We start from the raw sequence: 268388 nt of genomic DNA, 5'->3' as shown, positions 1-268388 counted from the left end.
ATTATTAAATTCAGTTATTTACAAGTATCAATACTATCAAAAATTTGCAAGTATGGATTCAGGCAATGACCTTAATATATAATGAGTTCTTATGAACCTGACAGCAACACATCACACACCAAATTAAATTGGGGAAGAATCACAAATGGGCAGTTTACAAAAGAAAGAATTTAAATGTCTATTAAACATAGGAAATCGATATTCTCTCTAATAAGCAAAGAATGTAATTAAAAATACTAAGAAGACCTTTGCCTATAAAAATGTTTAAATATGTATGTATACTCAGTGACAATACCCAGAGCTGCAAAAATGTAGTGAAAGAGCACTGGTAAGTTGTTGGAATTATAAGTTGGTAAAGAGGATACACAGATAAAATTTTTTTTTTAATTTTTATTTATTTATTTATTTTGGCTGTGTTGGGTCTTCGCTTCTGTGCGAGGGCTTTCTCCAGCTGCGGCGAGTGGGGGCCACTCTTCATTGCGGTGCGTGGGCCTCTCACTATCGCGGCCTCTCTTGTTGCGGAGCACAGGCTCCAGACGCGCAGGCTCAGTAGTTGTGGCTCACGGGCCCAGTTGCTCCGCGGCATGTGGGATCTTCCCAGACCAGGGCTCGAACCCTTGTCCCCTGCATTGGCAGGCAGATTCTCAACCACTGCGCCACCAGGGAAGCCCCAGATAAAATATTTTTTTAAATAAAAACAAAACTGAAATAAATGTCCAGCAAAAGGTAAATGGTTAAATAAACAATGGTTAGCAAGATTGTGCATTTGAATAATATTTCATAACAGAATATTCATGATGGGTTATTAAAAAAACAAGTATCAAAATCATATATAATATGATCCCAATTTGTTAACACAAATTTTCACAGAAAAAAAAAACAGAAAAATAGATAAATATATCACTTACAATTTTTTGATCATTTCAGATTTGCCTTATTATCTTGATATTTCCCAGAATACCCCAAAGGGGTATGTATTGCTATTTTTAGAAATTATTATGTAAAGTAACATGTGTTTGCAGCCACCGGGTATCTGTCTGAAATATAGTTGAATTATATGAGATGGTCCCTGTCCTCAAGGTGCTTACAGTTTCACTCGACACAAGCTCATTCATAAAAGAAAATTCAAGTATATATGACAGGGTATGTTCAAATATCAAAATAGGAGAAATTCAGAGGCTTTGTGGATTACAGTGGGCATGGAAGGGTGTCAGGGCTGGGTCTTGAAGGAAGATAATAATTTGTCGAATGAGAAAAGATAGGTGATAAAGACTTGAGAAGGAACTTCAGTCAGGACAGGATGTGACTTTTCTAAGGGACGATGTTAGGACATGCCTGAAAATATACTGTACTTCATATTCTCTATCTTTTCCACAGTCATTTAAAAGTTGTAAGGTATCTGGATAACTAATGTAAATATACTACTAACATATCAAATACAACATTTGAAAACTTTCATTTTTTAACAAAGTTCTAGAGTAGCCTGTCTTTTCTGAGAAAGAGGAAAAACTCACGTTAAAAATTGACAATGACAGAAAGAGGAAGACAAATACCGTATGATATCACTTATATGTGGACTGCAAAATATGGCACAAATGAACTTATCTACAGAGACAGAAGACAGACTCACAGACATAGAGAACAGACTGTGGTTACCAAGGGGGTGTTGGAAGGGATGGATTGGGAGTTTGGGGTTAGCAGATGCAAACTGGTGTATATAGAATGGATAAACAGCAAGGTCCTACTGTATAGAACAGAGAACTATATTCAATATCCTGTGATAAACCATAATGGAAAAGAATATTAAAAAGAATAAAAAAACAGCAAATGAAATATTTAAATGTACGAGCATTCTAAAATTTTTTCACAATTACAGATAGGCAACAAGTTAGGCATTGTGACTCCATCTAAATTCCTTAGAGACACATGGAACTATCCATTACTGACAAGTGGCTGTGGTGAGCAAGACTTGTATATGTGCTGTGTAGGAAAGAGAGAACTTTCCCATGACCTAAAGAGACTCTGCAAAGTGACCACAGATGGTTTATACCAGAAAAGTTGGAAAAATTATATGAAGTCCTGTGAAAAATCTTAGCCTGGAAAAAAATAAGAGGGAACAAATAAATAAGAGGTCACCAGCAACCTCCAAATTAAAGGAGGTCTCTCTGAATCCGCCTCTCTGAGATTTTAACATATGGACTTTCTAAATCACAAAGGTCTGGAGAGATGAGAACCAAAGTGAGTTCCAATTCCCTGAGTTTTATTATCCCATTGTTACACACTAGGGAGATTTATGGGAGCCTCTTCCATAAATGTTTTGACTGTAGTAAAGAAATGACTCGTTCTCACTAGACCTTTTTAAAAAGAAGCGATGCATTATGCCAGGAAGAGTGCTGAGTAAATGGTGGGTGACCAGAACTCTAGCTGGCCTGATATTTATCATAGGGAAATGATGTCGAATACTTGACCTCACAGGGTTTTCACTTTCAGAACCTGCAGTTTGAAGACAGTGTTTGAAATTAGAATAACACAACCCGTCCTAAGCAGGCTGTGAAGATCTTGTTCAGTAGTATAAGTCAGAATGTTCAAAACTAGGAGATTCCAGTTGAATTCATAAAAATCTGGAGAGTGGGAAATACCCTAAAGACCACCAGGAAAAGCCTAATGGTCTCTGGGGTCATAGAAACCTCCTGGCATGCTCCCTTTATTTTATAATAACAATAGCAGCCTTGGATTGAATGCAATCTAAGATCAGGCTTGAGGTAAAGAGTAGTTTATTTATAAGGTAAATAATAATTTGAGGTAAATGATATCTCTATGAGATATATAATATTTTACAGATGAAAAAACTTGAGGCATAAGAGAAACTAAAAGTCGCTTGTCAGAGATGAGACATCTACGTGTCAGACCTGGGAGCCTTGTCCCATGCCGAAGCCTTGCTCTTAGGAGGCCGTGCCCCACCTCCTCCTATCAGAAAGAGCTGGGACCCAGTTGGGACAAGGAACAGGTAAGCACCTTCCAAATAAGTGCTGGAAAGATCTATCCAATGTCATAAAAATAAAGAATAAGTACATTGAATTGCCCCTCAGAAAGTATGGAAACTGAGACATAACCAAGTAACAACTTATTAGAAAAATCCGCATTTTGAAATTACTTTAGAATTCCATGGAGATGTTTTGTGTAATTGAAGAGACAACCTCAAGATATCAATGTTTGTTCCTTTTATGCTAAATGTTGGTGTGGAAACAATGCCACAATTTTCTTCACTCCCTGTTAATGAAAAAACAATTAAAAAAATGTTTTGCATACAGGAAGATTTTAAGAGGTTGTGATTGAGAGCATACTCTGCAGTTACCTGGGCTGAGTTGAATCTTGGTCCCAAGACTTACTGTCTATTACAAGTTATCTTAGTCATTGCTGTATCCTGAATGCCTAGAAAACAGGCTGACACCTAATAAACTGGTAATAAAGATTTTTGAATTTTTAGCATTTAATTCATTTTTTCCAGAAAATGGGAATTTGGTCTCTCTCTCTCTCTCTCTGTCTCTCTCTCTCTCACACAGACACACACACACACACACACAAACACACACACACACACACAATCAAGACTTTCTTTTAAGTATGGTGCAGCATACCATTACTGTTCTTTTCTTTCTCTTTCTTGGTCATTTTTGAGAATAACCGCTTCTCCTGGAACAGTGGTATTTGTAGAACAGCATTAAAGCTATGTTGTGAATATTTTAACCGTAGATTCAATGGGTACAAATGAGAAATTCATATTTTGAAGTCTAAAGTAGCTGTTTTGTCTACTTTGATCACATTAAATGAAACACATATTTGACTCCTGTCTGATTAAAAGGTCTTTAGCTAACATTTATTTTTCTGAAAAAAAGCAAAAGAAGTTGAGGGGCTCCTTGGATGGCATCTCAGACGACCCAAGAAACCCACATTCCCTTAGCCAAGTTCTGATATTGCTCCTCTGAGAACTTGCAGCAATCAATAAAAATTTTAAAATCGTACAAAGAAACTAAATATTTCAAAGCATCCATAACCACCAAAATGAATAACTAATATAATGCCCTAGTGGTATAGAAGACAGGAAATGGAGAACAAAGTGGAAAGTTCGATTTAGTGGAACATACATTACCCTTAAGTCTTTTGACTGCTTATTTAAATTTGCATCTTCATTTGATTGTCATTCCAATTGTAATTAGACTCGTCAATTGCCCTTAGACAATAAGACTAGGAGACTTTGCTTCTATCCTCACTTTATTACTAACGAGCTGAACAATTTACCACAAATAATTTGACCTTTCTCAATCTTACTTTCTTCATATTTAACTAAGACAGTTGGAAAAGAAAATTCCTAAAGGTCTTTTTAGTTCTAAAACACTGAGCTTTCAAGCTAATGACAAAAATGAGATCTAGAAGATGAACTGTGTTATAAATACTCATTCAACGTTTTAATTTGTTTATTCACTAATGACGGTCAATATGTATTGAGCCAAGCACTTTTCTAACACTTCATGTGTATAAACACTTTTAATCCTTCCAGCATCCCCATGAGATAAGCCTGTTATTATCCCAATTTTATAAACGAAAAAAGAAAAGCACAGTGATTACAATGCTAGTGGTCAGGCAATGTAGCTGGGATTCAAACCCAGGCCATCTGGCTCAGACCCCATGTGTTGAAGCACTCTGCAATTCTGCTAGAGCAAATTTCAAAACACTCGTCCTGATCCGGGGGGGAAAGACCCCACCCCTGGCCATCCCAGCAGTTGGTAAGGATTCCATTAATGCAGAATATCATGTCTTCTGAGAAATGCTGTTCTTGGTAGAGAAAAGTAGTTTGAAGGTTAAAGTTGATTTTTCCCCCAGAGAGTTATGTACATATCCCTAGCCCCTCCTACCTTTTAAATATTTTTCTCTAGTTTTTAAATTACATAGTCTGATTGCTGGGATTGAAAAGTAATGCTGAGAGAACAATAATTTGTTGTGTCAAGACGTGTAGAAATGAGCATCGCATAATTAGCTCAATACTAAAAAGACAACTTTAGGAGATGCATTTGAAAATATGAGTATTGGTTTCTCAGAATGTAATTGCTATTTGTTCTGGCCAAGGCTATTATAAAATATGGAATAGATGAAGGAGAAAAATTGTGCAAACAGTCACTTGGGTATGCCTGTAAGTGTTGTATGATTGTGTACATGTGCATGTTTATAAATATGAATTACTAAAGATAGCAGAAGTCAGTTAAAGTTACAGCCTATTATTAACAAGTCCTAAAGAAAAAATAGATAAGTAAGATTTTAGGTATGTATGTATGTTGGCAAACTTGTATGTACTTACTAAGGCAGGTTCATAAGGTCTAATTAAGACTAAGTCAAAAATATATGTTGAACTTACAAGGTTGATAAACTCATTCTATTTGGGAATAAAACTTAATGTAAAGCTATGGTAACTCATACTGAATATTGGTGCAGTCCTAAATAAATAGGCCAGTAGAATAGTACAGTAAGATCTCACATATACAAATGAATTATGAGAGAATGGGACTGCATATCAGAGGAGAAAGTGTAGACTTTCAATAAATGATGTAAGGACAATAAATTTGTATCATTACTAGTCAGATAACCAAAGGATAGACAAAATTACTTTGTAAAAGAAGAACAAAGTTAGAGGACTAAACCACCTGACTTCAAGACTTACTTAAAGCTGCAGTAATCAAGAGCGTGTTGTATTGGTGTCGAGATAGACAAATAAATCAATGGAACAAAATGGAGTCCAGAAATAGATGCACACACATCTATGGTCAATTGATTTATAACAAAGCTGCAAAGGCATTTAATGGAGAAAGGACAAAGGGTCTTTTCAACAAAGGGTGCAGGAACAATAGGATTTCTATATGTAAAAAAAGGATGAACTTCCATCCATAATTTTGCATCATAAACAAAAATTAACTCAAAATGGATAATAGACCTAAATTTAAAACCTACTTAAAACTATAAATCTTCTAGAAAAAAAATGGTAGCAGAGAACATTTGTGACCTTGGGTTAGGCTATAATTTATTAGCTATGACACCAAATGCACAGTACATAGGACAAAATGACACATTGGACTTCATCAAAATTAAAAATGCCTATTCTTTGAAAGAGTCTCAACAGAATGAAAAGACAAGCCATGGACTAAGAGAAAATATCTGCAAATCACATAAAATACTTGTATCCAGACATTTACAATTCTCAAAACTCGATAATAAGAATATAAATATCCCAATTAAAAATGTGAACAGAAATTTGAACAGACATTTTATGAAATAAGATATACAGATGACACATTAAAGGATGATCAACATTACTGTCCATTAGGGACGTGGAGATTAGAGACATGTAGCGATACCAATACACATCTATTAAAATATTTTAAAAATCTTAAAACTGACTGTGTCAAGTGTTGGCAAAGTTGTGGAGCAACTGGAACTCTCATATACTACTGCTGTGAATGTAAAGTGACACAACCACTTAGGAAAAGAGTTTAGCATTTTTTTTTAAAAAAGTTAAACACATATCTATCATATGATCAAGGCATTCCACTCCTAGGTATTTATCCAAGAGAATAAAAGCATATATCCAAACAAAAATGTATACACAAATGTTCATAGCATCTTTATATGTAATAGCTAAAAACTAGAAACAACTCAAAAGTGCATCAATCTTTGAATGAATGAATAAATTGTAGTAAATACATACAATTGAATATTACTCTGCCAAAGAAAGGAATGAACTTGTTATACACCATAACATAGATAAATCTCAAAATAATTATGCTAAATGAAACAAGCTAAACATAAAAGAGTATATGGTGTATGGTTCCATCTTTATAAAAGCCTAGAAAATACAAATTAATCTACACTGACAGAAAGCAGTTCAGTGCTTGCCTAGGAATAGGGGAGGTTGGGATGGGATGGGAGGGGTAGAATAAAAAAAGGGCATAAGGGAATTTAAGGGGGTTCTAAGTATGTTTATTATCTTGATTTTGTTTATGATCTCCCACTTGTGCATATGTTAAAACTTATCAAATTGTACTCTGTGTTAGTTTTCTATTGTTGCATAACAAATTATCACAAACTTAGTGGTTTAAAAAAAATCATAAATTTATTATACCACTACTTCCGTGGGTCAGGAGTCCTAGTCAAATTATGGGTTACCTGGGTCAGGATCTCATCAGGCTGAAATCAAGTTGTCAGCCATAGCTGTTATCTCACTGGAAAATCGAGGTCTCAGAATTCAGTGCCTTGTGGTTGTAGGATTAAGATCCCTGTTTTCTTACTAGATGCCAACCAGGGATTCTCTTAGCTCCCAGAAGCTGAGAGTTCTAGTCATATGGCCCTTTCACAACATAGAAGCTCACTTCTTCAAAGCAATCAGGAGAATCTCCCTCCAGTCTGTCCTGATGTTTTCTTCCATAACATAACCTAATCACAGAGTTATGATCTCATGGTTTTCACAGGTCCCACCCAAACTCAAGGGAGGGTATCCTAGTCAGCTGGGCTGCCATAACTAAATGCCATGGATGGGATGGCTTAAACCACAGAAATTTATCTTCTCACAGTTCCAGAGGCTGGGGAGTCCAAGATCAAGGCTGATTTGGTTCCTGGTGAGCTTTCTTCCTGGCTTGCTGATAGCTTTTTCACTATGTCCTCACTTAGCCTTCCTTCTCTCTCTCTCTCTCTCTCCTCTCTCTCTGTCTCTCTGTCTCTCTTCCTTTTCTTATAAGGCCACTAATCCCATCATGAGTGCCCCATCCTTATGACCTAATTGAATCTTAATTACTCCCAAAGGCCCCATCTCTAATTTAGGGGTTAGAACTTCAACATATAAATTTTGTGGGGACATGTTCAGGCCATAATGGAGGGGATTATATAGGGTGTGTACAACAAGAGGTGGAAATCTTGAAGCCATCAGAGAGGGCTGCCTACTACCTATACTTTAAACATGTGCAGTTTATTTTATGTTAACAGAAAACATCAACATAAAAAAACAGGAAATGATAAAAGGGAAAGAAATTAGATTATTGTCAGACTTTTTGTAGTAATTTTTTATGTAAAAAAAAGAGAGTAACATTTTAGATACTGAAAGAAAGATTATGTGAGCCATTGATTTTATATGCAATAAAACTCATTTTTAAATGTAAAGGGCACGGGCAAATTCAGGAAATGTTGTTTCTATTTTCTTCATTAGGAATCTACTACAGAATGTACTTTAGACAACCAAAATGAGTAGAGAATTATCAGTATGAGAACAGATGAATATTAAACATATAGTTACTTGTAGAACTGACACTAAATGAGGACTAAAGGAAGACAGTAAAATATATAATGTCTTTATTTTTAAGCAAAGTAGTGAAGTTATAAAAGTTGGGTTTAATGTATAGAACATATTCAAAAAATAGTTTCAAAGTCCTCAAAAATTTTTAATTGTGGTGGTTTTAGTATGATTATTTTAAGACTATCTTGTTTGTAACATGGGATAAAGTAATAGAGCGATTATGGGAAATTCTAATTATACTCTCTCCTGTATTCATGAGAACTGGGATTCTTGGTGTAGAAGAAAGTGATTACAGTTAAGTAGAAACAAACATAACCCGCACTTATACGGTCAATCAATGTATGACAAAGGGGCCAAGAATATGCAATGGGGAAAAATAGTCTCTTCAATAAATGGTGTTGGGAAAACTGGACATCCACAGGCAAAACAATGAAAGTAGATCACTATCTTACACCATACACAAAAATCAACTCAAAATGGATTAAAGACTTGAACATAAGACCTGTAATCATTAAGACTCCTAGAAGAAAACGTAGTGGGTAAGCTCTTTGACATGGGTCTTGGCAATAATTTTTTCAATCTGATTTTGATACCAAAAACAAAGGTAACAAAAGAACAAATAGACAAATGGGACTACATCAAGCTAAAAAACTTCTGCACAGCAAAAAAACCCGTCAACATGAAAGGGAACTTACAGAACGGGAGAAAATATTTGCAAATCACATATCTGACAAGGGGTTAATATCTAAAACATCAAAAGAACTCATACAACTCTATAGAAAAAATTTAAAAACTAATTCAAAAATGAGCAGAGGATCTGAATAGACATTTTCCCAAAGAAGACATACAGATGGACAAAAGTACATGAAAGTATGCTCAAAATCACTACTTTTCAGAGAAATGCAAAAAGCAATGATAAATCACCTCACACCTGTTATCAGAAAAGACAAGAAATAACCAGTGTTGGCGAAGATGTGGAGAAAAGGGAGAAAATCCTTGCACACTGTTGGTGGGAATGTAAGGTACAGCCACTATGGAAAACAGTATGGCGTTTCCTCAAAAAATTAAAAATAAAAACTACATGTGATCCAGCAATTACACTTTTGGGTATGTATTGGAAGGAAATGAAAACACTAACTTGAAAAGATATCTGCATTCCCATGTTCACTGCAGCATAATTTACAATAGCCAAGACATGGAGACAACCTAAGTGTCTATCATTGAATGAATGGATTTTTTTTTCAAGTGTGGTGTATGCATACAATGGAATGTTACTCAGCCATATAAAAAGAAGGAAATCCTGCCATTTGCAACAATATGATTTGAACCTGAGGACATTATGCTAAGGGAAATAAATCAGAGAAAGACAAACACTGTATGATGTCACTTACATTGGAATTTAAAAAACAAAACCAAATAAACAAACAAAAAAAACTCAACTCAGATACTGAAAGCAGATTGGTGGTTGCCAGAGAAAGGGTGTGGTGGGCGTGTGAAATGGGTGAAGATGGTCAAAAGGTACAAACTTCCAGTTATAAAATAAATAGGTCCTGGGGATGTAATATACAGCATGGTGACTATAGTTAATAATATTGTAGTGTATATTTGAAAGTTGATAAGAGAGTAAATCTTAAAAGTCTTCATCACAGGAAAAAAAATTTTTGGTAACTATTTACGAAAAAAGATGCTCCCTAGACTTATTACAGTGATCATTTCACGGTATATACAAATATTGAATCATTACATTTTATACCTGAAACTAATATAATATTATGTCAATTATATCTCAATAAAAATACATTTAAAAGGTAAATATAAATAAATCCATTGTGTCAGTTAGTGTATGGGCTAAGCTGCTATAACAAAAAGACCCCCAAATGCAAAGTCCTAAACAAGAGAGAAGGTTATTTCTTTTTCATGGTAATAGTGGAGGTAGGGAGTCCAGGGCTGTTGCAGTGGTTCTGCCATCCCCAAGCATCTGGTTTCTGTTTCTAGGTCTAAGGACATTGCTCCAGTTTTCCTTAACTCTTAGCCTGGAGGAAAGGAAAGGACCAGAGGAGGGCATGTACATTTTTTTAAAGGCATGGTCTAGAATAGAATTTCTCAACCTTGACACTGTTGACATTTGGGACCAGATAATTCTTTGTTGGGGGCAAGGGGCTGTTTCATGCATTGTAGGATATTTAGCAGCATCCCTGGCCTCTACCCACTAGATGCCAGTAGTACCCCCAAGTTCTGACAACCAGAAATTTCTAAAGGGAGGGGATAGGCAAAAATCACTTCCATTGAAGAGTCCCTGATCTAGAAAAAGCACACATTACTTCTGATGTTTTCCTATTGCCTAGAACGTAGCTATACGGTCATAACGAGCTGGGCAGCCATACCCATCTAAAACTTGGGAGTTCTATTATTTAAAAAAGAGAGAGAGAGAGAGAAAATGAATGTTTGGGGATGACTAGTAGTCTTTGCATCCATTTCAGGCATGTGGACTGCCAAATTTCTGAAGTTCCACCTCAAGTCTGAGATACCTGCCCAGAATACACAATGAGGCTGGCTGTGGAGGGGAGGGAACAAAGGTGGTCACCAGGAGGAACTTCTAGGGTCCTTGACAAGAACTCAAAAAATATATATAATGTATGGTTTAAAACAGAGGAAAGAAAAAAGAGAAAGCTGGTTACAGATCTGGGGGAATCTAAGAAGAGGGGAAAATCCCAGTTTCCCACCAATAGGCCAACCCTTGGAGTGAAGAATTAGATCAGTTTCGTACAAGAATTTGTAAAAAATCAAACTGCAGCAAAGCTGGTCTCGCTTCTCTTTGAGCCTCCAGGAACAAAAACAAAAACAGCACACCCTCACACCCCCCCACACTAGAATTTTAATTGGAAATATATTGATATGATCTTACAAACTATTATATGTGTGTGTGCATGCACACATGTGTATATGCATATATGTGTGTATATGCATATGTGTATATACACTCATATAAAAAGGTTTCCTCCCTTTTCCACTCCTTTCCACAAGAGGTCTTCTGGCTACATGGTCCTGTCAAGGCAATCACAAGAGTCAATTGTACATAATTCCTTGTGAAGGACAGATATTCAGGTCCCTTTCCACTAAGCTCAGTTATCTCCTCATATGAAGTGACAATTAGGCTCTACATCCCTCAGTGATCACACAGTCTTGGCTTCACATCTCCTGTAAGGAAATTCTTGGGGGCAAAAGCATCTATACATCTCCTTAAAACAGTATTTCTCAAGCTTGAGGCAGTCTAAATCTAAATTCAGACAGAATAGAATTCTAACTTTGCAAAGACAGAATTCAGCCAATACATACAATTTCTATTACTAAAGAAAACATTTAATGACTCAATCTGAAGGTACTGCATTTTGGCTCCCTCACTGGATTTCAGTGCTTCTCTAAGAGTAAAGGTAGGTGATCGATCATCCTTTATCTGCATGGAGAAGAGCTGCCACAAAGGCAAATTCCTGCATCACCACTGGGAGATGAACAAGAATCACTACTCCCCAAATGGAAAGTTTTCCCACCACCGCGTTGAGGTCCAGAAGCTATCGAGCACTCAACATTTTAGAATAAGGCAACAAAGTCTTCTATCGAACAAATACAGTTTGGTCACATAGGTTTGCCAAAATGCCATGTGGTTTTTTATTTCCTAATACCTCAAATGTCCCCAAGCAAATTTTTAAACACACAAGTTATTCCTTCAAAATGCCAAGATTCCATGGGAACATTATACTCTGTTTTAAAAATAAAGTTTAAGGCTATTTGAAAATAAAGTATTAATCAGTCAATGCTGAGTAGCCAGATTCACAGCACACAGAAATATGTGATACAGTTTGAAGCTCTTCAGTGGAGACAGATATTAGAGACCCCTTGAAGACATAGGCTTTTAGAAATCCTTCTATATTAAAGCATGCTCTTAAGTCTCTTTGTCCTTTTAACAGAACAGAACATTTCAAAGCACTGAATTACCTTATTTAATCATCAGTAAATTGTTCCAATTGTAACCAAGCAGGATACTGTGGGGCATTCATGGACAGACCCCTTCCCCCAAGTCCTCTGTCTGCCTCTTGTTTGTAGAAAAGCTGTAGTCTCTCAGCCCTCCCCCGAGTCACAAAAGCCTGGCTCAAGAATTAATGATTAAAAGGAGGTGAACATGTAATGACAGAGAAAGGAGTTGGGCCAGGAGAACTAGTAACAATATAAACAGTAAATCAGCCATATGGCAGTCACAGAATCTTTAGTTCCTCCCTGAAATACATAGATAACAGTATCTGGTGCACATTCCTGAGTTGTTTTACAGATACTAAAGCCTCCACCAAATAGAAGAAGTTGACTACATGATGACCATGGACACGTAGCCCCCAGACCTACTGGAGTCTGAGAATTAATAATGTTAACCCTTGTGACACTGTCCAGTTACCTCACCATCAACCAATCAAAGAATTGTGCACGAGCTGATCACATACCCTGCAACTCCCCTCCCTCACCTTGCCTTTAAAAATGCTACCCTGAAACCTGTCAGAGAGAGTTTGGGCTTTATGAGCATTAGCTGCCCCTTACTCCTTGTATGGCACCTGCAATAAACGCTGCACTTTCTTTCACCACAACCTGGTGTCAGTAGATTGGCTTTACTGCTTCCAGCCCGCGGACCCAAGTTTGGTTGGGTAATGACTAAATTATTCCATTGAGTAGCATTGATTTTTTGTTCAAAGGAAAAAAATATAATTTCTTTAGTCCTGTCTGCTTCTCCTTTTCCCTCCTCCTGCTTCACAAATTCAGGCCATTTCTGGCGCTCATGGAGGTATTTCAAAATGCTGCGATAGGCATAAGAACTACATGCAGCTGTCCAGTTTTCCCAGCACCACTTATTAAAGAGGCTGTTTTTTCTCCATTCTATATTCTTGCCTCCTTTCTCAAAGATAAGGAGGCCATATGTGCGTGGGTTTATTTCTGGGCTTTCTATCCTGTTCCATTGATCTATATTTCTGTTCTTGTGCCAGTACCATACTGTCTTGATTACTTTAGCTTTGTAGTATAGTCTGAAGTCAGGGCGCTTGATTCCTCCAGCTACATGTAAAAGAATGAAATTAAAACACTTCCTAGCATGATACACAAAAATAAACTCAAAATGGATTAAAGACCTAAATGTAAGGCCAGACACTGTAAAACTCTTAGAGGAAAACATAGGCAGAACACTCTATGACATAAATCACAGCAAGATCCTTTATGACCAACCTCCTAGAGTAATGAAAAAAACCAAAAATGAACAAATGAGACCTAATGAAACTTAAAATCTTTTGCACAGCAAATGAAACCATAAACAAGACGAAAAGACAACCTTCAGAATGAGAGAAAACATTTGCAAATGAAGCAACTGACAAAGGATTAATCTCCAAAATATACAAGCAGCTCATGAGCTTAATATCAAAAAAAAAAAAAACCCCAATCCAAAAATGCGCAGAAGACTTAAATAGACATTTCTCCAAAGAAAACATACAGATGGCCAACAAACACATGAAAAGATGCTCAACATTGCTAATCATTAGAGAACTGCAAATCAAAACCACAATAAGGTATCACCTCACACTGGTCAGAATGGCCATCATTAAAAAATCTAGAAACAATAAATGCTGGAGAGGGTGTGGAGAAAAGGGAACCCTCCTGCACTGTTGGTGGGAATGTAAATTGATAGAGCTGCTATGGAGAACAGTATGGAGAGTCCTTAAAAAACTAAAAATAAAACTACCATATGACCCAGCAATCTCACTACTGGGCATATACCCAGAAAAAAACATAATTCAAAAAGAGTCATGGGGGTTGAGTTCTGAGGAGAGCTGCTGTTTCACTTCCACTCTGAAGCCATGTGGCTGACAGTGTCTTGGTGCTCCACCCGGGTGTCAGGCCTGTTCCTCTGAGGTGGGAGCTGAGTTCAGGACACTGGTCCACCAGAGACCTCCTGTCTCCATGTAATATCAAACGGCGAAACCTCTCCCAGAGATCTCCATCTCAATGCTGAGACCCAGCTCCACTAAATGACCAGCAAGCTACAGTGCTGGACACCCTATGCCAAACAACTAGCAAGACAGGAACACAAACCTACCCATTAGCAGAGAGGCTGCCTAAAATCACAATAAGGTCACAGACAACCCAAAACACACCACCAGACACAGTACTGCCCCCCCAGAAAGACAGGATCCAGGCTCATCCACCAGAACACAGGCACTAGTCCCATCCACCAGGAAGCCTACACAGCCCACTGAACCTACCTTAGCCACTGGGGGCAGACACCAAAAAAAACGGGAACTGCAAACCTGCAGCCTACAAAAAGGAGACCCCAAACACAGTAAGTTAAGCAAAATAAGAAGACAGAAAAACACACAGCAGATGAAGGAGCAAAGTAAAAACCCACCAGACCAAACAAATGAAGAGAAATAGGCAGTCTACCTGAAAAAGAATTCAGAGTAATGATAGTAAAGATGATCCAAAATCTTGGAAATAGAAGGGAGAAAATACAAGAAACGTTTAACAAGGACCTAGAACTAAAGAGCAAACAAACAATGATGAACAACACAATAAATGAAATTTAAAATTCCCTAGAAGGAATCAATAGCAGAATAACTGAGGCAGAAGAATGGATAAGTGACCTGGAAGATAAAATAGTGGAAATAACTACCACAGAGCAGAATAAAGAAAAAAGAATGAAAAGAATTGAGGGCAGTCTTAGAGACATCTGGGACAACATTAAATGCACCAACATTCGAATTATAAGGGTCCCAGAAGAAAAAGAGAAAAAGAAAGGGACTGAGAATATATTTGAAGAGACTATAGATGAAAAATTCCCTAACATGGGAAAGGAAATAGCCAATCAAGTCCAGGAAGCGCAGAGAGTCCCATACAGGATAAATCCAAGGAGAAACGTGCCAAGACACATATTAATCAAACTATCAAAAATTAAATACAGGGCTTCCCTGGTAGCGCAGTGGTTAAGAATCTGCCTGCCAGTGCAAGGGACACTTACCTGGCCCGGGAAGATCCCACATGCCGAGGAGCAACTAAGCCCGTGTGCCACAACTACAGAGCCTGCGCTCTAGAGCCCACAAGCCACAACTACTGAGCCTGTGTGCCACAACAACTGAAGCCTGTGCACCTAGAGCTCATGGTCCACAACAAGAGAAGCCTCAACAATGAGAAGCCCATGCACCAAAACAAAGAGTAGCCCCCACTCACCACAACTGGAGAAAGCTCATGCACAGCAACAAAGACCCAACACAGCCAAAAATAAATAAATAAATTAATTAATTATTTAAAAAATAATTAAATACACAGAAAAAATATTCAAAGCAGCAAGGGAAAAACAACAAATAACATACAAGGGAATCCCCATAAGTTTAACAGCTGATCTTTCAGCAGGAACTCTGCAAGCCAGAAGGGAGTGGCAGGACATATTTAAAGTGATGAAAGGGAAAAACCTACAACCAAAATTACTCTACCCAACAAGGGTCTCATTCAGATTAGACGGAGAAATTAAAAAACCTTACAGACAAGCAAAAACTAAGAGAATTCAGCTCCACCAAACCAGCTTTACAACAAATGCTAAAGGAATTTCTCTAGGCAGGAAACACAAGAGGAGGAAAAGACCTACAATAACAAACCCAAAACAATTAAGAAAATGGTAATAGGAACATACATATCGATAATTACCTTAAATGTAAATGGATTAAATGCTCCAACCAAAAGACATAGATTGGCTGAATGGATGCAAAAATAAGACCCACATATATGCTGTCTACAAGAGACCCACTTCAGACCTAGGGACACATACAGACTGAAAGTGAGGGGAAGAAAAAAGATATTCCATGCAAATGGAAATCAAAAGAAAGCTGTAGTAGCAATTCTCATATCAGACAAAATAGACTTTAAAATAAAGACTGTTACAAGAGACAAAGAAGGACACTACATAATGATCAAGGGATCAATCCAAGAAGAAGATATAACAATTGTAATTATTTATGCACCCAACATAGGAGCACCTCAATACATAAGGCAAGTACTAACAGCCATAAAGGGGGAAATTGACAGTAACACAATCATAGTAGGGGACTTTAACACCCCACTTTCACCAATGGACAGATCATCCAAAATGAAAATAAATAAGGAAACACAAGCTTTAAATGATACATTAAACAAGATGGGCTTAATTGATATTTATAGGACATTCCATCCAAAAACAACAGAATACACATTCTTCTCAAGTGCTCATGGAACATTCTCCAGGATAGATCATATCTTGGGTCACAAATCAAGCTTTAGTAAATTTAAGAAAACTGAAATCATATCAAGTATCTTTTCCGACCACAACGTTATGAGACTAGATATCAATTACAGGAAAAAAATCTGTAAAAAGTACAAACACATGGAGGCTAAACAATACACTACTTAATAACCAAGAGATCACTGACGAAATCAAAGCGGAAATCAAAAAATTCCTAGAAACAAGTGACGATGAAAACACGATGACCCAAACCCTATGGGATGCAGCAAAAGCAGTTCTAAGAGGGAAGTTTATAGCATACAATCCTACCTCAAGAAACAAGAAATATCTCAAGTAAACAACCTAACCTTACACCTAAAGCAATTAGAGAAAGAAGAACAAAAAATCCCCAAAGTTAGCGGAAGGAAAGAAATCGTAAACATCGGATCAGAAATAAATGAAAAAGAAACGAAGGAAACAGTAGCAAAGATTAATAAAATTAAAAGCTGGTTCTTTGAGAAGATAAACAAAACTGATAAACCATTAGCCAGACTCATCAAGAAAAAAAGAGAGAAGACTCAAATTAATAGAATTAGAAATGAAAAAGGAGAGGTAACAACTGACACTGCAGAAATGCAAAGGATCATGAGAGATTACTACAAGCAACTATATGCCAATAAAATGGACAACCTGGAAGAAATGGACAAATGCTTAGAAAAGCATAACGTTCTGAGATTAAACCAGGAAGATATAGAAAATATAAACAGACCAATCACAAGCACTGAAATTGAGACTATGATTAAAAATCTTCCAACAAACAAAAGCCCAGGACCAGATGGCTTCACAGGCGAATTCTATCAAACATTTAGAGAAGAGCTAACACCTATCCTTCTCAAACTCTTCCAAAACATAGCAGAGGGAGGAACACTCCCAAACTCATTCTACGAGGCCACCATCACCCTGATACCAAAACCAGGCAAAGATGTCACAAAGAAAGAAAACTACAGGCCAATATCACTGATGAATATAGATGCAAAAATCCTCAACAAAATACCAGCAAACAGAATCCAACAGCACATTAAAAGGATCATACACCATGATCAAGTGGGTTTTATCCCAGGGATGCAAGGATTCTTCAATATACTCAAATCAATCAATGCGATACACCATATTAACAAACTGAAGGATAAAAACCATATGATAATCTCAATAGATGCAGAAAAAGCTTTTGACAAAATTCAACACCCATTTATGATAAAAACGTTCCAGAAAGTAGGCATAGAGGGAACTTACCTCAACATAATACAAGCCATATATGACAAACCCACAGCCAACATCGTTCTCAATGGTGAAAAACTGAAACCATTTCCAGTAAGATCAGGAACAAGACAAGGTTGTCCACTCTCACCACTATTATTCAACATAGTTTTGGAAGTTTTAACCACAGCAATCAGAGAAGAAAAAGAAATAAAAGGAATCCAAATCAGAAAAGAAGAAGTAAAGCTGTCACTGTTTGCAAATGACATTATGCTATACATAGAGAATCCTAAAGATGCTACCAGAAAACTACTAGAGCTAATCAATGAATTTGGTAAAGTAACTAGATACAAACCTAATGCACAGAAATCGCTTGGATTCCTATACACTAATGATGAAAAATCTGAAAGAGAAATTAAGGAAACATTCCCATTCACCATTGCAACAAAAAGAATAAAATACCTGGGAATAAACCTACCTAAGGAGACAAAAGACCTGTATGAAGAAAATTATAAGACACTGATGAAAGAAATTAAAGATGATACCAACAGATGGAGAGATATACCATGTTCGTGGGTTGGAAGAATCAACATTGTGAAAATGACTATACTACACAAAGCAATCTACAGATTCAATGCAATCCCTATCAAACTACCACTGTCATTCTTCACAGAACTAGAACAAAAAAATTCACAATTTGTATGGAAACACAAAAGACCCCTAATAGCCAAAGCAATCTTAAGAAAGAAAAGTGGAGCTGGAGGAATCAGGCTCCCAGACTTCAGACTATACTGCGAAGCTACAGTAATCAAGACACTATGGTATTGGCACAAAAACAGCAATATAGATCAATGGAACAGGATAGAAAGCCCAGAGATAAACCCACGCACATATGGTCACCTTATTTTTGATGAAGGAAGCAAAAATATACAATGGAGAAAAGATAGCCACTTCAATAAGTGATGCTGGGAAAACTGGACAGCTACATGTAAAAGAATGAAAGTAGAACACTCTCTAACATCATACACAAAAATAAACTCAAAATAGATTAAAGACCTAAATATAATGCCAGACACTGTAAAACTCTTAGGAAAACATAGGCAGAACACACTATGACATAAATCACAGCAAGATCCTTTTTGTCCCACCTCTTAGAGAAATGGAAATAAAAACAAAAATAAACAAATGGGCCCTAATGAAACTTAAAAGCTTTTTCACAGCAAAGGAAACCATAAACAAGATGAAAAGACAACCCTCAGGATGGGAGAAAATATTTGCAAGTGAAACAACTGACAAAGAATTAATCTCCAAAATTTACAAGCAGCTCATGCAGCTCAATATCAAAAAAACAAACAACCCAATCCAAAATTGGGCAGAAGAACTAAATAGACATTTCTCCAAAGAAGATATACAGATTGCGAACAAACACATGAAAGGACGCTCAACATCACTAATCATTAAAGAAATGCAAATCAAAACTACAATGAGGTATCACCTCACACCAGTCAGAATGGCCATCATCAAAAAATCTACAAACAATAAATGCTGGAGAGGGTGTGGAGAAAGGGGAACCCTCTTGCACTGTTGGTGGGAATGTAAATTGATACAGCCACTATGGAGAACAGTATGGAGGTTCCTTAAAAAACTAAAAATAGAACTACCATACGACCCAGCAATCCCACTCCTGGGCATATACCCTGAAAAACCATAATTCAAAAAGAGTCATGTACCACAGTATTCACTGCATCTCTATTTACAATAGCCAGGACATGGAAGCAACCTAAGTGTCCATCGACAGATGAATGGATAAAGAAGATGTGGCACATATATACAATGGAATATTACTCAGCCATAAAAAGAAACGAAATTGAGTTATTTGTAGTGAGGTGGATGGACCTAGAGTCTGTCATACAGAGTGAAGTAAGTCAAAAAGAGAAAAATACTGTATGCTAACACATATATATGGAATCTAGAAAATTGGTACTGATGAACCTAGTGGTAGGGCAGGAAAAAAGAGGCAGACGTAGAGAACGGACTTGAGGACATGCGGTGGGGTGGGGGGTGGGGGAGAGGGGAAGCTGGGACGAAGTGAGAGAGTGACATGGACATATATACACTACCAAATGTAAAATAGATAGCTAGTGGGAAGCTGCTGCATGGCACAGGGAGATCAGCTCGGTGCTTTGTGACCACCTAGAGGGGTGGGATAGGGAGGGTGGGAGGGAGATGCAAGAGGGAGGGGATATGGGGATGTGTGTATACATATAGCTGATTCACTTTGTTGTACAGCAGAAATTAAAGTAAAGCAATTATACTCAAATAAAGATGTATATATTAAAAAACTAACTAAAAATTCTTTTCCCCAGTAGATGCCTTTAGGAAAATTCCAAACCAAAGGGAGACAAGGAAGTGAATGTTTATAGAGTGCAACCAGTGTGGAAGATAGAGCTTTGCTCCTTTGTAAATTAAGTTAGAATCGGCCTACTTTTCTCCTGGGCGTAGGTTGAGAAAGAGAGAAAGTGAACTCCCCTTTGTTTGAATATCGCCTGCCCGGCTGCACTTCCTAGGCTGTGTCTCAGTGAATCCCCATGTGGGCATCGTTATCCCGATTTTATATACGAGGGTAGAAACATGCTCACATCTGTGTATCTGGCATGCAAAAGTGCACAAATCACACCCAGACCTATGGATTGTAATTGTAGAGATAATTGTATCTGACTGATAAAACTTGTGTTCCCTGGTCTGTAGCCACATCCTCGGTAGCAGAAGAAGCCCTGAAAATTACCCTTCTCTGCTGCAGCTAAAATCAGATCAACTCATCACCCCAAGCTATTGAAAATGGTCCAGGTAAACCTCACAACATAAAAATACAACGGACAAAAAATCCCATCGATTTCTAGCTCTTTTTCCATGTCTCTTGAATTTTGAGTGTGAACGTTTGGTTTAAAAACACCTCATCAAGCCAAGTTTAAAGAAAAATGTCCAAGCAGCCTTTCAGTTCAGCACAATTATAGGGTGTTTTTGTTCAATCTTTAGAAGGTTTTCATAGATATTTTTAAGAAATGGGAAAAAAACCAAGTTACACACAAAAAGTTTGCTTCCCAAGCTGAAACATGGACTTGTGAATCCAGGATAGTTGAACAAGAAAATTATTCTTGGAGAAAATATCTGAGAAAGAAAATATGCCATATTAAGGCAAACTGAGTAAGGAAGGTGATGATTAACTGCAATAGAGACCAGGGTCATGTCAGGTCCCACTTCACCTTTGGATAACTTCACTCTCTCAACCTTAAGGGAGTCGCGCCTAGGATTGCTTATGACAGGTAATTCTTTTTTTTTTTTTCACATCTTTATTGGAGTATAATTGCTTTACAATGTTGTGTTAGTTTCTGCTGTATAACAAAGTGAATCAGTTATACATATACATATATCCCCATATCCCCTCCCTCTTGTGTCTCCCTCCCACCCTCCCTATCCCACCCCTCTAGGTCATCACAAAGCATCGAGGTGATCTCCCTGTGCTAAGTAGCAGCTTCCCACTAGCTATCTATTTTACATTTGGTAGTGTATATATGTCCATGCTACTCTCTCACTACATCCCAGCTTACCCTTCTCCCGCTGTGTCCTCAAGTCCGTTCTTTACGTCTGCATCTTTATTTCTGCCCTGCCACTGGGTTCATCAGTACCGTTTTTTTATATTCCATATATATGACTTAGCATGCAGTATTTGTTTGTCTCTTTCTGACTTACTTCACTCGACAGGTGATTCTTGAGTCACATATATGCAACCACAAACGCAAAAGAGACTTCCCCCACGCCCAATACGTGGTTTTACATACACTTTTATGCATAGAATCCAAGATAATCTTTTATTGTTTATTAAAGGCATTTCTTACTTAAGGGCATTCCAACTCCCACATAAGGTCACCTTATTTCCTGCGCTTGCCTCAATGCACATTTTTCCACACTTCTTTTTTTGCACCGGAAAACTGACTCTGGCATGCTGACTTGTCATAGGAAACCCAGTGGGAATTTTTAGCCATCAGTTTTAACTGAGAGCCATTGATTCCTTTGTAGAATAATATCAAGCAGGAGAACAGTAACAATGTTCCCCGGGGTGGGGGTGGGGGGGGAGCGGCGAGGGAGGAGGTGGGTCGAAATGGATGGATGGGTTATTACTGCCATCTGGTGGCAAGGATGCAAAACTACAGGCAATACATTGGCGAGTTCAGAATGACTCATTCATTTGGGAAACGCATTGTTTTACAAACTGTTAAGAAAATGTTTAATTCCAAGATGATTACCAGATGTTTTGTTTCACTTACTTGATCCAGACCAGTTGGAATTTCAACTGTTCTAACTCACTTTTTTCCTCAATATCTAAGAACATAAAGGTGTTGTGAGTTTTCGGGCCTAAAGACCACAGAAAAGATTTAATGATCGTTGCATCCATTTCACCTTCCTGTGGAACTCAGCCTCCAAAGCTTTTAATCTAAATCCGAAAGTTGATAGACATTCTACTAAGGGGGTGCAGCTTTCAAAGGGGGACACCTCATCATTTGTTTGCATCTATCAGGTTCTTATGGTATGTTTCCTAGGCAGTTGTCAACATGATAAAATCAGGTAAAATTCAGGATACCATTGCTTCAACAGGGCAGACTTGTAAAGTGTCTGATTATGACTGCACAGGGGAATTCCACTCCTATGATATCTAGACGTCCTTTTATGCCAAAGCCTCTATCATATGCTAAGCAATACCATCATCCCCCACTACACATCATGTAATTTCTGTACAGGAAACCAAGCCTTCTTTCACTGCACACTTGCACACCTTGTTTGTTTCTGCCTTCAAGTCTTCACACTTTCTTTTCTTTCCACCTCTATTTCCTTCCACGCTCTCCTAGACAACTACCTGGGTCTTGGCCAAACTTCAAAATGGACCAAAGATCAAAAATGCTTCAAGGATTATCTGCACCTAGTTCTGATTACTACAATTATCATTGGGGAGGTTGCTTGCTATGGGTTAGGCACTCTTTTAAACACTTTATACATATATTATTTACAAATTGTCAGAAAAACTTGAGGAATTATTATCCCTATTTAAGAGTTGACAAATCTTGGCTCAGAGCAGTCAAGAACTGACCCACACCTACATAGGGAGTGGGTTAGAGAAAGAGTAGAGAAACCATGTTTGGAAGCAAAGCTCAGTCTAGGTTAGGGATTAAACTCATTCCTTCCTTCATAATCACACTATCAGCTCTTTAGCACACATACATGTGCACACACACACGCACACAAATGGGCATACGCACACAGAGTTTGGTATAACTGCTACAATATATATTTGCATATAATACTAACAGTACATATATATTCTCATTATCACTTGCCTGTGCAATTGCATCCATTTACCTCAACAGAGTCTGAATGATTTGAAATTAGAAATAATACCTGACATTTCCTTTTAGCAGCTCCAGAGAGACCACATTAGCAAGTCGTATGGTCTTTTGATTCAGAGCGTGGATTCTGAAGTCAGACTACATTCTACCACCATCTGTACCATCTGGATGGGATTGAAAAACGTGCTTTCAGGGAACTCTACTCAATACTCTGTAATGGCCTATATGGGGAAAGAATCTAAAAAAGAGCAGATATATGTATATGTGTAACTGATTCACTTCACTGTACAGCAGAAACTAACACAACATTGTAAATCAACTATACTCCAATAAAATTTTTTTTAAAAAAAGAAAAGCGTGCTTGACATCAAACACTCAGTTTGGTAACTTTGAAATATTCATAAGGCTTTTTGAAAATTAGATGACATAATCCAGGAAAAGAGTTTAACTAACATCACGCTTGTTACATATCTCTCATGTATGAAGGGTGTTTTTATCTCTGCCCCTTCTACACACTGGCTATTCCATTCATATGGTTGATTAACTGTTTTCAGTGAGACAGCCAGGCTTTCACAGCAGAAAAAGAAAAGAGCTCTTATACAGTATTGGGTGACTTGAATGGTAATGCTAAAATAACAAGACAAGACTCCTTGTACGGGTTGTAAATACAGTAAGGTCTGGATAGAGCATCTTTAGATATTGGAAAAGGCAGAGGGTACCAGACTCCTGAATTATCTAGCCTGGCAATGGCCGTATGGAAAGTTGTAAATGTGAAAATGGTAGCTTTGTCAGTTTTCTCCTACAGGCATTCCAAAGACTGCCATCCTCCCTGTTCATCTCCAGTAAAACATAGTAACTAATACAGCTCCTATAAATTTTGCCTTTTTCTAGGACTTTTCCCTAACATACAAACACAAAAAGGAATTGCAGCACAAAAACTGTTAAACTACATAAATCCCAATTATATTTGGAATAAACTTTATACTTTCTGCTTCCTAGTTTTGTAAGGGAAGTAAAATAGCAATCACTGGGAGAGAATTTTTATATTCCTGGGAAAATAATTTAAAGTGTTATTTTTAAGGAGAAGAGCAATCATTTCTCATCCTAGAAAATGAGAAGAATTTTTTCAAATTACTGTTTAAAGGGTGGTAGTTCTATAAAAGTTGTATGTAGTGGCATGTGTGTGTGTGTGTGTGTGTGAACATGTATATATCATGTATTTATATTCTAAGTTGATATAATTTCTTAAACCACTGTCCCACTGCCATGGGCACTGATGCCTTAAGAATCCCCATTTCTGGGCTTCCCTGGTGGCGCAGTGGTTGAGAATCTGCCTGCCAATGCAGGGGACACGGGTTCGAGCCCTGGTCCAGGAAGATCCCACATGCTGCGGAGCAACTAAGCCCGTGAGCCACAATTACTGAGCCTGCGCGTCTGGAGCCTGTGCTCCGCAACAAGAGAGGCTGCGATAGTGAGAGGCCCGCGCACCGCGATGAAGAGTGGCCCCCACTTGCCTCAACTAGAGAAAGCCCTCGCACAGAAACGAAGACCCAACACAGCCAAAAATAAATAAATAAATTAAAAAAAAAAAAAAAAAAAAGAATCCCCATTTCTGCCATGATCATGGCAAGTGTTACACACATCAGGGACTATCCATTAAGATTAGAAAAATAGTACAAAATCCTTTAGCCTTTATCCAGCAAACCTACTTCTAAGAATCAATCCCAACCATACACTAGCAAGATCAAAAAATACATTTGCTCAAGATTATTCATTGCAAAAACAAAAAAGAGAACAAACAAAAAAAGAAAGGGACTTCCTTGGTGGCCCAGTGGTTAAGAATCTGCCTTCCAACGCAGGGAACTCGAGTTCGATCCCTGGTGGGGGAACTAAGATCCCACGTGCTGTGGGGCAACTAAGCCCTCATGCCGCAACTACTGAGCTCGCCAGCCACAACTAGAGAGAGAAGCCGGTGCGCCGCAAGGAAGAGCCCTCGTGCTGCAACTAAGACCCAACACAGCCAAAAATATAAATATAAAAATAAATAAATAGAAAGAAAGAAAGAAAAAAGATTATTCATTGCAGCATTATTTACCATATCAAAAGACTAAAAACAACTCAGATGCCCATTGAAATGGGACTAGTTAGTTAAATAATACATCTTTATGCAATCAAGTACTCTGCAGAGTTTAAAAACGGATGGGAACTATCTCCATGCTCCATGCATTTCTGTGGATTATGAGGGATATTTTATTAAGTAAGAACAATCAAAGTAGAGAAAAACTTTTATAGTATGCTGTTATTTATCAAAAAACAGGAGCTATTGTGTTTATTTACACACATATATACTTTTTAATTTTTTTTATTGATGTATAGTTGATTTACAATGTTGTGTTAGTTTCAGGTGTACAGTAAAATGATTCACTTATACATATATATATGTATTCTTCTTCAGATTCTTTTCTTTATAGGTTATTACAAAATATTGAGTATAGTCCCCTGTGCTGTACAGTAGGCCCTTGTTGGTTAGCTATTTTATATATAGTAGTGCATATATATTACACACATCTATATATACACATATAAAATATCAATAGGACAAATCACAGAAATTTTTAAATACTTACCAATAGGCTAAGAGGGAATATAGAGTGGAAGAAAAGAGATAGAAGCTAGTCTTCTTTAAATATAGCTTGTTTTATAAATTTGAGTTGGAAACCGTGTGAATTTTTAAATTTGAATATGTTATCATACATAAAATGTTTCTATATTAGTTATGTACAAGTAACTCTCAAACAGTCATCTTTCTGCACATCCTTAATGGCATATAGTCTAAGGACAAAAAAAAAAACCTTTAAAAAAACACTTTGTTTCAGTAATTTGTATTTTTGGTGATAGTTGATGCTATTGTCATTCTGATATTGTTGAGTGAGTCACGTAGGTTAAAGTAAATGAATAAGTATGTCTGTATCACTGACAAACAGGAATTTTAGCGTGAAAGAGGGAAAATACAATGGTAAGGTTAAAGAAATGAAATTGAAGTCTGTCTTCTTGAGTATTAATTGAAAATATCAGTGTGAACTCATGAGGAATTTTATCTTTAAAAAAAAAAAAAAAGGATTTGAAGGATTGCCTAACTCTGCCCTCTGAAAAGATCTAGAAATAATGACTAGTCCAGTAGTAAGAGTACCCTGAGTGCCTAGATTGTGGTCTCTAAATATTTTTTATTTTCCACTTAGATGGAACCTGGGCTTTTTGAAGAAATGGCTGATTCCAGATCTGGAGCAAGAAATTTACAGGATAAACTTGAACTTTCTTGTTGGGTCAAAAAGCAAGAAACACTGCCCAGATCATTTCCAAAGGACTCATGGTTCAACCCCAAAAGATTCCCACCATCCCAAAGTTAGACAATTAGACCAATAAGAGTAATAAATGCGATCACATAAAATATGTATAGCCCATGGTTTGTAATAATTTCAAGCAAGCAAACAAGCAAACTCATTGGCCATCCTTGGAAAATGATAGGGAACATAGTCATTTTGAAAACTAGTAAATAAAAGGAAAGAATCAAACTTTATCCTGCTTTTTCTATATAAATTATACTTCAGAGTAATTCAGTGGTTAATGAGGCTAGAGTTCTCTATGTAGAAATATTCCAGCTAATAAAAAAGGGAATTGTAGAATAGTGATATTCTAATGCATATTGCTCTTTTGCAAACTCTAATGAGTTAATAGATTTAGACAATGATCATTAACAACTTCTAAAATCACAAAAAGAGAATCAGCTAGGCAATAGGTGTCTCTTGATATGAGTTCACTATCAACTATTCTTGCCCAAAAAATTAAATCTAAATTTCACCAAGACTAAATCTAACTACCATTTTACTGAAATTACATAAACATATAAAATGATACCACAGATGCAATCGACAGAATCCAGTTTCTTCAACAAATAAATGACAAGTGGGAAAAATAAAATGATGGAGAGAGGCCCTCTGGACTAAAAAAGATTTGAGAGACAGATTAGCCAATTGCAGTTCATGAGTCTTATTTAGAACCTGATTTAAACAAAAACGAACTTGGAATAAATTGAGACAATGGGGAAAATTTGAAGACTGACAGAATACTTGATGATATTAAGGAATAATTGTTAATATTTTTGTTGTGACAATGGTACTGTGGTTATGCTCAAAAGAGTTCCTATCTTTCAATGATACAGAAATATTTATAAATAAAACTGTGTCTCGATGTTGCTATAAAATGATCTGGTGTGTCAGGGGAGGTAAGTAGGGGCATAAAGAAAAAGCATTTGAGCTTGAATTGGTAATTGTTTGAAACTAGCAATGAGCATATGGGAGATAGTTACACAATTCTCTCTAGTTTTGTATATACTTGAAATTGTCCGTAATAGAAAGTAAAAATAAAAGCTGGATTCTTACCATTAACCAACAAGGACTTGCATAACCTGTTCCATGCCCACCTCTCCAATCCCCTCTCGCTCCTTTTGTGTCAGCGACTCCGACCTTATTTCTTTTCTGTGACTACATCCAGCTCTTTGTCTACAGAGAATGGAGAAGTATTTGAAGAGATAACAACAGCAAATTTCCCCCAAATTACGAAAGACATTAAACATACACACAAGAAGCTAAAGGAAGCAATAAGTTTATACCTACTTGTCCTTTTTCTACTAACTCTAGTATTCTTAGCCAGTTAGCAGACTTTCTATTCTATGGATATCTTGCACCCCAAGGCCATATCTTGCACCCCAAATCCACCATTGACCACCTTGGTGGGTTTCAACTGAGAAAATCTCCTAGGTTCCATCCTTATTGATATCTGCATCCTCTGAATGACCCAGATACCAATATTAACAAGCCTCGGGGTTGAGGTTTACAGCGATTATAGATTCCATGCGATGCCTTTAAAGCCAAGGTGTACCAGGAGGGAGGAAGAATAATAGCTCTTTCTCATTTAATTTGATGCAGGAATGAAAAGGGAATAGAATGCTATCAATGTAATTTTTGGGGTCTTCTGAAAGCACTGTCTTCCCCGACAGTTTTTAGGGGAAGGAAACTGATCTAAGGTAGACTGAAGGAGGAGGCTGGCTTCAGAAACAGGGACTAAACGGTGAGAGATCTGAAATAAATCAGGGAAAGCAACTGCAAATGTGGCATGTTGTTTGTCCCCGAGGATGTCTTTAGAATGACACAAAACAAATTCTGCTTTCGTGTTTAGGGCCAGTTGTAGAAATCTGGTCATAAAATAAACAGGAGAAGACAAAGGGCATATTGCAGCAGGAAGATGGATGAATGCAGATGGTTATGTAATTTCGCAGCAGCTCCACACCCCTTGGCAAGAGCTGATTGTTCCAAAACCCAAGAATAGCTCCTCATGTGATCTCAGACTAACTGGGAACGAGGATGTACCTGGCATGGCAAGGGGAGAGCTCGCCCAGAAAAGTGATGAGTGAGGAAATCATTTTCCCTGATAGACTTAGGTCAGCAACCTCAGAGAGAAGAGATTCGACGATTCAGAAGCCAACGATGGCCACCACTGTGCTGTTTATAAGAGGTAGGAGGCTGTTAACACCATATGCCATTCATCTCTTTTATCCCCCAGATGGCATTCTTTGAACATACGCTGTTTGCCAAGCCCTGAGCTAGACCTGGGGAATGCAACGCTGAGCAAAGCAGGCCTGGTGTCTGAAGATAGATTGAGTATCACGTCTTTGTGTATCAGGAAGTTGGTTGTCCGGAGACATTCAGTGAGAAGCCAGGCAAAGGGCTTTCCTAGGCTCACCTCTCTTGGTTTCTTTTGCCAATAATCCTTCCCTTCAAACCCCCGTGAGCCCCATTTTAAAGTTGACAGAGCCCATAAGAGATTAGTACACGGAACAAAGGATAGGAGACAAAGACCTGTAGAGGCCAGAACTCTTTGCAGAATTTTTGATGTACAGCAATGAAAAAAACAAAATCCTCAAAAATGTAGTTGTCTAAAAAGGACAAAATAGCTCAATAAAACTACACCCACTTCACCATCACTACTGTAGGCACTTTGTATAGACAAGTCAAGGTTGGCCTTGTCTGTTTCTATTTTGTCTGGTGTAGAAGATAACTCATATTATGACAAATGGCAGCATCGAAGAAGAATTGGATGAAGTCTGCTTTATTCCATACATAGAAATTAATGCATCTAAAGTAAGTTGGCTTATAGAAACAGAAAAGCTTTGGTCTGTGCAAAACTGGCATCAAAATTAAAGGAACTTAGGGACTTCCCTGGTGGTGCAGTGGATAAGAATCCCTGCTCGCACTGCAGGGGGCCCGGGTTCGATCCCTGGTCAGGGAACTGGATCCCACATGTATGCTGCAACTACGAGTTCACATGCCACAACTAAGGAGCCTGCGAGCTGCAACTAAGGAGTCCACAAGCCGCAACTAAGGAGCCCACCTGCTGCAACTAAGACCTGGTGTAACCAAATGAATAAATAAATATTTTAAAAGATGAAAGGAACTTAGACAAGATGGCCCCACTTAACAGAAAAGGAACATATACAGGTGCCATAAGATGATCAGATTAGGAATATTATATCAGAACACTTATAAAACTCATCTTTTTAAAATTCATGAGTAATTAAAATACTAAAATAAACAGAAAAGAGACTTAAAATATCATTTTCATTATTCTGTTATAAAACCACTTTCTTGTATAAGATAACAATTTTAGTTCCTTCTTGAATAGGTAACAAATGTGTTTGGTTAAAAAACAGTAAACAGTAAGAAAGTGGGTCTCCTTTCCACTCCTTGTCACCTAGGTCTCACTCCCAGAGGAAACCACTGGAACCAGCTGCTTGAGCGTCGTTGGGAAATAAGCAGTGCACGGACAGGTACTGGACCAGTAGCTCTGGTATCAGCGTATGTATTCATATTCCTGCTCTATTGGCTGTTCAAGGCCAACCCCTGTTCTGATTGGTCAGTCAGCATCCCCCGAGTAGAAACATGTGCAGTACGTGTATAACCTTGTTTTACAAATGTAGCACACTGTTGTATCAATTGCTCTGTTTATTTTACTTATGTGTGATTTTCCACATGCATTCATATAGAGAGCTATTGATACCTTGTCCTTTCAATGTATTAGCTCTAACCTTCAGAATGTTCTAATTTATAGATGAGTAAACCGAAGTTTAGAAAGATTAAGCAATTTACCTAAACCCACAAAATTGGCAAGTGGTAGAGTCCTGGTTGAACCACAACTCTCTCAGTCCAAAAACTCTTATCAACTCTTCCAATTTTAAATTCACTAAGAACAATAATAAAGAAAACATAAGTTAACAGAAAAATACAAATTGTCAGCAGTACTGCTGCATTTTCCTGTTCCCTTAGCTTCTAGTCATGATTGACGATGAGAATGACAGAAAGAGATGACTGAGGTCAGACTGCAATATACGAAATGTTGGGCATTCACGCAGCAGTTCTAGCAATCTTCCACTAGGTGGCAGTATTTAAGAATATTACTGAAAGCCACAATGACTGCCGGTAATTGCAGCAATGAGATTGGATGTCAAACAAGAGTCTTTAAACTTTGCCCCACACTTGCATTTCCAGTTTTGTTTCGTTTTGTTTTGTTTTGGTTTTCGTTGTCCTTGGAAAAGTTCAGGAGCTAAAGCTTTACCATCTCCAGTAAAACTGTCTAATTTGGGGTCACCCTTCAACTTGCTAATACAGAACTTCAGCTTTAATAAATTACAGTAAATTTGTTTAACCTTATTTTGGGAATTCTGTGTATGGTCCTTGAAATTGTTCCAAATACCGTTTCCACCTCTGGAATTTTGTGGGCTATGCTACAGAGTGGTATTTAAATGGCTGTTAATCTTTATCGTGTCTCAGATGTCTGGGCCGTGTGTGAAGTACAAGGTCAGGAGCTGCTGACATGGCATAGGAATCGGTAAGAATTCTGCCTGGAAATAAGAGTAATATTTCCCTAACAGTTAACGTCTTTTACAAACCACTCTACATTTGCCATTTCTCATCACTTTGCAACACTGGACCTTCAGTCCAGTCTAACAAACCGTTTGCCTTCCTGTGTACATCTCTCTTGTTCCCACCTCCATACTTTACACACACTCCCCCTGTTAAAAAAATTCCTTGCTGGGACTTCCCTGGCAGTCCAGTGGTTAAGACTCCATGCTTCCATTGCCGGGGGCACAGGTTTGATCCCTGGTGAGGGAACTAAGATCCTGCAAGCCGGGTGGCGTGGCCAAAAAAAAAAAAAAAGATTTCTTGCTTCTTTCTTTCTCAATCCAGGTACCCACCGAGGGGAAAAAAAATGTTGCCTGCCATATCAGTAAACAAAGAACGTTGCCTTCCATCAAGCCATCAGCCACTGCAGCCACCGGACTCTGTGCACCCTGAGGGGAATTCAGTTTGGAGAAAAGAAGGATACTGGCCCTAGGTAGTTAAGATGCATATCTAAGGAATCATTTCAGTGAGCCCAGACTATTGTCTCTTCCCATACATAGTAAAGCACTACGATCATTAATTTGAGATTTCTGGGTTTTGCAATTAGCAGTAATCTTTTGAGGTTCAACTACATGTTTTTGTTTTGTTTTGTTTTGTTTTTTCAGCAAAAACTCCTATGCATCGTGGCTCTTCTGTTACCTCTTCAGAACAGTTCCTCAGAGCTATCTGAGAGGCTGTCAGCCAGGTTACAGCCCTCAGGAAGGTCCCCAAATAAAGCATAACTCACAACTTTTAAGTTGTGCATTTTTCTTCAGTCAAAACTACCTTGCTTCATAAAGTCTCTTCAGGGCTTCCCTGGTGGCGCAGTGGTTGAGAATCTGCCTGCCAATGCAGGGGACACGGGTTCGAGCCCTGGTCTGGGAAGATCCCACATGCCGCGGAGCAACTAGGCCCGTGAGCCACAACTACTGAGCCTGCGCGTCTGGAGCCTGTGCTCCGCAACAAGAGAGGCCACGATAGTGAGAGGCCCGCGCACCGCGATGAAGAGCGGCCCCCGCTCGCCACAACTAGAGAAAGCCCTCGCACAGAAACAAAGACCCAACACAGCCAAAAATTAATTAATTAATTAATTAAAAAAAAAAAACCGCAAATGAGTTTAAAAAAAAAATTAAATTAAAAAAAAAAGTCTCTTCAAAAAACATACTCTAGGCGTTTTCTTGACTAATTTTATGTTCCTCTTTTGTATCTTCGCTCAGAACTTATGAAACCAATTTTCCATAATAACTTACATTTTCATATATGTTTATCCTACAATTTTTCAAGTCAACATTTATTCCATATATGTTAAAAACTGTTCTGAGGTTTTTATACTTCCAAAGAGTCATCTGTGGCCAATTTGATTTCTCATATTAAATATTTTTAGAATACACATTCCTTCGGAGTTGAGGTTTCTTCCAAAGAGAGGAATTTATGTTTGCAAGGCACTTTGAATCAAATGTGCATAATATTCACATTTTCCTTTTTTCTTCCTTTGCTATTTTTTGTGCAAGTTATTACTGCAGTATAATATACATACAGAAACGTGTGTAAATCACAGGCATACAGATGATAAGTTCTCAAAGTAAACATACCTACAGAGCAAAATTTAAATCTAGAGACTGAACATTCTCAGAACCAGAAGCTCCATCAAGGTCTAGTGGACAAAAAATGTCACCTGCCGCATCAGTAAACAGAGAATGTTGCAGACATCAAGCCGTCAGCCACTGCAGCCATTCCGACTGTGTGCCCTGAGGGGACTCAGGAAGGAGAAAAGCAGGATACTGGCCCTAGATAGTTAAGGTGCACGTCAAACGAATGATTTCAAGGAGCCCAGGCTCTTGCACCTTCCTATACATAGAAAAGGGCTAAATTCATTAACTTGAGATGTCTGATTTTCTTTAATTAACAGTAATCTTTTGATGTTTGAGTACCTAGGCTTTTTTGCAAAAACACCTGTATGTCCTGGCTCCGCTCTTACCTCTTTGAAACAGTCCCTCAGAGCTGTCTGAGAGGCTGTCTCCTGGGTTTAAGTCCTCAGTATGTCCGCCAAATAAAGCATAATTTTCAACTTTTAAGTTGTGCATTTTTTTTTCAGTCGACAGCATCTTGCAGTCACAACTCTCTCTAACCATTATCCTGACTTCTAACACCATAAATTCACATCTAACTTTAAGAAGCACAAATAATCTGGCACACTTGTAATAGGTGGAAACATAAATATATGTAGAATAAATATAACTAACTAGTGGTTGTACTTCATCTCCATTTATTTATGTCATCCTCACAATAACCCTATGAGTTATGTCCTCCCTTTTTTGTAATTTTCAGATAAAGAAACTAAATATTAGAGCAAAACCAGCATTTTCTTAAGGCTACCCAGCCAGTTAATGGCAAAATTGTGATTCAAAATGTGCTTTTTCCTACTCCAGAGATCCCATTCTTAATCACTGTGCTCTACTTTCCACGTATAAGAAAATACATTTCAAAAACAAATATAATCAATGAAATGATCATTTACTCTTGGAGTGTTTCAGAAGAGGAAAGAAAAATAAATTGATAATAAGGTACATGTCATAAATGCAGGCAAGCAGGGAGGGAAAGAAGTTTCTACCAAAGAGAAAGTGTTGATTCATTAAGATAAAGTCCATTATATTCTCCCTTACTTATGGTATCTTTTAAAATTAAACCCATCCGTTGTATTATTTTCTTTCTGTCAATTTCATTGCAGGATAAGTAGAGTCATGGTAAACCTGAAGTGCTCAGACATGATTAATTAGCTGAGTAAAGGAAAAAAAAAGTAAGAATTAATTAATTTAGGAAGTGACCATGCTTACTATTTCTCTCCCATAATGCATTTGTATCTCATACGCATTCTTCTTTGTCCTTCCCTCTAGGTGCACCATCACCATGTCAGGCAGAAAAATCCAATCTTCTGTTAGAAAGGGTCAGTAACTATTTTCAAACAAACAAAAAGACCTTTTAAAAAAATATCATTGAAAGAAACTGAGTGTGGTCTAGGCAGGAAAAAATACATTTCTAACCTAATTCACGTAGTACAGTTTTCCCCAAGATCATCTATTTACTCTTAAATACATGCTAACAGGCTGAGTGTGTACAGCACATATAACGAGGCATGAAATAGTTACATAGGAAACTCCCAGGCAGCTGGGAAGACTTGTGAGCCAGTAAAAATGAAAGAGGTGTTCCATGGAACTGTATAGCTCTACACCCTAAACACCTTTAGATTTAAGAGTTTACATGGATTTGTGTAGTGGCTGCTAGGTACAAAAATGGTATAATCTGTGCACCCTGGAAGTCCTAATCACCCAATATGGAGCCGCCAGAAATTTACTTGGCTGGAGACTTCAGATGGGTGAAGTGGTTTTCACTCATTGACAGTGGGTTTCCCAATGTTTGGGAATTGCTGGAATAAATGTCCGAGAGATCCTTTAACCCTTTCAGAGTTATCTAAATTTTAAAAGTTTATAACTAAAGAAGTATCCATCCACATTTTAAGTACTGAGAGAGAGAGAGAGACCTTTTTGGAAACTGCTGATAAGATATCTGATTGTCTCCCTTAGAAATACGCACATGTGCTTATACAGACAATTTTATATAAAAATTCAAAGCCCTGATGCTTTTACTGAAAGGTTAGGAAGAATTCCATCTATACATATGATTTTAGGCAGTGTAAAAAGGTGAACTAAAACTTTTCAGGAAATATGGAACTTTAGGAACAGAGGACATTCCCTGGTTTAAACACACACGCAGCCTGGGTTTCTGGGTTAAAGAAGACGTGTCTCGAGTTTTCATCGGCTCCCATGCTCCGGCAACTCAAAATCTCCGGTCACCCCCCAGCTTACAGTCTACCCCGTGTCTCAGTGCCTCTGCGCTTGCCTGCCCCTCCTCCTCTCCTCTCTCTTCTTCCCCTCTCCTAAGGTTGAGCTGAAGTTTACTCAGCTCAATCTTAGGAGTGAGTACGAACCTCCATTTTCCAGGAAGTCTTCCCTGACTTGCCTAAGCCCTCTGTGCTCACAGGCTAAGCCAGATGCCCCAAGGATCCCCTGCTCGTGAACGCATCATTTCATACATCTCTAGAATCTAAGCAATTTGAGTGCCGGAACTGTGAGTGATTTAAATTTGTGTCCTCAGGGCTTAACACAGTGCCTGGAACTTAGAAATGTTTCTGAATGAACGAATAAGTGCAGATATACCGAGGATACATACACTCAGTGTTTGAATCCAGGTGGCTGAAAGTTCAGACTCCTTCGAACCTATTTTCAGGAGAACTTGAAACAATATCACTACCTTTGAATGGGCTTGCTTAAAAGGAGCATGTACTCATTAATAAATAATCCCATCTTCTCTCTCGAGGTCAGCAAAGCAGCTCCTTCTGACGAGTTCCTGAGTGATCAGTGTTTGATAAATAAATTTTTACAGCAAACATTTCCCATTTCCTTTTCTTACACTTTTCATTATTATTATTTAAATCGATATACATGTGTATGGTATAAAATGTAAAAAGCTACCAAAAGATATACAGTGAAATGTAAATTTCTTCCCAACACACTCCCGGTTCCTCAGTTCCCTCCCCCAAAGCAACCACCATTAGCAGTATTCATAGTCTAGGCATATAACAATATTTTTCATTACATTTTTGGATGTACATTCAAGAGAAAGAATTTGCTTATGGCCCAAATATTCTCGATCTTGGACAGCTGTTCAAAGGACCAGCATGCTCTAGAGGTGCTTCCTCATGGACAGGCTGTAAGGGTTCCAGACAAATCTATCCAGGAAATAGCTAGAAATAGAGGTCTGAGGCTTAGAGAGAGTTCTCAGCAGGAGGTAGAAATCATTAGTAAGAAATTGTTGATACCATTGGGATGATGCAATATCCCAAGAAGCATAGAGGAAGGTAAGAGCCTGGCATCACACCAGAATCAAGGACAGGTCCAATACTGAGGACAGATACAAGAAGAGCTAACAGTCAAACCCAGGCAGGATCAGATAAGGATTGTCTTAGTTTGAGCTGCTACAACAGAATGCCATAGACCGGGTGGCTAAAGTTGATTTCTCACAGTTCTGGAGTCTGGGAAGTACAAGATCAGAGTGCCAGCCGATCCAATGCCTGGCGAGAGCCCACTTCCTGGTTAATACATGGCTGCCATCTTCTCTCTGAGTCCTCACACAGCAGAAGGGGCAGGGAGCTCTCCGGGGTGTCTTTTATAAGACACAAATCCCATTCATGAGGGGCTCCACACTCGGGCTCATCATCTTTCAATAGCCCTCCTTCCAAATACCAACACACTGGGGATTAAGTTTCAACATGAATTTTGGAGGGACTCAAACATTCAGTCTATAACAGGGATGAATTAATAATGATAGTTTTTGAAACGTTAAAGTAAGAACAAATTTTGTACTCTGGACACTTTAAATTACACTGAGAGGCACTATCAGATACTGAAAGGTCAGCGCTGTAGGATACTGAAAACAGGGAGTCAAGAAAGTGGTAATAGCACAGGGAGAGATGTGAACAAATTTTATCCATCAAATATTTATTGAATGGTTACCATGCTCCACGAATGTGGGAATGCAACAGCGAACAACACAGGTTTTTGTTCTGTCCTCTTACAGGTTCATATCTTGGTGCAACTGTAACTCTAAGAGAATGCCCTAAGATAACCTTCCCTCCTCACGCTGGTGGAATATTCAAAGTAGAGACACTAGTCTCATGTTGCCCTGATACACATAAATCATCCACTTGAGTTTAAGAGGATTTTGAAAGTCTTGTAAACATTCATCATCCAACCTGCTCAAAACCTGTGCCTAGAAAGAGAAGTTAGGACTCTAATAGGGGAGGAATGTTAAAGCACATGAAAGAAAAAGACAAAGATGAAAATGAAGGAGGACAAGGTAGAGGAGAAAAAAAGTAGTACCAAGAACAGCAAAAGGGTCTGAGGCTTCCATGTTTTCATATAATCTTCATTCATCCAACCATTTAAAAGTAAAAATAAATCATTAAATGATTTTTTACCATATGCCTTACATTGTTTTAGCACTGAAAATGCAGAGATGGAAGATAGGCTTCTAGAAGTTTGCGTTCACAGATAAATTAACAGACTCCGAATGTTGGTGAGTCACTATAGAGCATCACACCTTTTCAGAAAGCCTTTCCACAGGCTCAGGTACACCAGTGTTGCGGCCATATGGATATATGTACAAGGTGCAAAGGAAGCAGTAAGAGAGATGCTTCCCCCCTGTTGGGGTTAAGAAAAGATTCCAGGAATTTCAGACCAGGAATTATTAGTTCTCTCTTGGTTGCAGTTTTAGGGCATATCCTGCACATATTTTATCTAATCTGAGCTTTACCAACAAGCCAATGCCATTCTTGTGCCCATTTTACAGATGAGAAGTGTTCAGAAAGGTTACATTGCCAACTCACTTTGACATAGCTAACAGTGGGAAAGCCTGGATTCAAGCCCAGAGTGTCTAGCTGAGAATGTACATTTGTGATCACCACCCTCAGTGCCTCCTTTATTTGCGTATCACCTTGATCCAAGCATTTGGCATTGAACTATATATGCCTTCTTTCAGGAGTGGGGTACAGGAGATGAGATTAGGGAGTCAAAGGTAAATGTTTAGACTCTTTAGAGGTTTAGAACAGTTTTCCACAAAGTGTGTGTTTTGGAAACTTGTATCAGAGTCACATGGATATTTACGAAATACACAGACTCTTGAACTCTACCCCTAACCCACTGAAATGGAATTTTTTCTGTATGGGATGTTTGAAAAACATTGGCTTCACGTGTGACCCTGGAATGCTTTAAAAAATCCCACTACTATAATTCCAAAATGATGAATGTGGTACAGTTTTAAAGGAAAATTCAAAATCCTCCAAAATCCTTCTAAATGTATGATGCCAGGAATGTCAGCCTTGATCTTAAGCATTTAAAGCACCTATTTTATTCTGACATAGTAGAAAATTGAGAATTTTCCTCAATGCTTGCTTATGAAGAGAGGATCTCAAGCCACAGTAGAGTAAATGATACTGGCAGGACTTGCAAATGTAAACAACTGGAAACTAACCAAAATAGGAGAACCAACAGTTTTTAGACATTGGAAGGCAGGCATGACAAGACCATGATCCCTGAAAAAAAAAGAAAAAAAGAAAAGAAGATGAGCCTTATAGTTGACCTGACTTTCTTCCTGGAAGCATTTTTTGGATCACAGTGTTAGTAGAAGGAGTCCAAGCAGGGCACTAACATCTCACTGGGTTGAAGAGACAGGGACTGGTATTCCAGAAAGTCAAGGCAGCTGGAATAGGTGGGACACACATAAGATATGAAGTCAGCAAAGAACAGCTGCCAAGAAATGTAACTGGGTGACTCCCAGAACCCAAATGAGATTTGGTGATATTCAAATTCTGATCGGCCATTGTGTAGAAATCTTGTTGAAGACCCAGGGTCTCAATACATACCCTAGAAGTCTAACACCTTGTTAAGACATGTAAACCAGCCATAGAGTAAAACTACTCTAGAACTGCTCTAACAGAGCTTAAAACAAGCCTCAGTAGGATCAAGCTGATCCACAAGTAACTTAAATGCCCTCTAAACAGACTTCAACGCCCTTTGTAGAATGCAGCAAAATCTAGAGACTTTAACATGGTAGCATTCACAATTACAACATCCAGCATCCAACAAAAAATTGCTTGATATGGGAAGAAACAGGGAGAAACTCAGTCAGTACAAACAGAAAACATAAACGACAAAATGGTTGAAATTTACACACACATACACACACATGCACATACTCAAAGACATAGAGGAAAATATGAATATAAATAAAAGAGCAATTGAAACTACGAAAAGAACCAAATGAAATTTCCAAAGATGAATATATAATTTCTAAAATTTAAAATATACTGGATGGACTTGAAGCAGATTAGAAACTACAGAAGAAAATGTCAGTGAACTGGAAAAAGTAACTATACAACTGTACAAACTGAGGCATAAAGAGAACAAAAAAGCTGACTTGTGGGACTGTATCAAGCTGACTAACACAGATGATTTCATGACCTCCTGGGCTTAATTCTTACCATCACCACTTAGTACATTTGAGGCCAATTGATTTGACCTCTCTGTGCCCCAAATTCCCCAACTTTCAAATAGGGAGAGTAATAGCACCTGGATTAAAGGGTTTTCATGAGGATTAAACATGCTTGTATATGTTAATATAGGTAAGGTAATCACACAGTGATCAATGAATTTTAACAATTTTTATTAAATTCCAAAATAAGAAGAGAAAAAAATTGATCATGGGAAGTTATTCCTAAATGGTGATCTAAGATTTTCAAAATTTGAAACTAGAAGATATAATTTGCCAAAAATAAAACAATTATTATGAAAGAAAAATAATTTACTTCTGAAAAGGAATAGGATTTATTGGAATCTTATTGTATATTAACAAAGTTTTAACTATTGTTTAATTTTAAGATGTGGAGACAGAAAGGATGCACAATAAATGGTTAGCAGTGATTACTTCTAAGGAGAAGAATTGGGAGATGGGGAAACTGAGGACTTTTGCTTTCTACTTTGTATATTTTTACAAATTTTCAATTTTTTTTAAAATCATGGAGTATTTATAGAATAAAGTTAGGAGAATTGAAATGAGATGACCTGATAGTATGTTATCAATTAGCCAGAAATTGGCTGATGTTTTCTTCCGCCTCTGGCTTTACTATGATTCCGTTGCCTCCTAAGATTGTCACCCTTCTTCATTAAATACTATTAGACAATTGTCTCAAGTTCAATAGCATCAGTACACTATTGACTATATTGCCAAGATTATATTGGGCCATTCAAAGCACTCAGTATTGCCTCTAACACATAGCAAGTCTCAATAAATACTAGTTCCCTTATGTTGCACTCCCAAATCACACCCATTTTTTTCATTTAATGAGCAACATCAAGATTCTGGATTTTAGAGATTGCTTTTGGTGCACCTGTTCTTCTGTAATCTTTTTTTTTTTCAGTTGAGTTTTATTTGTTGTTGTTTTTCTTCTTTTCTTTCTTTTTTTCCCTATCCGCTAAGATCAGAGAAAACAAAATGAAACAATTTTTTAAAAGACTTTTTAATTTAAAAGCAGATGAGAAAAGTATTTCTTATCCTATTTTTGCTTAAGAAGTACCAATGAGCATTTGGAGTGGAGGGTAAACACAGCTGCAGGGAAATTGCTTTCAGAAGCCCATTAAGTGAACCGATTTCAGCCACTAGGGATGGATGAGTGGTAGAAATAAATTCCTTTGTGGTGCACAAGAGCACTGCAGAAAGTTGCATTTTAACCTGCCTTAAATAATCAGCAAGACATAATACCTAACTTAAATACACAGTCTACAGCCAAAATGCCTGGGGCATATGTTCTTTGCAACATTTCTACTCTAAAAGTGAAAGAATATTCCTTGAGTCTATCTACGCTGCCTAAAAACCTGGGTAATACTTGATATATTTTAAAGTATTTATGTTTATTTTCTAGTTAAAGAAATTATCTGTGGACATTGCACAAATTGTTCAATATAAATAAATGTATATTTTAAAAAAGCACTCAGATGCATATAAAAACCGGAGAAACCTGAATGAGGTCCATAGTTTAATTTATAGTAGTGTACCAATCTGAACGTCTTGGTTTAAATAATATACAAAGGTTAAATAAGATGTTACATTGGAGGAAGCTGAGTGATGGATACATGGGAACTTTCCAAATGATTTTGCAACTTTCTGTGAGTCTAAAATAATTTCAAAATAAGAAGGTTTCAAAAATCACCTATACTTTTAATATTTTGGTGTTGAAACAAATAAGGTCAGCGTGATTTTAAAATGGACAAAAGAATGTGTCAGTGAGAACCCTGCCTTTGGTCAGTGATTTGTTTACCTGAAAAATTCCAGGGAAGGGGTTCAGATGCCATCACCTGGTTTTTCTCTTGTCTGCTGTCCCCCAATTCTTATTTCTCTTAGTTGGTTCCAGTTTCAGACAGGCTCTTCTCTTAAGAAGCTCCAGTGCATTGTAGGGGAGGAAGAGATGAGAACAGGATGGAAAACTCTGGGCTGGTTTCACAAGGTGAATAGTTGCTAAGTGGAAAAAAACAAAACAAATTTCCACTGCAGCAGATGAGCAGAGATATGGAAAGTTTAAAAACAAAATAAAACAAAAAACAAACAAAACCTTAAAGAAACCATGTGTTCCGTAAATATTCAAAAGATATATATCTTTACCAATAATCAAAATTACATAAATTTAGAACAAAATTCCATTTTCATCTGACAAACTGGAAAAACTAAAACATTAAGTAAGACATACAGAGGCTGGGAAGCGTAAAAGGGTACAAGCCTTCTAGAAAACAATTTGTTCATATCCTTTGGCCCAGTAATTTCACTTTCAGTGATTCTAAGGAAAGAATTAAAAATACAGATAATGACTATGTACAGGGATATTTATGCAATTTTTTTTATCATAGTGAAAAGCATAATGTCTCAAAATTTGGGGATAATTGAATAAACACAGTGTTTCTGAATGACTGAATATTTGTAAACTTCCAGATTTCTTGTAATATTTAAAGTAATATTTTAAAAAAGGAAACAAATATGTATAAATCTATGTTTTAAGAATTATCCTCAAATTTTAAAACAGTTTTCTTACTAGCTGTGTGAACTTGGGCAGAATTTTAACCTTCTGTGTCTCAGTTTCCTCATCTGTAGAACGAGGATAATAAGAGTGACTTATAGGCTTGAAATGAGGATTAAATGAGTTACTACAAGTAAAATAAATATTGCATGTTGTTAATTCATGTAATTGCATATATTACATGCTCTTTGATGTATTATATGCCTGGTACATAGTATTAGTTTTCACAATAAATGAAAGCTTTTCTATTATATAAAACAAATTCTGGGCTTCCCTGGTGGCGCAGTGGTTGAGAGTCTGCCTGCCAATGCAGGGGACACGGGTTCGAGCCCTGGTCTGGGAAGATCCCACATGCCGCGGAGCAACTGGGCCCGTGAGCCACAACTACTGAGCCTGCGCGTCTGGAGCCTCTGCTCCGCAACAAGAGAGGCCGCGATAGTGAGAGGCCCGCGCACCGCGATGAAGAGTGGCCCCCACTCGCCGCAACTGGAGAAAGCCCTCACACAGAAACGAAGACCCAACACAGCCAAAAATAAACATAATAAATAAATAATAAATAAAAACTTAAAAAAAAACAAAAACAAATTCTTTGGTGTGTATTGCTTTATAGAACTCTTAGAAAACTTTAGTGAAGTAGACCCCAGGATTTTCCAGTTAAAAATCTCAGTGATAACACTCTCCACATTACAAATAGACATGCTTTAAAGGACTACATACTCATTCATAGTTTAAATGAGTACAAGGAAAGAAGGGAAAGAGCGGGTAGGTTTCAGAAGAATTCAAGAATTGAGGAAGAAGACGCAATTGCATCCAGACAGGGTGTGAGAGGGAAGGGGCAGGGGGCCATTTATTTTATTACAAGCATTTTCACTACATTTAATTCTTTATTTTTATTTGCTAAAAATAAAAAAATATATATTTTGAAATGTGTAGGGCCAGAACACAGAAAAGCTACTCATCTTCTTCAGGGTCTCTAAAATAAGAAAAGAAGTATTAAAATAAGAAAAGAAGCTGTAGAAGAAAACCCTTGGCAGCACAAAGAGTAAGAGGCCATGATTCCAGGAATGGGAAATGTTGATGGAGGACTTCACACAATGAAGACCTTGGCAATGCCCTGAGGGGGAGTAGGATGAACTCTTCCCAGAAAGCATCACCCAGGGAACTCAAGGGCACCTCCTTGTAAGCAGTAGGAAAGTTCTGCTTTCTGATTGGCTCTGCTGTAGCTGGCCAGCCTGAAAGGTCACCTTCAGGCAAAAATTGTGAGCTCTTATCTGGTGTATAATTCACTCTGTGTGAATATTTTCTTCTCAATATCACCTTAACTGGAGCAAACTCTTACCAAGGCAAGAGTTACCAGAGGTGCTTTCCAAAGATTTATCCCCTCTCCCAGCAGAGGAGCATTTTTCCGTGAGTGGGACATGGTTAGTCAAAGAGTTATCCACTGATGTTTTTCAGACACCCAGAGAAAACAACCTCCAAGGACAAGAGAAGTAAAAATGCATGCATGCTCTTTGGTTGGAACCCAGGAGTCTGTTACCAACAACATCACTTCTAAACATCTGTCATTCCGGGACTTCCCTGGTGGCACAGTGGTTTACAATCCGCCTGCCACTGCAGGGGACACAGGTTTGATCCCTGTTCCCAGAAGATCCCACATGCTGCAGAGCCACTAAGCCCGTGCACCACAACCCCTGAAGCCTGCACACCCTAGAGCCTGCACTCCACAACTACTGAGCCCACGCGCCGCAACTACTGAAGCCCCTGTGCTCTAGGGCCCGTGTATCACAATTACTGAGCCTGCATGCCACAATTACTGAAGCCCACACACCTAGAGCCCGTGCTCCACAACAAGAGAAGCCACCGCAATGAGAAGCCCGCGCACCACAATGAAAAGTAACCCCTGCTCACCGCAACTAGAGAAAGCCTGCACGCAGCAATGAAGACCCAACGCAGGTAAAAATAAGTAATAAAAATAAAATTAAACATCTATCATTCAGGTACACTAAGGGGCCCCATGCTTCTTAGGACAAACTAGTCCATACCCAACTAGATTCCAACATAGGTCATTTCAAAACTACTTGTATAACTCAGAATATCATTACCTCCCTTTGAAAAGGAACAGCTGATATGTACACAGAAAAGGCACTCCAAGTTACAACTATCCAGTGAATGGCTGGACAATTAAACCTTCAATTTTCTTCTTTCCCCACTGTCACGATGTCTCTCCCTGGCCACATTTGTTTCTTGTAGTTAGAGATACCCACCAACATCGGTTCTTCATTTTATAAGCAAATATTGCTATTATAGTATCAACTTGAGTGACAACCCACCAAGCAGAAACTCAGCTTCAAGGAGCCTATCTGAAACATGCCTAAGAATTGGGAAATAAAGAAAAATGGCAAAAATCATGTAAATACATATATATATATATATATATATATATATATATGCCTGTGTGTGTGTGTTTGTGTGTGTGTGTAAAAGAGTCTGAATCCAGGGATGCTTCTTAAATTCTTGCTCATATAGTGCCCCAAGGTTAATAAATATCTAGCTGGGAGAAACACAAGTATCTTGTCAGATACTATGTTACTTGGAGATAAAAAGATGAATAAAATACTCTAAAGGAATTTATAGTTCTAATAAGATTAACAAGTATCTTGTCAGATACTATGTTACTTGGAGATAAAAAGATGAATAAAATACTCTAAAGGAATTTATAGTTCTAATAAGATTAATCTGGTTTCATGAACACAGAAGAACAAAAGCAGAAAAACAGAATTAAAAGAATTCCCACAGGCAGACGCACAGATAGCGGCAAGACCAAAGCTGTTTCTGGTCCTATTCTTAACTCACAGAGTAACTTGAGGCCAGTCACTCAAACTCTGGGTATTCATTTGGGTTAGATTATGTCAAAACTCCTATTCCATTCTAAAATTCTATGAATTTGGTTTTTAAAATAGTTGATAGTCTGACAACAAGAGTGTTTTTTTTTTTTTTTTTAAGGCACAAGATGTGAACAAAACAAAACAAAACAGCAGTTTGGGGTGATTTACTATAGAAGCAAAGCACTCTACCCTCAGAAGTAGGCTTTCTCATTGCACATAAATCATTCACAAAGACCCACAGGCAGGAAAAGTCCAGATAAAGCAATTGTATATTAATGGGCTTATATTCTTTATCCTATTATTTTTTATTAACTTGTTTATTATCTATGATCTTGTCCATGCCTGTCATATATTTATGTTTCAATAAACATTTTTGGAAAGAAATAATCATATTTTTTGAATTATATATGTTTCAATAATTATTTTTTGAAAGAAATAATCTCTTTTGATGATTTTTGACTCACTTTCAGTTTTGTATCCAGATTTCTGGCAATTTTTAAGCTGTATCTCTAAATGGACTGGTTTAGCATTCACTGCCTGTAAGGCTTTTTCCATGACACCAAGCAGTTCTTCAATTTTCAGGCTGCAGTGACTGGGCATCCCACAAATTTAACACAGTTCTCAGACTGTCTACCTGGAGATGGCATCAGATCCCATGGGTTAAGGGCTCAGTCCCACAAGACTACCACACTTCAGACACCAGCCCACAAGCCCAGGTTTCTACTGTGCTTCTGACTGACTGGCTATAGATCAGAGGTTTCTACAACCCCCTCCTTGGGTTGGATTAATTTGCTAGAGCAGCTCACAGAACTCAGAGAAAACACTTACACATTTGCCAGTTTATTATAAAGGATATTATGAACAATACAGATGAATGGGGGAGGTTTGGAGGGGTCCTGAGCACACGAGCTTCTGTTCTAGTGGAACTGGGTGTCCCACCCTCCAAGGCATATTTACCAACCCAGAATGATTTCTTAAAGAATGGAATGCTATAGGGTGTAAGGGAGAAAAAACTTTTTCTCCATCCTTTAAGGGTACCTGGCTGGGTCTGAAAAGCAAACTGACAAAGACAGATTAACAAGAGAAAAGCGTACAAATTTTATTAAACTTTTATATGTACATGGGAGCCCTCACAAAAGAATGAAGCCCTAAAGAAGTGACCAGAGGAGGGAACTTTTATATCTTTTAGACAAAGAAACAATAAATTTGTGAAGAATTTGACAAGACAGGGGGGTTTGGGTTAGGGGTAGTAAATGGTAAAGAAGTAGCTGGAAAGATAAAGGTTAGTTTTAACAAAGTTTGTTTATACAGACTTCCCTTCCTCCTGGTACAGGGAGGGTACATTTCACATGGGAAATTTATCTCCTGCTCTCAGGGAAGAAGGGTGAAGTAGGGGGAGGGGAGATCAGAATAAGCTTCCTGCTCCTGCTGTTTCCTCAAACCCCTTCAGCTTAAGATATTCAAAATGCCAAGGTACCATATTTTGGGGTAGCACGTCATGAACACCATCAGGGGAGTATATTGTATGAATCGTATATAAAATTGTCTTTCACACTTCATATTGAAAAAAATAACTCCCCTGGTTATACAATTCTCAAAAATCTCTGAGGCAGGTAGTACGTGCTGTCCTGGCATTCAGAGCTGCAGATGGAGAACTCAGTTCGATCAATCAGATTAGTAACTGATTGTGGAGGGGATGGAAATGAGGGTGGAGGAAAGAAATATTTTCTCTTCTTTTTTTTTCCTGTCCCCTTTCCCTCCCAAAGATACACAGTAGCAGGGGTGGCAAGAAGGAAAAACTGCAGAGATATTTAGAAGTCTACAGGAGATGTAGAGTGACTGTTTTGGAAAGCAGGTGAGAATGATCTAGGGTGGCTTCTACATTTCTTGCTAGAGTGACTTGCTCATTTTGCTTCAAACTTGGATTCAAGACGAATGTAATAATACATTTGAGGTTATCCATCAAGCCCTTCCTCCCCCTGATCATCATGCTTCAATTTGTAACTAGACTGTGCCTTTAGGGTCATTGAAGTCCCCACTAACTGGCCTCTGTAATTCTGGAGTTTGAGGTTTACCAATTCCTCTAGACACCCCTTTTCTCAGTGGCTGTCCCCTCCCCCTTTGTTTTGGCTGTGTTGGGTCTTCTTTGCTCCACGTGGGCTTTCTCTTGCTGTGGTGAGCTGGGGCTACTCTTTGTTGCAGTGTGCGGGCTTCTCATTGCAGTGGCTTCTCTTGTTGCAGAGTACAGGCTGTAGGCGTGCGGGCTTCAGTAGTTGTGGCGCACGGGCTTAGTTTCTTCGGCATGTGGGATCTTCCTGGACCAGGGATCGAACCATGTCCCCTGCATTGGCAGGCAGATTCTTAACCACTGCACCACCAGGGAAGTCCGGTGGCTGTTCTCTTTGAATTTTTATTGTATTTTAGCCAAATCTCTGTTACCACATCACATTGTGTTGTAATTGAAAGAGTCTGCCTGCTTGTCTATCTCCTAGGAACTGGGAGCATCTCAATAGGCATAGTGATATATCCATTTTTGTACCTTCCATGCTTGACACTGAGATGAAATTAAGGCATAGGATTGATGGCCATTTACCAAAAATAAATAAATAAATACACTAGCAAAAAAATCCCTTTCAAATACAGGGGGTTTGTGAGATTGCTATACCTGAAAGCATTTTAATAAAGACACACACAACTGAAGCCGAATCTTTAAGATACCTTCACCTGCTTAGTCATTCATTCATCATTCATTTATTCATTCACTCATTCATCGACACCGTATTGAGGTACGAGGCACTGGGCTGGGTGCTGGAGACACAGAGACGAATGGCAACATGCAGCTTTGGAGTCGCTCAGGGACTAAAAGAGAAACTGCATTTTACTGGTGGCCCCATTATCTGCCCCTGAGACCGTACAGATTGGTAGAGAACTTCAGAAGGCAGGCCCTAGGCCTCGCTGGTTTCGCGGGCAACTAGTAGGTAGTTGTTGTATATTTGCTGAGTTAAGGTGGGAAAAACCCTTGCATCAAATAAACTTTATATCGAAGATGACGAGAAATGAAAATCTAATTTTATTTAAAAAAAAATTCAGAAGCAGCAGTTTTATTCCAGGGGAACGAATACACCACCAGCATCTCAGCTCAGAACAGTGGTCCCCTGAAGTTGACGCGGAATGCAAAACAGAAATTTACTTCTATTGGGACTAAACTTATCCAAACAAGAGCGTGAGAGTCCAAAAGGGTCAAAGGTGGTCAGGGTTTAGAAATAACGCAGCCTCTGTGTGGAAAAGTCTGTGAGCCGCCGTGAGACTGGCTGAGAGCGAGGCCGCCTTAGCGGCCAGAAGGTGACCCCCTCGACTGGGCCGAGGGAGGGCGTGGGCACATTTGAGCCCTTGTCCTTGAAGGGCATTGAGCGAGCCGAGGGGAGGGGTGGGCGGGGCTCGGGTTTCCAATCACAATAGAGGAAGCTCAGAGGCGGCCGAGGGGCGGGCCCCGCCTCCTCCTCCCTCCTTGCGGATCCTGCGGTGAAGGGGACGCACGCTGCCGACTTTGTCTTCTCCGTGCGACCCTTACCGCCGTCTCGAGAACTTTCTCTTCCCCGGTAGGTTTCTGCTCGGGACCCTGAATCCTGGCTCTCGAGCAGACCGGGTGGGATGTGGAAGGGAATCCTTGCGTAGCAAGACTCGGGGAAGGACCAGGAAGGACATCTGCGCTCCCGGGCCTGTAGCCCTGAGCATCCGGACTCGGGTTGGGGCGGGTTGGGGGCAGGGACCGTGCCCTGGGCTGGGGAGCAGGGCGGCGCGGAGGGGCTGCGAGCGAGCCCCCGGGCTTTGTCCGCCACGCTTCGGGGCTCGCCGCCAGCCCGTGCTTCCCCGGGGGACAGACTTGTTGCATTTGCAGGTGATCCCGGGCCCTGCGTGTCCTTGATGGGTTCATGGCGGCCGCATCACCCTCGGTGCCTGCTGGCGGGAGCCCGGACACGTGCTTGAGGAGCTGGGGGAGGGAGAAGGGGCCAGGTGACCCGTGAGGCTGGCGGATCGTGAGCCTGGGGATTGGCGTCCATTACCACAGGAATGGAGAAATGCCCGGCTTTTAGGCGTTGAGGGTGAAGGATGATCTTGGCCCTGCCCTCCAGCCTCTCCCAGGCTGCGGCACACGCAGCCCTTCCCGGAGCGATGGGCCGGCTCGTTTCTGGCCTCTTTTCTTGGTGCTTCGGGTGCTTTGTTTATTTGCCAGCTTTGGGTGTTGAGCGTGAGGAAAGCCTAGACTTTTCGCCCTAGAGACCTTGTCCGAGGAGATCCGTGGTTGCTGCCTCCCCTTGTGACCTGCGCTCTGCGCTGCGGGTGACAAGAGGAAGAGCTGGCCCGTGGGCGGCCTGCACAGCCGCTGCAGCTGGGGCCTGCAGGGGTAGGAGGAGGGGAAGAACCGCCACTTACTAGTGAAGGTATTGCACGGCAAAACTGGGCTCTTTAAAAGGTTAGTCTGCAAAGTGGAGCTTTGTTCCTGAACTTAAGGCCCGGGTTCATTTCTAACGATTTATATCCACAGAAGGGGCAGGAGGGTGGGGATGTAAAGGACCAAACATCGGAGGTAATTTTTACCCTGTTTATCATTCTTTTCCCTTACAAGCCACCACTCTGATCTTGAGGCAGGCCTGTGTATAATATAAAACATTTTCTTCTAATTTCTTACAACACCTGTTAGAGAACCCCTGTTAAGGGGGGAAAAAAGAAAATTAATCACTTTTTCTCTAGAAAGACCTGAGAGAAAATCTGTACTTCCTCAAGCTTCTGCAGTGTCATTTCTGAAATTCCCCAAATAGTTTAAAAGGTCTATCTGGACAACTAATCTGTATTTCTATAGCAGTCTTTCTGGATTTTTGTTTTCCACTGCTTTACTGGATCCTCTGTGTACCTAAAGGATCTTAAACAAACCAACTAGTGAAAATAACATAATATAGAAAATCTGTGCGTTTGTATCTGTTCACCAAGAGAGGCGGCATTCTTCTGATTCTGCGCAATATGCAGGACATGTGTGAATTTCATTGTTACGGTCATCTATTTGTGGAGACAGTTGTACACCATTGTGTATTTCTTTTTTCTCTAGCATCCAGGAGAAAACTGCAAATAGGCTTTGTAAAGGCAAAATAATCTTTGAGTTTAGTCCCTCATGTTTGGGGGAAAATAGTTTTTGGGGAAAAAAAAATAGCTATAGAATGAAATAGTTGTTAAACAGTTATCTCCAAATCAAGTACTTTATTCCAACTTGGAGCCTTACCAACTCTTACTTAACATATACAATTACTAAACTAGGTTTTGTTACTTAGTCCTTTGCAGATGAGAAACAAAAAACGAGAGGGAAGCAGGGGTACAGTTTGAAACAGGGGGCATTGTCCTCTAAGTTAACAGTTTAGCATTAAAAGTAAAAGGCAAACACAAATACTAGACATTATAACGGGTTACAATTATAAACGATACTTAATTCCGAAGAAAGGGCTTTTTTTATGATCTGTACCCTCTTTGTTTAAGAAAGCAGGTTGATACAATAAATTTTGCCTTTTGTTTTAGTTATCCAGAACACTCAGCTGATAATCTGATGGCGCAGATAAAATTGGTGTTACTGTATAAATGTTTTCTAACAGTTTCCATTTTTTAAACTTATTAATTTTTTCTTTTTTGGCTTTTTCTTTAATGGCTGGAAAGAAACTCACTCAAAGGCTGATATTCTCCTAATGTGACCCCCTGAAAAAAAATTTAATAAGTACCCGCCTTCCAATAAGCTTCCAAGGTGCACTAGAAGGAATTCAGAGTGATATTTTCTGCAGATTTTGCATAAACATTATTCATCACTATTGTCACTGTATTTAAGCACACATAGTATGTCCAGTACACTGTGACAAATTTTAGGTGAGACTTCAATAGAAGAAGAAAATAGAAGAACCAATTGGTCCCTATCTTCTAAGAGTGATAATAACCATTGGTAGTAGAAATTATATTAATAACTGGCCATTCTTTTAGCCCAAGCTTAAATATGGGCTAATACTGGGCTCTAACTTAAATAGTTACAGATAAATACTTTATAGTGGGCATAGAAACAAATCCGCTAATCTAAATATAAATATTCATGTTGTTTAACCAGTAAATGAATGGCCACAAGACAAAATTGTTACAACTTTGTTAAATACTATTAGAAAAGCAAGCACAGGCTGAAGAGACGAACCCAAATTCTAACAGGCTTCGTGGAAGTTTTTGTCTTGTTTTTTGTTAATGGGTTAACATGGTTTTTTTTTTTTTAAAAACATCTTTATTGGAGTATAATTGCTTTACAATGTTGTGTCAGTTTCTGCTGTATAACAAAGTGAATCGGCTATACGTATACATATATCCCCATATCTCCTCCCTCTTGTGTCTCCCTCCCACCCTCCCTATCCCACCCCTCTAGGTGGTCACAAAGCACGAAGCTGATCTCCCTGTGATATGCGGCTGCTTCCCACTAGCTATTTTACATTTGGTAGTGTATATATGTCCATGCCAGTCTCTCATTTCGTCCCAGCTTACCCTTCCCCCTCCCTGTGTCCTCAAGTCCATTCTCTACGTCTGCGTCTTTTTTTTTTTTTTAATTATTTATTTATTTATTCATTTATGGCTGTGTTGGGTCTTCGTTTCTGTGCAAGGGCTTTCTCTAGTTGCGGCGAGCGGGGACCACTCGTCATCGTGGTGCGCGGGCCTCTCACTATCGCGGCCTCTCTTGTTTCGGAGCACAGGCTCCAGACGCGCAGGCTCAGTAGTTGTGGCTCACGGGCCCAGTTGCTCCGCGGCATGTGGGATCTTCCCAGACCAGGGCTCGAACCCGTGTCCCCTGCGTTGGCAGGCAGATTCTCAACCACTGCACCACCAGGGAAGCCCCTATGTCTGCGTCTTTATTCCTGTCCTGCCCCTAGGTTCTTCAGAATCTTTTTTTTTTTTTTTTAATTTCCATATATATATGTTAGCATACGGTATTTGTTTTTCTCTTTCTGACTTACTTCACTCTGTATGACAGTCTCTATGTCCATCCACCTCACTACAAATAACTCAATTTCATTTCTTTTAATGGCTGAGTAATATTCCATTATATATATATATATGTGCCACATCTTTATCCATTCATCTGTCGATGGACACTTAGGTTGCTTCCATGTCCTGGCTATTGTAAATAGAGCTGCAATGAACATTGTGGTACATGACTCTTTTTGAATTATGGTTTTCTCAGGATATATGCCCAGTAGTGGGATTGCTGGGTCATATGGTAGTTCTATTTTTAGTTTTTTAAGGAACCTCCATACTGTTCCCCATAGTGGCTGTATGAATTTACATTCCCACCAACAGTGCAAGAGGGTTCCCTTTTCTCCAGACCCTCTCCAGCATTTATTGTTTGTAGATTTTTGGATGATGGCCATTCTGACTGGTGTGAGGTGATACCTCATTGTAATTTTGATTTGCATTTCTCTAATGATTAGTGATGTTGAGCATCCTTTCATGTGTTTGTTGGCAATCTGTATATCTTCTTTGGAGAGATGTCTATTTAGGTCTTCTGCCCATTTTGGGATTGGGTTGTTTGATTTTTGATATTGAGCTGCTTGTAAATTTTGGAGATTAATCCTTTGTCAGTTGCTTCATTTGCAAATATTTTCTCCCATTCTGAGGGTTGTCTTTTCGTCTTGTTTGTGGTGTCCTTTGCTGTGCAAAAGCTTTTAAGGTTCATTAGGTCCCATTTGTTTATTTTTGTTTTTATTTCCATTTCTCTAGGAGGTGGGTCAAAAAGGATCTTGCTGTGATTTATGTCATAGAGTGTTCTGCCTATGTTTTCCTCTAAGAGTTTTATAGTGTCTGGCCTTACATTTAGGTCTTTAATCCATTTTGAGTTTATTTTTGTGTATGTTGTTACAGAGTGTTCTAATTTCATTCTTTTACATGTGGCTGTCCAGTTTTCCCAAAACCACTTATTGAAGAGGCTGTCTTTTCTCCATTGTATATTCTTGCCTCCTTTATCAAAAATAAGGTGACCATATGTGCGTGGGTTTATCTCTGAGCTTTCTATCCTGTTCCATTGTTCTATATTTCTGTTTTTGTGCCAGTACCATACTGTGTTGATTACTGTAGCTTTGTAGTATAGTCTGAAGTGAGGGAGTCTGATTCCTCCAGCTCCGTTTTTCTTTCTCAAGATTGCTTTGGCTATTTGGGGTCTTTTGTGTTTCCATGCAAATTGTGAATTTTTTTGTTCTAGTTCTGTGAAAAATGCCATTGGTAGTTTGATAGGGATTGCATTGAATCTGTAGATTGCTTTGGGTAGTATAGTCATTTTCACACTGTTGATTCTTCCAATCCACGAACATGGTATATCTCTCCATCTGTTTGTATCATCTTTAATTTCTTTCATCAGTGTCTTATAGTTTTCTGCATACAGGTCTTTTGTCTCCCTAGGTAGGTTTATTCCTAGGCATTTTATTCTTTTTGTTGCAATGGTAAATGGGAGTGTTTCCTGAATTTCTCTTTCAGATTTTTCATCATCAGTGTATAGGTATGCAAGAAATTTCTGTGCATTAATTTTGTATCTTGCTACTTTTCCAAATTCATTGATTAGCTCTAGTAGTTTTCTGGTAGCATCTTTAGGATTCCCTATATATAGTGTCATGTCATCTGCAAACAGTGACAGCTTTACTTCTTCTTTTCTGTTTTGGATTCCTTTTATTTTGTTTTCTTCTCTGATTGCTGTGGCTAAAACTTCCAAAACTATGTTGAATAATAGTGGTGAGAGTGGACAACCTTGTCTTGTTCCTGATCTTAGAGGAAGTGGTTTCAGTTTTTCACCATTGAGAATGATGTTGGCTGTGGGTTTGTCTTATATGGCCTTTATTATGTTGAGGTAAGTTCTCTCCATGCCTACTTTCTAAGGGTTTTTATCATAAATGGGTGTTGAATTTTGTTGAAACCTTTTTCTGCATCTATTGAGATGATCATATGGTATTTCTCCTTCAATTTGTTAATATGGTTTCTCACACTGTTTTTTTAAAATATATTCTGTGCTCTAGAATACCATTATGCTCCTTTTAAAATGTATTTTAGTTCAAACTTGCAACAGTAACATTACAGATTCCCATGCAGGTTTCTCATATGGACACATGTATAATATTTTGATTATTTTCTTTCAGGGCACAATGGCAACTCTTAAGGAAAAACTGATCGCACCAGTTGCAGAAGAAGAGACAATGGTCCCAAACAATAAGATCACTATAGTGGGTGTTGGACAAGTTGGTATGGCATGTGCCATCAGCATTCTGGGAAAGGTACGTACTTTCAAGAACACCATACATACTAATGAGAACCTACTGTATAGCATAGGGAACTCTACTCAGTGCTCTGTGGTGACCTAAATGGGAAGGAAATCCTAAAAAGAGGGGATATATGTATACGTATAGCTGATTCACTTTGCTGTACAGCAGAAAGTAACACAACATTGTAAAGCAACTATACTCCAATAAAAATTAATTGAAAAACAAAAACAAAAAAACACCATACATGATAGATAATTTCAGCATGTGTATACAGTCTCTTTAGGTATCTGAGAATTTGATTGTATCTTTAAAAGATTTTTTTTTCCTGAATAATTTGAAGTAAGTTGTAGGCATCGTGATACTTCACCTTTAAACACATTAGCATGTATTTCCTGAGAGAATGACATTCTTCCTATCTGACACAATAGAGTTACTGCACTCAGGAAATTTAATACTGATAAAATGCTATTATCTAATACACAGTACCCAGATTAAAAGTTCTCCAACTATTAAAATCCTGCCTTTTCTCCCCTAATCCAAGATCATGTTTTTATATACTTGTCATGTCTCTTTCTTCTTCTTTAATGTGGAACTGAGCCTTTCTTTGTCTCTCATGTCATTGATATGTTTGTAGAGTCCCCGTCGGTTCTGTAGGATGCCCCTCAATTTATGTTGGTCTGATGTTTCCTTGTAATTGGGTTCAGGTTAGATTTGGGGGGTGGGGTGGTGGCACGTCCTTCACAATGCATCACAATTTTGTCTCATGACTGGTGGTGCCCAAGAGTCCTCTGGTTGAAGTGGTAACTGTCAGATTTCTCCACTGCAAAGGTCCCTTAACCCTCTGTAGTTAATAAATAATCTGCACAGTCGCTTTTTGAGGTCATGGAAATATCCTATTATTCCCCTCAAACCCCCACCCAGTCCTTTTATTTTGAAATAATTTCAAATTTACAGAAAAATTTGCAAGAATATAAAAAAAAATAAAACTTCCATATTCACTTCACCTATGTTTACTAATTCTTAACATATTTGTGTGTGTGTGGGTGTGTGGGTGCACGCACGTGTATGGACTTTTTTCTGAACCATTAGAGAATAAATGCAAACATGCCCTTCCTTTCCTTCTGTCTGTCAGAGTACATTTCCTCAAAATAGGACATATTCTCACATAGTTCAGTTATCAACATCAGATTTAACACTGACAACATGCTACTAGCACCCTCTACTCCTCCAGATTATATTTTCCCCAGATACCTCCATAAACTTTTAGTTTGCTTCCTATATTCTTACTTACCTCATTGAATTGATCCTTGTTCTTTCTGAAGGCTGTCTTAAATGTTTTTTAGGGGAACCCCTCCCCTCAATGCTGCCTGGCCTTCAGTAGAGCACACTGTCCATTTGTATGGTATGTGAAGGCTGCTTGAATAACTCCTAGCCAAGCATATTTCTATTTACAAAATTTAAATTCTAAAGCAACAAATTCTGAATCTTCACTGAGGAAAAAGTCATCAAAGAAATCAACTAAAATATGTAGTGTGCACCAATGAAAGTTTTATTCTTTTGCATTTTTTCTTGCTAGTTTTCATTGGCCAGGTTCCCCTGATTTAGGAGAGCTGCTTCCCAAATTACAGGGAATTTAAATAATCACAATTTAGTGTTCATCCTTCATACCAGTAAAAATGAAAAGTATTCCAGCTTACCTTTCTTTTAAAATATGTACCGTGTTTGAAGTGGTTTGACTAAAATGCTTCATTTTAAACAACAATCTCAAGAAATGGGAACTGTTCATATCCTGTTTCCAGATGAGGTAGCTGAGGCTTCATTAGATTAAGTGGCCTGCCTATTGTCACACAGCTGGTAATGGTAGAGCTGTATTTTGAGCCCAGGACTCTGAACTCTTAACTATAGTGACTCTGCAGTTTCTATTCATTCTATGCTAGTACTGGGGCAATTAAAGACATAAGTATATATTTTTTTAAATTGAAGTATAGTTGATTTACAGTGTTGTGTTAGTTTCAAGTGTACAGCAAAGTGATTCAGTTATATCTTTTTCAGATTCTTTTCCATTATAGGTTATTACAAAATATTGAGTATAGTTCCCTGTACAATACAGCAGGTCCTTGTTTACCTATTTTATATGTAGTTGTGTGTATATGTTAATCCCAAGCTCCTACTTTATCTCTCCCATCCCCCCAGACATAAATATATTACTAAAACACTAGCTAAAGATTTTTCATTCTTCCTGCTAATCTCAAAATTTGGATTTTCAGGAAACTATATCTGAGCTGTCATGATTCTATAAGGAGTACCTTGCTGATTGTTTTAACTGTAAATTTAAAATCCTCTTGGGTAAATAATTTAGTTGAGACTCTCCTCTCTGCAGTTATATAATACTTTGGCCCAATTCTAGTGCTCGAGAGAACAGACTGGGCCCCTAACAGTAGGAATCTTCCAATTGAGCTGCTGTGAAGGAAGGACTGCCTTCCTGAAAGACCATTTTATTAATCAAAAGTGTTTAAATCTTCTTTTAATGGGGAAGAATTAGAGTCAAAGTTGTTATTACTCTTTGGTAAGGATTATAAACCCCACTGGTTTAATAAGAAAGGGAACTAACAGTGCTCTTTTGTCAGGTGTCTGCGTGTTACCTTATTCCTCTAGAAAAGTTCTAGGGGATATTGTCATCTCTATATTACTGTTGGAAAAGGACAAACTCAGAAAGATTAAGCCCCTTGATTAAGATCTCAGAGATCCTAAGTGCCAGATCCAGTCTCTGAGTCCATCACCAGTGTGCTTTTCAGAGGACACACACTGCTTTGGCCCAGAAAGTGAACAAAGCTGGGGCACCAGAGACAGAGGTTGAGAAGGCCCACGCCTTAACTGGGCCCGTGGAGGCAGCTGAGCCTCCCGAGTACAACGTCCGCCATTGCAAAGACACCGGTGTTTTCTGCTTCTCTTGCCCACTCTACCCAGCCTCGTTGCCAACATGGAAACCTTAGTGAGCTTTTATAAAAATAGCTTCCCTACTTAGAACTTTCTGAGAGGTAACAGTGCACGTCAACTACACGCATACATAATATGCAATGAGGTGTCAAGGATTTTTCCCTGCCTGTCTCTCAGAGCAAGGCAGGGTGCACACCTCCAGGGGGCACCATTCAGAGGGTCAGGAGCGCCTTTCCAGTGCAATGTGGTGGTGCTGTCTCTGACTTCATCTCTTACCTTCTGCCCTCTTTCTTCAAAACACCAAGCTCATGGCTGCTTAAACCGTTTTAGTACTTGATTTCCCTTCCCCTGGAATGACTGCTCTAGACCATCAGAGCTGACTCCCTCCCATCATTCATGTCACGCTTTTTTGGGCAGGCCTTCCCTGACTGTCCAATACCAAGTAAGCGTCCTTCCCTTCCCTTTAACTTCACCCTGCCTTGCACTGTTTATAGCACTTCCATTATCAGAGTCATCTTAAACTGTTTGCTTCACTCCTGTTCCCTTCCTGGTACATTCCACGAGGGCAGGAACTTTGCCAGATTTGTTCATTACTGTATTCCTCATTAGTAGAATAATGCCTGGCACTTTCAGTAGTAAATATGTATTAAATAAATGGATATTCCCGCTATTACGAAGAAACTGCACTTACATCTGGTCAAATTTTGATCACAGCTTTTCCTTTTTCATGGCTTCTCCTGCCACCCCTACCAATCACAAGCTCTGTGTTTTGGCTGCCAAGATCCCATCATGTTGTCAAGGTCATACACAGGTTCCATGCAGTTATTCCACCCTTAGCCTCTGTGCAGCTGTTTTTAGTTTGAGTGTCTGTTCTTGATTGAGTCAACTGTAGCCACATTCTTGTGGTACAAACCCAGCATAAGGAGTCTCTTAAAAGGAGCAATGTAATTACATACTGCAGAGCAGTTTTTGCAGTGCAAGACTTGGCCTAAAAGTGAGACTTAATTAGAATTTGGTGTCTGCACAAGAATAGACAGGTTAATGGAACAGACTCAAAGCCCAGAAACAGGACCAAAGAGTATTTAATGAAAAGTGGCATTCCAGAGGAGAAGAAAAACAAATTATTGAATAAATGGTGCTTGTCCATTTAGCTAATTATTTGGAAAAAGTTATACCTTTTCCTCCCACAAAATGTCATGCAAACTAAACACTTGAATGTAAAAATGCAGCCATCAAATATTAAGCCACTGGCAGCAGTAATTTAGTAGCTAAGAGGGCCAAGAGGTAGATTATGGCTGTGTCTTATCCACATGGAACTTTAGATTAAGAGACAATTTTTACAGTATGTTAAACAAGGTTTCAGCAGCGATGTTCTTGGCTTCTAACTGATCTTGTTCCTTAATAAGTTACTGCTTTTGCGATGAATCTAACCCTTGATGTATCAAACATTTTAAAATACATTTACAGCGTTAACTGGAATACACATATGGCTAATATACACTCTGTGAATGCAGAAGGAGATTTCTTTAAGCCAAAGTGTCAGTACTTAGTCACACATCTTCTATTTGCCTGCCTCCCACCGGGAGGATATTTAGTCCCACAGATGCAGCTAAATTCAGCGCTGCAATTATTTTCTCAAAGTGTTGGATCTCTTCCTTCCTTGCCAGCTGACTATGCACTTCGCAGACAATTCTCTACCCACTGAAACAAAACACAGGATCTGAGATCCTGTGACATCCTTTTCCATTTAAGCCCCAAACTGTTGTGCCCCGTTGACTTTGACAGCACCCATGTGATGTTCCCAAAATAAGAGTGACGTTCCCGGCGCTCAGGACCTTGACGGAACGGTTATTAACGTTCTCTTGTATGGTTTTAGGGCTTCAGAAACACAAATGCGGGTTTTGTGTGATCTTGTCAGAGGCTGCAGAGGAACGAAACCATTTTTAAAGTGTTGAAACATGAGTCTAAGTGAAAACGGGTGAACATTAATGCCAGTATTTGACATACATGGAAATGAGAAAATATTTACCAAGTAACCCCCAGCTCCTAAAAGGGTCATTTCAGAAGCTTGCAAGTGAATCAATTGCTTGGAACTAAGAACATTTTCAGTCACAGGGAGGCCCAAGTCTCAGGGAAACCCTCACAAGCAGGCCTATTGCGGCTCACTGCTTGAGGCCAGCCGCCCCTGGGCTTCTAGAAACGGGACAGTGTTCATTCCTTGGCTCCTACGGGGAGCGGGACCTGCTTTGTTGGCAGCTTAACTGGGTCACGTTTTCTTATTGGCTGCCTCACCTCTCTTTGTTTCTCCCTCTGCCGCTCAGTACCTTCCTGACCCCTCCAGTTCCACCCTGGATTATTCTATCGTAGCCTCCAAAGTGCTTCCTGAACCCCAGTTACTTAACGCTTTTTTCCCATCAACACCCTTTACCCTTTACCTAGCTGATCTCACTATCCTTCAAAGAGGTATTTGCATTGTTAAGTGTGATATATCATATTAAGCTAATTATTTTGCTAACAGCCCGGTTTTTTTGCTAAAACCAGTAAAGGCCAGGATTCGGGTGATATTTCAATGGGAAGGATAACTACTTTTTAAAGAGTTTGTAAATTATGAGTTTTCACAAGACAACCAACTTTAAAAGCTGAAAAGTTATTTAGATGCAATTAGATTGACACCCTCCCCCCTTCATTTTTCTGAGAAGAAAAAGTTGACTTGCTGAAGAATGGACATGATTATTGATTTATGGTTTTTCTTGGGATGGATGGCACAGGTGACAGTTGGAATAGAAAACAAGAGAACTCTGGGCAAGTTTGGGTTGATCATGCATAGAGAATTCACTAGCCCTGGACCCCTGTGTCCATGACTCCTTCCTTTCCCCACCAGGATATTCGAGCTGGTCAGAGCCAACCTGAGGCTTCCTGGCTTCAACCAGGGCTTCAAAGCCAGCTCTAAAGTGAACTCAACCTGTTGATGGTTTTAAACTGAATCTGCCCTCTCAAAAACCCCTCCAAACTGGAGGATGACCTTCGGGATGGACACACTGCCCAAGGTTGTTTCTAGGTCTTTGTCTCTTTTTCACCGCCATCCCCCATGAATATGAAGACTTGCACACCCTGAGGCCACTGTTGAGCCACGTTGGTTTCATGTCTGCAGATTCTTAAAGCAACTTGTATCATGCTCATTGAATGCCAGTTGGGTACCAGAAGGTGAAATTCTGAAAAATTGGTATCTTAAATATGAATAGTTTGTCATTTAAGACATTTTATCATGAAATTGTTTAAAGAGCACACCTAACTCCATGGTAAAATTCTCCTCTAGGTTTTTAGACATTGAGTACTTTGCCGTTTCAACAGTCTCTGGCTTGTACTGACAGCGGAGGTATCCTAGAGTGGCTTCGGGTCCTAACAGCTGTTTTCGTGTTTGTAGTCTCTGACCGATGAACTCGCTCTTGTGGATGTTTTGGAAGATAAACTCAAAGGAGAGATGATGGACCTGCAGCATGGGAGCTTATTCCTTCAGACACCAAAAATTGTGGCAGACAAAGGTAGTCTCATTTCACGCCCAAAGTGATCAAATAGTAAATTGATGTCCTCACTCCTTTATAGCAGATCGGTTTTCCCATCCTGGTGAATCTAGTGCTGGTAGTTTCTCCTTTCCTTCTGGGTCCAGTTCATCCTCAAAAACAAACATAATTGTTACCTCTGTAGTCCCTCTCCCACTGCCTTCCACACATGTGGTACATAACATTTTAGGAAATTGGATCCTAATGCTTGTTTACACCTACCTGAGAACGGGGATGTTTTAGATCTGAAAAAAATATTGCACAAAGTAATTTGAGTGCCTTGAAGAAACTAACTAAATTCATATTCTAGCCATCTTTGTCCTGGATTAATGGATTTATGCTGTGACACTGTCACCACAGCACGGCTGTGCCCTACAGATGTAGAAATGTGGGCCCAAAATAATTCCTAACAATACTATTGATAATAGCTGTTATTCATTGAATTAGTAGCATTCTGGGTATGCTAATGTGAAACTTTGCATATCTCATCTTCACAGCAACCCTATGAGAGATGGATACTATTACCTCCATTTTATGGAAGAAGCTGATAAAGTATTAGTAACTGAAAAGTCACATAGGGACATGGTTTAATTATATGAATCATCCATAGCTATTGAGTCTAATGACCACATCAAATCAAAATGTCTGTAATTTGGGAAAGGGTGCACTTCCTTGAGGAAAAAATAAAATATTTTCTAGAGAAACTCACTGCTAAAAATGAATAAGTTTCTTTAAAATATTGAGTATTAGAAATTAAATTCTAGCCAAGAACACTGGAGTGCCTTGCTTCCCTTCATAGATTGAATTAACATTACAAGTCTGCAGTTACCTTTAAATTGCTTTTTTGTTGGAAGGCTGCCTGTTGAACTTTGCACTCACTGTGTTTATGCTTTGTATTATTCCTGACAATCCAATCTTCTCTAAAGCCAATAGCATTTTGCATTTGTTAGCCGGAAACATAATTTAGGGCCATGTTTACTTCCTGGGTCCATTTTCTGAGCCAGTGTTATGGTTGGAATGTTTCCACATCACTCAAGGAGGAAGAAGCCACAGAACATTGGTGTTGCAGCTCAACACCTTATACAGAAAGTGTAATTCTCACGTACGTTCTGGGAGCTTATGTATAGATTTCTAGAGCATATTATACAACATGTTTTGATGAAGAGTTGTATGTAAAGTACTTTTTTCCCCTCTCCTTCAAGATTACTCTGTGACCGCCAATTCCAAGATCGTGGTGGTAACTGCAGGAGTTCGCCAACAAGAGGGAGAAAGTCGTCTGAATCTGGTGCAGAGGAATGTTAGTGTCTTCAGGTTCAGCATTCCTCAGATCGTCAAGTACAGTCCTGACTGCATCATAATTGTGGTTTCTAACCCAGGTATTACTATAATGCCTTAAGGTTCAGTTCTGTTAAATTCAATATTTTGGATTTTTTTTTTTTTAACTTAAAAAAAAAAGTCTGTTCTGGTGTCTGCTGGCAGGAGCAATTCATGTGTCTTCTGTTTTTGGCCACAAAAGAGTGGTGTTTGCAAAACCAATGACACCGTCCCAGGCCACATGCTTAAGAATCTGAGAAGAGTTTTATATAAAGCAATTTCATCTGCTTGTTTTATCTGGCTTTGTTGTAAAGTCTAAAAGCTTTTAAACTTTTCTATCAAGATTATCCTGGGATGCATAATGAAGCGTTTGAATGTGATTCCAATTTGGATGAAATATTTTAGCATATTTGACCTTCTGTTTTCCAGAAAATGCTTTCTAGTCTTATCTATTTCTAAAATTCTTGAAAATTGAGTTGATTGAATTTGAAGTTTAAGAAAGCCATTAATTAGTCTAGGTTTAAAGATAGAAATAGACTGTATTGATGGACAAATACATGCTTAACATCAGATGTTGGAACTTGAAAACTTCTGGTTAGAAAGAATTGCATTTTTTTCAACCCAAACAGTCAAAATTCACTCTCTATTTCACACTTCTTTTGCCTATAATTTGCCACCAAGCTTACTATTTACTGGTGAGCACCGTAGATACAGTGATAAAATGGTAAAGCTAATTATCTCTGACACTTCACATTGAGAAAGATTGTGAATAAGAGCCAAGAAAATCCTTATAATTTATGGGGGTTTTGTTGTTGTTTGTTTGTTTGCTTGTTTTAGCCGCACCGTGTGGCTTGTGGGATCTGAGTCCCAGACGAGGGATTGAACCCCGGCCCTCAGCAATGAAAGCACAGAGTCCTAACCATTGGACCGCCAGGGAATTCCTTAATTTATGGGATATTGAGAGTTGGAAGCCAGCAAGACCAGATATTATTTTAGTATTATTCTCTGTAATCCTGGATTAAGAGTTTCCTAAATAGTTCAACCTTGCATCTAAAACTTCTCATAAATAGAGGGTGGCAGATGGATGTAGAACATGAATGACAAACAGGAGGCACATATGAAGTTGTGCCACATCCTGTGCTTAAAGCAGACAGTATTAACTGGTTATACAGCTTTTCCAGGTATACCTTCAAAGTCTTAACCCTCCAGGGAGTCACTCCTACTGAGTCAAAGTTGCCAAGGAAGCTTTTATAATATCCAGGCCAAAATGACCTTAAAATATCTCAGCCAGTGTCTATATATGAGAGTGGAGGTGGAAACTTGCCTTCCCTGTGTGCACGTTTTCCTGCTTTTTACAGCTTAGCCTGTAAGTACTTTGATCTTCTCTAGCGCAGCAGGTTTTAGCTTTGCAGTCTCTGTGCCACACAAGAATAAAGGCTGTGTCATAGAATTCCTTTCATTAAATAGTAGAAAATGTTAATACCCTGTATTATCACAGTTGTTTACTGAATAGTGTCTTGTTCCCAGGGAAATTTATAGCAGCATGCCTTGGTAGTTTAGTAACTGATAGCTTTTGGTTTCTGATGACAGTTGTTCAAATCATGGAATGTTAGCATTGGAAGAAACTTAAGTGATGAACTAACTCAACCCCTTTTCTTTTTCTTTCCATATATAGTAAATTAATCTGCAAGACTCATGTATTCTTGTTTCAAGTAATAATGTAAATAAAAACCACAATATTGCATTTCCCATGTTTTACAATCTCTCTTACTATAAAACTTAAGTTTTTTTCCTGTCTTTCTAACTCCCATTATCTCTCATTATGAAAAGTCAAGTATTTACATCTTTCTGGCCACATCTTATTTGGAGGATGGGGCAGTGTGAGAGGAGTAAACCAGGGAACCCATTAATTGACATAGCAGTTGAAATCAGTTTTGATGTACTTACATATATTATTTTGTAAATTTTTAGTGGACATTCTCACATATGTTACCTGGAAACTAAGTGGATTACCCAAGCACCGTGTGATTGGAAGTGGATGTAATCTAGATTCTGCTAGATTTCGCTATCTTATGGCTGAAAAGCTTGGCATTCATCCCAGCAGCTGCCACGGATGGATTTTGGGAGAACATGGCGACTCAAGTGGTAAGAAGAAAAAAAAAAAAAAAAGGACAGTATTTACTGTGTACTTATGTGGTGTTCTTGCCATTCTGACTGTTTTCTTTGTTTTTACATTATATTTTCTATATTTTCACGTACTTCACATTACTAATAAGTATTGTGGGAGGTTACTTTGATACTGACTAGGTAAATATCTGATTCCTCATCAACTTTTTGCCTGCTAAGTTTAGTATCCACTTACGATTCTTGCCTAAATAAATTATGATGTTTGTCAAACATGACATTCTAATTCCATTATTTCATCTTAAACATTGAATTTTATACATTGAATAGGCTTATGGTGTAAAGCTGTCATAATCCAAAACATAATGATAATCTTTGTTTTACTAAATTCACTTTTGCCCCATATGCAAGGGGCTATTTTCTCCCTAAAAGGTTAAGACGTAAATTTTCCTTTGAATTTAGTGAGAGTTAGTAATGTGATTTTGGTAGAGTTTACTTTGGTACTGTAAGAATTTGGTCTTAAAATTATTGCATTGGTGCTTTCTTGTATGATGATGCTGACTTTTTTTTTTTTCTGACACATTGTACCACTTCATTCAAGAGTTTCTCGTGTCCAAGGATTTTCCTGAATTTCTATGCTATATAAAGTAGTACAATGTCTGGTGTACAGTAAAAACTCAGTGCTAGTTATCACAGTTGCTAGAACCACAGATCTGGAAGTGACCTTACATGTTGAAGATCCTTTAGCTGGCTAGTGGCATAACTGCAGCTAGAATCATGTCTTCTGATTCCTATCCAATGTTTTATTTACTCATTACTGTGTCATTTTTTCCAAAACATCTCCCCCCCACCCCCGTTTCCGTATTGATCTATACCGTGTACATAAAATGAAAGAGAATTAAACTATGCTCACTTAGGCATGATTATGTAGATTTCATAGTCTTCAACAAAAACCAGGAAAATGCTTTAGTTTTCTCAACAGTTACCCTGAATTAGCAAAAGTTGTGGACTGAAACATGGTCTTGTTTGGCCATGGGCAGCTTTGTCCTTCATAGTTGGTTCTAGCCTTTACCCCAGGGCTCTGCTCTTATTTTCTGAATCTAAGTGTTTTCCTTCAAAGGTCCCCAAGGAACACATACTTATTTTTCAAGGTCCAGTTCAAACACATATTTTTTGTAGCGCTTTCTGACATTTGATTTTCCCCTACATTAAGTAGACCCTTATTTATGTTTTATTATACTTTCTTCATCCCTCCGTAAGAGCATATCCCATTGCTTTAGTGTCCTTTACTAACTGTTTTCTCCTAGTAAATTCTAAATTTGTCCATGGTACAGAGCATATTTTAATCCATCTTTATATGCCTAGTTCTTCAAAATATAGTTTTGGCTGGGCAAGAGGTGTTCAAAATAGGTAAGGGGGTGTTTTGGTGCATCAAAGCCTCCAAAAGATATAGTCAGTGATAACACCTTTGTCTGCTATGCCTTTGGGGGCATTCTTGGAAGGAAATATTTGATGCAGTTAAGACCAGAGCAATTCATTGTGGTTACATGGAGTTTCTTTCCAGAAATGGACTGAACTTAGAGCATGATAAGAGAAAATTAGACGGTACTCAGGTTTTTTCCAAGAATTCTTTTGTTTTTTACTTCACTCTAGGAATAAAGGGGGCTTATATTTGAAAAATAAGCAGGCAAAAAGTTAAGAATTCCTCAAACCCAAAGTTTAGAATAATCCCAAACTAGAATCCCTTAGGATTTCACAAACCTAGGGAAAGGCAAGAATTTCATAATGTCTGTAAGCTTTACCCAGCAATTCTGTTTGCGCCAAAATGGTTGAAAGTTAAAAGGTCAGATCTGAAGGCAAATGTCAGCCTTTGCAGGGAAGTATATTGGAGTCAGTTGTCATTGGAGCAGTAAGTGGGTAACTTGCAACAGGGGTGAAATCTGAACTAAGAGAAGAAAAGATTTTTTAAAAATACGGTCAGAGATAGCTAAAATGTTTGTGTATTTATTTTTTCCCCTGCAGTGGCTGTGTGGAGTGGGGTGAATGTGGCAGGTGTTTCTCTCCAGGAACTGAATCCAGAAATGGGAACGGACAATGATAGTGAAAATTGGAAGGAAGTGCACAAGATAGTGGTTGAAAGGTACGTAGGAGGGAGCTTGATTTAAGACAATTAGTATCATGTTAGACAAAATTGTGAACACTTCCCATGGCTGCCTGTTCAGATAAACTTAAAAGTTTTTTTTCTGTTTTTTGTTCTTGCTTTTTTTCCCATTTTTCTTTTTTTAAATTACTCTTTGTTTTGGGGGGGTTGTTTTTTTCTTTTTATTATTTTTTCTTTTTATTTTTTCTATTATATTTTTCTTTCTATTTTTTCTTATCTTTTAGATAAACTCAATATATAATAGTAAATTTGCGGCTGTTATCTTCTGAAACAGGCAAGACTAACTTATACTGGTCAAATTTGCTATGCTGGTCCCCCTAGGGAAAGCAAATATTTTTCTAGAGAAATTCTATTGCAGGAGTAACAGGAGTGGGACATGGAATTAACAAGTGAGAAAGGCTTTCAAAATACCTACTGTTGACACATAAGGTTGGCTTATTTAGAAAAGTAAACCTAGACACTATTAGTGTCATAATTGCATTAAATAATACTTACTGATTGATTGCTGATACTGTTTAAGCTGTGCTGTATTTATCTTTCCACAGCCAACCAAGGATGTCCTCCTCTCCCTCTTTGAAACTGCCTTTTGTTACTAACTGTTTTCTCTTTCTATGACCTTCATGTTTATCCTAAAATAAGGTGTCATTTTGGACCAGAGTAAAGAATGTGGGCTTAGATTGAAATTATAGCACTGACACTAACTAACTGTATAGTCTTGGGAAGCCATTTAGCCCTTAAGCTGAATCTCAGTTTTCTCCTCTGTAAAGTCATAAGGTATTTAAATTATTGTAAAAATTGAGTTAAATCACACATACTTATCACTGATAAGCATTCAAGAAATGTTAGCTTCTATTTTCAGAGAATTGTTGTTATAAGACTAACTGATGTCTCAAATATGGAATCATTTTGTTTAGTTCAACTTTATTTATTTATTTATTTTTGGCTGTGTTGGGTCTTCGTTGCTGCGCACGGGCTTTCTCTGGTTGCAGCTAGCGGGGGCTACTCTTCGTTGCGGTGCACGGGCTTCTCATTGTGGTGGCTTCTCTTGTTGTGAAGCTCGAGCTCTAGGCTTGCGGGCTTCAGTAGTTGTAGCTCATGGGCTCTAAAGCACAGGCTCAGTAGTTGTGGCACATGGGCTTAGTTGCTCCGCAGCATATGGGATCTTCCCGGACCAGGGCTCGAACCCATGTTCTTCTTAACCACTGAGCCACCAGGGAAGTCCAACCCTTTATTTTATAAATGAGAAAACTAGGGCTCACCCAGGTAATATAACTTGCCCTAGGTCTTTTAATCGGTGATAGATTGCATTAAATCCCAATTTTCTAATACCCAGTTACTCCTGCTACCTAATTCTCAAGTACAAGTGCCTTTGTGGGTTTCAAAGGGTATAATTTGTGCTCAGAAAGTTGCCGGGCAAGGTATTGCCATCACTTTTCTCTTAAGTTAGTTGGTCATAGTATTTTAGGTGACAATGGTTAGTGGCCTCAAATGGACCTGAAAATCAAAGTATATTTTGTCCTTTGAATGTGAAGGTTCTTTTACTTTCACTGTTCCCTGATTTCATTAATATCTTTGGATATATTGATGTTTATGAATAAGAAGATTGGTTGGAAAATGTACATTTTACCTCTGTGACTTTATAAATAGTCATTTATACAATAAACTACTTAAATTTGTCAAAGCATTTACATAGCACCTACCATGTAGTTTTAAAATTTTAAACATTTTACATATATATTAACTCATTTAACAAACTTATGAAGTAGATACCACTGTTATCCTTATTTTACAGAAGCGGACACTGAGACAGGTAGATTAAATAATTTGCTCAAGATTACAGAGTTAAGAGACAGCAGGAGTCAAACCCAAAGTGTCTGGTGTCAATTATCTCTTTTATGAATTTTTTTTTTTCCTTAGTGCCTATGAAGTCATCAAGCTAAAAGGATACACCAACTGGGCTATTGGATTAAGTGTGGCTGATCTTATTGAATCTGTGTTGAAAAATCTATCCAGGATTCACCCAGTGTCAACAATGGTGAAGGTAAACTGTTATAAAATATTATGATTTCTGGTCGAGTATTCAATATGTAGATTCATTTTAAGAAGGATGAGATAATGTCTCAGTCCACAGTTATTTTTTAATCTCAAAGTTTTATGGAAACCTTTCTCCTTTCCAATAGAAGTTTAGGACAATAAGAGCAAAAATTTGTAGAGACATTGAATGCATTTTTACATTTCTCCCTTGTATGATGTGGCAAATTAAATATTAACTCTGAATCTTATTTGACATATTCTCAGATGATCATTTGAATAAGTTTAATAGTTTCATTTCAAGTTGGTGTATTAAACTATAGATTGGCTTTGATGTATGCAGCATTTGATACTTTAACAAATTTAGTTTAACTCAAAAGCTATGGAACAGTTAAGTAGAAATTGATTATTTTTAAATAAAACTAAAATTGTATTAAAACATTGTCTAAGATAATGGACTCATTTTCTACAAGTCAACAGCAGGGGTGAAAAAGTAAGGGGGGGACTGCAGTAGATTCAAAGAAACTAAGAGATAAATAAAGAAGTGTTGAGGGGGTAGAACACGGTGTCAGATGTTTTGGGGTTTTTCTGTTGTTTTGGGGGTTTTTTTGATACTATAGCAAAAAAATTAAAAGCAAGTATGGCAAAAATTGGATAATTGCTGAGTCTTAGAGTGCATATATGTAGGAGTTTGTTTATTCCCTACACTTTGGTGTATATACAAAAACTTTCAAAGTTAATTTAAAAAAATATTAAACTGACTTGATTAATATACTAAAATAATTTAATTAATTATGTAGTTAAATTGACCATCTGAGTAATTTACTTAATACAAACCGGTAAAGTGTTTTGGGAATTGTATGATTTTTTTTCAGCAACTCTTGGGTGTTGCAAGAATCTTGCCTTTGAGTGGCATCCAACTACTTCCCTGGACCTTGTAGGTCGGCTACTACCTGAAATTCTCTCCTTAACTAAAGAATTTTAAGAAACTTAAAATTTCATGAAAAGAAGCCCAGTGAGAACCACATTTGAATGTGATTTGAATTTGAAGACATAATCAAAGTTTATTAAAGTGTATTGAAGCAGAGAGGTATCAATAAGTTCAATAAAGTACCTAAAATTCTAGTTTTATCATAGTGTGTATTTGTATATTCTATGTATAAAATCTAATTAGAAACACAAGTATTAGGGTATATAGGCCTGTAAGTGATAAAAACTAAAGAATGAGTTTATGCTTATCAAATTTCCTGCAATTCTTCCTGTTCAAACTCGGGACCTGTGATCATTCTTACCTGTGGTTTCATTTCCTCATCTCAGTGCTTTTCTTGTTCTGGCAGGGGATGTATGGCATTGAGAATGAAGTCTTCTTGAGCCTTCCATGTATCCTGAACGCTCGGGGGTTAACCAGTGTTATCAGCCAGAAGCTGAAGGATGATGAGGTTGCACAACTCAAGAAAAGTGCAGACACCCTCTGGGACATCCAGAAGGAACTAAAGGACCTGTGACTTCTGGCTGCTAGGCTGTAGAAACTTAAAACTACAGTGTGATTAATCACGAGCCTTTAGTTTTCATCCCTGTACGTGGAGCACAGTCTGCTCTTATCTTCCTAAGTATATGAATCTGGGCTCCCAGAATCAAAGCCCAACCTTGGTTTAATGCTTGCAAGATGAGTCCTTGAACAAATAAAATTAACTATCGTAGTGTGCTTCTGTCTCTGGAATTCTTTCTTTAATGGTTTCTGAAAGATTTCAGTCTGTTTTTCAAGTAATTCTTCCCCCCCTACATTGTAAGTTTCCCTAAATTCTATCATCTACATCCCATCTTCTACTTCTTTTGTGAAACAGCACTACAATTCTTTGTCACAACATGTACTATTATTTTGTTGTTGTTGTCCTGAGAATATGGTAACCATTTTTTTTAAGGACTTATTCTTTTGGGAGCAGGTTTAGTTTCACAGCCAAATTGAGAGAAAGATACAGAGATTTCCCATAAACGCTTGCTTCCATACATGCATAGCCTCCCGTTATCGACATCGCTCACTGGAGTGGTATGTTTGTTACAGTCAATGAACCAACATTGACACGACATCATCCAAAGCCCGTCGTTTACTTTACAGTTCACTCTTGGTGTTGTGCATTCTACGGGCTTGGACAAATGTTTTATGGCATGTATCCATCGTTAAAATATCACGGTATTTTCACTACCCTAAAAATCCTGAGGTTACCATTTTAAGGTTATCACTGAAGAAAGAACTAGAACCAGTGGATGACATTTACAAGGAAGTCCATTTTATTTCTCTAAAAGGAAGAACCTCTAAAACAGCTTTCTAAAATAGGGATTAACTTTGTTAGAGTTGGTTCTATTTGATAATGAAGAAAAATGAAAGTTTGGACTGAATTATCCAGATCCAGGCTACTGGGAGACAGCATAAAGGGGGGTTAAGAGGGGGACTTATAGCAGACTTCCTTTAACAAAGAGTTTCTACTTTACATGTAATATCTAAGGGTCAGTGTTTTAGGTAGTGTTAAAAACATGGACTTTGTTATCATATAAACCTGGATTTCGTTGATCAACTGCAATTTGGGGCAAGTTACGTACTTAACCACTCCTAAGCCTCAATTTTCTTAACCTATGAAGTACTGGTAATAATGGTACCTCTTCAATATGGTGTATGAATTAAATGAGAAAATGTAAAACTCAGCACAATGCTTGGTTCTAATAATAAGCAAGTAGTGCTTACTGTTCTAATTGATTTACGTATATATTAACTCATCTAAGTCATCCTAACTATAAGGTAGTGTTTCTCCACCTAGGCAGTGTTATTTGGGGCTGGAATATTCTGTACTGTGGGGACTGCATGGTGCATCATGGGATGTTTGGCATCACCCCTAGCATCTACCCACTAGATGCCAGTTACACACCACTCTCTCCAGTTGTGTCAACCCCAAAATGCATCCTGGGGAGCAAAATCACCCCTGGTTGAGAATTACTGCTCTAAAGTATTTGAATCCTCACTTTACAGATGAAACTGAAACACACAGAGGTCACACAGCTACTAAGTAGCAGATTTGGGGTTCAACCCAAGCACTGTAGCTCCTTAACCTGTGCTCTGAAGCACAGTGTGCTACTATTGCTGTAAATATTAGTCATCGTTATGTTTCTGTATCTTTAGCATTTATAAAATAATATCAAAATCATTCTCTAATGCTCCAGCATATTATGAGGATATTATTATTATCGTATTACAGAAAGGGAGACTAAACCAGAGGTACTAAATACGTTTCTCAGGTCACATTTCCAAAATGACTCAATCTTACCTACTGGCATAGCACAGAGAGCTATACGCAACATTTTGTAATATCCTATAAGGGAAAGAATCTGAAAAAGAATATATATCTGAATCACTGTGCTATATATTGGGTTGGCCAAAAAGTTTGTTTGGGTTTTTCTGTAAGATCTTATGGAAAACCCAAACGAAGTTTTTGGCCAACCCAATACATGAAACTAACAATATTGTAAATCAACTATACTTCAATTTAAAAAAATGACAGTCTTTTGGGATGATAATCATACATCTAGCTAGATGTAAGGAGAAAGGTTATTTTAATTTATGTAATTCATTGTTCTAATTTATTTGTGAATACTGAATTTACAACAAGCCAGTGATTTCCAAGCTTGAATTTCATGGACCAGTTTAAAATTTTTTAAACTTTGTCAGGGATAGGGAATGAGTCCTTGTGTGGAAAGAGGTAGGGGGCCTCAACATAGCCTTGCCATCTTTTAATTTTGCCAAATAAAGACATGGAGCGAAAAAAGAACACATATTCTTACCATTATACGGAAGAACAGATATTTTAATGCCAAAAGAAGGAGAACACCATAATCTCAAATTTATCAGCTGTCCTGGACCAAGAGCAGAAAAGCAAAACCCTTGTTCTGGAAGAGCCAAGAGCTGGAAGAAGTCTGGGTCCTTGGTTTTCATGGAGCTGCTCTACCAGCTACAGACTGCCTACGTCCAAGCTGCTTTTGCATTAGGAGGAAATAAACGCCTATTGCTGTTATTATGGGTATGTGCCTCTGCAGCCAAATTTAGTAACATATTCTGTAAGACTTTATTGGGAAAACCAACCATAAGGCAAAACACCTGTTAGCAAATAACTTTTCATCTAATCAAGGAGACAGACATGAACAATAAATCGCAAAATAAAGTGCTGTAAAATCCAGAAAAAACCCCCCTGAGTCTTCACATATTCAGTTGGAGCACTTCGGTTGTCTTCTTGGTCTCTGGGGAAACATGAAAAATGGAACTGCTAAGATTCCCTAGGAATAGAGGAGATGACCAGTAACACCTAACTAGTTAATACATGGATTCAGATATTCCATAGATCAGTATCCAAAATACAACACTCATGGACTGTTTGGGACTGACATAGATAGTTTATCCATAAAGCTAATTTTGTCTCATATAATTTTAACATTGGAAATGACCTTGGCTCAAGCTATTCTACAGAATAGCCACTAAGACCTAAGTGCTAAGCTGATTTACCTAAACGCAACCAAGCTAGTTTATGGAGCTGATCTATTGGTTAATAGTCCTTCAAACTAGCTAAAACAAAACAAAAAGGAGGGAGGATTTACTGCTGCACCTAACTGAAAAGCCTAGAAGTGGAACTGACATTAAGCAAGATTGTATTCAGGAAGAAAAAAATGTTACCAGAATTATCAAGATTTTCTCCAACTCTCCTCTGAACTCTCCTTTTCTCTCCTTAGTATATTTATTTGATTTTCAGGTTCTGTGTGGTGGTAAAACTCCAGTCTCACATCCTCTCATACTCAGGTCTAGTAGAAAACTACCTACTGCTTTCCTAGAAACTCCAGAAAATATCTCATTGCATCCTATGGGCTCTCACTGAGTCAAAGGCATATCCATGGACCTCTCTCCATGGCCTGGGAGATGCTGTGCTCACATTGGCTAACGACTTGGTTTTTCTGGAGCCAAAACCCGTGAACTGAGAGTGGTAGAGGGATGTGTCTCAGAAGAAATCTAAGGTATTCTTACCAGATGTTGGGGAAAGATAGACAGTGGGTGATAAAAACAATAGATGTCCTCAAATCTCAACACCCAATCTGTGACCCTTTCCATCACCCCATTTTACTGCCTGGTATTACTGTCCCCCAATAGCTAATGTAATAAATGCTTTCAGTTATATCTAGATTCTGCCTTAGTGAAGGTTTTGTTTTTTTGTTTTTGTTTCTGTTTAGGTCAAATGCAGACCTTATAAAGGGAAACCATGACATTTTCCACTGCAATGTCTGACTCACCTTGGTTCCTGTTATTATTGGAGCTCCCACATAGAAACACTAGTCATTACTTTAGAAAACTGAGAGATCAAACAAAAGTAGGAATCCTGTATCCAGTTGTTTTTTTTTTTAATAGATCTTTATTGGAGTATAATTACTTCACAATACTGTGTTAGTTTCTGTTGTACAACAAAGTGAATCAACCATATGCATACATATATCCCCATATCGCCTACCTCTTGAGCCTCCCTCCCACCCTCCCTATCCCACCCCTCTAGGTGGTCACAGAGCACCAAGCTGGTCTCCCTGTGCTATGCAGCGGCTTCCCGCTAGCTATCTATTTTACATTCGGTAGTGTATATATGTCCATGCCACTCTCTCATTTCGTCCCAGCTTACCCTTCCCACTCCCTGTGTCCTCAGGTCCATTCTCTACGTCTGTGTCTTTATTCCTGTCCTGCCCCTAGGTTCTTCAGAATCTTTTTTTTTTTTTTTAGATTTCCATATATATATGTTAGCATATGATATTTGTTTTTCTCTTTCTGACTTACTTCACTCTGTATGACAGACTCTAGGTCCATCCACCTCACTACAAATAACTCAATTTCGTTTCTTTTAATGGCTGAGTAATATTCCATTGTGTATATGTGCCACATCTTCTTTATCCATTCATCTGTCGATGGACACTTAGGTTGCTTCCACGTCCTGGCTATTGTAAATAGAGCTGCAGTGAACATTGTGGTACATGACTCTTTTTGAACTATGGTTTTCTCAGGGTATATGCCCAGTAGTAGGATTGCTGGGTCATATGGTAGTTCTATTTTTAGTTTTTTAAGGAACCTCCATACTGTTCTCCATAGTGGCTGTATCAATTTATATTCCCACCAACAGTACAGGAGGGTTCCCTTTTCACCACACCCTTTCCAGCATTTCTTGTTTCTAGATTTCTGATAATGGCCATTCTGACCTCTGTGAGGTGATACCTCATTGTAGTTTTGATTTGAATTTCTCTAATAATTAGTGACGTTGAGCATCTTTTCATGTGCCTCTTGGCCATCTGTATGTCTTCTTTGGTGAAATGTCTATTTAGGTCTTCTGCCCATTTTTTAATTGGATTGTTTGGTTTTTTGATATTGAACTCCATGAGCTGTTTGTATATTTTGGAGATTAATCCTTTGTCCATTGTTTCATTTGCAAATATTTTCTCCCATTCCGAGGGTTGTCTTTTCATCTTGTTTATGGTTTCCTTTGCTGTGCAAAAGCTTTTAAGTTTAATTACATCCCGTTTGTTTATTTTTGTTTTTATTTTCATTAATCTTGGAGGTGGGTCAAAAAAGATCTTGCTGTGGTTTAAGTCAAAGTGTGTTTTTCCTATATTTTCCTCTAAGAGTTTTGTAAGTGTCTGGTCTTACATTTAGGTCTTTAATCCATTCGGAGTTTATTTTTGTGTATAGTGTAAGGGAGTGTTCTAATTTCATTCTTTTACATGTAGCTGTCCAGTTTTCCCAGCACCACGTATTGAAGAGGCTGTCTTTTCTCCATTGTATGTTCTGCCTCCTTTGTCATAAATTAGGTGACCATATGTATGTGGGTCTATCTCTGGGCTTTCTATCCTGTACCATTGATCTATATTTCTGTTTTTGTGCCAGTACCATACTGTCTTGATTACTGTAGCTTTGTAGTATAGTTTGTAGTCCAGGCCCCGATTCCTCCAGCTGCGTTTTTCTTTCACAAGATTGCTTTGGCTATTCGGGGTCTTTTGTGTTTCCATACGAATTGTAAAATTTTTTGTTTTGATTCTGTGAGGAATGCCATTGGTAGTTTGATAGGGATTGCATTGAATCTGTAGATTGCTTTGGGTAGTATAGTCATTTTCACAATATTGATGCTTCTAATCCAAGAATATGCTATATTTCTCCATCTGTTTATGTCATCTTTGATTTCTTTCATCAGTGTTTTATAGTTTTCTGAGTACAAGTCTTTCACCTCCTTAGGTAGGTTTATTCCTAGGTATTTTATTCTTTTTGTTGCAATGGTAAATGGGAGTTCCTTAATTTCTTTTTCTGATTTTTCATTGTTAGTGTATAAGAATGCCAGAGATTTCTGTGCATTAATTTTGTATCCTGCAACCTTATCAAATTCATTGATTAATTCTAGTAGTTTTCTGGTGGCATCTTCAGGATTCTCTATGTATAGTATTATGTCGTCTGCAAACGGTGACAGTTTTACTTCTTCTTTTCCAATTTGTATTACTTTTATTTCTTTTTCTTCTCTGATTGCCGTGGTTAGGACTTCCAAAAGTATGTTGAATGAGAGTGGTGAGAGTGGACATCCTTGTCTTGTTCCTGATCTTAGAGGAAATGCTTTCAGTTTTTTGCCATTGAGAATGATGTTTGCTGTGGGTTTGTCGTATATGGCCTTTATTATGTGGAGGTAGGTTTCCTCTATGCACATTTTCTGGAGAGTTTTTATCATAAATGGGTGTTGAATTTTGTCAAAAGCTTTTTCTGCATCTATTGAGATGATCATATGGTCTTTATTCTTCAATTTGTTAATATGGTGTATCACATTGATTGATTTGCGTATATTGAAGAATCCTTGCATCCCTGGGATAAATTCCACTTGATCATGGTGTATGATCCTTTAAATGTGTTGTTGGATTCTGTTTGCTAGTATTTTGTCGAGGATTTTTGCATGTATATTCATCAGTGATATTGGTCTATAATTTTCTTTTTTTGTAGTATCTTTGTCTGGTTTTGGTATCAGGGTGATGGTGGCCTCATAGAATGAGATTGGGAGTGTTCCTTCCTCTGTAATTATTTGGAAGAGTTTGAGAAGGATGGGTGTTAGCTCTTCTCTAAATGTTTGATGGAATTCACCTGTGAAGCCATCTGGTCCTGGACGTTTGTTTGTTGGAAAATTTTTAATTGCAGTTTCAATTTCATTACTTGTGATTTGTCTGTTCATATTTTCTATTTATTCCTGGTTCAGGCTTGGAAGGTTATACTTTTCTAAGAATTTGCCATTTCTGGGCTTCCCTGGTGGTGCAGTGGTTGAGAGTCTGCCTGCCAATGCAGGGGACACGGGTTCGAGCCCTGGTCTGGGAAGATCCCACATGCCGCGGAGCAACTAGGCCCATGAGCCACAGCTACTGATCCTGCGCGTCTGGAGCTTGTGCTCCGCCACAAGAGAGGCCACGACAGTGAGAGGCCCGTGCACCGCGATGAGGAGTGGCCCCTGCTTGCCGTAACTAGAGGAAGCCCTTGCATAGAAAACAAAGACCCAACACAGCCAAAAATGAATAAATAAATTAATTAAAAAAAAAAAAGAATTTGTCCATTTCTTCCAGGGTGTCCACTTTATTGGCATAGAGTTGCTTGCAGTAGTTTCTTATGATGCTTTGTATTTCTGCGGTGTCAGTTGTGATTTCTCCTTTTTCATTTCTAATTTTATTAATTTGAGTCCTCTCCCTCTTTTTCTTGATGACTCTGGCTAAAGGTTGATCAATTTTGTTTATCTTCTCAAAGAACCAGCTTTTAGTTTTATTGATCTTTGCTATTGTTTCCTTCATTTCTATTTCATTTATTTCTGCTCTGATGTTTATGATATCTTTCCTTCTGCTAACTTTGGGTTTTGTTTGTTCTTCTTTCTCTAGTTCCTTTAGGTGTAACGTTAGATTGTTCATTTGAGATTTTTCTTGTTTCTTGAGGTAGGCTTGTATAGCTATAGACTTCCCTCTTAGAACTGCTTTTGCTGCATCCCATAGGTTCTGGATGGTTGTGTTTTCATTGTCATTTGTCTCTAGGTATTTTTTGATTTCCTCTTTGATTTCTTCAGTGATCTCTTGGTTATTTAATAACGTATTGTTTAGCCTTCATGTGTTTCTTTTTTTTACATTTTTTCCCCTGTAATTGATTTCTAATCTCATAGGGTTGTGGTCAGAAAAGATGCTTGATATGATTTCAATTTTCTTAAATTTACTGAGGCTTGATTTGTGACCCAGGATGTGATCTATCCTGGAGAATGTTCCATGAGCACTTGAGAAGAAAGTGTAATCTGCTGTTTTTGGATGGAATGTCCAATAAATATCAATTAAATCTATCTGGTCTATTGTTTCATTTAAAGCTTGTGTTTCCTTATTAATTTTCTTTTTTCTTTTTTTTAAAGTTTATTTATTTATTTATTTTTAATTGATTGATTGATTGCTATGTTGGGTCTTCATTTCTGTGCTAGGGCTTTCTTTAGTTGCGGCAAGCGGGGGCCACTCTTCATCGCGGTGCACGGGCCTCTCACTATCGTGGCCTCTCTTGTTGTGGAGCACAGGCTCCAGACGCGCAGGCTCAGTAGTTGTGGCTCACGGGCCTAGTTGCTCCACGACATGTGGGATCTTCCCAGACCCGGGCGCGAACCCGCGTCCCCTGCATTAGCAGGTGGACTTTCAACCACTGCGCCACCAGGGAAGCCCTCCTTATTAATTTTCTGTTTGGAAGGTCTGTCCATTGGTGTAAGTGAGGTGTTAAGTCCCCCACTATTATTGTGTTACTGTCAATTTCCTCTTTTAGAACTGTTAGCGGTTGCCTTACGTATGGAGGTGCTCCTATGTTGTTTGCATATATATTTATAATTGTTATATCTTCTTCTCGGATTGATCCCTTGATCATTATGTAGTGTCCTTCCTTGTCTCTTGTAACATTCTTTATTTTAAAGTCTATTTTATCTGATATGAGTATTGCTACTCCGGCTTTCTTTAGATTTCCATTTGCATGGAATATCTTTTTCCATCCCCTCACTCTCATTTTGAATGTGTCCCTAGGTCTGAAGTGGGTCTCTTGTAGACAGCATATATATGGGTCTTGTTTTTGTTTCCATTCAACAATCCTGAGTCTTTGGGTTGGAGCATTTAATCCATTCACGTTTAAGGTAATTATCGATATGTAAGTTCCTATTACCATTTTCTTAACTGTTTGGGGTTTGTTTTTGTAGGTCCTTTTGTAGGTCCTTTTCTTCTCTTGTGTTTCTTATAACACAAGAAGTTAGAGAAGTTCCTTTAGCATTTGTTGTAAAGCTGGTTTGGTGGTGCTGAATTCTCTTAGCTTTTGCTTGTCTGTAAAGCTTTTGATTTCTCCATCAAATCTGAATGAGATCCTTGCCGGGTAGAGTAATCTTGGTTGTAGGTTCTTCTCTTTCATCACTTTAAGTATATCATGCCACTCCCTTCTGGCTTGTAGAGTTTCTGCTGAGAAATCAGCTGTTAACCTTATGGGAGTTCCCTTGTATGTTATTTGTCCTTTTTCCCTTGTTGCTTTCAATAATTTTTCTTTGTCTTTAATTTTTGCCAATTTGATTACTATGTGTCTTGGCGTGTTTCTCCTTGGGTTTATCCTGCGTGGGACTCTCTGCGCTTCCTGGACTTGGGTGGCTATTTCCTTTCCCACATTAGGGAAGTTTTCGACTATAATCTCTTCAAATATTTTCTCGGGTCCTTTCTCTCTCTCTTCTCCTTCTGGTACCCCTATAATGTGAATGTTGTTGTGTTTAATGTTGTCCCAGAGGTCTCTTAGGCTGTCTTCATTTCTTTTCATTCTTTTTTTAAATTCGGTTCCACATCAGTGAATTACACCATTCTGTCTTCCAGGTCCCCTACCTGTTCTTCTGCCTCATTTATTCTGCTACTCATTCCTTCTAGTGTATTTTTCATTTCATTTATGGTGTTGTTCATCTCTGGCTTTTGTTCTTTAATTCTTCTAGATCTTTGTTAAACATTTCTTGCAACTTCTCGATCTTTGCCTCCATTCTTTTTCCGAGGTCCTGGATCATCTTCACTATCATTATTCTGAATTCTTTTTCTGGAAGGTTGCCTATCTTCACTTCATTTAGTTGTTTTTCTGGGGTTTTATCTTGTTCCTTCATCTGCTACATAGCCCTCTGCCTTTTCATCCTGTCTATCTTTCTGTGATTGTGGTTTTTGTTCCACAGGCTGCAGGATTGTAGATTTTCTTGCTTCTGCTGTCTGCCCTCTGGTGGATGAGGCTATCTAAGAGGCTTGAGCAAGTTTCCTGATGAGAGGGACTCGAGATCCGCATTTTCTTATTTCTAAATTATTAGCTTGAACCCCACAGAAGCAAATGGTTGAAGAAACACCATTCTCTTTAAATATTCTGTATTACTTTACCTGTGCTCAGATAATAGAGAACAAACTTTACCATGTTAAACCAATAGATTTAACTGGGTGATATGGAGGGAAAATGAATTCTAACATCCTTAGAAGAGAGATTTAACTTAATTTAAAACAACCAAGACATTTTACTACTAGGAATCAGAGAAATAAAACATATATATGTGTAGTCATATGACATTTATACGTTTAGTCCAGTGGACACAGCACTACACATGTGTCCAAATATTGCACTTCCAAAGCTGTGGCTCTTCTACTTCAAATCCATGTGATGAGATTATTCTGAGTTAAATCTGGTTTGGAGTGAAAACAGCTTTCTAAGAAATATAGAAAACCCTGAGGTTTAAAAGGGTTAAATACACAGGGAGTTTTTCTCCCAAGGGAAAAAATGCAATCAGAAGGTGATGACAGCTCAATTCCCAGGTTATCTCTTGTTTGTTCTACTGGCATGGTATTTGGCCGCCTGCATTACAAAACACTCAACCCTGCCGGGCACGTCCTCTTAGCCATGCAGAACTAGATTATGTTCCATGAGGCTGGAAATTATGATTCCCACCTGATACCAGGCAGCTGGTGCTTTCAATTCATGTCGAAGATGTAAATGGTCATTTCTAATCAACTACACAATTCTAGAACAATGCACAGGATATTTTTAACAGTAGACAAAAGTAACATATGTATTAACCAAGGGCTTTACAAGGAAATAACATAAGCTTACTTAACATTTAAAGATTTATTACATTTGGTTTCTATCCCTAATAATAATGTGCATGTGTTTGTGTGTGGAGATGTGAGAGAGTCAAAGTGTGCTAAAAAAGCTTGTGCTAAAATCTTGACACAAGCAAGCTTTTAATGAAGGTTAGTTTACTTGTATATTAACAGGACAGTTTTTTAGGTTAAAAGGCCTATTTTATACATAAGTATTATATCTATGTAAGTTCCATATAGATACATAAAAAGGCATGTAAGTTTTTTCTGTATGTTAATTTCGAACACCTTGTAAACTCTGTAATATATTTACATCTCATTTTTAAATTAGGTGCCTTTTAAACACTTTTCTCTATTCCTCAACCCATACACTAAATAGTAAGATCATTTGAATTTTAATAATAAAAGTGTGGACTTCTCTGGCAGTCCAGTGGTTAAGACTCCACGCTTCCAATACAGGGGGTACGAGTTTGATACCTGGTTAGGAACTAAGATCCCACATGCTGCGCGGTGTGGCCAAAAAAAATTTAAAAAAAAATAATGATAATAAAAATATATTCGGTTTCCTAAGCCCATTTAAAGATTAAAAACGAAATCTCCTGAGAAATTGATTTTGCTTTTTATTTTGTGAGCATCAAGAATGGAATAAGAGAGATGGTGTTTTGTGTGGACATATTTGAGGCTAATTTATACTATAAGGAATTTTGCTTATGATGGTGTCAAGTTTTAACTTTATCCCTGAATATCTTCTATCCCCGTCCTTGCTTTTTCTTTTTTTTAATCCTACTTCACGATTGTGCTACCTTCACACTATTACATGGATCATCGCAAGCCATGTGAAACATTGTCTAAAAAATGTATACTTTAAGTAGCTGAAACTATACAAAGAAGAGTAACAAGCTAAATCGTCAGACCTTTATTGACTGTCATGTTCCAGACATTGTGGTAGGGGCTGAGATTCAAAGGTGAAGACAACATAATTCCACCTTCAACAGTCTTATAGAGAAGAAATAGAGGCAAGAAGAAAATTACTCTGAAATACAATATGACAAAAGTAGCCAGGGATACACAGAGGGCATTGAAGAAACCTTCCTTAAGAAGGAATATCGAAGGTAACCTTGGGAGCGTGGAGCTTAAGAACACCCTGGTCCAGGTGTCACTTAGAGGAGCTGGCCCGGGGCCCAGAATGAGCAGCCTGCAGACTGTTCCTGGCAAAGGGGACAATGGCTGCCCAGGAACAGAATCGGGTCACAGCACTGTGTGGAAGATTTGAAATGCAGCCTGATGGCCCTGGAGCATCAAATTCCCGGTTCTGCGTGTTAGATGGTGAGGCTGGGGCAGGTGGGGGGCCTATTCCACAGCGATTCCACTAGAGAAAGTGGCCACAAAACGCAGGGTATCACTGAATCAACAGTGGTGCCGACACTATTTAGACTCTTCGAATAATTGTTGACTTTCGGGGTTATCGGGTTTATGAATAATGTACTCATTAAACACTAAACAAAGATATTCATTGATTTGCATGTATTTTATAGAAGAAAAATGATCTCTTTCCTCCTCTTCCTCCATTCCTTAATCTGAGCATGCATTGCTAGTATGCATGGAGACTCCAGACTCAAGCAAGAAACACACCATTTCCAAAGAAGGATTTTCCCTGGGAAGGCAGAGCTCCTGGTCCTCACCAAGTACTTCCAATTCCCTTGCATGCTAGCTGTGGCTAGAAAGGCTGGGCTGTATCTCTGCATTGTCCTTTTTTCCCCCTCTTTTCCTTGTTCCCTTAATCCATTCCACATCTTCTATCTTTCCCTATTACTTTTTTAACTGTGCTATTTCAACATTTTACTCATACTTGATAACTGAAACTTTCCTGATTTTGCTTTTAGAAAGTGCCTAAATATGAAGAAATCTGCTTGTGCCTCCAGAAACAGATTTATACATTCATGAATCTAGCCATGAATTTTGACTGAGTACCAGGCAATGTGACAGGCCTGGAAGAAAGAGTAGAAAGCCACAGATGTGAGCCTACTGGGGAAAAAGACACCCATCAAATAATTACACAACTAGATATATATAATTACAAACTGTAATAAGTATTATGAGAAAAATGTGCCTATTTCAGCGAACCATAGAGGGCTTCCCTCTGGGACACTTACACTTGATCTGAAGGGGAAAGATTTGAGGAGAATTTTAGGCAGAGAGCACAGCATGTACAAAGGCTCTGGGGCAGAAAGAACCATGGCCTATTTAAGAAACTGAAAGAAAGCCAGTGGGGTCAGGGCTCAGAGGAAAAAAAAAAAAAAAGAGAGCATTAGGAACTGGATTCTGCAAGATCTTGTAAGCCAGGTTTTGAATTTGAATCTTTAGCCTAAGAATTTGAAGGCAATTGAGTGTTCTGAATTTCAGTATGACTTGATCCAATTTGCATTTTTCATAAAAAAAACACACACTTTAGTTTTCAAGTGGCAAGAGTGAATCTTAGAAACCATTACAAGAGATGAATGTAACTTAGACTAGGGTGATAATGGCAGAGAAATAGAGAAGCTGGGGAATTCTGGAAATATCTATGAGGCTGCATTGACAAGGGCTTAAAAGAAACAAGCAGAGGCAATGCCACAGTCATTAGCAGAGCAGATTCTAGAGCCAGACCTCCTGGTGTAATCATGGCTCTGACACGTGTTAGCTGTGTGACATCGAACCAATCCATTAACCTTAGCCTCATTTTCCATATCTGTAAAATGGGCAAACTATTGGTCCTTCCCACCCAGGGTTGTTGTGAGAACTAAATACTTAATAGACATAAAGCACCTAGTCCATTGCCTGGCATGAGTGCTCTAGAAGTGTGTGATGCTCTCAGCCTGGTTACAGAGAATGTCGATGGAGAAGAAGGAGGTGCTGAGGAGGATGGTCAGAAATGCATTCATTGCACTCAAACATGGCTTCAATTGGTTAAGAGGAATCACATAGGACCATGAAATTATTAAGCTCTGAACTGGTAACAATCTGTAAGAAATTATTGTACTTTTGCTCAACGAGAGAATCTTTTTTTCAGGTCAGATCCCAAAGAGGAAATTACTCTCCCTTCTAAAAGTGATTTAAAACAAAAGAACACGATTTTTGCCGAGGAATGCTGAACACCAAAGAGAAAAATCACAAGTGGGTGCCCAGATATCACAGAACACTAGTATTAAACTGAAATAGAAGTTGTTCCTCAGGAAATAAGGAATTAGAAGCAACTTCCTTAGGAAGCTATTGACACACTCAATCATCCACCCTTTCAGCAAATACTTCCAGAGTGTGTATAACATGTCAGGCAATTTGCTAGGTGCAGGATACAAAGGTGACCACAACAGACAGTGTTCCTATCTGCCTAAAGATTAGTGTGGAAGCATTAAGCAAACCCAAGAAATTATTTTAAATAAAACTCTATATCTGAAATTAACAAAGGAAATAAAATTGATAAAGGAAAAATGAGGAAAATAAGAAAGTTACTAAAACATGATAAGGGCTATATTTCAGAGTTCAAGAGCAACATTCTATTAAAATATTAACACTAAAAGCAGTCCTCATAAGTGTCACTCATAGACACATTATTATTTGGCAATGTTTAGTATATTCTAGCTCTTCCAATCAAATAAAAATGAGACGTGCTATAAATATTAGAAATAATTACTATCTTTAGATGATTGCCTACCTAAAAAAAATTCAAGAAACACCATTAAAAACCTATCAGTGCTAATAAGACATGTAATACGGCAGATACAAGAGAACTGTAAACATTAACCCCTTTCCTTTATACTAGAAGAAATTTAAACTTGAAATGGAAAACCTATCTCATTTCACATATCACACTAATGATAAAGGATTTAAAATACCTTGAATAAATTAAAGTAAAATGAAGTAAAATCTTACATGAAGAAAATTACAAAACTACTAATGATAAATCATAATAAAATAATTTTATATATTATGAAATTTACTAACAAAAGCATTTATATACAGAGATATTTTAATTTCTGGGTGGGAAAACAATATCATAAAGATACATCCTTCCCAATATAAAATTACTTGAATTCCAAGCAGAATCTGAATGAATTGATGCTTTTGTTTTTGACTGTTTTGGTGGTGGTGGATTTACCCAAGTGCAATGGAATCAGGTGAGATATTTAAAGCATGATAGTAATATGGTCATAGTTTTATATTTAAATGCTCACTCTAACTGCTGCATGGAAAATGGACTATTTGTGTCTGTGGCAGGAAGGAGAGCTAAGGAAATGTGGGGAGCCTAGTTAGGAGGAGTAAGGAGGCTATGGCACTTAAAGGGTTACAGCTGAGGGCGACCTGGACCATGGTGGTGGCAGAGGCAGAGGAGAGAAATGGACTCCTTTGAGGTATAGTTAAGAGAAAAAAAAGTGATAGGACTCAGGGCTTAAACTATGAACATTTCCAGATGCAGAATGAAAAATTTGGAAGTATTAATACGGACCCTGACACGAGATAGTGATTTCTAGTAGGGAGTGACATGAAACAGACAGGTTGCTAGGAAGTATTAGGGAAAGTTTCAAGAAACCCTGGGCATCTCAAAAAGAAGATTCAGAAATGATGAGAAGAAAGACTTTGCTTTCATGCACATCTAGCTAAAAGCTTTCAGCAGCTCCCTGCAAAGAAGAAACTAGAAGTTAGTATCGGAATTTTCATTTGTATTTTGCTGCATAGATTACACTTAAGTGTTTAAACATTGTTCCTGTTACACATGGCATAATGTGAATTCAGTCATGCTTACCTAATCCTATGTCTTCATAAAATCCTAAATAGTGAAACCCTCCAGAAACTGATATGCATTAAATATCTCAACCAGGTGAATGCTACCTGAATTGAACTTAAGCTTCTGCTATCCAGAGTAAGGAAACTAGGTGAGCAGTATTTCTCATAGAGCTTTATTTTACCAGGTCCAATTTCTGTATGCTGTATTGACCCCAGAGAAGGAATTATTTGCCCCAGAGGAGGATCAATCCCTTTCTCCTGACTTTTCAGGCAGGTTTAAGGAGGTCGATTCTCCATGAGGATGTTTTTCAAAAGTACCATTTTGGCAAATAATTATCATCACTAACAAGAGTAAAATCCCCATAACGATCTTCTGAATCTCTCAAAAAAAAAAAAATCAAAGGAGAAAGAAACTGATGCTTAGAACAGATAATAACTTTCTCTTCCTGTTATTCCACAAAGGGCTCTGCTCCTCAACGAAAGAGACAAAATTTTCATTTTAAATGATGTATTTCGGTAGAGGTGAATTTCTAAAATTCTGCACAATTAAGATAAAATTCTTAATTTCATATATACACTCACAGACTGGTACACATGTCCCAGCCTGCCCCAAAAGCTCCTGTGAGGTGATGAACTATGCCAGGTATGAACCAATAGTTCACACAAACTTAAAAAGCCATTCTTTGTTATTTGTAGAATTCACTCAGTTTCAAACATAGATTTTGTTCTCTTCTAGAAGTATTTGGATATCTTACAGTTCCTAATTAAGATTAGTATGATTTGAGACAAAACAAACTTTAATAACAACTTTCAAGATCTTTTTCTATTTTTCCACAAGTGACCTTGTGAAAGTTGTATGCTGTATTCCTGAGTCAAGGCCTAAATTTAAGGAGGTGCAAAGGTGAGATAATAAATGCTTTCTGAGCAAACAGTATCTTTGAACTTCCATCCAGAAGTTGATTTGGTCTAAGATTGAAGGACTCAACATCAGTTTTTAATAGCAAACCTCTAACCTAGTGTCCCCATGTATCTACCCATCTCTCCCCTGAAGGTAAGAACTGCTAGGCTAATTGCCAAAGAGATGATAAATTGCTTTTAATTTTAACTCTTCCTTGGTTATTTTAGAAGACATTGCATGCTTATATTCTGATTATTCATTTTCTGAACCTACCTGAGCAGTATCTGCTTGTACTGCAGTTAGTTTATCTTCTCTGACTGGTTCACCCTCAGAAGTATGCTGTCCCTTACAAAAGAAGTACTATTTAGCTAATTATGATGTTTGATATATTTCCAAGAATAAATATTTTCATGAATTATGGGATTTTCTGAAGTCAGGGACATAAATCAATTCTGTTCACATTCCTTTGGTGGAAAATTAGTTGCATGTCTACACCTGGTCTCCAGAAAACTGGGAAATGTGTTTCAACCAGCTGGCCATATACCCAAGGTGAATGGGAAAACCAGTTTGGTACACAATCTAAAAAGTAAGCATTCTTAAAGTTTTCTTTTATCCAAGAAATAAACATTTGGTTTTGCAAACCAAGCCAAAGTTTCTAGGTATTGTCTCAAAAAAAAGAAAGAAAAAGAAAGAAAGAAAGATAGGAAGAAAGAAAGAAAGAAAGAAAGAAAGGGAAAGACTTTTTTTAAAAAAATCATAATAATGTTAACATGTCCTATGGATAGTACAGAGAGCAGCATTATCTTTATCATTCACTTTCTTATTCATCTTTGATTTATTTATTCACGTGTGGTTTTAACTAGGCAGCTATACACATGTTTGGTGAAACACTGACTTCATTTAAAACACTTGCCTGGGATGACACATCCAAGAAAAGAACAACACCAAGAGTCAAGCCCATGCTCTTAATCACTTAATCTTAAGATTTAGAGCTTAATCTTAAGCCCATGCTCATATCAATATACTGAAGTATATATTTGCTTCCTACAATACTTACCTTCATTGCACTGTGTTAGAAAGACCTCTGAAAACAAATAACAGGACATATTTACCTTGCGTTGGCCAGCACATGGACTTAGAAAAAAAAATCTCTTGGCATTTTCTAATACTGCTTTCCTCTTAACCTTCCAATCTAAATCAACATTAAAGAGTATTATAATCATATCAAGAGAGTGATTCCACAGTATTCCTTGGGAGCCATTTCCATGTTACAAGAACAACTTGTTTTGTAGTCAAAGTGCACATGGAATTGCCAGTCACATAAAGTAATATGACTTCTCCTCCAAGTGCAGTGATTGAGAAATAGCCTGGTACTGATCTTGTGAGAAATATGATGAAAAAAATACCTTTCAATATGAATATAATCTAACATTAAATTTTAAAATCCGATTTTCCTACAAAATTGTGTTTATAATAGGGCTGAGTGATGTCTATGACCATGATGACTTTTCCTTATGATCTGAGACCATGGCATCCAGGATTTGTGTTTAATGAGAACTTGTTTTTATGCCTGCTGCACACAAAAATGGAGATTTAGTAGGCTGATAAAAATAGGTAAACCCAAAAATATGTGTTCTCAAGGGGACATTTGGTGAAACTTATTGGTGTTAGAGTTAATTGGGGTCCCATGTGTGGCTGGTCTCACCAAGGTTGGATAGGACTGATTCCCTGGTTCACCTAACTACCCTGAACATTGACTTAGAAGGTAAAATAGGCAATTACTGACAGCCACTCCCCCTGGCAGAAATCACTTTAGTACAACGGCCGTACTAATGTCATTATATTCAACAAAGAAATAAATATTACTACATCGACTATTTTCATAACACTGTTTTGGAAGAAAATTAGTTTAACATCACATATGTAACTTGTTCTCCTTGTCGTATTTGTCATATATATGTATTAGTGTCTGCATATATATATAAATATACATATATATATATTTAGTATAAAATCACTGTGTAAAAAAGATTTGGCCACATTTTACATCCTGATTTTGGTGGAGAATGTCAGAAAAGTAAGCCTGTAACTTGATATTTCTAACCTCCACACCAGTGTCCCTTCACCCAAGTAGAGCTCAGTGGCAACGAACCAATGGTTTCCTGAGTGGAGACCAGGGCAGAGGCGGATTCGTAGCTCGAGCTGGCCTGCCATGAGTCAAGTTCATGCACCCTGATTGCAATCCCTGGGGTCTGAGCCAAAGCAGGATTTGGCAGACACTGTACCAGGGACATGCATGCATTCTCTTAACTAATCCTCGCAACAACCTCAAGAGGTCAGTGTTGTCACCCCCATGTCACAGGCTAGTGAGTAGTTCAGTTCTAACTGAGACTAGCCTGTCTCCAAAGCCCTTTTCTGAAACAATTTCACTATGCTACCTCTCCAGCAGTCTGGTAAACACACAGTATCATCAGGCTTTGGCTTCTGCTCTTGGCAGATTTTGTTCTCAACTCCACACACCTTTGCTCTGGATTCTGATGATTTTTTTTAACTGATACGTTTTTAAAATGTGGTCATATTGATTCTCTTGAAGTTTTAATGGGAAAAAGGAGGAGAGGTATACATTGACAAAAGCATCATAAAATTTGATGGAACTTCTCAGAGTGACTTACTCTCTCCCCAGAGAGATATCATCTCTCTGCCTTCTCCCTTCCCCCAAATCCCATTCTTTCAGCTCTTCATCCACAGGGGCTAAAGCTACTCTTTTTAAAATAAAGCCAGGGAAGAGAGCACAGCAAAACAAAATCTCTATTCCAAAAACAAGTTCTGGGTGTCTGAGCAAGACTCCATTTATGCTGCCACTAAAATAATCTCAATGGTCAAAGTCAAAAATCTTTCTCATTATCATCAATGCAATGGGTGGGAATTGTCAACTTAGATTACAAGGTTAATTTTAGAATAACTACTTTTTTCTTTGGCCATTTCCTGATCAGCAACTCCAAATGTGCACAGTAAAAAATTAAATCAGAAGCTTAAGATTCCTGTGTTTTTAGGGAGTCATTTCCAGTTAACCTAAATGAGTGAAATAGCCCTGCAGAGACTAAGGGAACTATGGTGACTGTTAAAAAGACAGATTTCTCCAGCTCCAGTTGATTGCTATTGTGAAGGTATGCAAATAGGATCTAGATTTTTCAGGAGAAAATAGAAACCCAAAATTTTATATGAAATCTCCCTTTTTTGAGAAATCATTGCACCTTTTGTAAATATGAAACACTATATGTACCAAGTAAAATTCAGGTGACCATATTGTGACCTCTGCTATAAAAGCTGAATTTTCTGGAGCTCTGTTTCTGTACCCTGCACTCCCTCTTCCTGGGATCTTACTACTCCTGTGGCCTCAGTTACCAGCTATGTCCCAGATCTCTCCTCTGAGGTTCTGAGTAGGGAATATCTAACCTTCTACTCGACATCTGGCTGGTATCTCAAACTCACCATGTCTAAAATTGAAGTTATTATCTAATCTCTCAAGTAAATCTATTCTGCCCCCAAGTGTTTCTGATTTTAAAACACTGCATGACCATCTGCCTAGGTGCCCAAACTAGGTACCAAACTACTCTTCTCCACACCCAATCAACTCCAAGTTCTCCACACCCAATCAACTCCAGGTCCTGTGAAGTCTTTTTTTTTTTTTTTTTTTGCCAATTGTATTTATTTATTTATTTATTTATTTTTATTGAAGTATAGTTGATTTGCAATGTTGTGTTAGTTTTTGGTATACAACACAGTGATTCAGTTATATATATATATGTATATATTCTTTCCCAGATTCTTTTCCCCTATACATTATTACAAAATATTAAGTATACAATACAATAGGTCTTTGTTGGTTATCTATTTTATATATAGTAGTATGTATATGTTAATCCCAAACTCCCAATTTATCCCTCCCCCCACTTTCCCCTTTGGTAACGGTAAATTTGTTTTCTATGTCTGTGGGTCTGTTTCTGTTTTGTAAATAAGTTCATTTGTATATATATATATATTTTTAGATTCCATATATAAGCCATAACATATGATATTTGTCTGTCTCTCTCTGGCTTACTTCACTTAGTATGATAATCTCCAGGTTTATCCATGTTGCTGTAAATGACATTATTTCATTCTTTTTTATGGCTGAGTAATACTCCATTGTATATATGTACCACATCTTCTTTGTCAACTCTTAAACACATCTCACTACCCACTTCTCTCTAATCCCATTGCTATCACTCTAATGCAAATTGCCACCATCTCTTGCATAGATTACATCGGAGTCGCTTTTTTTTTAAATTGAGGTTGGGTTTTATAGCCAGCATATAAGTGGAAAATCTTGGTCAAAATGTATGTGTCAACCCTCAGGCACATTCACAGTGAGATACTCAGACTATGGAAAGACCAACTGTAGGAAATGCAGTCCTCTAGTTCCTTCTCATTCTAAGGCATCCTCTCTTCTCACTGAGTGGATCCTCTCAAACTATTTAAATTTTTCTCTCTTGTTCTAGCTTCTCTTTGTCTAGCAGATATAATTTAATTTTCAGAACTTAAATGCTCATATGACGCATATCCAAAAACTGTAAACACATCATCTTTAGTCTCATCCCTTCTTTCTCATGGTTGAGTAATATTCCATTGGGCATATGTATACCACGTTTTCTTTATCTATTCATCCATCAGTGGATACTAAGGTTGTTTCCACAACTTGGCTATTGTAAATAATGCTCCAATGAACACGGAGGTACAGTTATCTTTTCCAGTTAGCATTTCTATTTCCTTCAGATAAATACCCAGAAGTGCAATTGCTGAATCATATGGTAGTTTTATTTTTAATTTTTTGGATTGTTTTCCATAGTGACTATATCAATTTAGTGTACAAAGATTCTCTTTTCTCCACATCCTCACTAACACTGGTTATTTTTTGTCTTTTTGATAATAGCCATTCTAACAGGTGTGATGTGATATCTCATGGTGGTTTTTGATTGCATTTTCCCTGATGATTAGTGATGTTAAACACCTTTTCATGTACCTGTTGGCCACCTGTATGTCTTCTTTGGAAAAATGTCTATTCCGATCCTCCGCCAATTTTTAAATCAGATTGGTTTTTTTTTTTTTTTTGCTATTGAGTTATATGTTTCTTATATATTATCACATATATGATTTGCAAATATTTTCTCCCATTCATAGGTTGCCTTTTTATTTTGTTGATGGTTTCCTTTTCTGTGCGGGAGCTTTTTAGTTTGAAGTAGTCCCACTTGTTTATTTTTGCTTTTGCTGCTTTTGCTTTTGTTGTTAAATCCAAAAAAGACGTTGCCAAGACTGATGTCAAGAAGTTTGTTTCCTATGTTTTCTTCTAGGAGTTTTATGGTTTCAGGTCTTATGTTTAATCTTTAATCCATTTTGAGTTAATTTTTGTGTGTGATATGAGAGAGTGGCTTCATTTCATTCTTTTGCATGTGGCTGTCCAGTTTTCTCAACACAATTCATTAACAAGACTGTCCTATCCCCATTGTATATTCTTGGCTCCTTTGTCATAAATTAATTGACCATATCAGTGTGCATTTATTTCTGGGCTCTGTATTCTGTTCCATTGATCTATGTGTCTGTTTTTATGCCAATAACACACGTTTTGATTACTATAGCTTTGTAACATAGTTTGAAATCAAAACGTGTGAGCCTCCTGCTTTGCTCTTTCTCAAGATTTCTTTGGCTGTTTGGTGTCTTTTGTGGTTCCATTCAAATTTTAGGATTGTTTGTTCTATTTCTGTGAAAATGCCATTAGAGTTTTGATAGGGATTACATTGAATCTGTAGATTGCTTTGGATAGTATGGACATTTTAACAATATTAATTCTTCCAATCCATGAACACAGACTATCTTTCTATTTCTTTGTGTCTTCTTCAATTTCTTTCATTAATATCTTACAGTTTTCAGTGTATATGTCTCTTACCTCCTTGGTTAAATTGATTCCTAGTATTTTATTCTTTATATTGATTTTTTTATCCTTTAGCTTTACTGAATTCATTTATTAGTTCTAACAGTTTTTTGGTGGAGTTTTTAGGATTTTCTATATATAATGTCATGTCATCTGCAAAGAGTGACAGTTTTACTTCTTCCTTTCTGACTTCCTCTTATCTCTTTTTCCTGGGAGATCATTCTCTATATCTAGTTGTGTTAATTCTATCATTACATGTATTTAATTCATCACTCTCAAAGTCCTTTAATTACTTGTTTCATAGTGACTTTCCCTGCTAGAATGTAAACTTCACGAAGTCAAGAATTCTGATCACAGTACCTGACATACAGCATTTAATTCTCCATTTTAATCTTGTTTCCATAGTCACAACAACAACCCATGCATAATACACTACAGACAATGGACAACTGAGAGCATAGAAATGAACTATATAGGGAAAGGCATTCTCTTTACCTTAAGAAGAAAAAGATCAAATGTTAATAACATGTTCATTGCTGCTCTTATAGCATTGAGAAGAAAACCAGAGATTATCTATGGAAGGGATAAAGTCTTACATTCCAGAATTTTTGACTGATAGGCAGGCTTCAAAAGCTCAGATTCCATTCCTCCTCTCTTGCCCTTCTCAATATTCCATTTTTCATAGAGCAAACTGAGAAATCTTTGAAGAGCATAAATAAGATCACATTACTACCCTGCATAAAACCATTCAATGACTTTCCAATGTAACCAGGATAAAAATGCAAGTTCTCAACCAGCTTTTCTATGATTTGTTCTCTGCTTTTGTCTCTGACTTTCTCCCCTCCAGACTTCTTACTCATTTTGCTCTGGGCCCTAAGCACATTGGTCTTTCTGTTCCTGTGTGAGTTAAAGGCATTTCTCTCTCTTATCCCAGATCTTCAAGTGTTGCCTCTTTTTCATTATTTCTGTCTCAATTCAAACAATACTTCCTCAGAGTCATCTTTCTTGCCCTCCCCAGCTAAAGCACCCATTTCTATCAAGTAGCATTCTCTACCACTGTGGTTTTTCTTCTTCAGAAAGTTAGCTGCCCCGGAAATAATATAATTTGTTTATTGGCTTACATGGTTAATGTCTATCTGTTCACACAAGGGCAGCAACTTGTCTACTGATTATTGAAAATAACTTCAGCTCCTATAATAGTAGTACACAGTAGGTGCTCCATATATATGTTAACAGAATCTTTCTGGATATGCAGGTGCAGGCTAATCAAGCCTTTGAAATCCTAAAGACCTCCAAGAAGATTGCCAAATAGCAAAGCAAATATGTGGTTTTCTAAATGTATCTGGTGACCTCTGCTGGAATATTTACCAAGGAAGCCAAATATGAATTTTCAGTTTTTTCTTAATTGCCCTCTCACTATTTTTTTGTTATACTCACAGTTATGGTTTATTACAGGGAAAAGATAGAGATTAAAATCAGCCAAAAAAAGAAGAGCATAAGGCAGACTCCAGGAAAAGTACTAAGTACAGAGCTCCCATTGTCCTCTCCCCACGGAGTCTTGTATGTGTTGTTTTCCCGGGATCCATGTACAACACAGGGAGTATTGCCACTAGGGAAGCCCACCTGAACTTTGTGGTTCAGAGTTCTTATTTTTTTTAAAAACATTTTTTAAATCAAAGTATAGTTAATTTACAATGCTGTGTTAGTTTCAGGTGAATGGCAAAGTGATTCAGTTTTATATATATACATATATATATATGAATATATATATTCTTCTTCAGATTCTTTTCCATTATAGGTTACTACAAGATACAGAATATAGTTCCCTGTGCTATACAATAGGTCCTTGTTGTTTATCTATTTTATAGATAGCAGTGTGTATATGTTAATCCTAAACTCCTAATTTATCTCCCCTCCCTTCCACCCTGCTATCTCCTCCAGTAACCATAAGTTTGTTTTCCATGTCTGTGAGTCTATTTTATTTTTTTTGTAAATAAGTTCATTTATATCATTTTTTAGATCCCACATATAAGTGATATCATATGATATTTGTCTTTGTCTGACTTACTTCACTTACTATTATATTCTTTAGGTCCATCCATGTTGCTGCAAATGGCATTATTTCATTCTTTTTTAGAGCTGAGTAATATTCCACTGTGTGTATATCCTACATCTTCTTTATCCATTCATCTATCAATGGACACTTAGGTTGCTTCCATGTCTTGGCTATTGTAAATAGTGTTGCTATGAACATGGGAGTGCATGTATCTTTTTTGAATTAGAGTTTTCTCAGGATATATGCCCAGGAGAGGGATTACAGAATCTTATGGTAACTCTATTTTTAGTTTTTTAAGGAACCTCCATACTGTTCTCCACAGTGGCTGCACCAATTTACATTCCCACCAACAGTGTAGGAGGGTTCCTTTTTCTCCACACCCACTCCAGCATTTGTTCTTTGTAGACTTTTTAATGATGGCCATTCTGACTGGTGTGAGGTGATACTTCATTGTAGTTTTGATTTACATTTCTCTAATAATTAGTGGCAGAACATTCTTTTCATGTGCCTGTTGGCTATCTGTACATCTTCTTTGGAGAAATGTCTATTTAGATCTTCTGCTCATTTTCTGATTGGGTTGTTTGTTTTTTAGATATTAAGGTATATGTTACTTCTTTTTACTGAATGATAAAATGTTGGTGTGAGTGTAAAATTAGAGCTCAGGACCTTCTGAGAGTCTTTCTTCCATCTTGGAGAAACCCCACATCCCATTCTGTCTAGATAACTGTTCTCTTTCCTCTCCCAGCTAATCAATTTGTGCTTTTAGCATAAATCTTAAAGGACAGTATTCAGGGATATAGGAAATAGAGAACTTTCTCTGATTTCCCTCCAAATCTTATTGCATAAATGACTGTCCTTCTTTGCACATATATCTGAAGGAAGCAGATTCATCCAGATAACATGGATCGATAAACATATATCCCATGGATATATGGTTCCATTATTTCACTTCTGCTGACTCAGGGAGCAGTTCTGAAAAAGGGATTCACTGCTAAAAAGCAAAGAATTGGCAAAATGTGTTCTCATGTCAGGAATAATAGGTTCAAGAGTTATATTAGTCTACTTTGATGGGTCATTAGGAGATGATGTGTTGTTGAGAGTGCTTGTCCTTGAGGCAAAACCCCAGGTGAGAGCCAAGAATTTCAGAAATTCAAAGTAATGAGAGTGGGAATGAGTGAAACAATCAGGAGGTGATCTGATGACACTTTAAAAAACTGTTTACTTGTCCTGTGTATGGTATGACTATATGTACACGTTTATAGCAGAAAATTTGTAGAACACAAATAAACAGAAAGATCACATAAATATTAATCATAATCACTACGACCTAAAGAAAACCATTGTAAGAAATTTGTTTATATCTATTCCAGTCTTCTGTTTATATATACTTCATGAGTAGAAGTGTATGTATACTTTTTTTTTACAAATTGAATCAGTCATACTATTTTATTTATGACTAGTCATACTGTTTACATACTATTTATTTTTATTTAGTATGTCATGAAATATTTTCATTGATCTAAGTTCATCCCACCAAATTTTTATGTAATTAATTATTTGAACAGATAATATATGCATGTGGCACAATATTTTAAAAATTCAAGAAAAGTAAGCTTCCTTTTTACTCCTCTTCTCTCCAGTAGTAACCATTGCTGTTAGGGGAAGCTTTTAGTTGACCAATATATGTCTGATAAATAAGGCTGGAAGTTATTAAAGAGGTCAGTATAGTGCCAGGCACTATACTAAGTCCCTTACACAGATGATCTCATCCTCGCTTTAGTAAGAAAATCAAAACTTAGTTAAGCAATTGGCTTGAGGTTACATAGCTGATAAGTGGCAGATTGGACTTGCCCTCACAAGTGATGAACTTACAACCAAGCACGTGATACCTGGCACATACTGTGAATGAATAAAGTCTCACAGTGTAATTTGGATAATGTGGATCAGCTATCCTTGGGCTTGTTCAATCCTGGAAGAACCAATCTCAGGGTTGCTGAGACTAGACACTGCAAACTTCAAGCTCTATCACAACCCTGTCACCCTGTTCTCACTTCTTGTCAACATGTCCCTCTGTTTGGTTTTATTGGAATTTTTATTTGCAGGACTCACAGGGGTTATGTCAACACAAGCAAGTCATTTTGTGAAGCAGAAAGTCATTTTCGATAATTTGGGCTCCTATTTTTATTATTTTAGTACTTGAATTTTTTGATTAGCCGTTTAACTTTTTTCCCACCACTTGAATGAATGGATAATAAACTATATACTTAAATTTACAGACAAAGATAAGAATCAAATACGTCACTGAATCATGGAAAAGATTTTTAATCTACTTGATCCACATTGATTTATTAATATCAGATAATGAAATATGGTTTTCTCTATCTTGAGTCATTAAAATATTCTTAAGTAGGTAAGGCCACCTGTACAGTAAATGGCTAAAGACCTAATTAAAGATTCTAACCTTTCTAACTCTAAAAAGTTAGAATCTTTCATTAGGTTTTAATACTAAGAAGTAACAAATAAGATTAGTTATAATAAATAGTAAAAAATTAAAATAGTAAAAGTACTAACAAGTAACACACTATTCTATGAGAATTCTGCTCATAATTCTAACGTGAAGGATATTTTGTGTGAATTTCAATTCTGCTGCTATATGGAATAGTAATGTAAACATAATGATTGTAGGCTAAAACTGTAAAGTAAGAGGTTTCAAAACATTCATTTTGTGAATGTCTTTACTCCCTTTAGGAACAATACAGAGTGTAGCTGTGTGTGCAAATAAATTAGCACATACATGTTTATATATATACAAACACATGGGAAAAGATATATATTTATAGCATTTATTGACAGGCTGATCCTGATCATATTTCAGAACCTAATGTCTTTTGCAATTTTCTTCCCATATTTGAACACTTTTACATCCATGGAATTATTTTTTTATCAATTTGATAATATTTGAGGTAATTGTACACATACGACTAAAATTAATTTCTACAACCTCATTAAAATGATGGTCTGATGATCTTGGGTCAGTCAAAATTACATTCTTTGTATGTTATACTCAAAGACATCCTGGCATTTTCATAGGGAAATTTTTAAGAAAAGTAATTAAGGAAAGGGGAACCAAGATCGATGCCTATCATCAAAATTAGATTTGTCAATGTAGAATGAAATAAGTAGAAATAATTTTTCTTAGTGATCTAGAAATGGGAATCAAGAGAAAAAATAATACTTACTTAGGAAATCTAAAGGGATTTAGAGCTTAGAAATACATCCCAGTCAATTCTACGTGTAACGTACAACGGTCTGCAAAATTTATAAGGGGAACTGCTACTTCTGGATCACTTTGGAGGTAATGAAATAAGTACTGGTGACTGTGTGAGTCTAGGAGTTTGGTCAAGAGGACAAGGGCTAAATGTCCGGACTCACGTCATGATCAGCCTGTGAAGATTCCATTATCCCGGGGGGTGCTTACCCAAGCCCCAAACTGGAGGGTTTTACTTGTGATTGTTCTGGATTGTTTGGGTAGATATTGATCGGAGATAGTGTCCTCACTGGACCTTCCCAGAAAGACTGTAAAAGGAGCCAAGAATTCTGCCTTCCATTGGAAATTCTCTGGGAAGGCCATGAGATTTCTTTCTGCTGGTTTATTCCTGTAAGAAGCTACCAAAGCCTGTGATCTACCAGCTCTGAACCTCTGAGTCCCTAACGTGCACCACTCCTAGGATTACAGTTCATTGAGAGAGGGATTCAAAAGTGCCAGAGAACTGAAGGAAGAATGCTCCGAGGCCGATCGCTATCTGTGACATCCCTGGGTGGGCTTCCTCGGTGGGAAGCCAGACTCCCTGTGGAGGATTTACTTCTCTTTGAAGTCGCTTGGGAAGTGACCAATAAAGGTTTGTACTGCCCCTGAGGTGGTTATTTGCCAGATTGCTGAAGAATGTAGATTAGGATTTCACAGAATGCTCTCTAGTAAGAATGACTTGCCAGTGAGTGAGGAAAGTATTCAAACCGAATATGTTTAGATTACGTTTAACCTTGTCTATTTCGACAAGGTTGAAATGAAAGGCAATGAAAACTTAAACTGGTGTATGTGTTGAAGGAAGAGAAAATTGAAAATATTAGTCATGGCCAGACAATGTGCATTTAAATTAAAATTTGAAATCCGTGTTATGACAAAACAGGAATATAGAGTTAATATTTACCTTTCTGGTCTTATGATTTTTCTCAGCAAAGAAAAGCACAATTTTGTACTTTATTTTAGGGAGAACTGTGCCTGATCAGGACCAATTAGAAACTTTAACTCCACACTCCGTTAGCGAGTATATGAAATATTTAACAACATTTCTAATAATTCAAGATTAGCTTGGAATTAAAGTTTTAACTTAGAACCAGTTCAGAAGGCATAATATTGAGCTCCTATTAAGAAGAATGCATGTAATTTTTTCTTCAATACTATATAAACATAGACATTATAAAATAAGAAAGGAAACCAAATTGCCAAAACTAAAACAATTTCCTAATAAGGTATAGTATCACTTATGCTGGATTGGAGATGGCAAGGCAGAGAACTGTGACCTAAATGATTTTTATGATAAAGTTATCTGTAAAATTATTAAAAAACAATTCCTCATGGATTGATATTGTCTAGTTTAAAAGTGTCAAGACTATTACCACTAATACTGAAGGAATATTGGTAAAGAAAAAGGAACCGTTCTGAAGGTTGAGTTCTTCAAGGTCATGAAAAACCAGGCCAAAAGATTGATGGGTAAGGCAGTGATAACTTGTGGAATTTAAAGGATCTGAAATGATAACATGTGATGTGATCTATTACATGTTCATTTTTTTGAAATTTATTTTTCTGTTTTTATTTTTTATGACATGTTTATTGCAGTAGTCTAAAGGATCTGAAATAAACATGAACGTGATACATTACTTCTTCCTTTTAGCTAATCAGAGCCAGCAAAACCTCAAAATCAGAGAAATTGTATTTAGAATCTGATTTTTACCTTATGCTCAGTGTTCAAAGCTCTCATGTGTATGCATTCATAAAATTCATAAAATCATAAAATAAAAATTAAAAACAAATTCTTCCTATTTAGGAATGCATGGAATGAATGTCAGAAAACAAATCACAGTCTTCCTCTTTGTAGTTTAGTGAGGAAGAAGGAAAGGCGACAGAAATCTTAATATGGAAGCGTGAAGTATTATACCTATAGCTGTTCCTAATGTTCTTTTTCCAGTCCAAGGTTTTTAAATATGCCCAAAGCTCCTGGGAACAGAGCCATCTCTACTACATATAAATCCCAGACTGTGACTTGAAATAGAGGTTGTTTTCTACAGAGTAGGCAGGAACTCCAGGATATAGCTCATTGGTGGAAAAAACTGGGGGACACTCTTTTGCACCAAGAATCAGTTCAGAAGACCTCTGTGTGGGTTCTCCTGAGCAGAGCCCCTCTCCTTCCTTCTAGCAAACATTGCTGGGGCATTGTCTCCTGGTGCTGGGCACACACCGGTGAAACTGTTTATCCCACAGATCTTATATCCTGACTACATGCATGCAGCTCTCAGGGCCTAGAACAGTGCCTGGCGCATAGAAAATGCTCAATGGTTTTTTTTTCTTTTGCATGAAGGAATGAATACATTTATTTTTCAACCTCTAAGTTGCCTTCGATACTTATTTTCTTTCATTTCCCATGCAAGAGGAAGGGAATTTTCTTGTCAAGATGGGACCCACAGAGTGATTTACCCAAATTGATATCATTTCCAACATACCTTTAATATTTATCATGGTCATATTTTTAAGAAATTTTTATATAAATGGACAATTATTGTGTCCAGCCCTGACAAGACATTGACACTACAGTTTCTCTGAAAAAATTTACTTTGAACTTTTACTTCCCTGCAGTTCATAGCAGTGATAGGAGGCATCTCTGAGATCATGACTCCAAGTCCTCCACTTCATAGATGAAAAGGATGTCTACAAGGCATTAAATGACCAAGCAAATGGCAGGGTTGGGACTAGTGTTTAGGTCTCCTCCGAGTCCACTTCTCTTTTTTATTACCACACAAGCATTAAAGATTAAAATGTCCAGTTTCTAAGGAAGTGCCCTATAGGCGAACGGACACAGGACTTTAGTCAAAACAGTCAGGGTTTTCTAAGACTTAGAAAAAAAATCTCTTAAACTGCCTGAATATCAGTTTCTTCATGATAAAATGAATGTAGTATGCTCCAGCCATCTTACAATGTTTTGTGGACACAAGAAAATGTATTCATATCCAAGAAGACAAAAGATTTCTTAGGGGAAAAAAAACTCCTTACTGCCAGAATTTTGCCCATGAACAATGGAACTGTGTAAAATATAACAAACAAGAGAGTCATAGTTAAATTATTGGGTGTTCATTCTCAGATGTCAAAATAACCTTTTCTACTTGTTCACATTAACCTTGAAATTTATTGCTCTTATTCAATAAAGATTCATCAAGTGTCTATTGGGTATCAGACACTGGAAAACAAGGGGCTTAGAATTTAACAATACAGAATTAATTCCTAATCTTCCAGAATTTACGAACTTGTAGGAAGATGGACATTGAACATGCAATTGTAGTCAAATGTAATGAGTGTAAGAATGAGAACAAGGTGCTCTAGGACTATAAAGGCAGACCTCATTTTATTGTTTCGCTTTATTGTACTTAGCCAATGTTGCATTTTTTTTTACAAATTGAAGGTTTGTGGCACCCCTGCATCAAACTTCGTGTCTCTGTGTCACAGTCTAATAATCCTCACAATATATCAAACTTTTTCATTATTGATGTATTTGTTATGGTGATCTGTGATCAGTGATCTTTGATGTTACTACTGCAAAAAGATTATGACTCGCTGAAGGCTCAGATGATGGGGAGCCTTTTTTAGCCATTATGTATTTTTAAATTAAGGTATGTACATTATTTTTTTAGGCAAATGCTATTGCATGCTTAATAGATTGTGGTATAGTGTAAACATAACTTTTATAAGCACTGGGAAACCAAAAAATTCATGATTCTCTTTATTGCAATACTTGCTTTATTGGGATGGTCTGGAGCACAGCCTACAATTATCTCTGAGGTCTGCCTGTAATTTGGTGAGGGGGCGGGGAGCTTTTTACCTAGTTGGAGGCTTGGGAAGAACCTTTGACGAAAAGACATTTGAGCTGACACCTGAAGGATGAATAGCTGTTGGGTAGAGATGAGGAGGCGGTGATAAAGAGGGGACATGTTCTATGCGTGGGAACTGTACATGCCAAGGTGCAGAGGTGAGGAAGTATACTCTGTTCAATGATCTGAGGGAAGTTCAGAGGCGGAAAAGGAGTGGAGCATGAGAGGAGACAAGAGAGACCAGCAAGGGCTGGACTGTGGAGTGTATGGTGAGTTAATAGCCTTAAGGAGTTACATTTCCAATCCACAAAGGATGGGAAGCCACTGAAGTTCTACATAATGGAAAGTGTTAAGGAGTCAGATGTGGTTTCTTTTATTTTTTTATTTTTAATTTTTTTTACTGAATGAAAAATTCTTTAAATCCTATAGTGCTTTACAGTTTGCAACTTTCACACACATGATTTCATATAATCCCATAATAACTTTTTCCCCCTACCCCTACATTGCTCCTCCTCCCTTCCGTCTCCCCACTGGTAACCACTAATTTGTCCTCTATGTCTGTGAGTCTGCTTCTTTTTGGTTTTATTCACTAGTTTGTTGTATTTTTTAGATTCCACACATAAGTGATATCACACAGTATTTGTCTTTCTCTCTCTGACGAATTTCACTTAACATAATGCCTTCCAAGTCCGTCCATGTTGCTGCAAATGGCAAAATTTCATTCTTTTTTCATGGTTGAGTAGCATTCCATTGTATATATACACCACAAAAAGCACTATTACTAGTTGCGGGACAGGCTAGCAGGAAAGTAACTGTGCCATGGTCTAGGATGGAGAGTTTTGCCCCAATATTGGAAATAAGCTTTACTTTCAACTTCTTTGCTACAATCATTTCTTCTATGCAAACTTGCCCAAATCATTGTAGATTGTGGACCAATGACCATGTTGAGGATATTTAGGGTCATTAAAAAGAGTTTAATGAATGTTGTCAAAAATAATGTATGCTACTCTAATAAACGTGAACACTTCTGAAATTTAGTCACTAAATGGATGCTTCCCTCTAAAAGTTGACTAAAAACAATTTGTTTTAGCACCAAGCCAGTGTCAACTGAAAAAAAGATTGCACAACCTGAAAGTTGAGAACTGCGTTTTATTCAGCAGACTTTCTGAGGACCATAGCCTCTCAGTTCACTCTGAGGGACTGTTCCAAAGAGGTAAGGCAAGAGCCAGGATATATAGCAATTTTTGCTGAAAAAAAAAAAAAAATGAACATGTAGTCAGATATCAAAAGGTTACTGCTAATTACAAAGACAGACATCTCAAGTTAATGACTTTAAGTATTTTCTATGTTTGGAAAGATGCAAGAGTCTGGGCTCATTGAAATCATTCCTTTGATACGCTTCTTAACTATCTAGGGCCAGTATCCTATTTTTCTCCATCTTGAATTCCCCTCAGGGTGTACCATCAGGGCAGCTGCAGTGGCTGATGCCTTTATGCACAAAACATCCTTTGTTTACTGAAATGGCAGGTGACATTCTTTGTCCACACCAGCTTATTGCCTGACAGAATATTTCTCCCTGCTCCCTCCTCAAACTGGACACCATAGTTCTGGGTTACATGGTACAAAAGGCACACGGAATAATTCAGAAAACTACAGTCGAAAAGATGTGGTAGAAACTGATTACGATCAAGTCCACTACTGCAATCTGAGGCAGGAGTTCTAAAGGTGGGGACCCTGATGAAAGTGAACTTCCAGGAGTTTGCAAACCTTCTAAAATTGTATGTGAAAATTGTGTGCTCATACGTGTACGTGCTTTGTCAGAGAAAAGGACTGAATGATTTCACCAGATTTCCAAAGACCCCTATGATTTTTTTTTTTTAATTTAAAGTTACGTTTGTGACTCACATTTTTTTTTTTTTTTTTTTTTTTTTTATTTCTGGCTGTGTTGGGTCTTCGTTTCTGTGCGAGGGCTTTCTCTAGTTGCTGCAAGCGGGGGCCACTCTTCATCGCGGTGCGCGGGCCTCTCACTATCGTGGCCTCTCATGTTGCGGAGCACAGGCTCTAGACGCGCAGGCTCAGTAGTTGTGGCTCACGGGCCTAGTTGCTCCGCGGCATGTGGGATCTTCCCAGACCAGGGCTCGAACCCGTGTCCCCTTCATTGGCAGGCAGATTCTCAACCACTGCGCCACCAGGGAAGCCCCAAACTCCTATGATTGATGTGAGAACCACTGCTCTAAAGTTCCCTTAACCTTGGGTTCCTTTTTATTAACCCAGAATGTTTAGAGCCAAAAAAAAAAAGCGATTTCCCCTAAGTGCTGTTTTCCAAATGGCCTTTCTCTAGAGCAGAGTAGAAAGGATTCCACCCTCCCCAAGACTTAAAGATGCTTATCTTTGCGTGATACAGCTCGCTTTCTCCCTCCGCCCCTCCCACCACCATTTTCAAAGACTCATCAGTATGTTGTTCCATAGAGTTACAATCGGCCGTCCGTATCCACGGTTCCACACCTGCGGATTCAACCAACTCTGGATCAAAAATAGTCAAAATAAAATTCCAGAAAGCTCCAAAAAAGCAAACCTTGAATTTACCACGTACCAGCAAATTATTTACACCCCCATTTACATTGTGTTAGGTGTTATAAGTAACCTAGAGATGATTTAAAGTATATAGGAGGATATGCATAGGTTATATGCAAATACTATGCCATTTTATATAAGGGACTTGAGCATCCTTGGGTTTTGGTATCCACAGTAGTGGTTGGGGAGTGGCGTCCCAAAACCAACATGCTGTGGGTACCAAGGGACAACTATACTTACAATCCTGCTATCTAAAGCTTGTGGGCTCTGGAGTCAGACTGCCTGGATTGTAATCCCAACTCCATCATTACCTTTGTAATATTGGATCCATCTCATAGCCTCTCTGTGTCTCAGTTTCCCTGTCTAAAAATAAAGATAATAATAGCATCTTCCTTAATAGTGTTGTGAAAACTAAAAGAAATACCAACTGTAAATCACTTAGAACTGTGCTTAGCATCTATTAACACTCTGTTATCTTATTATTATTTCTTATAAAGTTTATTCATACAATGGGGACATTGAATCATTCATTTTCACACTAGCTCTCACTTTGAGCAATTGCATGTTTCTATTTTTAAATGCAAAAGAAGAAAGAGAAAGAAAATACATGGATCAAAGTTACTACAATCATGGGCAACGCTGTAGTTAGAGGTTGGGGTTTCTTTGCCTGGTGTGGATATGCAGTGGCCATGTCATGTCAAAAGCATCCCGGACCACACCACATGAAACACACAGTCTCTGTAAGAACCATGCTTGTCACACACATACCTTCAAGATGAGCACCGGTCTCTCCACTTCCCTTTCATCCAGATTGCCATGACTAAGCCCTTCCTGTATAAAATATTCAGAGCTGCCGTTGTGGATGTAATCAGGGTGGGGCGTGCTTGTGGGCATGCTCTTAGTGTATCATCTCCCACTGCCCTGGACTGCGGCTGCTTTGATTTGAACCACACACCCAGCTGACTGCTAGGCACACAAACATTTGGTGGCCATCGTCACCAGTAGCATTTAATCTCTTTCCTACCAAGACCTGCTGCCTCAGAGAACGATGTCCAACTGTGTAATGACTATCCCTGCTTCTTTAACTATGTCTTGGGACAGGAGGGTCAGATTAGTAGCTATGCACACTGAAATCATAGACTTCTAAATTCTCTGACTTTCAACCATTGAAGAATAGTGAAGAGTCTCTCTCTATATATACTTATATTTATATATTATAACATATATCTCCTTTTCCTGGCTGGTGCTCACCTTCCATACTGCCTTGGAATTCTGCTTTTAACAATATCAGCAGTGTTTCTAGATAAAAACTTGAGGTTTTAGCTACTTCATTGACATATATGCTATGATAGCTCATCTTTTCTTTCTGATGAAAGGCTTGATACTTTGCCCTCACACTAAAGACAGCTTCCGTGTTGTTTCAGGAAAGTATAGATCAATAAAAGACAAAGTACATGTTTGAAAGTGAAGGGTAAGTCCAAATTCAATGACCTACACTGTGGTAAAACAATAATTCATTAAAAAATATGTGTTGGTGAACCTTTGGTTTGTACTCCAGATTTGAAAATAGGAATGACCCTATTTCTCAGCTATCATACTCATCTTTAATGAGCGTGCCGAGAGAGGAGTTTGGGGTATAAGGTGGTAAATAGAGTGAAAATTAAGGAAAGTCTTTGGCATATAAATCTGGGAAAGACAGAGAGGGCCTGAAATGGAGCTTGAACATGTGAAATAGCAGTAAGAGGACCTCCCCACAGAAAGACTGTACGGGGAGAAGCCTGGGGGTGGGTGGGGAAAGATTTATTTACAATCAAGCCTCAACCAATATGGGATGAAATTTTTAAAAATTTTATGTTTTTATTCCTGATAGACTAAAAAAACATAGCCATAGTATTTGTAAACACTCTAAGGCTATTTGGGGACTATTTATCTCAAGGTTGAAGGCCTCAAATGGGAAAAAGAAGCAGCAAATTAATTGTGTTTATCTTTGCATTTCAATTCTCAAATCTAACCATTTATTTATTTTGAAATAAAAAATTTCTCTTCTCCCTGACATCCTTTAGCAAATAAAAATGTGTTTGCATTAACCCGAGTGTATTTCAATTTGCAACACATAATCTAACAAACAAGGATGTTCGAAGGTCTCTGGGCAAGGTACACAGCTGCAAATAAAAGAGAGTTTTCAAGACTAGAAATGTGAATTAGACATTTAATAAGTGTATGCCATCAGAACCTGATAACATAGTCCCCTGGATAATATAAAGATGAAGGAAAATAGTCTACAAAGAGGAGGAATTATTTGGAGATTTTCCATTTTTATTGACAGTGGGCTTGAATAAAGCTTATATAAATATATATACTTTTAAATATGTTGCTAAGATGTGACTCCAAGACTTTAGAGAAAAGTTCTTCTTTTTAGTTGCTCTTGCAAACTATTTCTCTAATGTTTTTTCCTCAACAAGTGGTTTTGACGGTTCCTAAATTTTTCTGGAATTTGGGGAAATATTTAGGCATCCTTGATGTTGGCATCAGTTTATGTAGACTCAGATTCGTGGTTGAATGGTTAAGTGAATCCTGTCTGCTCTGGTCCAGTCTGAAAGGCTCTGCTTGCAGGTTTGCAGAGCCTCTTCCTGGTCCCACGTTGTCCTCATCAGCCACCTGAGCTGAGACTGATAGTGTCCTTATTATCAGAGCCTGCTCAAGTGACAGTTTAAATTTCTCTTAGGTATGGTCAAAAAGTTTTTTCTTAAAGATCAAGTTTCTAAGGACAATAAATATATGTAGGCTTATATGAAAATTACATGTAATATTTACATTTTGGGAGTTACATTAGCTCTTTTCTTTTATAAATTAATGAACCCGGTTGTATCATGTAATAGTATTAACATTTGCCTTTTGTGTCTCACCTCTCAAAAGGCAATTTACCCAAATGTGTATTTTGAGTGATTCAGACTTTTAAAAAAATTTGCAAATGGCAATTCTACCTTTTGGCTCTCAGTTATGACTATCGGTAAGATTTATTATTTAAGGTCTAATTTATTGAAATAAGAAATTTAAGAGATGCAGTAGCTATCAGACTCTACATCCTGAAGAATTGAAATACCTTATGAAAAACCATGATGAAAAATAAGACTTTTTCTTCTTAATATACAAGTAACAAAGTTGTTCTTGGAAGTGGGGTTGATGATTGGTGCCAGAATCTGTACTGGCTTGGGAATTTTATACAGGATTTCTTGAGTCGTTCCTTTGCCTGTGGTTCATGGACAAAGTATCGCTCAAGACATTGATTCAGATTGTTTTCATATTCTCATACGAGGTGATTGCTTTGAGCTGGCACGGGAAGTATCCTGTCCAGTTTACTGAAGGTCTTTTTCCCTTTGGTCCTCTCTATTCCTCCTACCTGTTTACTGAACCCCTCCTTTTGAATGCCTAGGACTCTTTGCTTGCACCCTCTGCTCCCAAAATAGAGCCTTGGCTCTGACTGTTCTCTCTGCCTAAAACATTCTTCCCCATGATATCCACTTGCCTGATTTCCTTACCCTTTTAAATACTTACTCCAAATATCACCTTTTCAATGAGGCCTAATTTTTAATACTGCTGCTCCAACCTGCCCTTCCTCCCCAAGTGATGTACTGTTTTAGCCCCCTTGAACAGGTGAGCTAATGGAGCCTTAGACAGGTTACGTGAGTTAACTAGTTCAACTTAAGTTGGTTACAATTTTTCACCACCATAATTCTTTAATAAATATCCTTATACACACATCTTCTTATTTTTCCCCCAGGACAGTTTTCCAGATGTAAACATGCTGGGTGCATATTTTCCAAGAGTATACATATTTTTTGGCTTCGTGTTTTAATAGTGGTGGCAGCAATGCCAGCGAGGCAAAATGAAATACCATATGAAAATTTGTATTTGTGTCATTGGTTTTGACATGAGGATTGGGCCAAGCATCCCCCCTCAAAATCCATCAGCTGCTTCTCCTTGTCAAAAGGTACTTGCTTGGAGGCTCCCTTGGTGGCGCAGTGGTTGAGAATCTGCCTGCCAATGCAGGGGACATGGGTTCGAGCCCTGGTCTGGGAAGATCCCACATGCCACGGAGCAACTGGGCCCGTGAGCCACAACTACTGAGCCTGCGCGTCTGGAGCCCGTGAGCCACAACTACTGAGCCTGCGCGTCTGGAGCCTGTGCTCCGCAACAAGAGAGGCCGCGATAGTGAGAGGCCCGCGCACTGCGATGAAGAGTGGCCCCCGCTTGCCACAACTAGAGAAAGCCCTCGCACAGAAATGAAGACCCAACACAGCCAAAAATAAATAAATAAATAAATTTATTAAAAAAGAAAAAAGGTACTTGCTTGGTTCCTAGAAGGGAAGAGGCTCTTTATCCTGGGAGACTTATAATTTGAGCAGTGGCTGTTACTTGGTCATATTTTATCCCCTTGGACCACTGTTGGAGAAGGGGTAAAAGGTGATTAATGCTGCTGAGGGCATGTGTCATGACAATAGCCATTTGTCTCACCTTTGACACTTCCATGCAGATAGAGGTTTAAGCCAAGCACTGCTTTATTCCGATTGTCTCTTCAGGTTTCCTTGAAATATTTGTACTTCTCTGCTGCTGCCAACCTGCTGCTTTCTGACAAGCACCCAGCATGAAATTGAACAAAATAGTTAACTCTTTGATAGTGTCCCTTAAAAATTTTTCTTTTAGAAAGTTAAATAAACCCTTGCGCTTGATGGATCCCAAATGCTAACTTAAAAATGAGTACTAACCCAATATTGTATATCAACTATACTTCAATAAAAAAATGTTGGCTTAAGTAACATAGAAAAAAATGAAGATTCATGTCCATCCCTTCATCACTTAAAATGAACTACTAACCTGAGTGATAATGGGACGTTTTCTTTTTAACAGTTGGTGGCATCTACACTGTGATTCAGACAAAGGCCAAAATGACAGCAGATGAGTGGGGAGACAATTACTTTCTGCTTGGTCCATATTTTGAGCATAATATGAAGGCTCAGGTGGAACAATGTGAACCTGTAAATGATGCTGTGAGAAGAGCAGTGGATGCGATGAACAAACATGGCTGCCAGGTAAAGGATACTGTCCGACACTTCATTAATCAGCCTCAGTAAACTGTTGTGGGAAAACACCACGATTTACATGAACTCACAAGAAAAGGCCACTCGTCTTCTTAGGGGAAAGGAGTTGGTTTAGAGAAAGATGATGAACTTGATTTTAAATGGGTTACATCTGAGGCACTTTGTGAAAACCATAATATATCCATCTAGAAGTATACTAGGTTTGGAACTCAGCAGAGGGTATAGAATAGAGATGTTTGGGGAAAAGTGATTTGTGTCTAAATTGTAGTTGACATTATGGGTGTTGATAACATTATTCAGTAGAAGATTATAGACTAAGAGCAAAAGTTTTGAGCCAAATCTGGGGCAATGTGAACGTGTTAGAGTATCTGCACAAAAAGAAGTCAGAGACTGCAAAAGTAGAAGTCCAGCTGGTGATCAGAACCAAGGATGTCCAAGTGCTAATCCTCAGAACCTGTGAATGTGTTACCTTATAAAGCAGAAGGACTTCGTAGTTGTGACTATGTTAAGGTTCTTGAGATGGGAAGATTATCCTGGATTATCTGGGTGGGTCCAATATAATTACAGGGGTCCTTATAAGAAGGAGGCAGTAGAATTAGAATCAGAGATGAGATGTGACAATGGAAGCAGAAATTGGAGTGATGAGAGCTTTGAGATGGAGGAAGGAAGGGGCCACGAGCCAAGGAATGCAGGTGGCCTCTAGAAGCTGGGAAAGGCTAGAGAACAGATTCTCCCCTTAGGGACTGCAAGTGAAATGCAACTCTGCTGACATGTCGGTTTTAACCCAGAAGACCCATTTCAGAGGACTTGCTCCCAAATCTGTCAGAGAACAGATTTGCATTGTTTTAAGCTACTAGGAAGGCAGTAATTTGTTGCCATCACAACAGGAATAGAGATGTCAAGACAAGGAAGGAGAGAGTTTCAAGTATAGAGGAGGGACTGAATCAACAAAAGATTGAACCAGAGTCAGCTTGGTTTAGCAATATTCAGGCCATTTGTGGTCAGCTTGCTAACTACAGCTTCAGGGGGAAAAAGGAGGGTTAAATCAGATTGCAGCAGCTTGAGGAGTGAATGAGTGGTGAGATAAAGGATAGAGAAGTGTGGCTATGAGATTTTTCTATGAAGAGGAAAGATCATTAAGTTGTTTCAGAGTGACATGGTTTTGAGAGTTGGTATTTTCTTAAATATGAGTGAGCATATTTATATAACAAAAGGAAATATCTAGGGGGAGTGCAGAGAGAAGCTGAAAGTTCAGAAGGAATGGATGATTGAAGAGAGTAAGATCACTGAGGACAGGAGAGGAAACAAGATCCAAAGCACTACTAAAAGGATGGCTCTTCACTCCTCTCACTCATACTGGAAACAAAGGATGAATGCAAACAGAGATAAGCTGATGAAGAATTCAGGATGGTCTCACTCAGTGTTTCTGATGATCTTAAGAGCTAAAGGTCATCTTCTGAGAGTCAGGAGGCAAGTGTTAAGATGAGAGAATATGACAAAAAACGTTCAGAAAGTGTTCAAGGAATAGGGAAAAGAATTTCTGGACATTTTTAAGGTAGCATCGTGACTTTTTAATGGCACAAATATACACGACTGTGACTTCCTCCAGCAGCTAGAGTGAAAGTGAAGGAAGTAAAATAGTTGGAGATTTGGTGTTGTTTAATTTCAGCATCTGTGCAACGGGACAAGGTGGCACAGATCTTTGAGGTAACCGTATGATTGACTGAATTAATTGTTGAGTTGATGAATTGTTAGGTCTGAAATGGATAGGAAAGGAAAGATGAAAGGAGAAAGATGGGGATGATGTAGGAGAAAATGGGAGGTTCCAGAAACTGGAGGTCTTGAAGGGAGGCATACACTGGGAGAAATATAGTGAGAGAAGTGGAAGTATGGTGGTTGTGGTCAAGGGATACAATGCTAAGGTTGAACATTTCAGAGGAGGAGCAGTTTGGATTTTGACAAGGACAAGATTGCCATGAAGTTCTTTGAAGTCAGTAACGTCCAAGAGCTATGATGTAAGTGTGTAGGATACAATCCTGGATTTTAATGTTGCCCAGAATAAGGTAGAAAAGTAACCAAGAGATTTGTAGAACAAGGAAAGTAACATATTTGCATAATGAAAATCTCAGAGATGTCTTTATATACAAATAAAGAATAAGGTTTTAAAAGTTTCAGTGTAATTTAAAAAATCCTAACTTTTCTTCCTACTCACCCCAGGAATATAGTTTCTGGGGGTGAAAAAATGAGAAGTTCTTACTGACATGTCCATGTGAGTGGTGATGTCTAGGAGATATATACAAGGTTTAAGGTGCAGAATATTTAGTTTAAAAGGGAACTTGAGGTCCCAGAGGGCACCATGGAAACATATCACTGTGAGAGTAACATCGAGAATTAGGAGAGTAGGGAAGGTTGCATGTTGTACTGTTGGGATGAAATGAGTGAGATGTTAGAAGGGGTTCGCATTTGAAGCACTTGCGAAAGAAGAGGGAGGTGAAAGCCATGGTGGAACTAACTGATCTCAAGATTCTAAATGGATTTCTGATGTAAGGATGTTTCCATGTCAGGGCCGAGAATGCACTGCAAGTCAAGACAAGCTAGCTTACATTCTCTGTTCAGCACTTCACTGTGCCTTAGCTCACTGTATCATATGTCACATATTAGGCAGCCAGTAGCTATTTGTTAAATGAATACATAAATCAATGAGTGTCCCAAAGAGAAAACTATTGAAAGGTTGTTTGGGGCTCAGGAAAACTCAATATGAAAGAGTGCCATGATAAATACTGAATTACAGTGGAAGTGACTGACGCATTATGAGGGTCTTTCAATGTTGACTGAGGCATGGATGGGAGAGAGACATCACCATACATTCCTGAGTCCCAAGCAAGGGAATGAAGATCAAATGGGCTTTCACGCTCTGTAAAATTCAGCCTTGGGTGAAGTCATAATGTCAATGTAAGCAGTGTAGACACATTCAGTTTACTAGAGAGGTCTGGATACCCAATGAGAGAAGCTCTTAGCTTCTGCCAACTTCAAAAAGGGTTTGAAGTGATTTATGGAATTGCCTTGCATGTAATAGGAGAATAAACATAAAATAAAGAACATGAGTAAATTACTATAGAAAAATAGAGACCACAGGGGAAGTTAAAACTTGGATATACAAGTGACTAAATAATTACAATCAGAAAAAATTTGAAATAGCTACCGCATTCAAACTTGCACAAGGTAAAACATTCAGGAATAAAAGAATCAATTTGATGAATGTAATAGAATTAGACCTTGAGCTGCTAGATTAAAGAGAAAATGCATCTTGGGCAAGACATTTAGTTACCACCTCTGACAGCAACCATATTGGGAAACACTTGGTGTCACATTTTCTTTGATAGGAGGAATAAGGGAAATTATACACATTTGTCTAGAGAAACAGCTTTTTTTCTGGCAGGAAATATTGTAAGTCCTGTTGCATAAAGGAAAATAAGTGACATGGTAGACATATCCAACTCCAGGCTGTTAAAGATACAGATCACTTCACCTTATGACTCTATCATAAAAACATAGACCATAATATTAAATCCTAAAACCATGAGCTTAAGGTCACAGGAGGATAATGAGGGACAGAAGAACAGAGATTACATGATCTAAATACTTCATTTTAAAATGAGCAAATTTAATGAAGAGCAGGAACTTGGAGATTCTAGATGAATGGGTACCAGTCCATTCCCTCTTCGGGCGCACACATCAGATGCTCCGTGTTATCACTATGGTTCCCTATATGGCTTCTGTAATCTGCTTTTGAGTTCTAAATACAGTTTATAGCTTCTAAACCCAAATACATTGTTCTCCCTTGCGTTGCCTAGTATTACTCCATGGCTGTGTGTTCTTTATATGGCAGGTGTACTTTGGAAGATGGCTGATAGAAGGGAGTCCTTACGTGGTGCTCTTTGACATAGGCTATTCGGCTTGGAACCTGGACACGTGGAAAGGTGACCTCTGGGAAGCATGCAATGTTGGTATCCCTCATCACGACCAGGAAGCCAATGAAATGCTGATATTTGGATCATTAACTGCCTGGTTCTTGAAAGAGGTACTGTTTACTGTAGAGTCGTACAACAGAGGAGAAGCACAGTTGCTCTCTGTGCCCAGCAACAATCCTCTAAACTTTAAGCCAATTTTGAGATGATGCCATTATTAATTGTCCTAGAACATTTCAAAGGAATCTGAGAAAACATTCAACCTTCCCGTAACTAAATACCAGCTTTTGGAACAGGGTGATAATAATGCTTTTTTTTTTTTTTGGCTGCATTGGGTCTTCGTTGCTGCACACGGGCTTTCTCTAGTTGCGGCGAGTGGAGGCCACTCTTCGCTGCAGTGCGCAGGCCTCTCATTGCGGTGGCTTCTCTTAATGCAGCGCACGGGCTCCAGGTGCGCAGGCCTCAATAGGTGTGGCATGCAGGCTCAGCAGTTGTGGCTCACGGGCTCCAGAGCGCAGGCTCAGTAGTTGTGGGGCACAGGCTTAGTTGCTCCACGGCACGTGGGATCCTCCCAGACCAGGGCTTGAACCAGTACCCCCTGCATTGGCAGGCGGACTCCCAACCACTGTGCCACCAGGGAAGTCCCAATAATGCTTATTAATATTTACATCATGTCAGGTTCAACTAGAATGATGTGGATAAAACACCCAATTATATTCACTGTTACATAGATAATATTCAACATATATGCAAGAAAAAACAGTATACATCATGCACTATGTACTTGAGTTCTAGCATCATGGGAGCAGAAAATGGCCTGAAATATTTGATTTTGTTTATGTGTGAGTGCTTGTGTGACTTCAGTGGCTCTCAGATCTTTTAATCATTTGCTAAAGGCTGAAGTGATCTCAGCAGTTGCTAAGGAGCCCACAACAGTGAAATAGTCCATAGATGTAAAAATAAACCAAGAGCATTGGAAAGCAGTCCTTGTTAAATGAGCCAAGACTGTACTCAATTCCTGAAAGCGTGGCAGTAGGATTTCTTCATATTCCTTTCATTACCTCAAGATAATTATGCCTCACTTAAAAATCGGAGAATGAAGAGCATCCCTAGCAAAGTGGGACTGTGGTCTAAGGACAAATCACAGAACTGTATGTTGGGAGTGTGTCCCCTTGACCAGTATAACTTCTTTCTGATGAAGTCAGTCCAACAGCCATAAAGGGCTGCTTTGAGGTGAAAGGGAAGTGAAGGGGTGGTCCTATTGCTTTGTCTTGGTGACACCATAGGAGAAGAAGAGCGAGGGTGCTGACAGGATCTGGCCTAATGACAGATAGATGCAGGCTTGTTTAGCATCAGTCGCTGAAACCAACTCTTCCTCTGCAAGCTGCCCCAGGGCTGAGGCCAGCCTCCACGAGCACCCACACATGGGTGCATGTCAAGCCTTCCAGGTGATTCTGATGTACCCTAGGTATGAGAACCGCTGTCTTAGGTTAACTCTCTAGACTTCCCAATTCTCTGGGCAGGCTTCTTGAGCACAGGTGTTTTTCATTATCAATGCTACTCCCCCACTAGGGAAACAGTCATTAAGGGGAGTGGAATGTAAATATTAATTTTTTGAAAGGGTGAAACAAAGTAACTTTTTAAATTGAAATGCAGTTGATTTAAATATTGTGTTAGTTTCAGGTGTACAGCTAAGTGATTCAGTTATATATATATATTTTTTCCATTATAGGTTATTATAAGATCCTAATATAGTTCCCTGTGCTATACAGTAAATCCTTATTGTTTATCTATTTTATATATGGTAGTGTGTATCTGTTAATTCCATATTCCTAATTTATCCCTCCTTCCAACCCTTTGGTAACCATAAATTTGTTTTCTATGTCTGTGAGTCTGTTTCTGCTTTGTAAATAAATTCACTTGTATTATTTTTCAGATTCCACATGTAAGTGATATCATATAATATTTGTCTTTCTCTCTTTGACTTACTTACTTAGTATGATATTCTCTAGGTCCATCCATGTTGCTGCAAATGGAAATATTTCATTCTTTTTTATAGCTGAGTAACATTCCATTGTATACGTATACCACATCTTCTTTATCCATTCCTCTGCTGATGGACGTTTAGGTTGCTTCCATGTCTTGGCTACTGTAAATAGTGCTGCAATGAACATTGGGGTGCGTGTATCTTTTTGAATTATGGTTTTCTCTGGATATATGCCCAGGAGTGGGATTGCTGGATCATATGGTAGCTATATTTTTAGTGAAACAAAGTAACTTTAAGGTTAAGAAACTGGTGCCCTGCCTAGTGTTAGAATTAGACCTGGGTCCTCAGTGTGTTATTAAGTTTCTTTGATTCTAAGCAAGTTATTAATCTCTTTCCCTAATTCCAAATTCTTAAAATAATAATATATCATTTAAAATGTTTTTGGCTTCAAGGAACAGAAAGTACAAATGAGACTGACTTAAAACATGAAGTCATTTATTGTTTATTAAAAAGAAGCTTGTAAGTGGGTGGCCCCACCTGATTCAGCAGCTCAGTGAATCTTCAAGGATAATATTGCTATTATTCATTCATCCATTTAATGAATATTTATTGAGTGCCTACTGTGCATTTATTCAGGAGTCCCCTCTGTGGATACAAAAATAAATTTGATCCATATTGAAAGAGAGGATTATTCCATAAACATATAGGGGCTTTATGAACATGCAACTAAGTTCTATAAAACCATTATATTTGCTAAATCTGCCTGCTTTATCTTTAGATCCCTTTAAATTGTGCTAAAATTTACAGGCATGATAACTTTCCTTATGCTGTGGGCCATGAGCAAGATCAAACTACACCACCAACTTTTCTAAAAGCTTCTTTTCTGGTGTAGGTGACAGATCATGCCGATGGGAAACACGTCATTGTCCAATTCCATGAATGGCAGGCTGGGACTGGACTGATTCTTTCTCGAGCTCGGAAACTTCCGATCGCTACAGTCTTTACCACTCACGCCACACTGCTTGGGAGGTATCTCTGTGCAGCAAACATCGATTTCTACAACCATCTTGATAAGGTAACTAGTCCTTCCACCTTCCCCCCTCACCACCTTTCTTTCCGGTCCTTGAAGCTGAAGGATGGGAAGTATTGACCTTCGTCTTTCATCTGTCATCCAGATGGCAGAAATGCCCTTTCAACCAATCAATATTCATGACAAAGCCTCCCCTGAGGTGACTGAGAGCTCATATAGTTTAACTTTGTTCAGAGTGCAGTAGAGTGTAGCAGGGAGAGGCCAGATGGCTGTCCACTTTGGAGCAATAGACCCAAGATCCAAAGGGATCTGGTGGGAGTCAGACACTGCGGCTGTGAGGTCGGGCTGCTGTCTACTCTGAAGCTTGGGAAATGCTGTGAGGACCTTGGATCTGCATGCAGATCTGAGTGGCAGGTGCATGGCAGGGAATCTAGCCATCAACTTGTACTATGAGCCTTACTTCCTCCACCCTTCAAGTGAGCAAAGGTCAGATTTCTGCTGTGACTCTGCAATGAGTTATAGGTGGAGCTTTATGGGGGTCTAGTAAAACAGAGTTATCAAAGACAGGGATGTGGGGCTTCCTTGGTGGCGCCGTGGTTAAGAATCCACCTGCCAATGCAGGGGACATGGGTTTGAGCCCTGGTCCGGGACGATCCCACATGCCGCGGAGCAGCTAAGCCCGTGAGCCACAACTACTGAGCCTGCGCTCTAGAGCCCGTGAGCCACAACTACTGAGCCTGCGTGCTACAACTTCTGAAGCCCGCTGGCCTAGAGCCCGTGCTCCGCAACAAGAGAAGCCACCACAATGAGAAGCCCGCACACCGCAACGAAGAGTAGCCCCTGCTCGCCGCAACTAGAGAAAGCCTGTGCGCAGCAACGAAGACCCAACACAGCCAAAAATAAATAAACAAATTAATTTTTAAAAAATTTTTAAAAAGAAAATAAAAGAATAAAATAAAACAAAATGAATTCGGAGAGTATTAAGATGAAATTAGTACAAGATAATGAAAAAAAGATGAATGAAAGGATCTACGAGTAAGAAATATATCTCTGAAAAAAAGAAAAAACAGGAATATGGATCTTTGGTGACTAAACAGTTGGTTTTGCTTATCTTAGAAGACTGCCTTAGTCTATCACCCAGAGTCATTCAGTTTTGACTTCTTTCTTCTATTTTCCATCCGTTCAATCAGATTAATAAAAGTATGTTTCTCATATCATCCTGTCAGTAATAGTGATCAAGCATCTGAGTACCATAAAGTCAGGAGTTTTGCAGATTTGGTATGTATGCTGCCAATTAAATCAATTTAGCATTTCAGGGTTCTGTTTCACTATCAGGAACATTAGGAAGTTGGAAAGTTGATTTCTAAAGACTCCCCCAGTTTAAAAAAGTTCTAGAATTCTATGAAACAGAATGCATGCTTGTGTGAGTGTGTGTATGTTTGTGTGTGTTTGTAACATATGAATAATACTCAGATAACGAGAGCAGAAAATTATACTACCATCTCGGAGACTTTTTTTTTTTTTTAATTTATTTATTTATGGCTGTGTTGGGTCTTCTTTTCTGCGCGAGGGCTTTCTCCAGCTGTGGCAAGCGGGGGCCACCCTTCATCACGGTGCACGAGCCTCTCACCATCGCGGCCTCTCCCGTTGCGGAGCACAGGCTCCAGACGCGCAGGCTCAGCAATTGTGGCTCACGGGCCCAGCTGCTCCGCGGCATGTGGGATCCTCCCAGACCAGGGCACGAACCCGTGTCCCCTGCATTGGCAGGCAGACTCTCAACCACTGCGCCACCAGGGAAGCCCTCGGAGACATTTTGAGAGCAGGAAAGTTCTTTCAGACAAACTTTAACATTTGCAAAGCAATGAATGGTCCTAAGGAGAGCTTGCCTGTAAAAAGGTCAGCTGAACCTGAAGGTCAAATTGTAAACATTAGATGTATATTTAAAATAAAGTCACCAAGGAATTCAAAAAGTCAGGAGATCAGGGAGATTTCCTAATGGTAGACTAATAAGGGCAAACCAGTGATCTGTGATAAACTCAGCCACTGTGTTTCCTGGAGAAGACCAGACTTTGATTTTTGTGAAAGAGAAAATATTACAGAGGCGTATCAAATATTTCAGGCATATCAAATATTTCACAGTGGAATACTTAAAAGCATTGTATGAAACAATTAATAAAAACAACTAATAATATTCATCAGATTTTATTCATCGTTTTTAAGGAACAAAACCATTATAATATATAGTTATATATTATAACTTTATCTGCTCAATAAAAGGTCAGTGTTTATAGCACACTATCTTCAAATATGATTATGTATCTCCCTAGCTTAAACCCCTCACTTGTTGAAATATGGAAGCTTAGTCAGACCCCAGCCCATCTCTCTAGTAAAAAGTCCTGCTCAGCAGAGTAACTAGTAAATAAATAACAAGTAATTAAGAACTAGGTTTTAAGTTAAAAACTCATAATCATTATTCACAGGAAAGGCCCCCATATCCATTTCTACAGCAGACCTTCCAACGCTCACAGTAGGTTTAGAAATTCAGTGAAACAGCAAAACACCAAATTATATATATGAAAAGTTTTCAAAAGTTCAACATAAGAAATGAGTCATAAATTAGTCTTTGGTACAGGATCCACAGTCAGTGTCAGTGAGCTCTGACTCAGGCAAGTAGACATCGGGGGGAAATGAGAACAAGGATAAAAGCATTTAACTTTTATAAAAGCAGAAAGATTAGAACTATTTTACTCAAAGACATGAACTGAAAACGTTTTTGGTTAATAGCCGATTCATAAGGGCCTTGATGTTTGTTTATGTTTTGGCTTAAATGTATTAGTTAAAATAGCATGGCAACTATTTTCAGCCACCATATGAATTTTCTGAGACTCTCCATGAAGATGTTTCAAAATTCATTCTTATTGGTCCTGCCATTGGTCAATCGTCTCCTCAATGATAGTGATTAAATACCTAATGCTTTAGATAAAAGGGGGATGGGCGTTAGTTTTCTTATGTTTAGACCTCTCTTTTCCTGATAGCAATGGGATTTCCTAGATGGGAAAGTGAGGACAGGGCTGTTTGGGATTAGAAAATGGTGAAGAAAGCCACAGACAGTTGTTTGGTGGATTTTAACTCTTTCCTCTGACCAAGTTTTGAGCTGCTCAATTTCAGTTATAGGGGATCGCAAGGCCTCTGCCATCCTCTCTCTGTAGTTTTGCATACTTGGTTTCCTCATTTAGGAATCCTATCTTCTCACCTCTAAATATTATTCAAATGTTAAGTGCTACCCCTATGTGAAATCTTACTGTTCTCTGCAATAACAACAACACTACTACCAAATAATAACAATAGCTGAAATTATTGAGCCCTTTCCATATGCCAGACACTTTTCTAAACATTTGATGTGTGTTAGGTCATTTACTTTTCCCAAAACTTAATGAGATAGGAAACATTTCATTCCAGAGTTATTTTTCTCAAACATAGACTATGTCTTTACCATACCTCTAACTGAGCCCTTTCAGTGCTTGCCATTGTATTCAGGACAAAGGCTGAATTTCTAGCCTTGTGTTCAGGGACTTCTGGGATCTGGTCCTATTACCAGATGTCTCTCTATTACGTGTCCTACATTCTACACCCAATGCTATAGTCACATCAGATGTCCTGCTATTTTCTGCACATACAGTTTGACTTTATGTATTTGTTCTTTGGGACAACTAAATTTTTCAGTCCAAAATAACCTTTCCCCAAATTAAACTTTCATGCCTCAGTCCAAATGTCATTTTATTTATCTAATCAACTTAGAAATATGAAGATTAATAAGTCATGTTCCTTGCCCTTGAAAATCGTACATTCTAGAGGTGATACTGGCAATATGAACACTTGCATAAATATGAGATACTGTTCTCTCTCCTTAACCAGGATGAATCAGACCCTCTCTGATCCTGTACCCTACTCAGACACTTACTCATTTCTGCCCAATTTTTACCTGCTTTCTCATTCATAAGCTCTTTGAAAGCAACAAAAGTATGTAAATTACTAAACAAATGTACGCTGAATGAGAGATTTGGTTGAATGAATGAGACCAGCCACATAGAGCTGATCTAAGCATGCCATACAGAGCCTTGATTCAGACATTTTCAGAGAGATGGTTGCAAATATTACAGTCAAGAAAGAATGCTCTAGGAATGTCCCTGTTGTAATCTCTAGAATCATCTAATGAGTCTCTTTTAGTACATTCCTCTATATGGTGCAGTCGTTATTGGGATTGCCATGTTGATTGAGCTGGAATCTACTTGATATAAAAACAGGCAGGAGCTCAGGTGTGGAGTCAAAATGATTTGGGATCAATTTAGGGCTCTGCTAAGATACTTAATAGGAATGTGACCTTGGGCCAGTTTCTTAACCCCTAAAAGTTTCAATTTCCCCCTCCGTAAGACGAAGACAAAAAATGTGTCTCTGGTTTATGAGGATTAAATATGATATCTCTCTTAGAAGTGTCTGATACATAGACTTGAGCTTCTAATAATCTTTATTACAAAAAGCACCCCACTAATACAATGCCAGAAACTTTATATACTTTTTTGTCTTAGACACTGCTAGTTTCATATGCAGCTATAGAGACATAACATTCAGTAACTAAGCAAAATGACAAAAGCCCGCAACGCTTGCTAACTGTGTTAAGTAACTGTTGGGGGTTTGGCTTTTTTTTTTAAAGTTAAGATACCCAGAATACTGGATGATTACACAATCTAACACACCATCTAATTAAAGTAACTGTACACTCCTTGAAGTTTCACGGTGTTGGGAGTTATATAGCATGGAAAAGCATTTGTCTTTTCTCTTTGTCAGGTTTCCTTTAGTGAATAGGAAGGATAATACTTATCCTTACTTTCAGTATCAAGTTTAATGTCAGCTTTGTTTCATTGCTTATGGAAAAAATATGATAAAGACCTTGGGGAAAGGAATTAGCTCAACATTTATAAAATAAGTAAAAGGATAATTAAAATGCCAAAAAAATCAAGAGTTCTCTATGATTATAGCAAAGGGGAAATATCATTTACATAGGGGGTTAAATGGCAGTTTAGAAGCACAGATGAAGTAAACAGCACTTTTTGTAAGCATAAGTAGCTATGTGCTTTAGTAATGGGTTTAATAGAAATTTATCATTATTTCTTTTGTGGTCATAAAATTTCACACAGCCTTGAGGAAAAACAATATGAGAAATATGTGATTTTGTTTTGCTCGTGTAGAAGGATCGGTGTAAGCAAATGTGTATGTGCGTGTGTTTTGTTTTGTGTTCACAGTTTAACATAGACAAAGAGGCTGGGGAAAGGCAGATTTATCACCGGTATTGCATGGAGCGTGCCTCAGTCCATTGTGCTCATGTATTCACCACTGTTTCTGAAATAACAGCAATAGAGGCAGAACACATGCTGAAGAGAAAGCCTGGTAATTATTACCCCTGAGTTTGTCACCGATCTATGAGAATTTTGTTTGAAACAAAACTGCATAAAATAATAATAAGAGGAAAAATTGCATTCACTATTACCACTCAAATCTTTACACATATTCTAATTCTCATTTTCAGTAGATTTGTTGAACACTAAGCTATATCTGGAACATACTAGTGTACAATCTGTGCTTGTCAAATAGTCTATGCTTAAAATGCCCTAGTTCTGAACTGGGTTGTCATAGTGACTTCCTGTGTGTAAGCAAGCTGAGTTGATTTTTCTATTTTAAGAAAATGAAAGTCCAGAAAATATCAGAAATGTGAGTGATACTACCCTAGTCCTACATCTTAGAACATCGCCTCATTGGTCCTGTTTAGTAGAAATCTGTTGTTTTACTTCTCCCAAGATTTTCTTGTAAGTTTTTCTGGGAACTATCCCCAGACCCATCCAGAGGTTGTAATGCCAAGAGGCATGTTCATAAAACATGACACTGTCACCTGACCACAGCTGATTGGTCCAGAGGTAGACATCTGACATAAGCTGGACCAGTCAGAATGCTCTCATAAGAAGGAGTCTAAACAGATGAGTCTGTTTGAATGCAGTCTTGTATAACAGAAATGTCACCTTGGAAGCTGTTAGCAGTGTCCATTTTCCCATTATGTTGCATGAGATGCAAAGAAAGTTAAACTACAGTGAAGTACAATAAGAAGCAGAAACAGTTTGAGAGAGAGAGAGAACTCTATACTTTCCACAGTGATTTAGATCATGGTTTAAACTAATTCCTGAGGCCCAGCTAAGTCTTTGCTATGAGACACTCCAGCATCTTATTAATAAATCCCTCCTTATTATACTTAGTGTTAGTAGGTTTCTGTTACTTGCAACCAAACAGTCCTAATTAATACATCCTCCTTGCTTGATTGCTGTGGTCTTGTCTCTAGCTGTCTTTCTTTCAGATACCACTTGAATATCAGAGAAAGCAGATCAAAGTTCTAGATAATTAAAAAAGAAGAATCCAAGTAATTTGAATAGTGGCAGCCTCAAGATCCTATGCTATTCTTTTTTCTTTCCAAGGGTTCTCTTGGATTCACTTTTGTTCTCACTCTCATGTCTCTTACAAGAGTTTGCTACATCAATATGCTCACTTGTTTCTTGGATCTTCCTTTTTTCCCCTGTCTTCAGTATCCTTTTCTGTGCTTACAAAAATGCTTTGTTTTTTTCTATTCTAAAATAAAAAATTCTCTTGAAGCCACTACTCTGTCAGATGTCTACACAATCTCATTCTCCCTCCTTTTGTTAAATATTTTAGAAAAATAATCCATAGTTCTTCCACTTACTCACAGCTCCTTCAACTCTAATTTCCAACCTCCAACACTTGGTCTAAAATTGCTTTTTCAAAAGTCACCAAGTTCAGAATTCTGTAATTTTCTTTATGTTCCTTGACATTCTTTAGCAGTTAAAGGTGGCAGATACCTCTGTCATTCCTTACTTTTCATGACATTACATATTCTAAGTTTTCTCAAATATGATTCTTTTCTAGTGTCTCTAATAGTTTCTCTACTATCTTCCATCTTTTAAAAGCAGACATTCTCCATGATCAGATTCTGGATCCTGCTTTCTTTATATACTATTTTCTTAACTTCCTGTTTTCTTTATATACTATTTTCTTAACTTCCTGTTTTCTTAAGGGGATTGCTGTAGGATAGGGGTGAAAACTGTGGACTTGTTGCCAAACTGCCTGAATTCAGTATCAAAATGACTTTGTGTTGAATATATGTCACTAGCTGTATGACACTGTGAAAGTTGCTTAAACTCTCTTTGCCCTAATTGCATAATGGAGCTGATAATACTATCTCTTATCCAGAATTGTTGCAATGATTAAATAAGTTACTACACGGGAAGAACTCAGATCAGTGCCTGGTTCACTGTAAAGGTTCAGAAAATGACAACGATTATTATTTTCTATGGATCAGACTTTTCCCAGGCTCTCATCTCTATTTCTGCTAACTTCACTTGGAGGTTCTACTAGAACTATAAACCACATAAGCTACTCCATTTCTGACTAGTAAAAGAATCACGCGGTGGCTCTGATTGAAATTGTGAGATCCCTGATGCTTTGTTGTTCAAGAAGGTCCACAGAATTTAAATGGATTATTAAACACAAAATTTTTCCTAAGAGCATTCTGAGAAAAAGCATCATATAGCACATCATGACTTTGTATTTTTTAGATTTTTCAAAGTATGTATTTTGAATTTTTGAAACTTGAATGATGTGAGTTTATTGCTTATATAAACAAATTAATCATATTTTTATAACTAATTTAATTAATGAAAACACTGAATTCAGAGCAATACCAACTCTAGAGTGGAACTGCTCACAAACTGAAGAAAGCCTTACTAATATAGTAAACATTGAAAGGATCATTTGAAACATTATTTGTAATAATTAGATTCCAGATAAATATTTTTACTCTAGAGACAAAGCTACAATTTTAATTATGTCATTACATGTGTCCATATGATTCCATATCTATCAATGAAACATAAAGACATTTTTTGAAACTTATGTCTTAAGCCACGTAGGCAGTGGGGAGCTGGAACCAGCTCATCTTGGCTCACAAGAGCCAATTATTAAATTTCAGGAAATTTGTGAGCTGGTTGCTAAACACAGACATGATTAAAAATTAAATTATGTAGACCAGAGCAACAGCCAGCTCTACCCACCACCAGTCCCTCCCATCAGGAAACTTACAAAAGCCTCTTAGATAGCCTCATCCACCAGAGGGCAGACAGCAGAAGCAAGAAAAACTACAATCCTGCAGCTTGTGGAACAAAAACCACATTCACAAAAAGATAGACAAGATGAAAAGGCAGAGGGCTATGTACCAGATGAAGGAACAAGATAAAACCCCAGAAAAATAACTAAATGAAGTGGAGATAGGCAACCTTCCAGAAAAAAAATTCAGAATAATAATAGTGAAGATGATCCAGGACCTTGGAAAAAGAATAGAGGTAAAGACTGAGAAGATGCAAGAAATGTTTAACAAAGATCTAGTAGAATTAAAGAACAAACAAACAGAGATGAACAATACAATAACTGAAAGGAAAACTACACTAGAAGGAATCAATAGCAGAATAACTGAGGCAGAGGAACGGATAAGTGACCTGGAAGACAGAATGGTGGAATTCACTGCTGCGGAACAGACTAAAGATAAAAGAATGAAAAGAAATGAAGACAGCCTAAGAGACCTCTGGGACAACATTAAACACAACAACATTCGTATTATAGGGGTCCCAGAAGGAGAAGAGAGAGAGAACGGACCCGAGAAAATATTTGAAGAGATTATAGTCGAAAAACTCTCTACCATGAGAAAGGAAATAGCCACCCAAGTCCAGGAAGCAAAGAGAGTCCCATACAGGATAAACCAAAGGAGAAACATGCCGAGACACATAGTAATCAAATTGGCAAAAATTCAAGACAAAGAAAAATTATTGAAAGCAACAAGGGAAAAATGACAAATAACATACAAGGGAACTCCCATAAGGTTAACAGCTGATTTCTCAGCAGAAACTCTACAAGCCAGAAGGGAGTGGCATGATATACTTAAAGTGTTGAAAGGGAAGAACCTACAACCAAGATTACTCTACCCGGCAAGGATCTCATTCAGATTCGATGGAGAAATCAAAAGCTTTACAGACAAGCAAAAGCTAAGAGAATTCAGCACCACCAAACCAGTTTTACAACAAATGCTAAAGGAACTTCTCTAAGTGGGAAACACAAGAGAAGAAAAGGACCTACAAAAACAAACCCAAAACAATTAAGAAAATGGTAAGAGGAACAATACATATCGATAATTACCTTAAACGTGAATGGATTAAATGCTCCAACCAAAAGACACAGGTTTGCTGAATGGATACAAAATCAAGACCCATATAGATGCTGTCTACAAGAGACCACTTCAGACCTAGGGACACATACAGACTGAAAGTGAGGGGATGGAAAAAGATATTCCATACCAATGGAAATCAAAAGAAAGCTAGAGTAACAATACTCATATCAGATAAAATAGACTTTAAAATAAAGAATGTTACAAGAGACAAGGAAGGACACTACATAATGATCAAGGGATCAATCCAAGAAGAAGATATAACAATTATAAATATATATGCACCCAACATAGGAGCACCTCAATACATAAGGCAACTGCTAACAGCTATAAAAGAGGAAATCGACAGTAACACAATAATAGTGGGGGACTTTAACACCTCACTTTCACCAATGGACAGATCATCCAAACAGAAAATTAATAAGGAAACACAAGCTTTAAATGAAACAATAGACCAGATAGATTTAATTGATATTTATAGGACATTCCATCCAAAAACAGCAGATTACACGTTCTTCTCAAGTGCGCACGGAACATTCTCCAGGATAGATCACATCTTGGGTCACAAATCAAACCTCAGTAAATTTAAGAAAATTGAAATCATATCAAGCATCTTTTCTGACCAAAACGCTATGAGATTAGAAATCAATTACAGGGAAAAAACTGTAAAAAACAGAAACGTATGGAGGCTAAACAATACATTATTAAATAACCAAGAGATTACTGAAGAAATCAAACTGGAAATTAAAAAATACCTAGAGACAAATGACAATGAAAACACAACCATCCAAAACCTATGGGATGTAGCAAAAGCCATTCTAAGAGGGAAGTTTGTAACTATACAAGCCTACCTCAAGAAACAAGAAAAATCTCAAATAAACAATCTAACCTTACACCTAAAGGAACTAGAAAAAGAAGAAAAAACAAAACCCAAAGTTAGCAGAAGGAAAGAAATCATAAAGATCAGAGCAGAAATAAATGAAATAGAAACAAAGAAAACAAGAGCAAAGATCAATAAAACAAAAAGCTGGTTCTTTGAGAAGATAAACAAAATTGATAAACCATTAGCCAGACTCATCAAGAAAAAGAGGGAGAGGACTCAAATCAATAAAATTAGAAATGAAAAAGGAGAAGTTACAACAGACACCGCAGAGATACACAGCATCCTAAGAGACTACTACAAGGAACACTATGCCAATAAATTGGACAACCTGGAAGAAATGGACAAATTCTTAGAAAGGTATAACCTTCCAAGACTGAACCAGGAAGAAATAGAAAATATGAACAGACCAATCACAAGTAATGAAATTGAAACTGTGATTTAAAATCTTCCAACAAACAAACGTCCAGGACCAGATGGCTTCACAGGTGAATTCTATCAAACATTTAGAGAAGAGCTAACACTCATCCTTCTCAAACTCTTCCAAAAAATTACAGAGGAAGGAACACTCCCAATCTCATTCTATGAGGCCACCATCACCCTGATAGCAAAACCAGACAACGATACTAAAAAAAAAAGAAAATTACAGACCAATATCACTGATGAATATGATGCAAAAATCCTCAACAAAATACTAGCAAACAGAATCCAACAACACCTTTAAAGGGTCATACACCAGGGTCATATGACCCTGGTCATATCCCAGGGATGCAAGGATTCTTCACTATACAGAAATCAATCAATGTGATACCCCATATTAACAAATTGAAGAATAAAAACCATATGTTCATCTCAATAGATGCAGAAAAAACTTTTGACAAAATTCAACACTCATTTATGATAAAAACTCTCTAGAAAGTTGGCATAGAGGGAACCTACCTCAACATAATAAAGGCCATATACGACAAACCCACAGCAAACGTCATTCTCAATGGTGAAAAACTGAAAGCATTTCCTGTAAGATCAGGAACAAGACAAGGATGTCTACTCTCACCACTATTATTCAACATAGTTTTGGAAGTCCTAGCCATGGTAATCAGAGAAGAAAAAGAAATAAAAGGAATACAAATTGGAAAAGAAGATGTAAAACTGTTGCTCTTTGCAGATGACATGATACTATACATAGAGAATCCTAAAGATGTCACCAGAAAACTACTAGAGCTAATCAATGAATTTGGTAAAGCTGCAGGATACAAAATTAATGCACAGATATCTCTTGCATTCCTGTACACTAATGATGAACAATCTGAAAGAGAAATTAAGGAAACACTCCCATTTACCAATGCAACAAAAAGAATAAAATACCTAGGAATAAACCTACCTAGGGAGACAAAAGACCTGTATGCAGAAAACTATAAGACACTGATGAAAGAAATTAAAGATGATACCAACAGATGGAGAGATATACTATGATCTTGGATTGGAATAATCAGTATTGTGAAAATGACTATACTACCCAAAGCAATCTACAGATTCAATGCAATCCTATCAAATTACCAAAGGCATTGTTTACAGAACTAGAACACAAAATCTTAAAATTTGTATGGAGACACAAAAGACCCCGAATAGCCAAAGCAGTCTTGAGGGAAAAAAACGGAGCTGGAGGAATCAGACTCCCTGACTCCCTGACTATACTACAGTAATCAAGACAATATGGTACTGGCACAAAAACAGAAATATAGATCAGTGGAACAAGACAGAAAGCCCAGAGATAACCCATGCACCTATGGTCAACTAATCTATGACAAAGGATGCAAGGATATACAGTGGAGAAAAGACAGCCTCTTCAATAAGTGGTGCTGGGAAAACTGGACAGCTCCATGTAAAAGAATGAAATTAGAACACTCCCTAACACCATACACAAAAATAAACTCAAAATGGATTAGAGACCTAAATGTAAGACTGCACACTATAAAACTCTTAGAGGAAAACAAAGGAAGAACACTGTTTGACATAAATCACAGCAAGATCTTTTTTGATCCAACTCCTAGAGTAATGGAAATAAAAACAAAAATAAACAAATGGGACCTAATGAAACTTAAAAGCTTTTGCAAAGCAAAGGAAACTACAAACAAGATGAAAAGACAATCCTCAGAATGGGAGAAAATATTTGCAAACAAATCAACGAACAAAAGATTAATCTCCAAAATATATAAAGTCCATGCAGCTCAATATTAAAAAAACAAACAACCTAATCCAAAAACGGGCAGAAGACGTAAATAGACTTTTCTCCAAAGAAGACATACAGATGGCCAAGAAGCACATGAAAAGCTGCTCAACATCACTAATTATTAGAGAAATACAAATCAAAACTACAATGAGGTATCACCTCACACCAGTCCGAATGGGCATCATCAGAAAATCTACAAACAACAAATGCTGGAGAGGGTGTGGGGAAAAGGGAACCTTCTTGCACTGTTGGTGGGAATGTAAATTGATACAGTCACTATGGAGAACAGTATGGAGGTTCCTTAAGAAAACGAAAAATAGAATTACCATATGACCCAGCAATCCCACTACTGGGCATATTCCCAGAGAAAACTATAATTCAAAAAGACACATGCACCCCAATGTTCATTGCAGCACTATTTACAATAGCCAGGTCATGGGAGCAACCTAAATGCCCATCGACAGACAAATGGATAAAGGAGATGTGGTACATATATACAATGGAATATTACTCAGCCATAAAAAGGAACGAAATTGGGTCATTTGTAGATACGTAGGTGGATCTAGAGAGTGTCATGCAGAGTGAAGTAAGTCAGAAAGAGAAAAACAAATATCGTATATTTACACATATATGTGGAACCTAGAAAAATGGTACAGATGAACCGGTGTGCAGGGCAGAAATAGAGGCACAGATGTAGAGAACAAACATATAGACACCTAGGGGGGAAAGTGGCAGGGGGTGGTGGTGGTGGTGGGATGAATTGGGAGACTGGGATTGACATGTATCCACTGATGTGGATAAAATGGGTGACTAACAAGAACCTGCTGTATAAAAAAATAAATAAAAGAAAAAAATTAAATTATGTAAACTTACAATTAAATATTATACTAAAAACAAAATTAATACTCAAAAGACATCAATTCCTAATTATTTTACTACATTTTACCGTGATCAATACTCTCGTTTATGTCTATTGCATTTGTACAGTGGAAATAGTATGTAACGGTGTTACTTTGTATCTCTTTCCAATTCTGTATTCACATTAGTAGCTTGAAATCAGTCATGGTGGGAGTATTTACGCCATGGAGATGGGCAAATACTTCTAATAAAACATCTTTCTCTCTCTCTCTCTCTTTTTCCTGCAGTGCTGGATACCACTGCTTGTAGGCCTCTACGTGGGAGGTTATTCTGCACTAGAAATAAAGATGTTAAAAGACCTCATTGACCTAATTCTTTAGGCTAATAAACTGAGACAATTAATTTCAAGACACATCTTTTTTTTTTTAACTTATTTTCTTGAAGTATAGTTGTTAGTTTCTGCTGTATGGCAAAGTTATTCAGATATGTATATATATATCTTCTTTTTCACAGTCTTTTCCATTGTGGTGTATTACAGGATATTGAATATAGTTCCCTGTGCTGTACAGTAGGACCTTGTTGTTTATCCATTCTACATATAATAGTTTGCGTCTGCTAATCCCAAACTCCCACTCCATCCCTCCCCCAACCTCCACTCCCTTGGCAACCACAATTCTGTTCTCTATGTCTGTGAGTCTGTTTCTGTTTCGTGGATGAGTTCATTTATGTCATATTTTACATTCCACATATAAGTGATATCACACAATATTTGTCAAGACACATCTTTTATTTTTAATTGTTTGTGAAGCAGTGAGAAAATTCCAGAGGAATTAAAGTCATAATAATGTGGTATTCATAAACAGTCTTGCCTTCTCCCTCTTTGTGGACAGTACAGCTGCCTGACATAGAGGATAAGGATGTAGACTCCAGGGCTAGGCCGCCTTGGCTTTAAACTCCCAATCCATCCTTCCCCCACCCTTCACTCCCTTGGCAACCACAATTATGGTTATCTGACCTTAGCAGATAACCTCTCCGCAGGCCAGTTTCTTCATCTGCAAAATGGGGACAGTGAAAAGAACTTACTTCATATGGTTTAATGAAAATTAAATTAATAGGGTCTACAATAAAGTCTGGCTCAAAGTAAGCCTGAGAGAAATGTTATAGAAAGAGATACATTGTAAGAGGGGTCTGTCCGCTATCCTGATCAGTAGCAAATGCCCAATTACTTAGTAAAAAATCATAAGAACAGCAGTTCTTTTTAAAATTTTTTTTCACAACAAATGACCAAGAAGCCTGGGTTGATTTTGTGGAAGCATTTCAAGGGAATAGCCTGTTAACTGTAAAATATCCTTCAAAATGATAGCATACTTATACTTCTAGCTCAAATCTCCACTGCAAAAATCTTCATTGCCATGTGCTAATTTTTTTATTCCTTTTGTTTTTACTGCTACTATATACAATAACCCATGAATTCAACTCAGTAGGTGATTTCCACCATATACTCTGAGCAGTGCCTCTCTTTCTTATCACAGACCAATATTCTGGAAAACCAAAAATGTCTCCCTGCCCAAGCAACAAAATCTTCTAGGTAGAAAGACTCAGCTACGTATTAGACCTAAAGGGCTACTTTTCCAATGTTCCGTATGGACAGAACACTTCCCACACATTTAACCAAAATAAAATGACAAGAGGTAGTTTAGTGCACAGCACAGTTAAAGCTACAACAGGTGGAAGCAGACTGCACGGACACTGCTGGTCCTCCTGACACGTGTGCTCTGGAACAGATTCTATTGACAACTCTGTGCCTCAGTTTCTGCCTCTGAAAATGCAGATAGACACCCCGGCTTTATTGGCTGTTGCAGGGATTAAATGAGTTACTTGCAAGGTGTTTAGAGCAGTGCCTGGTGCACAGCAAGTGATCAATAAATGAAAACTCTAACAATGACTATTTTTGCTATTCATGTATTTCATAATACCCATCACTCAATGTTATTTCAGTCAGATAGTCCTGATTTTCTATGTCAGCAATTTATTATAAACTTTTATGAATTTTCAATACTATGATAGTCAGAGACTAGAAATGTTAATAGACACCTAACTAGATAGATTTAAAAATACTGTTTTGTTTTGTTTTTTGACAATGCTACCCTCTCTCAAAAGAGCTTTTTCGTGATGATTTTACTTTGCTTTTCCAGATGTAATTACTCCAAATGGCTTGAATGTTAAGAAATTTTCAGCAGTACATGAGTTTCAAAATCTCCATGCCATGTACAAGGCCAGGATCCAAGATTTTGTTCGAGGTCATTTCTATGGGTATGATTTCCTTCACTGAAAAAAAATTAGCGTGTGATGTTAGGGATCTGGGGTATAGAGAAAACAGGGTTACTAAAGTAAATGTTTATCTTTCCTAGTCCCCTTTGTACTTTAACAGAACTCATGTGTACATTTTGTTGCTGTTGCTTTATTTCATTGGAACCTGTTTTGTTTTGTTTTAGTCATCTGGACTTTGATCTTGAAAAGACGTTGTTCCTCTTCATTGCTGGGAGGTATGAGTTTTCAAACAAAGGAGCTGACATCTTCCTAGAATCCTTATCCAGGCTAAATTTCCTGCTGAGGGTAAGAATGATCTAGAATGCCATACAGTATTTTTTTATAAGAGGACTTTCTTCTGTGGGAAGTAAAGAAACTTCTGGCTTCGTAAATAGATTTCAAAAGAATATACGATTTTGAAGACTTAAAATGACAGCCTTATTCTAAAAGTGACTTTGGTCTTTCAATTAACATATTAGGATTGCCACACTGTTCGCTTGTGTATTTGTGTATGATGTCAGGTATTTTTTAAAGAGAGCCACAAGCTTATCACATATGTGCTATTTTTTTTTTCAAGAATCATAGGAGCAACATTTTATTGGAAATGCTTCTAAAAGAATATTTTTATGTTAATTTTAACTTTTTCAATTTTTATTGAAATATAGTTGATTTACAATGTTTCAGGTATACAGCAAAGTGATTCAGTTATACACATATATAAATATATATACTCTTTTTTTTACATTCTCTTCCATTATAGGTTATATATGTGCTATTTTTAAGATGACCATATAGCACCCCTTTTCCCACCTGTCCCCAAAGAGTTTGTAAACAATTGAAAGATAAATATAGAGAAATTAAGCAAACAGAGACAAAACCTCACCTTTTTTAAAACCAATAAAAACTATAATGGAAGATATGGCTTGGGTGTATGGCATCAATAGGCTTCCTAATATTGGACCTCGGTATTAAACTTCTTGGTATTAGACATCCAATCACAGGCAGCTCTGGCCATTGCCATCCTCCCCAACCAGAGCATGTCTTCAGAAGAACATGTGCAACACGTCTGACAGCCAAGCAGTTTTCCTCTGTAGAACGGGGAAGACACTCACAAAATCTATTCCTATCCCAACTCACTTGCCATGCCTCTTCCTTGAGATTGAAAGTCTTGAACTGTGAAACTAGGAGAGGTCCCACCACAAAGAAACATGAAGGAGGGAAAGGAGATGCCCATCCCAACAAGGTGGAATCATTTTTTGCTCAGGAGGGTGGGGCTTTATAGGTTCCAAACTAATCCAGCAATAAAACCTGTGCGAATAGAAGTACCGTGTCATAGCTACTGATGAAAGTTATTGGCTTATTTTCGAATCCCATCACATAAAAATATAGAATAAGTAACAGGAAAATAGGGGAGACTAGTGTAGAAGTCCAATCTTATTGAGATACTGAGACAATCTAAACTCTCCTGAGCTCCGTACTGCTCTCCAGTTCAGTTTTTATTTCTTGGACATAGATTTAGCCTTGCCTTAGAGCAGACATTGTACCAAGTATGCTAAAAGATTTACTAAAACCACATTAATAAAAACCCAAGCCTGTAAAATAGGGTTGAAGGTCAGAAAGATTATTCAAGAATAAACTACAATAACCTTATTTCACAGTATTTCCTGATACGTATCTATTCAACAAGCTTTACAGATGGACTCACAACTATATCAAATATGTATTGTGTTTAGAGACATTATTAATCAATTTATCCATACCTTTATTAATTATTCACTTTATTCTTAGATGTCAAGTAAAAGCCAGTTTCTATTTTTCTAGACATCAAAGACAATTACAGTCTTTGGAGAAATTAAAAGAAGGCATTCTCTTTCCATATAGTACATTTATTCTTTAATGGCACATTGGCTACTTGTGGGGTGAGTTTCCTATTCTATGGCTCCTGTAAATGTTCAAATAGAATTTCAGGTCCTAGAGAGCAGAGACCACAGATTAGATGGTAAAGTGTCCCACATTCAGGAGTAAGTCATTTCAGAATACAAAAGCATTCATCTGTTCACAGTTTTAAGTTTATGCTTTCATTCCCACAGCTGTTTGGCATGTCATTTCCTTCTGAGAAATTCCAGGTCAATGGTATTTATTGGAATAGGAAAAGTAAGCAGATTGTAGAGTCAAAAAAACACCGGTTGACTCCCAGTTTTGCCAATAACCTCTGATAGGAGCTCAGACAAAATTTTGAAACTCTTGTGCCTCTCTTTTGAAATTAATGAGGAGAGTGATAGCGATTGTGCAGTTACTACCAGGCTTGGGTTAAGTTATGAGTTTAAAGCACCCAGCACAGTGCCTGCCACACCAAAAGTTCTGGGCACATGCTCGTTCCCTTACTTTAGGGCTAAAAAAAACAAAACGCAACATCATGAGAATCAAGACATTTAACAGAAAAATGTAAATAATCTATTTGTGCAAATCCATGTAAATTAGCTATAAGAAATAGAATAAACCCAAACGAAATCCTCATTAACTTTCCAACCTGAAATTTTAAAGAATATTAGCTCACATTTATGTTATTTTTTTAACCACAGAAAAGCACAGTGATATCAATAGCAATTGCTCTATATTTTAGATGATCGATGTCATGAAAATATTCTATGTGTGGATTTTTAAATTGTTAATTGACAAATCTTGATTGAATGCCATATTTAAATTAAAATTTCTGAAAAAGCCTCAAGACAGTGGGTGTAATTTTTTTGTCAATCATGAATAAGTATTCTTTTTATCTCAAGATATTCAAAGCACTCTTTTTCACAGTTTAAGGTCCATCTGTCACATAGTTTATTTTATCTTTGATAGTTGACTCTGTTGTGTTTTCTAATCCTTCATTAGATGCATAAAAGTGACGTCACCGTGGTGGTGTTTTTCATTATGCCTGCCAAGACAAATAATTTCAACGTGGAAACCCTGAAAGGCCAGGCAGTGCGAAAACAGCTATGGTAACCTCACATCTTGTACATGTTCTCAAGCAATAGACCTAAAGGGATTTTTTTAAGTGCATGATTTCTGATCTATTTCCTTAACCTGTTTTTTTTCATTAAGATTATTATAGCACACATACTACTTGGTTCTCTTCTCATTGGGCTACTAAATGTTAGATTATGTCATGCCTATAAAACTGTGTTAATATAGAAACATTGGAGTGAGCCACCATGGAAGGATAAGGACTCTATAGCTATTTTTAAAGATGGGTTGAATTTAAAACAAAATTTTATTATGGAAATGTTAAAACATATGCCAAAGTAATGAGATTAATATAATGCTCCCCTACCTGCCCACAGCCCAGATTCAACAATTAGCAGCGTATTCCCGATATTACATCGATACCTCCGTCCACTCCCCTTCCCTTCCCCTCACCCTCTCCTGATTATCATCAAGCAAAAAATTGTTACATTCTCTGCACTGGTCAGGGTGTTCAGCTGCCTCAGCTCTGGAGGTTTTAACTCAGGCTAAACTGGCAAATAGGAAAAGAACAGAAGAGGTGATACAGAAGAGACCTGTAATTTCAAAGCCTGCACTGACAAAACAACAGCACTGTCATGGCAAAGAAAGACTTAAAACGGTGACATTGTTTAAGTTGTGAATCTTTCTGCTCATACAGGGACACTGCACATTCTGTGAAGGAAAAGTTTGGGAAGAAACTGTATGATGCATTATTAAGGTAGGTGCTTGGAACACTGAACACTTCAAACGTTTAGGGCTTCACTACTCAGACTTAACCATTTAGACATTGTATTTATTTTGTTCCAACTGTAAAGGAATTAGTAGCCTTTGAAGATGTTTTACATCATGTGAGCAGATTTTGTTTAATCCTTCATCTGACAAATATTTCTAAACAGTTTGCACAAATGAGAACATATTTATATATACAGATAGGTTCTAGTTCAATGGAAATCTGATTAAGGGTTAATATGTCAGTCTGAAGCTGAGGGAGATTTCATGAGGTTTTTTTTTTATAATTTATTTATTTATGTTTGGCTGCATTGGGTCTTCGTTGCTGAGCCAGGCCTTTCTCTAGTTGCAGCGAGCGGGGGCTACTCTTTGTTGTGGTGCGTGGGCTTCTCATTGCGGTGGCTTCTCTTGTTGCGGAGCTCGGGCTCTAGGCACCTGGGCTTCAGTAGTTGTGGCGCACGGGCTTAGTTGCTCTGCGGCATGTGGATCTTCCCAACCCAGGGCTCGAACCCGTGTCCCCTGCATTTGCAGGCAGACTCTTAAACACAGAGCCACCAGGGAAGTCCTTCATGAGATTTTAAGTCAAAATATATATTGACTTCATGTATATTAAATCTATGTTTACCTATATATTAGATTAACATATATTTATTAATTAACATTAATTAATGTTAACTAACACATTTACTTAATAAGTAATATATAGTATTTAAATAAATAATAAATAAAATATATAAAATGTATAAGTAAAATAAAATCGAAATAAAAAATCAAATTAAAATGTATTATAAAATAATAATATGTACAAAATATATGGATTTTGTTACCATATGAAGAGAAAGCTGTGTTGTCTCCTGATGCATGGTGGCATCATTTCTTGTTACCGGTAAAAATATCAACTTATAGGTGGACAAGTTATGGCCACTGTAGAACACAGTACTTAGGGGTGGGCAAAACACAATGAGAATGTCCTCCTGATCATCAACATGAATGCTTTAAAAATTAATTTCAATTTTCTTCTATGCCAGCAAAGGTGTTCTTTTATCAAACTTCCTCAAACTTTAGGAATTTGTGAGCTTCATCAGGAACCTTTGTTTGCTTTACATTTATTTTTAAATTGCTTGAAACGGTGTCTAACACATAGGAAGCACTCAATTAGTGCCAGCTGTTTTTATTTTTATTATTAAAACTGTTTTCCCCACAGAGGAGAAATTCCTGACATGAACAATATTTTGGATCGAGACGATCTGACAGTTATGAAAAGAGCCATCTTTTCAACTCAGGTAATAAAGGAAAAAGTGCCCATCACTTCCCATAGTTGTTAAAGTCCATTTAGATCAATATCTTAATGTATTGGAGCGGACTGATTTGGGAAATTTTTAAACCTGAGAGCTAGAAAAGTCCTTCTTAGGTATTTACCTAAATGACGCCTTTGTAAGTTCTCTTTCTTCAGTGCATTTTCAGGGCTCCTTTAAAAAAATCTCATGGAACTTGTCTTTGTATCTATTTAAAAAATTCATTTGGAACCAATATGTCCAATTGAAAAACGATGTATATTGCAATGACACCAAAAATACCTCCTAAAGTTTTCCAAAAGCATAGAATTCGGAGTCACTATAGAGAAAAGGTGAATGTTTCTCAGTCGAGTGGAATTATTATAAAAAAAGGAAAGATAAGTGTGTTAGGCTTGTACGGGAATCTTGTCAATAACAGCGAGGCGTCAGAGGACTGCCCCCTAGTGGGAACCGGCAGAGTAGCTCATCTGGAGTCAAGCTTCCAGGACATTTATTCCAAATAAGTCCCAGGAGCGCTCAAGAAGTCTAGGCTTTTCATAGAGTGGCTGCAGGTGAAAAACACAAGTACCGTATGTTCACAGTATGGGAAGGAAGTTCTTTATCCTGTTATCCTCCTCTTAGTGGCATGAAAGACCTTAGTAGTATTTCAGACCAGAAGGCATAAAGGTTGGATATCATGTCGCCAATGACTTATTGTTGAAATTAGTCACACTTGTTAATTCTTTTCACAAACTGACATTTTCTTCTCTCTGTTCCTTCAGCGGCGATCTTTGCCCCCGGTGACGACTCACAACATGATTGATGACTCCACAGATCCCATCCTCAGCACCATTAGAAGGATCGGGCTTTTCAACAGCCGTACAGACAGAGTCAAGGTACAACTAATTGTTTGCGTGGGGCACTTCAAAATCATACAGAATAGATTTTTTGAGAATTTATTAGAAGCATCCCTTTTTGGTTGTAACGTCTATCAGAAATATTGTAAATAATATTTTGTTTCCTGTCTTGAGCAATTAAAGAATGACTATTTTGGTATCATTCTTAAAAATTGAAGCCTATTTATGGCTTTGAGTTGTAATTTAGCTTTCATTTTCATTGTACAATACTGTCAGTAAGCATCAGGAAATGGTCTCATTTTTAATGAAACACATATAGTCTAAGAATTGCTTTATTAATGAATCTCTGAGATTAACATGAACTGTCTTTGTTTCTTCTTGATAAAGTTCAACTTAAAAGCAGAGTATGAGGAGCTTCCAGTTTCAGAGAATGTGGCTAATGATGGTTTTATGTAATTTTCTACTGACCAATTCATTCTTTTGACTCTTGGGTTTCTATGATGACAAGGGACAGGGTTAGGTACATGAATAAGACTTGGTTTCTGCCACCGTGGAGCTTAATCTCTGTGATGTTTACTGAGGGCATGTCATGTTCTAGGCATGGTGCTAGGCATGGGAGACAAGGGTGAACGTGTCAACAGATAATTGCTTATCCTTACTCACTTCCATTCACCAGCATTTAAGATCAAGTTGTCACAAGCTTTTACCAATCTTTTTGAAGGGAAAGGTCTCACCGTCCCTTCTTTCTTTCACCTTTAGCAGATCTTATGAGTCCCTTCATACTGGCCTCGAATATAGATTTTGACCCATTCTTACTTCTTTTCCTTCAGATTCTAAGGGTTTTTCTGGGATCTTATTTCCTCCCACTTTCTTAGGAAATGTGCCCTGTTTACCCTTCTTCATATTGTAGGCTTACTAGCTCCTTCCCTTGCTGTCTACAAATATTTCTTAAATTTTTCCACATGAAAGAATAAACTTTACCTTAACCCTGTCTCCTCTTGATGTTTCTAAATGTTTTTCTACTCTTCTCTGCAAAGTTTCTTGGGAAAATATAGTCTATTCTTAAATGTATTTCTCATCCCACACTCACTCGTTAATGTAGGTATGAGTGGATATAATGGAGACAAATTAAGGACCTACTGCAACAGTACAGGTGAGGGATGCTGAGGGCCTCTTCCAAAGGCCTTATCAGAAGTGCTGGAGAGAATGGAATAATGGGAGAAATGGTTGCCTGCAGAACGGACCATACTTCAGTGACCAGTGGACACTGAGAGTGAGAAAGAGGGAGAAGGCAAGGCTTCAGTATGTAACCCATACTTTCTAAAAACTAAGGAAAGGCTTCAAATGAAGTTGGTTTGAGGGTCATGTCATGAATGGAGTTCAGTTTTTGATATATTGAGTTACGTGTGAGATATTCAAGTTGAGATGCTTAATATGTACTTGGAAATCATAGGTCTGGGGTTTATAAGGACAGTTGTGAGGGGAGCTATTGGCGTGTGGGCAGTAGTGGAGACCAAGGAATGACGACCCTGCCATGCTGGAAGACCAGGTGGAATGAATGAAGGAAAGTGTTGAGCCAAGGAAACCTCAAGAGTTAAGAGGGGGGACTTCCCTGGTAGTGCAGTGGTTAAGAATCCACCTGCCAATGCAGGGGACACGAGTTCGATCCCACATGCTGCGGGGCAACTAAGCCACAACTACTGAGCCTGCTCTCTAGAGCCCGCGAGCCACAACTACTGAGCCCGCGTGCCACAACTACTGAAGCCCGTGCGCCTAGGGCCCATGCTCCACAACAAGAGAAGCTACCACAAGGAGGAGCCTGTGCACTGCAACGAAGAGTAGCTCCCGCTCGCTGCAACTAGAGAAAGTCCGCGTGCAGCAACGAAGACCCAACGCAGCCAAAAATAAATAAAATAAAAAATAAATAAATTTTTAAAAAAAAGAGTTAAGAGGGGATTAAAAAATGAAAGTTCAGGAAAAGAAAGAAAGGGAAAAATATCTCAGAAATCAAGGCAGGAGAAATTTTCATAATAGTAGGAAGAGCTCGTAATACAGCATTAAGTGATACAAGCTGTTTATAAAATGTTCCATACTGTGTTAACCCTTTATTTCAAACATATTCTACACACCCACCTACCCACATATTGTATATACTGCCCTGTGCCATAGAATTATGGGTGATTTTTGTTTCTCATTTGTGTTTGTGAATTTCCAAATTTTCAACACCTAGTGCACCTATAATAGTCAGGCTGCACATTTTCCCCTGGAAATGCAGGACTCTATCTGCCAAGGATGCACCACCCTTTATGTTTTTCAGCAGGATTGGATCCACAGAGTGTGTCAACACTTACTTGGCTTCATTCTCATGTAGTTTACCCCAGACTGGTCCTTCTCAATTTTTTGTCTCTTGGAAAGAAAATAGTGGGAGCAAGAAAGCCTCTTATTTCCCTGTCGATTTCTGTTTTTCTCAGAACCTTTCATGTCACATCCATATCTAAATTTGTGAACCTTCCTCTGTCGATCTGTCTGTGCCTGGCACTTATAATGTACAATAAATACAGATTGATGTTTAAAAAAGTGTGATAACAGTGAGGCAATTTCCCAGGAATGGACGAGTAACTTATTTCCTAAACATATTAAACACTTTCATACCTCTGTGTACTTGCTGATATTATTTTCTCCTTCTGAAATAACCTTATCTCTGTTATTTTAACAATTCTTTTGGGATCCAACCTAAAAGTCCTCTCTTCCTTACACTTTTCCTCAATATACATTTGTCTACTCCAGACAGAACAATGGTTGCCTTACCTGTATTCTCAAGACACTTTCTATCTTCTGCAATTATAGGAATTATCACATTGAATTCTATATATTTTAATTTATGTGTCCATTTTGCCAGAGACTGTGGGTTCTTTGAGGCAGTGATCATGTCTCACCTATTTTCTAAGTGTTTTTCCTCTGAGAAGCAGACACCGAGACAGGAGTAGATATGAAAACACTTATTGGCAGAAATGCCTGTGAAGGGTAAAGAGGTTGAAAGCAAGAGCAGGCAGGGAGGTGCAGCCAGACACAAGGAAGAGAGAGCAAAAAGGAAGGATGAGCTAGGAAGAGCCTTAGATGGCAGCCCAGTTTTTAAAAAGTCTCAGCCTTATTATCTTTTTTTTTTTTTTGCAGAAAGAAAAGTCAACTGTAATTAACAAAACACTAGAATTCATAAAAATTAGCAACTACACAAAAAATGTACACACATAACCACACTATATATAGTGACTCATAAAGGGGAAAAGCAACGGTCCAAAACCACACAATATGGCTTGTCAGTTAATGGAAGGAAACACACACACATACACCCCACATGTGCGTGCTTATGCACCCACAAAAACAAACAAAAACAGTTTTCAACAGTACACTCAAACTACAGCTAACACAATTTCAGAATTATTATACAGTGCTTCCTTTCTTTTTTTTTAAGATTTTTTTTTTTTGCTGTGGGTCATTTTTAAAGTCTTTATTGAATTTGTTACAATATTGCTTCTGTTTTTTATGTTTTGGTTTTTTGGCCGTGAGGCATGTGGGATCGTAGCTCCCCCTGACCAGAGATTGAACCTGCACCGCCTGCATTGGAAGGCGAAGTCTTAACCACTGGACCACCAGGGAAGTCGCTACAGTGCTTCCTTTCTTAATACTAAAGATTCTTATTTGGGTGTGTGTGTGTTTTGGTTTACTGTTGACTTATTTTAAGTATCTTAGTGTTCTTACATACATTTTCCTTTATTGAACAACCTTTTCTTTGTGTTTCATCTTCATGTGTCCTTTCCACCTTCCAGAAGTTTCAGGTTGGCAGGCAGATGTGTGCCTTAGTCTATGAACAATTCAATGCAATGGTTTTAATAGGGATTTCCATTAATAGGGATGGGGATTCCCCAAGCAAAAGTTGCTCATTAAAGGGATCACCCAGTGGGCAGAAATGGGTTGGTGCTAGTACCCATCCCTCCTGGTCTCTGTAAGCCACTGTGATGGATGCACAGGTGAGGCACTTAGGGCTGTCAGTCAAGATCCCCAGGCCAGGATCTCTTGAAGGAAATCCGAGTGGCAAGTTCAGGGCTGCCACACACATCTCTAAAGGTATGTGAAGTCCTTCACGACTGTACTCATACTGCCTGGCTTTAAATCTCGGACACTTATTCAACGTGTAAGTTTACTTAATCTACCTGTACCTCAGCCTTCTCATTTGTAAAGCGGTGATCATATAGCCCCACTCATAGAATTGTTGGGAGGATTAAATAAACCATAGGTACCACGTTTAACACAGTCCTTGGCACAGAGTAAATGCATAATAAATGTTAGCTTTTTTTAATTAGTACTAGGCCAGTCCCTGGCACATCATACTCCATATATTTTTAGAAGTGTGAATGGAGTTTGATTAGCGTAGAAGACAGATAATTGATCTGTACCTGCAGGATTTGATAAAATGTTTTATAAAAGAGATGATATGTTAGCTACATCTTGATAGATGAGCACAAGTTCATCAGCAAATAACAGAGGGGTGGGCTCACCAGGCCGAAGAAGTAGATGAAAAGGCACAGAAATATAAAAAAGTCCATGACTTATGCAGAGTGAATGGAGAAGAAAGTTGGTCTCATACAAATTGTGTTTATGCAGTTAAACTCAGGAGCATTTTCAGATATTCACTGATTAATATCATAAAGCAAACACACACACAAGAAATAAAAGAATAGCCCCTTTCATACAAATTGTGTTTATGCAGTTAAACTCAGGAACATCTTCAGATATTCACTGATTAATATCATAAAGCAAACACACACAAAAAATAAAAGAATAGCCCCTTTCTAACAACATACACTCAAAAGCACTGAGATAGACTTTGGTCGATTCAGAATTAGGTATTTCATTTTATTAATAGCATCCTTTAAAAGCTTGACAGTAATTCAGGGCCTGTGCTAATATAAGTACCTATTTGATCATCTGCATATTTATAGATGGCTATAGAGTGGTTCTTAACTCTCCGACTGGATTGACAAGTTTTTTATATGAATGTGACCATTTGATTCAGGAAGCGTTGCAGATTATTTTAAACTTGAATTTATCATCCATCCTGCCTCAGTGGCAAGGTATAGTGAGAAAAGTCTAGATGGCAGATTTCAGGTCTGGACCCTGTGCTGCCATGTTGTGAAAGTAAACTAACTTCCTGGGACCTTACTTCCCTCCCAGGATAAATACAGTCCGACAAGTCTTTGTTTATTTGTTTTATCCCCACTGATCCAAGGACTGCTGGGAACCAGGTGCTCTGCATACAGGATCTCATTTAATCCTCCTTGTAACCTTGGGCTGACCTCTGATATCCTTTCCTCTGCCCTGAGCTTCTGCCATTGGCTGTTCTAGGACCCAGGGCAGCTGTTCTCTTATTTTAGTCATGCTGTCGTCTCTTTGGCTGGGAACAAAACGAATGAGCCATGATGTTTTCATGTTCCAAAATGGGCTTTGGAGAGTACAGATTTTCCTAAGTTTGGAAATGCCAAAGTAGGCACAATGCCTTTTAAATCCCCCTTTGCTGATATTTACCAACAGAGTACAATGGGCTTCTGACTTGATGGTTGCCCAGACTCAGTCAACTGTCTATGTCTTTGGTCTCTTTTCCTAGTGCAATATTTTATATGTAATAGGAATTAAAATTATGTTTTGTGGAGGAAAATATTTTATCCATTTTTGCTTTGCCAATTTGTGATTCTTGTGATTGAATAAACCATCATTTGTAGGTACTGGTTTTGGACATTTTTACAATTTTATTCCTTCTTGAGTTTAACATGTCTGCTATTTATGGATCTGCTGAGATATAACCAATGCTTCTAAAGTCTTAGCTTCCTTATTTCTAAAATTAAGACAATGAGAATGTCTACAGTCCTCATCACACAATGTTGCTAAGATTAAATCAGGTAATATGCGTGAACGTGACATAATATATAAAGTATTAGACAACTGTTGTTGTCTAATACTTTTTTTGTTGTTGTTAATAAAAAGTTTCTTTTTCCTCTTCCTTTTCCTCTCCCTCTTTCTCTTTCTCCTTCCCAAACAGTTCAGTTCTAAAGCCATTAGGTGGGGCAGCACAAGGTAGGCGTCTACACTGGAAGGGGGGGCATGCTGGGGTAGTCCATAGAAAGGAGTCAGAGCCCAGGCAAGGTGAGGAAGGTCCACACAGTGAGGAGAGACACTCACAGCAGGTGTCAGAGCCAGAGTGGAGTGAGGGAGAGGCTGTGGAGAGACTAGTTAAGTGGAGGGGGATTGTCTGAGTCTGTTCAGGCTGCTGTAGCAAAATGCCACAGACTAGGTGTCTTCTAAACAACAGACATTTATTTCTCACAGTTCTAGGGGCTGGGAAGTCCAAGATCAAGTTGCCAGCCTGGTCATGCCCTGGTGAGGGCCCTCTTCCTGGTTCATAGATGGCAGCTTCTCACTATGTCCTCACATGGTTGAAGGGGCTAGGCAATTTCCTGGAGCCTCTTTCATAAGAGCACTAATCCCATTCATGAGGGCTCCATCCTCATGACCTAAGTACCTCTTGAAAGCCCCACCTCCAAATACCATCTGTCTTTGGGGGTTTAGGATTTCAGTATATGAATTTTGGAAGGAACACAACATTCAGATCATAGCAGGGATTGACCCAATAAGTATTACATTAAAGATAATGAAACTAAGTATAGATGTGTGTGTGTGTGTGTGTGTGTGTATGTTGTATGTTGTGTCTCTCTGACTGCTGAGAGGGCCTGTAACACCCCAATAACAATGAGCACATCTAACCCAGGTCTTTATATCATTCTACACTAAAAGGAACCAGGACTCACTGAAGAAATTGTTACTTCTAGGGCTGTGGCAGGAAAAGTAAAAGATGAGCCTAGAACTTCTTCTTGTGTCAGAAAATCAAAGAAATGCTCAAAGAATGATGGAGATCTGTCAAAATTTACAGAAACGAGTTTGAAGGGGCTCCCACTGGCCAAATCAGGCACAATTTAAGTATCAAAATAAATAAAGATAACAATGAATTAGAATACATTGAATAACACAAGGAACCATGAATCCCATACAAGTATAAGTTTATTGAGGAATGGGATATTTATATAGTTTAAAAATAACTCCCCCCCAGATACTTACTAATAACAAAGGAGAAACAGAGGAAGATTTTACAGTGGAGAAGCCAAAAAGACATGACTTTAATCAAGAGATCAAAGTGAACATCAGAAGTAATGAATAAAGTGTAAATCCCTTGCCACCTGATGAAATGCAGTGAGAAGAACGGAGTATCACCTCTGTGCTATATCTACCAAAGATGCATAACTTATTCTAACCATGAGGAAGCATAGGACAAGCCCAAACTGAAGATCAAATTTCAAAATAACTAGACTGTAGTCTTCAAAAGTGTTAAGGTCATGAAAGCCCAAGAAAGTCCTCGAACTCTTCCAAACTAAAGGAGACTAGGGAGAAGTGACAACTAAATGTGACATGTGACTGTGAACTGGGTCCTTTGGTTTAAAGGACAGTATTTGAACCACTGGAGAAAGTTGAATGGGATTTAAGGATTAGATGGTAGTGATGTGTCAATGTTAATTTTCTGATTTTGATGCTTATAGTGTGGTTATGTAAGAGAATGTTCTTTTTTTAATTGAAGTATAGTTAATTTACAATGTTGTGTTAGTTTCATCTGTATAACAAAGTGATTCAGTTATATATATATATACATATATATATATATATATATATATATATATATATATACATATATATATGTGTATATATATATATTCTTTTTGGATTCTTTTCCATTATAGGTTATTACAAGATATTGAGTCTAGTTCCCTGTGCTATACAGTAGGTCCTTGTTGTTTATCTGTTTTCTATATAGTAGTGTCTATATATTAATCCCAAACTCCTAATTTATCGTTCTTCCCCACACCACTATCCCCTTTGGTAATCATAAATTTGCTTTCTATGTCTATGAGTCTATTTCTATTTTGTAAATAAGGTCATTTGTATCATTTTTTTAGATTCTACACATAAGTGATATCATGTTTGTCTTTATCTGATTTACTTCACTTAATATGATAATCTCTAGGTCAATTCATGTTGCTACAAATGGCATTATTTCATTCTTTTTTTATGGCTGAGTAATATTTCATTATATGTGAGTGTGTATGTACATATATATATTAATATATATATGGTATGTATATATATATATATCTTCTTTATCCATTCATCTGTTGATGGACATTTAGGTTGCTTCCATGTCTTGTCTATTGTAAATAGTGCTGCTATGAACATTGGGGTGCTTTTCAAATTATCTTTTCAAATTAGAGTTTTCTCCAGATATATGCCCAGGAGTGGAATTGCATGATCATATAGTAACTCTATTTTTAGTTTTTTAAGGGAGAATGTTCTTGTTTGTAGAAAATACATCTTAAGTATTTGTGGATGATGGGCATCCAGTAAGCAATTTACACACAAATGGTTCTTGAAAAAATATTAATTCTCCTCACATTGTACTTGCAACTTTTCTGTAAATTTGGGATTTTTTCAGATTATATATATATATACATATATACCTGTATTTATATATAATTATATGTATAATTTGTATAAAATTAAATTTTAATATAATTTTAAAAATATATAATTTATACATAAACATATATATAATTCTCCTATTTCCCCATTTTATGAAAGTTCTCACCAAACCAGTTTTATGTTATCTGTCAGCCTTCCCCCATAGCTAAGTAAGTTATTAAAAATAATTTCTAATACATTTTTAAAATCAGATTTTAAAGTACTGGGATAATAATATAATTTATACATTATAATTATATTATAATTTATAATTCATCATTTTAATAAATAGGAGAAATAGAACTCATTCATCTAGGTGACCAGTTAAGTAGCTATTCTATTCACAACTTTCCAAGTATAGCTGGCTGTCTCTGGTCTCCGCCTTTGCAGAAAATTACAGGCTGTGCAGTCCAAGAAAAGACTCATACCGGTGCACGAGAGCCAATTGCTGAATTTTCAGAAATGCTGTAGGCCAGTTTTAAACACAATCATTGTGTAAAATTAAATTACATAGACTTAAAAAAAATCAATTATGCTAAAAAGAAAGGTAATGCTCAAAACTCATTGCATCCTAGTTGTTTACTGCATTTTCCTATTACCTATGCTCTTGAGGTTATTTATGACTATTGTACTCACATGGTGGAAATATTCTATAAGGAGGTACTGCTGCTCTTCCCATCTCCAGTTCAGTGACATCACATTGGTAGCTTGCAATTGGCCCTTAGTTCCATTTCACTTGGCTAACTCATGCCTGGGGCACATAAGGGTAGCTCCCCTTTTTCCTGCTCAAGGTGGGAATAAGTTGAGAAACAAGACAAGGACCAGCAGTCAGAGAACCAAGTAAAATCTTTATTGTCAGTAAAGTCTGGGTTGGAGGAGTTTAGCATGAGAACAACAATGGATACAATAACTCCCTATCCTCTAATCTAGGCCTGGGAACCTGAGGGAAAGTTAGTACTCAGAATAGATATTTACAGAGAATGTAGAGAGGAGAAAAAAACACCAGGATATTTTCCTTTTTCTTTTTTCTTATCTCTCTCTTTCTTTCCCCAGAATCTAGAACACAAGGATTCTATAGTATTGAAATATTGAAATAACAAAACTGTAGGAGATTTTTTTGCTTTAATTTCTTTTTCTTTTCTCTTTTTTCTCAGTAGAATTTTTCTTTTTCAGGTGATTTTGCACCCAGAGTTCCTATCCTCTACCAGCCCCTTGTTACCCATGGATTATGAAGAGTTTGTCCGAGGTTGTCATCTTGGAGTATTTCCATCATACTATGAACCCTGGGGTTATACTCCAGGTATGTGACATGTATAGATTGGGAAGTGTTTTAGATTTTATTAGTATATTATTTTATGCACATGTATGTAATATTCTAAGTTGATATGTCATTTCTAAATGGTATGTCATTTAAAACTACAAAACCAAAACCTTAGTAGAAATGGTTGGATCTATCCCAGGGGTTCATTTTATGTAGCTCCTGACCTAAGAATAAGGACATAATACATAATCTTTTATGTAAGTATAGGAGATTGTGGTTGGGCATATTTTAGGGGGTGTCTGAATTGTTGCCTCATTGCATTCCAAAGAAAAAGAATGTTTTATAAAGATTATATCTTCACCAGTCCTATCCATTAATATGAAGGAGAAATTAACTGCAAGGAGGTTAATATGAGAAACAATTTTTGTTTCTAAAATTGCTCTAAAATTTATTTCAGAATTCTTTTTTTAAATGAAAGGATATATGTATCTTTTAATTAGATAACACATTCATATGGTTGAAGACACAAATAGTATAAAGAGATGTACAGTGAGAAGTCATCTTCACACCCTTGTCTTTCAAAAACGAGGTACTTTTAACATAGAATGCCGGTTCAGTGGTAGGTATTATGCCCAATGACATAGTTCAATTCAGACCCTCCACCTGCCTCCCTTTCTGTTCGGATGGTGGATTCTCAGATCCACTATCTATTTTTCTTTTCTGGCCCCTACTGGCATGGTTGCCATTAGTATTAAGAGACATCAATTTGTACTTGTACTGAAATGCCTAATTAAAAAAGAAACAAGTACTTTAAATATATGCCAATGCAAAGAAGACAATGATGGCTTTTCCATCTTCTTGGTAAACAGCGATTTTCCTCCTAGTATAGATATAATTCCATTTATAATTGTAAAAGAAAAGGCTCAGAAAACATTTTTATTTATAATGAATACATTTTGCATCTCAATGTCATTATAGGCCAAGTAAAGGGCAGCAGCAGTCAGGGTTAGAGAGGTCATAGACTGAATTATGAAGAAGAATTTTTTCTAATCTTTACATTTTGATCCCAGAATTTTAGTATAGAATTTAAAATTCTGTATAAATAGGATACTATAATCTTTACAATAGGAGTGACATGAAGGCTTTTCATCTTTTGACATAGGTCCTATTCTATTGTTCTAGGCTCCACCAAGAATAATTTGCCAGCAGCTGTAAAACCATTAGAACTTTTGGGGGAAGATTGAAAAAGAATTATCCATTCTTGAAACATGACAGAGAAAAGTTATTAATCTAACTCCTCCAGCTACCTCTCTTGTAGTTCTAAAAATTGTTCTCGGCACAAATTCCACTTTTGTGAAGGCAGTGTCTTCTTACCTATGAAATGCCCGCATAGTTATCTTAAATTGCTGATAATAGAGTATCTATCTTTTGAGATACATTAAAACAATTCACTTGATGAACTTAAAACTTTGTTATAGACTCTTATTCCTATTATTTCTAGGAAGTAACATAATTTACAATTGGAAATATTGAGAGCAAAGAAGTACAAAACCAAAGCATGAGTGACCAAGGGAATGTGGGAAGTCATTTATATTGGGTAAAGAGAATGTTATCTAACTTACAGCAGCCTTTCTGCCAGAATATCATTTTATAGGACAAAGTTAAACTTAACATGAAATGATAGAGGAAATATATTTAGTGTGTTAAGATATTGGCCAGCAAATGTGTTGTAAAATATAAGTAGATGGAAAAAAGGGTGTGAGAAATATGTACCCTATAGTGAATGAGTCATTCTATGTTTTAAATTAACCCAAGGGAATTCCCTGGTGGTCCAGTGGTTAGGGCTCCACACTCTCACTGCTGAGGGCCCGGGTTTGATCCCTGGTTGGGGAACTAAAATCCCACAAGCCGCATGGTGTGGCCAAAATAAATAAATAAATCATAAATTAACCAAAAGAAGTTGGCTCCTCCTTATTTATAGAAACAGCAAAACCTCTGGTGGTATACATTTGGCATTAGCATATTAGCTACCTCTCTAACTTTTTTTACATAGTTGTTTTATGTTGTATTAACTCTCCAGAAAGTGTTAAAATCTGTGTTTTGTGTTTTGAGAAAACCCAGTGAAGATAAACACTTACTTCATTAAATTCACTCAGTGAGCATATACTGAGCTTACATGGGTCCCTGGCATTTTATTATATGGGTGTCAACGAGTATTTAATAAAAATAAGGATCTGTGAAGTTCCATAGAATTGTAGGCAAAATTTTTCTGGGGAGGAGTTCCAGAGTTTTCATCTGATCCTCAAATGGGCCAATAATCCCTGTCCCACATTCCTCTCCTCTACCATCTTCCCCCAAATTCGGAAACCACTGTTCTCTAGAGCTAAACCAAGAGGAAATACTTGCAGAACAGGAGAACATGGGTCACGAGGAAATCTCTTTTTATCCACCCATCCCCACTAGCCAACCAAGGGAAATTCCATAATAAAATATAAATTTCATGTTAACAATTCAAACATCCTTGAGTGTGTTAACATGTCTTAAGACACATCTGATATTCTCTAAAAAAAAAGGTTTTGACTAAAAGGTGGTAGAGGATTGAAAGAAACCATGGGTTCGCTGAGCACCCAAGAAAGTGGAAGGCGTTGGTAGCAAGAGAGGTGAATATGATTGGAGGAGATGGCTCTTTCCAAAACATATTTACTTACCCCATAAACTTGCCAAATACTTAGTGATACAAGCTTAGAACAGAGCAAACAACAAAGCCAGCTGGAATGAGAGAGGCAGTGTAGGGTAGCAGTTCTGAGCAAGGGCTCTGGAGCTGGGCACCTGGCTTCAAATCCCAGCTCTACCACGTTGCCTGGCTTGGTGAGGTTGGGGAAGCTATTTAACCTCTCTGTGCCTCAGTGTCTTCGTCTGTAAGATGGGGATAATGGTAGCCTCACTTCATAGGGTGGTTGAGAAGATTAAATTAGTTCATGCATGTAAGGAGCTTAGTACCGTGCCTGGCATAAAATAAATGTTGCTATTACTAGGTGGACTGGGGCTTTTCCTTCTCTGCGTGTGTAAGAGGATATTGTTGCTGGTTTGAAGCCAAGCCTTTGTCTCTTTCCCCTGGCAGCCGAATGCACCGTGATGGGTATCCCCAGCGTGACCACCAACCTCTCTGGCTTTGGCTGTTTCATGCAGGAGCATGTGGCTGATCCCACTGCATACGGTGAGGCTTTTCGTCATGAACCCAACTGCGGGAGAAGCACCAAACAAAGCACGGGGTCTTTACAGAGCCCGACTCTAACGCTATCCTGATGATTAAACTTTTTATACTTCTTGTTTAATTAAAAGTAGATTTCATTATATGGTCCATAGAAAAGATTAGAATGATATTAATATTGAGCATATTGCTCAAAAGACAAACTACAAAAGGAGTGTTAAACTTGGACAAACATTGCCTTTTCACCTTTTTATGTTTCTGAACTGATTTGGTCCTCTATTACCTAGAAGTGATAATCACAATAACCATGGCTTTAGAGTACATGTATTGATCAGCATAATTTTTTTATAAGTTCCATGCCAAGTTATCAAAATTCACATTTAAGATGGCAGATGGTATCACCATCTCTATGTCCATGCTGCCTAGCAGCAAGAAAAGTTAGAATGGGCTGATGCTCTGCCTGGACATTGCCAATTCTCTGGTCTTTTAGAATTGCATTGTCACTGTTGTCTTTCCTTGGCTGACAGCTCTGGTCTTCACCCGTGGCTGCACGGTGGGGACACTGGGGAACCTAAAAAGCACTGAGACCCAGGTCTCACCCCGGAGATTCTGGTTAGTGAGCAACCCCGAGGACGATCACTGACCCGAGGTATCCCTATACTGCCAGATTTTCTTTAGCAAGATCTGTTTTGTTGGCTGTGTGTTGGTGACAATTGTGAGCCGTTAGAAGGAAATCACAGGAGAAATACAGTCTCAGAAGGGAAAAGATAAAGCAGAGGCAGTAGGGGAGTCAGGGAGTGGATAATCACACAGTTCGTGATAGACCCTAAGGAACAGGAGTAGAAGTGCTTTAAGGTTAGCCTTATCTCGACTTGTGCTCTGGCTTTTGTGCCCCTCAGGTATTTACATCGTTGACAGGCGATTCCGCTCACTGGATGATTCTTGCAATCAGCTGACTCAGTTTCTCTATGGATTTTGCAAACAGTCACGCCGCCAGAGGATTATTCAGAGGAACCGAACCGAGAGGCTTTCAGACCTTCTGGATTGGAGATACTTAGGCAGAGTAAGCAAGTTTATGATACACACAGAGGACTCCTTTAAAAATCCCACTGGACTATAAAAGAATTGATTCGAGTTGTAACCTGCAAAGTCAAGTCTGTATCATCATTGTTAAGATCTCAGTGATGCTTTCACGTACTTAATATGAGTACCTTTGAGCTTGATATGAATTCGCAAAGTCCCAACCCCAATTTTTCATATTTAGTTTGAGACCAGAACAGCCAGTCCAGCAGCATCTAGCCATGATCTTACTAATTATTCTATCACCAGGGCTTAACTTGATGCTTCACAGGTTTCATGAAGATGAGGAAATCAAGAGAAAAGTCCCTATTTTGTTTCACTCTAAGAGATAATATGATCACATTCCTCAACTACAGTGGGGAGTGGAAATAATCTTGTTTCTCAAAATGACAGGTACAGGAAATACCTCCTTTCAATCCTGCCATTAGTTTATAAATACTCAGACGTTCATACATCTTAGCTGTGGATGATTTAATAAAAACTAAATTGACTTTGCCTTCACATGATGTATCTGCTTAGATACTGCTCAACTCTGGCTGACAAATGACAGATACGGCCACCAGCTGAGTATCTACACACACTAATGCCAGTAGTCACGCTCATTTCCACCCAGGAAGATTAATTTTGCTGTCTTCATTTTATAATGAAAGCAGGATGATACGCTCCTTAGAAGCTATGTTTCTTATGTAAGGTCGGAAGCAGGATTTAAAGCCAGTGTGTCTGATTATTCAGGCCCCATCTTTTTCTCCATGCCACACTGCTTCTCTATAGAGTAAAACCAGTGTTTTCAGTTGCCTTAGTGCTCAATTCAGAGTTCAGTAAAGCCAGTATGTCCTTCCCCTCCAATTTTTGATAGTATTTCTTTACTTATTCCTTGAAAAATGATAAAGCTATAAATTGTCATATTTTTTCTGATTCTTAAATTTAGGATGAATAAAATCTGCCACTTTAAAAAATATATATAAATATATTTATAAGTAGGAGAATAAGATTTTATATAACAACTTGGTTATTGAGATATAAATATATAAATATACATCTTTTGTAACCCATGGATTGGTTTTCTATCATAGTATTACCAGCATGCCAGGCACCTGACATTAAGCAGAGCTTTTCCCGATAAATTCCACACGGAAACCACATCGCCACCAATGGTAAATATTTTATGTATTGTTTATTTGTTTTGAAAGCTGAATGTCTTACGTATGGTAAGTCCTAACAGTACCTTTTATTTGGAAGTAGCTAAATTCACAAACTATTGTACTTTTTCATAGTGTTGCTACAAAGCAAATAGAGAAACTGACAAATCAGACCAACTCTAAGCCCTCAGTTCAGAGTTAGCTTATGCACAGGCTGAGCAGTCAGCTAATTCATGTCACTGGAGAAGCACTTTCATATGAAAACTCTCCTTGCCTTAGTGCCTGAAACCTCTCTTAGACATCCATTCTTTTGAGGGTTGTCAAAAAAGAAACTGGCCTGCTCTCACTGGAAGTGAATTTGCTATCGAAGGAGATGTTTAAATGTAGGGTGATGACTTGGCAAGAGTAATAGTGAATTCGAGCACCACAGGAGAAATTGGACTAGATGAGCATTTATGCATGGAAATTCAGCAGTGCCCACCAGGCCGTCTTCCTCTAATATTCCCTTAGACATTTATATTCTTGAGGCTAGAGCAGATTACTTGTCATCACATTCGCTTAGAAGGAAACACAGCTTGAAGTAAGGCAGTATCAGGCATTTCTCTTCAGTGGAATTAGTCCTTACAGCAGTCTGCACAGCGGTCCAAGAGCTAAACTTCTCTGTTCCCTACCCACCAGGTGAAAACTTAGGTGCAAAAGATGAAACCCATATCATTGACTATGAGATCCATTTTAGCTTAGTAGTTCCACACCCCACAGGACCCAACATCTCATGTAAATCCTCACAGATAAGCTTCTATGGTCTCCACAAAGAATGTGAGCAATTACAAGAGTCATCAAATTCAAGGATTTCCAAATACTAGAGACCTTCATCACGTATTTATAGATCCTCCAAAAGCAGATGTCATTTTCCAATCAGGAGTCACTTTCACTATAAACAATTTTGCCTAATACCTTATATTCCACCTCTTTGGTGTCTGGGGACCAGATCTAGAAAGTTAACCCAAGGGAAAATTTGCTCATAGAGAAAGTGAAAGAGTTTTGTAAATCCCTCAGTATACAAATTCCACTTCCCATGTCCATGATTCTAACAGAGTGACTTGCTTAGCTTATTTAGAGGTGGTCACTGCCCTTGATGATAATTCAGCTATATTCATTCATTTATTCAACTAATTCAAATAATAAGTATTGAACTCCTATGCTCCCTAAGTGTAGGACTCTGCTTTTTTTTTTTTTTTTTTTTTCTGGTATTGCTTTCAGGTAAAGTATCTGAGCCTTGAAATGACTGTACATGTATGACATAATAATGTCTAAAAATGGTTGAAATTCAGAGTGATAAGTGCGGTAACAATTTTATACATTTGTCTTCCTGATTGATGAAGCATCTGCACTCCTAGAGAGCAGGGATCATGTTTTTCATCTTTGTTTCCTCCTGCCCCATAGGTGGTGCTTAGTATGTGTTTATCAAATGAATTATCTCAGAGCATCTTAGGTAGAAGGGCAATTGATTAAAACCTAGTGATGTTTGCTCATTAACTGAAATAAAAGGAACTGGTGGAATTTTAAGGTCAGTGAAGTGGCCTGACTTCCAGGAATCTTTCTAGTGGGTGTTGTCCATGGAATATCCAGGCTGCTCATGTTCTGGAATTTGATTGAGCAAATCTGAAGGATGACATGGAGACTGATAATCTCAACAGTGTGTCATGGCAGTTGGTATTAAAGGCTCTGGGATGATCACAGCCCTGGAACCACTCTTTGCTCTACCACTTACATGTCGTATGACCTTGGGCAAATCATTGGCCTCTTGGACCCTCAATTTTCTTCTGTCAGTCGAAAGAACAAATTGGTCAGAGATTAAATAAGATCACAGGTATATAGCCCCTGGCACATTTCAGTGCTTGATAAAAGAAAGCTATTTATTTAAGGAGTCTCTCTTGAGCTTGGTTGGACCAGAATCAAAATAAATCAAAGTTAATAGCCCCTGAACAGACCAAAAAATCCAACTGTGTTTTTTATTAAATGCATATGCCAAGTGTGTACCTCATTGAAAAATCAAAAAGTCATTCTAATGTTTTGTGTCTTTTTTTTTGTCTTTGGCAGACAGAAGGGTTTAAATATCCCAGGCCTTCCTCAGTACCACCTTCTCCTTCGGGATCTCAGGTCTCTAGTCCTCAGAGCAGCGATGCGGAGGATGAGAATGAGGAAGAAAGATACGATGAGGAAGAGGAGGCTGAAAGGGATCGGTTAAATATCAAGTCACCATTGTCTCTGAATCATGTTCCTCGCGGGAAGAAGAAGCTGCACGGCGAATACAAGAACTGAATTCCACTCTGGTCGAACAGGCTAATTTAGTCAGAACATAGAAAGAATAATTATTGAAAGAAATGAAAATGCCACAGGTTTCATTCTCTTCTTCTCAGTATAACAATGGGATTTATTCTCTGCCTAAAAAGTGGAGGAGATTAAGTGAATGGCAATTTTGTAATTTATAATAAAATCCAACTCCTTTTGACCCAGTCAGTTCAGACTCTAGGAAGAGTGTTAATTAAAGGAGGAAGACTGGAAATGTTTTTAAAATGGTTATTTTAAGCAATAAGAATTTTCATTTCTAATGCTGATTTTTTACTTAGCATCACCATAATCCTTGGCTTAGTGTTTATACAGCTTCTGTACCTGCTAAACCAATCTGCCATTTCCCCCACAAAGGATCCTGATCTTAGCTATGAATGTGTTCTACCTTTATATTTCAAGTAATTTGGTCTTTAGTGATTATTTTTATTTTTCACATGAGGCAGAACCATGAATTTATACCTAGCTTTGCAGACAATCAAAATCCATAGGACAGTAGCTATCCTAAATCCACATGTTGATACATATTAATGTATATGTACAAGGTCACTTCTCAAATTAATGATCGGGAGATGTTACCATCTGTACTGTACCATCTGACTCTAACAGTTTTTTCTATTGTTTAAAAGGAAAGCCTTTTTGAAAACTTGGTCAATCTTCCATAGGTGATAAATTGTTAAATCCCTATGAATAAATATATCAATATTTAAAGATTTAACTGCATTGATAATGTTTAAAATTCTTTTAGACATTTAAATAAGATAATATGTGCAAAAACACCTACTATAAAATAGTGCCTTATGAAGGATAACATTTAAAACTATCTTTTAAAAAAATTAGCAAAAAGAAAATAGAGTCTACTTAATTATAATAAGGACAATGTCTCTGAGACATTGTTGAATGATTGTAGTTAAACATATTAATGTTTTAAATGTAGTTAAACCTAAATCAGCAAAAAAACAAAAAAACAAAACACAAACCCCACATTCACTCATGTATTGTTTTTTCCACAACTGAATGTTGTTACATTTAGATCCCAGTGAACACCTTGGTTGGCATACTGGTTGGCCCAGGTTTGTAGGGGCTCTAAAAAAGTTTAGGTCTTCTCAGTGTTGGGTTGTTGATGGCAATAACGGAAGAGTAACAATGACAGTGTGTCAGATGGTGCAAGACCAGTGGAAAACTGCACTCCAGCTCTATCACCCCGTTGTTAGGGGAGAGTAGAAGAATGGCGGATACAAGCAACAACTCAGGTCAAAATGGAAGATTGTTGCAAACTCCCCTAATTTAGAGGTTTGTAAGGAAGGAAAATAAATTACCTAAAGCCTAATCCTTAAAAAATGCCCAATGGATACCAATTAACCCAACTCTCCAAGCTCTGCAGAGGAGATCAGAAAAAAATATGAAATAGATTTGTATTACAATCCAAATACTCATTTGCTGAAGTGCCAGAAAGATCTCATGATAAAATGGGTTTCACTTTTGCAATAACCATGAAAATATATCCCTAATAAAGTGGTGCAATCTGTGTATTCAAGTGATACTCTTGATTGGTAATTGGTTGATCCACGGCTACTGAAAGCATGAGCTATACAGAAGCTATAACTTAATACAAAACTTGAAAATTCAAGTGTTTTTTTTTTTAAACGAAAGAATAGTTCTCTGATTAGAAATGAGTACAAATGGTATAGGACACATGGAAATGACTGATTCGTAAACACCTGGCTTCGAGTGGCATGTGCAAGAATCAGTTTCTACCCTGCATTTGGTCCTCTACTCAGACAGCTGCTGCCACCTGACTCCAACCCCTTGCTCCAGTCACTTAGTTGTCCTTTCCCCAAGACTGACAAACCCTGGTGTTCTAGTTGTTCTTTCCCCAATATTGACAAAGCTCGGTGAGGAACAACCAATAGGATTGTTAGGTGACTGTGTGTCTAGCACAGCACCTTATACACAGTAGTTGCATAAATGAATGGTTTTATTGGGAGAAACATAGATACAAAAAATTGATGCTCTTAAAGTATGTATAAAAAAAGAAAAAATAATAAATAATAAATAATGTATGTATCCATAAATTGGAGGACAGGAACTACGGAAAATTGTGTGTGCTTGACCAGCTGACAGCAAGACTTTTTTAATGCATTGTACCACCCTTCCTTCCATGGTAAGGGCTAGAGTGAATAGAGCCGGCTTTACATATACAGATGGGAATATAAAATATTACAAGTGCTATACTAGTAGCTTTCCAGGACACAAGGAGGTCTCAGAAGAGGGATTGGTTAAGTGTACTTGAGGAGATGCAAAATGACTTCCTAGGATGATCCTAAATTTCTATGAAGTAATGTGGGAGATACAACTGCCCACTTCACATTGTGGTTGTAAGGATAAAATCAAATTAGACGTGAACATTTCCTTAAGGGATTTATAGTCCAGTAGGAGGAGACCAACAGGTTACATTCCCAACTCCTCTTTCTCCTGAGGCCAAGGTAAAATAATGTAACTCAGGGTTGGTAGGATATAGACTTTTATTTCTCATCAGCAGGTAAAGAAGAAATGCTAGTTGGAGGCCGATTTTAACCTCTCACCTTCTCTCCTTGCTTAGGATCACTATGGTGGGGGAGAGGAGTCAACCACTGGGGAAAACCAGGGAAACAGAGAGTAATTGAGAGCCCACCCTGGAGGACACGTAGCCACAGGGGAAGAAGGCTATAGAGGCAAAGAGGAGAAGAGCAATTGGAACGGGGTGAAAGTGGCTGCAAGTCCTATCTGGAGGTGGGGTATTCTAGTACATGGACATGCACAGGAGGCAGATATTTTCCAATTTTAAAAGACAAGCCATACAATGTGAAAAGTTTTGACCATTGATCACTTATTCATTTCAGTTTTGAACAAGATAGAAATAAAGAGAATTGCAAAGACACCCCCGGAGAGATAGAAAGTTATAGCAAACTGGGCATATGCAACTACTGGGTTAATGTGCACATCTGTACGGCAGAACAATGTTCAGGAAATTCAAGTACTTGTAATATTGTAGCTGATATGATAACAGCTGTTGGTCACTTAGACAGCTTTTACAAACTCTGTTTTAGTGGGAAATACTTGAGATTGTTCTAGTTGTAGAAGAATTACTTTGTAAGATAGACTTTAAATGTATTCTAGGACTAGACATAGTATTTAAGCAGTCCATATGTACAAGTCTATGTCAGGTGAGTAAATAATTCTCAATAAACTGGACATATACACTGTCTAGAAAATCCACCTTAAAATCAAACAACAATTAATGACAGGCACCTATTATAATGCCACATAGATTTTTTTATTGCTAGCATATTATTTTTTTGGCAGACATCAATGTTACATTAACTTGAATACAGTTTCATTATTCAGTTATGAAATGAGATACAGACAAATCTTATAAGCAGGGTTTTGATTACTTAACAGTAAAATTGTAATTCCAAGTTACAGAGACATTCACATAATGATATTCTTTAGCTACTGACTAATAGCTATATACTGATGACAATAAGAATGGACAATACTTTCCACTTGTGACATTTATCAATAACAACTCTCAAGTAATTAAGTCAAAAATAATGAACATGATGGTCGTATTGTAATTTCAAATAAATATACTATATGCTTGCTGTAGGTATGTGTGTATTTTATTTTTCAGATAGTACTGAACCCTAGTTGAGTTTAAAAAATGAATAAATTAGGTATATTACCATGCATTTTGTATCAGGGTGCCTTTATGTTATGTTTTCATGTCAAATAAAGCCTAGAGTTCTAGTCAATTAGAGTAAGCAGTGTTTGAGTCTGTTTAGCCATGGAAAATGGGTTACCTCTAAAAAACTGGTTTGTTTCTTTTGTACAAGAGCAGCGTGTGTTTCCATCTGCTTATTTCCCAGTAACTTTTAGATCCTTGTTTCTAAACTGAATTCGGGGAGATCCCCAGAGAGCACAAGGGGGAGCTTCCAGCTGTAGAACCTTCCACTGGCTCCAGTCTCACCAAGGGTCCCCTCTCTCAGCAACCACACTGCAGTGTCTGATCACAGGGCTTCTTCCCAGTCATCCCTTCCCACTTCCCTTCTTGACAACTTACTTCTCCTGGATACTAAAAGAATCACACTCTACTCTTTCCCATCTTGCCATGCTTCCCCGCCTCTACCTCCTTGGAGGTGAGAAAAGGGGGAAAAGGAGAGGAGATTCTCTGCTGAGTGATAAGACAGTGCAAGTGGGTAACAGAATGAAAAAAAGCAAGTAAGAATGATTAGATCAAGATGGGTATCTGTTGTCACAAAACGAAAGAACACTCTAAAGAGTCTTCAACCTAATAATTATAAACGGGCTAAAAAATTCGAGAGTAAGACACAAGGCGATCTAAACAGGACCTGAAGCAATGGAAGAAAGCAACGATGTTCTCACCAAGAACTCAACATCACTTTAGCTTCTGGAAGAATAAAACTGGCTGCACATGTTCCTAAGATTACAAATGAACATAAAAAGGGTCCACAGGCTTTATTCACATGGTTCATGTTTTCAACAAGAATAGAACTATAATTGAATGGAATCTGGTATATTTTCACCAGTTTAGCAGACTGTCTTCTAGGAATCTGGCTTGATCAAAGTTTTCTTCTCCAGCTGTTAGGAAAAAAAAATACATAACATAAACATGTATCCTGTGTTTTATAAGAAGAAAATATAACATGAAGAGAACCTCAGGAGATAAACATTTGCCCCCCTATATTATGTCAACTCAGGCACTCTGCTATGGAAACCACCCCCAAATTGGATTTTGATTGATTTTGTTTCAAGAATTTCCCCCTCAGCTTGGGATGCATTGAAGAATTCACATCTGACATGTGAATCTCTACAGTGAATTTAACTATTACATGGTGTGTTTGGTAGAAATCTGAAAAGGCCACATATCTTGCTCTAAATATGCCTCATGTCTAAAATACCCACCAGTAGAACCATTCACTTGCATCAAGGTACTGTTTCTGTATTTCCTGTTAAAATGCATTTTAGCTGGGAAAGATGACAGAGGAACACATTTGCACATATTCTCTTACAAGTTGAACTAGACGTCTGGGGTGGAAGTAAGACAAAAAGAAGGGACACTTGTTAGCTGGGCAGGATTGCAAAACTTCAGAGCAGGAGGAATCACCTCTGGGGTGGGGATAGCGGACTGAGATGACAGCAGATTCCTGGGACTAAAAATGGGTTGAAGGGCTGAAACTGATGGTGGGGAAGGGAGAGGAAACTGAGGATGGGGAAGGGAGAGGAAGCTGCCGGAGGCAAAATTCCGTTCCTCATTTTATGTAAGGTCATCTCTAGAGAAAACCACTTTCCCCTAGTTAGTTACAATATGGTTGGAATACCTGAGGTACAGTTTAACCTGAATTGGTAGCAAACTTCAAAATATTGCAGATAATCAGCTACTCTATTTTTAAAATTTTTTTAATTTTTCTATTTTTAAAAATTTTTATTGGAGTATAGTTGATTTACAATGTTGTGTTAGTTTCTACTGTACAGCAAAGTGAATCAGTTATACATATACAAACATCCACTCTTTTTTTAGATTCTTTTCACATATAGGTCATTTCAGAGTACTGAGTAGAGTTCCCTGTGCTATACAGTAGCTCCTTATTAGTTATCTATTTTAAATATACTAGTATTTAAAGGAAAGGAAAAAAAAAAAGAAAGAAAGGAATCATCCCTGTATATCTTCCATTAAGATAACAATCCACTACTTAAAATAATAACCCACTACATAAAATAAGTCCAAATAATATCTAGGGACTGCAGAATAAAAATGTTAAAGGTGACTAATGATTAATCTATCATATGGGAATCCAAAACTTTCCCATCCATTTAGACTAATAAAATTTTGTTTCCTCATTTCATCATCAGAGACAAGCCACTTTGGAAACTTCAATAATTAAAAACTTGAATTTATTTTCCCACAAAGACTTGAAATGGAGACCTATAGTCACATTCTTCTGTAAAGTTTCTAATGAAGATCCCTCTCCTCCTCTTTAAAATTAGCTCTACCTTCTCCATTCCAGCTCACATCTTCCCAGAAATTAAATCTCAGACTTCACTAACAATCCATCTCCACCCTCACTGTCCTCCTAGTGACTTCAAAAATCAGTAAGAGGGACTTCCCTGGCATTCCAGTGGTTAAGACTCTACCCTTCCACTGCAGGGGGCATGGGTTCCATCCCTGGTCGGGGAGCTAAGATCCCACATGCCTCACTGCGCAGCCGGAAAAAAAAACAATCAGTAGGAGTGCCAAATGCCGAATTTAGAAAAGATCACCTTGGATGCAGCATCTTCTTCTCATGATTCAACTCTTTCTCACCTTTCCATCACAAGAATTCTGAAAGACGTGCCAGCAAGCATCCACTTTCTCTTAACTCTGCAGTTTACCTTCTTTTCCTAAATTCCCTTGAAACAAGGTTTCGGAACGGGCAAGGCAGCAGCAAATCATACCACTGGGCAGGGGCTGAGGAGAAGACTTGTGAACCGTGATTTAATGACCCTTCCTACCCAACACAATCTTCCTTCTCCTTTGATTTCTGTACTCTTACTAAGCATTCTGCTATATTTGATGCTTCTCATCACTCCTTTCTTGAAACTTTCCATCCTCTACTTCCTGGATTCTCTGTTATTCTGGCTCTCCTCTTACCTTTCTGCCTGCTCCTTTTGAAGTCCCTTCACTGATATGATTTCCCCCCTTTCCCTTGATCTCTGGGTATTCTCCAGGGCAAATCCTTTATTATCTGCCCTTTTCCCACTACATCTGAGGCCTAGGAGAGAGTTCCATTTTCATGCTTCCAACCTTTATTAACTGGCTCTGAATTTCCAGTTGTTCCCAAACCTGACATCATCAGAATAATGTGAGTGAACTTCTTAAGGATACAGATTCTGGGGCCTCACTCAAGTAGTATGGAATCAGACTCTCTGGACCTAAGGCCAAGAAATCTGTATTTTCAGCAAGTTCTCCAGAGAACTCTGATGGAACCAGTCCACATATGGAGAGCAGAGAACCAGTGACCTATACACGTTTATCCACTGGAATAGCTCCGTCACTTCAAACTGAACCTTAATTATATCCACAGGAATTTTCATTTGTCAGTATCACCATTTTAAACTCACACAAACACTTTAAAAATGTGCTTGACTCTGGATTCTCTCTTTCGTTTTAAAATTTTATTGAAGTATAGTTGATTTACAATGTTGTGTTAATTTCCTCTGTACAGCAAAGTGACTCAGTTATACATATATTTTTTTCATATCCTTTTCCATTATGATTTATTGCACGATATTAAATATAGTTCCCTGTACTATACACTAGGACCTTGATTTTTATCTGCTCTTCCTTCCGGTATGCCTCAGGGTTGAGGCTCCAGTCCCACTGACCTCATCACTCCACTCCTGAATGACTGCCTTAGTTTCTCACTGACCTCATCACTCTGGCCTTTCCTCTTCAACACCATCCATCTGAGAGGCGGCAGGGCATAGCTGAAAGAGCTACAGCATCCCACAGCCCTGAGTTCAACTCCCCGTATCACTTCCACTCTATGTGGACCTTAGGAAAGTATATACAGCTCAGAAGGGTCAGTTTTCTGAGCTATAAAGATTAGCATTAATATCTGACACACAGTAGATGGTCTCATATTGTAGCTATGGTAACTGCTCTTATGGTTACCCTATAAGCAATAACCAGTTTCATCTTCCTTCACCATGTCCTCTTTCTGGTAAAAATCCATGGACCATCTGATTGATTCTCAGATAAAGAATAAGTTACCCCCTGTTCTTCATCCCAGTACTAGTATGTACCTGCTATGTGATAGTGGGCAAGCTACTCAATCTTTCTGTGCTTCTGTTTCCTCATCTGTAAAGTATAGATAATGACAGTGGGTAATCCTAGGAGGTAATTCATTTGTTACGGAATAATGAATTATTAATAAATGTATTAATCCGTATCAAGTGCTTGGAACAGTGCCTGACCCACTGCATTATAGTAAAACCCTCAATAATTATTAGCTAGAGGGAGTAGTAACAGTAGTTGTAGTCATAGCTATAGTATGGCCATGACTCTCACAGCCTACTGTCCCACTGACTGTTCACCCTGCCTTTTCACTGCAAAGGCCATTCTCATTCTTGCTTTTGTTTAATCCATTTTCTTCTCTACCTGCCACAGTGCCTGGCACCTAGCAGGCATAAATGCAGATTTACTGAGTTCAGTATTATAATCCCCTCCACTCCACCAAGTCAGCCGCGGACTTTCTCTGATTTCAAAAGACCTCTTTATCCCACTCTCTTCCATTTGCTTCTCATAGGTTTTTGTTTTGTTTTGTTTTTGTTTTTTCACAACAAAGCCATAAGCTAGAAGCCAGAAAGAGGCCCCTGCTCTCTTCCCCTCCCTGACGGGGCCCGTCCAATAACAGACAGGGAGCACATAGGCTTTCTCCGCTAGCACAAGTGTCAGAGCCCAAGGCCAGCAGCCTATGCTTTGACCACCAGACTACTCACTGTATTTTGTTAAATACATTTTAACATTTAAATTATGTCATAAATATGGCATCATTACAATTTTTGAGAGGGAAAAATCTAGATCTGTTGAATATGCTTTGATGACCTCTATTGTTAATGCTAATAGAAAGTACGTACTTTGTTTCATTTGGCTCTTAGAGCAACCTGCCCATGGATGTCATTATTCCATTTTACCCGTAATGACACTAAGGCTCAGGGTCACCCAGCTAGTAAAGCAACAAGGCCAAGATTTGAACCCAGTCCTGTTATACTCCAAAGCCCTGGCTAATGTACAACAAGATGCCTTAATGCAATTAGTGGTTTTAATGCTACATGGATAGAGAGCCTCTATTTGAAGAACACACCTAATCCTGGCATGGAAGAAGATATATAGTATAGTGCAAATCACACAGGCTTAGAATCAGAACTAGCCCAATCTCTTAGGGTGAACCATAAGAAACTGCTGTGTTTGTAAGTAAAAAATGGTGATTTTCAGCTATTCCATTTGGTTCAAACTTTAATAGCGAGTAACTGGATTTGCGATTATTTAAACCTCTTTTGGCCTCAGTTTTTTCAAATATAAAATAATGAAGTTGGACTTTCTGGAGTTCTAACAGAAATAAAAGCTCCAATAGGCTATGGATTATGGAATTAACATGAAATCCCCCAGTCTCATCAATGAAATGTTTTTACATTCTTGGGAAACACTTTAATGAGCAGCATGGGAGTCTTAAAATAATAAACGTCTCTGTGAATTTCTGGTGGTGTGGACAACCGTTAATTATTTTTTAAAATCTGAATAAATAAAAGCAACTTTGTTGTACTCAACACAGAATGCCCAAAGCACTCAAAGCTTCCCTGTCCTGCAGTTAAAAGAGGTTACTATAATTATACCTTCTTGCGGTTTCTGCAAGGAAGCCAATAGCACAGCTACTGCCTCTGGAAGAGTTAGTAGTTGGGGATTTGGGCTTCGTCTTTCTGGAGAAACGAAAAAATAAATACAGATTCTATTAGCATTTAAATATTCATAGAGATAAATCCTATTCCAGTATGCTATAATACTAGAAAATCTCTGTGAAATACCTCTGTTATCCCTCAGCAAAGAGCCCCTTACACAGAATGATTTTTACAAGTTGAAACATTTCACACTTCCCTTAGACATTGCTTACAACTGGTTATGTGGTGTATTACAGGGAATGGAAGAAAATTTAAACTATATACTACAGAGAATTTCATGAAAGCAAGGAGGATTAAGATAAAGAACCCATGAGAAATTTCCCCCTCAGAGCTTAAAATGGGATGTCTGGGCGGAAAGGTTTAGATGGGACCCTGCCTGGAGCCTGGACTATCTTCTCTCTTGTTCCTTCCAAAGCAGTTTGAGAAAATAATCTATATTCTTGGCCACATGTAAGTCAATTATTTGACTGAAGGAGAATCTGCAAAATATTCAGAACTATTTCAAATCTAAGTTGACAGAAGACAAACCATCCTGATTCAACACAAACCATGATTTTTAATTTGGGAGCTGCTGAAGTGGGAAAACAAAACTTACCCTCCCACAGTAAAAAAAAGGTTTATTACACTGCAGGCTTGAAGAAGGTAAACAAAAATTTGATAAGCACCTATGTGCTCAACACAGTGTTTGATATTTTTCAAAATGAGTCTACTTGGTATTTTTAACAATCTTGAACGTTTATCAAAATGAATGGTATTGTTATTTTTTAATCCAATGAACGGCATGGAAAGGTTTATCACGAAACATAGTCTCTGGGTCCGTCCTTAAAGGCCCCCATTTCTTCACTATTTCTGGTTTTGAACCTTTTGATAGTTGTTTTTAGTAATATAATAGAGCTGTTTGAAGTTTTTAGGCAAATCACTATTTTAATAATGATGATGATGATGAAAACAACATTGGCAACAACAACAGCGTTTAAGAGAAATCTTGTAAAGATCATGCCCTAAACGGGAGGCCCATTTCTCGGGCGGGGCAGGCGCACAGCTCTCGTATCCATCCTGACGCCCGGGAGCGGAACCCCGGCCCCCGCCGCCCATCGCCATCCCGGCGGGGCGTTGCGATCCCCAGCTCCGCCGCTGCCAGCGGGGCCGGGCGGGGCCGGCTCTCCCCCGGGAAGGCCCACGGGCCAGCCTTTCCGGAGGCGGAGCGCGCCCCTCCGGTCCTGCGCGGTCCTCTGTAGCCCGCGGCCCCCTCACCCCCGCGCACTCACCGGGCGGCGGCCGGTCGGCGAGGTCCTTCCTCCGGCTCTGGTCGGAAATGAAGCGGCGCCCCTCTGCCAAGGCGAGAAACGGGCTCAGCGCCCTCCCGGCCCGATCGATCGGGGTTCCGGGGCCGGGAGCGGGCGGGGCCGGGTGCCCCCGGTCCGAGGCGCGCGGGACTGCCGGGGTCGGGGCGCCGGCGCGGATGAGGCAGCAGACCACGGATGAAGCCCGCACGCCCCCCGCCCCCGGGCCCCCGAGTGCGCTTCGGAGGGGGCGGCAATCTCGCCCACCAGCCAGGGCGGGGCGGTGTGTCCCCGGAAATCCCAGTCTCCCTTTGGGCAGGAGCCAGCAACCCTCCGGTTTAGGGTGGAGGATTTCTGATAATCCTCCCCCCGCCCCCCGACCTTTCTCCTTGATTAACTGAGACCAGGATGACCTCGATTATTTATGGGAACAAACTCGATAGGATTCTCTCCCCACAGCTCTTCATCTATCCCACGGATTCATGCACCCCTACGGATCTCCCTCTATTGCTGTCGGAAGAGCAAAGTATTTGGAACGTACGTGCACCCTTCAGGTAGAGCATAGCTTGAGGAGTCCAGTTCCTTCTCTCAAAGAGTCTCTATAACCCGGCGAGAAGAGGAAAGCAGTTAGTAAGGCGTTGCTGCCCAGCCCACTATTAGGAAAAAAAAGAAGGGAGGGGAGGGAAAGAAAGAAAGGGAAGGGAAGGAAGGAGGGAGAAGATAGAAGGAAAGAAAGAAGGAAAAGAAGGGAAGAAATAGAAAGAGAGAGGGAGGAAGGAAGGAAGGAAGGAAGGCAGGCAGGCACACAGCGCACGAAGGAGTCCCAATTTTTGCGTTTGATTACCTGCGGAGCACTGTTGGAATTTCCCATGAAAGAAAACACCAGGAAAAGAGCCAAGGTTGTTACCACCAGACTTCTGAATCCCTGTATGAAAAGATCAAAGAAAGTCGTTTCTGTGCCTATAGGATCTTCTGCTTCCTTCCCTGGCGCCTGGACAATTACACATCCCTTACTTTTTGCTATGTTCTGTTTTAGCGCTCAGAGGGTGGGGCAGAAGGGGGTTCCCCAGTTTACCGTCTAGTGAATCCACAAAGAGTTCTTTTTTAAAAAAATTAATTAGAAATATATTATTTTTATTATTTAACCCAAATGAGGATTTGGGTGAATTAGTGAAACTTTTTCTTTGTAAAATCAAATGATTCTGATATTTTAAAGGCGTAACGTTTAACTATCCTTTAGCCTCTAAAACACTTATTAAACATAAAAGAGGTAAAAAGCTATACAGCTTTTTTATAAAATAGCTAAAAAATCTCAAGTATATAAAACCTTTACTTACCTTCATGTTCTACACCTTTCCAGAAGCTGCAATAACTATAACTTAACCTCTGAGTTTTCTAATTTTGTTCTGAAGGTGGGGCTTTTAAATCTTAGTGTCAAGGATCCCTCCTGATTTTGCATAGAGCTAGTGTCCACAGGGACTTCCTGTCAGTCTTCAAGATTGAGAGGATCTGATGACTCCTCCAGGGAGATTCAGTTGCAGGAAGTAGAGGAATGATTGATGGGTGAATATCATTTACTGTCCACATCAGCCAGGAGATATTCTGAAAATATCAGCATCATGACCTTTGATTTTCCTATTAGTTTCCCAAGGCATTATTATTATTATTATTATTGAAAATGATGAATAACCCCAGGCAGAATCAAAAGTCAATGAACAAACTAAGAAAACTTGTCTTGGGTAACTAACGAGCTATCAAGCTAACACCAGTGAGTAAAGATGAATCATTTGTGTAGAAATGAAAAGGTTAGGGAATCCCAATGGAATTTGACGTCATTCACTTAATTATCCACTCAATTATTTAACAAATATTTATGGAATGCCTACTATGTAACAGACATCCTTCCTTTTAGTTCAAGGGACACAGCCATGTATTAAAAAGACAAGTCTCTGCTTTGATCATGCTTATCTTCTAGTCAGGGGGAAAACACTCCAAACCGGTAAATAAGGTAATTACAGAATTTTTAAATGCTTTATAAAGGAAAAATAAGCAAAATGATGTGATAAGGTAAGTGGTGGGCTACTTTAGGGAAGGTAAAAATAAAAGGGGGTCTGGAAAGATAAGGCGGAGTCAGACATGGGATAAACTGGGGTGGGAATCAATATTGCTGACATTCTCAGGCAGAAGAAAAATACAAAATCTTGGGATGGCAAGGAGCTTGGCTTGTTTGAAGAACAGGAAGGAGACCAATGGAGCCAAAGTTGTGTGGGTGTCAGGGGAGGACACTGTAAATTGAGGTTGGAGAGTAAGAAATGGCAACTTGGTTATAAGCAAAAGATGATGACGGCTTAGATTAGGGGAGTCCTTGCAAGGAATGGAGAGCTGTAATGAATTTGGGAGGCAGAAAACATGGACTTGTGGATAAACCGTATGTGAGACTTTAAGAAAAATAAGTCAAGGATGACTCTTAGATTTTTGGTTTAATCACTGGGTGAATGATGAAACTCTTTATTGAAATTGGAGAGACTTCATAAAGAAGCAGTTAAGAGAGGGAAATAAAGAGTTGTCTTTGGACATATTAAAATTAAAATGTATACTAGACATCCAAGGAGAAATGTGAAGTAGGCAGTTGCAGATGCAAAACTCTAGAGCTCAGCAGACAGATCACCAGCCTATAGATTATTTTCTAAAGGCAGGAATTATAAGATTTAAGAATCTTGAGAATTTTAAGGAAGGAAAAAATTGGGATTGAAAAAATACTTAGGGAGTGAATGGAATTAAGAAGAGGAAGAGGGGCTTCCCTGGTGGTGCAGTGGTTGAGAATCTGCCTGCCAATGCAGGGGACACGGGTTCGAGTCCTGGTCTGGGAAGATCCCACATGCCGCGGAGCAACTAGGCCCGTGAGCCACAACTACTGAGCCTGCGCGTCTGGAGCATGTGCTCCGCAACAAGATAGGCCGCGACAGTGAGCGGCCCGCGCACCGCGATGAAGAGTGGCCCCCGCTCACCGCAACTAGAGAAAGCCCTCGCACAGAAACGAAGACCCAACACAGCCAAAAATAAATAAATAAATAAAAAAAAGAAGAAGAAGAGGAAGAGATAGAGCTCTGAGAACAAACCTACAGAGATTGAGCAGAGGGAAAGTCAGCAAAGGAAGCTGAACTGAAGCAGTCGGAAAGAAAGAAATTCCAGGAGAATGAGGCCATGGGAGCTGGGAGACTATCCAATAACATTGAAAGGTTAAACTGATGTGAGCTAAGAAGTGTCTGCTGGATTTGAGAATATGATGGCTTTTGAGGATAGAAGCTAGACTGGGGTGGGTTGAATAGGATATGAGGAAATAAGGACAAGTGTGGACAACCTTTTTAGAAATTTCACCAAAAGGGGGAAAGGAAAATGAATTTTTAGAAAAGATATGTGAGTGTGGTGGAAGTGGGCTATTTTTTTCTTTTTAGCCTTTCAGCAAATCTGAATCCATTTAATTTTAGGGAACTTCGGAAATTTCCTAAACTATAAATTATGATTCTTGGTGGGAGGCAGCATCTTCCTTGTATTGTAGAAGCTGAAAATGCTAGATGCTCTTTCCCAGCCTCCCAATCGGGTAGAGTGTGGGCATGAGGCAGGTTTCACCAATCAGATGTACCCACTCTTCTGGAGCTGGGGAGGGAAGAAAGTGGGGAGCAGGAGAAATACTTTCTGGTGCAGCACTGGTTGTAGGATGCCTGAGTTTGTGGGGGCAGTACTGGTTACAATGCTAGTGACAGACACCAGCATCCAGTGCTAGCGGAATAGTGATACTAACTACACTGTCCTTTTAATGAAGTCCTCTTTTGCTTAAATCAACCAGGTGTGTTGGTTTCTTTTGATGACCATCTGCAGAACATGTATGCTGATGGGGATGATCAGCAGAGAAGGAGAAATTGATGATGTGGAAGAGAACTGCAAAAAAGGGAGTTTGTGGAAGGCAAGAACAATAGGACCCAAATTTGTCAATAAGAACAATAGGACCCAAATTTGTCAATAACCAGTTGAAACAGTTCTATACACAGGCAGACAGTGAACAAGGACCAGAGTGGCCACCATATGCTAAAGTACCATGGATGACAGAGGTGGTCACTTTCTTCGGAATGTTAGAGCAGTGCTCCGCAGGTATTAATGTGCTTTTGAATCACCTGGGAATCTTGTTAAAATGCACATTCTGATTCATTATAGCTGGGGTGGGACCTGAGAGTCTGCATTTGTAGTAAACTCCCAAGTGATGCTAATGGATGCTAGTCTACTAATCCTTGGACATTATGAGTAGTAAAGCTTACAGGATATAAAAAGTGATAAGAAAAACTAACACTTAGAGTCTACATGGCTGGGAGAATGGCTAACAATAGAAACATCAGCGATAATGGAGAGGGACTAGATGAGTTTAGTTTGGGACTGAAGTTTGAGGGGTGATACTATCTACCAGTAAATACTTGTCTAAGAGAGACGGGGGTTTGGGCATTTGATGTTTGGAATTGACGATCATGTGCAGCCAAGAAAGCTGAGATCTGGTTAGTAAATGAAAATGAAATATAGAAAGTAGTTTGTAAGTAGAAACTTGAGGAATATTTACTCCCTTTAAAGAATAAGTAGAGCAAGAAGGAGCCAGAACCATGAATGTAGTGTTTTCCACTGTTTTAGGAGAGGAGGAAGATAAAAACTAAGGACTAAAAGGTTATCACCATATCTAAAGAAAATCAATATTCCTTTAAATATTAGGTTTTAGGATTTTAGAATTTAATTTCAAAAGATTGTAACAACTTCCAAAAAAAAAAGCAACAGAAGAAAGATTATGCATGTGTTTATATTTTAAAAGAATTTATAAGTGAAACCCAGTTATTAGGTTACCCTAACAAACAACTAAAATGTCTTTTCCCCCTCTCCATACCAAAAACACACAAAGGTTTTAGAAAGAGGGACAGGAAAATAAATTGCCAATCAAACTGTGATTTGCATTTACAATTTTAAGGAAAAAATAATTAACGTGGTTTGTCTATAACAGTTCCGCTAATGAATTCACAAACAGATGTTTTACGTCAAAGCTGCCATTTTCAGCATAATATGCACAAGTGAGCAGAATGGCTTTGACATATTATCAATATTGTAGTCTTATCAAAAGCAACATGCCCGAATGTGTTTGTTCTAAAAGGGCATTGACTCCCAATCAAATGTTTTTGTTAAATTCACAATATTTTAAGATTTTTACAGGTCTAAACCTAGAGATGGGCTAAGAAAAGTTACTTATTTGAGAAAAAAACAGTTGTTGCATAAAACCAGTAAATTTTATTCTGCTGATATGATTACCCGGCAGTGGGTACTGGACAAATTGGATCCAAAACCTTTTTTAAAGGCATATTTAATGGCGATCATTTTGCCTGCATCACTGATGTTATCTGAATTCTTCTAGTTGACTGGAGCATGCCCAGGCCCCATTTAAAAAATACTGTCACAGTTTAAACTGCATTCTTACAAGGTCAGTGATTATTGTGTTCACACAGAAAACAGCTATCTTTTTAAAAAATTATTTTTAAACTTTATTTATACATTATTAAATCAAAGTATAGTTGATTTACAATGTTGTGTTAGTTCCAGGTACACAGCAAAGTATTTCAGTTATATATATATACAACTTTTTTTCAGATTCTTTTCCATTATATGTTATTTCAAGATATTGACTATAGTTCCCTGTGCTATACAGTAGGTCTTTGTTGTTTATCTATTTTATACATAGTAGTGTGTATTTGTTAATCCAAAATTCCTAATTTACCTACCCACCCCCCTTCCGCTTTGGTAACCGTAAGTTTGTTTTCAATGTCTGTGAGTCTATTTCTGTTTTAAGTTTGTTTGTATCAGTTTTTTAGAAATCACACATAAGTGCTATCACGTGATATTTGTCTTTCTCAAACAGCTACTATCTTGGGTAAGATTACCTGGACAATATGGCTATTGAGATACTCAAGTATCCAAATTACTCTCTGATAACAGAATAGAGGGTTTTGGTACAGGATGATGAGGTCATTGGGTTCAAGTCCTACTTTGGCTTTATTCTCTGAAGGCCAGTCAGCCCCATAGGCCAGTTGTCTCACAAAGGGGTGGAAGAAGTAATTTCCCCAAAGGGCTACCGGTTTTAGGAGGAGATTTAGGGACACTGAGAAGGCCTGCTATCTAAAATAAAACTCCCCACTCATTGGCCAGTGTCTTTACCGTCCTTTACTTAAGGCTTCGAACTTCAAGAATGTCTTTTCGCAAACCATGTAAATACCACAAAACAATTGGCAGGTTCTAGGAGAGGACAAGGAAGGGCCAGCTGTTTTGGCCTAGTCAGTCAAACAGAGGTGACCTTTTAATAGGTCTTAGACCTGGTAAAGATAAGACCATGAAAAAGTGTCAGTCGATGAAGGATTTGGGGATGCCATTTCTATGTCCAACCTCCTATATGGATACAAGTAGCAGAAGAGCAGAAGTTGGAACCTTTCAGCCCAGAGGACAAGGTTAGAAAGATGTGCTGGATACTGTATTTAATAACAGATTCACCAGACAATAGTCAAGACTTGGCAGTTTAATAATTGGATTCAACAAATACTTATTGGGTACCTTAACTGGTAGATTTGGCCAGTGGTTTTCAGCCTTACTAAAGTATAAGATCAAAACATTGCAGACGTTAAGTGATTTTATTTAAGTCACAAATACTTAAGTATTATATACTCCTTCCATGTAGAGAAAAAAAAATTAAGCATTTCTCCACTAATTTCTAAATTCACCGCTCACTTTTTTACCTGAAGTCTATTTCTATTTATGATTACATTTAAACAGTTTGGACGTGGAAGATGTGACCATTATATAAAAAAGAAAACTGGGGCTTCCCTGGTGGCGCAGTGGTTGAGAATCTGCCTGCCAATGCAGGGGACAAGGGTTCGGGCCCTGGTATGGGAAGATCCCACATGCCGCGGAGCCACTAGGCCCGTGAGCCACAACTACTGAGCCTGCGCGTCTGGAGCCTGTGCTCCGCAACAAGAGAGGCTGCTATAGTGAGAGGCCCGTGCACCGCGATGAAGACTGGCCCCCACTTGCCGCAACTAGAGAAAGCCCTCGCACAGAAACGAAGACCCAACACAGCCATAAATAAATAAATAAATAAAATTTAAAAAAAAGAAAACTGCATATAAGGCTAATTTAAAAAACATGAGGTTATGACCCAGCAATCCCACTACTGGGCATATACACTGAGAAAACCATAATTCAAAGAGTCATGTACCACAATGTTCATTGCAGCTCTATTTACAATAGCCAGGTCATGGAAGCAACCTAAGTGTCCATCGACAGATGAATGGATAAAGATGTGGCACATATATATATATATATATATATATATATATATATGGAGTATTACTCAGCCATACAAAGAAATGAAATTGAGTTATCTGTAGTGAGATGGATGGACTTAGAGACTGTCAAACAGAGTGAAGTAAGTCAGAAAGAGAAAAACAAATACCATATGCTGACACATATATATGGAATCTAAAAAAAAAAAATGGTTCTGAAGAACCTAGGGGCAGGACAGGAATAAAGATGCAGACGTAGCGAATGGACTTGAGGACACGGGGAGGGGGAAGGGTAAGCTGGGACGAAGTGAGAGAGTGGCATGGACATATATACACTACCAAACGTAAAATAGCTAGTGGGAAGCAGCTGCATAGCACAGGGAGACGAGCTCGGTGCTTTGTGATCACCTAGAGGGGTGGGATAGGGAGGATGGGAGGGAGACGCAAGAGGGAGGTGATATGGGGATATATGTATATGTATAGTTAATTCACTTTGTTATAAAGCAGAAACTAACACACCATTGTAAAGCAATTATACTCCAATAAAGATGTTAAAAAACCCCACAAAACACGAGGTGGGTTATTGTGCAATGCTTAAGTTTTAGAATTTCTTAATAAAAATACATCTGACCATTGTTATGGATTGAATGTGTTCCCTCCAAATTCATATGTTGAAACCCTAACCCCCAACGTCATGGTATTTGGGGGTGGGCCTTTGGGAGGTAATTAGGTTTAGATGAGGTTATCAAGATGGGGCTCCTCATTAAGGGATTAGTGTCCTTATGAGGAGAGAGATGAGAACTTGTTCCTTCTCTTTTTCTCTGCCATGTGAGGACACAGTGAGAAGGCAGCTGTCGGCACGCCAGGAAGAGGGCCCGCTCCAGGAACTGAATCTGCCAGCACCCTCATTTTGGACTTCCCAGGATGCAGAACCATGAGAAATAAACATCTGTTGTGTAAGCCAGTCTATGGAATTTTGTTATAGCAGCCCAAGTTGAGACAACCACCAGTTAATAGAAAAGTACCCTTTTATTGAGAAGACAAGTGTATTTACAATATTCAATTGTTAGATCATATAATCTGTGAGACTTTTAAAAGCAGCAGTATTCCAGGAATTACAATTTATAAGGGGAAAAAGAAAACATTCCAAATAGGTTTCTGTTACAGAAAATACATTTGAACAATGCCAGAGACACTTAAGGCTAAGTAGTATTAGACCTTCTCCTCCATCTTTATAGCAATAATCAGAGTATGTTTTTTGTCACAAAGACAGAAGACTAATATTGGAAAGGAAGAAACAATATGATGTACAGTCCTTTCTGTCAGAAGACAAGTATGTTTAAAAATAGAGCCTCATCAATGGTTCTGAATAAGAAACATACAATGCTACCAAGCAGTCTCAAACTCACATTTGAGATAAACTGTGGACTCATTTAAAACTGAAAACTGCTCCAAGCCTCTCACTCTTACTAAGGACTGGGAGATTATCACATCCTTTACACATTTCTAATAATGCTTTCTGAAATAAGATTGCTGAAAAAGAGATCTCTGTTACAGTGCAAAGAACATTTTGATAGAAATTCATGTCTACAAAGGAGCTAAATAATACAGATGTTCCATACATTAACAGATACTGTTCTTGCTTTAAAAAGGTAGAATTATCTAACCACTGTAAATAATATGGGTCAGTCAAAAATATGTATAACAGAGTCCTACAGGGCAACTTGTATAAGTCAATCCCCAAAATATGTATATATTTGACACTCTCCAAGTGAGGATATTACTTTTTTGAAGAACATTAGACACAACACTAGGTTTCTTATTATTCCACGAACTATTGAGGTAGGAGTCTCATTTTGTCAATATCATCTGTTTTCACAGATTATAAGTCAAATGCCAGTACCAGAAAGACAGTAATCCACAAGGCTGAACCATTAGACTATCTACCAAGTCCTTCCTTCTTTAGATGAGCAAGGTTGGGACTTCTCTGTGCATCAAGAGATTTAACTAAAAATAACATAGGCTGTAATATATTTTGTAGACACATTTGTCAATAAAAATCACAAATTTCAATTATGATTTTATACATTAAAAAGCTTTGCAACTGTTAAAAAAAAAAAAGAGTAAATAGTATAATCATTAGTGGTAAAACAAATAGTACTATGACTCTTGAAATGTCTTCCTACATCTACCAAAAGGGTGCCACCTTGGAAAACTACTAATGAAGAAACAACTACTGTTTCCTACTGCCTGTCAAGCAGCAACAGTAGAGAAGACAACACATCATTTTTGTAGTGTCATGTTTTTCAGAACTATAGCCAGTTTAATTACAGTAAAATAATTTAGTATGTGAACTCAGATATTCTCTCCATGAACTCAAATGAAGAGTGATCATATGAAACACACATTATGCATATTGATTTTTATGTTATGAAAAAGCTGAAAATAAGGGAAAACTTGGCTTATGTAAATAGCCCTTAAAAAATAGCTGTAAGTTTAACCTTTTAACACGGTACATCCTAAAGTAAATATTACCAGTAGTTATTTTATGAAAAGCAAAATAATAAATCACTGCTAAAATTTAAAAAAGAAAAGAAAAAGAAAAACTGGATCACAACATGGAACTATCCATTTGGGTTGCATCACGTAGTATCTTAAATAAACTATTCAATGCAATGAGCTATGTGACAGACTCCTTCATCACCAAGAATGCTTTTTTTGTTAAATGCTTACATGTCATGAAAGATAAAGATGCTCACGTGAGAGTCCCAAGAAGTATGAGGACTTCCAGAATGTGTTCCTGAAAGAAAAAGTGCTGAGTCAGCTATAACTTAGAAACTACAAGCTAGTAAAGAATGACCTCTGCATATTCCAACAAAGAATATCTAGTTCAGATTTCCATCTGGCTTTAAAATATTAAGATTCAGAAGAACCACAAAAGTTTTATTTTAACCGTACGTTTACCAAAAAAAAAAAAAGAAAAAAAGTGATTCATACATCGACACTGGGTTTTCCTGGTTTTAATATATTACGATGACATAATCCAATCTAACTCATGCATCACTTTCAGAGACACAGTGCAACTGGAAATATTTTCGCTGTTGCAGAGGACATTACAGTTCTAAAAAGCAAATGCCTATGGGTGTGCTTGCATCTTCAAAAAAAAAAGAAAAGAAACAGGCACTATAGTTCTCTAAGGATGGCTGTGTTTCACACATTGTGGAAAAACAGTAAGAATCCCCTTCAAGAGTTTCAATATGCATTGTAACATAGATTTCATCTCCTTCGGTTTGCTTGCTGACTTCTTAGATGACTTGGTTAGAAGTCTGTTTTCACTGCTTCTTTGTTAACTGCTGTTGCTACTCTGTAGGCTATACGTTTTAAACTTCTGTAAGGAACATTACAAGCTATTTCATGTAATTTAATTTTGTGCTGAATATTCTTCAAAGGATTTTATAAATAATACAATATTTTAAATGAGTCTTCAATTCACTTGTTGTTATACCATATTGTTGCTTTCTCCGACTTTATCTACAAACTGCAAGAAGAAAAACAGATAATTAAATGAAAGCCTAGAGCACTATAAAATATTACATCAACACTTCAAATGTGGATTAAAAAACCCAGCTTTATAAGATTTGTGGAAATTTAAGGTATGACTGACAACGATTAATCCAGTACTACTCACCACCATCTTCTGACACAAAAGTGTATATAAAAAAATTTTTTTTTCTATAAGTTGTTTCTGCATGACATGTTACACATATGACTTTAAGGGTGCAATACAAGAAACACAACGCAATGAATAAAAAAACTGGATAAGATGAAGTTAACGCTGCTAGCTGAACAAAAAAAGTAAAAAAATAAAAAGCTGAAATGTCAGCCATCCATGCATTAATGAACCCAATAAGATATTTCAACTGCCCATTATTGTGGATCTCTTCTGGGCCTATGTAGTCTTTGAACAAACAGATTTAGCTCCATTAAGTTCAATAATTAACAACAGCTACTGACTAAAAATACTTTAAATGTGTATTCTGGACTTCAGACTGAAAGTGGCAATGACATTAAAAAGAGACTTAATGATGCAAGCATAAATCGATAATTATGGAACATAAGTTTTAACACACATTAATGTAAGTGGTTATTTACTTTGGTTACTCCACCCCAAATATAAAGCAATTGGGCTTTCTTCAGCATTCCAGATGGTGATGCAAACAGATGTTGAAACAAAGTAATTAGTGAAGATATTAAAAGTTACATAACCCAAGTGATTATATAACACTATCAAAATCTAGCAATCATCTAACCCTTTCTTTCATTTCATTATTCACATTTTTACTTAAGCATTTATTACAATGAAGTAATAATAATAGGAAACATCATTTATAGTATTGGATGTCCATTTATGCAAATACTGAAGAATCCTTAAATTAAGGACATGATTAATGATTACAGCTCTATAACTAGAAGTTGTAGTACATTCAAAAGACATTCTAAGTATAAACAACATTGACTACTGTATGAGTTTTGGGGATTAATGCAAATGAAATCAGGATATACCCCTATAAGCCTAGGTTCTAGCATCTTATATTATCACAAATAGGTGATTGGCACACTGAAACTAAAAGTTGCTCTCAAAGCACTCATGGATTCATTAGAATTTTACGGTAAATTTAGGTGGAGAGAAAGCACAACATTGTATCTCCAAAGGTAACTTCAAAAAATGTCTAGGTTATCTGGGCTGCAAGGTTCTGATTTGAGGATGGAAATGACATTAGGCTTATAGTGGTACCTATTTTTAGTGGGTAAGCCATCCTTCAGCTCTTTGAGAATTCAATAAATGCTATGAACTACCTCTCTAGAAGCATCTACAAAAGTCTGCAAACAACTTTAAGAAGCTGATTGCCCGCCCTGGAGAAAAAGATTTGACAAGACTGTTCTAACTGTGGACAGAGCTAGGAATGGAATTTTATCATCTGACTCCCAGTTATCACAGTGCTTTATTTAATTGTCTTAAAGCACTCCATTTGGTGATACAGTCTAAGAGAGAAAATATTTGTAAGAAATAATGATGTCCTTTTATATTATCGCTTCTAAAATTAGAGATCATATAAAAGTTAATTGAAAAGTGCCTTGAACTCTCAAAGAGAAAGGCAGCATAGCATATCAATCCAAGTTACATGAAAAAAGAGAGAACATTAAAAATGGATACAGTGAAACCAAATTTCAGGTTCTATAGGTTTAGCAATGATTATTTTCTCTGGTATTCATGGTAACCACGATCTATGTGATGCAACCATTTATATCATAATAAAAAACTTATCAATCATGTATCAATTCCTCAAATTTCTAAAAAGAGCATCAGAGAGCATTTATCTTTAAAATTTTTATTTTATTTAAAAAACTTTTAAAAATTATTGAAGTATAGTTGATTTACAATGTTGTATTAATTTCTGCTATACAGCAAAGTGATTCAGTTATACATATATATATGTGTGTGTGTGTATGTGTGTGTGTATATATACATATATATATACACACACACACAGACATTCTTTTTTATATTCTTTTCCATTATGGTTTATCACAGGATATTGAATATAATTCCCTGTGCTATACAGTAGGACATTGTTGTTTACTCATTCTATATATAATAGTTTGCATCTGCTAACCCCAAACTCCCAAGCTGTCCCTCCCCCCAGAGAGCATTTATTTTAATGGTTTAGAAAAACATATTGTTAAATATATGATTACTTACTGATCTAATTCCAGGTAAATTCAAGAGTGATCCAAGGACTGGCACTCTTCTAATAAATCCAACAACCACAGGAAAGAAGCCCCTGGGAGAGGCGAAAAAAGTTCTTAGGATGAACACGTTCTCTATTACCAAAATGAACCGTTAGCCATGTAAAAAGAAAGGATCCTGTTAAAGTTTTGAATGTTTTAAGAGACTTCAAAATTCAGTTATCTCTTACCTCTCCCTGGATTTGATCCCTTCCTTAGTTGTGCTCATAACATTCTGCATAAACATCTATAATGGCATTACTATTACATCCTACTGGTATCTTTACAGTCTATTTCCCATTTTAGAAATGAGAGATTCTCTAAAGCAGATTTGGCACTTAATAATGTTTGTTTCCTGTGGGCAATATGGTGCTTGGCAGATAGAAGACAAATGATACACTTTTCTTGAATAAATAATTAAACCAACTTACTTGAAAGTATTTTCTCACATTGCATACTATTCTTTACTGGGTAAGTGGCATTTGTAAAATATTAACTGATCAAAACCTCCCATAATGTATTTGGTCCAAAATTTTCTAATATCTACATGCACTAAAGAAAGTGTCATCAAGTGACAGTAACTGTACAGCATCAAGTCTACATATTAAAATGCTGGATCGATCGATCTATCTACCTACCTATCTGTCTATCTATCTATCAATCAATCACTGTCTGGTTGATGAAAATACCAAACATAAAGAGAGTGCCGTAAAATGCCAACAAAATAAATTTTATTGCATTGAAAATACTTTATAAAATAATTTATACCCTGACATAAGCAATCATCTGCATCTGATAAACACACCTGGGTTTCTGTAATAATTATTTGACATAAAGGTTTACTGAAAGAGAAACAATAAAATAAAATGGTTGCCTTACCTGAACAAGAGAAAGAATCCATAAATTTCGAAGATCATGCCTATCAAAGGCCAACCAATCAGGACTACAAATACACCACCCAGGAAAAATCCTGTAGCTTTCATTTTATGTTTTTGGAAGAAGAATCTGAATGTTCTTTCTAAACCAATTACAAAAGCCAAGCCAGCCACAAATAAAACCTAGAAGAGGAGGAAAACGTAACACAGAAAAAGCAGTTAAATGCACTGCATATGTTTGAAGGGGTAAGGTCAAAGCTGAATATGATAAAAAAGACATGTGGCTTTTAATGTGAGCAACTGGCCAGAGAAAACTACAATGCACACCAAGAGGCAGAACCACGTTAAACCTGTAGTTGTATCCCCCTCTGTTCAGTCCTCTTCTATCTTGATTATATGAAGAAAAGAGAAACAAAGAAAGATTAGGTGTCACCCAGCGGCATCTGCATCTGCAGTGGTTTCCCCAGCTTCAGCTAGATGGCGATGGCTTAGTCAAGCAGATGAGCGGCAAGGCAGGAGAGGGAAGGTGCCCGAAAATATGTCAGCCGAAGGTACTCCTGGTTCTGAAAACTTGATCAGGGGTGACAGGAGTTCCTATGGACGGGAGAAAACCTGACATGGCCCAGTTGGTAGTAGAAGAAACCACGCAAAGCCAGCAAGAAGATCCTAGTTTTATTAATTCCGGAAATCTGGGAGCAGCAGAAATGAAATACAGCCATGCATTCTCAAATATACTTATAGTTTGTAGGTTTTCAGACAATGGACAAGAGATGGTGATTGACTAAAAGCCTGCGTTTTCCCAGGTTTTATTCCCAAACACTTGCCTTTCTTCATAACCATTCTTCAGTGAAAAATATTTCACAAAAATGTTTATTAAGCCTATTGGTTAAGCTTCACATTCTGAGATACCAATGCTGTTTATATTATTGTTTAAAACATTAATTTTGAACAATCGTTACCCTTTATGTTTTCCAATGTCCAATTAAAAGCCCAATGTTAACATACACTTCAAAAATATTTTATCGCTATTCAGTGACTTTATTGCCCTCTTAGAAGGGTTATTATTTATTTCTAGAACTCTTGCACAGCCTTCACACATGCACAACAGAGTACACATTCCAAATAAACAATATACACACCTTTCTTAGCAGGTCAATTATTAATATATTTTTTAAAGGTTTAAGTAGTTTTTAAAACTCTGTTCATTTTATGCTATTTAAGCAAATGTTAAATCTCAGATGTGTAAAGTCAAAACATTAACAAACTTACCAAGACACGGGGCTATCAAGTCATCTATTTTGAACTATTTGAGGCAGTCTTGATTTAATCTATTGTAAATCACATATCAAACACTTAACAGAGCAGTTATGGAATTAGAAAACTTCATTAAGCATTTATCTTTTATTTAAACAGAAAGCTGACAGGTTTCACCCCTGATGAAATCAGAGAATGTAACAGCAGTCTTCACATGAGTAACAGTGAATTATTTCCCCCCAATTTCATAGCAGGCAATAATTCATTAGTAGTTAAAATTTCCTTATGAATTTAGTTAAAATATGTATTGAAAAACTCACATTTCCAATAGCCAGTAGTGCTTTGTCAAAAAAGAGAATCATTCCAAAGAACAGGAAAAACACTCCAAATCCTGTTAATCCCATTCCAATTTCTGCAATATAAGTTATATGGTTAAGGGTAAAGCAAAAGTAAAGTTACATTAAGATCCTCGTAAACTAAGCAAGAAAAAATTTTCAGTTTTTCTTTTGACTGATATAAGGAAATAGGACCCCAACATTGCAGGTTGACTTATAATGACATTCATTAAGATCCAGAACAAATTAAATTAACAACAGAAAATTACTCCCAAAATTTAAAATATGAATGGGAATTTCTAATCCTTATATGAGAGAGAGCATTTCTCACAAACATACCCATAATAGAGAAAGACAAATCAGGAATCTAAACCTTTGGTTATATTATTTTTTCTCTCCCAAGAGCCCTTCTGGCATCAGACATAAGTATGTGGGTTCACTTTTGTCTCCTTTTCTCCTTTCATATTCCATGACTAGTATTTGTATGCACAATATCTGCAGTTCCTTCTTTCCCTTCTGAAAACGAATTCCTTCCTTAACCCACTGGAAATGCTATGGGAGGTCAGCACAGACTGCTTCTCACAATGACAACAGGAGAGATTTTGAGAGTCAAGAAGCCGTCTCCTCCAAAGTTAATTTTCAGACTTTTAACTTCTTGACGGCTTATTATGGATTCATCTTCTACAAGTCTCTCTCAACTATGCATCCATTCACATATTTAGTCTAAGAGTCCAAAAATCACCTCTCCAACATTTCAAAGAAGACTGTTTTACCTAATATTAATATTCTGGGTTTTTACTTTTTCATTCAAAAACAAAGAATTGTTGATCAACTCCTAAATGCCAGCAACTGTTCTAGGTACTGAGTATAGAGTGATGGACAAAGTATAAGCTTTTAAGTCTATGGTTACTCTTTATACAAAACTAATATTTTATTACCTTTACACTCCCTAGACTTATCTTTATGTCTGAAGAGTCTTAACTTTCTAAGGTTACAGTTGTACTATTCTGTTAATGTTACAAAGCACAATCCACGAAATTAGTTCCTTGATTATTTCAGTTTTGTTTTCAGGAAACAGTCACCAATCCTTATTTTACCTAGCAGCACTATCTGCATAAAATAATAAATCAGACCGAAACTGCCATATTTTGGGAAACACAATTTTAAATACACAGTAGTGATTTCTGATCTGTTACTTTTTTGCCTCGGCTCCAGAGAGCTAAAATCTAAGTCACAGCTACTTAAAAATTTAAGCATGTAAAATGTTATGATGAGTTGAAAATTTATATCCTATGCCTTTTTTGACATCCTTCACCTCAATTTACAGTTAACTCCTGCCTCCCATTCCAGCTGCCTTGTTCTCCGAAAGTTAGTCTAAAAGAATTCAGGTACCTGTCCATAAATACACTGGTAAGTGTATTCCACGGACACAAATTCTCATGAAAATTGGAGGCTCATACCTTCATGCTTAAATGCTTTAGGAGAATTTAACCAAATAACTGTTTAGGTGTCAGACATAATTTCCTACAGGAAAATATGGACAAAAGAGCAAGGAAAATTCCATTAAATAACTATTTAGTAGTTAGGATTTAGTCACTGGCAGCTGAATTATTTAAATACAACTCATTTCTATCTTTTCACAAATTGTCCTAATGATTACGTACACATTTTGAGATGTTTGTTCATCAGAAAGGAAACTATATGGCAATATGCCTACTATGTATTGAGAATTTACCATGAATTGCCCATTACGAGGTGCTTTTCGTATCTTATAGAACTTAATCCTCCCCATACTACTGCAAGGTAGGCATCATTACATTATTCTAGAGATTTTTTTTTCGCCAGGTTAAATATGTTTGATTAAATGAAATTCAAGGGCACTGGAGTAGGCTGAACTTCTGGGAGAAGCATCTTTAGGTTTAATATAATTAGCTTGTTACTAACATAACTAAGGAGATGTCAGTACAAAATTGACTGCAGTGAAAAAGGACAATGTCTGTACATGGTTTTACACTTAATGAGATGTTTATACAAATATGTCATAATTCCTTTAGCAAAACTGGGGGGTTAAAAAGTAGCACCAGGGGGCTTCCCTGGTGGCGCAGTGGTTGAGAATCTGCCTGCCAATGCAGGGGACACGGGTTCGAGCCCTGGTCTGGGAAGATCCCACATGCCACGGAGCAACTGGGCCCGTGAGCCACAATTACTGAGCCTGCGCGTCTGGAGCCTGTGCTCCGCAACAAGAGAGCCGCGACAGTGAGAGGCCCGCGCAACGCGATGAAGAGTGGTCCCCGCTTGCCGCAACTAGGGAAAGCCCTCGCACAGAAACGAAGACCCAACACAGCAATCAATCAATCAATCAATAAAATAAATAAATAAATAAGAACGTGAATTTCAAAAAAAAAAAAAAAAAAAAAAAAAAGTAGCACCAGCCCCATGTTTCATGTGGGCAACTGAAGGCTCAGATTAATAATTCACCCTTGATCATAGAATCAGCAAATGTGCGTGTGGAGGGGGACAGGTGCAGGGAGGGACGGGGGTGTGGTGTGGAGTCCGGCTAGAATTCAAATCCAGTCTTCAGGCTCCACATCTTACAACTATCACAGGGGAAACCCAAACATTCCCACTACTTTATCCAGTGTCGTACAGAAAGAGAGGGTTGCCTGTAACATTTTTGTCAAAACGGACACTAGCATGTTATTGCCCAATAGTCCCTGATCTGAATGGGTCAAAAGTCTCAAACTGACCTCGCTGTGTTATTTTCTCCCCTCCAGAATTCCATTCTTGCCTATGCCTATGTATTCACAAGCCCTCTGGTTATTAAAGCCCTACTTGGAGCTGCTCGTTCACCACCAGAATCATACCCAGTAAAATAAACTTATCTTCCTCTGTGCACTATCAAACCTTCATTCCCGCTCGAGCGCACACACACACACGTGCGTGTTTTTAAAGCATAATCTGATAAAAGCAGTCTAATAAGACAAATGTATCTAAAATCAAAAGCTTATTGTAGAAATGTGATAAGGAGAGATATTCTTAATCCAATGACAATCACTGTTAGCATTTTGATATCTTATTTAAGACATTTTAAGGCAGCATTGTCTTTCTTACTATGCCCATTCCTTTCAAAAAGTAAAAATGTCACAATAAAGAACTCAACTGAACACCATGGTAGAATTTCAGGCAATGTGACATAATGAAGTAAAGATTTAGAGGCAGCATAGGAACTGCCCCACTCCAGCCCCCTCAATAAATCTTGTGGGTTTTTTCTGGGGTGGGGTGAGGTAGGGTGTGCTACTGTAGAATTCCCTAAAACAATTATGAATTGCTATTTCCTATGATCAGTACTTGGTCTGGTACTTCTCTTCCAGAATCAGGATCCCAGAATAATTCTGGCAAGTCACTTGAATGATGGCTGACCCCTACAGTTAAACACACACACAAACACCATTTGAAATCCAAAGAGCTTTTGGTTCACTGATCATTCTGTGTTCTGATCCACTGTCTTATCTAAAACACTTGACAAATGAGCAGTAAAGAGTATAATTTCATCCTCCTCATCAATTTAATGAAGTGAGGAGACTGCTTCCTATTCTGCCCACATTCTAACCCAACCCCCTTGTTCTGGTTTTTGGAAGGATGTAAATCAGGCACTTGTCCCTATAAGACTTCAGTAGAAGAGAATCTCTACACACAGGATAAGTAGTTCATATATTTACCTATGTAATAATCACAGACTAAGATAGGAAAGTTAGATAGGAAAACTACGTAGAGATTAAGTACTTCCTCTGAGTAATTAGTAGTATTAGAAATAAATCCTAGCAATTTATGTATACAATTCTGCTAAATTCTGGGTTTCAATTGAGAGGAACAGAGCACTGCATCATAAAGAAAATAGGCTCTGAATATTCTACACAGTCTCTCTCTCAAAAAAAAAAAAAAATCAATGCACAATTCTAAAGGATAAATATCTACTGTTGAAACTATTTTTGCTATGGAACAATTTCTCCATTCTAAGACAGATTTCAAATAAGCTTTATAGCAAGTCTTCTTAGATGCTAGTAGGGTACCGTGAAAAGAACAAAGGTTTTTGAGCCAGCAGACTTGGGATCAAGTCTTGTTTCTGTCACTTCCCTCATGATTATACATTGAATTTCTTTTGAGCCTCCTTTAATTTATAAAAGAGACATATTCCTCTTTGCTCTACAGGGCTCTTAAAAGAATTCAGGATAACGATTTATATAAAAGCACATGGTAAACTGAAATAAGATGCTTTTATACAATTATATAAAATGGCTAATTTTATTATAACAGTAAACGAAAACATCCCACAAAAAAACAAACAAAAACCCCAAACAAAAAAGGACTATACTTATATTTTCTCTGATCAGAACAGGCAGACCAAAATGGGCATCCAAGGTGCAGACCCAGTCCAATTTGAGGAAGGGAAGGAGCTCGATTCGGGTGGCAGTGTGGGCAGGAGTTATTAGCAGCTCGGTGAAGTTCAAGTTAGCCATGATTTGAATCCAAACCTTACGACTCCACTTTAAAACAGGGCATTTTTAAAGGAAGTTCTATTTTTATTTCAACAGACTGTTTAGTTCTTAAAATCTTTAAAATTCAAGTAAGTTATTCAGAATAAGAAGAACAAAGGCGTGGCAGATAAAACAAAGTGAGATAAAAAGTCTATCACGACCATCAAAAGATAGGAAGCATAGGGTTGGCAGAAATGTAAATACAAAATTATTAAGATTGACAAAAAGGGATAGAAAAGTGTAAATTTTACATTGATAGAAAATGAAAACAGACAGCAATGTTAATCTTAGAGATAAGATAGGCCTGGAGAACTCTGTGGCAGGCAGAAAGATGCTAAAATAATAAAACATGCCACCAAAACACAATATACAATATTAACGAAAGAAATCGTTTAACTGAACACAGAGTTTACTATTGGGGAGACAGTAGGCGGTAGAAAAGTGAAGTTGTTTCAAGGGACTTTTAAAAGGTTGCTTCCAGTAGTGGCAAAAGGCAAATACTCAAAGTATTTAAGCGTAAGCACATTTTCAAAAACAGCCTATCATAGGTGACATTTAAAACTCGGCCTCCCAAACAACCAGCAGTAACTTGTAGAGGACCCCAAGCATGTCACGTGCAGAAATGTCCCCAAGAGTGGGCCGCGGGCACAGCGCATCAAACTTTCTCTCGTGGCCACCCGCGGGAACAAAGCGCCCATCTCCCTGGGAGTGAGAGCTGCGCTACCACGGTGCGAGACAGACGCTCGGCGAAAGCTCCCCCTCCCCAGCTAGGGCGTCTCCCCAGACCCCACCGACTCTCCCCCCAGGCCAGGTCCGCCACCGCGAGTCCAGCCCTCGGTTCCTCCAGGCAGCCCTCCAGACGCCCGCAGCCCTAGCTATGTCTCGCAGGCCGCCGCCCCCATTTCGGAGCTTCATTCATTGACCCGGGCGGGCGGAGGGGCGGGCGGGCGAGACCCAGCCCAAGGAACGGGTGTCCGGGGCTCGCGGCGGGGCCTCGGAGCAGGTACTTACTCTGGGTGTCCGTTAAGGAGATCATGGCTGCAGGGGTGAGGGCGGCGTCGACAGCACCTCGGAGCGGCCAGGGTGTGAAGCAAAGTCGAGAGAACGGAGCCGGGAAACAGCCCAGGCGAAAGCCGCCACGTCTTCCGGAAACACGCAGCCGCCCCCACCCCATTTCAAAGCCGTTTCCCATTGGCTAAGCCTGCTCCCAACATCAACCAATCACCTATGGCTTTGTTCAGTGGCGCAAATGGTGGCCACACCCCTTGACCAATAAGAGAAGGATATTACTTGCAATTGGTTGAAAGGACCGACCCGGAAGGGTGGATGCTCCTGGCTGGAAAGAAAGGAAAGCCTGGTGGCGGGAAGTTTTCGTTGGAGCGCGTCTGAAAGCGGTGCGTAGCGGACCTGAGGCCGGGGCGTTTTGGGGTCGGAGACCGAGGAGAGGAGGATGTTCCTTAACCCCCTGGGGAGACGTTCTGGGGTAACTCCCGTTACCGCTTTGAAAGAGCTAATATTCCTTTTCCTGGCTGATGGGGAGGCCGTCTCACTTCCTTCCACCAGTACATTGGCGGGGGAGAAACAGGGGCCCTCGCCCTTCTAATGGAACTCTCTATCATCGCTCAGCCCTAATGGAACTCGGTCCTTTAGGGGCACGTTCCACTGCCGACCGGTCTTTTTTTATCACCAGCCTTTTCCATGCAGGAGGCTTGGGTACCACAGCCTGTTTATTTGCAACCACTGTTTATTGGGAAACGCCACTGGGAACGCCTAAGCGTAAGGGAGGGTATTATTAAATTGCTGTTGCGTCTAAACGCAGGGGGCGAGGAGTTGGGGGATGTGTGTGTGTGATTTAACCTCTGGTACTTGGTGTCAAGAATGCATGACTGCCTGAGACCCTGTAAAATATTTCCTGAGGATGCTTGCAAAAGTTCAGGTATAGCAAGTAAAACCACTGAATCATGGAAGTAGTAATTAGTAAAAGTTCATTGTGTACACACCAAAAAGACAGTTTGCCAACTAGGAGCACTCAAATCGAAACATGGAATTAGGCTCAGGGCTATATTGTTATAAAGCAGCTTGTTTAGTAAGGACTGTTTATTCTTCACACTGATTGGTTATAATAGTAACATTTTCTTAAAGGATAGGGAATTGATTAGTGGTTACCTCATAGCAACCTTGGGAAACAGTTGGAGTTTTGCTTCTGATTTCCAGAGGCAGAAACAAAAAATGCCCCAGGTCAAGTTAGTCTTTCAAAATAAGCTAAATTCAGCTTTGTTTGTATGTCTGTGCTGGTTTTTTCTGCCCAGGAAATTTTCAAGACTGGTCTACGTTTGTTTTGGATTTTAACAGTGCCTAGGTATACTTCTGACACACATGCTATAGATAGCTCATTAATTTTTGAACCTATTTTATGTTCAGATAGCTTTTGCTATTAAATCACATCCTTTGGGGAAGGAGTTTATGAGCAGTTTTTTAACAGTATAATCAAAGGAGTCGTTTAAAATAGTGGGGCAAAATGGTTGTAGATTACATCCTTTCATAAGTATAGAAAAAGCCTCTGCTTTCAGTCTCAGCAAACCTGAGCCTGCACTATATGCAAGGCACTGTGCTAGGCTATGTGGATACAGATGTGAAGGGACTCAATCCCTGCCCCCCTGAAGAACCTTACAGTCTAGAGAAGGAGAATTGTATTTCCACAAAATGGTGAAGACATATTCGTATCGATAAAGAATTAGAAGTTCTTGGTTTACTCCCCTCCTTCAGTATCTTTTAGTGGTGTGGCCCTTCCAAACTTCTTAGCAAGGTAAAGAAGACCCTACTTATTTTTCCAGCCTAGTGGTGACTACAGAATTCTACATGAGGAAGGGCATAAGGTCAGCAGTTTGAGTAAGAGCAGGGTGATGCTGAAGCTTTGGAGAACATTCTAAGTTAGTTTTGGAAAATATTGGTTTTCCATATCAGAGTTGGGGGAGGTGTTCCTGGAGATTATGGACAATCTAAACAAAGTTCCTACCCTCCAACCTCACCTCCTTCCACTTGCTCGTGTGTACTCTTGAGTTTTAGTCTTTCAGAAATATTTTGAGTTCCTTAAAACAAACCAGGCTTTTTCCCCACTTCTGACCTTTTCATGTTCTCTCCCTCTGAAATCTCACCCCTCTGTAGAATACCAATTCCTCTTTTAAGATTGAGTCTAAATTGTAACCCTTTAAAACAAATATTCAGTAAAATGTTAAATGATCAATTTGAATATTATGTTGATGGGCTTTGCTTCATCTGGGGTATTTGAATCTATCCAACTTGTTATTTGTAAAATAGCTTCCACCATCCCAATTTTAGAGACAGGGAAAGGGGCTGAGACGAACAAGTTGTTTAGCTTTGCTAAGATCACACAGTAATTTAGTGGTAAAGCTGTTTAATCTCAAAGCTTTGCTCTTTTTTTGTGACATCGTTTTGTGTCTGGTGGATATTTGTTCAGTGTTCTTGACGTCATACTTATTATATGTTTATGTGACTTTGGACACTTCTCTGAAATCTAGAGAATTTTCCATAAAAAAGTAGAGTGGGAAGAAGCATGTAGTCCTTATTGAAAGGTCACTGCAGTATATAGTTTACTTTCTAACATTTTTTGTGCTTAGTAATGACAGATTATCATTGAGCGTTATCAACAGTACTGTTTTTAAAAAGTTGTTGCTCTGATTTTTCTTTCAGTTTTAGAAAGAAATTTGGCTCTCCAATTCAACTTTAGAATGGCATCCGTTTCAGGTTAGTGGAGATGATTACATTTTGTAGTTCATTCTGTTCTCCTTCTAATTGCATGTTTTTCTCTGTACCTTCGCCTCAATTTTGCTGTGAACCTTAAACTGCTCTAAAAAAGTCTTAATAGAAATTAATAAAAATAAATTTTAAAAATACTTGTTTTAAAAATTCTGATTATAGAAGTGATGTCTTTTCAGATTTTTTTTTCATTGTGGGAAAATGTACTTAATGAAATTTACCATTTTAACTGCTTGTAAGCATACAGTTCAGTGGCATTACGTGCATGGCATTACGTGTATTTGCACTTGTTGTGCAGTCATCACCATTATCCATCTCCAGAACTTTTTCATCACTCCAAACTGAAACTCGGTACCAATTAAACCCATTGCTCCCTTCCCTGCAGGTAACACTATTCTGCTTTCTGTCTCTGTGAATTTGACCATTCTAGGTACCTCATTTAAGTGGAATCATACAATATTTGTCCTTTTGTGTCTGGCTTATTTCACTTAAGCGTGTCTTTGAGGTTCATCTGTTTTGTAACATGTATCTTTTTAAGGCTGAATAATAGTCCATTGTATGTATATACACCTTCTCTTTATCCATTTGTCTGTCAGTGGACATTGGGTTATTTCACTTTTTGGCTTTTGTGAATAATGCTGCTACAAACATTGTGTACAAATATCCATTTGAGCCCCTGCTGCCAGTTTTTGGGGGTGTATACCTACAAGTGGAATTGCTGGTTAACATGGTATTTCTGTGTTTAATTTTTTGAGGAACGACCGTACTGTTTTCCATCGTTGCTATATCATTTTACGTTCCCAAAAAGCAATACATAAGAGTTCCAAGGAATGATATGTTTTTTGATAGCATTCTGGGAACTTAAGAAATTATCAGGTAGACAATATAAATCATTTATAATGTCACTAGTCAGGTTAATACTGTAACATTTAGATGTATTGTTTTTCAACAAAATTTTTAACATTTTGTGCATAATGTTCGGTAATGTGATTTTTAAAAATATAACGTAGCTATAGAATATAGACATATTGTTAAGTAAATTCTATGTTGTAAATATTCTATTTTTAATACTGTTCTGTATTTTATTGTTTTGAAGTGACATTAAATAATTAACACTTTTAGTGTTGGTGTTGAACTTTTAGTCTGTCTCCATTTTTAAAATGTAAAAAAGGTTGCATTGAACATCTTTGAGTCAAAAACTTTGTGTGCATCTCCGATTATTTCCTTAAGATAAGTTCCTATAAGTGGAGCTATTTGAAACGTTTTTAAAGTATAAAAGAAAAACTTCCATTTCACCTTTTCTAGGCAGCTACTCTTGGTATTTTGGTATATTTCCATCCATTGCTTGTTTTTATAAACTTGGCTAGATTCTATTGTGCTCATTAGTGAGGTCTTGCTGACTATTCAGTAAAGAAGTGGATGGCAGGAGTGAGGAACTTATTCTATGGTTATTTTCCTGTCCTTTGTAGGATATAGTGAATATGACCTTTGCTACGTACTAGCACTAACAGTGGGGTAACAAGATTAGGTTCTTTTCAAACTTTAAAGAAATGGTTTTCCTAAGTATGGCATCCTCCCATCCACCCCTAAAAACTTTACAATTTATTTAAATATAAATATGAAAAAAATAGTGACATAGATTTTGGCCTTGTCTCATGACTCATTCTCACAGCTTAAGGGTTAATAATAAATGGTAACAATTTAAGTTATATTAAATGCTAATCCAAATGTTCTTTACTAAGAGACAAAGGTGAGGGTTTCAGAGATGTTACGGAACCTTGCCTCAGTTCGGTATAGGTATTTTTGGAATGCATAAATGAGTTATTCTACTTAACAAGACTTTAAGCTTTCTCAGTAGGCTATGATTTTAAAATAACTGAGTAATGACATAGATAAATTTTATTTAAGAGGAGATGCTTATTTTGAATCATTGCCTTTACAATATTGTGCCCCTTTCAAATAACCCACCCCTTCTATTGTTCTACCCACTTGTCGAACTATATTTGAAATGCCTCTGAAGCTGCCTTCAGACAGTTTGTTGATTTGGATTTGATGGCTTCCCTTGTGGCAAATCACTTTCCTTTCGTTGTTCATTTCAGTATGGGATATTGCTAGAAAATGTGCTGTTTCTGAAGACTGGTACCTCCCTTGCATCAGCTGTAAGCTTAGGAACTCTGGAGTGTGATCCCTGCTCAATACTATGTGCTCTTGAGATATATTATAGTAATAAGCCCTCTTTGTTATGGATTATTGAAATCTTTCACTTTTCAATCTCATCTCCAATAATACAAGTCATGTGTTGTCCGTGCTGGCAATAGAGGTGATATAATTTTGAACAAAAACATTAAAGGACCCTGATTTATTACAACTAGCTCTATTTTCTTATACTCTTAGTCAGTCAGGACTTTATCTAAGGTACGATGATACTGACTTTGTAGCATAGTTTGACATTAACATCTCCATTACGTAGGATTTGATCAGGAAGCAGAGCCACTATGAGCGATATAAGGGACTGACTGTGGGGATTCTACTTGGTGTGAATATGGGAAGTGGTTAAGCTCTTTCTTTCTGTCTGTTGCCTGTGTGTCTGGAGGTGGGCCCAAGGTTGGCGGAGCCAGCAGTTAGGAAGAGAAGACGCATATGCAGTGGGGAATGCCCACAGAAACTGCTCCCCATGAAGATGAATCTTACCGAAACCTATATCAGTCTCTTATTGCCTCAGAGCCTCCAGTGTAGGTGATGCAGGACCTGTCAAAATGCTCGCGTCCTTCCCCATGGAGTTGCATATGACCTGGCTGGGTGTTCAGAGAAGCCAAGGGAGGAGAACCACAGGATCCTAGAGGAGCTGCAGGCCCTGCTGTTTCCCTACGGATATCTAGCAGCAGCTGTAATCATGGACCCAGCTGCTGCCCCATGCCAGTGAGGTCACCAGGCCTGACCTTGCACTGACCTTCTTAAATATGGAAAATATGGCGACGGCTTCACTTCCACCTCCTACATCTCTGGCTCCCCAACATGATACAGCTGTCCCTGGTCCAACCAAATATACACTGATCATCTCCTCTGAAGAGGACAGGCTTTCTTTTTATTCATCTTTGGGTGATGCTCATTCCTCTTCTTGCTGAATCACATCCTTCTTGATAATCTTCTAACTTAAATCCTGAGATATGAGGTTAGCGACTATTAACACTTTTTATTTTAGAGTTTAGGGGAATGGGAGCAGGAACATCAATCAACCCATCCATCCATCCATCAACCAACCAACCAACCAACCAACCACCAACAAGAAAAACCCAAATTTGGCTTATATAGGAATATCAAAATAAGGGAGAAATGCTTATAGCTACTACAGTTCTTGGTTCTCACCTGATCATGGAGTCATAGCTATTATTTTATAACTGCCTTTTCAACTTCTCATTCCATAGCTTTTTTTTTTTAATTTTATTTATTTATTTATGGCTGTGTTGGGTCTTCGTTTCTGTGCGAGGCCTTTCTCTAGTTGCGGCAAGTGGGGGCCACTCTTCATTGTGGTGCACGGGCCTCTCACTATCGCGGCCTCTCTTGTTGTGGAGCACAGGCTCCAGACACGCAGGCTCAGCAATTGTGGCTCACGGGCCTAGTCGCTCCGCGGCATGTGGGATCTTCCCAGACCAGGGCTCGAGCCCGTGTCCCCTGCATTGGCAGGCAGACTCTCAACCACTGCGCCACCAGGGAAACCCCTCCATAGCCTTTTGTTCTCAGCAAGCAGCTCACCTGGTCATGGGGCCTTGCCTGGTGGGATTTGCCTTAGCAGTTTGCTTGTAGTGAGTTTTGGTAGTTTTCCATTAACTCTAATCAGAGGAGATGGGAATACCAAAAGACAGCCTAGAGGATCCCCTCCGTTCCAGACACACTTCTTCTCACCTCTGCAGTGTCACAGCAATCCAATTCCCTTTAATAGTCAGAATCACTCACCCCAGCCAGTCCAGTAACCCCCTTCTTGGCCTGTTGATTTCCTGTCATGAGGAACGCAAACTGGCCAAGTGGTAGTCAACTTCCAGTTAAATGGAACCGTTGCTTTATCTCCTGGTAGAAGAGTTCTTCCTTGCTAAGACCTCTAGACCAGCAGAGTCCAAAGTTTCAGGGATGGGAAGCAAACACTTCACTAGTGGATCCTGGCAGTGGGAAGAGCACTGTTCACTGTTGTGATGGGTAAGCACACTTATCTGCCTTCCACTTGGTCTTTCCTACCATAATCGTCCTTACTCTTGGGTCAGGAGACCAATGTGTGAACTCAGCCAGTTGCTGAATATATCTGTTCTAATTATGCCTGCTGGAACTGGGGAAGTAACCACAGAGTAGGTTAGAGGACCTCCTAGCCCACTGTATGATGCACCCAAGCAAAACTGCATTGATCATCGGCTTTGCTTAAGTCTAGTCCCTACTCTGACTGGTGGATCACCATGGCATTTTAGTTCTCCAGGAATTATCAGTTTAGAGTTGATGTCTGGTAGTTTCTGAGAAGTTATTTTCCTTTTCCCAATACACAATTACCTTGATAAGTTTCTCCGGAGAAGGATAGTGGAAAGATTTACCACATACATTTTTAGCTGTGTGGGAGAGCCCTTTTTCAAAGGGCCCCACTTCCACTTTATACAAGGGACTCTAGGTCTATAAACTGGCCATTTCCGGGAACTGGTTGAAGGACTAGGGCTCCGTTGCGGTCATTCAAATCAGGCTTGTGTTTACCAGAATCAGGCCTTTGTATTCTGCCTGGACAGATCAAGTCCTCTATTTCCATTTCAGACATCACGATCAACTAGCTACTGCCAGAGATCTCTGTGGGTCAGACTGTTCTACTCTATTGCCCGGCATGGCAGCCACATCCACCTTTCCTCTGGTCGTGAACTGAATTGCCAGCCTTTAGCCCCCATGTCTTAGAATCCATCATTCTCGTTGATTCAGGTAGTCTAGTTCAAAGGCAGTACTTCCCATGGTCATTCCTGGCTTACAGAGAACAGCCACTCCAGCCCTCTTCCCGGATGCTGGGGCTCCCCTCATGAATGCATTTCTTTCAGGCTTGGTGAAGGGAGGATCCTCTGGGTCCTGCTGGGGGACCGGACCACGGGAGAGTGGACGATCAACCCACCTGATAATCCACTCTAGCACTCCCATCTCCCTAAGCCTCAGGTTTCCCTCCTTTAGAGCATACCCAGGAGGTCCTAGCCTTTCCACTTCATTGGTACCTCCACCTGTGTCATTCCACCCCAACTTTCTGATATTCATCTTTGGGACCTGCTAAGTAAATTATTAGAGCCACTCCTGGCCACTATATTTAGCACACTAAATCTAGAATTTCTTTCTTTCTTTCTTTTTTTTTTTAAATTTTGTTGTTGGACTATGTCCTGTCTTTTTTTTTTTTTTTTTTTTTAAATAAATTTCTCTAGTTGCGGCGAGCGGGGTCTACTCTTCATTGCGGTGCACGGGCTTCTCGTTGCGGTGGCTTCTAGCTCTAGGCGTGTGGGCTTCAGTAGTTGTGGCATGCGGGCTCAGTAGTTGTGGCACGCGGGCTCTAGAGCGCAGGCTCAGTAGTTGTGTCGCACGGGCTTAGTTGCTCTGTGGCCTGTGGGATCGTCCCGGACCGGGGCTCGAACCTGTGTCCCCTGCATTGGCAGGCGGATTCTTTACCACTGCACCACCAGGCAAGTCCCTAAATCCAGAATTTCTTATTGAGTCCACACCAGTAAATTTGGCTTCGTTCAATATTGTATGCTGTCCACCTTGATTTAGTAGCCTTAGGACCTATTCCCACGTATATGCTATAGTTTCTGGTGATAGATATTGGCAAATGCAGCTCTTTTGGTGTGTTTCATGTTTTCTCACGGTTCACATTTGTATACCTCATCCTCTGGGGCCTCGTGGGTCTTGTAGCGCTGGGAGGTGGCGGGGGCAGATCCTGCGGGTGATTAGCATGCTCTTGCAGAGCACCTACCCCAGGAAAGACCATAACGGGCAGGAGGAGGCTGTTTCAGAAAGGGGAGGGGGGGTAAAAAAGACTTGGCAGAATTAGTGGCTCAAGGTCCCCTGCTTCATTGGAATCTGCCCACATGTTCCCATCCCGATTTCAGGGTCTCACTCCTTCCAAATCAATGTCCTAACTTTAACAGAAGAGTCCCTGTGAGGTTGGGAATTCAGTTTGTATCATAATTCAGCCACCTGCAGAATTTAAACTTGTTAGTATTCAGTAATCTCAGCCCTGTAGCTCCAGCATACTCGGAAGCAACCAACCAACCCCATAAATCTTCTGTGACAGCAAACACTTGGTCACCCAGAGCATTGCCTTCTCTAGATACTTAATTACTGGTGTCTATAGATGATAATTTAACTCCGTCTACTGCATGCTGTGGAATACCATTATCGCTTCTACCACTGCAAAGAGGGATCATTAATGCCCTTAAATCCAATCAGATCAGAGACTCAATTCCAGGTGACCCAGAAACGATTCAGAGAACCCATCTTTAAGGTTCTGTTCCTCTGGGACAACATTTGGCATTGGTTAGGGTTCCATCATAGAAGCTGAATCATTATGAGTGATATAAGGGATTTATGCCAGGGATTAGTCTCTATATGATCATGGGACCTGGTGAAGAAGTCCATTGCTAGTCTGGAAGTCACAAGAGCCAGCAGTAGGGACAGGAAGATGGATGTGGCATGTGGGAGGATAAGGAAGAGCTGAAACTCACTAGGACCAAGTGGAACCTGTGTGTCACTGGGACTCATGTGGTGTGTCACTATCCCCAAGGCTCTGACCTCCAGGCTGCTGGTGCCCTGCAGAAGAGCTGGTGCACTTGCCGCAGAAAGTTGCATGTGAACCTGGCCAAGGATTCAAAGAAGCTGAAGAAGCTGTGAGTAAACCTGCCCCTGTTTCTGCCCCCTGTCAACAAGGTGAGCCAGCAGATCAACGACAATGGGAGTGAGCTGCAGCAACACCTGACCTTATGCCAGCCTCCTGACTGTAAACCTGGCTGCTGTTTCATTTCCACAGACTTCCCTGGTGGCCAGCCCTAACCAAGAATCACGCAGGCGGTTGGTACAATACAAAGCCACTGGAGCATCCTATTTTAAATCACAACTGTAAGATTTCATCTCATGAAAGGCATTAAGACTGGACACTGATTGGGAATTCCCTGGCGGTCTGGTGGTTAGGACTCTGCGCTTTCACTGCCGAGGGCCAGGGTTCAGTCCCTAGTCGGGGAACTGAGATCCCGCGAGCCATGCAGCATGGCCAAGAAAAAAAACAAACAAAAACAAAACAAAAACTGGACACTGATTAATGCAGGCAGATGTTTTAGAAAACACCAATCTATAAAATTTTTCTAGCTTCCACTGATGTGATGTCAAAAGAAATCTCACTTTGACTTTAACATTTGGACTGATGAGAGTCATACGTTAAGGCTTCTTTATAAGTTAGCATGCTGGCCTTGTAATGCCAATTCCAGTACCACGCTTGATTTCTCTCTTTACTGTTACATCATTGTGTTTATAATCACCGACTCCTTACCATGTCACAGTATGAACCCAAATATGAATGTTTTTGTAAAATGATAGCTAGGTAGTTAGGGTATGACTTTTAAATAATTTCTTCTTGCTTCAAAGTCTGGTCACTTTACTGAAATGATTTAGGAGATGGTTGGACCACTGCCCTACAACATAATAAAAAAAACATTATTATTGATTAAATGCTTAACTGTGTGCCAGGTACTGTGTTAAGAACTTTCAATATGCTATCTCATTTAATTTGTTATAGTAGTTCTATGAAAGCTAGGTATTAATATTATCCCCATTTTACAGATAGGGAAATGGAGGCTCAGTTAAGTATAAGGTACTTCGTCTGAGGTCACTCAGCCAGTAAGAGGAAGACCTAAGATTTAACTTGGGTCTGTGTGGCTCCAAAACACATGCTTTTAACCACTCTGCTATACTACGATAAGTTTATAATTTTGATGGTGAGGAATACCCAAAAATCAATAATAAGGAAACCTAAAGTTGTGATTAACTCTGTCTGGTCATTATATCTTTTTTCCTCCCTCATAGCTCTAAGTGAGGAACTGGATTCTATAACCAGTGAGTTACATGCAGTGGACATTCAAATTCAAGAACTTCTGGAAAGGCAACAGGAGCTTATTCAGAAAAAAAATGTCCTAACAAAGAGGATAAAGCAGTGTTTAGAGAATTCTGATGCTGGGGAGAGCAGCGAATGTGATTCTTCACCTGCCTCTTGGAATAAAGAAGGTTTGCTCTTTTTTTGTTGTTTTTCTTTTTATCTTTGCCAGTTTTGTTTCTTCTCAGTTCTATGAACTGGAATTAAATCATTGTGCCTGGGTCAGTGCTTTCTAGTAGCTTAAGAGTTGAAACTGGCCATTCCTTAAGTGGCAGGGGAACTTGGAGGCAGACCATTCTTTACCCATGTTCTTTTTAAATGAAGCCTTTATTATTCAGAATGTATTATTTTGTCCAAATATGGTTTCAGCAACATTAATCGGTGCTTGGAAAAATAAGATATTTATTTAACTCAATTTTCTAGGTTTTAACTAGAAAAAAATTAAACAATTGAGAAAAAAATTCAAACTCCTCGTTAAAGTGTAGTTCATTCTCCTGCCCTAGTGAACAAACCTTTCTTGATTCAGGATCTTGCCAAGCATCTTGTTTACCATTAATTGTGGAATACTATAACTCTCGAAAGAATTGAATTGCTTTTGTGGGCCTTTTTTTCCAGTGTTCATTTTTAAACAAGATATTTACACCAAAAATTTCAGGTAATCGTTAACTTTGTTCACTATAGTTGAGTTTTCTATAATGCTATGAATTTCCTGGTGGACATGCAGACTGTGTTTTAAATACCTGACCAAGCACCTTTCTTCCTCTGTAAGTTATTTATCACCGGCAAAGTTTGTCATTTTTTTCTGATGTACTTTTTTTTTTAAGAAATCTACTTTAAATTTATATATTTATTTATTTATGGCTGTGTTGGGTCTTCGTTTCTGTGCGAGGGCTTTCTCTAGTTGTGGCAAGCGGGGACCACTCTTCATTGTGGTGCGCGGGCCTCTCACTATCGCGGCCTCTCTTGTTGCGGAGCACATGCTCCAGACGCGCAGGCTCAGTAATTGTGGCTCACGGGCCCAGTTGCTCCGCGGCATGTGGGATCTTCCCAGATCAGGGCTCGAACCCGTGTCCCCTGCATTGGCAGGCAGATTCTCAACCACTGCGCCACCAGGGAAACCCTGATGTACTTTTTCTTATGATATATCATTAAATTTGATTTTGCTTAGCATCGTGAATTAAACAGATCTCAAAATTATTATTATAAAAGTTAAATTGTCCATAGTATTAAAAGTCTTATATATTGATCTGATTCTTCTCTATTATAAAAACGGCCATTCACATTTGTGTCTCATTCATAATCCTGAATAGTTCTAATCTATCTGGTTTGTTTTTCTCTTTCTAGATTTCCCATGGTCTGGTAAAGTTAAAGATGTTCTGCAAAATGTCTTTAAACTGCAGAAGTTCAGGTCACTTCAGCTGGAAACGATTAATGTAACAATGTCTGGAAAGGAGGTATTTCTCGTTATGCCTACAGGTGGGGGAAAGAGCTTATGCTACCAGTTACCAGCGTTATGTTCAGATGGTGGGTATTAATCAACATTAATTTAACGTGAAGAAACATCGTTTCTCTGAATATATCTTTAAGTCTTTAAAAAAAATGTCTAGCCCTATATTTGCCAAAATCAAGTGCATTTTTGTTTGATTTGTCTCTCCACTAATAGACATTTAAAGGATTCACCTAGAGAGGGAATGTTAAAGACTCTGAGAGTAATTCATTCTTTTATCTGGTTCCTGAAACATCATTAAAAAACATGTTGTAGGAGAAAAAGCACTAGAAAAGGAGTCGGTAGGCCTGGAGTCGAACCCCAGGTCTTTGTGGAGTGTCTGCTGTGGAGTTAGGCCCTGGAGATACTGGAGTCAGCAAATGTACGTGGTCCGCGTTTTCATAGAGCTCAGTGGCCAGCAGTGCTTTCTCAAACTTTAATGTGCATAAGAATCAGCTGGTAATCTGATCAACATGCAGATTCTAATTTAGAGTGAGGCCCAAGAGCTTGCATTTCTGACAGGCCCTCCGATGACACTCATGCTGCTGTTTGGGGACTAGCAGGGGTATAGAGCAGGGTCAGCGGACTTCTCCTCGAAGAGCCAGTCAGTAAATGGGACAGGCTCTGCGGTCCGTGAGGTCTCTGCCAACTGCTCAGCTGCCAGTGTAGCAGGAAAGCAGCCACAGACGATAGGTAAAGGGCTGGCTGTGGCTGTGTTCCAGGAAAACCTTATTTACAAAATCAAGCAACCGGCCCTTAGTTTCTTGACCCCTGGTCTAGCGAATACAGCTTAATTGCAAGCAATTGCATTAAAGGTTTTGTGATAAAGGTTTTAATAGGGAATTAAGTCAGTGCAAAGATCTGGTCTAGGGGCTGTTAGGGAAGGCCTGAGAAAGTGGCATTTTTTTTTTTTTTAATTGTTTTTTCATTGAAGTATAGTTGATTTACAATGTTGTGTTTCAGGTGTACAGCAAAGTGATTCAGTTATACATATATATGTATATATATTTTTTCAGATTCTTTTCCCTTATAGGTTATTACAAAATATTGAGTAGAGTTTCCTGTGCTCTGCAGCAGGTCCTTGTTGGTTATCTATTTTATATGTACTAGTGTGTATATGTTAACCCCAAACTCCTAATTTATCCCTCCCTTACCCTTTCCCCTTTGGTAACTGTAAGTTTGTTTTCTGTGTCTGTGGGTCTGTTTCTGTTTTGTAAATAAGTTCATTTGTATCTTTTTTTTTTTTTTTTAAGATTCCACACATAAGTGGTATATGATATTCGTCTTTCTATGTCTGGCTTACTTCACTTAGTATGATAATCTCTAGGTCCATCCATGTTGCTGCAAATGGCATTATTTCATTCTTTTTTATGGCCGAGTAATATTTCATTGTGTGTGTGTGTGTGTGTGTGTGTGTGTGTGTGTGTGTGTGTGTGTGTGTGTGTGCCTAAAAGTGAGAGAACATGCATGGTGTGGGGTATTCAGTAACCTGGAAGCATTTTAATGTGGCAGGCAGTGAGGGGCAAGACATGTGGAAAGAGTCTTTAAAGATATTTTAAAAACTTTTCCTTAGATGAGTGGAAAGCTATTGAAGGGTCTTAAACAGGTAAGAACTTGTCAGATTTGTGGTTTAGAAGGATAATTCCAGCAGATGGAGGAATTCCAGAAATATTTAGGAGGTAGGTTCAGTAGGACTTGGTTTTCACTGGATACAGGACTAGGAGAAGAGATAGTCTAGCTGCCCAGATTTGAGGCTGGGACAGATGGTGAAGTTGTTCACTGAAACAGGGTACATTGGAGAAAGAACTTATTTGGGAATGGAGAGGGAAGGTGATGAATTTAATTTGGGGCCTGTTGAATTTATGATGCCTGCAAGATATCCAGGTAGAATTGTCCTCTGAGTAGGAGGATGTTTGAGTGGAAAGCTTGGGTCCGAGAGATCTGTGGTTGCTGGGTTGGAGGCTGTTAGTATGCAGATGGCTATTGAAGCGAATTATATCATCCAGAGCAATGTGAGAAGAGAAGAGCGCCCAGAACAGAAACCAGAACACCAAGAGTTTAGGGATAAACAGAGAAAGAGGGCCTTACAGAGAAGGCTAAGACAGAGTAACAAAGTGTAGGAGGGTAGTCAGGAGAGTATGGTATTATCGGAAGCCTGGAGAAGGGAGTATTTCAAGCAGGGAGTAGTTAATAGTGATGACTGTTGGGAAAAGGTCAAATAAAATAAGGACATGGAAGTTTCAGTGGACTTAGTGACAAGGGACTCAAATATGACCTTGGCTAGAGCAGCTTCAGTAAAATGGTTGGGTGGCAACCAAAGAGCAATTGTTTGGGAGTGAGTAGGAGTGAGGAAGTGGGACCTGTGAAAGGGACACTCCTGGGAAAGAATTGCTATGTAGGGAAAAAGACAGGGGGCCCTGAATTAGGTGTTCAGGGTTTCTTCAAATTTGAGAGAGACTTGACCGTGTTTAAACGTAATGAGGGACTTCCCTGGTGGTCCAGTGGTTAAGACTCTGCACTTCCACTGCAGGGGGCAAGGGTTTGATCCCCGGTCGGGGAACTAAGATCCTACATGCCATATAGGGTGGCCAAAAAATAAGATAAAATAAGATAAGATGATAAGATAAAATAAAATAGTAATGAGAAAGTGCCAGTAATGAGGGAGAAAGTGAAAATACAGGAGAGAGGACTAATTGAGAGGGTAAAATCCTTGATAAGGTCTTAATCTTGAGTATATTGTTTAAACTGGTCTGCTTTCTGCCCTAGGTTCTTTTAAGGAACAAACTACAGAAACATAAGAACGTAGGATTTTAACAATGTAGAATAGCTTTTGTAGCTGCTGCAAACAATTTCAGTTCTCAGAGAAAGGGGATATATTATGAGAACTTGAGTCAGTCAATAAACCGTTCACTGATTTCTGCTCGACTAAATTAATCTGGTGCAGTAAGTGAATGGATACTCATGTAACTATCATTCTAGATGATACAAGTTGCTATGTTTTCTTTGGAAAGCTAACTAGATAGTATTTGACTTGATTTATATCATTTTACTGAGATTACCAATACTGAATGTTAAAAATGATAGTAAATTCAAAATGATAACATCTATCTATATTTTTATAAGACTGATAGGGTGAGAGATTTCTGTTTATCTTATATCTGCTTATTTGGCTATTGTTTATTCGTATCTACCTCCTTTATTAATGAGGGTAAAAAATAACATGGTCTATTGCTGAGGCTGCATTGAAAATCAGTCCGAATTGATGGGCAGGGCCACAAGTTACAGTAAAGAAGGTAAACTCATTCTGGTGGTGATGTAAAATTTAAAGTGGATTTCTTTCTCTTTTAGGTTTTACACTCGTGATTTGCCCATTGATCTCCCTTATGGAAGACCAATTAATGGTTTTGAAACAATTAGGAATTTCAGCTACCATGTTAAATGCTTCTAGTTCTAAGGTATGCGTTTGTGGCTTTTATTGTATCTTATTTTTAATTTACACTCTTCATTGAAGTAGGAACCTTAGCTACAATTGAGTTGCTTATAAAATTAAAAAACTGATAACTGTTTACGTTGGAGTCGAAAATTACTGCTCATAGGCCAGTTCTAGCCCACTGCCTATTGTGTGTGGTCCGTGAAGTAAGATTAGTTTTTATATTTTTAAATGGTTAAAAAAAAATCAAAAGAAGAATAGTATTTTGTGAAGTGTGAAAGTTACATGAAATTCAAATTTCAGTGGCCATAAATAAAGTTCTGTTGGAACAGAATCATGCTGGTTCTTTTATGTGTAGTCTGTGACTGCTTTCACGCTGTAACGGCAGAGTTGAGTAGCTGTGATATGGACCACAACACCTAATATTTTCTATCTGGCACTTTACAGGAAATATTTGCTGACTGTTTTATAATATCCATTCTAAAATAGTGAGCAAGAATTTCTTATTATGCAATATAATTAAATACAAAAAATCAATTAGTAACAAGATACCCAACCCCTGTGGAATTTCTTCTGTTTGGGAATGGACTCTCTTACCTTTATCTGTAGAATAAAGCATTTCCAAGGTGTTTGTTTTTTTTTTTTTTTCATGTTCCCCATCATCCTGAAGCAGCTGGCTTGATAGAATGATGGAATGAACTTTTTTTTTTTTTTTTAATATTTATTTATTTATTTATTTATTTGGCTGTGTTGGATCTTCGTTTCTGTGCGAGGGCTTTTTCCAGTTGCGGCAAGCGGGAGCCACTCTTCATCGCGGTGCGCAGGCCTCTCACTATCGCGGCCTCTCCTATTGCAGAGCACAGGCTCCAGACGCGCAGGCTCAGTAGCTGTGGCTCACGGGCCCAGTTGCTCCGCGGCATATGGGATCTTCCCAGACCAGGGCTCGAACCCGTGTCCCCTGCATTGGCAGGCAGATTCTCAACCACTGCGCCACCAGGGAAGCCCAAGGTGTTTGTTTTTTTTTTTTTTTTTTAAATTTTATTTATTTATTTATTTTTGGCTGCGTTGGGTCTTCGTTTCTGTGCGAGGGCTTTCTCTAGTTGCGGCAAGTGGGGGCCACTCTTCATCGCGGTGCGCGGGCCTCTCACTATCGCGGCCTCTCTCGTTGCGAAGCACAGGCTCCAGACACGCAGGCTCAGTAATTGTGGCTCACGGGCCTAGCTGCTCCGCGGCATGTGGGATCTTCCCAGACCAGGGCTCGAACCCGTGTCCCCTGCATTGGCAGGCAGATTCTCAACCACTGCGCCACCACGGAAGCCCAAGGTGTTTGTTTTTTTTTTTTTTTTTTTTTTTTTTTAAAAAGCATATTATTGAAAATTTTAAAAATATACAAAAGTAGAGAGAATAGTATAAAAACTGCCATGTATCCGTTAAGTACCTTTAACAGTTATCAGCATATGACCAATTTTTTTCGTCTGTATACCCCCAATTTCCCTTCCTGCCCACCCTTGATTTATTTATTTGAGACAAGTCCTAGACATCATATCATTTCAGTTGTAGCTTCTTCTTCAGTGTGTATCTCTAACATTTTAAAAAGGCAACTACAATGCCATTATCACATCTAAAAAATTTAGTATTAGTTCCTCAAAACCATCAAATAAAAAGATTCAGATTTCTGTCTCATCAAATGTCATTTTTTTAAATCATGGTCCAGATAAGGTTCATGCATTATGTTGTACTGGTTGATATATCCATAGGTTTCCCTTATTTCTTGTTTGTTTCCCATGCAAGTTATTGTTTAGGTTGGTTTTTTTGTTTGTTTTTTTGTCCTATACTTTCCTATATTTTGTCTCTTCCTGATTGTATTCTTGTGATGTTGTTTCACTTGTTCCTTTTAGTTAGGTCTAAAAGCTTGACTGTATTTGGGCTTTCTTTTCTTTTCTTTTTTTTTGGCAAGAGTATACTTTCCCCTGGTATCACTCAGGAGGTATATAATACCCAGTTATATTTTTGTGACATCAGCTTGATCAGTGGGTTCAGCTTATGTCTGCCTGCTCTATAATTATCAAGTTCTCTATCACCTTTTCATCTAATGGTTTTTAGCAGCCACCTGTGATTATTGCCTACCTTAGAGCATTATTTAATTAGGGGGTTACAAGATGATGATTTCTAATTCTCACTTTTTCTTATATTAGCTAGACTTTTTCTGTAAAAAAGAACTTTTTCCTTATTAACTCGTTGCAGATTGAAAGTTCTTTCCCTTTCTTTACCAATTTTCAGAAAGAGTTGGTTTTCCAGCATTCTCCAAAGGTGGTCAATAAGTTTTTTTTTTTTTTTTTCCCAAGTATCATTGTAAACTTATGGATTTTTAACATGTTTGCTGTCTTTTGATCCATAGTTATTATTCTTTTTTTATGGTGAAATAGTCCCATCTTTGAGTAGTGAGAGTCTATCTAAGGTGTCTCCTAAATCTAACTCATAGCTTTTGAGTCCTTGCTTTCTTTTATAACATATTCTGTGCTCATTTTGTATATTTGCTCCCAGACCTAAAGTCAGCTATGTCTTCAAGAAGCCCTGGTTCTCCTAGTCTTTCCCGTATAATTTTGTTTTATTTAAACTCTTGTGTCATTATAACTGCTTTCTCATTCACCAAAATGAATCTGTGGAGAACACTGCCTTCTCATATTGCACTTCTTTAAAACTGAAAAAGAGAGTAATAATAATGGAAAGTACAGTTGACCTTTAAACAACGTGAGGGTCGGGGGCCCCTAACCGTCCTCCACACAGTCAAAAATCTGCGGGTGACTTGTAGTCAGCTCTCCTCATTTCAGGGATTCAACCAACTGCAGATCGTGTAGTACTGTAGTATTTACTACTGAAAAGAATCTGCATATAAATGGACCCATGCAATTCAAATCTGAGTTGTTCCAGGGTCGACTATAGTTAGAAAGGTGCGATGATTACAAGTTCAGGCCATGTCACTACTGCTTGAAGAGTTGGAGAAAGAGAAAGGTATAAGTCCAGTTTTCTGGTTGCTTTCACTGACCATTCATAGGATGTGAGGACAACCTTTTTTCCCCTTGCTTCTGCACTTATTCTGCCAGAAGTTCTAGTATTTTTTGACACCTGCCCATTTCTGAGGAAATAGCCTTATGTTTGCTCCTCTAAGATTTCTGGGACATTTAGGACCCGCTGAAATATTTAGTACACTTTGGCCATTTCTTAACAAAACTAGGAATATCTTGAGGAGTTAACAAACTGCTTTGCTGGGATGATTGAAAGTATTTTGACTTTCTATCGCATTCACCACTTCTTTTGGTCCTAATTAGGTTAGAAGGAAAAAATACAACATCCAGTGTTCTAAATATTATAGAAAATAACAACAACACTAAGAACCTAACAGCTGTTAGTTCTTAAGATTTATTCTTGTTACATATGTAAGCGGTCCCCAACCTTTTTGGCACCAGGGACCAGTTTTGTGGAAGACAGTTTTTCCACGGATGGGGGTTAGGGGGGGTGGTGGTTTCAGGATGATTCAAGTGCATTACATTTACTGTGCACTTTATTACATTGTAGTATATAATGAACTAATTATACAGCTCACCATAGTGCTGACAGGAGGCAGAGCTCAGGCAGTGATGCGAGCGATGGAGAACAGCTGTAAATACAGATGAAGCTTTGCTCACTCGCCGCTCATCTCCTGCTGTGTGGCCCGGTTCCTAACAGGCCACGGACAGGTAGTGTTCCGTGGCCTGGGGGTTGGGGACCCCTGATATATATAATATATAAATATATGTATTTCATATTATAAAAATTTAATGAATAAGGTACTTCATAAAACCTAAATAGATTATGAGTAGATTTGATAACATCATTAAAGTAGCTAGTTCACACATGCATGAAATGATTTCAAATATAATGTTAAAAATGAATAAAACCCACCTTTATCACCATACCTATTGCATTGAGCTTACATTTTGGCATTTATTGTGAAAAATTTAGAATTATGCCTTTATGGAGTAAATGCTTATTGGAGTGTCTTCACATTCATTTTTTTGTTGTCTTTTTTGTCAAATGAGATTATTCTTTTATCAGCAGTCTGGATGTAAGTAAATAACTGAAATGCTGTTTGCACAGCTGCCATGAAGTTTACTACTGGTACATCATTTTGATTTTAATGCAGTAAACATCTGTTGCTAAAACAGCCCAAAGGCTGTTGCTTCTGAGTAATGAATGTCTTCATTTACCACTGAGTATTGCAGTCTGCTAGCTTAGCTCTACTATCATTGTGTCTGTGTTTCCTTTCAATAGGAGCATGTGAAATGGGTTCATGCTGAAATGGTAAATAAAAACTCCAAGCTAAAGCTAATTTATGTGACTCCAGAGAAAATTGCAAAAAGCAAAATGTTTATGTCAAGACTAGAAAAAGCCTATGAAGCAAGGAGATTTACCCGAATTGCTGTAGACGAAGTTCATTGCTGTAGTCAATGGGGACATGATTTCAGACCTGGTATGTATGTTGTATCTAGAAAACCCATTGATGCTAGGGACTGTTTTCTTACTCAGCTTTGCATGATGGAAATCCCTGCTTCCATTAAAATTATCTTCTTAGGTAGTTATTACTCATTTTTTCTTGCCTTAATATAAGGGGAGTCAAGAGGCAGAATCTTTGATCTCTTTACCCCTCACCCCCATGGTAGTGTTTATTAGTCTAATTGCCTTTATCTTTTGAAATGTGTGCTTATTAGCAAATATTATACCTTGCCATCTCTAGCCATAAAGGTTTACTGACCTCCAGATTCTCCTTCACATCTGTTGAGGAATTTGCATCTGCTTCAAATTTGTCTCTTTTAGTCATCCTTCTGGGTGTCTTTAGCACCCACTTCAGGATCTACACCCAGCTAACTCCTCAGTGTTATAGTTCTGTGGTATATTTTAGTAACCTTATTCTTTGCTTCTGCAACAGAATCCTACAGTCATAGCCTGAATCAGATTACTCAGATGTGTTCTATGCAAAAAAATCTGAAAATTAATTAAACTGTTTGGGTTTTTTTGCTGTTGAGCTGTATGAGCTCTTTATATATTTTGTATATTAACCAACCTCTTACCAGGTATATGATTTGCAAATATTTTCTCCCATTCCATAGGTTGCCTTTCATTATGTTAATGGTTTCCTTTGCTATACAGAAGCTTTTTAATTTGAGGCAACCCCACTTGTTTTTTTGTGTGTGAGTTTTTTTGCTTTTGTGCTATTGCTTTTGGCCTCAGATTCAAAAAATCATTGCCAAGACTGATGTCAAGGAGCTTATCTCATATGTTTTCATCTAGGAGTTTTATGGTTCCAGATATTACGTTCGAGTTTTTAATTCATCTTGAGTTGATTTTTGTATGTGGTGTAAGATAAGGGTCCAGTTTTATTCTTTTGCATGTGGCTGTCCAGTGTTCCCACCACCATTTATTGAAGAAACTATCATTTCCCCATTATATGTTCTTGGCTCCTTTGTAGTAACTTTATTGACTGTATATGCATGAGTTTATTTCTGGGCTCTCTATTCTGTCCCGTTACTTTAGCTATAGCTTTTATTTGTATGTTCTTATATTTTTATTACTGTAGCTTTGTAATATAGTTTGAAATCAGAAAGCGTAATACCTCTGGCTTTGTTCTTTCTCAGGATTGCTTTGGCTATTTGGGGTCTTTGTGGTCCATACAAACTTTAGGGTGGTTTTTCCTATTTCTGTGAAAAATGCCATTGGACTTTTGATAGGAATTGCACTGAATCTGTAGATTGCACTGGGTAGTTTGGACATTTTAACAATATTAATTTTTCCAGTTCATGAGCACAGAATATCTTTCCATTTGTTTGTATCTTCTTCAGTTTCATTCATCAGTGTCTTTTAGTTTTCAGTATAGAGGCATTTCACCTTCTTGGTTAAATTTATTCCTAGGGATTTTATTCTTTTTTGGTCTAGTTTAATTTCTCTTTCTGATAGTTGTTATTAGTGTGTAGAAACACAACTGATGTTTGTATTTTGATTTTGTATCCTGCAACTTCGCTGAATTTGTTTATAAGTTCTACAGGTTTTTGGTGGAGTCTTCAGGGTTTTCTATGTATAATATTATGTCATCTGCAAATAGTGAGTTTTACTTCTTTCATTCTGATTTGGATGCCTTTTATTTTGTTTTCTTACCTAATTATTGACTAGGACTTCCAATCTATGTTGAATAAAAGTGGTGAGAGGGGACATCCTTGTCTTGTTCCTGATCTTAGAGGAATAGTTTTCAGCTGTTCACCGTTGAGTATGATGTTAGCTGTGGGCTTGTCACATATGGCCTTTATTATGGTGAGAGTTGTCCCCTCTAAACCTACTTTGTTGAGAGTTTTTATCATGAATGCATGTTGAATTTTGCTTTTTCTGCATCTACTGGGATGAGCATGTGATTTTTAGCTTTCATTTTGTTACTGTGGTATATATCACATTGATTGATTTGCAGATGTTGAACCATCCTTGCAATCCTGGAGTAAATCTCACTTCATCATGGTGTATGATCCTTTTAATGTATTGCTGAATTCAGTTTGTTAATATTTTGTTGAGGATTTTTGTATCTATGTTTGTCGTGGATATTGGCCCATAAATTTTCTTGTAGTGTTCTTTCCTGGTTTTGGTATCAAGATAATGCTAGCCTCGTAGAATGAGTTTGGAAGTGTTCCCTTCTCTTCTATGTTTTATAAGAGTTTGAGAAAGACTAGTGTTAATTCTTCTTTAAATTTTTGGTAGAATTCACCGGTGTAGCCATCTGGTCCTGGACTTTTGTTTGTTGGGAGGTTTTTGATTACTGATTCAGTCTCCTTACTAGTGGTTTGTCTGTTCAGATTTTCTATTTCTTAATGATTTAGTTTTGATAGGTTTTAGGTTTCTAGGAATTTATCTGTTTCTTCTGAGTTGTCGAATTTGTTGGTATATAATTGTTTACAATAGTGTCTTATAATTGTTTGTATTTTCATAGTATTACTTGTTATGTCTCCTTTTTCATTTCTGACTTTATTTATATGAGTCTTCTCTCTTTGTTTTTGTTGAGTATGGCTAACAAGTTGGTCTATTTTGTTTATCTTTTCAAAAAACCAGCTCTTAGTTTAATTGATCTTTTCTATTGTCTTTTTAGTCTCTATTTCTTTTATTTCCACTCTGATCTTTGTTATTTTCTTCCTTCTGCTAACTTTGGGCCTAGTTTGTTCTTCCTATTTTAGTTCATTGAGGTGTAAAGCTAGGTTGTTTATTTGACATCTTTCTTGTTTCTTAATGTAGATGTTTTTTTTCTATGAACTTCCCTCTTAGAACTGCTCTTGCTGCTTCTTGTAAGTTTTGGTATGTTGTATTTCCACTTTCACTTGTCTCAAGACATTGTCAAATTTCTTTCTTCATGTGTATCTCAATTAGCGTGACTACAACTAAATGCCTCCCAAAAGGCCTGTTCTTTTTCCTTCTGTCTTGTAGCTGGGAATCACTATTTGCCCTGTTGCTGTGCTAGATCAGCAACTTTTGTTTTTTTCTTGATCAAAAACTTTTGATTTGCTTCCCTTCTCCATGTCTTTCCCTCTTCCTCCCTGTTCTCCCAAGCAATTTCCCCTTCAGTCTTCCCTATCTTAGAAAATCACTTAACCACTCACACATTTACTCAAGCCAAAGTTTTAGCAGATCTGTTTAGTCAGGGTCTAGTCAGGAGACAAAAGCCATACCAGTTATTTGAACACAGAGAATTTACATTACATTATGTAAAGAATTGTTAACTAAGTAAAAAGTGATTATAAGCAGCTAACTGAAAAAGGAAAAAGAAAACTCTAAGGTATCATGGAGGTAAAAGCTAGAAGGAGCAACTACCATCCCTAGGGCTGGGGGAACAGGAAGAAAAGGTTGGGATTGATGAGATTTAGAAACCTAGAGGAGGGGCCTTGTGGAGCTGACACTCAGACCTATGGGAGGCCCAGCTCCCTGGTGCTGGTGTCTGTGGAGGCAGAGATAGGGTGGACCTGTAATGAAGTCCGTTCTCCAAAGCTTAGAAAACTGCCAACTGTATTCAGCTGCTGCTAAGTGGTGGCTAAACCTTGCTGGGGCGACATTCTCGGGAACACCAGCAAACACACAGGAAGCAGACTGGAGGAGCAGCAGTCTTCTTCCTCCCCCAGCCTTGCACTTTGTACTTCTAGGGCCAGCCGGCAAAGCAGAGATTCCCCACGCCAGCACCACAAAGCAGAGTCTAGAAGGGTGGAGCTGGAGCTGAGAACAAATAACTTCATGGTGGCACATTGTCCTTGACTTATCCTACCTCTGCAGATCCGGCCCACCACCAAGTCCTGTCACCTCCACCTCTAAGTTGAATCTCAAGCTTGTCCACTTCTCTTTGTCTGTACTGCTATTTCTTAAGCCCAGCTGGGCTCCTTTCCACCAGTCTACTACAGTAGCTCCCTGGCTGGTCTCTGTTCCGGTCTTACACTTTTACAGTTCATCCTCCACCCAGCAAGCAAATCAAGTCATGTTACTTCCCTCCCTAAACTACCCAGCAGATTCTCTTTGTACTTAGAATAAAATCTATATTCTTAACTGGGGTCCCTAAGACCATATGTGATCTGTCCCCTGTTTGCCTCTGCCCAATTTACCCTCACATGTTATACTCCAGCTACAATAAGGTCATCATGATGACCACTTTCCATGCCCTGATAATCAGACACTTATTGGTTTCCTCCTTGCATTGTCTGATTTCTTTGCTTGAATTGTAGTTCCGTTTGCATAGCATCTTTGTCTTGTTCTCGCTTTATCTCTGGTGCCTAGGTCTCTAGGTGCTTGGCACATAATTAAAAGTGTTCAACATATGCCAGTTGATGAATGGATGAATCTTGGACTCTCCCCCCCGCCCCACCATATCCCAATAGTCACTAGGACCTATGGGGTTCCATTTCATGTATTTCAGTCTTTTCTTTCTGATTTATCCTCAGTGTCATGCCTTATTTCATATTCACTATTTTTTGTTTTCCAGTCTGTCATTGCCACCTCTTAACTCGTCTCCCTTTCTTCAGCCTTTTGCTTTACTCCAGCCCATCCTTCACACTTCCACCAAAAGACGATTCCTGAAACATAGACTGTGTCCTTTATCTGCTTGAAAAATCACACGACTCCTCATTTCCTATAGGACAAAGTTCTGGCTCCTTAGAATCAACCAATTGTTCAGTTCATAGCCTTACTTAAACCTGCCTTTTTATACTCTTTGGAGTAACAGTATCAGTCAGGGTTTGGGCAGGGAAGCCGAGCTATTATGAATGTTAAGGGATTTTAGGAAGCAGACCTTGCACAGTTGTGGGAGGAGCTGGGGAAGGGAAGGTCTGGAGGGGGAGTTGGAGGATCAGAGAAGAGTCACTGACTAGCCCTGGAGCACTGGTGTGGGAGCACCAACCGGAGCTTGTAGGGGAATCTGCAACTGGCGTGGCCATTGCCAAAGGGGCCGCACAGGGGGAGCTCAGGCAGGTCTCTGGTTAGTTTCCTCTGAGTAGCCGTCACCTCCGTGGGTCTGCTGTCAGGCGCATCTAGGGGGCCAGTGTTGATCAGCGAAGGCTACAGTTGGGAAGAAGGGCTGAAGGAGGAGTGGGGAAGAACTGGAACAGGCTGGCACTGGCTGGGCACTTGTCCACCATCCTATCTGCCAGGAAGGCCCTTCAGAGAGCGTAGCAGCTGCTTCCCTCCTGCCTCCCAGGCCTTACACAGGTTCCTCTTCTGGTCCAGCTGTAACTTGGAACCATCCAGGGAATAGACTAGAGTTCCCAGCCGACTGGGGTTGACAGTAGGTCCATCTAGCACAGCACCCTGTGATCTAGCCCCTCTGAACTGCTCGCTGATACCTGAACCTACCGAGTGATTTCATGCCAGTGTGTTTGCCGTGTGTGTGTATGCTGCTTCCTCTGCCTGATGTTTTCTTCTTCTTCCCTTCCTCCCGAACTTCTGCTGGATTCTTCCAGACCCAACTCAGATGTTATCTCCCTTGAAGCTTTCACAACTTCCCAAGCAGTTACTTTCTGTTCCCTGTTTTCATAGGAGTCCTCTACCTTAGCACTGAGCCATTTCTCCCACATTTCTTTTTCACTTTTCTCCAAATAGTTTAAGTACTTAAGGGTGTACTCATAGACAACTTATCTCGTGACTTAGATGTGTCTGATAAATATGAGCCCAGAATGGCTTTCCTGAAGTGGGTTATATAAAAACCAATGCCCTCACCAAGCGTTTTCTGTTCTGAGTTTGCCACTCTTGGATGGTACCTGTGGTAGAAGGGTTTCGACTGATGGTCTTTTTATCTCTCGTCAGTTGCCATAGATTCAAACACTATGGCTCCTCCCACTCTGCCTCTCGAATCCACTGTTCAGCAGGTATAGACCAGTGCTCAGCTGATTGGAAATGTTGTGGTATTCTCTACTGAAGACACCTATGGCCGAGAACAGTGTTTCTGAAGAACCAGTTAAAAGTAGAGTAAAGCCTGTCTATCACCAAGGCTAGGGAGCAACCACAGCTTAGATACAGATGGCTGTGGAAGTAAAATTGCAGTCATCTTGATGATCTGCAGAATGTTAGCAGGTGTAATTTACTCCTTAAAGGATAGGAAGAGGGCTACTTTGTATTTTTTTTTTTTCCCAGATTATAAGGCCCTTGGTATTTTGAAGCGGCAGTTCCCCAGTGCATCGCTAATTGGGCTGACTGCAACTGCGACCAGTCATGTTTTGAAGGATGCTCAGAAAATACTGTGTGTTGAAAAGTGTTTTACTTTTACAGCTTCTTTTAATCGGCCAAATCTCTATTATGAGGTATGTAACTTTTATGTCAGTTTATTTTGTGAAGGATTTCGGAAGAAAGGTTACTTTTTCATTATGTCTATTTACATGAGTCACAGTTAATTATGTTTAAAAGTTTAAAAAAAATCAAGTGAGTATAAGCAGACTTATTAAAGAATGCTTTCTTCGCATATCTCCTGTGCAATTTAATTCTTTGCTCGGTTAAGTAGAAAACACTGCCTCATTAAATTTGCGTACATGCTTTCTTATGCAAGGATGGAGAGAAAGCATGTATCGATACTAAGGACCCTAATGACATCTCTATAGAAATTAATTATGAAATAATGCAAAAATTAATATACCACTAAAGATTTGCTAATACTCCCTATTTAGATTTTATCTGATATACAACCTTGAAAGGTAAATAACCTCACAGCTGTTTTTACTTTCCAATCCTTTTAAGGACAGACTTAATATTTTTCTGAGCTCTTACTGACTAGTTGTTTCTGCCATGGTTTATGTTTTTACAAAAGTAGCATCAGAAAATTTAAAAAGTCTCTGTCTTTACAAGTTATTCACTGCTTCTGTGCTTCCTCATCTCTGGTAAAGTCAAAAATAAGGATCAAGAAGGGTCTGGGAGGTGATAGGGTCAGATGGGCGAGTGAAAGAGTAATAGAAAAAAACACCATGCCCAAGAAAGAGTGGCGCCTTGAAAGTTGTAAGTAAACGACCGCATGAATGGTACTCATTAATTTACTTTTTAATAAGTTGACTTTTTTTTTAGGTTCGGCAGAAGCCCTCAAACACTGAAGATTTTATTGAGGATATTGTAAAGCTCATTAATGGAAGATACAAGGGGCAATCAGGTAATATAGAAACAAACCAAGTTTGAAGACTGAGAGAGAACTTTCCAAAAGTAGCAAATATTATTTACACTAATACACTGAGAAAAAGATTAGCACCAGAAATATTAATGCATGGCAGAAGATACTTGAAAATATCATGATAAAATTAATTTGCTTGGTGATCTTAGAAATCAGGTGTGGCATTTGCTAATTACACAGATTATAAGAGTCATAAAACTGATTTATTTTTGCTTATTTACACTTAATTGCGTTAAAGAGTGGACATAATGACATAATGTTAATTATCAACAGCACATATTTAGTAAGTATCCACTGTATATGATTGAAGGTTAAGCAGTGATTTTCTAAAGGGATATAAAATATAGTTCCTTATAGTAAAGGACACATTAAAGAAATAAACAGTACATACTGAATGAGCTAAGTATAGAGTTGAGAGTGCGTATAACATGTGTTCCAGGATTAATGTAGAGACAAGTGTTACTAAAGCAAAGAGTTGGTGTAAAAGTAACATTTCAAAACTATTCTGTAGATTTTCAGGAGATATTAATAGGGGCCATGGGTAAAAGGAGTTCCAGGGTCAAATAAGTTTGAGAAAGGCTGCAGCTGTTTATTCCTCCTGAAGAGTCACAGGGTGTATCAGCACCTTAGAAGTTCTGACCAGCCCTGCAAACAAGGAGACACACGTGTTTGTCTTTGTTAACCTTCCCAAACTTATTTGCACACGAAACTCTTTTCTCATAGCATGCTTGTTAATATCTTGTGGAGCTGTGGGGCATCAGTTTGAGAAAGACTGTGTAGTGGGAGATAAAGTTGGAGAGAGAACTGAGATAATGGGAACCCAAACTGGTGGCTCCAGGCTTGTTACTGCTCTGGAGCAAGTTGGTGATCAGACCTTGAATTACACTGAAAAATCAGTATGTGTTCAGGGCCTTGGAATTTTTCATAATTCTTATTTTCCCCCCATGCATTGTAATTATCAACCTCTTCAGTGTGTGAGTTAAAAATTTTCTAGGAATGTACTATATATATCTAACCATTTCTTTTACTACAGGAATAATATATTGCTTTTCTCAGAAAGACTCTGAGCAAGTTACAGTTAGTTTACAGAAATTGGGGATTCCTGCAGGGGCATACCATGCCAATATGGAACCAGAAGATAAGACCAAGGTTCACAGAAGATGGTCAGCTAATGAAATTCAGGTTAAGTAATAGATCTTCAATAGAAGCCCAATTCACCTTTGAATATATTTTAACTTGACTTCATTAATATATAAAATGTTAACACATTTTAGGTAGTAGTGGCAACAGTTGCATTTGGTATGGGAATTGATAAACCAGATGTGAGGTTTGTTATTCATCATTCAATGAGTAAATCCATGGAAAATTATTACCAAGAGAGTGGACGTGCAGGTATGTGTAATTCACATCCAGAAATAATTTTTTTTTAATGTTTATTTATTTATTTGGCTGCGTCAGGTCTTAGTTGCAGTGTGTGGGCTCTTCCGTGGCGCGCAGGCTTCTCTCTAGTTGTGGCACATGGGCTCCAGAGTGCGCGGGCTCAGTAGTTGCAGCTTGTGGACTTAGTTGCTCCACAGCATGTGGCATCTTAGTTACCTGACCAGGGATTGAACCCTTGTCCCCTGCATTGGAAGGCGGATTCTTAACCACTGGACCACCAGGGAAGTCCCCTAGAAATAATTTTTAAAGAGCTTTAAAAACACTATAAATGATGTTTAATAATACTGTATTTTTAATCTTCTTTATTGGCTAGTATTTTTATAACAAACAATGAAATCTTTTTTGTAGTTTTATATTTGCCTATGGAGAAATTTTATTTATGTTCTATTGGAGTGTCATGAATTATTTCTTCTCATATTTGCTAAAATAATTTGATGTCCATCTTTGCCTCCTGAGTTTTTAATTAGTGGTTTCAAGTCTATAATTTAAATAACTGGATTACTTATGGACACATCTTTAAGCTAGTAAGGCTGATTATTGATAGATCTCTTTAGTCATTTTTTTAAAAATTTGAGGGCAGCTGTTACAAATTAACTTTCACAGCTCCGTCTGAAATTTCTAGATATATATTTAGACTACGAAATATTGCCAGCAAATTTTATATATTATTTTTGCATGTTTGACTTTGTAAAGTAATTATGCAATCTCAAGATTCTTCCCACTGCAGGTCGAGATGACATGAAAGCAGACTGTATTTTGTATTATGGCTTTGGAGATATATTCAGGATAAGTTCAATGGTGGTGATGGAAAATGTGGGACAACAGAAGCTCTATGAGATGGTGTCATACTGCCAAAACATAAGCAAGTAAGCACACACCTTTTTGTCACTTTTGTCAATTAAAGACAAGCACAATATGAAAGCATATGACATTACTTTGAGTCCTTACTCAAGTGAGTAAATACATTAGTGAAACATCAAGTGCAAACCAGTAAAAGCAGATATCTGAAGGGTGGGAACCAGTACATGAACCTGCAGGATGCCTGAATCTAAGAAAATATATTCTTAGATATAGAGAACAAAGTAGTGGTTACCAGTGGGGAGGGTCAGGGAGGAGCAGTATAGGGGTGGGGGTGTGGGAGGTACTGCAACACAGGGAATATAGCTAATATTTTGTAATAACTGTAAATGGAAAGGAACCTTTAAAAATTGTATAAAAGTAAATAAATAAATAAATAGTATCTTAAGTCTAAAAAAAAGAAAAAAGTCATTCTCTGTTTGGGAAGGATAGCGGTTAACTTTTTTCTAAATGTTTGGTAGAATTCACCTGTGAAGCCATCTAGTGCTGGTCTTTTGTTTCTTGGGAGTTTTTAAATTACTGATTCAATTTCATTACTGGTAATTGGTCTGTTCATATTTTTTATTACTTCCTCGTTCAGTCTTGGGAGATTGTACATTTCTAGGAATTTGTCCATTTCATCTAGGTTGTCCATTTTATTGGCAAATGGTTGTTCATAGTAGTCTCTTTGATCTTTTGTATTTCTGTAGTATTGGTTGTAACTTCTTTTTCATTTCTGATTTTACTGATTTCAGCTCTCTTTTTTTCTTGATGAGTCTGGCTAAAAGTTTATCAATTCTGTTTATCTTTTCAAAGAACCAGCTCTTAGTTTCATTGATCTTTTCCATTGTTTTTTTAGTCTCTAGTTCATTTATTTCTGCTCTGATCTTTATGATTTCTTTCCTTTTTACTATCTTTGGGTTTTGTTTGTCTTTCTTTTTCTAGTTCCTTTAAGTGTAAGGTTAGGGTGTTTATCTGAGATTTTTCTTGTTTCCTGAGGTAAGATTATATCACTATAAATTTCTCTCTTAGAAAGCTTTTGCTCCATTCCATAGATTATAAATCGTTGTGTTTGTTTTCATTTGTTTCCAGGTATTTTTGCATTTCTTCTTTGATTCTTCAGTGATTCACTGGTTGTTTAGTAGCATATTGTTTAGCCCCTGCATGTTTTGTGTTTTTTGCATTTTTTTCTTGTAGTTGATTTCTAGTCTCATAGTGTTGTGGTTGGAAAAGATGATTGATATTATTTACTTTTCTTAAATTTACCAAGGCTTGTTTTGTGGCCTAGCATGTGATATCCTGGAGAATGTTCCATGTGCACTTGAAAAGAATATGTATTCTGCTGCTTTTGGATAGAATGTTCTATATGTATCTATTGAATCAGTCTGATCTAATGTGTCATTTAAGGCCAGTGTTTCCTTATTGATTTTCTGTCTGGATCATGTGTCCATTGATGTAAGTGGGGTATTACAGTCCCTTACTATTACTGTGTTACTGTCAGTTTCTCCCTTTTTGTCTGTTAATATTTGCTTTATGTATTTAGGTGGTCCTACGTTGGGTGTATATATATTAACAATTGTTATATCTTCTTGGATTGACTCCTTGATCATTATGTAATGTCCTTCTTGAGTCTTGTAACAGTCTTCCTTTTAAAGTCTGTTTTGTCTTATATGAGTATTGTCACTCCCACTTTCTTTTGATTTCCATTTGCATGCAATAACTTTTTCCATCCCCTCACTTTCATTCTATGGGTATCTTTAGAGCTGAGGTGAATCTCTTGTGGGTAGCATATATATGCAGGTCTTGATTTTGTATCCATTCAGCCACTCTGTTTTTTTTTTTTTTTTTTTTTTTCACTCTGTGTCTTTTGATTGGAACATTTAGTCCATTTACAGTTAATGGAATTATTGATAGGTATGTACTTATTGCCATTTTGCTAATTGTTTTGGGGTGGTTTTGTAGGTCTTTTTTGTTCCTTCTTTTGCTCTCTTGTGATTTGATGACTCTCTTTAGTGTTATGTTTGAATTCCTTTTTCTTTATTGTGTGTTTATCTATAATAGATTTTTGGTTTGTGGGTACCATGAGGTTTATATATGGCAGTTTCTCTCTATATATACATGATTGTTTTAAGTTGCTGGTCTCTTAATTTCAAATGCATTTTAACAATCCTGCATTTGTACTCCTCTCCCCAACAATTACTATTTTTAGTCTCAGTCATCTTTGTAGTCTTATTGCCTATCATATAAAAATGACTCAAAATTTTTGAAATAAGCAGCAATTAGATCGTGATAGAAAATGGCATTTCTTTCCTATGGATGCCACAATAATCTAGTTTAAAAAATGAGAAAACGAAAATTTCCTTAAAATATCCAACATCCAGTAGCCCCCATGAAGCATATTTTGGGGTTTAGACTCAAACTGATACTGTAAAATACAAGAAACTGCTATCAGGAAGAGTCTCTTAATACAGGCATACCTTGGAGATATTGCAGTTTGTTTGAGACCACTGCAATAAACTGAATATTGCAGTAAAGCAAGTCACATGAATCTTTTGGTTTCCCAGTGCACATATGTTATTTTTACACTATACTGTAATCTGCTAAGTGTGCGATAGGATTATGTCTATAAAAATAAGGGACATACCTTAATTTAAAAATTCTTTATTACTAATAAATGGCAACCATCATCTGTGCCTTCAGCAAATTGTAGTAGTAATTCAGACTACTGATCACAGCTCACCATAACAATATAATAATATTGGAAAAGTTTGAAACATTGCGAGTATTATGAAATTGTGACACAGAGACATGAAGTGAGCAAATGCTGTTAGAAAAATGGTGCCAATGGACTTGCTCAATGCAGGGTTGCCACAAACCTTCAGTTTGTAAAAAACACAGTATCTGCAGAGCACAGTAAAGCAAACTGCAATAAAACAAGGTATGCCTGTAGTTGTGAAATACTGAATCTCAGACAATTTTTTAAAAGCAATGTCTATTAACAACATATGGAAAAAATTATTATACATGGTGGACAGAATAATGGTCACCCAAAGATGTCCACATCTGAATCCCTGGAACCTTGAGTGTGCTACTTTACATGGCAAAAGGGAATTAAGGTTGCAGTCAGCTGATCTTAAAAGAGGGAGATAATCCTGAATTATTTAGGTGGACCCACTGTAATCACAAGGGTTCTTAAATGTGGAAGGAGGCATAAGATGTCAGAGTGATGTGAAGACTTAACCCATTGTTGTTGGCTTTGAAGATAGAGGAAAGGGGGCCATGAGCCCAGGAATGCAGGCAGTCTTTAGTCTGGAAAGGGCAAGGAAACAGATTCTCCCCAGGAGCCTCCAGGAGAAATCCAGCCCTGCTGACACCTTGATGTTAATCCAGTGAGACCCATGTCAGCGTTCTAACCTACAAAAATGTAAGATAATAAATTTGTGTTGTTTTAAGCCACCAAGTTTGTGGTAATGTTATGGCAGCAATAGGAAATTTAATACAGTATATGACTCTGTATTTTAAAATAGGGATTCTTAAAACTGTATTAATTATTTGATAATTTGTATCTCTGATGTGTTTGCAGCTGTCGCCGTGTGTTGATAGCTCAACATTTTGATGAAGTATGGAGCCCAGAAACATGCAACAAAATGTGTGATAATTGCTGTAAAGAGATTTGTGAGTTGTTTTTTAAATCCTTATAGGCTAATATTTATATGTAGGAATACATGAGGGCAATATTAGACACCCAAAATGGATTTAAAAGAATAAGCAAGGTGTGAATAGAATTTCCCAGATTCAAGAGTGACAACACGAAGTTTTGAAACAGAGGCAAAATTAAAAGCCATATGTGTATGCATTTATTTTATGTTGCTACACTGAGGACATGTTAAATTTTTAAGAAATGAAGGGAAAAGTTTAAAAACCTTCTGAATAGAAATACTATTTTAAGTAAGAGAACGCTAACCTCTTGTGATAGTCTCTAATGCTTTATAGTTACTGATTGGAAAGAGAAATTTAGTGCAAAATAGAGACTACAGTGTATCATTTTTGATCCAGATAATGGCTAACCACTCATAAGACACTAATTTAGCAGTGCGTTGGTGCTGTCTTTTCACTTTTTAAAATCCTGTGTGTATGTGTATTATTGGAAGAGCTGGACTAACCCATTCCTCATTGAGTTCTGATGCCTTGGTCGGTGAAGGTCACAATTTTAACTTTGCAGCTAGAGAAAATTATGTGTGTTTATTAGATTATACTGCCCAAATTAACAAGAGCCTGATACATACATCGGAGTGTATCAGTAATTGGGAATAACTGTCCACAACATTCTTGTCATGAAATTAGAGTCCCTAGGAAGCCATACCGGTTGTCAGAATATTGCTTAATGAGCACGCATCAGGTAACATGAAGAACAGACTGACTCGCCTACGAACACCAAGTATTTGTCATAATCATGTTTGGCTGACACTCTTTGGTTCCTAGAGCATACCCAAAGGCCTTCTGATAACCAGATTATTTTCTTTACATCACTTAAATCTCAGTGTCTTACAGAGACTATAGCTTAATCTAGTGATAAGAGACTTGAGCAGTAGTCTTAGTTCAGAACATAGAAACAAATCAGTGTTTAGGGTGGCTCACACTGGGTGAAGACTTATTTTTTAAACCAGTCTAACCACTTAGGACAGCCTATCCTTGCCCTAATTTTGAAATCCCATTCACCTGTAACCATGCCTCTTTCATTACAGCATTTGAAAGAAAGAATATAACAGCGTACTGCAGGGATCTAATCAAGATCCTGAAGCAGGCAGAGGAACTGAAAGAAAAGCTCACGCCGCTGAAACTGATCGACTCTTGGATGGGAAAGGGTGCGGCAAAATTGAGAGTAGCAGGTGTTGCTCCTCCCGCACTCCCTCGTGAAGACCTGGAGAAAATTATCGCGCACTTTCTTATACGGCAGTATCTCAAGTATATACAAACCCGTATCTTGCCCTTTCATGTTGTCTTTATGATTCTCATTTTTATAACTGCAGCAGAACAAATGGTTTTGTGGTTGTTTCATAAGAACTTTTAAACTCTATGCAAAATTTACCTAGTAAACAAATTCAAACTTTGATTACTGTATGTCAAAAAAGCACAAAAAATACTTTCTATAAAGATAAACTGCATTTTTATACTAAAAGTTTTATATTTCATATCAATGTTACTTAAAATTATTGCACTTTTTTTTTTTTTTTATAAACTTCAGTTTGTTGTCTTCAACTTGTCAAAACCTGATTGTTGGCCTTTATCTTCTGCAGAGAAGACTACAGTTTTACAGCTTATGCTACCATCTCATATCTGAAAATAGGACCTAAAGCTAATCTTCTGAACAATGAGGAACATGTTATTACCATGCAAGTAAAGAAGCCCACGCAGAGCTGTTTCAGGGTAGTTATTAATTTTTAATTTTTATATATTTGAAAAAGACATTAAAGCCTATGGGATGCTTTTCTTTAACTAGTACTCTCCTGCGTCCAGTGGAGCATAGTAAGAGATTAAGTCAGTTTTCTTCCTGGAATCTGGGTATAGAAGAGACAAAACCTACTTTTGTGTTCTGTAGAGGTATTAAGTAGAATTTAGACTAGCTTTTTAATAGACTAGGGGTTTCCAGCCTTTTGGGATGTGAAGACTCCATTTAATGTCTGATGTTATGAGGCACCCTGCCCTTGCTTGTGGTCACTATTGGCTGAGAAGTCTGCCTGCGCAGCAGAGGTTGAAAAGCACTGTCACAAACTAACTGCTCTCAAGCCTGCAAAAGCACACCAGGCACCAGTGTGTCTAAGGACTTGACAGCACAGCCCCTTCTATTTAAGATGGGGCGCATACTGGAAGAAATTTGTAGATAAAAAACAAGACCACTGGACACTTAATTAAAGAGGTGATAATAGGACTATTGAGATTATTAATCTCCTGAGAAAATGGAATAGCTGAATTTTTACTAGTGTTTGTCTTGCTGTTACTTTGTAGGCTGAATCACCCCCTCAAAGTTGTCATTCTGAAGGAGCTGATAAAAAGAGGGAAGAAAAAACTCCAAGTAACTTCCAGAAGAAGTCGGTGAACATGCTTCAGCAACCTGACTGTAAGATTACAGGGGCTAAGAAAAGAAAAATTGATAATGCATGAGATGAGTGCTTCTGAATTTTCTAATAGTTTATGCATGTATACACCATTAGTTTTGTAGTTAATCAGAAGTTTAATTTTAAGACAATTTCATTAATATTTTATTCATATGGAGCTATATTTTCAGAATTTATTTCTTAAGTATTGAAGACTTGAGAATTTGAGACCTTTTGAAATTTTGAGATCATGAATTGTATAAACTTACAGTATGAAACAAGGGAAAAATAAGTCATTTTAATGTAAAACCCTTTAAATGTAAAATACTTAAGAGAATAAGTTCATATAACTATCTTAAGCTCTTTATGCCTTGCCATAACTAGTTGTATTTTCTTCTTTTGACACAACTGTCTTTTGATAACAATGTTATTATACTGAATATTTTACTAAATAAAAAAGGAATAAGGTATCCATACAAATAATATTAGCAAGTATGCTACACCTCTATTGAAGTAAAATAAAACTGTAAGCTTCTGGAAACCACAGCCCTGCTTTGACATTTCACAGAGAATGGCTCTGGTACATTAACCAGACCACACTGTTGACTAAGTAGATAACAACATAGTTAAATTTGCTCCAAATCTAAATCACAAATGAATGTGTCTACGTTTAAAACACAGAAATGAATACTTAAGACTTAAGTGGTCAGTTTTGTGTTTGTTGTTAGGAAAAAAATATATCTATAAATAAATGATTTGAACTGATTTCATCTTTAGAATTTTATTTATTTTTAAAATCTTCGTATTTCTGTATTTTTAACTTCAGATGGTCATCATTAAATCAGTGCAGTCAATTTACTTTATTGGCATGTGACTTTTTTGTCTTATTTGGAACTCGATGTAGCCCTTGAAATGCCCTTTTTAGTCAAAATAATCTTCTATATCAATATTTGGATCTAGTAGATCTTCTCCATATGCTGAAAGATTCATCTGGTTTAAAATTAAGTTTTCAAATGTTTCTTCTAAATCAGTTTCACCAATTAAGACCGCTCCCATCATTCGCCCATTCTGCAGGACGGCTTTGATGTACTCTTGTCCTTTGGTACACCTCAGTATTAATTCATGATCTAAACCTAAGCCCTGTGCATTGTATTTTCCCAGCAATACAACCTATATAGAGAAAGACAAAACAGTTATTTTAGTGAGTATGAAAAGGAAACATAATATGCAGTTATTTTGTGTTTTCCTAGAATGGCAAATCTAGTCACGAAAATTTACAGCTAAAAGTGCCATTCGGAGGAGCCCAAAGAAAACACTTGCATGGCATGCATTTACTCTACAGATGACACTACCATACAATCTGTATGAACTTTAAAAATACCTAGCGAATATACAAATATGTAGGATGTAGACTACATTAGCCTTGAGTCACAATTTAAAGATTTAGTAAGAAGCTGAATTTAATCTTTCATGGGCAAATTGTTTAGTCTCCCTGAACCGTATGTATATATTTGTATGTGTTTCTCCTTGTCGGTAAATTAGGAGGAAAAATCCTGCCTCAGAGTGATGTAAAGAGGATTAAGTAAGATAATACGTAGGGGGAAGTACCTGCTCATTCTTGAGTATGAACAGCTGTTAGTTCCCTTCACAAAGGAGGAGTGAATTGCAACTAAAACTCAGAAATGCACCAACAGGGAACAAATCTGGAAGAGATTCCCCCCCCAACCCCTCGAACTATAAAATACTACAGTGAGATGGTAGGTAATGATTATCAGATGATTAGTGATTAAAGCCCAGCCATAATAACCAGATATAGATTTGCAAGAAATGAGGAAATCTGTCATTTTTTGTAAAGTGATTAAAGCCATATAAGTTCTTATTCATGTGAGAAAATCAGATGACCATAATTAGTTATAAAACTAACAAGCAGAAAAGGCACTAATTTGCTTATCTATCTTACCTTATAGTTAAAAAATTTTGTTACGTGAGCGAAAAGTTCAAAGCTGAAATCCATGTCAGTAGACTCGCCTACACTAGCTGCGGCCATGCACTTGGCTGCATACCATCCCATCTGTCTAGCCTGGGTCCACAGCCTCATCTGAAATTTAAAAAGGTTACACAATTTAACTTCTTATTATCATTATTTGAAAAATGTTATCACCTTAACCTAGTAAAATTCCTTAAAGGGGTTCAGTGCTTGACAGTCCTTGAGAACAGTTAGATCTAGCTAGTTAGGTAATTGATTGAATCATCTTTGCCACAGAAGCAATCAACCATCCACACTAAGCAACTGATTCTGGTGTTTGATCATTCTTATACCTCATGTGTGGTAACTAATGTCTTTTTGTGTGCAAAAAATAATAACCATAAGCATGGATATGAGCTTTAAGCATTTCTGGTAGAAGTGATAGATTTTTTTTTTTTTAAAATTCAGTCTCCTCTCTAAACAAGGAAGGGTCTGATGAAGTAAGAGGCAGCCTACGGTAAGGGAGCAGAGTAAACTGAGCACGGTAACCACCAGAGAACGGCCAACAGAAGTGGCCTGCGGTATTACACTGCTGCACTGCTACCTAATGTATTCTAGCCTCCGAGTCCCTTTAGTTTGTGTCTCGGACTATACAGAACAAACTAATTAGTGTACTTACTGCTTCTGCAGATTAAGAGATGAAATTTATTAGATTCACTCAAAGTAAGAAACCCCTGTTTATTTTTGGACTTTCCTGTATCAGAGTATGAGGCACATGAAGGATATAATAATATACATATTCCCTAGATTCAACCCTTAGAGGGCTGAGATGTTAAAAAAAAAAAAAAAAAAATCCCACGAACTCCAATTCCGAATTGAGTTTGGGACAGATATGCCATAAAAACAACATTGGATGTCACTGTAGAGAAAACTAAAAAACAAGCTAGTTTGAAGCATTTTAGAATTATGGCTGAAATCGCTCTCTTGTTGATGCTCTCTCTGATGTATGTTAAAACATACTAAATAGTAAAGCTGCTTCTTAGAATACATCTGGTTCTTCCACTACTTCACACTCCACAGTTAATCTGAATAAATATCCCTACCTGTGGAGCTGGTCTTTCACCAAGATAAGCGTTGACTGGTTCTTTCATCTGTTAACATCTACCTCTGTCTCTACTCCTACTAAAACCACCCCACCTCTGGCCGCTGAGTACCTTCCTCCAGTACTCCTGCTCCACCATTACAAAGCAGGCAACACTATCGGGGCAGGAGGAAGTCTAGATCCAGTCAGAAGGGGTTGTTAGGCTGAGGAATTCTGCTTACTATGGGAACATTCTTTCAGTAATAATTCCCACGGGGATAGGATCATCAGAAGCAGAATGTATGGTTTATAATCTCAGTTTGCTACTTTTTAATCCAAAGCTGTGCTGTCCCAAATCATAGTCACTAGCCACATGGCTATTTAATTAAAAGTAAAATTAAAATTCAGTTCCTCAGTCACATTAGCCACATTTCCAATGCTTAGTACACACATCGCTAGTGGCTGCCTGACTGGACACTGCAAAAACAGAGCATTTCTGTCATCACAGAAAGTTCCACTGGACACCGCTGATAAGCATCTGAGCATGAAAAACAAAGTAACAATCATAATTCTTTTTAAATTAAAAGACATCCCAGTCTATTCCATCACTATATAATAACTTACCAAAGGGAAAAATTCTAGAGTTCTTTTTGTTTGTTGTTTTTGTGACAAAAAAACTCTATGATAGCTTCCCACTTAAAGTAGAAAAGTTGGAAAACCAGAAGGCTGGATATGCTGGTAGCAGTTCCTTTATTTTCAGGTGGAATCTCTGATAAAAACCTGTGACCACCTATGCCAGCTTACCTGCTGCCAGACTGGGCTGGGCTGCCAGGAGACCGTGCAGATGTCACCTGCAGCATAGATGTCAGGAAGGGACGTGCGCATGTGATCATCCACCTTCAGGCCACCGTCTTTCCCTACATCAAACTAAACAATGTTCCTCATAAGCATATGGGGTAAGAAAAAGGAAACGTGACTTTTTCATTCTAAAGTAAAAGAACAAGTCAAATTCTACACGTTGATAAGCTGATCTTTAATGAGAAAAGCTGGCTAAACTGCAAAGTTTAGACAACTAAGCTGAATATCCAGGCACTCAAATTCCTACTAAGACGAACCCATAAAATTCTTAGAACTTCAAATTCTTAAAATTCTTAGAACATCAAAAATTGCCAATAACCATATGATGACCCCACCCATAGTTAGAAAAATATTCCTTAGTTTTTGTAAACTTCAAATGCTAAAAAGCAAAAAGTACAAGCTGGCTTCTCTAAAAGAATCACTTTTAAGAATTCATAGGAGGTATCAGTTTCTTACCAACATTTAGATAAATTGTGCATTATGTCCCCTTAATAATGACACTTAGGCTGGGATGTTAACTGCTTAAAGACTTGAAGCAGTAAAACAATATTGCAAATCAAGACATGAATATAAACTAAACTGTTTTCAGTCATCTTAAATTACAGTTCTGTGCCAAAACAATGAACAATTATTCATGCTTGAGAATTAGAGATCTTCATAAATAATACTTTAAAAATGTTCACAGTGGGACAAAATTTTCACCTTACATTGTTGCCACAGAGAAAAGGTTCTGTGTTTGGTGTAACTCCTGTAGCACTGACAATGAAATCACAGCCATATATCTTTTCATTGGTCAATTCCACATATACAGGCCATATCTCTTAAAATAAAAAAAAAAAATTATTCTCAAGTGTAATCACCACCATCTATAACATTATGTGAGTATAATGACTAGAAGAAAGAAAGAAAGAAAAAGGCAGGAGATGACTTTAAAACAACGCCTCTTAATATTTATAGGTACATTTGCTAAAACAATTTTTAATGTCATCAGTGCCATCTTCTTATTTTGGGTATAATCGCAAAACCATGGCAGGCATTCTAAATATTTTTCCTTCAAATTTAGACACAGAAATTCTAACAAAGTAAATTTAAATTGATAATACTTAATAAAGATTTTTAAAGAAATAATTTATAAATAGATTATACTCCATTGAGAGTTTAGTCCAAGTAGGTTACTCACTTTTCAGTGTTTTCCCTTATTATTCACATTCAAACTCTAACACTCTCTTTTCCTATGAAAAAATTCAAAGAATTCAGAGCAGTGGGATATCCCATACAGTAGGTTTGGGTGAGTGTATTTCTGAGTAGTTCTCATAGGAGTGTAGAATAGGAATTTTAAGAGATCTGTGCCTTAGTTTCAAATTTATAGATTTCATTCTGTTTGATTTTGAGGATGTCACTTCACCTTTCAGAGTATCAGATTTTTTTAGTTTTTATGTTTTGCCTTGATTCACAAGATATTCTGATTAACTCACAGCGTTATGATGGTCAAAACATAATGAGCCCTACATAAGATGTTAAGCTTTCTACAATTTAATTTATTAGAAAATGTAAAGAGTAGGTAGTGAAAACAAAATGATTTATGTTATTAAATTATGGTTTTATTTTTACTTTTCACATTTAAGTTTTATATGGAAATATGAAGCTCTTTTCTAAATATAATAATAAAGCAAGATTAAGTCTTCTTTTAAAATAAGTGTTTATTTTTTTATTTCATCACTTACCTTTGTCAGCTATAACTAACTGATTATGATGGTCTCTTGGAAAAGTCAAGGCCTTTTTCTTAGAAATTCTAAATTCTTCCTGAAGATAGATTTTCTTTACTTCACACATAGTTTCAATGTGAATTTTATGAGAAAACTAAAATAAAAGAAATACTGGTCACCATAATAATTCTAGAAAGAATGATCTGGGTTACTGATGATGAAGAAAAAATTTATAATACACTTATAAAAACATATAGAAAAAATAATTCTTATAAAAGAAAACACACTGAATGCCCACAAGCATGCCTCTCAATTTCTGTTTGAAAGAAATAAGCAGAAACTCAGTCAGTACTTAAAGAGATCTAGTAGTTGAATTGGCAGGTAGCACCAAGGGCATACTTTTTACTATGAGCCTCCCTGATAACTACACGTATATTTCTTTTAAATTACAACTGTTACAAACTAAAGAAAGTTGATATATCCCAGATTGTTATATTCCAGAATCTTAGTAAAATGCCAGTTAGGTAGGAGATACTCAATAAATGTTCACTGAACTAAACTGAAGTTCCCAGGTTAAGAATACCATTAATCTTAGGACCTGAAGGTGCAGGAATAAATTACTTTGTGTAATTCCCATCACAAAAATTAGATACACTGTGAAGCCAGCCCCCTTCCAACCTACTGAAGGCTGAAAAGGTATCATACACAGTAATAAGGCCTGCATGTTTCTTACAATATTTAAATATCATAGCCTTTTAACAACTACTAAAAAACTAAAATATCTAGTAAATAAAATGAGTAAAAGCAAGTCATCTGCTTATGCAATTAGGATATTAAATGTGTATTTTATTTAGAATCTATCTAATAACCTTTAAAATATTATACCACATCTAAAGTGACCTTTGAGAAAAGATTAATTTAAAATGACAGGTGTATTCACTAAAGTCTCTGTATGGAGATCTCTGTCTCTGGAGAGTTCAAATGGGCCAAGTGGCACTGAAGCCCTTTCCTAGCACCATGGATTTTAAGGAAAGCAACCTAGCAATTCTTTGACTATATACTTATAACCAGTCTTTAACAAACAGTTCAAGAATTTAAAATTGCATTTAGATATGTTTAAACAGTATATGAAAACATACCTCTTTTGTTCCTTTAAGATCCAACCCTTCATGCCAATCAGGTCCCAAGGCACTGCCTATATTACCAGCATTAGCTTTGGTTTCTGCTTCCTTTTTCCTTCCTGAAGGGATAAACTCAATTCAAAATCCAAATGATATAAAAACTGCCAGGCAGAGAATTACATTTGTGTTCAGAAGTTTTTAGGCAAGGTAATAATTTTCACACATACATTCATACAGCAGGACTAAACTAATCTATATTAATCATTTTAATCATAATTTTAATATTTTGTGATATAGAGCTATAAAATGGGTAATCTTTCAATCGAGTGTTGTGTATAAACACTCAAAAGTGTTTTATGGATGTTATATACACTGGTTAATATGAAAGGTAAGAAAATTAGACATCAAATTTTGAAAATTTTGTCAATTTTTAGTACCCCCAAAACTTACAAAATTCTTGCTCAATTTTATAAGCCAAAAGTTTAAAAAAATAAAAAAGCTCTTTTAAACTAAAAAACTGTATTTGTTTTTAAACTCACTGCATTTTTAATAAATTACCTTAGTATTGTCCAACTGGAGCATCTGTCCGCAAAGATGCAGATGGGCTGGTTTATTTAATTTACTTTAAATTGCCAGTTTTAGTTATACATATTTTTCATATAAAATACATCATACATATATATACACATATATAAATATATTTATCTTATAAATATTTCATACATATATATAAATAAAACCTTAAACATCACATAAGGAAATAGAAATATCTATATTCCTATCCCCAAATAAAATCTTTTTGCTAAATTTTCTTATAGCCTTTTTCTATATGGTTAAAAAAATAAAGTTTCATCCGTGAATGAATGAGCTAGATGCTATATTTACCTTCAGTTGTATATCTGGTTCTTTTTTGTGCAATTTTAGCCTCTGGTTTTTCAGCAATGAGCTTTGAAGTCAAGAATTCAGCTGCTCCTGCATCGAAGAAAGTATTCCCAATAGCTTTATCTTTAATGGCCCAAATTACTTCACAGCCTTCAATTTCATACCTAAAAGAAATATGAAAGTTACTTGGAAGAAAAAAATCTTTGTATCTACAAATAACAGTTACCTCTTAAGGCAAATGTAAAGAAAATATTTTAAGGCAAACTGAGAAAGAATGATTATAAAGAGGAATGCAACACTTTTTCAGGATAATAAGTGCTAAGTAGAATAAATAATACAAGAAATTTAACCAGTTTACTGAAAAAACATATGTGACAAATATATGTACTGAATATCAGGTAAAATTTCATTACAATGAATATCACTTCAAAGTGTTCAATTTCTACAAGATAGTTATATGAATGTCCCCCAGGGTTCCCAGGAGTGAGCAGTGTCTTGTTTATTACCTAGTTATACAGTAATCAGTAATGAACGGATAGATGTTATATATGTTATATAGCTACAATATTGAGAACAGTTGACTTCTTTGCTAACATACTTTATGTATTCAAAGCACATTATGGAAGGACACAGAAAAAGGAGCAAATGAGAGATACAAACTAAAATCTTAACTTTGTTATAACAGAATAATTACCCTGCAATGAATTCCCTTCACCTCAGAAATTTCGAAGCCATCTAGCCAAAGAAAGATCCAGTTCACAGAAAAATGAAGGATCTTAGAGGAAGAAAGGAATGGCCAAGGAAGCCACCTTCCATTACCGTTCAGGAGGTAGCCAGAGCTCCTGAGCACTTGCAGTTTTATCTCTAGGTTTGGACACGGAGAATGTAATTTTCTTAATATTCATTCCACAAAGTCCCTGAAGTTCATTATAATTTATCTGCTACTACTACTTGTTTTGGTACAAATGAATTGGGACAATCCTGGACACACAGTATATATGGTCATCCTAACTACACTAGGATTTTATTTGAAATTGCAATGGTAATAAGAGTGTATTGATGTTATTAATTTTTAACATTTATTTATGGTAAAAAGTACTGCCATCTTTATATCTCAGACTGATATAAGTTAGGTTACATGACTTTTCAAGGCTGATCAGTAAGCAGGTGATAAAAGAAAGAAGGTTTAGTACATCTGACTCCAGATCACCTGATTCATGCTTTCTGGCATATGGTAAAGGAGTCCCTTGCTTTCTCCAGTGGGCCTTTATTTTTCCTCCTCTCCTATGTCAGCAAAGAGTATTTATAGTTACTAGATGTCAGATTATCTGGAGAACGTTTTATCTTAACACTGCTCAGGTCCATACAGCATTGCTGATGAGCAGAAGGCAGAATACACACACATTTGGTGATAAATTTTATATGTCAATTTACATACAGGCACACAGTTACCATGAAATGATTTCCTTAATTTTTATAAATTAGACATTTCTGTAATTACCATTTTCTTTTTGTATTTTAAAGTAGTACAGCAACATAACACATACCAGAATAGCTTAAAATACTGATGCTAGACCAGCAAGCCATATTTACTATAAGTAGTCACCATAAGTAACTCCTGGATGTGCTGTACCTCACAAGACACCCTCTAATCCTCTTACCCTATGAACTTGTCCTCAGAAAGATGCATAAGCATGAAGGTATCATCACCCATAGGGGAAATACTGCTTTCATTTTTAAAACCACTCTTAAAAAACAGACAACAGTGAAGTATTAAATTTTGTGAAATTATGAAAAACTATGTCTGTTTGAAAAAGAAAGGATTAACCTACATTTGGAAAGAAGAAAAGAGATAATAACTGAAATAAAAGTATACTGAAGAAAATCAACATTAGCCTCAGTGGGACACGGGGGCTATTAAAAAGCAGAAAGAGTTTGGATATGTCATTTTTCATCAAGAGAAGACAAAGGCCTAATCATTCAGTAAACCTAAACCGAGAGAATAGCACTATATGGGAGCTTTCTTAAACTACCAGAGTTTACTGAATATAAAATTACGTGTTTTATATCCAAGTATATGGTCTTTAATCTTCAACCTAAAGAAAGTGAGGAATAGGATTAAATGTTGTGAGACTCTGAACATTTTTGAATGAGAAAGCTTTTCAATGTGAATAATAGTAATAATAATAATAATAGTATTAAGTTATACTTTTGGTGATAACTGATGGAGAAAATCTGTCATGTGTACATAAGGATTTGAAGCCCCTCTTACAATAAATCTATGCCTCCCTCCTCTTGGCCCAGTTTGGTCTTGACTCCCTAGTTTTTTCTCTGCATTTTTCCATACAATGCCACAAACTTCATAATTAAAATAACGACTGCCACACCTAGTACTCAGGCAATCCAACAACTCTTACAGGTTTCCACTGGGATTCACCATCCTCTAAAAAGGAGGGGCAAAAACCTAGTCTCAGAGTTGGAATGAATGAAAGTGAGAAAAGACAGGGCTTTGGCAGATTCCTTATTTTGATATAAATTTGTCCTCTTTGTAGTCAGACCCAACTTTCTGGCCTGAAAAATATCTAGACTATTCCATGTCAGCCATCTGCTGAAAGATAAAAATCACAAAGAAAGTGCATCAATGCTCTGTAGACCACAGCAGGTCCTCAATGTTTTCCAAACTTGAAATATCATCTTAAGATGATAGTATTTCACATTAAGGTGTTCACAATCCCCAACTTCCAAAAACCAAGAGCTAGGAGTACCACATACCCTGAAATAGAACTCACAGACACTCTGCGTTTCATCGGCCAGACAGGTACCATACATGAGTGAAGCAGGATGGGTATAAGCAATGAAAAGCAGCGGGGACTATTTCCAGAACTCTCTGAAGGTGCACATATTTAAACTGTTCTTCAGTATAGTACACGCTTCTAAGAACACACGTACGGGCCAAATCTACACAGTCATCAGTGTCTGCCCCTTTGAGACCTAAAGCATTCCCGAAACTCCTATGTTTTATAAGGTCAATTTTGCAACTAGGAATTCCATGAAAGCTAAAAAAATAAAGTGGATTTTTCCCCTTGAAAATATATGAAAAACAATTATATTTATCTTTGATTTTATGATAACAAGATGTCTTCTAGTCTGTCAATAATCACATGAATCACAGAGCAATTCTTACATAATATTCAAATATATGTACTTACACTAATTCAAGTGCAATACCACCGTTCCCTATGATCATTATTCTCTTAGCTTTTGTAAGCTGTTTCTGAAATTCCTGTATCAAAAAGAAAATGAAAAGAGTGTTTTGTAATAGTGGGCAATGCCTGAAGCAAGAGGCTTCACTGATAATAAACCTCACTTTCCCATTCTGCCAGGACGCACCATCCCAATTAATATAATAAATGCTCCCTCCATGTTTCACCCCAAACTGCCTTTATAGCAAGGCCTCTTCCTGACTTTCCTTGCCTTTTATGTCACTACATTCAGAATTGCAGCAAGAGCCTCTGTCTTTTTGCCACATTCCCAACTATTTGACCAAATCAATTAGCAACATGACACTGATCTAGACCCTGGAAACAGGATTCTTCCTGTCCTTCTAGTCCCTCAGTTGACACTTTCCCTGCAGTTACTCAGCACCTGGGACTTGCAGGAACGAGAAGCACAGCAGCACGGTGGTTCAGAGCACAGATCTAGAGTCCCTGGCTCTAGCGGTTACTAACCAGGTGACCTTGGGCAAACTGCTTAACCTCTCTGCACCTCAGGTTCCCCAACTATAAACGGAAATAAGAGGTGAGTATATCTCAAGGTTTCTGTAAGTATTAAGATGATAGAGATAAAGCTGTTGGGAGTAGGAGGCACATAATGTCTAATATTTATTTTAAAATGTTATTACGTTATAAGACAGCTAATTGATGCCTCCACCTCCCATCCATCCCTCCCTCCCCCCCCCAAAAAAAAATCACAATAAACTTGGAGAGAAAAAAAATTACCAGGAGTCATTCTTGTGGTACTTTCTAAAGCAGAGAATAGTCCCATTGCTTCCAGATGACATTTGAATTGCTAAATTCCACCTCCTACTATGTCAGGTCACCATTTCTATTAATGGACCCCAAAACTTATTGTAATGTACAATACATAACCACTGAATTGACTTCTTCAAATTCTACAAGAAAAAACCTGAAGTTAATTCTACTTTGTCCTTCACTGAACACAGCAGGTAATTAAAGACCTGTAGAGAGCAGTGGGCAGGGAGATGAATGTCATGAGTTTAGATTATACTGCTGATAAACTTAATAGCTACTTTAGTGTAGCTAAATTTCTTAGTCTCTCCATCTCAGCTGCCTCTTTGCAGAGTGGGAGTAATGACTGTCACACAGGATTATCATGAGGATTCAGTGAGTTCATATACGTAGAGGACCTCGCTGTAACACAGTTATGAACTCAATCTTTGATAATATGAACCTAAAATGTTTACAAGAGCATAATCCAGTTCTTCTAGTATTGTCTACATTCCTAATTATTTAAGAATAAACTGAAGAAAATACTATCAATTTTCAAGACTATAAAATCTTATCATGTAAATGTACCATTACCACTTCATGGGACAGAACAACAACGAGCTTGAGGTAAGACAATAGTATTGTGACTAGAAAACAAGAAGGTTTTTGGCAATAAGGGTCAATGAACCCTGAAATAAATCACCAAAAGAAGTTGTATAAGGTTCTGAAGGTAGAATTTCACCTTATTGGGATAGTATCACTGTTCTTGAGCAGAACAACAAACCAAGTGTCTTTTTCAGTTCTAGGATTCTGTCATGATTCTGTTTGACAAAGATCTTCTGAATACTAATTTCTTTGCTGAGAAGTAAATTTTGGACATGCTTTATCTTTTGAGAAAAAGATCATTACGTCCTTTAGGATGCAAATCACATACTCCCGATCAGAGTAAAATAATGAATGTGTGTGCAATGTAAGTTGTAACCTTCAGCATAGACATTATTTCTGGGATATCACATAATGGAAAGAACATGAAATAAAAAACAAGATAAATTATCCACTAAAACTAAACTCAAATTGGCAGTAATAAAACATTGTAACTACTTTCTGGTTTATGAGTCATGAAACCTTTCTTCTGCTGCTACAGTTTAGGAATTGACATTATAAGTGGAACACTTTGATTCAAATGTAGAAAAAGTCTAAGAAATCTTCATGTTTCTTTCCCATGACCCAATGTCAAAATGTTACCTGAGCACTGTCTGTATCACGGATTCCTAACACGTAAGGATTTTCTTCACATATCAACTTTGGTTTAGCTCCAGCACACAAACAGAGCTTCTTATAAATATGCTGATTGCCATCTTCAGTTAAAATGCACTGTAAAACCATAAAGCAATGAAGAGGAGAGGGGAAACATTTATAAATAGGTACAACTGCACTTTAAACATTCAATAAGACAAAAGCAAAAAATATATTAAGGTTGCCTCTTGGTGGCACTCAATACTTTGTTGCAGCAATGACAAAGCTAACTAAGCATAGGAATGCATTCTCTAATCCAGTGATTCCTAATCCCTTTAGAACCATGAACCATTTAAAAAATCTGATGAAAATTAGTCCTTCTCCTATGGAAAAAAAGGTACATTCCCACAAAATTTTGGATAAAACCAAGGGAATCTCATGTTTGGAAAGGTATGTTGACCTTAGATTAGAAAGGAAACATTTAGAAAATTTCAAATTGAGCATTCTGATGAACATTTCCTTGATGAACATTCTGATCTCAGTGAGAAGATACTGTAAGAAGATCTAGTGATTCTAATCATATCAGACCTTAATGTCTGTTATGGGTACCGGGGAGTAGTGAATGGTAGAAGAGGTCACAATACATCTTAATCTGAAAAATCAGAAGTGCTAAAAAACAGTATTTATATTCTTAAGTACAAATAACAATCACTTTACCAGCAAACTTCATGCTGTTTGGGGATTATATTTTCATATAAGTGAAAAACATGTTAACCTTAAATCCTAGCATATACCGGCTTTAAAGTTAATTTATATTCATTTTGAATTAATTAATTTAGATGAATCTAAAAATACATATCAGAGATCCATTGTTTTTGTTCCTTAATATTGAATGAATATCTACACAAAAGTAGAAGCATTTAGAAAGCAGGTATACATAAGCATGTGCTACTATGAGAGATGTCAGACTTTGCTGGAATGGTTTCGGGGGTTAACCTTTGTGCCATATGTCTGATTTATAAAACTTGCCAAATAGCATTTACATACCCGCTGAAATATTTGTTACCCATTTTAACTCTTCAGCTACATAACAAATACATAAAACCAATAAACCAACACAGTATAATCATACAGAAATGTTACACAAGTCTTCCTTTAGATAATCTGGTTAGAATTTTAACTAATAGAAGTTAGTTATAGGCACTGACCAAATTTAAAAAATTATTTGCATTTAGCTACTATAAAAGAAACACAAAAACTTTTCATCGGCTACTGTTAAATTTTTGGAAGTAGAGACGAAGGTAAAACACATTGTTTCTAATTCACTAAAGAATACAAAGGATGGATGACAGAATGCAGACATGTATGTTATGTAGGACACTTTTCAAATGAAACGTGTGGCACTCTGATTCATTCAAATGCCCTAATATATAAGTTCCCTCATAATTCATTAGTGTACTTTTGAGCCCACCTCAATGAGCAGATTCACTGACATGGGTGTTTTATGGAACAAGTACTACCATTACAAGTATTAGGAACTAACTGCGGTGTTTGGATTCAGATTTGTAATATTTTTCTCATAAAACTCAGTACTTTTTCTTACTTTTTTTTTTCCTGTCAAGTTATTTGTTTCAAATGTGACATGTATGCTTTCTCCCTAAGGGAGAACTCAAATGTGAGCTGCTTTAGAGAAACAACTACAAACCCTACTTCCTATCTTGCCTAAAGCTCATCTGAAGATACTGTTAATCATGTGACACTGAGACTTCCTGACATCTGAGACTGAGGTACTGCCTTCCCTGAGACTGTCTTAGTTTGGGCCTTATATCATTTTGGACTATTACAACCACCTCCTAATTTGGTTGTTGGCTACTGGCCACTTGCTCTATCCCAGTTCATCCTTGACACTGCTGTCAGATACATCTTCCTAAAAGAGTATTTTAGCATCCCTGGCTCCACTTAGAATCTCTTTACTATTTTTTCCATTGATTATAAAATAAACTCAATTTATTAGCATGACATAAAAAGCTCTTTACAATCTTATTTACTTATTTCTCTGGGCTAGTCGGCCAACCTCCTTTACTTATCCACACCCCAACCCCTTTGACAGTCTCACTCTTCCACACGCCCCTTTCCTTTCTCTGGGTCTCTGAACCCGTAACGTAATCTCTTCTTCCTGGAATGTTCTTTTCCACCTGGAGAACTCAATTCACCCATCTTTAAAACATAGCTCAAACATTACTCAATCTGGGAGGTCTTCCTGAACACCTACCATCAGAGCTTTGACAATATTTCAACAACTGTTTTCTTCTATGGGCATACATTACACGTACGCACGGCTATACTCCCTATGACACTGAGAGCTACCGGGAGTAGGTTCCTGCTATTACTGCTATTGTATCTCGGTACTTAATGCAGTGCCCAAAACACAGTGAACACTATATAATGCTAATTTAAAATGTAAAACCTAAAATGCCAGGCTAAACTAATTATATGACCCCAAGAAACTCACAAAAAGTGTAAGTTTTTCTAATACCAACGGAAATCAATGTCACTGAAATTTACATGCTAGAGACTTGGGCGGTGGTGGAGCAGGTGGGGGTCAAAGGAAGGCAGGCAAAACCTCACCAAGATTTAACAATGGCAAATGTCATTAAGAAAAAAACCCTCTTACATGTTCTTTGCTGTTCAGTTGCTTTACTCCAGATTCTATAACCTTAATGTTGGGAAAGCGATTTTCTAACATGGTACTTGGTTGTTCTTCAACATCAAATTCTTCCAACACTTTAGAAACCTGCATTAGATAAAAGAAATAAAAATGTATACTTAAAAAATTTTTTCCTTTCAAGAATTTTAAATAATAAAAACAACTGTCATTTCTTTTTATACACTATTTATTTTATATTGATAAAACAAAGTCTGCCAACTGCACTATATACAGTGGAAAGAGGGCCAGACTCCACATTTTAAGACCTAAATTCAAATACTAGTCCTACCACTCTTGGGCAACTCAGAAAGTCACTGAGCCTCAGTTTCCTGGCCTGGAAAATTAGGGCTAACACTACTTACTTCTGTATAGTGTAATCAAACAGCTTATCTATTTCTTTATCCTTGTAGCTCTCTCTTTCCATTGACTAGCTAACCTTATTGTGATCTAGTCTTTGGACTCTTCTTTCCTCTTCTCCAAAATCATTGGCATCCTCTTGGACTCACTTTCCATCCTATCCCACTAAGACTCCATTGTGGATCATTTACTTCCCCTTTTCCCCAAATCCTTTACTTCCTTGCTCTCTTATCCTTAACCATTAATTACCCTGAAAACGCCCAAGCACAGACCAAATTACTTGCTTTCTCTAGTCCTATACCCAGTCTGCTATAGAAGTACCACACACCTTTCAGACCAGTATTTGGCCTTAAACACTGCATTGAAATGCTACTGCATGGCTATAGCAGTTCTCAAACCTTTTAGTCTCAAGACCCCTTCACACCCTTACCAATGATTGAGGACCCCGATGAGCTTTTGTTTTTTTGAGTTACACCTAGCAATATTTGCTGCATTAGGAACTAAAACTGAGAAAAATTTTTAAGTATTTCTTAATTCACTTAAAAGTAACAACAATAAAAACGTGTTACACTGATACAACATACCTTTAATGAAAAATATTTTTTTCTAAAACAAAACAAATTAAGTGAGGAGAACAGCCCTGTTTTACATTTTTGCACATTTCTTTAATATCTGTCTTAATAGAAGATAGCTGCATATCTGCTTCTGCATTCAAACTGCTTCTACCTTTAAACCACTGCAACGCTGTTCTGGTTGAAGTATCAATACATGAAGAGAGTTCAGCCTCACACAGATATGCAGCCCTTTCAGATAACTGTACGTTCTTCTTGATGCCACACTAAAACTCAACAAGTGATGGTTTCTTAAAGATTAGATGAAATGTAGAATTTGAAACCATATCAAGAACTTTTCATACTGTGACTGTGAAATCCATTAGTTTATCCTGCACTTTGAGCGGATCTTAGAACATCACACATCAGTCGTTTGGACAATACTGGTTCATTAAGTTAACAGGGATCTTCCAAATACTGACACATTTCATATCAATAAATATAAAAAAACACATTCATTATTATCAACAATTTCATGAGAAAAGTCTAAGTACTATAAGGCTGACAGTGAAGAATGAGTTTTCCAAAAATCTAATTTTTGCTTGAAAGCTCTAATTTAGTCATATTGGCAACAAGTACCATCTGTTGTTTTCTTAAAGTGACAGGCTCACTTCATTCATTTTCCAAACATGAATAGCCAGTTTGTCAGCTGTTCTTTCAAGTAAAATTGATGTTCCATGAAAACAGTAGCTAGTTCATCTTCAACTCAGCAATTGCACAACTGCTTTTCCTTGAGACAACATTGTACTCGTATGCGGAAGAGCTTTATGCATACATCGCATGGCATCATATAGAATATTAAAAAGATGTGTACTCAGGAGTCAAGATTTAATAAAGCTAACATGTTTTTTACTGGCTTTTATTTTTTTCACTAACTGTGTGGCAGTGAAGAATAAAATGGCTACCGACATAAGCAGCCAGCACTGCTTTTATACCATCAGTGCAAACGTCAATATAGTGAGAAGAGCAGTAACATCTTGGTAACATATTCCATTCCGTCAGTGACTTTTTCAAACTCTCACCATTCTAATATTCCCTGAACTTACTCTATCCTCTTTATTCTCAGTAAATCACCTTACTTCTAGGCACAAAGAGACCACTAAGAACTCGGACTACTTCTTTCCCACTATCTAGATATTTCTTTGCTAGTGTCCACCTTCCCTGACCCATTCCCACTGTTTCAGAGTCAATCCATTGCTCTGTGCTCCATATCCCATCGCCTCTCACCTCCTCAGGACTCCTTCCTTGTTACGTATTCCTTGCTTTCCTTCATCTTCAGGCTTCCCCACTAGTTTCTTAATCTCAACAGGTGAACAGGCTCAAGTGTTTCCCACCGTAAAAGAATAAAACTCAACTTAACGCTAGACCTTATGTCCTCTTTTGGCTGCCACTCTATCTTTTCTACCTTTGCAGCCAAATTTTTCAAGAGAGAAAAGTTTATGCTAACCATCACTTTAGAATTTCCTCCCATTCATTTCTCAAAACAGCATAAACTGTCTCAAAGTCACCAATGATTTATACTAGAAATAGCTACTTTCGAGCCATCATCTTACCTGACCGTTCCACAGGATCTGACACAACTGACCACTCCTCTTAGTTGAAACTTTTGTCTTCCTTGGCTTTAGGGCTACTGCTCTTTCAGTTTTCCTCTTAGATCTAAGACTAAGAAGAAGGATGGCCATTTTTAAGTTCTCCTTTCTCTCTGACCTCCGCTTAGTGTTCCAAGGACACCACCACTGGGCCCATCTTCTTCTCCCGGCATGTGTCCTTCCTGGGAAAGTGCAAGCCAGGCCTGTAGCTGCAGCTGACACTGAGACAACGGTGAATACTCAATTCCCGTCTCCAGCTCAGTCTTTCCACTCGCTCTAAATGCCCCAGCAGCTTGGCATCATCTACATTTAGATAAAGTGCAATTTCGCATCATGGCCCGCAAGCCCGTCACGACCTGGCCCCTGCCTACCGGCTCAGCCTCGCACTCCACACGCCAGCGGTGAACTGGTCCCTGTTGGGGCATGTTTCATAGTTACACATTGTCATGCACCTTGGCACATGCCTACCTCCACTCCCTCTCTTACAAACACTGTAAAACCTTCTTCAAGTCTCAGTTTCAATGCAACTTCCAATGTAAAGCCTTCCTTGATTCGCAAAAGGCAGGCTTTGGCACTCCTTCACAATGTTTTCTATGTATAAAAATAAATATGCATGTACTGGAATATGACCTCAATTTTTTTGCCTCTATCAGGATAATGATCATATTGTATGACAACTATTTCTTGCATATCTGTTGTCCCAACAGAAAGTAATCATTCTGAGAAATTGACCATGAGGGCCCTACAACCAAAGTGCCTAGTTTCAAAACCTGACTTTATGCACCTCAGAAATTTACCTAACCTCACTGTGACCCATTTACCTCACCTGTAACATGGGGATAATATAACAACCTACTTCACAGGGTTAAGAATTAAATACATTAATATATTTAAAACATTTAGAAGTATAGCATAATAAGGACTCCGTAAATGTGAATTATTATTATTATTAATCCTTTTTCTCCTTTAAAAATTACGTAAGTCATGAATATGTGCTCTTTTTAACACTAAACAAATAAACAATACATAATAAAGATTAAGTATTAAAATCCTTCTTTACCGCTCTTTAAATCTCACTTTCCCCTTACCCCAGGGATAACCACCAGTGACTTTTTGATGTATGTTCTATACTTTTAATCTCTATAGCCTGGGTGCCTAGCACACTGGTTGGTAAATAATCTAGATGCTCAATAAATGATAACAAGAATGCAATTTCTGACTTCTAAACACTAAGAATAACTGACATTTGCAATATTTATTTTAATTCACTTTCACATAGATTAGTACATCTTAAGCTCACAACCTTGTTAAGTAAGCAAGGAAGATATTATCCTAATGATGCAACTCAGGTACAGACATTTGCCAAGGTTACACAGCCAGTAAATAATAGTTAGGCCTAGAACCCAAGTTCTTTTTCTTCTATTGTACAACACTTAAAAAAAAAAAAGATTGGCAAAAACTAAACTCAGGTCTTACAACTCTGGGATCATTACACCAAATTAAGTCTTCTGTAAAGACATTAGAAGACTCAGCTATACATCTCTCTATTATGTATGTACTCTTAGCCGTAATTGAATATATACTTTTTTCTTTTAGAAATTAAGAGCCATAATTTGTTCTCTGGTTCTCCCAATCCCATAGTTCTTTTGGCTGTACCAAAGGTTCTAAGATATCTTATCTCTAGGCAGGTTATAAAGAGCAACATATGGCACTAAATTACCCTTGGTCTTAGGGGCTTATGTAAATCTTAGGGGTTTATATATGAGAATGGGGTAGGTTAAATGTATATTGATCTCTTCCCTGGGAGACAATATATACAGAACTTTTATAAAACATACTTCAAGATTGGAAAGGTGTGTTTGTGGGAGATGGGTAGGGAGAAGGTTGCTTTTCCTCTTTAGCATCAAGTCTTTAACCTTTATGTGAATAACTAATAAATCTTAGACAAAATGCTGAAAGAAAAAAAAGATACAATCTATTATCAGAGTATTATAAGGGAAAACTTCTAATGAATCAAAGACTATGTCAATAGTCTTCACTGCAGTGTGGGAAGAAAAGATTTATGTTTTTCATCTTTTTATTCATTTATTTTTTGCATAGGCATTATAATATTCACAACTGTAGCACTGTAGTACATGTATATAATTTATAAATATAATATTAAAATATGAGCTCAAAAGTTTTTAACAGGTGAGGTACAGGATCAGAAATGTTTGGAGACCACTTTTCTTTGATACTATGACCCAAATGTTCTCAGACTCCTATTATAATGTTATAACGTGTGTAAAATAAACTCACGAACTACAAACTGTTCTGAGATGCTTATGACACATCTGAAACATTAATTATCTGCAAGTGTAAACCTGGCTCAAAAGCACTTTTCTTCTGACTCGTAAACACACACACACATTTATAATAAAGATACACATGTATATTTGCATAAAGATACACATGTATATGTGTGTAACACCTTTCCTCAAGAGATAAATTTTCTGAAAAGTAATTCTGAGTGGGGAAGAAAAGATGCGAGAGAAAAAGAGAAAACTAGAAATTCAGTACCATTCCAGGTGCTTTTGGTATTCAATCTGAACAATTTTAAACTTTGAGCTATGATTTTAAAATGAGTATCAAAAGAACATTTGTCATTTTAAACAATTAAAATACTACAATTACACTAACTGCTATTTGAGTGATTGTAGTTTTTAAAGAGTAATACTAAGAAAGTTATATAAAGGTTCTTACCAGCTTGAAATTTGTAACTGCTTTAATAACAGGAGAAGCTGTGATCAGGAGAATATCTTCTGATGGAAGGTGAATCGCCAACTAATTAAAAAAACAAGTAGGAAAAATATGATAAATAACTAAGCATTAGTAGATATGGCATGGTGGGGTGAGACAGGGATAACACAATTTTAATAATGTTATTAACTTAAGAAACTAAAAACTCACTGTTCTTACTCTAAAGGTCTTGGTCATATTTATGGGGTAGTGGTGAGTAATGTTCCACTCTCATATTGATTAAAATGAAAAATACATTTACACTAAACTCAACAATTATCATGCAGAGGATGAGAAGAAACTATCTTCTTAATTAACAGTTAAACCAACTTCTATTTATTATAAAATAATAATTTCAATTGCCTTTAGTAGAATGAAATTAAGCAAAGCTTCAATAAAACATTTAAAAGCTTAGCACCTTTCCCAAGTACTTCTATAATATTTGACAATATTATCACTCTCTCCATCTTGCTTTCCTCTGTATATTCTGTAATTTATTTCCCCACTTTCTGTTTCCACTATTATGCTACTAAAATCACCTTGAAGTTAGCCTTCCAGTCTCATGTTAACCAGCTTCCCCTGCCCCAAACACATTGTAACTAATCACCTTTCAAAATTTTTCATTTGATCATATTACTACACTGCTCAAAATCATTTGACTACTTATATAAGTCTTTGTTAAATTCTTAGCACGATTTATAAGATCCTTTATGATCAGGTCTCCCAGCTTTCTGGCTTCATCTCTGGTCATCTTCCCCAAGCAGCAAAGCTTAAACCATATGCTTTAAGCTTTGCTGCTTCCAGATGGTGCCACGCTTTTCCACCTGAGATTACACTGTTGCCTCCCTTTGGAAAGTCTGTCTTTTCTTGTCTACTTGGTAAACTTTTTACTGATTCCTCTATATAGGCATAACTCAGAGATATTGTGGGTTCTGTTCCAGACCACTGCAATAAAATGAATATCTCGATAAAGCAAGTTGCATGAAACTTCTGGTTTCCAAGTGCATATAAAAGTTATGTTTAGGGACTTCCCTGGTGGTGCAGTGGTTAAGAATCCGCCTGCCAATGCAGTGGACACGGGTTGGCCTGGTCCGGGAAGATCCCACATGCCACAGAGCAACTAAGCGCGTGCAACACAACTACTGAGTCTGCGCTCTAGAGCCCGCGAGCCACAACTACTGAGCCCGCGTGCCTAGAGCCCGTGCTCCGCAACAAAGACAAGCCACTGCAATGAGAAGACCACGCACTGCAACAGAGAGTAGCCCCCGCTCGCCACAAGTAGAGAAAGCCTGCGCGCAGCAACGAAGACCCAACGCAGCCAAAAATAAATAAATAAAAGTTATGTTTACACTATAGTTGCCAATATTAAGTGTGCAAAAAAATGTGTTCTTAAAAAATGTAATGCCTTAATTAAAAAATACTTTACTGCTAAAAATGCTAACCATCCTCTGAGCCTTCAGCGAGTGGTAATCTTTTTGCAATAGTAACATCAAAGATCACTGATCACCATAACACATAGAATAATAATTTAAAAGTTTGAAATATTGCGAGAATTATCAAAATAGGACACAGAGACACGAAGTGAACAAATGCTGTTGGAAAAATGGTGCCAATAAGGCTTGCTAGAGAGGGTTGCCACAAACCTTCAATTTGTAAACAATGCAATATATTCAAAGTACAATAAATCGAAGGGCAATAAAATGAGGTATGCCTGTACTAAAACAAAAGGACACTTCCCTTAAGAAAGGATACTTCTTCCCTAATCCACTCCTTACCAACTCCACAGGTACTCCTAAGGTACTGAACACACTGATGAAATGACTTATTTACTTACTTACCTTTACTTATTTATTTATTTACATGACTCACTAGGCTGTGAGTCTCTAAAAAGGAGGTACCATACTCTGTATTAGTCTGATCAGCCCTTAGTACAGTGCCTGGATTATAGGTGTTTACTCAGAAAATAAATGAAAACTACACATCCAAAGATTAAAAGTTAAGGGAAAAAAACCTCTTCAATTTCTTATGACATCAGTGATGTCATAAGAATAAGACATCTGTTTACTGTTTACCAACAGAATAATCCAGTCCCTCTTGGAATACATGTACATGTATATATGTGATCTGATTATTCACTATAAATCAGAAAAGCATACCCTCACTGCATTTAATCCCTTGCCAGTTGTTTTAAAAAACATTACTAGAGATGATATCTCTTCTATCTTGGGAGTCCAAAGTATAGGAAACTTACGTAAGCGTTTCTTTATCATTCAGTTATGATGCACTCAGGACTTGGGCAGCCGTGCGGAAGCGGGTTTCAATCAGCTAATTAAGAAAGGGGGCTGAGTTTTCCGACCAAGAACTTACTAGTCGTAACCCCCCCTCTCCTCCCCATCGGCTTTGACATTACTAGGACCAGAGCCGGGTTTAGTCCGCTTTGCGTTTCCCCTAACAACTTGCTTGCCATCGCTCCTCCCTGCGCCGGAAGCGAAGCCTGCGAGGTACTAAGGACATCATCTGGGGCCACGACACAGTCTCTAATATCTGGGAGCAAGGAGTGAAAGGGGAAAAAGGAAGCGGCTAAAGAGCGGCCTGGAAAAAAACCAGGAAAGGCGGGCGGGGAAGGAGCCTCAAGCGCCACCGCCTCCGGGACGGACGAGAGGCGGAGCCGCCTGCGCGCCCCCTTACCTGCTCCGCACAGGTGACACCCGCGATGCCACCCCCGACCACCACGAACTTCCCCGCCGTCGGGGGTGAGCACGCCGCCTCCATGCTCTCGGACTTCCAGCGGTTTTAGGACTCCAGTGCGGAAGCCGGGAAAGTTTACAGGCCGGGAGAGGGAGTGGCGCGGAGAAACCCCTTTCGGCGCCTGCTCCTGAGAATCCGAGCTACGGGTGCCCGGGAACTCACACTTAGTCTCTTCGCGCTTCTCCGAGCTACGGGTAGCCGGGAGCTCATACTTAGTCTCTTCGCGTATCGGCCGGGGCTGCGTTGCCTGAAGCGCAGAGGCGGCTTGGCAATTGCGGGGTTTTGCGTTACTATCGCCACAGCTGAATGTAGTTTTCCCACGAAAATTTGGTAAAGATAAGACAAAAACCAAAGTAAAGTAGATGGGTTGTCAAAAGAGGCTTGACAGGTTGTCTAAAGACAGACCAGTGTTCTCACGGGGCAGAGCGTTCTTAGAATAAATGAAGTTCTCACTGTTCGTTCCTGCGGGAAATTAAACACAGCCTCAGCTCTTAAACTCTTCCTGGTAGAAGGAACATAATCCTTCCCTACCCTTAACCTAGCAAGCTAAGATTTTATGTTTTGGAAGCACATTCTTCATTGACACATTAATCAAGACGAAAGCAATACTACTATTGTTTTCTAAGAAGTTATTTCCATTTACAATTTTGACCTCAGCGAAAATTTCCCATAGTAGATAGACTTGCTCGCCATTTTGTCAAAATAAAAGAACATTCTTCCCAAGTTTTCAGTAAATAGCAGCACGTGTAAAGGCTGAATTAAATATTACCAATCTAATTTTTAAAAACTATTTTTACCATATTCATATTATTACAGTATTCACCATTTAATTGTTTTACTATTTACTATTACCTTTGCTGTCTCATGTAATATTTCCCCTGGGGGTTGTACTATAAAATTAAGAAGGTACTATTTCTCTAAATGGCTCACTCAAAAACTGGCAATTATCAATCCCCCTTTAATTCTTTAAAACTCTGGAAATAACCAGCCTATATAAATGAGAAAACCTAACACATCTAATTACAGATATTTACTGATAGCTTTAAAAATTATTGTGTTTTGATTTACTAAGTTAAATAGTAGGCACTTTAATAAGTGACTCTAAGTCCAATTACTCTCTCAGGCAAGCAAACAAAGCATTTCTAGCAAGAGGAAATTGGACTTTAAACCCATATAGATCTAGTCTTGTTTACTTCTCTTGCTTCTTTATTTTCACACGATCTCCCTCATCTCACTGTGCTCTAGCTAGATTGAACCACACTTGCAGCTTCCAGGACATGGCATATTCTTTCGTTTCTGAGCATTTGCACATAACTCTTTCTGTAATGCTCTTTCCCAGTAATTTTCCCTAGCTAAATCCTCACTGACCTTTGGTTTAACTAGCCATCACCTCCCCTAAGAAGCTTTATCTAATGTCCTCCAGACTGAGCTGGGTACCTCTTGACTTAAAACACTTTATTTTACCTATTACAGGTCTGATTCCCCCTCGCCACACCCCAATCACAAACTCCTTCATCTCAGGGATTACTTGTCTCTCTTTGAATCTTCAATTATTCGTGAGTGTCCATGTAAATGTGCTGAATGAATTAGTAAGTGGTTGGAGCATCAGACTGCCCTGAAGTCCCTTAAAAATGTATTAGATCCTCTGGTATATTATGACAGCTATTTCCTCTTTGTGGAGGGCAAAGAGAAGAACAGACTGGAACTCAAGTTCCCAGAGGAAATGGAAAGAGACCAGATGTAGATGAGAGGGAGGGTGGCCCTAGGAATGGAAGCAAAGCAAGGGGGGTGCTTCTCTCTCGAAGGAGAAGGAATGGTGACTCTACATTTCTCCTTTTGAAAGCTGGCCTATGTCAGGGAAGGATAGTGATAAGACCTAGCTGCCTCCTTCACTGGCTTGAATATTTAACTTTTAGCGATTCTAATGGTTAAGGAAGAGCACTAAGAAAGAGCTAGCAATGCATCCCACTTTATAGTGTTGATTGATTTAGATAAAAATGCACTCTGGGTGTGGAATGGGTTAAATGTAAGATATAGGTACCTTTGGAACATGGATTCCTCAGGGAGGGCAGGAATGGGTAGGGGCTGGAGAAGAGGTGACTGCAGAGAAAGCTGGTCTAGAAATGAGGGAGGCTTCATGCCAAGGGGCAGGAGAGCAGCAGAGAAGCCAGAACGTCTGCTCCCTTTTAACTCTTTTTGGGATGCTTAAGAGTGAGCAGCACAACAACTTAGTGGTTGTTTTGGAGGAGTGAAAGAAAGACCAGTTTCTTCCTAGATATTCTGGTGTACGCTTAGAGGTAGAAAAGAATAGTGGGCCCTGGAGTAGACCAGGACAACTTCACAGAGGAGGTAGGGTTTATACCGAACCTTAAAGGCCCAGAAGCATTTGGATAGGTTGAAAGGAACGATCTGGCAACCCAAGTCGGAAATATCTCAAGTACCAAAAGGTTCATGGCTGAAGTGAGCGTGGGAAATATAGGAGATGGTAAAAAGAAAGGGAAAAACAGTGGTTGGGGAGTTCAGGATTCATCTGGAAAAACTGAAGGAGATAAAACGCTCTTTATCTCACATCTACTTCCTTAACTTTTTTTTAAAATTATTTATTCATTTATTTATCTATTTATTTATGGCTGTGTTGGGTCTTCGTTTCTGTGCGAGGGCTTTCTCCAGCTGCGGCAAGTGGGGGCCACTCTTCATCGCGGTGCGCGGGCCTCTCACCATCACGGACTCTCTTTGCGGAGCACAGGCTCCAGACGCGCAGGCTCAGCCTCGCGGGCCCAGCTGCTCCTCGGCATGCGGTATCCTCCCAGACCAGGGCTCGAACCCGCGTCCCCTACACCGGCAGGAAGACTCTCAACCACTGCGCCACCAGGGAAGCCCTCCTTAACTTTTCTTAAAGGTCATCTCTAACTTATAAAGTATTAAGTGAAAACCTAGCTTCCCATTCTTCACCATGCTGATTCCGAAAAATGTCTTAAATAAGAGGGTTTAGATTAATTTATTGAGCTGACTGATTGAAAACTGGGAAAGAACAATGAAATTTCATGCAACAGTTAATGATTAACGGCTTTTGAATCAGATGACCTAGGATCAAATATGGCTCTAGCATTTTCTTAATCATGGGATCTTTAGTGAGTTACTTCTCCACCTGAGCCTTAGTTTCCTTGTTGGCAAAGTGGGTGTAAGATCTACTTTGTAGCAGGTGTGGAGAAAAGGGAACCCTCCTGCACTGTTGGTGGGAATGTAAGTTGGTGCAGCCACTATGGAGAACAGTATGGAGGTTCCTCAGAAAACTAAAAATAGAATTATCATATGATCCAGCAATCCCACTCCTAGGCATATACCTGGACAAAACTAAATTCAAAAGATACATGCACCCCTATGTTCATAGCAGCACTATTCACAGTAGCCAAGACATGGCAACAACCTAAATGTCCATCGATAGATGAATGGATAAAGAAGATGTGGCACATATATACAAAGGACTATTACTCAGCCATAAGAAAGAACAAAATAATGCCATTTGCAGCAACATGGATGGACCTAGAGATTATCACACTAAGTGAAGTAAGTCAGAAAGAGAAAGACAAATACCATATGATATCACTTATATGTGGACTCTAAAATATGGCACAAATGAACCTGTGTACAAAATAGAAACAGACTCACAGCCATAGAGAATAGACTTGTGGTTGCCAAGGGGGAGGGGAGGATGGAGAGGGATGGACTTGGAATTTGGGGTTGGTAGATGCAAACTATTACATTTAGAATGGATAAACAACAAGGTCCTACTGTATAGCACAGGGAACTATATCCAGTCTTCTGGGGTAAACCATAATGGAAAAGAATATTAAAAAAAGAATGTATATATGTATAAAATTGAGTCACTTTGCTGTACAGCAGAGATTGGAACAATATTGTAAATCAACTATACTTTAATTAAAAAAATAGATAAAAGATCTACTTCGTAGAGTTGTTTTGAGGTACGGATGAGATAACATATTTAAACTTTCTAGCACAGTAGGTGCCGCAGTAGGATCAATGGTTAAGTTGTCTGCCCTTGGGAGGTTGAACAGTCTATCTCTGCTCAAAAGATTTTATTGACATTCTTAACTTCAATGAGATTAAGATGCTTTTAACTTTCAAATGTCTATCTCTCATATCATTACTCTGAATCTTCAAACCTGAAATTTCTAAAGCCTCCTGGATATCTGCTCAAGGTTACCCCAGTGTCCTCAAATTCAGCATGAATCTAAACTGGGTTCATCTTCTTCTCAGGATCTCTTCTTTGTTTTTGTTTTATAGAAAAAGCTGAACTTTCTAGGGAACAAGCAAAGTCTTCTTTCCCACCACTTTTCCTGTGAACATATTTTTCTTATCCTCTAAATTAAATCCTTGTCTGGCCTCAGAGCTTTTCTGATCATTCTTGGGTGATTAAAAAGTCCAGTGCTGCTTAGTATCAAAACTCCAGACTCATCCAGTTAAAGTTTTACCTAACTGCAGGCAGTCAAGGTTGCTTTCTTTTTGCTTTCTTGTCCCAGCTCTTCTCCCATCTAGTAGCTGATGTTTTAAGCTGCTTTAAAATTGGAAGGTGGGCAAAGAGTAATGGGAAGAAAGATCTGACCTCACTGTACGGCTATGAATCAGTGCTGTGCTAGAGCCACTGTCCTGTGAGAGCTGATTGTTAAAATTTCAGGAATTGTATAAACTGATTGTTAACACAACCATTGTTAAATATTAAATTATATAAACATATAATTAACTAAACTATATTAAAATAAAGGTAATAAATACTCAAAACTCATCATTTCCTAATTATTTTACCATTATCTACTCTTGAGGTTATTCACATCTATTTTATCCATATGGTGAAAACATCATACAATGTTGTACTACTGCACATTTCTTCCCAATGCCTCATTCAGTGATGTCACGCTGATTGCTTGAAATTTGTCATGATGGGTATTTACACCACGGAAAACAGCAAATGATGCAAATCAGGGATTGTTTTGTTGTATTGCCTAGACTTAAGAAAGTGATGGAGAAAGTATTAATAATGCAATTAAATGAAAATTGTGTTGTGTGTGTTGTTTTTGTGGCACATTGTGAATAGCACAAAAAATCGAGGAAATATTATTTCAGCGTTCAAAAGCTACTATCCAGTTCAGCAAAGACATTCCAGTTGTCATAGATAAACAAGTGAAGTTTGACCTATGTCTTTGTTGTTCATTTTCATCTTACCAGTTACCTTAGATGGAAATATCAACCAACATTCAAATTACACTCATTAGTCAATTGGTATTATAATTTGACTTGGGAACAAGAATTCTGCAAAATCTGTGAAAGTGTTCTGAGAGAATCAATTGGTTATATGGAATTTACAATAGAGAGTATTGCATATTTATTATTATTATTAAAATTTAAAATAAGTGCTATACACCTTTATATCAGTAAAATTTGCTTTATATATATGTACTTTTTCAGATATGTATTTATATGTGTGTGTGTATTTTTTTTTTCAGAGAGCCAGTTGTTAAACATTTACCAGCACACTACTGGCCATTGATGCCTTGCTGGTGTGACTGATAAATGCTGATTCTTGGACACTGAGAACAGACTGGTGGTTGCCAAGGGGGAGGGGGTTGGGGGAAGGATGGATTGGGAGTTTGGGGTTAGCAGAGGCAAACTGTTACATATAGCATGGATAAACAACAAGGTCCTACTGTATAGCACAGGGAACTATATTCAATATCCTATGATAAACCATAATGGAAAAGAATATTAAAAAAAGAATGTATACATATGTATAACTGAATCACTTTGCTCTACAGCAGTAAGTAACACAACACTGTAAATCAACTATACTTCAATAAAACAAAATGAAACAAAATGCTGATTCTTTCACTTTCCGAATGGGCATGCAGAGTTCCCCCATCACTGGGGATCTTTCACCTGCAGTTTCTGGGTCAGCCCTTCTCCAGACTCAGTCCCTCTTGAGATGACGTAGGGTTCACAATGGGCCCTCGGGAAACTCAGCCTTTTTTTTCCAGCAAACCCTGAAACTGCACACTAACCCACCATAGCATCTCTCTTCTCTCTGCGGTCAGACCACCTAGGTAGTCACACCTGCATGCCTTCAGCTGAATGAAGTGCCATCTCCTGTGTCCTCCAGACTCCAGGGGATACCTGTAGAGCTCTCCAAAGAGAAGTCTTCCTCACTTATGCTAGGCACAGGGACTGGAAAGTGAGGTGGATCCCCTTCCCTTCTCCTTAACTGTGTGCACTGCGAATGCGTTGGGGCTAGTGGGGCTAAGGGCAGAGGCTGTTTCCTACAGCATACCTACCGCCCTCTTCAAAAGGATTCTTATTATAGCCTTCTTCTAATCATCAAAGAATTCTTTACATTCTCGTATACAGCCTCAAGGAATATGATGGGCTAATGCCGGCAAATTTTTCTTTGTAGCAGGTCCCTACTTTACAATCATTAACATGGTCTAGTACCTTAAAGGCATTGGGATGTTTGGTACCTATTATATTGTCCTTAGCTTTGGGAGCTGAATTAACACCACCCCCCCAATCACATTTAACTCCATGAGACACTGTTTTTGTTTTATAAATATCAGAGTCATGCCATTTAGAAAACTGGAGGCATTTCTTACACTCTACCCCCTGGCCCCCAAATTCAACATACCAAGTCCTACCATCTCGGAAGTGTCTCTGCTTCCTCATTTCAGTTTTGATTGTGACTGCTCTGTCTTAGGCCTTTCTTCCTCCATTCTCTGCTTCTAATTGATCTTCCACGCTGCCATAAGTGTTACCTTACTAAAAGGGAAATGTGGTTGCTCTCCCTTCCCACCTCTTTTTCTTCTGGAACTTTTCCAGTTCCCTGAACACATCAAGATTTTCTTTTCTCTATTCCAGGTTTGCTTTGTCCCACCTATAGACTCTGTGAATGGCAGGCTCAGATGCCGCCTTCCCCACTATTCTCAGGCAGAAATAATGTCTATAGTAGTTTATTACATTTAACAGTGTTTATCATGTTAGAGTTGAGTGTGCCCCTATTGGGCTCCTCTTTGAGGAAAGCGTATCTTTTTCTTTATTTCTTTTCTTTTCTTTTTTGGCTGCACAGCATGTGGCATCTTTGTTCCCCAACTCCCAACCAGGGATCGAACCCATGCCCCCTGCAGTGGAAGCACGGACTCCTAACCACTGGACCATCAGGGGAGTCCTGAAAGTGTATGATTTTTCTTGCCTGTGCCTCTAATCCCAGCACTTAGCATAGTGACTTAAGCAGCATATATTCAATAACCATTTCTGGAGGTGTCAGAATTAACACTATAGGCCTGATCTTACAAAGACTGAGTTCTCATAGTATGGTTAGATCCACCACTGTGAGGTATGAATTTGCCTTATGAAATATTCCTGTTCTTTCTTAGTTTGCTGTGATATTTCTAGATCGAGTGTTCTGGGTAGTTAGGTGTTAGGGTCACCCCATGGTATCAGGATGGAACCTCTGCTCAAAATTTGGTTTGGATGTCAAGATTTGATGATCACACACACATATATACAAACCATGAGTAAATGGAAAGGTTTATTACTCACATAATGAGGTTTCCTGAACCTTCTGGAGAGAACTGGGCAGGCTCTCAAGCTGATCTTTCCTTGAGAGGCAAGGAAAGGAGACCAACTTTGCTTTTATTACAGTTAGGGGATTGGGCCTGGGTGAAGGTTCGGCACAAGTGGGCAGGTTTTGTTGTGGTTTAAATTTCTTGCCAGTGCCAAAGGTGGGCACACCCAATTCCCTCAGCTTGCCCCTCTGTGGAGCAGAAGGGGAAAGGGTGAGGCTTGAAAGCAGCCAAACATTGCAAGTGGAGTCAGGCTCTTTATTACAATAGCTAGCCTTCCTCTTTTCGTTTCCAACTCTATGCGATAGGTTTATAAAATTTCCAAACTCTTCTCAAGCTGTACAATGGAGCTTCATACTTCAATTTCAATTTCAATCCTTATCACCAGAAGACACTCTTATTAAATTATAAGCACACAAGGCAATTCCAGAGTCAAATATAAATTCTTTTGTATCATCCACATCTCTTTTGTACTATAGAAAATTGGGAATTCTCTTTAGCCTTTCAAACTTTTTGAGTCACAATTAAAACTTCTAAAAGATGCCTTCATAGTGTGAAAGGTTATTATAACACAACTTGCATGTCCTTTTCCATATACTGTAAATAACAAATATTAGGTTTCAGCCTTATAGGTTTCATGCTATTTTTGAATAAAATGTTTCTGCTTAAGTTCCACAGCATTTGTTAATTGCTATGCTTTCCACGTATAAAATTACTGTGACAGCACTTGAAGGAATTATTATTTAATTATTTTTATGATTAATTACTTTCCATTTTAGTATGTAAGGCAACATTTTAATATCAGCCACATTGAAGATAGGGAAATTCTGATTGTTTTCTCAAAAATAAATAAAATACTTTCCACAGCCAATTATTATATTAAGGGAATAGAAACAAACAACACTGTATTTATACTTGTTTATTGAAATCACTAATATTTCTCATAAAATAAATGAAGGTATAAAGAAGGTAAAGCATATTTTTCCCTCCAAATGAGAAAAAAATCTTAAATTATGCTATCAAATGAATATGGTTAATTTACTTCAGTTGATATTAAATACTGAAATTAGAAATTAGGTTGTATCTCAGTGAATTTTATCTGTTTTGAAAAGAAATAAACCTCTGTTGTTTAAATAATACTGCAAATACTGCATTATCCATTTACTACATTAACCCAAGACAGATTTATATGACGTTAAAGTAAATTTCTCCAGTCTTGAACTTATTTTTAGGTTTATATGAAACTTTAGAATTTTAGCTGTCAAAATGATCTTTAATACAATTCATACGTGGTTAACAACAATGATTCACATTGAACGTGCTTGCCCAAACACATCAAGCTAAAAGTGGAAAGAAATTCTCATCAGTAGACTTGGGAGATACAAGTTAACCAATGTTTGATTTGATTCAGGCCAGATCGCTTATTGTATGAATGACATTTTGAAGAACAGTTGTATAAAAAAATTTTTGTATAACACCAAAAAATCTTGTTCTTATTGTGGCTGTGAAAGGTAGTCATGGAGGGAAAAAATTTGTCTCAGGAAGATGCAGCATTTGTTTAAAGAGACGTATCAGTTGGCTGTGTTATGATTCATTTTTGTCATCTTTGAAGTAATCTAAAGCTTTATCAGTTATAGAATAGTTACAGCATCTGGTGTTTGTAGAGAATTGGACACCCATTTATTCCCTCTTTTCTTTGACTCTAGCCATCTGCCCCAGGAACCTACACTATCTTTTTCTGTATTTATCAATGCTTCCATTGAAAAGGAATGTTAAAGTCAATTAGCAGATGGCCATGACTCATGGAATCATAATGTAACTACCTTCCTCACATGCAAAGATAGTTTAGAAATGTGTCAAAACATTTTACAAACCTAATAGTTTTACAAAACACCAATAACTCTTTTAACAATATTCCTATTTTCCTTTTACATCTCTCAGTCCTTTTCCTCTCTTTCCTGCAATGATCCATCGTCTTCCGCCTGACCCTAAATGCACTGTTTCTGAAAGCTCCATCCTCCATGAAGTTCTCTTCCCTTTCTATACTGCCTTTATCAGCACATCTCTTCCTGGTTGCCTTTGGAATATACATTCTTCCCTTCTTCCTTACTAATAGAAACCCAATTTTGTTTGAATTGCCAATATGCTACCTAAAAATATTTGTCCTTCCAGACTCTTTAGCAGCTGAGGTGGCCACATGATACTCTTCTGGACCATGAGTAAGTGGGAGTCATCCAAAGATTTGGGGAAAGCCTTTGTTCTCCTGATACAGGTACTGCTAGTTTCTCCTTTTCCCTTCCTCCTTCCTCCTGTCTGGAAGGTGGATGTGAGATTAGGGGTAGAGCAGCCATCTTGTAACCACAAGATCAAAAGTATGAAGATGAAGATATATTTGCTAATGATATGGAAGGAAGAGATGGAAATATCCTTCTCTAAATGCTTTATTGAGCCACTTTTTAAACTCTGGCTTGCCTACCTCCAGGCCTCTCGTTACTTGAGACAAATAAATCTCTATATGTTTAAGCCACTACTGGTTTTCTGTGCTTATCGCTGAATATAATCCTCACCTAGCCCCCTTTTATTTAATTACTTTAGGACAGAAACATTTGATTCACTCCAATTGCATCCTATCTTTAAAGCCATATTTATTCCTATTACTCATCTCTGATTTCCCTTCAATGTGCTACTTGAGAGTATACAAAACTGAAGACACCATTCTGGATCATTTGCAAAGCCAAATAAATGGCTTTTAGTTCAAAGGAGTACACTGATTTATTGTGACATTTCTCACTGTGATTTATCTCCAACATTTTCCTGTAAGCATGGTGTAATTTATAATTTGGGGACCTCGCTGACAGTTTGATTTCCATACTCCATTCCTGACCACACTGGTGTCAATTTGTGTTAATCACTCCTGCAGAGGGCATGACATATTTTATCAGACATAGATTTTGATTTGTTACCCTTTCTACACTGAGGCTGATTAGCAGTGAGCAGGAAGTAGGCCACTGCGCATGGCCATCTGATAATATATATTACCTGTGTGTCTACTCTTAGATCTATACCTGCATATTTCTATTTATGCCTAGATCTGATTGGGGTATCAAATAGCTATATAAATATAACTGTTTCCAAGACAGTGGCTTTGTTTTCTTCCCAATTATCATGGATTCAATTTAATGATTTAACATGATCAATTCCTAAATCTGAATATATTTCTTCAGTTTCATAAATTTGTATTAACCAAAATTAGTCAAATATGCATGATAAGCATGTTTTACTTTTATAATGAAAAATATAATCAAATGACTTAAGAGAAGTACATTTAGGTTATGCAAATGCAAATCAGTATGACCATTCTAGTGCCATTTACAAGTTTTTAATTGTTACATTTATTCATTCAGCAAATATTTGCTGAGCACCTGCTACATGTCAGACATTGTTCCAGGCACTTGGGATATATCAGTGAATAAAACAGACAAAAATTTCTGCCCCACCAGGAAAAGACAGATAATAAAATACATTTTAAAAATGAATAAATAAATAATGGGGCTGTATGTTATAAAGCACTAACTGTATAGAAAACAATTAGAACAAGAAAAGTGAGATCAATAATATGTGCTGTTTACAACGTTAATTAAGGTCCATAGGTAGGTCTCATTGAAAAGATGATATCTGAGCTAAGACACAAAGGAGGTGAGAGAGTTACGAGGATGTCTGAGAGAAGAGCATCTAGACGATGGGGCAGGGACAAGGTGGCAGGCAATAAATGCGAAGGCCCTAAAATAAGAACCTATAGGGTAAAACCTAGTTCTTTCCTTCTGTGTTTCTCTCCTGTGTTCTGCCACACTCACACAGAGTACCTCACTTCCAACACTTCTGGTCACCAAGTATGTGGCATTCTTTTCCCCACACTCAGCAATTCTCTGTGACATCAGCTGGGAGCCCTACAACTTTACTGAAATCTAACACTATTTGCCTGGAGAGCAAATAGTATGTGGCGTTCTTTTCCCCACACTCAGCAATTCTCTGTGACATCAGCTGGGAGCCCTACAATTTTACTGAAATCTAACACTATTTGCCTGGAGATAGCCTCAGATCTCACAGGCTCAGGACTCAGTCCCACAAGACTCTCCCTCCCTACTTCAGCTGCCAATCACAAATAGTAGATTCCCAGGTCACCCACAACTTCTGTCCATTTGGCTACAAATTGGAGGATCCCACGACCTCTCCTGAGGACTGAGTAATTTTCTAGAATGGCTCATAGAACTCAGGGACTTACTTACTCTTACTGGTACATTAAAGGATATGATAAAAGCCACAGATGAACAGCCAGAGCAAGAGATGCATGGGGTGAGGTCTGGGAGGGTCGCCAAGTATAGGGACTTCTGTCCCCGTGGAGTTGGGGTATCACTCTTCTGGTGTGGTGTGTTCCCCAACCTGGAAGCTCTTGGGACCACTGCTCTTAGGATTTTATGGAGGGTTCCTCAGGTAGACATGATCAATTATTAAGTCCATTTCCAGCCCATCTCCCCACTCTGGAGGATGAGAGGTAGGACTGAAAATTCTGAGCTTCTCAACATGGCTTGGTATTTCCCATGATCAGTCCCTGTCCAGGAGCCATCCAAGAACCCTCCCAGAGTCACCTCAATAGAACAAAAGAGGCTCCTGGTGTTCTTAACACTTAGGACTTTACAAGGGTTTCGGGAGCTCTGTGCCATGAACCAGGGGCAGGACCAATGTATATTTCTTATTGTCTCACAAACCCACATGCTCATCAAAGGGAAAGTAGATGACTACTTGACTGTGGTACATTCACCCAATGGAGTTTTATGTAGCAATAAAAACAAATTAACTTTGATGATACTGTATGCAACAAAATGGAAGAATCATAGCAATAAGTGAAAACATTGTGTCCTCTCAAATTACATACAGCCTGAAGCTCTCTTTACAAAGTTTAAAACAATTAAACACCTACATGCATGTATGAATGCACACACACACTCTCTTTAGAATTATACATAAATGCAAAACTATATAAAAATGAAAGAAGGTAACGATCAGCAAAAGATTCACAACGAGCACAAGACTCAAGTGGACGGTTGTCTTGGACTGGATGAGACAGGAGGTGGGTTGGTGGGGGAAACCACATGGTTAGATGTAGTTTATTTCAAGGTTCTAGGTTTTTACAAATAAGAGCTTACCATGCACAGACAATGTTGAGACCAAGTTGTGAAGCAGGGAGTATATGATTAATCTAATTCTGTGTTTCAGAGGTCCACAAAATCAAATTTTTTTCCAAATGAAGGATTTCCTAAAAGTGTTGTTTTCCACATTTTAAAAATAGAGCGCAGAAAACAATTATGGCGGACCATGCCTGACTTATCAGTGTTCATGGCCAGGAAAGAACTTGTGCAACGGCGTGAAAAGAACACACACAATGTGTTTGATGTTCAGAGAGACATAAACTGAATGTACAGAATCTGAGGGGTGCTTCTGTACCGTACAACTCAGAGACATAATTGTGATCTCAAAGGTTGTTTTCAGAGGCAAGGATGGTGGTGGGTGACCGGCCACACATGAATCCATTCCAGTACTTCACACTGCTCTCTGTTTAGCTGCAGGTCCTAATTTTCACCAGAACGTCTGCTGACGCTACCCCAAACTGGCATTACTACTACCAGAAGCATTGTCCTATAACAGGGGTCAGCAAACTTTCTTCTGCAAAGGGCTAAATAGTAAATATTTTAGCCTCTGCTGGCTATAACTATTCAGGCTCGTGGTTGTAGTTATGAAAGCAGCCATAGATAGTATTTAAGTGATTGAGTATGGCTATGTTCCAATAAAATAAATTACAAAAACAGGTGGCAGGCCACATTTGGCCGGCATGCATAGTTTGTTGAACCCCTGTTCTATACTATCCATCCAATGACGAGTCTCTTTATCTTATAGTAGAGGGATATCCATACAACATGCTTACCAGCATGGTAAGATGGTATTTAGGCCAGACCTTAGGGTTTAATGAGTTATCTCCCAACGGTTGCCACATCTTCCAATGTGAGAAGAAACAGAACTCTCTGGTCCACACTACAGAAATCTTTACAGTGGACTTATTATCAAATAACACTATCTCCATTGTTGCAAATTTGGGATGAGGATTTGAGGGAAAGCAAGCTCTACTTTTCAGAGTTGAAAGGAGGCTTCTCAGTTTTCTCTGGGGAGTGGGACTTACCAATGCTATCAGAATCCAAGGTGACTTTCTGGGGGTGATCTACAAACTCTGTATACACATTCTTTGCCAGTGTATTTATACATTTGAAACTGTTTGAAAACAAAAGTAAGCTGTCTTCTACCAGCCATTCAGACACTGTTTTAGGATAGCTTTGTGGATCTTTGAGGCTCTTTGGACGTTTTTTTTTTTCATCCTATTTTTTAGAGTGCATAACAAGCTCACTTTTTGCAGTGACGCAGCTCTGTCTTATCTGTAAAAAAGAAAACAAATCCCACAATAAAAGGGTAGCCAAAATATCTTCATTGCCTGCTTTCCTAATTCATCTGCCCACCTAGAGATTTTATTTGGCAACTTATGGGACCAATGTCTTCAACGTGATACCGACCACACTGGACTTTCATCTGCAGAGAAAGGACCGGGTGACTTGCTTCATGAACAATTTAGTGAATTGGTCTAGTGTTCTTCTCTAGTGGATTCCCCAGCAAAGTGCTGAGGAGGCCGGGGAGGCCGCGCGCCCCCAGGAAGTGTGGGTACAACATGTCATGTGGAAAGATTGTACTGAAAGTTAAGAAATCACATTCAGTATTGGGAGCGGAGCCAGGGTGATGGCAACGGCATCAAGGACTCTGTTTCACCGCTGCTGAGGAGGGGTAATGACCTTGGGTAGATACTTACTCAAAAAAGAGATATTGTTTCTTAATTTAAAAAAAGGTGGCTGATAGAGACAAGCAAAAGAAGACTACGTTTATGACCAAGGGGCAATTATTAGTGTTTTGAAAACCCTTTCTCTATGGTTATGTAAGTCCATTTGTTGTACGATCACAGTTATTTTTGAGTATATTGGGCAAGACCATCTAAGTTAGGGGAAAATTACTTTGCTTAAAAACTTACCAGGGGGGGCTTCCCTGGTGGCGCAGTGGTTGAGAATCTGCCTGCCAATGCAGGGGACACGGGTTCGAGCCCTGGTCTGGGAAGATCCCACATGCCGCGGAGCAACTAGGCCCTGAGCCACAACTGCTGAGCCTGCGCGTCTGGAGCCTGTGCTCCGCAACAAGAGAGGCCACGATAGTGAGAGGCCCGCGCACCGCGAGGAAGAGTGGCCCCCACTTGCCGCAACTAGAGAAAGCCCTCGCACAGAAACGAAGACCCAACACAGCCAAAAATAAATACATAAATTAATTAATTAAAAAAAAAAACTTACCAGAATAGTTAAGGTCCTGGAGAAAATAATCCTGATAAATAAATAAATAAAGCCCTAGCTACTGGGGGTCCTTGACAGGGAGTTGTCACAGAATTTTCTAAACATTTCCCTACAACACCTCCATCAGGGAATCCTTCAGGTTGTCTCCCAAACATTCTGAAGGTGTGTAGACCCCTGCATGGCCGCTACCACCGCCCTTATCCAAGACACTGAAGGTCTCGGGCCTGGAGTGCCACAACAGCCGTCTGGCCCCGCTCTTGCTTCCTGTGCGTAGTAGCCCTTTCTCTAGGCTGTGGACAAATCGATCTTTCAGAGGCACAAATTTGATCGAGTCATTTCTCACATCCTCCGATGGTTTCCCATTTCCGACAGGAGGCAGTCCTATCTCCTGGCCACGCAGACAGCACTGGGCGAGACCTGTCCCTGCTCAGTGCCCCGGCCTCCTCCCACCCACTCCTGTCCTCCGTGGTCAGAGCTCACCCTGCTCCCACTACCTCAGTCTCCTTGCCAGCCTTCAAATGCACCCTGCTCCCACTACCTCAGTCTCCTTGCCAGCCTTCAAATGCACCCTGCTCGCTGTCTTCCACCCTAGGGCTTTTGTACTTGCTGTTCTGGCGTGCCTGGAGGGCTCTGTCTTACATCTTCACCCAGTTGCTCATCTTGATCTCTGAATTTAAGCTCAGGCATTATTTCTTCAAAGGCTCTCCCAGACAATCCCCCCAAACAGAGGCCTCGGGACACTCTCAACCCCATCCCTCTGTTTGCTTCTCTTCATGGCTTTTATACCCTCCAAAAATTACCTTGGGAAACCGTTCCATAAAACCTTTGGATGATCCTGCCAGGAGATGGAGGAGTAGAGATGGGAGGTAGGCCGGGGGTGAGGATAAGGGGTTGGTTCAGGCAGGGGAAAGGGGTGTCTTGGGACATTGGCAATGGGATTATGTTTTCTTTTGAGAAAAGTTAAGATACATAAACTCTTCTTATTTTTTCATAAGTGTAGTTCTCCAAGGCTTTGAACACTCTAGGAGATAGTTTATACAGATTGCAACAAAAGAAGGAAAAAGAACACGCAATTCTCTGCAACGTTATTTTAATGCTCTTTCCCACCTGTTTGCTAACTTAATGTCAGCTCTTGAGAGGCAGTGGAGTGCTGGGTTCTGAAGCCTGGCTGCTGGGTTTAAATCCTTCCTCTTCTGTCTCCCAGCCATCTGATCTGGAGGACATTAAAGCCTGCCTGTGCCCCAGCGACCTGACGAATTTGTTGAGAGGATTAAATGAGTTAATACACTTCGGAGAATGGCCTGTAGCACATAATGGACAGTCAGTAAATGTTAACTATCATTATTACCAGACAATAGAAAACAACCCTGCCTCTTGGGGCTTCTTAAGAGAAATGAAACACTGGAATTTCCATTTCCACTGTGGATGAGGTCACCGGAGGGATCAGAGCACTTCCTGCCCCACTGCCCCCCACTTTTGAAGCAGCTCCCAGATTTTGTCCACAGAGCTGCAGGATGGGCAAATATTTTTGTGTCCATCCTTTCCCCAGACTACTTACACACTTGAAAACAATGACCGAAATCTCACCTTCGGAGGCTGAGGAGCAGTACAAGTAATATCTGAGAATTACTAAATATTATTTGGGTAGGAAAAAATGTTCTAACTGATTTGGTTGCTAAATATTCACATACACGCACACTATACACAATTTACACTTTTAAAAATATACTTATTAAATAGGCCTAGTAAAGGGAAAAGAGCTCCTCTTAATCTTATTATGTTGACTTGCTTATTTTCTTCTTTCCTTTAATCAGAGCTAACAAAGTAGAAATTTAAACTACTTTGCTTATTTTTATATCCTTAGTACCTAGAATAGCATTCAGCCTAGAATAGGCACTCAACAAATATTTGTTGCAAGAAAGAACTAAAATCTCAGCAATTCTTTGTGGTCAGTGCTATAATTATCCCATAGCATAGATGAAAAGACTGAGGCTAATGAACTTGTCCAAGATCGCAACTCATCAGTGCTGGAGCTGGGTCCAGCTGGTGCTTTTAAGCATCCCAAAGCGTTTGTATTATGTCTCCCCGTTTAACGTATCAATCCAAACTATGTTCTGCCCTTCATCTCAAATTCCACCTGAATATGACCACCTCAGCACCCGACACAGTCCCTAATATTTCACTCATCCAATTCAGCTAGCAAGTTACTGATAGAATAATTGGCAAATGTTGGTTTTCTCACATCAGTCTACTGTTGAAAAATGTTGGTGGCACCCTGTAGAAATGAATGTTCCTGTCTACAGCAATTCTGTGCTTCCAAGTTTATTCCTGTTTGGATATCATCTCTTCTTACGTTTTCCAGCCACACAGGAAACTGAACTCATGCTCAATGGATTAGCCTCTTACTTTACTGAATGAGTAAACCAGTAAGTAATTCTTTGATTTACAAAAGACTTGTTAAAGCACAAAAGTAAAAACTGAGAAAACTGAGGGTCAGCTAGCTAAGTAAACATGAACTCATTAACTGAGTTCTCCTGTAGTCTCTGAACATGATGTCATAGTCAGAGCCCTGGCCACATAAGGGTTAACTGTTAAGAAAAAAGAAAACAAGAGAGTAAGGAGGAGCCTCTGGTTCCAACTGACTAATCTTTTCTCTAACCTGTTTTATGCAGCCCTCAGAACCGCAGAAACTTTACCGAAGGATTAAAACTTATGTAAAACAGAGATCCTTTTATTTCCAACTCTGATTCTCTGGAGAGCAAGAAGCTCCAGCTCAAATGTGTGCAGAGCTTTATTCATATTGGTTACTCAATACGTAATTTTTAAAAATCTGATGATCTTACAGTATAGAGGCAGCAATGAATGAAGATGATGGTGAATGCTAAGGTAAAAGGAGTTCATTTATTTGGGTTGTTGTGGGTTGCAATTCAGTCACTTCTGCTTGGAAAAAATATAAGGTAGGCTTAATATTGGGAAATATAAGACTCCTTGGGTTTTCTAATTACCTTGTTTATAATTTCCTGATAGTGACAATTCTATTTAATGCAGGATCGTGTAATAGTAACACTATTGCTTGTTCACAGGTAAGCATGTGGAAATATACTTTGATTTTTTTCTAATATGTAGTCACCAGTGGTTTGGAATATTTGAAGTGAGCCTAAATGATCCAGACAATGTTTCCTTCCTGCTTTTTCCAAGGTCTGAAAATTCCGCCTTTGTTTATCCAGTTCCTCCAAGTCCATCCTTCAAGTTTTGATCAAGCTCCATGTTCTCCATATACCTCTCTCCCTCCCCTGAAATCCTAGAGCTTTAGCGGTCTATAACACACACACACACACACACACACACACACACACACACACTTCATTGGCATTTTCTTTCAAAATTCAAAAATGAGAAAGTTATTTTTTTTAAAGCCAAATAACACAAAAGTGTGAAAAGACAAAATCAACTTGGTGCATATCCTTTTACATTTCTTTCTATGCTCATGTAAAAAATATACAGAATGTATATAATTGTATGTATTTATATACATATGCTCCCCATTACTCTTATTCACATGAATAGGATCATCATTATATACATGACTTGACTCTTTACTGTTTTCATTTAAACTGTGTACTCTGGACATTCCTCTGGGTCAGCACATGTATCTCAATCATTCTTGGCCTATTTTTTCTTAGAAATATGTCTATTTCTATAGAATAGATTTCCAAAAGTGAAATTGCAGAAACAATATGTATTGCAATTCACAACCCTACCATTTCTCTACCCCATTCCATTGAATGTTAAAATCTTTTAAATTTTGTTAATTTATTATATGAAAAAAATGAAGGTATTGTGTTGTTCTGAATTGCATTTGCTTGTCTACTAGTGAGACTTAGTATCTTTTACAAAAGCTTTTTATAAAATTTTTTACCCATGTTTATCTTTTCTTATCAATCTGTAGAAGTTCTTTTTTTACATTAAAGATATAACCCCCTGCTTCTTATATATATTTCAAACATTTCCTCCATCTTTCTCTCTCTCTCTCCCTCTTTTAAACCTTATTTATGGTATTAGTCGCCTTTGTGCCTTTGTATAATTTGTATTTTGATGAAGTCAGCTTTGCAATTTTTTTCCATTATAGTTTCTTAGGTTTTTTTTTTTTTTTGTATTTTTGAAGAAGTTTTTCCCAATCCTAACATCTTTCTACTTTTTAAAAAAAAATTTTTTTACATTAAAATCTTTAATCTATTGCTTTTTAAATTTTAAACATGATATTTAGACAGGGCTAGCACTCTATTTTCTTTTCCAATAGAGAGTAAATTATGATATCAGTATCATTTGTTAAATAAACTCTATTTTTCTTGAAAAACTATTATTAAAGTATATATCGAATATTACATTTTCATTTTTACTGGCTCTAGGAATGGACTCAGTTTTGTACCGGTGACCTGTTTGCCTGTTTTTTTGGCTCATGATGTGCTGTTTTAATCAGACTAGTGTTACAGAAGTTTTAGCATCTCCTGTAGCAGGTGCCTACCATCCTTTTCAATTTCAGGGCAGGGCGGGGGCCGTCTTTCTCCCAACCTCAAGCCTAGAGAGCATGGCTTTAAGAAGTTTGCTCCGAGTGTTTTATATTTGTCCTCTGCAGTTTGGAGGACACAGGGGACTGGTGTCGGACTCCTGCTTAAGAAGTTTAAAAGGCAAAAGGCTGTGAGCGGATCCGCCTGCCAGGAGGTGGAAAGAAGAGAGGGCTACGTTTAAAAAGGACCCAGTCAATGGCGGGTCAACCAGAGCTAGTCTGGGGCTGGCTTAGATCTGGACTGATTGGATTATATGGAGCGTTGATGAGACCTCAGTAGAAAGAGGCTAAACTTGTAGGCTGCACATCAAAATTTGAAGGAGAAATTGTGCCTGACTAGTCAGGGGCGGTGCATTTACCCTGCCAAGGACACTGCAGGTGAGAGATGGTGAATGGAGGGTGGGATCGCCGAAGACCCGCGATAGTGGCCATGAGAAAGTCAGTTTTAAATATCCGTCCTGGCCGAAGGAGGCAAGGATAACATTTCCGGTCTCATTAACTCCTCCCATACACGTTTCAACTCTGCAGGAGACAGAAGCAGCCTTGTTCTACTGTGGGGGAAGAGAGATGGGTGTGTGGGCATGGGGAGAAGACGGCAGAAGGCAATAGAAAACAGAAACAACCTGGACCTTTCTCCCAACCGCAGCATTTGAACAGTTCGTAGTGGAAGGAAAGAAGCCTGAGTTTAAGTAAAGTTCCAAGTGAACAAGATAGTAATCTGGAACTGAGCCTTTTTATGGGACTGAACATGCCCAGAGGGCTTTAAATGTTTTTCCTTTGAAAGTTCACAGAAACTAGCATGACCTGTCTCAGATTTCACTTAGTGTCAGGAAGAGAACTGGCCCAGTGAAATGAAATTTGATAGGCAGTGGAGGGGAGAAGACTAAGGTTATTTTCTGCTATCACCATGTAAATCCCATTTGTTCAAGGCACTTGCAGTTGCAATCTGTTTCTAATACAAATATTGTTTGGGAGCACAACAGTGGCTTATTTCAATTTTCAACTCTTTTTTCGATAACACCTCCTTTTCAGGAAACGATGGCCTTCTCCTTAGAAAGACTCCCGGATACTGTTGCTAGCTTTTCTACTTAAATATTTTCTACAGATACTTAGTATTTGCCTTTTAACCCAACAGATTTAGCTTTAGAGGCATGTCATCAATTCCATAGGATGAAAATTGGTAAGGACGGTCAAAGCACAGGAGTCAAATTTGGGCCACTCTATAACAGGAGATTTTTTCAGTAGAATTTATTATTGACAGTAAGGATGATCATAATTTCAGACATGTGTATAGCATTTTAAATCTTCAAAATAGCCATTTTTTTCCTTATAAATCAGGAAATAAATAGGATTACATGTCCCGTATTTGAAATGAAGAGAGTAGAAATTGTCTTAGGAATTACTGAATACAGATACTTAGAGGCAGGATGAGGACAAAATGAAACTCATGCTTGACAACTTGAGTTGTTCGGTTACTTTGTAAGCAATAGAGGCAGCAGGAGCTACCAATTACTGAAACTTACAATATGTCAGGCTCTCAGACCGGCACTTTACATCAATTATCTCATTTTTTATTATATGCCAGGTGGAAGTCTAATCTTTTTAGGGCCCAGCGAGAGATTTACATATCTCCTATTTAGTTGGTTCTAGGAAGCCTAAGGAGATTTACCTAGATGGTCCCTTGGCAGTTTCTGAAGCTTCAGAGATATTTAGGTCACTTGGATTTCAATGTTAGAATTAATTCAGATGTGGCAGTAGCAGCTTGGGTGATTCAATTGTCATCCAAATATACAATGTAAATGACAGTGCAGGAATAGTATGGGAGAATGTAGACTGGATTCTACATTGGTTTGGTTCATAAGTTCCTGTTCTTTATGCTGTAAATCTTGTTGTTAAAACCCATGCTAGATGAGGCCAGTTGGTAGGACTACCTATATGAATTCTGATATTTATTCAGAATAAGTAAATTCAGAAATGTCAGAAATATACACTTGAGTATATCTTTGAATCTGCTCTTCTATCTTTTGTCATATTTACATGGCAGAATAAGTTGTTTATATATGTAAGGAAGAGGGCAGAGGGTAAACTCGATTTGAAGTGTCTGTTTTCCAGTTGGGACACTGATCATTTGCTAGATTGGATCTTAGCCTGGTAATGTCTCACTGTATCCGGAAATTATGGTCACATTTGTGGATTTTCTAAGGTTAAATTAAGTTTTAAATATATATTCCTAGAAGAGGCTAGAAAGAAATGTGTGTA

The 268388-nt window shown here is 38.0% G+C and overlaps 6 protein-coding genes and 1 long non-coding RNA gene across 13 annotated transcripts; 4 read left to right on the top strand and 3 right to left on the bottom strand.

The window, feature by feature from the left end:
- Nucleotides 1-28763: 28763 nt before the first annotated feature.
- LOC118901667 lies at nt 28764-31207 on the top strand. Its single transcript, XR_005021436.1, has 3 exons — nt 28764-28834; nt 30075-30146; nt 31147-31207. It is a non-coding gene; the product is annotated as an uncharacterized LOC118901667 (long non-coding RNA).
- Nucleotides 31208-48278: 17071 nt separating this feature from the next.
- Nucleotides 48279-69963, top strand: LDHB (lactate dehydrogenase B). The gene is made up of 8 exons (XM_036866309.1): nt 48279-48419; nt 54009-54143; nt 60493-60610; nt 61831-62004; nt 63914-64087; nt 66089-66206; nt 68145-68268; nt 69596-69963. Exons 2-8 carry the CDS (start codon nt 54015-54017, stop codon nt 69761-69763), a joined length of 1005 nt encoding a protein of 334 aa, XP_036722204.1. The 5' UTR covers nt 48279-48419; nt 54009-54014; the 3' UTR covers nt 69764-69963.
- A 27591-nt stretch (nt 69964-97554) lies between these two features.
- GYS2 (glycogen synthase 2) lies at nt 97555-156439 on the top strand. 2 transcript variants are annotated; one of them, XM_036865545.1, is made up of 16 exons: nt 97555-98023; nt 108744-108925; nt 112824-113015; nt 115782-115964; nt 121220-121364; nt 131414-131531; nt 131714-131834; nt 134412-134518; nt 135181-135240; nt 136456-136534; nt 137308-137421; nt 147172-147298; nt 150381-150476; nt 151370-151533; nt 152624-152704; nt 154790-156439. In XM_036865545.1, the coding sequence occupies exons 1-16, from the start codon at nt 97906-97908 to the stop codon at nt 155009-155011; spliced, it is 2109 nt and encodes a 702-aa protein (XP_036721440.1). In that variant the 5' UTR covers nt 97555-97905; the 3' UTR covers nt 155012-156439. The 2 variants fall into 2 exon arrangements, with proteins under 2 accessions (XP_036721440.1, XP_036721441.1); XM_036865546.1 differs by lacking the exon at nt 115782-115964.
- A 1680-nt stretch (nt 156440-158119) lies between these two features.
- On the bottom strand, nt 158120-167401 carry SPX (spexin hormone). Its single transcript, XM_036865547.1, has 6 exons — nt 167157-167401; nt 166664-166744; nt 166361-166418; nt 165805-165867; nt 164474-164557; nt 158120-159679 (listed from the first exon to the last, which is right to left on the bottom strand). The coding sequence occupies exons 1-6, from the start codon at nt 167160-167162 to the stop codon at nt 159621-159623; spliced, it is 351 nt and encodes a 116-aa protein (XP_036721442.1). The 5' UTR covers nt 167163-167401; the 3' UTR covers nt 158120-159620.
- Nucleotides 167402-174184: 6783 nt separating this feature from the next.
- Nucleotides 174185-187119, bottom strand: GOLT1B (golgi transport 1B). Of its 2 annotated transcripts, none has more exons than XM_036866677.1 (5): nt 186972-187119; nt 181411-181502; nt 179841-180019; nt 178936-179017; nt 174185-176712 (listed from the first exon to the last, which is right to left on the bottom strand). In XM_036866677.1, exons 1-5 carry the CDS (start codon nt 186994-186996, stop codon nt 176674-176676), a joined length of 417 nt encoding a protein of 138 aa, XP_036722572.1. In that variant the 5' UTR covers nt 186997-187119; the 3' UTR covers nt 174185-176673. The 2 variants fall into 2 exon arrangements, with proteins under 2 accessions (XP_036722572.1, XP_036722573.1); XM_036866678.1 differs by lacking the exon at nt 174185-176712 and adding an exon at nt 176728-177132.
- A 139-nt stretch (nt 187120-187258) lies between these two features.
- RECQL (RecQ like helicase) lies at nt 187259-223620 on the top strand. 3 transcript variants are annotated; one of them, XM_036865431.1, is made up of 15 exons: nt 187259-187354; nt 189672-189725; nt 197811-198008; nt 199222-199401; nt 202712-202818; nt 207105-207303; nt 213468-213634; nt 214386-214467; nt 215519-215667; nt 215760-215877; nt 216653-216791; nt 220346-220437; nt 221508-221727; nt 222060-222189; nt 222769-223620. In XM_036865431.1, exons 2-15 carry the CDS (start codon nt 189710-189712, stop codon nt 222922-222924), a joined length of 1953 nt encoding a protein of 650 aa, XP_036721326.1. In that variant the 5' UTR covers nt 187259-187354; nt 189672-189709; the 3' UTR covers nt 222925-223620. The 3 variants fall into 3 exon arrangements, with proteins under 3 accessions (XP_036721326.1, XP_036721327.1, XP_036721328.1); XM_036865432.1 differs by having other exon boundaries at nt 187277-187354; nt 189678-189725; XM_036865433.1 differs by lacking the exon at nt 187259-187354 and adding an exon at nt 187377-187443.
- A 2-nt stretch (nt 223621-223622) lies between these two features.
- On the bottom strand, nt 223623-246652 carry PYROXD1 (pyridine nucleotide-disulphide oxidoreductase domain 1). Of its 3 annotated transcripts, XM_036865437.1 has the most exons (14): nt 246445-246588; nt 246008-246081; nt 243721-243801; nt 240943-241051; nt 238389-238508; nt 235724-235852; nt 233681-233754; nt 230475-230635; nt 229608-229708; nt 228487-228622; nt 227470-227582; nt 226709-226831; nt 224818-224955; nt 223623-224027 (listed from the first exon to the last, which is right to left on the bottom strand). In XM_036865437.1, exons 5-14 carry the CDS (start codon nt 238458-238460, stop codon nt 223779-223781), a joined length of 1296 nt encoding a protein of 431 aa, XP_036721332.1. In that variant the 5' UTR covers nt 238461-238508; nt 240943-241051; nt 243721-243801; nt 246008-246081; nt 246445-246588; the 3' UTR covers nt 223623-223778. The 3 variants fall into 3 exon arrangements, with proteins under 3 accessions (XP_036721332.1, XP_036721330.1, XP_036721329.1); XM_036865435.1 differs by lacking the exon at nt 240943-241051 and having other exon boundaries at nt 246445-246587; XM_036865434.1 differs by lacking the exons at nt 240943-241051; nt 246008-246081 and having other exon boundaries at nt 246445-246652.
- Nucleotides 246653-268388: the final 21736 nt, after the last annotated feature.

Source organism: Balaenoptera musculus, chromosome 10 (genome assembly GCF_009873245.2).
Source record: "Balaenoptera musculus isolate JJ_BM4_2016_0621 chromosome 10, mBalMus1.pri.v3, whole genome shotgun sequence".
In the NCBI taxonomy this organism is placed as follows: domain Eukaryota; kingdom Metazoa; phylum Chordata; class Mammalia; order Artiodactyla; family Balaenopteridae; genus Balaenoptera; species Balaenoptera musculus.
The sequence above is the reverse complement of the archived record's forward strand: the minus strand, read 5'-3'. Positions and strand labels throughout refer to the sequence as shown.

What these genes read in the sequence shown, in the direction of transcription:
- LDHB (XM_036866309.1), top strand. Translation starts at nt 54,015, where the DNA reads ATGGCAACTCTTAAGGAAAAACTGATCGCACCAGTTGCAGAAGAAGAG. An exon ending in AATTGTGGTTTCTAACCCAG is followed by an intron (nt 62,005 to 63,913) that starts GTATTACTATAA and finishes GTAAATTTTTAG; the next exon opens with TGGACATTCTCACATATGTT. An exon ending in CACAAGATAGTGGTTGAAAG is followed by an intron (nt 66,207 to 68,144) that starts GTACGTAGGAGG and finishes TTTTTTCCTTAG; the next exon opens with TGCCTATGAAGTCATCAAGC.
- GYS2 (XM_036865545.1), top strand. Translation starts at nt 97,906, where the DNA reads ATGCTCCGAGGCCGATCGCTATCTGTGACATCCCTGGGTGGGCTTCCT. An exon ending in CATGCTGAAGAGAAAGCCTG is followed by an intron (nt 121,365 to 131,413) that starts GTAATTATTACC and finishes TTGCTTTTCCAG; the next exon opens with ATGTAATTACTCCAAATGGC. An exon ending in GCCGTACAGACAGAGTCAAG is followed by an intron (nt 137,422 to 147,171) that starts GTACAACTAATT and finishes TTTCTTTTTCAG; the next exon opens with GTGATTTTGCACCCAGAGTT.
- RECQL (XM_036865431.1), top strand. An exon ending in AAGATACAAGGGGCAATCAG is followed by an intron (nt 214,468 to 215,518) that starts GTAATATAGAAA and finishes CTTTTACTACAG; the next exon opens with GAATAATATATTGCTTTTCT. An exon ending in TAATTGCTGTAAAGAGATTT is followed by an intron (nt 220,438 to 221,507) that starts GTGAGTTGTTTT and finishes CTTTCATTACAG; the next exon opens with CATTTGAAAGAAAGAATATA.
- GOLT1B (XM_036866677.1), bottom strand. Translation starts at nt 186,996, where the DNA reads ATGATCTCCTTAACGGACACCCAGA. An exon ending in GGATTCTTTCTCTTGTTCAG is followed by an intron (nt 179,018 to 179,840) that starts GTAAGGCAACCA and finishes CGCCTCTCCCAG; the next exon opens with GGGCTTCTTTCCTGTGGTTG. An exon ending in ATTTACCTGGAATTAGATCA is followed by an intron (nt 176,713 to 178,935) that starts GTAAGTAATCAT and finishes TTCTTCTTGCAG; the next exon opens with TTTGTAGATAAAGTCGGAGA.
- SPX (XM_036865547.1), bottom strand. An exon ending in ATTCCAACAGTGCTCCGCAG is followed by an intron (nt 166,419 to 166,663) that starts GTAATCAAACGC and finishes GCCGGGTTATAG; the next exon opens with AGACTCTTTGAGAGAAGGAA. An exon ending in GCTCTACCTGAAGGGTGCAC is followed by an intron (nt 165,868 to 166,360) that starts GTACGTTCCAAA and finishes TCGCCTTGGCAG; the next exon opens with AGGGGCGCCGCTTCATTTCC.
- PYROXD1 (XM_036865434.1), bottom strand. Translation starts at nt 246,528, where the DNA reads ATGGAGGCGGCGTGCTCACCCCCGACGGCGGGGAAGTTCGTGGTGGTC. An exon ending in GGTATTGCACTTGAATTAGT is followed by an intron (nt 230,636 to 233,680) that starts GTAAGTACATAT and finishes TATTTCTTTTAG; the next exon opens with GTATGAAATTGAAGGCTGTG. An exon ending in ATCTTAAAGGAACAAAAGAG is followed by an intron (nt 228,623 to 229,607) that starts GTATGTTTTCAT and finishes CTTTTATTTTAG; the next exon opens with TTTTCTCATAAAATTCACAT.